The sequence below is a fragment of the Manacus candei genome, unplaced genomic scaffold (assembly GCF_025592945.1).
Source record: "Manacus candei isolate 608988 ecotype Guabito, Panama unplaced genomic scaffold, ASM2559294v1 h1tg000071l, whole genome shotgun sequence".
In the NCBI taxonomy this organism is placed as follows: Eukaryota; Metazoa; Chordata; class Aves; order Passeriformes; family Pipridae; genus Manacus; species Manacus candei.
This window is the reverse complement of record NW_026138119.1, coordinates 3,093,621-3,378,011: the sequence shown is the minus strand read 5'-3', so window position 1 is coordinate 3,378,011 and position 284,391 is coordinate 3,093,621. Positions and strand designations below refer to the sequence as shown.

General features: G+C 48.1%; 2 protein-coding genes across 3 annotated transcripts; both read left to right on the top strand.

The window, feature by feature from the left end:
* Positions 1–50,671: 50,671 nt before the first annotated feature.
* Positions 50,672–197,277, top strand: COL5A1 (collagen type V alpha 1 chain). Its single transcript, XM_051807628.1, has 66 exons — positions 50,672–51,059; positions 83,621–83,788; positions 89,388–89,601; positions 90,204–90,366; positions 114,809–114,940; positions 116,651–116,797; positions 116,938–117,186; positions 121,796–121,948; positions 122,236–122,292; positions 126,407–126,448; positions 126,689–126,751; positions 132,794–132,868; positions 134,524–134,616; positions 137,268–137,324; positions 137,455–137,508; positions 138,134–138,187; positions 139,017–139,070; positions 140,692–140,745; positions 141,644–141,697; positions 143,095–143,139; positions 145,911–145,964; positions 147,522–147,566; positions 148,249–148,302; positions 148,920–148,964; positions 150,067–150,120; positions 152,620–152,664; positions 154,176–154,229; positions 156,334–156,378; positions 157,377–157,430; positions 158,974–159,081; positions 159,701–159,754; positions 160,984–161,037; positions 165,403–165,447; positions 165,730–165,783; positions 166,714–166,758; positions 167,429–167,482; positions 168,064–168,117; positions 170,950–171,003; positions 172,491–172,598; positions 172,764–172,853; positions 172,946–172,999; positions 173,632–173,739; positions 175,426–175,533; positions 176,135–176,188; positions 176,892–176,945; positions 177,125–177,232; positions 177,327–177,380; positions 177,470–177,577; positions 177,715–177,768; positions 178,091–178,198; positions 179,256–179,309; positions 179,672–179,725; positions 180,183–180,236; positions 180,674–180,727; positions 181,452–181,559; positions 181,973–182,026; positions 182,120–182,173; positions 182,293–182,400; positions 182,831–182,884; positions 183,534–183,569; positions 184,334–184,387; positions 184,742–185,000; positions 185,429–185,541; positions 187,541–187,609; positions 191,440–191,673; positions 194,280–197,277. Exons 1-66 carry the CDS (start codon positions 50,960–50,962, stop codon positions 194,424–194,426), a joined length of 5,514 nt encoding a protein of 1,837 aa, XP_051663588.1. The 5' UTR covers positions 50,672–50,959; the 3' UTR covers positions 194,427–197,277.
* Positions 197,278–243,953: 46,676 nt separating this feature from the next.
* OLFM1 (olfactomedin 1) lies at positions 243,954–275,991 on the top strand. 2 transcript variants are annotated; one of them, XM_051807665.1, is made up of 6 exons: positions 243,954–244,557; positions 257,047–257,196; positions 262,499–262,654; positions 265,062–265,281; positions 270,943–271,049; positions 274,169–275,991. In XM_051807665.1, exons 1-6 carry the CDS (start codon positions 244,492–244,494, stop codon positions 274,841–274,843), a joined length of 1,374 nt encoding a protein of 457 aa, XP_051663625.1. In that variant the 5' UTR covers positions 243,954–244,491; the 3' UTR covers positions 274,844–275,991. The 2 variants fall into 2 exon arrangements, with proteins under 2 accessions (XP_051663625.1, XP_051663624.1); XM_051807664.1 differs by lacking the exon at positions 243,954–244,557 and adding an exon at positions 254,592–255,039.
* Positions 275,992–284,391: the final 8,400 nt, after the last annotated feature.

Below are 284,391 nucleotides of genomic sequence, written 5' to 3'. Positions count from 1 at the left end.
AAGCAGCCCCGCTCAGGAGAAGGGCCCTGTCCCTGGGGTGCTCTGGCTGTCACACTCCATCCCCACCACGCTGAAGTGGGGACTTCCCTGACCACCCCCACACTTCCAGCACTTGCAGAGCTTAAATATTTACCTCTACATGCAAAAAAAAAAATTTAAAAAAATCCCAGTAACTCACTGGCTACAAATCCTCTGCTCCTCCTGCCACATCGCTTCATGTTGCGAGCAGCAATTGATTGTAAATCAAAATCTCTGGGAGGATTGATGGCATGTGAGCAATTTCTCAGAGTTAAAAGACTTCCCTCCTCAGGTTTTGGCTTTGGATGACCCGTGCTCCTAATGCACTCTTCACTTCATTCACCCCTGCCAGTGCCAATGCTCTTATTTATGAGGTCGGTAATCGCTTTCCATCAACACGCTCTGAAAATCTGCTCCTTCCCCAGAACATTCCTGCAAGTAAATCCTTCCCCATGAATATTCTCAGTACAAGCTGAGTCCGGGGCCTGCTCAGGGCAGAGGAGAGGACTTTCAAAGGACTCCCACTGAGTTCAGTTGGCTCAGACCCCAAGTGAACACACACCCACACCCACAAAGCTCTGTTATAAATGGCCTTGTGGAAGTTCTTCACAAGAAGGAAACCAAACCTTTCCCAAAGCCCTTAGGAGGGCCCAGGGTTGTTTTGCCATCCTTCTGCTGCACGTGGACCCCAGGGTTTTACCTCTCAGGAGGAACCTCAGGCAGCACCACCAAGCACACAGCTGAAGGGCTGTGCTGACTGAAAATCCTTCCAGTACACTGAGCCTGGTTCTCTTTTTTCTCCCTTAACTTAAAAGCCAGAAAAATATCTAGAAATGCCTGTGCAGGAGAATCAATCACATCCAAAGGAACCTTCTGGGTCCCATGAAAGAGCCCGTGTTTTCAGCCTTGGCAGTTTATTCTTCCTCCTTTTGGGAGGCAGCACAGATATGTTTTCCATTTGGAATATCCCAGGGGTCTTGCAGCTCACGCTGAGCCCTCAGAAGTAAACGAGCCACTTTTCCCAGCAGCAATCCCAGCTACAATTAAGAAATGTTATTTTTTTTTTCAGCATACCCAGACTGGTACTTGGTTCAAGCCATAGGAAAGCAGAGGCACAGGGGCCACACCAGAGCAGAACCAACAAATACATAAATAAGAACATCTTTAGCTCAGCGTGTTCTGCTCCATCTCTCTCAGCTGTTTCACAGCCCAGGCAAAGCTCTTTATTGGTGTCATTTACTCAGCTGTCAAATGGGGTTTTTATCCTAAAGCTCTGCAGTGGGGAAATAGGAACCTGCAATGAACTTGCCCCAAATTGAAACAGATATTTAACTAGAATAAACCAGTGGCTGGACTGAATAAACACAGTAGGCACTTTAGAAAGAATGTGAAGTTGACATAAGATCTGTTGGGTGAGTCCAAGAAATGGGAGACTTTGTGCTGGAGTCATAAATCTTCTGGGTTGAAAAGGGGATAGTGCTGAGCTCTGCACCTTGGTGCCCTGCAGGGACAGACTGATGCAGGAGGTTTGCTGTCCCAGAGGCTGCTGGTGTGGGCAGAGAGGTTTCTTCCCCATCAGAGCTGCTGGGGAGTGTGGACTTCATCTCTCTCTTGTGCAGCTCTGCAGCTCAGTGAAGCCTCTGGCAGAGGGTCCTGTCCCTGGCTGTGTGAGCCTGGGTGTTCTGTGAGGAGCTGAATCTCTGCTAAGCCCTGACACACAAATACCTTAAAGCCCAGGCTCTCTGGGCCAACAATATTTGTCACAGCTGGGACAGCCCCAAATGCTGCTGAGGGTCCAGGCAGCGATGAACCCCAGTGGGGCTGCTCTGCAGCTCCTACTGTGTTTGGAAAGCACAGTGCCCTCACATGACCCTGACTCTGCTCTCCTTTGCCTCTGAAAGGCAAGGATGGGTGAAAGGGTGGATCTAGGTCTTGGTTCTGGATTTCCTCCAAGCAGCCTGGATGATCTGAGGGGCAAGTCAGAGCCCATTTCCTCCTGGCTTTGCAGCTGCCGGAGGTGTGAGCTGCCCGGGGCTGGGCTGGGCACAGGGCACCCAACCAATTCCTGCCCCTCTGAGAGCAGGCTGGAGATGCTGACAGCCCCAGGTAACCTTCAGCTCGGTTCTGAGCAGAGCAAAGCCTTCCACAGTGCTGAAATCCCATTTAATGTGGCTTTGCCGGGACAGTCAGCCCTGCCATGGGTGGCTGTTGTCACTGCGTGGTGGCAGCTGGGCACAAAAAACCTCTTGGTTTTGTTTCCCCCTTTTTTAAAAAAAAAAAATAATTTGTACTTATTAAAGAAAGGTTTTAAAAAAACTGGGTATCACTGAAAACCTTGACACACTACCCTACCTACAGTGATGGATTGCCTGGGCTGGCAGGACCTTCTAGTGGAAGGTGTCCCATGGCAGGGGGTTGGAACAACTTGAGCTTTCAGGTCCCTTCCAACCCAAACCACTCTGTCATTCCACAACCTGTGGGCTTTGCTCAGCCACACCTGGCAGCTGAATGCCTTGGGGAGGTTTGGACCTGCCTGCAGCTCTGCCTCCACCTGCAGCCCCCACGTCCTGAGCGTGCAGGTCACGTTCCCTGGGGAGTAGGCTGATCTCAGCAAAACGCTCTCCACGTCCCTCCGTGGTACCTGCAGGGTGGACTAATCCATGGCCCACGGGGTGAGAGCCCTGGTAAGTCAGCCTGTGCTAAAGAATCCCAGATGTTTAATATTTCTGGCCCCTGCTCCAAAGAAAGGCAGAGAGGAGCTGCAGAGAGCACAGCAATATTTTTTTTCAATACATTCCATATGTTTCCTCCATAAGTCAAGATTAAGCAACCGTGCTGGTCAGAATAGAAATCAGCCAGCCGGCTGTTCTGCTGTCTCTGGAGGCAGAAGGAGCCCCAGCACGGGCTCTGACCTGACTCCAGAACACATTTCCATGGGGACGGGTGGAATTGTCATCCTCCCAGCGATGCTGTTGCCTCTGCAAGAAGGACTGGTCAGCCCTGGCCCCACTTGCATGGTGGGGAAACCTGAATTCTGGACAGTTTCTCGGAGGCTTCACACAGTCCTCGTGCTGCAGCCCAATGTGGTATTCCCAGGAAAAACTCAGTGTCCTTCAGATCCCTCAGCTCCAGGCCAGTGTAGCCAGCTATGTCAAAACAAAGGTGGCACAAGGCTCCTGTACCTTGAGCCCTCAGTTATCACCCATCCCACCAGCACTCACAAGGTTTTATTTAAATAAAAAAAATAAATTAAAAATTATATATTTTTTTCTATTTCCCCCCCTGATTTTCTCTCTCCAGCAGCACAATTTCAGTCTTCTTGCCACCACCCCTCAGGTTGCTTAGCTCCAGCCACTGCAAAAGCCATCTCTGAGGATGGCAGGTCCACAGGGAGGAGGAAAACCCAGCAACCAGGAGGGGAAGGAATTTGCTCCCTCCTGAAGGGCACACTTGGAATAATTGTGCCAGCCAAGTGTGTGCAGAAAGTCCTCAGTAATTGCTATGGAAATCATTTCACATGTGTGGGATTTTTTTTAGGCTAAAGTATAATTACAGCTAATTGCTGTTTGATTTTGTTCCTGTTTATATACCCATTAAAGGAATTGTTGAAATGTCTCTGCTAAAAGACTTTCTTCTCTCTTGTTTTTTTTTTCTTCTCCTCTTTTTCTAAAGTCATAATGGGAAAAAAAGGGATCGTGTTGCAACACTGGGAGTTCATGAATGGCCATTAGCTCTCCAATGATCTTACAACAAAGAGCCATGGAAAGCCCACAAGAGCCTGATGTTTTCCCACTGTTGGGAACCAACGGGCCTTGAATTTGCAGAACTAAGGAGAATTTGCAAAGATCTTGGCTGTTTGTTAAAGAAACCCTCCTGGGCAAGAGGCTGAGGGGAGATGAGAGGGTTGGAGAGGTTTGCAGGCAGGAGGAAAGGTGCCCTCGACCAGCTGGTTTGGGGAGGGAAATAAGTGACATTTCTGCTGTGTGTCCCCCATGGGAGGCTGGTCCAGAGTGCAAAAATGATGGCCTTTGTTTTGAAGTGTCTCATTATTTTTCTTTCCCTGTCCCACACTGATTTTACACTTTGTCCATCTGTTAGAGCCAGCAGAGAGAGAACTCATGCTGGCAGAGCTCAGTGTGTGTGTCCTGGGATCCACTGGGAGCTTCTGTTGGCATGGCTGGTACCAGTACCATCACTGATTATCTTTTCTCAGCCCTGGTTTTTAGCAGAGTTGTCCCAGGGCACAACTTGGAGAGAATTAAACATCATGTGTGCTTAAAATCTGGCGAGCTCTTATGTTCTAATGGCCTGCAGCAAGGCCAGAAAACTCCCTTATCAGTTCATCAAATAAAATATATATATATATACATATATATATACATCTTTGAGCCATCCTGCAGAATGGCTTTTCCAGGTTTTATTGTTCTACAGGAAAACTGACTTTATGTAGAGGTCTTGAGCAGGTTTTGGGAGAAAGAACAGAAGGAGTTAGTTTTCCTGTCCTGGGAGAATCCCCCACCCCCTTGTTTCATTTGGAATGAAAAATGGAACTGGGAATGATGCTAAAAGTTGAATGTATTTTTGACTATGCCCATAGAAGTGCTTTAGGTTCGTTCAGCATTTAGCAAATAAAGAACATGCACAAAAAAAATGTTGCTTCCCGGGCTCCACTATTTCAGCATCATTTTCCCAGGAGCTTCTCCCTTACCATGTGATTCTTTGGGGGCTGAAGCACTTGGCAGAAGCTCATGAGGTGGGTGATGGTCAGTGGAAAACTGCTGGAAGAAGGGCTAGAGAGGGGCTTTTATGAGTCCTTCAAATATATCCTGGAGGAGGTACCAGGGGACCCTTCCAGGCTCTCCTACCTCACCAAAATGCAATGTCCCTGTGGAGGAAGGAGAGGCTGTGCCTCACAAAGCTGTAATATTCTCATTCCAGAGATCTGTGCTCTTCAGAGAGGACCCAGATCACATGAAAAGTGTCCTGGCTGTGGTGAGCCACAGGCACTCGCTCCCGGCCCTCGGCAGCCACACGCGAAATCCGGAGCAGGGAGAAAGCACAGAAAATACAGGATTACGTTGCTAAGGGACGGGGTGGAAAGAGGGGCTGGTGCCATCACAGCCCTTTGCCTTGGAAAACAGGGAGCTTGTTTGCTCTATATTATTTTTTCCTTTTTTTCCCCCCCTTTCTCTTTGGCTTCTGCCTCTGCTCCGAGAAGCCAAATTAGCTCATGGTCTGAGGCTCCAGAGCCGAACATAAGCGAGATGACATTGGCTGGAAATAGAGGCAGAAATGGAGCTGTTTACCATCCTGTTTCACTTCCGCACTTGGAGGGAGCAGAAAACAATTCCAGGGCATGGACACTTACACTGCAGCCACCAAAAGCACCTCTGTAAGCACAGTTGGTGCATGGAATCACAGAACCATGGGATGGTGTGGGTTGGAAGGGACCTTAAAGACCATCTTGTTCCAACCCCCTGCCATGGGCAGGGGCACCTTCCACTAGACCAGGATGCTCAAAGCCCCATCCAACCTGGCCTTGAACTGGATGGGGAATCCACCATTTCTCTGGGCAATGTTTCCCATGTGGCAAATGCTTTATGGCTGCTGCTTATCCCCACTCCAAAATTCTATGGGACAGGACATCCTCTGCTTCAGTCAGGATGTTCCAGCCCATCCAATGGGTGCTGAGATGATTTCCAAGGGACTGCATTTCTCTCCCTGAGCAGATGGGAGCCCATACCTCAACCAGGAATTGGTCAGGGAATATAAAACAGAGATTGAAACACACAGTATCCCAGCTGATTGCTTATCCCAAATTGAGATCCTGAGCTGGTGACTGCATCTGGAAGCTGCTGCCCCTCTCAGCACCACAGCCTGTAGTGTATTTTTAACAGGCTCTTCTGAGGAGGATAATGATACAGTGGTGCCTCTTCCCTGCAATTTTGTGAAGTCTCTGAATTTGGAAGATGATTTCAGCCGTGGCACTTGCAGGCTAAATAGCAGGAGGAAGAAGAATGAGCTCTTGATTAAAATATGTCTAGACAGAGAGAGCCTTCTGTATTTTTAGGTCCTAGTTTAGAGAACACAGGTATGGAGGGATTTACATCATTTCCAAAACCTGATCAGTTGATTCTGTAGGACAGTTCTCTTGGTCAGTTCTCAATTTTAACAACAGTTTTGGTGTTTGGTGTTTTCCTGGTGGCTCAAATGGATCCCAGAGTAAACAAGACCTGTAAATGTTGAAGTTTCAGTGGGGAGGGAATTGTAGAATCATAGAATGGTTTGAGTTGAGAGTTGGAAAAGACTTTTTAAAGATGAAACAAGACTGCCATTAAATGGGATATTTTGAGCCATCTCATGACTTTTGAAGGCTTGGGGTTGCTGTGCCTACAGAGAAGACACTCCTAACTTTCTGACCACTTGTGTAGCTTAAGATCCCCAGTCCCAAATCCAGAACTGCCAGCAGCCTGCAGGGTTTTTTGACCCAGCATCCACCAAACCCTCTGAAGGGAAACTCTGTCACACATTAGCCCCTGGGGACTAATGTGGTAACTGAGCCTTTCCACTTGAAGATCAGCTTGTTCCAATTCCAGCCATGTCGGCAGCATCCTGAGGATAAAGCCAGTCTGAGCTGGGAGCTACTGCTGACAGGACATGTTTTCCAACAGTGTGAACAGACTCAACCTAAGAGCAGTTTACTCTGCCTGTGGAAAAGCCTCAGAATCCCAATCAGCCATGCTCCAGGTAGCTGTGACAGCACAAACCCCCCCTGATTAGTGGACACATCGAGCCCACATCCACTCCACTGTAATTATCGCTGGCACTCAGCGTGATTTGGAAATCAAGTTACCTAATAGCCTTATTATTTCAACTTGTTGAGCAGACCCAAAGTTGAGGCTGCACTTTCCATCCACTGACAATCAGCCTGAGTGTTTTTGCACCACTCAGCCCTGTGTTTGGTTACAAACTCTATTGGAGAGCTCCACAATTATTGGCCTCTCGAATGCAGACACAGTTGATAACCGGGGTTAATGTTGCTGAAACTCTTTGCACTCCACCAGGAACAAAGAGTGGCATGTGAGTGTATTTTGCAGAGCTCTAGAGAAAAGCAGGGTCTGGAGTGTTTGGGTACAAAATTGCTTCTGCCAAAATCTATTTCTTCTGCAGGAGAACCAGATTCTGCAAGGCATGGGGATAATGAGAGTTGGACAGCTTTGTCAGCACCTCAGAAAACAGGTTTGCAAATGGTCACTTTTTGATCCGGTGAACTAAGCAAAGGAAAAGGGAGTGAGACACTAACTGAGATGTAGTTAAGTTTGTATTAATTCCTAAAAAAGCTCGAAGGAGAAAATCAGAGATTTTGCTCCTGGTAGAAGAGCTGATTTTCAATTACTCTCTTGCCCAGAAGCATTAAAATAATGACAGGATAAGAAGAAAAATGAGAACTTCTGAGCTTTTTAAAATCCTCTGTTCAGTTGGGCTTAATGGCTCTTTCTTTTTGAGAAATGCTTCATCCTGTGAGCGTGTAACCAGCCTCAGGACGAGGATGGCATTGCACACATCTGGAATAATGCTTCCTGACAGCTCTGTGGAGGTGGTGGGACTTGGAAAAGTTAATGAGAAACACAAGCTTTCAAAAAGTGGGTGGGAAAAAGGGTTAGAGATGCAGCAAAGTGGTTTGCATCCAGATCTCAGGAACGTTTAATGACTCAGTGTGCGCTGACTTTTGAGCTAGAGATGTTGTCAACTCCTTAATGATTTCTCCATCCACGGGCCCACGAAGAAGGGTTTAATGTACTGGAGATGTGACTCACTATTCCAGCCCTTACAAGGCAGAGAAACTCAGGGAAAAAGATGAAATGGATCTTTATTGTGCCTGTGGATGAGTAACCCCAGGAACTCTCTAACTTGCATCTCAAGGGTATCATTGAAAACCAGTCTGGGAACCCTCCCAGTGCCACACCATGATGGTGGCTGGGCAGCCTGGGCCATGAGGCAGGGTTTATTTTGGGATGTGTGTCTCGCTTTCGAGGGCCATGGTCCCTGCTCCCATGGCCTGTCAGCCTCCTGGGCTTCTTCTAGCCCGGGACCATCCCAGTCCCTTGGATGACTACTCATTTCAAAGGCAGACAAGGCTTCCCACAGCTATTGTCCTGTGGCTGTCTGCATATTTCAGCCCTTCACTATTCCTGCTCCCAGCAAGAATCCAATCAGAAGCTCTGAACTTCAGCTGAAAGCACACAAATAAAACTTTGAACTAAATAAAAGACACCCCCCTCCAACTTTTACTGAAACACTCTTTAAAAAACAAATCCTTATATATTCTAAACTCAAAACCATCTGGGTTTCCAAGCCCCAGGAAATTACAACTCCCATACTGGAAATAAAATTCATGTTTGTCCATATATCGTATTAATTATACCCCATAATATGGAAAGAGGCCAGTGAAATGTTTTCCTGCTGGTTGGCAGATTTGCATAGCAATTTATTATATTACCAATTGTTATTAATATTATTATTATTATTATAATCGTGTATTCCTTCATGTCAGCTGTGAGTGGAACTACAGAGTGTTCTTTGCTGATCAAGAGAGAAAATAATCTGGTCTCACAGCGATCTGATTATTATTTATCTGCCCTGGTTCACACTGGGGAATCCCAAAGCCTTGTGGACGTGCTGGCTTATTGATTGTAGCGTGTGATTTTAGCAAGAAGAGGTTCATAATTGGATGTTGACACCGGTAATTTATAAAAACAAGCAATGACAGACTGAGGATGACAGATCTGTCCTGCAGTCTGCTCCTGGAAGGGCTGTGGTTCCATCCCTCCACTCCCAATGTCCCGTCTGCCACGGGGAAGTCCCTCATGGATAGAATCCACCCAGTGCCACCATTCCTGCTCCTGAGCCGTGTGCCTTCAGCCCCTGGCCTGGCATCAGGGTGGCAGGAAATGCCACATCAGAAACATTCCAGCTACCGAGGAAAATGATCTGGGGACTGGGAAAAGTGCAGACTCCGGTTGTTCTTCGTGGGTTTTGCATTTTTTCCTGGTGAGGTACCGTGCCCAAAGCCCGTCCTGCTCCATGTGGTCAGCGTTTTACCATAAACAGAGCAGTTGCACGTTGTTAAATTATTATTAGCTCAGCTACCACTGGGAAGGTTGTGTCAGCTCCTCCAGCAGAGCTAAACCAAACACCCACTGGCAGCACGAGCTCTTGTGTGTGTGTGGATCATGGCACTCCATGAAAATGCCCTTGTCCCCTCTGTCCCTCCAAACACTGACCCTTCCTCCCCCCCCAGCCCTTGGAAAGGAGTCCAAGCCTCGGCAGAGGGAATTATTTTCAAAGACATGGGTTGACCCTGTGGATCCTGAGCAGAGGCCAAATTGCCTCAGACTTCAATACATGCCTTCATTCCCCAAGTTGTGTCAGCCCATCTTAAGTTGAAGAAGCCGCTGCCAAAGGAAATCTGGATGCGAATTTTGGATTCCAAAACCCCTGAAGCTGGCAATAGTTGTATCAAGAAATATGAAAGAATTCGGGAAGATTTTCATGGCTGATTTTTTTCTGCCCGGACACAGCTCACGCTGTTCAGGTGCTCCAACATCAACACTGATTTTGTGAGGTATTTTTATGGCATTTTGCCATGCCTATGCCACGGGAAAGAAGAGCATTACTTTATCAGAAATGATCCATAGAAAGAGCACGTAGCAAATCCAACTTCTCATCCCCATCCAAGGGGCATCCATCAAAACAAGGTTAGGACTAGAAGCAGCTGCGAGTCTCAGCCTGAACCTGGAGTGCCCATCCCAGTGCTGTTGGGGAAGGAGGAGACAGCCAAGAAACGTGGCAGTCTCCAGCCATAATCTCCAGCCCAGCTGGTCACAGTGTGTTATCACCACTGGATGGGAACGTGCCCTGCATCCCAGCCCCAGCTCACTGACCTCCCCACACCTCCTCAGCCGGAGTTCAGGGATGCAGCTCCCTCAGCAGCCCAGGCAGGTCTCATCCTCTCCAATTAACAGTTATTTGCAGCCAAGGAAGTGTATATTCCATCTGTGACACGATCTGGTGACAGCAACCTCCCCTCACAGGGCAGGGGATGTCGAGCGAGACAAAACATCCCGTTTGCCTCTCCTCCCTCGTTAAAATAAATGTCATATACTCTGATCAGCCTCTGTGTACATGCACACAGCCAGCAGGAGAAAATCAAACATCAAAAGGATGGAAAAAAAAAAAAACCAACCCCGAACAGGATATTGCCATCAATAGGAGTTCTGTGGAGAGAGATGAAATGTAAAATTGAGTCTCAATCTGGCTGATGGAAGTTAAAGATGCCGTTAACCCTTGAGCAGATCCACTGCTGACATGAAAGGGGGGAGAGTTTGGGAAAGCTCAGAGCTACTTGTTCTTACACAGGCACCTGGGCTGTGCTTTTCTTAGGAATCTGGAGGGAATCTGGCACTCAGATTCCTTGGAAAGCCAAACACATAATGCCTTAAGTTCCCTGGGAATTGGCACTTTAATCACTGTTACAGGTCCAACATGTCGTGGGGGAGAAAACCAATTTCCTTCATTTTTCTCTCACCATAGTTTTTTCATTGCTTCTTTCCTAATGGAAAGAGCTCTTTGTTCCAGTGATGAAGGAGGGGGAAAAAAATGATGATAAAGGAAAAAGAGAGCAAAGGTGCAGGACAAACATTTCTGCCAGACTTTTTGGTTTGGGATGAGAAATAAAAAAAAAAAAAAAAAAGAACTAAAAGAAGTTCCTGATGGAGAATTCTTGGCAGCTTTAATGTCACAACCTCTGACCTTTGGCCACGTCAGCCAAAAAGCTCCTGCAGACACTCTGACGTATTCCCAGCACTGTGGTCTGGGCACTGGGTCTGGATTAATCCACCCTTGAAGAAGCAAAGCTCAAGTTGGGAAATCAGAGCCCAGATCCAGTCCTGGGGGGTCAGCAATCCAACCCCACTCCCATTGGCTTGGACATCCCATATAATGACTGTGCCCTAAGGGGACATGACCTTCAGCTGCAACCTGAAATGCCTGGGATGTTCATACTTATCCTTAGAAAACTCAATTTATTTTCTTAACATCTCTTTTCTGTTTATTTTAAGAAATAATCAGCCGTAGAGTTTGTATTAAGAACAGTCTCTTCTTGCGCATTTTTTTCTGACAGAACAAAGGGATTTATTTCTGCAGTGAAGAAATAGCAAAATAACTTGTAAAGACAACTGTAATTCCATCTATTTGAAGTTGTTTCTCGCTCTGCAGCAGCCCCAGATAACTTCAGAAGTAAGTTTAGAAGGGATTTTTATCTCATTGCCTGGATAAGCATCTCCTTGACTTTATCCTTGGTTTCTCAACTTGAGGCTGTTGTCGAAATAAGAGGAAGCGACATCATAAAATCATAGAATTATTAAGGTTGGAAAAGACATCTAAGATCATTGAGTCCAAATCCCTGGGTCCAAATTTGCCCCAAGATTTGGGATGAAAACCTGGCTGAATGGCAGGGGACCTCTCTCCCCAGAACAGATCCATCCCATGGGCTTTTGTGTCGTGGATGAAAATCTGGGAGAGACTAAAACGTTTTGCTGGGTCTGGACATCCCCACCACTTCAGGGGACAGAAGTGTACGGTGAAGCCTTGATGGAATAAAGCAGAATAACTCCATACTGAGGCTTCCTGGAGCAGGGCAGGGTGAGCAGGTCCCATCCCTGCCCCAGACAGACTCATCCCCACCAGGACTTGGGGCTGACCCTCCGTCGCTCCGTCTGCTCCGACGGTGCCAGTTGTTAACCAGCACCACTTGCTTGGCCTGAGCTGACCCGGCCTGTACCTGGAAGCAATGAAGCGAAGAGGCCACGAAGGCAAAGGGATTGTTATTTAACAAGTTTGAACAGGAGGGAAAAGGCAATTTGCACCATCACTCCGAGGTTTCCAGGCTGCTGGTGCCTGGAGTTCCCCACGCCGTGATGCAGGAGCCCAACCTCTGTCCCCTGTGCATCCACAGGTGCCTTCAGGGCTTGCTGCTTCTCAGCCTCGGGTGTTCAACTTGCATTTCTTCTCCTGTTCTGTTGAAATAGCCTTAATTATTCCCTATTGCAGCAGGATTAGGACAAAGTTGATGAACTGCAGGTTTTCCTGCACACGAGCTCAGGCCAATTCCCATCTGAGCCATGCTGCAGACCCGGGCATTAACAAGCAGAGCAGTTGGCTTTGGATTTGAACTTTTGGGACAAAATGCACGTGGCCCCTGCCCAGAGGGGCAGGCAGGGATCTGGGGGTGCTCAGCTCCAAGCAGGATGAGCCGTGGGTGCATTCCCAGTCCGGCTCTGCCGCTCAGCCCCGGGATGCCGGTGTGTCACAGGGGCGATGACACAGGACATATGGAGCTCTGTGTTTCAACATACATTTTCAAAAAGCTATTTAAGACATTCCTTCTCACCGAGTAATGTGCTGGAAAGGATCCAGGCTCGGGGATGTTTCTATAAACACGTCATCTCTTGCTGCTCCTCTACCTCTCTCGCCGCGAGCCGAAGGATATGGTGTTTCCCTCTCGTGCTGTCACTTGGATGTCACTTAAGAGTTTGCTGGTCCATTAAAGCACAATTTTTCATTCTTACTCAACTTTCCAGTCAGTGCAGACCACGTCAGAAAACCTCAGGGTCTGTAGCTTTTCATATAGTCTGTGCCTCGAGGAGATGATTTCCTAGAAACAGCCTTCGATTTCTCCAGCTATGAAAACATTCCCGGTACATCCTGTGTGTGGAGATGATTAGACACAGCACACACACACACACACCCATTAGATTGTTTTTCTTAGCTTTTTTGTTTGTTTGAATTGTTACTCGAGATAGGTGACATTTCCTCACAATGCTTGAAAACAACCAGAAAATGCAGGTTCCGAAATACCAGAGGGCTTTAAAAATGTGCATTGAGCCTCCAGTTTCATCATCTGGGAGAAGATGAGCACACAAAGTTATTTTGAGATAGCAAGTTGGTAGGAACAAGCTTTAGATCTGTATTTCTTTAAACCAGCAAACAAATATGGATGACTGTTGAAAATATCAAATCCGTTAGGTTGGGATTTTTGCTTTAAAAAGAACAAATATTTTAAAGCTTGGACTCAAACCTGGATGCTTTCTTTAAACCCAGACAGATGTATTCCAGTTGGGAAGGAGCTATTCCAAACAAAGTTTGAATGCTTTCCCACAATTTCTACATTGCCAAAAAGCCAAATTTTGGTTGTTACAGCCTGATATTCAAATCCACCCTTAACTGAGTCTGAAACTACAACAGTGGTTTATTTCATACAGAAGAAAAACTCAGTGTTTAAATGCAGTGGGGCATGGTATGGAAAAGGTTTCCTTGTCTCTGATAGACTGGAATCAGCTTCTGTCCCCAGCAGCCCAGGGACACCCAGAGCATTCTGAAGACTGTGCTGAAATTAGGGATTTGGCAGTGAGACTGATTGAAAATCACTATTTTTACAAAATAGTTTGCATCTCTAAAATATTTCAGAGAAAAATTATTTTTTGGAAACCATATATTTAAAAAAAAAATTGATTTCCCCCAAATTACATATTTGGGGGGAAAAAAATTCTGCAGGGGTGGGGTGGTGGTTCCTCAGTGCAGAGTGGAATAGCCAGTGGAAATGGGAACCACCCCAGGGCACACACTGGGAGAATGGGAGAGAGCCTGATCCGGGTCTAACTACCCTCAAGGGTCCGTCCACTGCATTTTCTCCTCTTTAGTCTGCTCAGTTTGGGCCAAAAAGACACAAATTGGGTAGAGTCAAGGCCCTGGAGCTGAGGACTGAGCTGAGTCACCCTCCAGCCCTGTGCTCTCTCCCAGGGAAGTGGTGATGGATGGAGAGCAAATGCCATGGCCATGACCTTGCCACTGCTGCAGCTCTTGCTCTCTCCCCAGCCCAGCCCAGCAATTTTCCTCATGGCCAGGAAATCATTTTCACGGCCTTTAACTTACATTTTTAGTTAAGTTTTCAGAGATTGTCGTAAATAATTTGGACTTTATTTTCCTATCAGTTCCTGGCTCTGCCCCAGCCCATCATATCTGAAAAGAGCCTTTACTCAGCAAGTCTCCACTTTCTCTATCTTTGTGTGTGTGTTGAGGTTCTTGGTCTCCAGGACAAATTCTTTCAAAGCAAAGCAAAATATAAGAGTTAATTGGAACTTTAAATGCAGAGTGTCCTCCATGCACACAGAAATAGCCACTGCTGGTCTAAATTCTTGGTCAAATCACTCAGAGTGAGCAGCTCGTGGCACCAGTAATTTTTTAGGTGTCCAACAAGCAAAGAACTACACAAACCCTGCTCATTGCCCATTAGATCTGCTTAATTAGAGTCAGAAGCATCAGACAATAAGTTAGGGTCATGTTTCTATTTTACTCTAAAATTTCATTGATGTCTTTACAGCCAAGATAAGCAGGTTGTCCTGTGCTTTGCTCTGCCTCTTTGCAAGCACAAAACACTTATTTTAATAGATCTTCATCTTCTTCCCCAGAAATACAGAGTGAACAGGTGTAATTAGAGCAGGAATCACACATCTGCATTCAGAGAGGAATTCCAATAGATGCAGTTTGCATTCAGAGCAGCCTGGAGTTAAATCCAGGTGCTGGATCCAGACACCTCCGATTTTATTCTAAATGCTAATTGGAATCTGGAAGCTTTTTACTTCAAGGAACAAGGGAAACTCAGTGTACACCATTTTGCACAGTTTCCACTAGGCACGAGAACTGGCCTCCCAGTTTAATTTATGTTGTGAGAATCCCTCACTGCATGATGCCTCTGTTTCCAGATATTCTTAACAGAGCTGGAGTGTCCTTCCATGTGTTCTGGTGGAAAGTAGCTATAAATCAAACGTGCTTCTGGGATGATTGCAAAACTTCCATGAAACTTGACTCACAGTCTAAAAATGTGCCTGTGGAATGGTGGTTGCATCATGTAGGTGCTGCAAAGCAAACAGAAATTGAGGAACCTCCTCTTCTCATCCACACTCTTCCCTGCAGCACATTGCCACGCATTTCCTCCCTGAGGGATTGGGAAACACTGGAAGTGCATCCCCAGGAATCTGCAGTGCTTGTCTTCTTCTCTGCTTCCACTTTTCTTAGCAGCAAAAGGATCACCGGAGCAGGGATTTGAGAGCTCAGTTGCAGCTTCTGAGCTTATTCCTGCAGTGGAGGAGACCAAGGGAGAAGGGAAGGGAGAGGAGAAACATCTGGAGGCTGGTGCGTGGCAGCTTGGCCTTTGCTTCCAGGGAGCAGCCTTTGGAGAGGAGATTCCCTTGTGGATAGCTGATAGGAGTGTTTGCTCAGGGGGGAGCAGTGGGCCTGGGCGAGGGGGGGGGAAATTCCTGAGTGCCAAGTCAAATACAGGGAAAAAATCTGGATTCTGCAAGAAAAAAATCTCCACTGGAGCGAGGCAGCCAAGTGCTGGCTGGGCACTGGGATGGGCAGCTGAGGTCCTGGAATGAAGCATGTCCTGGTGCTCTGGCATCCTGCATCCCATTGCATCCCTGGGCTCTATGTGTGGTCCATGCTCTCCCTCTGGCATGGCTGTTTTGCATGGCCAGCTCTCCACTTTGGGAGTCATCTTGTGTCATCTTCCAGCTTCTTTATGACATGGAACAAGTAGTGAGGGAAAAAGCAGGGAAAAAGCAAGGAAAAAGGAGAAAGAAAAAAAAAAAAAAAGCAAACCAACACAGTTTTCTGTGACCCTCCTCTGGCTTCTGCTCACTAAAAATCCTGGCATCCACAACCATCAGGTCTCTGGTTGAACAACATTTTAATTTGGGCTGTATTAAAACAGTATGTTTTCCATGAACAACCTCGGCACAAAAGGGGAAGAGGAGGCTCTCAAGAACCTCTTCAGCTTGAGACTCCCAACATGTGCCCCAGATGCCCTCACGACATCTCTGACAGGCAGGCCAGTTGATTTAAAAGGGAGCAGGGGGGCTCAGTTAATTGAAAGCAGGGTTTTATGATAACCAAGTGTCCTACATCTTGTGCATCCCCCAGAGATGGCAATGCAGACTGCAAAAAAAAAAAAAAAAAGAGAGAAATAGTAATGCTACGTCCGTTTGCAGGGAGAGATCAAAGGATCTCCTGGAAAGAAGAGCCCAGTTGTCCCTTGAATGCATCTGGGCTGCAGACAGCCTCTGGAAAAGCCTATTCCATTCATTCACGAGGCTGAGGAATGCTGTCTGGATGCTTTGAAAAGTGCATGGGCTGGTTGAGGGAGGAGAAGGCTCTGTGTAAATAGGGAGCTGAGGGACCTCAACATGGTTTCATGACCAGCCACGGGCAGGTCTCCTCACCCTCTCTTGCCATTGCAATGGGGTCCTCTGCTCTGTGCTTTCAGCACAAGGATCAGCTGGTGCTGTGGTACCTGGAATGCTGACTAGAGTCTGAAATGGGAGATAACTGAGGAGTAGGAGATCCAGCGTGGCAAACACCCAGGTATTGGGAAGTCAAAGCTCCCTTTAATTCTTGGGATACCTCAGGGTGAACAGCATTCTCAAAACTATTCCCTTTCTTTGGATAATTAAGGCCCAGGAGCCAACGTGCTCCTTGAAAGCACCTTGGCAGAAACACACTTCTTCCCCCAGCCAGTGTCCCCTGAGGTGGCTCTGCCCACACCTGCTCTCACCTTGGATTTGGACCAGGGTTGGTGGGTGCAGTGAAGCTTCCTCTGCAGTGGAGGAGATGCTGTCTGGGTGAATCAGGATCATCCCAGCTCTTCCTCCTGGGATCGCCCCGACACGTTCCCCTGCAGAACATCTGCTCCTGCACACCCAGCTGCTGCTGGGGCCACGCTCACCTTCCTGCTCCTGGGGCTCTCACCTCATCCAAACGGCTCTGTGTGTCCCAGAACCACTTACACAACAGCTTTGGCTTCATTTAGAAGTTATCATTATACCTACAGTAAAGGAAAGGGCAGTGCCCGAGCACCAGATGATCTGAAGGAGCCTTTGATGGCTTTAAGCTGAAAAACAGTGAGATATTAAGAAGAAATTCTCCCCTGTGAGGGTGGGGAGGCCCTGGCACAGGTTGCCCAGAGAAGTTGTGGCTGCCCCATCCCTGGAAGTGTCCAAAGCTTGTTGGATGAGGCTTGGAGCAGCCTGGGATAGTGGAAGGTGTCTCTGCCCAGGGCAGGGGGCTTGGAACAAAATGGGCTTTAAGGTCCCTTCCAACCTAAACCATTCTGGGATTTTATGAGCCTTGCTGTGCCCCAAAATGAATGGACCCAATTTCCCCCCCCTCAAAAGCCAAACAGATGCCAGTGACCTGCAAACACAGCTCAGACACCTGAGCTCTCATTCCCTCCTATAACCATAGGACCAGCCCTTTTCCTTATCAGAGGGTGAATCCCACCACGGGATAAATTAAAAATAACATGGACATGATTAGTGTAAATTAGAAGCAGGATATGGAGGTGAGAGGTTTGTGCCTCCAAATTTGCTCCTCAGTTTGGCTCTTCTCTGGTTGCCTCCAAGGCAACCTTCCCCTGCTCAGGAAGGTATTTCTGAGGAAAAAAGGGGAAGGCCTGGATGATTTTGGAAGGCATCTGATTGCACCAGATGGTAAATATATATTTTTTCATTCTCCTGGGAGGATGCCCTGTGAATCACCTAACAGGGTTTTATTGCTTTCTTCTGCATCCCCTGGCAAATTTCTGAGTGCAAAAACTCTGTTTTGTTTGCATTTGTAATGAGGCATTTGGAAACATCTGCCAACAGCTCAGCTTCCCAAGCAGACAGAAAGCCCACTTTTATTTACGGGTATTTCAAACTGCAATTAAAATTACAGACCATCTTCTCATACTAACACGAGCAAAAATTGGGGAATGGCCTCTAGAAATCCAGAGTAACTGAAAGCAGAGCTTGCTCCCATGCTTTGACAAGCGTTATTGTGAATACAGAACACAGCAACCAAGAAAAAAACCCACCCTTTTAATAAATGCATAGCACCGAGTGGATAGTTTTGTTAAACATTTATGAGATATTGGAAAATTCAAGTCCAGCCCTCATGTTTCATCAGCTGCAGCTAAATGCTTCAGCACAGATGGACAGGACCCAGATGGCAACCTCGGCTCTGGAATTTGTCTCTGCCCTGGACCATATGCTGCTCCGAAGGGAAAAGGACACGGGGCTCGCTTTGAAGCCTGGGCTGGGATGCTCTGAGGGTGGATGGTGCCACATGGACACTCAGAGCTCCTCATCTGCATGTGACCAAGGCATGAACTGAGCCCTGGTGACATGGCAGGGGCGTGGGGCTGGCACTCCCATCACCGTGTGCTCGTGGAGATGCGTCCCAGTGAGGAACAGGGAGTGTCCCAGGGAGCTGTGGACATTCCCACTGGGAGTTTGTGGTGGCATTACTGGGATGGTGAATAAGACAAATGGGGGTGTCACCAGAGCAAGGCACACTTTTAAAGTGGAGGTATCAGAGTGAGAAAGCTTTGGGAGTTTGGGATGAGTATTTCCCTAAAAGCAGGGAGTTTTTCTTCTGTTTTTCTTTCTGGAGAAGGTGAGATCTGAGCAAGCACCTTCAGCAACAGTCTTTACAGAGCCTCTTTTTGTCTCCTTCCCGAGATGCTGCTGCTCTGCATGTAGGAATCAGCCTTCTTGATGCCTTCCACATTCCCATGACATATTCTGTTTGAGGTGCCAAGCTTTGGATGAGTAACACTCCCCAACTGTGCACCAGTTTGATCATCTCCTGGTGAGCCAACCAGCAGAACCAGTGTGAGAGGAGGAGGAGGAGGGTTCCCAGACACCAGCCTAATTGCTGAGTTGTCACCCTCACCCCTGCTGTGTCTGTCTTGGCACATGGTGGCAAACTGGGGGCAAGGCTGCCTTGCTTCAGCACAGAGGAGCACTTTTAATGAGCTACTCAGTGCCCAGATCAGAGGCAGGATTTGGGGACAACAAGATGCAAGTGGGTGCTTGATAGAGACACTTATGGCTGGTGGAGAAACCATAAGAGGGGGAACAAACAGGTTTAAACAAGCTGTGTTTTCTCTCCTCCATTTTCCTTTGCTCCTGGGCACGGGATGCAGCTCGTGGCAAACTCCAGAAGACCTTCTCCATTGGCATCTGCTGCCCTTGGAAAGGCAAGTGCAGAACAGCTGGGTGGGCTCCATCCCACCCTGCACCAGGATTCCCAACTCCCTTCCCTGAGCTGGGACCAGACAAGGCCTTCAGAGAGCCCTGAGCTGTGCTTATGTTTCAGAGACATATGTTTTTAAAGGTAGCAGATGTTAGAGAATGCTGTTTGCCAGCTCTCTCTGGTTTAACCAGTGCTCTGGGAGCTTTTCCCTTATTTATTACCTTTGAAAAGCAGGAGTGTGGGATCAGCCTTCGTGGAGATGCAGTTTATTGATCCCCCTTTTTCATCCTTCCCTTGCATTACACAGTTGTTTCTCCTTTCCCAACCCCCTGGCATCACCGTGGGCACCTGGATCTGGGCAGTGAGGGCAGTGCTGGACCCTTCCTTTCCCATTTTTCCCCTCCTGTTCCCCATCTCACATCTTGGCATGGCTCTAATGGAGAAGTAGAGAGGCATTTTTATTGCACACACAGCTCTGTGTATCTTTTCCTCAGCATTTGTTTTTCCTAGATATACATGTGTTTATCCACAGCCACTTCTACAGTCAGAGATGTTAATTTGGCATCATATGTGGAAAGTTTTAGACATCTGATCAGAATCAGCACAAGCTTCTGGGAGCTGCTTGCCAGCTGAAGGAGAAAGAAAGGCCAATATTAAAAAGAAGCCTTCCCTTAATAAACATAAGTACTGCAAACATAAACACTTAAAAATGCTATTAGCTGTATTTGGAAAGTTTTGGTGAATCAATGGAGTGTGGAGGTGAAAGAGTCAAGCAGAGGCAATGAAATACAAACTTTGGGGTTTTTTATTTGAGTGCCCTGAGAGATCCAAGCTTTAAAAATCCATGTCCCAGTCTGCAAGTCTGATTTTCTTTGTGCCACCTACAGTGTCTGCTTCAGGCATGACCCAAAGTCCCTCAAGGTCATGGTGATGGGCTGCAGTGGTGCTTCACCCCAGCACTTGTTGCTGCATGAGCTGCAGATTGCTCAGCCCTGAGGCAGACAATGTCTCCAGGAGGCCTCAAGCCACGGTGCCACCCAAGAAATGCCACCAGGTGAGGGCTTGGCAGCTGTTCTTCAACAATTCCTGCCTAGGACTGAGGTGGAAACCTCTGAGCCAGTCCTTCCTGCATCTTTAGGTTTATCCTGGACCAGGCAGTTGGGCCAGAAAGGGAGTCTCACATCTGGTCTGGTTTAGGTGAGATATTGGGAAGAAATTCTTCCCTGTGAGGGTGGGGAGGCCCTGGCACAGGTTGCCCAGAGAAGCTGTGGCTGCCCCATCCCTGGAAATGTCCAAGGCCAGGTTGGAACAACCTGGGCTAGTGGAAGGTGTCCCTGTCCATGGCAGGGACTGGAAGTGGACAGTTTTTAAGGTCCTTTCTGACCCAAACCAGACTGGTTTTGTATGATCCCAACTCCACCCTCACTTATATTGGTTTTAGAAGCAGCAGAGGCAGAAACTCTGGATTCAGGCAGCTCACCCTCCTGCTACAGAGAGCTTGGTGACCCTGTGAAGTCTCTTCTCTCTCTGTTTTTGCCCTCAGGGCCCCAGGTTTGGCATGTCCAGCACTGCAGGTGCAAAGTGCACACAAAGGCTGACTGGTAAAAGACCACGATCTTGGCAGAGGGGATGTGAGTGTCTCACCCAGGAGGACTTTCCTGAGTGTACAAAAAGTTCAATGCTCTTCAAATCCCCAGGAAACGCTCCAGGGACACCCAGAGCACAGTGTTCTCCTGCCTTGGCTGCTGCCAAGCCAGAGCAAAGCCTGGCCCCCACCCACCCACCCACACCCCCCAGCGCCGGTGCCCTCCCTGCAGGGCGTGTGTCAAAAGGCCTCCTTAATTTTCCTGACATTCTTTTCCTGCTCCCAGGGCTAAATTAACACTAAATGAGACCCAGATTCCTCTGTAATTAAGGGCCTCTGTTCCACATCAGTCTGTTACTGAAGATCCTCCTATCTCAGGGGAACTTGCCTGGTGCTTCTTCTTCTCCTCCAAGCCCAATATCCCAAGATTCCTCCTTTTCTTTACATCTCCTTGTCCAATTCCCCTGGGATCCAGCTTCATCTTCTCCCTGCTTTCAACAGGGATGGGAGCACAGAGGGATTTCTCCCACCACTTGCCCTGCTCCTTGACCCGAGGACGGAGCACATGTTTTTCATGAATGAGAAAGCAATTTGAAGCCACGTAAATAAAAATAGCAACGCCAACCAAATCTAACAGAACAACTCATCCTCTGGAACGGTCAGAAATTCTTGTCTTGTCTTTTCCCATGCAAGTTTTGTTTCTCCCCATTCTTTCCATCGTTCCATGCTTTCCAGCTACCAAAGCTTGAGGAATCTCGAGACACGGTCGGCCCGTGGTGGCCCAAAGAGGAGTGAAAAACCTCTCCAGAAAGCTCATTTGGAAGTGTTCTTCTATATCCCTGCGATTTCACAGGTTGTGGTAGGATTAGGGTTTGTCTCCTCCACTTAAGCTCCAGCATATGTGTTCCTGGCTCCCAAGGAGGCACCACTGGACAGTCCATGCCAAAGACTGCCCCAGAAACTTGACCTTCTCGTGAACTTCGGGGCTATTTTCTGTTCTGCTCCCAGCTCTGTGCAGGCAGGACTGTCTGGCCAGTGGATTCTGGCCCTTTTGCATGGAAAATGAGCTGTGTCAGCCTGCATGGCTGGGTGACTTGCCAGCTGTGTCCCTGACAGCACTTCACAGCCTCCTCCTGCTCCTCCCTTGTCCAACGAGTCACCTTTGCTCAGATTCTCTTCTCACATGGGGCTGCAACAAGGGGATCACCCCTGAGGGCCTGGGGCCAGCTGGATGACCCCCAGATTCCCCACTGTAGCAACCAACTCTCTCCTCAACTCAAGAGAATTTTGTGGGATTTTCCCTTTTTCTTCCTCTTTCCAGAATGCTCAATGTTTTGGTGACACTTTTCCTGGTTTCCCCACCTTCCCCTCCCAGCAGCTGGTGCTGGATAGCTGGTCAAGGTCCAGCTTGGGCTGGAGATGAACCCAGCAGCACTCCCAACTCAAACCAGGATTATCAACCCAGCCTAAAGCCGTTTATGCTGATATTAATAACAAGGCACCAAGTTCCAGCACTAAGGATCTGCAGTGAGCTGTAGTTGAATTTCACAGCAACCTCTGTGTCGTTCCTGGGGTCACCAGCATCCTCAGGGGCTCCCAAACCTCGCCTGGCCAACCCCATCATGCAGCCCCTTCCTCTCTATCTGTAAAATCAGGGATAACCTCAGTATTCCCAGATTACTTCCCTGTTTCTTTTGCACTCACTGCATCAAAGGGAGATCTCTGGTTAAGTGGCTCTTCCAGTAACCCCGTTAACAAGCCTTTTAATTAGTATTTTTTTTTTCCTAAGTAATTGCTATAGCATGAGATCCACTTGGGAGATGCAAATGAACTGGAAGCAGGATGCAGGAAGGCAGTGGAGGAGCTGAAAGCTGCTGTTAATATCTTCTGACAGGCTGTGTTAGGAGGGGCAGCCCCAGCCCTGGACAGGCAGGTACCTGCCAGGGATTGGGAGCTTCCCTTCTCCACCACACACCTGCCACGGTGCCAGGGGCTCCTGGGCAGATCCACCTGCCTGCCAGTGGCCCCTGGCTGCTGCTCCAGCCACCTCACCGACCTGGAAAGATGTCACACGTGGTCTGAGTTGCAACAAAGGAGGCATTTTACCAGCAGGAACCACTGTTTGAGGCTGAGGTCAGGTTAGGCCATGGAAATGAGCAACAGCTGCAGAGGGGTTGCTGTTCTCAACAAAATTAGGTCGAGTTTGTGCCTGCACAGCTTTTCCAGCTCCACTTTGACATCCCCTCACATCAGGACAGCTTGAATATGGATATTACAGGTGTCACTGGTCATCACCATGCAAGTGTGGAGGGGAAATCTGGGCAAGCAAGTGAGCAACCATGCCCCCGGCAGGAGCTAAATCCCATCCCTAACCAGGATCTCATCTCATTTACTGCACAAAGTGCTCCTTCACAGGCCTGGCTGTCCCAGCCCTGCAACAGCCACACTGCTCACGTGCTGAGCTGCCTCTTGCTCTTGAGCCAAGTGACTCTGTGTGGAATGAGCTGCTCAGCACTGCTGGCTGAGGCCTCAGCAGGTCCAAAGTGTGACTTCCCCCAGTGTGGCTGTTCTCCTGCCAAAGCAGGAAAGCAGCAGCCTGTCCCTTCTGGGAAGTGGCTGAATGAAACTCAGCCAAAGCTGCTTTCAGTGTGAAAAAAGGAGCCCAAAGGGGCTGTTCTGGGGAAGGACAGTCCTTGTGTAGAACAGGAGGGAGATGTTCAACTTCAGGCAGCAGATACTTGGTGAAGACAGTCAGTCAGATCAGCGGGATGAGCCTGTTATCAAATGAGCTCTTGGCACATGGTACTGGATTCTGGGGAAGGCTCAGAAGAGATTTTGCCCGCTGGCCACATCCTTCAGCATCCACAAAGCAAAACACACCTTCAACAACAGAGGGTTTAGGTGAGATATTGGGAAGAAATTCTTCCCTGTGAGGGTGGGGAGGCCCTGGCACAGGTTGCCCAGGGAAGCTGTGGCTGCCCCATCCCTGGAAGTGTTTGAGGCCAAGTTGGACAGGGCTTGGAACAACTTGGGATAGTGGGAGGTGTCCCTGCCCATGGTAGGGAGTTGGAACAAGATGATCTGTAAGATCCCTTTCAACCCAAACCATTCTGTGATTCTATGAAAAGGGGTAGCATGAAAAGCCTGACAGATTTGATTCTGCCCAGGCTGGCTCTCTTTGTCTGTTTGTCTGGGTGGTACCTGTGCACCACTGTGCCACTGCAGTTCTGCTCTGGCTTCTTTTGGGGGCCCAGCCCTGCTCCCCCACGTGTGTGCTCCTGGAATGGCCATGTGTGAAGTCCAGCAGAGAGGTGCAGCCATCCCTGCTCCAGAAAAGCCAGGCTCTGGGACAGGGAGGGCTCTCCAGGCAGCAGATGAGCTCACTGGGTCGAGCACCCTGGCATTGCCACAGCAGCTCAAATTCACAAGGAAAAGCAGAAAGAAGGGTCTGAAACCCCACTGGGAGCCAGGGCTGGAAGTGCTGCCTCAGCTAAAGATCTCTTTGGGAAATTTCCAGCTTAGCTGAGTTTCTCTGGTGCACAATAAATGGGGACCTTTGTAGCAGAGTTGTTCAAGGGCACATTTCCCCCAGCACCACGACCACTGTTCCCTCTGTCAGTACAGCGAGTTCCCCATGAATTCACATCTCACCTCTCTCCTGGAGGCAGCACCCACGTGGCCATCAGCTCTGCTGCTGTTGCTGCCTTTTATCCTCTGCATCCCTGAGCAGAGCTCACAAGTGATGCTTTGTGCCGGGGCTGGAAAAAAATGAAAGCCGTGTGCCCTAACACACAAAAGGAAAAAGCCCCATCTCACCTCTTGTGTTTTTCCTGGATGTGTCAGTGCCTTTAATGCATCAAATAATTAGGATCACTTCTCCCCCTTTGTTTGCCTTGGCCCTTGCAGCTCACGTTGAACAGGCCAACATAAACCCACGTGTGCCGCAGGAATTTCGGGCGCAGCCTATTCCGTAGCTTTGGGCTCAGGCTGGGGAGTGACTCCCAAAAGCTCTGCTTTGTGGGTCTGAGCAGCTCTGGGTGTAGTTGGTCACTGCCCTGAGGAACCAAGATCCTGCTGGTGGGTGTCCTGCTCCATCTGAAGACTTGACTGCAGGTGGAATATTTTTTTCCCAGGGACCCGCCTCTAAGAAAACCCTCTGGCATCAGGGAGGAGAAAATTGGGAATGGAGTTTGTGTATGTGGGATATTTTGATTGGAAGCTGCCAGGACTGAGGGGCACGTGCCTGACTCAGAGCAGCCAGGGATGTGCAGGAGAGTGATGGGATGTACCAGGAACCAGCAGGTTCAGCATCCCCTCCATACCTGATATGCCATCCATAATGGATAGATGGATGGATGGATGGATGGATGGACGGACAACAGAGCCAGAGTTAGATCCAGGGGGAGCAGACAAGAGTGGCAGCACAGGCCTTGCACCTCTGTTCCCAACACTGGCTCTGATGCCAGGTAAAATTAGGCCAATAGATCATTAAATAAACACTTTGAGGATTAGCTGAGCTGTAGGTATAGACCCCTTTCAGATTGGCTATGTTTCAGCAGGTATAGTTTCAATAATTAGCTAACACTTTTAAAACCTATGCTGCATAATTAGTCCTTCACTTATTATAAGACATTCATAAAGCAGATGTCTGAAGCAGAGCAATATATAAGGATCTCTTTTTAAATTGTAATATACGTAGTTATAATGAGAATTATTAGCTATCATCAAACACACACTAATGAAATAAAGAAACCCCATCACTAGTAACTTCATAACCAGACATACTCCAGGAATAAAGGTAAATAGGGGAATTTCCACTCATAACAGTTTGAGATTTCACAAGACAAATGTGTTTGGGTGCCTCTGCATCTTTGAGGATATTTATAGACAAACTGACAGATTTCTTGGGAAGCTGTGTAGTTTTGGAAGCCAGTTTTTCTCCTGATTCCTGGTCATTATATCCCCTTGAAAAGCTCAAATTGGAAAAGCACCTTGCTGCTGCTGTCACTGCAGAGGCTTGCTGATGGGTTTTTGCAGAATTACATTCACTGGGAGATTTATTTGTACAGAGATACCAACATTGCCTTTCTTCCAGTGAGGAAATAATTGTCCACATTCTCGGTGAGAAGAACCACGTGGTTTTCAAATGATTTTTGTCTGAGAATGCAATCAGCTGAGGTCAGTGCTGCTCTCAGAGACCTGAGCAAAGCTCTTAAATATTACTCAGGGAGTTATTTTCGTATCAAAGGGAAGAAAGTAGCCCTTGCTGTGTGCACCTTCCTAATGATCTTCACAGCACTCGGTCCATCTTAGTTCTTCCTCCTCACTGCACCACGCTGAAAACACATATACAGAAAATAAAAGCTGAAAATAGGCCATCCTTCCCTTACAGTGAGTGTAATTAAGCTTTGGAAGAGGTTCCCCAGGGATATAATGCATTCACAACTGCTTGTAGAATTTAAATTGAGTCGAGTGGAGATGCTTTGCTCAGAGCAGCTGTGAGCTGCAGGCAAGTCCCCTGGGACACACCACTGGCTTTTGGGGTCTCCAGACCAGCTCTTACTGGGGTTTTGGCAGCTCTTTGGATACCAACAGACTCAACTGCTCCCAGTTCAGCTTCTGATCTTCCCAGTTCAGCTCTCTGTGCAATGACTTTTGTTACAGGGCCAAATCAGGAAGACTCCACTGGTTACCAAGCCCACTGGCTGTTTTGCCTGGTGTGTTTAATGGCATCTGTGTGGGAATGGGAATAACCTGGAGGCAGCCCAGGCTGCTCCATGGGTGTCTCACACCACAGCTGGGTCCTCCATGCTGTGCCTGCTCATTTTGGGCTGGAACTCTGCTAGCATCAGCTCCTTCTGTTCAATGGAACAACCCCAAATCCCCTGGGATTTGACCCAAACAGACAGAGCTGGTCCCTGTGTAGGGAATATGATATTCCATGATATTCCCCATGATATTCCCTGCTTCCAAGTCCAAGGACATCAGCTCTCAGACTTCCCAAGCCCATGGATGCCCCACAGCTCTACAGGTTTCAATATTGTTGTCACCAGGTGAGCCTTGCCCACATCAATTTTGCTTTCTTACTTTGTTTCTAAGCTGGTGCTTGAGCTTTTTGGCTCACGGACAGATTTTCCCTTCCAAGATTTCAGTGCTGGAGGACTGTTTCCCTAATCCCCAATGGTTTAAGATTATCTCTGGCCAACTATTAATCAAAATCAGAATCTAGCACTGTTTGTTTTTGCTGTTGCACTTGAGCACATAAAAAAGAAATCTTTTTCCTCTGAAGAAACACAGTTGGTAGTTTTTTTTCATGTGTCCCTGATTTCTTTAGCACCAGCTCCTCGGACACAGAACAGCCACATTTCTCATTCAATACTCAATATCATACCAAGATGCCACAAGGACCAAGGGGGCCTTTAAAAACTCTGGTAAAACGAGCAAACACCAATTCAGGAAGGGCTTAAAACAAGCTAGAAAACAACAAAGAAACTCTGTTATATTTTCTCCTTCCACAGTGTCTCCTTCGAGTGCAGAAGAATGAATTGCCCTATAAAACCCTGGCATATTGATAGTCAATTAGCTCCTGCACTGACAAGGCTTATAGAGCAGAAGATGGATTTTTACAGCACTTCCCATATGCCAAGTCTCCAAAAGCCTTCCCAGAGAAGTGAATTAGATGCCACTGACTTTTCAGGGTCAGGAGCTGGAAGGGACTCTTTGCTTCACTAGTGTTTCAAGCCTGGCTGGTGTATTGCAGAGGAGGAATCCCACAGGATCCAAGGCACAAGAAATCCACTTAAAGGAGAGTCTTGCCCCCCACTAACCTGGGAGCAAATTCCAGCTTGGCCACGCACAGGGTTTGTGCCTGGGGTAGGGGTTTCTCCTGTTTCCCACCCTGTTTTGTCATTAAATAAATTCTGAACATCACCAAGCTCTCATGGATGGCAGACTGGCACCCAGGGACCTGGCACTTCTGTATTCACCCTAAATAATTGATTTTTCAGTGCACAAAAAGCCAAGAGGTGCTCTCTGGACACTGCACCTTGGAGAAATGTCAAAATGCAATATGAATTGCTAAAGGAAAGCAGCATCCTTCCTCCCGTGCCAGCACCTCCCTGGGACTGCTTGGCACAGGGAAAGAGTCAATGATCCCACTTTGGACTCCCACAATCCCAAATCCTCCATCAGGAATTCCTGCTCTCAGTGACCCTGGAAGAGGTTCAGCTGCATCCAAACTTTCCGTGCAGACCCACTGCAGACCCTGTGAGGGGAATTTTTTTTTCCAATCCCACAATCTTCTGATGGGGCTTTCACCAGCTCAAGCCGCCTCTCTATTTACGTCTCTCCAGGCTAAAAGGAAAACACACTTCCCACAGCAACCCAAACCAGGGAAACTCGTGCTGCTTTGTCAGATCTAATTTCAGGCAGCTCCTTTCCTTAAGCTGGTTACGAGCAAGCGAGGATAATGCAGCACATAACTCGCTTCCGAGATGATTCTCCCATGCTGAGCCCTGATCTACTGCTGTCTGAGGCACTCTGCTCAAGAGATGACAGCACGATGCCAGCTCTGGCTGGCAGACAGCACGGAGCTAAAGCCACAAAACAGGATGGGATTTGCATTTGTCCCACTCATCCCGAGAGCTGCCACAGGGGAGGACACGGAGCTCTGAGCCGGCGCTCGATGTGTGCCGAGGAATCCCACGTTATCACCGCTGTCATCTCCCGAGCTGGGTGTTACACAGAGCAGGAGAGCTGCCAAGTTGCTCCCTAAGCCAGTAGGTATTCCTGGAGGCAAAACCCAGACTGGGTCCCAGAGCTGCTATTTGAGCTTTGCTTGGGTTTTATTTCCTCGAGAATTGGACGCCCCTCTCCCTCTGTCAGCTCGGACCGGGCCTTGTTTCAAACTGAGGACCTGATCTAGAGCTCAGCAAGGCCAGAGGAGCAGCTCCCACTGCCACCAGGGCTTTCTGGGTCAGGCCCTGAGGATGCTGCTCAGGCTCTGCTCACTCATGTCCCTGGAGCCCATGGCAGGAGTGTCAGTGCTCAGAGCCTCCCAGCCCTCAGCTCAGCCTTGCTTTGAAGTCAAGATGTGCCTGGACCTTCTGCTGGGGAAGTTTTACTAAGGCTTTACCCAGCTGAAAATGGAAAGTTCACATAAAATTGTCATATAATAACCATGAAGGGCTCAATTTGTAAATGCACTGTCTGCTGGAATAGTTCTGACTCCTCTATTTACCAGCCAGCAATTATCCTCACTTGAGTTACTTCTTATTTAGCTGCTCCCAAATTGAAATGAGCAGGAATGGCATTTCCTTACTGAAGTATAAAATGGAAATCTTGTCTTCACTGAGGAAGCACCAGATGAGCACCAGCTCTGGCTGCATCCTCCACTTCCAGCAGTGACATGACCTGGGCAGAGGCTGCAGGGAGGGGGGTGTTTTTAGGGAGTGTGATTATCTTTTGTGTCTCACCAGAGGCACAAAAATCCTGCTGGGCTAAACAAACTGAACTGCTCTAGTGAGGGCAGTTCTCCATCTGCAGGTGATCCATCTGTTCATCTCTTTTACTGGGGGACATCTGAAGATGCCTCGTGGAAGCCACAGTGCTACATGTGCATGGTCAGAGAGAGCTGCCAGACCAAAATCAGGTGGGAGTTACACAAACGAGATAAGGAGTGGGAGAAAAGAGCCATTGGCTCGTTTGCAGCCAAACAGCCCAGGCATGGAGCAATTAAACAGCTTGACAAAGGTCATGTAAAGAACATGTGGCAGAGCTGAGATGAAATCCAGACCCAAGCCTTTAACCACAAGGCTTCGCTCTTGTGTGTGCTGCTGCAGCACAGATCATAATTGATCCTGAGCTTTGTCCCATTCCCAAATAAATGTATAAAAGCTGAGGAACGACTTTCACACCCCAGAACCGGAGAGGACACATGTGGCCCTGCAGCCTTCACACTGGTCTCCTCTTCCAGGGTGGCTTCTGATGTCCTGATGTACAACCTGGAGAGCTGAGTTCCAGCAGGAAAGAGCCAGACACCTCCCCAGTGGGATCTGCTGGGGCAGATGGGAGCTGGAGGGGCATGGAGGGTCCCAGGGACATGGATCATCCCAGTGTTTGCTGTGGCTGCAGCAGAGCCAGAGGTGCAGCCCGAGGTGCCAGGGAGGCCCTGAACCCTTCTCCGAGGACATGCTCCACCTTCACATCTCACCTACGTCAGAATTACCTCATGTTCATAACTCCAGGAATTTCCAGCTGGTGCAGCCAAGCCTTTAGCTGCTAAATTAAAGTTTCTACCTCTTCCCCAGAGAGTTATTTTCCCTCCATTCTTTTTTTATTAATAAATTAATAATAAAGTATTGTGCTGGAGAGACACGGTGGATTCAGCTGCAGGCGTGGCAGAGCAAACCAAGTACAAACATCAGCTTGTTTATGAGCACATCTGTCTGCAGAGTTTGGGTACCAGAAATCAAATCCTCCATTTAGCACTTGCCAGAGCAGCTGGAAGGTGTGATGGATGTTTTCACAGGAAAGAATCCTCCTTCTTTCTGCCCAAACCATGGCACAGCTTATCCAGCCCGGCAGCCAAGCCCTGCTCCACGGTCAGTCCATGGCACCCTTGTCCCTGTGGGTGCTGGTGGGTGCTCCCTTCATCTCCTAAAACTGGAATTTCTTCAGTGTAGACACAGAAAACACTTAAATCCTGATGGACCCAGAGCAGCAAAGCTCTGGGCTTGCTCACCACTCATCAGTGAGGTTTGTTTAGTGACAAAGACCTGCTTTGTCCCTCTGCTCTGCCCAATGTCAAGTTTCCAGAAGTAAAACCAGTCCATCCCCTCTGTGACTGGCAAAGCTGGTAAGAAGTAAAGCAAGGCTGGGAGTCAGCTATTTTCCTATTTTGCAAACCAAGGTCTCATCCCTTTTCTCTATGAGAGGAGACATAGGCTTACTTCTCACACTTTTATTTTTTTAAGTCACCAGTAATCAAATTCGAGGACTGTTCCTGCAAGGTTGCTTCAGGTTTTGACTTAAACAATTGTATTTGCTGCTGAATCAAAATATTTTTTCTCTTATCTAATTTCTAGCCCTGGAGGGAGCAGCAGGCAGCTGAAACATCATGGTGGAGGCAGGAAATTTTAGATGCAGCCACTGACCAGCGGGGCTGGGCTTTGATTAGGCACTGATGGCAGCCCCTGACGAGTACAAATGGGTTGGCTGGAGACTAAGAGAATTCCTGAACATATGGAGCCTGGGCTCAAACTGGAGCCAGCCCAGAACTGGGATTTCTGCAGCTGGTTCCCATGCCTGTTTTCCCTGCTCCCACACTCCGTTGGTGCTGCAGGAGGGTCCTGCTTCCCACGTGGAGGGATGGGGAGCCCCTGCCCCAAACAAACCCAGTGCTGAGGGGTGTTCAGGTACAGGATTGTATCTCAGGGGAGGGAGAGGGCAAAATAAGGGAGAGCAGGTGGGCTCTGTACCAAGGCTCATCTTTTCCATACTTTCATGGCACTCTGTAACATGGTGTTGCTGCTGGTTTCCTAATATGAACCTGGAAAAACCAGCTGGGATTCAAGGCAAGGAAAAAACTTCTGTCTCCCATGAATAATCCCAGCCTCAATGGGCAGCTCTGTGCCAAGGGCTGCACCTGCAGTAGGGCAAGCTGGGCTTGGGAGGGTTAATAAATCCCTGTGTTCACTGTGCCAGTGAGTTAAACAGCACAATACACAGTAAACAGGGGTGGCCCCAAACACAGCAGATCCATGCAGATGTTATCACCCAACACGTGGGCAGATGTCCATGAGGGCAGGACATATAGAAAGCTATCTCTGGTTCCTGCTGTGATCCCATCCCTGATGCCAAGGCACATCTCACAGCTGTAAACACAAGCAGAAAACTGCCCAGTCTGCAACCTGCTGGTTCATTACAGCCTATATATGATTTTATCCATTAACCTGGGACCTGGTTTTGTAATCTCTGCACAGATCTCCAGCTGAACATTGATTTAGGGTGGTGCCTTTCCCCTCCAGCCTTTCAGGGCTTTGCAAGAACCACGAGTTGACCACACAGAGGGATTTTTTTTGGCACTGGGATGTGCAGCCATCTTTGGGCTGCAGCGTGGAAGGGCTTTAATGATGTACTCTGAAATGGCTGAGCCCTGGAACATGGAGATGGGAAGGGAAGAAAAGAGGAACAGGCGCTTCGTGAACCTGTAAAGCTGTGACATGGCAGCAGTTGATGTTCCCTGAAATGTCACTCTGTGATGAATTATACATGTGATGTTAGGGAGGCAAAGTTGCCATGGGCTGGCTGGAAATAACACACAACCCTGTGTTCATTCCCAGCGCAGTGGGAATTCGTGTCTGCAGAAGGCTCATCCCTGATGTGGAAGTTGGCCGGGAAAGCGGTGGCTGACACCTCCACTCTCCCTCACAGCACAGCAGGGCCTTGCTGGGAGCAGAACTTTTGATCTCTCAGCAAGAGAACTGCAGCAGAGCATCTGCTTGCCTGCTCCAGGACAGCCAGGACAGATCCTGTGGCACATTATCCTGACCTGCTCTGGCAGCGCAGCCAGAGGGGCTTCTACCTCTGTCAGGGGAGAAGGGCAGCAGGACAGGAGGGAAAGATTTACAGGGAGCACCCTGGAATGGCCAAGCTTAGGAAAAAATAAAGCAGCAGCAGGTGGATGAAGTTAATCATGATTTGAGCTCAGCTGAGGCACCAGCTGAGCCCAGTTCTGTGTGACTGGGGAGGCGGGAAGGGGCTTTATTAGGAGCCCATCAAGGGTTTCATTTTTTCTGCTTCCTGAGGAGTTGCTGGGCAGGCTGGGCTGAGCTGGAGGATGGACACACGGACACACCAGGTAACAGCTTCCTCTGGGTGCTGCTGAAGGACAGCAGATGGTTTTCATGCACCTTTGAGATGCTGGTCCTCAGCAAGAGCTGAATACTCTCGGGGAACTGCTCTGGAAAGTGTTTTCCTCTGTCTGGTGGTATTTGGAGAACGCAGCTGAGGATGGCTCTCCACTTGGGAATGAAGGCAAAAGGAGTATTTTTTTTTTGTTTCTTTTAGTGTTTTCATTCCTTGTGCATTGGTCTATAAAAAGCCTGTATGCTTTTGATGTGGGCCAGGTTGAATACTGTGGGTAATGATGGGATAAAATTCCTCAGTGGCCCTGTGGAAACAGCTGGTTGAATGAGAGCAAGTTTGCTATGGGCTGATCCAGAAATTATGGATATATCCCTGCACATGGCTATAGAGAGAGGGATGTTAATAGGGGCAAGGAATATTTATATGTGCATTCCTAGTACAAAAAAGAGACTTTAATTCCAGTACCCTTATGTGGAAGCAATGTATTGATATTACAGCAGCACCCCAGCAACAGACTGGGATGTTATTTTGCACAAATGTAAAATATAAAGCAAAAGGTGTTTCCTTGTCCTATGATCTTGTAATCCAAAGGGGCTGAGGAACTGCCCAGGACACAGGGGCTTTTGGAAAGTCAAATCCCCAGGCTGGGAAGAGAAGTGTTTTTCCCTGCCTGGGAACAGGGAAGGAAGGTGAAAGGAAGGGCTGCTTTTGATCCCAAATCCTATTCAGGATACAGTCTCACCCTCTGAGTGTCTGTCTTTCTCTTCTTCCAATCCCCTGTAAAATGGGAATGGCAGATTTTTGCTTTTCTCACTGGAATAACGTTTGGGTCGTTTTTTTTTCAAAACTTTGGGATTAGATCTTGACTTGTGAAGTGTATTTGCAGTCACACAGGGCAGTTTGTCAGGCAAAGCTCTCCTTACCCAGGCTCATCCACTGTGATATTCCCTTTTCCCTGTGCTTTGTAGATTGTCTGTATCCTCATGGCTCCTGAGCTCACACTTTGCTACTGAGCAGCTCCACAGTCAATCTTCATTAACCACCACCAGCCTTGCAGAGCTCCTTACCCTGATTTCATGCTGAAATGATTCTTTAATCTTTTCTGGAGTTATATAAGCTCTCTATAAATTGTTTGGCATCTCCATGTTACAATTTAAGAAAGAGGGGGGAGGGATATACACACAGAAGAAGATTGTTTAGGAACTAGACTTTAATCTCCACGCAGCCAGCTCTCTCCTAAATGTACATTTGCTGTGCAGGAGAGCACACTGGTGGATTCATTTCAGAGCCACCACAGGGATGGTGCTGCATGTTATTCATTGTGCTGCTGAGTTCAGTGGTGCAGAGAGGTTTAAAGCTCCCCCAAATAATTTCCTGCCTGGGACAAACCCTGTGCCATCACCCTGCTGCAAAGCAGAAGGCACGTGGGCCTCCTAATTTAAAAAAATAAAGGAAAAAGGGCCATAAGCAGGGGTTTGAGAAACCACTTATAATTCCCATCCCAGCTTGCAGAAGTGTCACCTTATCGTGTCCAGCCAAGAGAGACAACCATGTCCTGGAGCTCTTTTCCCCCAGTGTCAGCTCTTTCCACCATGTGTGAGGGGTTTCTGGGATGTGTGTCCTCCCTCCCCAGCCAGAGATACAAGTGGAAGCAGCAACAAGAGTCACCCTTCAGCCCCTGCCAGCTAAATGGAAGAACTAATCCATCTGTCTTGCTCTGCTTGTTTAATGTTCCTCTTCTGCAGAGAAGTGAGACACTTACTTACACTTTCCAATATGTTGGGACAGTCTTTTGGCCTCAAAATGCTCCAGAATAATGAAAAGGTCTATTTACAGTAGCAAAAGCTCAGTCTGTTACCTCCTGGGATTAATTTACTACACTGGGATTTCTGGGAAGACTGTTTTCTGTCTCAAAATAAGTGTCTTGGCAGCTCCTTACTAATGCCAGGTATTAAGTTTTTGCAAACTTACCATGGTGATTTATTTCTTAAAGATCTGTGGGACTATTTTTTTTTTTTTTTTTGGAGGGAGAAGGGAAAAACCTCTGTTCTGTGGAGATGGCAAGAGTGGCAGAGCTGCTCCTGGGCTGAGGATGCATCTGGAGAAGCTGGAAGTGTTTGCAGAAGGGTCAGGCTGTGGCAGAGCTGCCCAATCCCTCCTTGTCCAAGGGCCACTGGTATTCCCAGCCTAAAGGTGAAGGTTTTGACCCAATTGCTTGCAGGAGGCAACTGCAGCCCCAGCCCTGGGCTGGAGCCAGTGTAGCCACAGCAATCCCCTCACTTTGCTTGGCTTGATGACTGGCCAAAATTTCTGGGAGCTCCTGGGCCACTCTCCTTGGTTTGAATCATCATTTCAATTTACAGCTTTGGAAGCTGGTTTTCAGGCTGTCCCTTGGAGCTGGAAACATGGTATTTTGTAGGGGTGGTTCTTCCTTCAACATATTCTGGTGCCTAAAGGGGCTCCAAGAGAATCAGAAAGGGACTTTTGACAAGGGCCTGGAGTGGCAGGACCAGGGGGAATGGCTTCACACTGATAGAGGGCAGGGTTAGATGGGATAATAGGAAACCAATTCCTTGCTGTGAGGGAGGTGAGGCCCTGGCACAGGTTGCCCAGAGAAACTGTGGCTGCCCCATCCCTGGGAGTGTCCAAGGCCAGGTTGGACGGGGCTTGGAGCAACCTGGGCTAGTGGAAGGTGTCCCTGCCCATGGCAGGGGGTGGATGAGATGAGCTTTAAGTTCCCTTCCAACCCTGATGAGTCTGTGATTCTGTTAGGGATGGGTTTTGCAGTGTTGTCCCATGTTTTGGTGGATAAGTGAAGAGGACAGCACCGTGAGCACCAGGCACATCCTGTTATCCAGGACTGGCTACATCTGTTCCTTTTGGAAGCTGCTGTGTTTATTACAGTTATTGTTTGCTTTGCTGTTATTTTGCTTTGGAGGAGAACTCCGGGAGGTTCTGGCTCTCAGTGCATGTAAATGCTCATGTAGCACTGAACCCTGATCTCTGCTGCCCTGATCTGTGGGATCTATTTATTTATTCTGCAAACTGGTGCCTGGAGCTGTGCCCTAAGGGAGGGCTTTTCTCTGGCACTGGTGAAGGAATGCTACCCCTGCTCATCCCAAGCTGTGCTCCAGCCCAAACACAGCAGCTTTTCCCACTGTAGGTGCAATTTTCCTCACGGGTTTCCACTCTCTGAGTTGCAGTTGCACTTGGAGCTCCTGCTGCAGCTTTGATTCACAAAACTCCAAGCTCATGTTGCTGCAGGCAGTTAAGAAAACAAAAGCATGGAAGAAATGGAAAAGCCAGCTGTGTGGTGTGGTAGGAACACTGGGAGTTTGCTATTGCAGGTCACAACTGGGATCTCTCACTTCTGTCTCTTGGTGCCAGCTGTGGTACATCAGTCCCTGGGCTGCCCAAAGGGGTTACAAGTTTCTTCCTTGCAGCCTATAGATCCTAGAGGAAGACAGCTGATTTTCCATTACTGAGAAAGCCTCTGGATCCCAGAGGGTCCCTGAACTTAATGATTCCTAAGGCTGACCAGCTCATAAATTTCACATTTCATTAAATTGATTGCTCTTGTTTAAAAACAACATCCCAGCTGTTCCCTGTGTCCATCTCAGGTCTAACAAGGGGAAAAAGCAAGGGTTGTCCAACAGCCTTGAGGGCTGGAGCTTTTTCCATAGGATAACTGGAGGGGCTGGTAGACTCATTATGGTGTCTTGGAGCTGCAGGATGTGTTTGGCAAGAAGAAATCCCTTTTTCTCTTGCGTCAAAAGCAGGCTGTGGTATGTGTGAGAAATGCAAAGAGTTGGGTAATTTTGGAAGTCAGAGAAGATGATGGCCTGGATCCCACAGAGTGGGATTGAGCCCTGGCCCTGGTTCTTCACACTGTGTGTATATTGTCAGCTCTAGCTGCTCTGTTGTCAAACCTCTGGACAGAATAAGTGATGAAGATGGTAAAGCCAGAAGTAATTCAGCTTTAGGGGGAGGCTGATATACTGTGCTATTTTTTTTTTCTTGCAAGAGATTTAATTAAACCTTACTAAATATCCTGAAAATGTTCACGTTTCACTCTTCCATGGATGTAAAAAAGAAATACTCACACTGCTCTTCCACACGTGCCCATCCGTGCTGCCTGTTCACTAGAAGCAACGATGTAACTTGAATATCCAAATTTTGACTTTAAAGGGCTCCAGAAAAAAAAAATAAATTATGGCACTTTCCTCATCTTTCCACCTTTCCCTGAAGTGTGGCAGAAGTCGTGTTTCTCACTGAATGTGAAGACTTTTCCACACTGATTCCAAGGGAAGCAGGTGAAAGCGCTGAGCCGGAAAGAGGCGGCGGCAGCGCCACGAGGCAAAACCACGACACGGTGACAAGCTTCATTTATTTCAAACTCTGTGGCAGCAGTAGCTGGCATGTTTGTACTACTGGCACAGATGTGTTTATGAACTGGTGACTCCTCCAAAGTACATGCTGGGAATAATTCCCTCTAAGGCCCCCAGGAGCTGTTGCAGTCGCTGTGACAGCTGGACTCGGGAAAGCGGGGGGGACACTGGAGCAGTGCCTCTTGTTTTTGGGAAGAAACAAATGGTGAGTGCCCCAGAAGGGACAGTGTGTCTAGAAAAGGCCATTTGACAGCCTCCGAGCAGTGTTTTGGCAGGGATGCTCCCAGAATTATCAAAAGCCATAGTAAGCTGGAGTTTGCAGCCTCTCCTTTTTCTAACAAAGGCCACAGTTTATCTCCTCTTCGTATTACGGAGCCTTAAAAGGGGTGGGAGTGATGCTACAGAGAGAACAGCTCTTCTCCTCATCCCCAGGGCTATTGATGCCAGCACAGCATTCGGGGGAACAACAGAGCTCCTGTTTAATCTAATAATATTAACTCCATGTCGTAGCAGAGCCTGTGAGGGGATGAATAACCCTGCACAGTTAATTGCCATTTGGCTTGAGCTCGATGATGAAAACATGCTGCCTATATTGTGTGACCTTTCCTGTGCAGGAGAAATGATCCTGATGGTGGGTCCTGGGGCAGTGTGGGGATGGCTGGAGCCTGGGAAGGGAAGGGCAGAGCTCCTTGCTGGGAGGAGAGCAACAAGACAGGGTTGTGATGGCCAGGAGGGCTCAAGAACTCCCGTTTGCACACCCTGCTTCTAACTGGGCTGTCTGTGAGGTGGCAAATCAGTGAGTGAAAAGTAAAGGCTTTTCTGGGTTGCTCATGTGCTCCTCACATGCAGGTCTTCCAAATCCATGTAGTGCTCCTGGAATAAATGTTTGCAGGTGCTGGGTTCACCCCTCAGTGAGCTGCCCTCTTCAGCACTTTGTCTTAGTGCCAGTGCTCTCACTGCACATCACTTTCTCAGAGCTGCTGTAACAAATCCTGCAAATAATCTGCCCCTGGGGTTTTGTGCAAATGGCCCAAACTTGCTCTTGATTCTTGTGCTTGATCCTTGATGCATCTTGATCCTCGCTGCTGCTGTTGTGGAAAATGCTGATTCTGCACAATTCTTGGCAGAGCTTTTTTGTGCATGGGAGGGTCTGCAGGTGAACTGACTTCAGTTGCACTGAACTGACATTTTTAACAGCAAATTTTGATCTCACTCCACAAGTTAAATATGTGTGCTGAACATCTGCAGTGATCTGAGATGCTCAGTGACTCTGAAGGCCGCACTGATAATATTCCTTCTGTATTTGTGGGACCTCAGTGAATGGAAATGATAAGGAAGACATGGATATGGCTTATCAGACTTCATGTATCAGATGCTGCAGCACTCAGAAGTTGCAGCTGGCAGCAGATAAAACAGCCACCAGGCACATTTTTGCCATGTCCCATGGGGATAATGTGTGTGGTAGAATGAATCACAGGAAGGAACGAGCCAAGTGAGTCACTGTTGGGGTTGGGGGCTTGCTCTGGGATTCCAGAGGGTTCCTTTGGGAGACTGGCATCTCTTTCAGTGGCTGTCTGAGAGAATTTGGACTGTAACAATGAGAGTGCAAAGCAGCAACTGGGCTTGTCTGGCTTTATTTACACCAAGGGGATTTGTGTGGGATAATGATTTTTCATTGGACTGTGGACTGATATTTTCATAAATGCATTTCCAACTTGTGTGAGGAATTTGCTCAGTCGATGCTTAAACTACAGACTGGAGGAATAGAGATATTCAGAGGTATTTAGTTATTCATTTGGGGATGCAAAAATGCAGGTGCTGAAGAGGTCAGCATATAGCTTTATTGGGAAAGGACTGAATGAGCACATCTGTGATCTCCCAGCACTAAGATACAGTTCAGCTACTATAGAATACACCAAAACCCCTGAACTTCACATGGTGTGACTGTGCAGTTTTCAGTATAACATTGCACAGGTACCCATGACCAACACTCCAGATTTAACACTGAATTAAACCACAGCTCTTCATACCTGGAAAAAAAAAAGCCACTTCTGAGTTTTTCCCCCTCATCCTGCCTCGGAGCAGATCAAGTGAAAAGTCACAGTTGAGAGATCAACAGGATATTTTTCAGAGCTACCTGAGACTGATTTTGACATGTTTGCTTCCTTTGGGGTCGGTAAACTCTGCTTCTCTGGGACTAAACCTTGTGGAAACTTATCATTTATCTTCCCCATCTGGGAAGAAGGAGGTCAGGTGTAAATCTGTGCTCTGAATCAGGCACACAGCAGTGCATCTCAAAATATCCAAAATCCCAGTGTTTTTTCCCAAAACCATCACAGGGACTGCTGTTTAACTTCTGACTGATTCACCAAGAGCCAGTAGAGGAGCTGGGAAATGTTTTAGGTTTCTTCCCCATGCCAGTGACTCAGTCAAAAGGCTCTTTGCCTTGGCTTTTATGGCCAGCTCCCAGCCCAGGCGGGAGCTTTGCGCATCTTGCTGCTGGAAGTTCTCAGCCTGGTCCCCACTGCTGTCTCTTGGTATCTCATAGGCTAGACTGCTTCCTGCAGTGCTAAGACAAATTAACAGAGGATGTGGGAGAGGACTGGTTGGTTGGAGTGCCTGTCTTTGCTCCAGAGGCTTTTCATTAGGAGCGTGGAAGTGGCTCTGGTGGGACAGGTGCCGTTCCCGCAGGCCCCGGCTTCCTCTCCGTGTCTCCTGCAAACCCGATTTCCTCCACTCACACATCTGCTTCCCACATTTGCTGCCTCCTGCTCCAGCAAGGGGCTGTCAGAGCTGCTGGGTGAGATCCCAGCTCCCCTTCATCCGTGGGGGCCCACCCAGCCGAGATGCTCCCGTGCTGGGAATGGGGAATGCGTTGCCTGCTGCTGGGAGGGATGTGCAGGGAGGGATGGGGATGCCAGCACGCAGGAATGCAGTTCTGGCTGTCCATGGATGACTGTCCCTATTCAGATCCCAGTCCCAGCACCTGGGCTTTTTTTTTTTTTTCCAAGAAAAAACCTCAGTGAAGTCAAGGAAATTCATAGACAACAGGAGTGCTGGGGTGGAAAGTTCTATGGACACACTTGGGTGAAAGTCAGCAGAGGTCAGACAGGGGGACTTTAAGAGGAGACTTGATTTCTTTTTTTTTTTTAAGTTATTCTTTGAGAGCTTGTGTTGGACTGACTCTGCTTTGTAATCATATTTTTTCATAATATGTCCCTGGTGTATCAGGTTTAGATGGTCCTGGAGAGCTCAGAGGGAGAGAAGCAGCTTGCAAACTCCCTGTGGGGTTATTCTGTGGACATTGCAATTTCCAGCGGGGTGTAACAAAAATCAGCTTAGAAAAGCAGTGTTTGGGTGCTTAACCAAGCAGCAAACCTCCTGCAAGTCACATCAGAGGCAGGAGAAACTGTCCTGATGAAAAGTGAAGTTATTTGGAAGTTGAGGGACCTTTGCAGTTGAATGCAATTTTGAAAATGGTTTTTTAATCATTTTTCTTCAGGAATTGAGCATCTTTCCCAAGTACAAAGAACCTGTTTACGTGTAACAGTGAGGCATTTGGGGTAAAAGCTATTTTACTTCAGGGATGCAGAATGGGCATAACAAATCCAAGGATGGGCATGGCCCTGAGGCTTTCCCTTGGTTATTAGTGTTGGAAGCATTGACAGGGAAAAAGGAGAGTGGTGTCTGAGGCTCTGCATCCTGAGAATCTCAGCTTGCACTATCTGCTTGTTAAAAACTGGTGTCACCTGCAGTCACCCTGTGTGAGGCCATTTATCCCAAGCAACTGGACTTTTGCAAGGTTGTCCCAAAATCAGTGGGATACAGGAGGATCTTAAAGACAGGTTAGCTTTTGTGCTTGTGGGATTTTCAATGCTGTAGAATGTAAACTTGTCGTAGTTTCCTCCCAAAAATCTTTAAATGTCAGAGGAAATAGTCTTCTGCTGAACCTGTACTCCCTTTTGAGGGAAAACAGTCCCAGAGGTGTAAGAAATGCAAGGAAAATCAAAAGGAACAAATGCTTTCATGACATAATGCCTGTGATGTGACTTGCCAGTGCAAACTTGGCTGGCATGTTGATGTTGTATCCACAGGGTAAGCAAATGGTGTCACCCTCTTCCCAGATCCCCAACAAGCTCCTCAATGTGTAGGCAGCAGCTGCTGATCCTCATGGAACAAACATGTCCCCTTCCAACAGGAGAGACAACACAAGGTCCTTTGATTCCTCCTAATTGCATTTCAGTGTCTGTGGCTGAATTGCAGAGTTTCTGCAGAAGTTCAGCAATTTTGGTTGCTGGCTTCCTCTCCTTGCTGACCTACAAATACCAGTTTTCAGGGCAAGATTTATGAGCAGCATGAAATTACCGTCTTGTAAAAGCACAAATCACAGCTATAAATAGGGGTCTGGAATATGCACAGGAACCCCACGGGAATAGGGACTTGCTTTGTCTGTGCAGGACAGCCCTGCTAAACTAACCCAGGTTGAGGAGGAATCCGGTGCTTTTGACTTTTCTAACTGGCAGAATGCCAGCCAACCTTCCCCTAATCCACATCCCTGCAAGGATGGGAATAACATCTGGCCAGACTGACAGTAGTCAGGCTCGAGAGTAACTGAGAGCCCTGAAAACTGAACCTTCTCAAGCCTTGTGTGCATTTATCTTCCTTTCCAGAACATTAGCAGGCAGAGTTTGTTTTCAGTGAGTTATTTAGCAGAAAGAGGGATTAGACCTTGGGCTAGCATTGATTAACCCCTGCATGTTGAGTTGTTTAACAGCATAATGGATTAGTCATGTTTGCTGGTGACCTTTGTCAATTGAATCCTTCATCTGAAGCCTCGTCTGTCTTTTTAAATACACAGATCCTTAAAAGTGGAATATATGCTGCAATATCCCTCAGGGGAATGGCTGAGCACAGAACTGGGGCAAACAGTCCTGGAATTTCTGATTTTAGGTTTGACATTGCATGGGTTGAGTCATGGGAGCCCCACTTCCACAGCTGCCCACGGAACTGAGCAGTGAGTGCTCGAGTCCTGCATGAGCTGGGAATGAATTGTTGCCTGAATGGAAAAGCATTTCTGGAAAGGGATTGAATCTTCTGTGGGTCTTGGGGAAGGTTGCAGAATGAGGGTCCAGTTAGCAACAGGATTTAATGTTGTCCTGGAAATTAAATCAGTCATGTTTGGTGATTGAGTAGCTGACTCTTTCATTTAAAGGCAGGGATGGGAGCAGAGGTGCCGTGAACAGAGTTGTGTGAAGCCTCATTGCCTTTGATGGAGCCATGAACATTTCAATCAGTTGAGCATCTTAACTGGATAAAATATAATAAAATGTACATATAATATGCATGTAATTCTGCTGCTGAAACCAGGGACCAAAGGGGAGAAAAACTACTTGGTGAGACCGAACACGACACCAAGGAAAGTATCTTAAACTGCAGGAAGGCACCAATGACAATTTAAGGGCTACCAGAATTGTATAAAAGGCCTCACATAGGTCAGATTTGGACCCAGCAGAATGTGTCTGAGCTGAGGGTGTCTCCTCAGACCTTCCATTCTCTCAGCAGTGCCACGAGGAAGCTGTTTTACTTGACTCCTCAAGCAAAATACCTTCCTACTGCAGCCAGGAGTTCTTTCTGGGCTCCTTTTGCTGCAGTACAAGTCAGGTCAAGAAGTTTGTTTGGTTTACTAAAAAAGATACTCTAGTTCAAACAAAACTTAATTCATTGAAGCCCCGTGGCCTCTGTGAAACATGAACCCCTCTGGCCTCATGATTTATGAATACAAAGCCATGAGGAAGTCTTGGCAGAGGAAAACAAGCTGTATGACAGGTAAATAAAAGGCACTGAGGCAGGAAAAGGGGTAAAGGCACCCATAAATGTGCAGCCACGCAGCTGGGAGGTGCAATGAGCTGTCAAGGGCTCTGCTGGCCCAGAGGAACTTTCCTTCTGTGGGAGGGGAGATGCTGAGGGTATTCTGGAGTTGGTGGCTTTTAGCAGAGGGTTTGGGACAGGTCTGCTGCAGCCCTTGGCTTTTGGTTTGTCTGTGCAAACCTGGATAGACTTGAAAGAAGAATAAATCTACAGCAGCATTTTAAGGCTTTGTTTTGTGATGTTGAGAGGGGGAAGGGACTGAACCAGGTGAGAGCTGCTCAGGACTCAGCAGAAGGTTATTTCCTTTGACATGTAAAGATTTTGGGGAGGAACTTCCCATCAGAATAGGTCTTGGGGAAGAGGCAGGACCCAGCTGAGTCTCCCAGCTCTCCTGTGGGAGATGTCCTGCCAAATTCCTATTGCTGTGATCACCAGCAGTAAAAAACCCACACATCTGGTCCTGATCAGGACACAAGAATCCCTATGCTAACTTGTTAATTATGCAGATATCTGTTTCTTAACGTTTAGGAGTTGTTTGCAGGCATTAGATGTCTGGGGGTTTCTCTCAATACATTTGCAAACCTCCTAACAAGGCCAGGGCTAATTAAGCCACAAGGAGTGATGAAGCTGTGGCTGTGATTGCTCTGGGACATTGTTTGGTGATACAGCAAATCCTTTTAACCCAAAAAACCCAGAGGTACACAGGGTGAGTGGAAGTGTTCTTAGAGATCTCCTCACTCTCTGGGGAAGGAGCTGCAGCTAAAAAGAAAAAGCAAACCAATGGTATTTATATCTATTCCTTGACAGTTACCTTCTAGTGCTTTGGGAAAGAACAATTAGAGCTGGTTTTTTTTTTTTACTGGATCAGATCCTCAAAGGGTTGTGAAATGCTGGTGGATATTTTGCACTGCTGATCTTGAAGGTATAATATGTGTCCAAGCTCCTTGGACTTGTCAGAGGTGTTTGAGAGACATATCAAAACCCAAAACCAATATAAGTAAAGATGAGGCTTTAGGATGCTGATCTGGTCTGGAACTGAACTGGGAACAAAACTGTTATTTAAAAAAGTAATTCAGCAAGAGGTGACCAACCCATCTGTGGTTTCAGATGGCTGTAGAACCTGGACCAACCCCAGCAGACTGTAAGACACCAGCACTGGGAGGTATCATCCCCAAACAGTGTTTGAGTATCTGTTGTAGAAATATGGTGAATGTGTGGGTGCTGCATCCTAAAATCCCAGCTGAAATAAGAGGCTGAGGGACTGGAGCCTGAGCCAGGATTAGCAGGCAGTTGAGTGACCTGGGGGGTGGTTTTGGTGCTGAATCCAGATGGGTGAGCTTTGTGTCTCCGGGTGAAAACATCACTGATCTGGTACCTCGTTCTGACCAAGGTCTGCACCTTTGGCCTTGCATTTTGGTCTTCCCAGAGCTCCCCAAATTGGAAAATTCATCTGTGTGGAGAGAAGGGAGTAAGTCACTGTGAGGACTTGTGGAAAGGTGATGTGTTTGAAGGTGACTTACTGGAAACACTGAACTGAGAAGTAAAAATTAGTCATGTTAGAGCCCACTCGGTAGCTGGATTGGATTCCTCGAGTGATTCATCCACAAAAAAGACTGCTTTGCCTGACATTTTATTTCCCCTACCTATTTAGACAGTAGCTTACACTTAGTAAGACTGTGTCCCGTTGTCTGGATGGCTTTTTGATAGCTGGGTGGTGCACACAGAATCCCTGGATTCTCATAATTTCTAAACCACTACTTCAGCAAGGAGGGGAAAAGACAACAAAATGAAGGGTTTTGTCACTGCAGAAGCCCTGGGTGGAATGAACCTGTAATCTTGGGGAATCAAAGGGGAATCTACAGAATGTGCCTCTTTTGGGGGATGGCTAATGCCACAAAATCAGAAATGGAAAGAGCTGCCTGGAAATTGTGTTACGTGGTTCATTGATGGAAATATTTAGAGGAGGGTAAATGTGGATGGAAATTGCTTGGTGAAATGAAATCTTTAGGATTTAAGTGACTCTAGTCCCTTCTTAAAAAGAGAAATAGAGCATGAAAGGACCATCAGATGATGCAACATGTACTGAGGTGCTTTAATCAGTTACTAGAACTGGGTAGAATAATCCATAGCTGATGTTAATTTGGGGTGTGCTTGGACATCAACGTTTTCCTTAGTTTTTATTTTGGTATTGATGTATTCAAAGAAGCTGCTCTTGCTGTCTTTGACATCCTTGGCCAGATTTAAAAGCAGATGGGCCTTGACCTTCCTTATCTCACTTCTACTTACTCTGATAACATCTCTTAGCAATGACAGTGAACACCCCAGTGGTGTTGATGAAGATCCTCTGATCAGGCACCCAAACTGAACCCCTGCAGCCAGAGGGGTGATTTGGGACCTGTACATAAACTCTGTGGTTTGGGCTCACCTTTAATCTTCAGACATGATTATGATGGACAAACTGGAGCTAGAAAATGAAGCCTGTGGTGTTCAGCCAAACCTTCCCCGGGGTCAAGGAGAGTTTAGGAACTTCTTCATTTCTTGCCCCTGGTGGAGATCATAGGGTAAGTCACAGGTCCCTGTTACTGAGCAGCCTCTTGGTTTAACATAACACTTTGTGCAGCCCCAGGGATTATCTCCTCAAGTCTAGACAGATTATACAGGGTTTAGCCTGAGCCATTGACCGCAGATCATAGGGCAGGGGGAAATAAAACACAGGGATGTGAAGAGGGAATGGCAGCTCCTGCCAGGCCTCCAGGCTGGCACTGGGCATGGAGAGCAACGGGATGAAAGGGGAAAAGGGTCGGCTGAGTTCATCCTTCTCAGTAGGAACCGTGGAGCAATTTATCCTTCTGCCTTTAATAGATTGGGATGGTTCAAACACACAGAAGGCTTGGACTCATTAACACAAAGCTGAAGAGAAGGCAACAACACTGGAAAAAGGGGAGGAGTGGAAAGTCTGTTCTCTTTATAATGCTATTTCCTCTATTAAACAGACCTCTCTGACTGTGAAACATTTAAAACATACAAAAAAACAAGCCCCACCTTGTGTTGGCTGCTCTTTCCACTGATGGGGCTTGTCCTGGTGCCACCTCATGGCAAAAATCAGATTTGAATTTCCACTGGGATCTGGGAGAATTGGCTGCCCAGCTCTCAGCACTGGAACTGTTTTGTAAAGAAATTGGATTGCAAAGCCAAAACAGGTGCTTATCCACAGGAGGGGAGGGAATTTTACTTCTGTGATCCGTAATTTGTCTTTCTGGGGGAAAAATTTAACTCTAGAAAGAGTTTTACAACGTGTTTTTTCCTGTTTGGGAGGTACCTGTCGAATCTATTTGTCATATCACCAGCCAGCCTGGATTCTAATTAAAGGATAAAGTATCTCCTCTATGTGGTTATCACCTGATAGCTTAAAATATTCTACTGGAAGTGTTGATGTGTTACCCACCACCATCTGCAAATGCAGATTTGTGGTGGCCTCTGTTCAGAACACTGTTTTCAAAAAGGTTTTTGGGCAAGGAAGTTTTTGAGCAAGGAAGTTGCTGCCACTCTGCAGTGGGAATGGATATGAACAGTCGTGGATAGTGCAGTAAACACTTTGCTCAAATTAAAGACCACACAGAGCTCTGAGTCTGGGACAGTGTTCAGCTCTGGGATACCAGATGTGAAACTTCCTCTGTGGAGAAATGAATAGCTTTATTTTTCAAGCCTCTCCATCCAAAATGTCTCAGTGGCATTAAATTCTCAATTTTTTTTTTTCTTTTTTAAGCTGAATTTGGGAGCAATCATTTCCAGGCCAGCAGGTGTGAGATCCTGTCAGGATTGTGATGTAGGATCTCACTTCAGCAGGGGACAATTGATAAAAATTGAGCTAAGGGGAGGGCTGCAACTGTGCTTATATGTTTGCAAAGAGTAAAGGCAAACACTAAGATTGTGGGGGGGGGGAAATTGTCTGTTTTATATGTGTGTTCTTCATAAATATTATTTGTAATCATCCCTGAGAGCATTATAGATACATATATATATTATTTATACAACAACTCAGGTAATTCTAATATCTCACTTTCAGTCTGTTCCCATCACTTGGCCATTGAGTGTTATCAATAACAGGCCTTTTTGATTCTCCCAATACTTTCAAACTACAGAACAATGGCCTTTGGGGGTTTTTTGGCTGAATGCTGGTGATGATTTCGTAGGACATAAATTACTTTTAAAAAAATTTACCTATATTTCTTAAGCTCTTTTTTTTTTTTTTTTGGAAAGCTCACAAACGTGTCCTCCATCCCATAAACAACGGGCAGCTGGGCTCAAGATGCATTTAGCCATGAAAATACTTGTATAAACTGCTGTTCCTTAAAGATGTTTGGCCACCTGCCACTGCTGCAGCGTGTTCCTTTAGCTGGTCTGATGTTACCTCGAGTGGGATGGAGGGATTTGGAGTTGGAGTGAACCACCCCAGCCCTCGTAAACCTCCTTGGAGCTCACACCACCAGATGATCTGGCCCCCTCCAACCCAGAACTTGGCTCTTTAAACTTGGCACGTGGATGCTGGAATTTTCCAGTTTGCCATTACAAGCTTATTTCTTTATTTCTCTGTTATTGTCGAGGAGGGGCAAACAGGTCTGTGCAAGCTTTGAAATCACCTGGAAAGCAACTGGAAACTCAGACTTGCTGCTCAACAAAAGCTCCCTGGGCCAGGTTCTCACTTGGTTGAGTTGCTTTGCATCTGATGTGGGTCCAGGTTTGGGTATTCTGGCTCGATTCTGGAGCTGAGAGCCCTTGGAAAATGGGTGGTGTGCGATTGCACTGCTCTGAGCTGCTTTTATTTCCTTGTCTGCAGTGCTTTTGGTGCTTTAGGTATTCCCCTCTCTGCAGCTATTCCCTTTCCTATAGCTGTATGCCTCTGGAAGGGCAAGGAATGTCAACACTTGCAGTGTTCAGGTGTCAGTGGGATTTTCACTTGCTGCTGGTGAAGACAAAGTGGATTCTCATTCCAAAACAATGGGCTGTTTGTATGGCCAGAAATGCCAGTCTGGGGTGAGCAGACCCAGGATCCTGGCATTTGTGTACCTGGGGCTAAAATGGTTCCCCACATCTGGCAGTGCCTCTCAAGGGTGATTAGACATCCAGAGAAATACTGTGGATCAAGTGATTCCTTTGGTATCATAATAAGAAGAGGTTACTGGGAATCATAAAATCATGGAATGATTTGGGTTGGAAGGAACCATAAAGGTCATGTAGTTCTGACCCTGCTGCTGTGGGCAGGGGACAAGGGGAGGGTATTTGCAACCCATATGGTCTGATGGTGTTTTTAGTTGTCCTGGTTCCATGTCCATATGCCTGGGATACTTCATGGTCTGTACATGGAAGGGAGAGAAAGGATCTGTCACGGTGTGTTTGGGAGCCCAGGAACAGCTTCTCTGCTCCACACCAGAGGCACTGGGGGCCTGTGGGAAGGACCAGCTGTGAGCAGAGGAATATTTTAAAGCAGGAGAGAGGTGCAGCACTGATGGATGTTGTCACTGCTGGGCTGCACCCAGTGGGAGCTCAGCAGAGGTGGTTGCAGGGGGTGCACGGGTGTGGGACCAGGAGAGTTTGCCCCCAGGCTCCTCCTGCACATGGAACATCAGGTAATTTGTCTCACCAGCCTCCAGTCATCTGGTTACTCATGAAAGGCAAGACCTGGAAGGGGTTTTCATCTGAGAGATGTGCCCAGGAGTGCCACTGGCACAGTACCCAGGCTACACGTGGCTGCAGGCAGCACATGCTGTGTTCCTCCTCCCAGCTCGGGGGCTTGCAGCCAATCTGCCTTTCACCTCTGCCTGCTGAAAGGCTCTTTCAGCAGAGAATCTCTTCCTGTGTGTGGCTCATGCTCCAGCCTTTCCAGTTTCACAGGGAGGCTGGGAGGAGGGGACAGGTATCTCAACAGGTTTGGAGGTAAAGGGAGGGATTTCCTGCAGCTCTTCTCCATTGAACCATTAGGAAACTTCATTACCAAGCTACAAGCTGAGTGGGCTGGGAGGACCCCTTTCCCTTGGCTTGATCTGAGGGCTTTGGCCTCCTCTGCTTGTAGGTTTTGATGTGTTTGATAACAATTACCCATCCAAGTAACTCTCAGTCCATCAGGGCAAAGGTTTATGCTGGGTGAATGGCTGAAGCTCAAAACAAACCCTTGTGGTGCCGAGTTCTTCCACCAGACAGCCCAAATCAGGGACAGGATGAGTGATCCCTAACTCCTTATTGCCCTCCTTGTGTCCCAGGATGCCTGGTGACTGCTCAGGCTCCTGCTGTGCTGAGTGAACAAACCCACAGACAAGGAAACCGGAGTCCAGGGTAGGCAGAGTTTGGGAATTTGAGTCATGGCAGCATTTTTTTCCCCTGTGGATGAGGAAGGCCTTAAGGATGATGCTGGGCAAGCAGTGGGGAGGGCTGGGATGCTTTGGTGTGGCTCAGGGTGTGAATCTAGATGTGAAATCACTGCTCCATGAAAAATCAGTACAGCTCAACCACCCAAGGAGCTGGGACTGCCACCTGGATATGTGCCAGGAATGATGGTCAGGACTTCAGTGGCACTGACAAAGCAAGTGTTGATGCCAACAAGTGTCTTTCAAGCATTTAGTTAAGGGAGGGGGCTGGATTTTGTTGTTCTTCCTTCTCTGGTCTCCTGATAACCTGATTTTGAGGGGTCTTCAGCAGTGGGGGCCACCAGTGTGATATCCATCCTCCTCTCCTGGTACCTGAGGGAAGGGGCTGGTGTAGGGGAGTTGTGTCAGCTTTTGTTCTTTTCTGTAGAATAATGGAGAGGCTTGAGTTGGAAGGGACCTTAAAGACCACCTGGCTCTAACCCTCAGTGCTATTCTAATATTGCTGCCATACAATGCCAGGACAAGAGCAACCATTTGAAGTTGGGGTTCACCAGTGTGATGCACCAGTGTTGTCACAGGGAAATTGGGGCTGAGCGACACAGGGACTGGAACAGGGCAGTGCTGGGGCTGGACTCAGGACCAGCCAGGTGTGCAGAGGGGGCTCAGCTCTCCATTCCTTCCCAGCCCTCTGTCTTGCCTGCCAGGGATGGGTTTTGCCACCCAGCACCCAAGGATGCACCTTCCCTTTCCACTCCTTCCTGCTTGCACTTTTGCATGCACTTTTTTCCTGAATCCTTGCTTTTTCCATGCTTCCACAAGCCTCTAGGCCTCATCTCAGAACTGCTGAATTCTGAGTAGGAAGGGACCCACAAGGATCATTGAATCCAGCTCCTGGCCCTGCACGGGACACTCCGACAATCCCCCCTGTCCTTGAGAGCATCATCCAAAGGCTCCTTGAGGAGGAGGTTTGGGGCTGTGACCGCTGCCCTGGGGAGCTGTTCCAGTGCCCAACCACCCTCTGGATGGAGAAACTTTTCCTGATATCCAACCTAAACCTCCCCTGACACAGCTCCAGTCATTCCCCTGGGGTCTTATCTCTGGTCACAGTGAGGAGATCGCTGCCACCCCTCTTGCTTCCCTGTCTCCTCTTCCCTGGGGATCGGGAAGAGCTGGGAGGGGAGCGTGGGGTGGGAAGAGAAGGAAAACTCCATTTGGTGCTACCCCAGCGGGGGGAAAAGGGAGGCCAACGCTTTTTGGGGGGCCGGGACATCCCGTGGCCGGCTCGTTCGAAGTTGCCGCGGGGCCGGGGCGGGCGGGGGGCGGGCGGGGGGGCCGGGCCGGCCCCGGGAGGGGTATGGGGGGGCTGCTCCGCCCGGGCCCTGATTTGCTGCGCGGCTCCGAGATTGACAATTGGGTTTAAAAGAAGAGGGAGAGAGAGAGGAGGAAAGGGAGAGAGGAAAAAAAAAAAAAAAAAAAGAGGGGTGGGGGGAAGAGAGAGAGAGAGAAGGAAAAGTTTTTCCGCTGCAGGAGCAGGCAGGGCCGGAGCGAGCGCGGCGGAGCCCCCGCAGCCCTCCGCCCGCCCCATGGCTTTATAAAGCGGCTGCTCCCCGGGGGGGGCTGGCGGGGGGGGTCTGAGCGCCTCTCCTTCGCTTGTGTATATATATATTTTTATTTTTTTTTTCGCCCTTTCCCCCGCCCCGGGTTGTCCCGAGCTGGTGCCCCGTTTTTTGTGGACCATGGATACGCACACGCGGTGGAAAAGGCGCAGTTGGATACGGAGCTGCTCGGTGCCCGCTGCCCTGGTGCTGCTGGCTGCCCTGTCCCTCGGCCGGGCAGGTAAGGGGGGTCCCCGAACCCCCCAACCCCGGGCGGAGGGTCCTGCGGGGTCGTGGAGGGGGGGTGGGGGTGTCCTGCGGGGTCACGGAGTGGGCGAGGGGGCTTTTGTGCCTTGTCTTTCCTTCCCCGATGCGTTCCGGCAAAAAAGAAAGAAGAAAAAAGAAACCCCAACAAAACCCACCCAACCTCCTTTAGCTGCCCTAGTCTCTGAATGCCATTTGTCAGGGGGCCCGTAAAAGGGGGGAAAAAAACTTAAAACAATACTTTATTCGCCTTTCTTGGAGCAGAGCTGCCTGTTGCCGGGCTGCTTTTTCTGGAGGAAAAGTCAGGGCGAGTTTCTGGAGGCTCTGGTTCTTTACATATCTGCGTGGATATATATGTGAATGTATATTTAGTCGACTGGAAAGCTCTGGGCTTGCGTAGTTCCTCCTCCTTGAGGAGAAGAAAGTTTTTTGTCCCGCTGGAATCTGCTCTCCCTCCGCACATCAAAGCGTTAGAGCTCGGGACACAAAAGCTTTGGAGCCGCTCGGGACCCCAGAGCTCCGCTGCCCCCTCACCAGCCCCAATCCACAGGGTTTTTCCCTAAAATTGGGACTGTTGAATGTGGTGGGAGGAAGCTCTGAAGTTCCAGATGTGCAACAGCACAGAAAACCCCTGGAATGTCATTTCTTTTCCTCATCGTGCAGAAGGGGGACTTTAAACACTCCTATTTCCCTTCGGGATTGTGGAGCGTTTTTCCAGAGCTCTGCTTCCCAAATGTCTGCCTTCCCCCCGGGTGGGCTGGGAAATGCCGGAGCAGGGCAGCTGGGGGCTTGTGGGGCTGCTGGAAAAGTTTTCCGTGTGTTTGCAGAGCGTTCCCTGAGTTTGTAGTGGACACTTGGAGGCATCGGCGCTCTGAGCTCTGTTTATGCTGGATTCCAAGGGAATGACTGAGGAGCGGTTTGTTGGCAAAGTTGATTTTTTTTTTTGAAATCCGAAAAGTTAAACTTGAGAAACTGAGAAATGCCCCGAAATGCTGAGCTGTCTGGGATTCAGCTTTTGATTCAGCTTTCCTGCCTGATTTTTGTGTGCTCCGGGTATTTTTCCCCGGGAAACCCTGGCAGGGGTGTTTGCAGGGTTGTGTGAGTGTTACCAGGACAAACGCCCGTGGGATTCTGTTCCTGGCAGTGGGATTCTGTGTACAAAGCAGCGTGATTGCGAATTACTGTCATTTCTGGGTTCTTAAAATGACATTAAGGAAGAAAAGGTTGGGCGTAGGAGGAATGCTTTCATTAATGGTTTGCTTGTAAAGGCTGAGCAAGATGGAAAAGCAGTTGCTGGTCAATGAATAAAGTCTCTAGAACATCCCTGCAGGGAAAAGTTCAGGGCGGTGGGAGCTGCCACAGAATTTGTGCTGCAGAAGTATCGGGCTGTTAAAGCAGTTTTCAGACCAGCAGACCTGGAGTGACACCAGCTCCTCTGGAGCTCCCTCTTGTCCCGCCAGCTCGTCGGGCCCCTCGGTTATTGTGTATTTATTTTGTATCGGTTGCAAACGGAATTATTTCCATTTCGTCTATTTCAAAGGGTGAAACCCCAAAGTTTTCCTTTCACTGTTGCCTGTGCTGAGGCCGTACCGGTTTCAGAGCATCCTTAGGCGTTTCCCTGTCGGTGTGTATCCTCCAGACAGCTCCAATATAAGCCCCGACTCCTTTCCAAAGTTACCAGGTAACTTTTTCAAACTTCTGGGTGCAGCTGGGGGAGCAGAGGAATGGCTGGAAGCTTTTGTGGGGCCACTGTGCAGAGTAATGACTCTCGTGGTGAAAGGCTTTGAGTTTTCCTAATGAGCCGCCTAATAGGACATCAAATAATTTGGATGAGGGTGGAGTCAGACCGGGACTGCTGATGGCATTGACTAATGCTCTTTATGGCTTTTTTTTTTTTTTTTTTTGTTTTTTTTCAACTTCTCTTTGGTTTTATTTCAGCTCAGCTCGTTTCAATTTCATTAGAGTTGGTTTCTCAGTACTGAGAGGGGAATCTTCCCTGTAATCCATTGTGTGGTCCCAAAGAAAGGGGGAGGACACCTTGTAGAGAGGATTTCCAGAAAAATAGAGAAATAGCCATGTCAAAGGCAACATGATCTGAGCTGCCTCCAAACACAGCCCTTCCAGCTCAGATTTTCCCATATTTTAACAGATGATGTCACGCAAAAATCTAACCCACAGACAAAGTTGGAATCTATCTCTGCTTTTACAAATCCCTGTAAAATCGAATCAGGTTTCTGGGTGAAAATTTTTGGATGCAGCAGTTTCCTTTAGTGGCAAAGTGTAATAAGAATACATGGTGTGCCCTTTAAAATAAAAATGCTGGAAATTGTGAAGTATCCCGTTACCATCTGTTGCTTCTCTCCTTGGCTCTTCCCCAGTCACCTAAATGAGCTAAAAAAAATAACCTTGATCCAGCCAGTTAAAAGTGTTTTTTTTAAATGCTTTGCCAATCAAAAGTGTTGATACTGTTTTACAAGAAGAAATATGACTTTATAAGTCTGGAATTGATGGCAGATCTGATTTCCACTGTAAAAACCTGGATTATGCTGTCAATGTATTGCCAGATTGGAATGGGAATTTGTAACTTGAAAGCACCCAGCTGTGGGACATGCCCTGGCCAGGGGCTGCAGCAGAGGCATTTGGCTGAGGTAATGTGTTGTTCTTCCATGGGAGCAGGGGCAGGAGGAAAACCCTTTGCTGACCATTCCCTTCAACGTGGTGTTTGGAGGCTGCTCCTGGAATCTCCTCCTGCAGGGCTGAGGATGCTGGGATGGATGTGGGAGCTGAATTTGTCAGCTCCCTCCAAAACTACTGGGCAGTAATTTGGGGACTGGAGGAGTCATCTCTTGTCTTCAGGGGTAGCTCTAAGGCAAAACCTGCTGAGTTGTTGTTGATTTTTGTGCACAAAGAGGGACAGCAGTGAGGACCCTGCTGGCTCTGACTTCTCATGCTGGACCCTCACATATAAACCCCCTTTTTCATGGCAAGTTTAATGAACAAAACTGTCTTATTGTTATTCCTAAGGCTTACATAGTCTGTAACAGGGAATAACATTTACCCTAGGACAAATCAGGAGGGCCTGGAAAGGGGATGTGCATCCTTATTTTAAAGGAGTGCTGTCCCTGCCCATTATGGAGTTGGAGATGGACTTTTCAGGTTCATTCCTTTTTGAAATACAGAGCAAACCCAACTGGCAGGTTTCTGCCTCGTGGTGACCTGCAGTCAGGTGGTAGCACTGCAGGGGTTGTACTGATATCAGAACTGAGGGGGTGACTCAGTAAAGTGGCTCCTGCTCTGATCTCCCCCCTCTGTGTGACGCAGGGCTGGAGGTGAGAGCCTGATTTACCCTCCTGGGAGCGCCCAGGAAGTTCATTTGAGTTCCACTTCTCTGTGTTCAGCTGCAGCAGCTGCACTGGATGGGCTGTTCAGCACAGAATGACAGAACCATTAAGGCTGGAAAAGATCTCCAAGTTCAACCTTTGCCCAAACAGCACCTTGTCGAGTAAACCACAGCAGATCACAGCTTGAATTCTGAAGCAGCTTTTCTTCCTCTTTTTTTCTTTGCCACTGTCCCAGAGGCTCAGACCCTCAATGACACAGAGATGTCCCCATCACCCTTGGCAGCCTGTGCCTGCTTGCTCTTCTCCTAACACTGAAGATGTGATCTGGTGCTGGTGCTGTCTGTCCCTCTGAGTCAACATCTGCCTGTCTGTCCTTCAGCCTGGCTCCAGGGGCAGAGGCTCAGTCTGTGTTCTCACACCTGCTTTGAGTTACAGAAATAATCTTTAGGATGAGACTAAGCGTGGCAGCAGATGCTGAGCAGCAGAAAGCACTGCTGTGGAATATGCCACTAATGCAGAGGCATCAGTGGGAAGGGCCATTTATAGATGTGTTTTAGGTAATCTGAGTTTTGTCTGTGCTTCAGAAATAAATCTGTGGGCGTGCTTTCCAGGAAACTTCAGTCTGAGGGATTTTTTTTATTTTTTATTTTTTTTTACTGTAGAAGTAAAACAAATTTACCATTAATTTTTTTTAACAATTACTTTTTGTCTTATGTCCAGATTCTTTAACTTGCTCTCTCTGTGTTCTCCCTCTGGATCTGGATGTTCAGAATACCCTTCCCAACGTGGTGGTGGATGGGTGCCAATCACTGTGCAAACATGGAAGTCTACACCTGGGAAAACTGCAGGGAACAAAAAGCTGGGAATGCTCTCACAGGAGCAGGTTGAGGGTCAGAGGGTTTTTGGCCCTACAAGGGGGGATGAAGGGAAGGGGGGACAGGTCAGGTGGACCCTGAGGGAGGTAGTGATGTAAAAACTGCTCAAGTGAGGTATCACCATGGTGATTCCTGGTTTTACCATTTGTTTGTGTGGTTGCCTTGGATATGTCTGGGGAATGGTGGGACCTGGGAAGAGTGGGGAGCTGAGACACCTGAGTTGTTGGATGGCAGCAAATGCTGCAGGTGCAAAGATGGGTCTGGGACCCTCTTCAAACAGAGTCATAGAATGGTTTGGGTTGGAAAGGACTTTAAAGATTCATCTCAGCCCACCCCCTGCCATGGGCAGGGACACCTTCCACTAGCCCAGGTTGCTCCAAGCCCTGTCCCACCTGGCCTTGGACACTTCCAGGGATGGGGCAGCCACAGCTCCTCTGGGCAACCTGTGCCAGGGCCTCCCCACCCTCACAGGGAAGAATTTCTTCCCAGTATCCAATTTAACCTACTCCCTTTCAGTTTAAGGACATTCCCCTTTGTCCCAAGTCCCTCACCAGTTTTCTTACAGCCCTTTCAGACACTGGAAGTGGCTCTAAGATCTTCCCAGACTCTTTGGGAAGAGCAATTCCATTTGGAGCTCATTCTCTGCTGTCTTGGGAGTTGACTTTGAAGTGTAGCAGCCCCAAAGACAGGGGAAATCCCTGCTGAGTTATAAGCACAAATTTGGCACTTGATCACCTGTGTACACCCTCACCCACAGATCTCCTTGCCTGGTTTGTTTAGCAGGAGTTTTATCCTCAGGATGCAACCACTGTTCTATAAAATGGATGATTTTGCAGAGAAAGGCTTAAAATATTATTTGAATTCTGTTGAAAACACGGTTATAATCTTGTAATACATAGATTTTGGTAAGTGGGAACTGCTGTTTAAAATGAGAGAATTGTCTGGGAAATAAACCAGGAGTGAACCACAAAACACACCTCAAAACACTTCCTCCTTTTTCATGTGGAGGAAGAATTCTTCCCATCTGTTCTGAACTTTTATTCAGCATAGACTTCTACTCATCACATGTTTAGCAAAGCCCTGACTCTGCTGTGGGTCTCTGCTGCTGCTGCTAAGGACATTTTGGGAATGCTGAGGCCTTTGAAGAGTCAGCTGCTGGAATTGGGTCCAATTTATGATCTGCAGAAAAGCCAGTGTCAGCCACAGGCACACACGAGCTGCTGGAGCTCAGCTCGATCATCTCCACTGCCTCTGCAGGTCCTTGACTTTCAGCTTCCTTTTTAGCATGGAATGCAACCCCCTCTCTTGGATTTATGGCAAGTCTGTTTGATAGAAGCAGCAGGACCTGGGACTGGCATCCTGTGGGAGATGCTGCCCCCAAAAAGGGGGGGGGGATCACCTGGGGACCCCAAGGGAGGGCTGATGCAATCAAAGGCATCTCCTGAGCTTCCTTCCAAGCTCTGGCTCTGCTGAGGTTTGGAGGCTCCTTGGTGCTTTATGTTCTCCTGGATCAGGACTGCTCAGTGCCATTTTTTGGCTCTCATTCCTTTTATTTGGATTTCTCTCTGGCTCTGACCCCTCTGGAGTGCAGCTCTAGTACAGAGATGTCAGTAATAGCAGTTAAAAGGTGCTGGTGGGTTTTTGTTCCCTGCTAAGGGCATGGTGGCTTTCTGGGGAGGTTTTAAGAGTTTTTTTGGAAGGAAAACCCTTTCAGGTGGTCACTCTTACGTGTTCTGAAGCAGGCAGAGCTTCCCATCTGTCTCAGGTTGTTGGGGTTTGTTCCCTTTGAGCATCAGCAGAGCCCAGTGGTGTCCTGAGTTTGCAGTTTCATGGTTTGGCTGTGGGTGCAAATACTTCTCCAAGGCAGCAGAATCCAGTTTTCAGACCCTTAATATATTTTGTTCTACATCCTGGTGTTGCCTTTACCTACTTACACCTTCAGTTGTTTTTCCAGGCAGTGCATTCCCTTTCCTTTACTCTCCTGGCTTGCTTGGGAGAGCTTCCTGCAACTGGCCTTGCTGTATATATTTTAAATATTTTACTCTCCCCAACTAGATCACAGCTGATGTGATGTGTACTGACTTTGCAAGCTGGAAGTTTTCCTTAAAAATATAAAAAATCCTTTGTGTGAAACAAAGAAAAACTCAGTATGGGAAGAATGAGCAAAAACCAGGGGGTAAAAAAAAAAAAAAAGGTTGAGACATGAAAGAATGGAAACATTTTGTTGAAATCTAATGTTATATGGAAAAAACTTGGGTTGGCAACATGGTATAATTAGCCACTGGGTTACTGTTGGCAAGTTCCAGGGCTCTTGAAATGCAGCCTAGCACTGAGGGAAGCATCCAAATGATGTCGTGGTTTCTCTGTGGACGTGTCTGGAAAATGTGTAGAACTAAAATAAATAAATGAAGGAGCTACACAAAAGGCATTTTTGAGCTTGGTTGCTCCAAGTCTGGGCTCTTTTTGTCTCCAGAAGCCGAGAGAGGGTTCTCAGCATCACCTGGAAGCTTTCACGAGGATGAGATGTCACTTTTTGAAAGCAGGAAAATGGTATTAATGTATTTACAAGGCTGGAGTTTTTCTTCCAGTTGGTGTAACAAGCCTGAGAGAAAAAGGATAGTTTGGGGGTTGAATGAGTGGAACAACCTACATCAGAGCTCATTCCTAACCTCTGCTGTGGATTTTCTTCCAGCCTTTAGGCAAATCCCTGTGTTTCCCATCCCCTGGGGCATGATCACATCTCCCTGTGTGGAACCTGACATTGAGGTGTTGCTCTAACACAATTTTACTGCTGATATGCCAACAAGACACGTGTTTGCAAGCACTGAAGTGTTTTAAGAGGCTCTTTTCCACCCCTGAGCCTCAGGTTATATTAGTGGCTGTGGTCTTTCTACTTTAAAAATGGTTTTCCCCTCCAGCAGCACTAGTGTCTCACACTGCAAATCCAGAGGATTACTTGGATTTTGTCTTTAGATTTGGGCAGATTTCTTGCAGGTTATATCATGGGCTGCAAGAACCACCAAGCTGTTGTATTGACTGCTCTCAGGATGCTTTGGAGAATTAGATCTACAACAGAAATCTGAAGCAGAGGATTTTTTTGGGCAGCCACACACTTCAGTTTACTGGGGAAAAAAAACCCCTCTGGAAGGTGGAGGGATGCAAATGGAAAGGGGGTGCTGGATCCTGAGGAACTGGGGGTCTGGATGTGCTGTGGGCAGGAGCAGGAGGCCAGATAAGCTTCTGTCAGGCTGTCACTTCCCTGCCCTGGGATGGTGACATTCAGCTGTTTTGCTGATGTGAGAAGGTAATTCCAGTGTGTTTTGCTGAGGGCTCTGCCATGGGCTCAGTACATTCACCCCTCTGGGTTAGGTTGGATTTCCTGGGAAGTCTCCCATGCCTGATGCTCCATCCCTGCAGCTCTGGAGTCTCTGGAAACAGGTTTGAAGGCCAAACCTCAGTCTTGCTGTGCTCAGAGGTAGCTTTCTATTGATCTGGATGTCCCCCAAAGGAGCAAGACACCCTGTTTTCCTAATGAAGAATGTGATGTGTGTTTGGGGGAGCTCTAGTTCTCCTTCAGCTTGATGAAAACCTGAATTATCCTAAACACAGCTAAATCTCACTGTTAGCATGGGATGACCCCATGTGCCATCCCTGCCTGGATCAACCTGTGCATCTGCAGCCAGGGAGATGCTGATTCCTTCAGAGTAAATAAATTAATAAGTGTTTTCCTGGCTCAGGTTTTAAGCAAACTGCTTAAAGCCCTTGCCTTGCCTCTCTGCTCTTGGACAGGGGAGTTTGCAGCTCTGAGGGAAGTGCTGTGAGGAGTTGATGGAAGAAGCTCCCAGGGAGAGGAGAGGTCACTAAGGGGTCTGTGGAGCCCCTGCTCAGGGGGACTGTCAGGTTTAGTGACCAGATTTTGGGTTTCATTTCATGTCAGCTGGAGCTTCTCTTTTTGAGAGAGAGTACACAGGAAGAAGCTGGCTCAGCTCTGCCTGAGCCCGTGTCTTACACAGCCTCTCTGGCCTCTCCTCCTCTGCCTTTCCTCCCTCCACCCCCTTTTTTTGTTTCCAAGACAATACTTAAGTAAGAATTCACTGCAGCTGAATTCCTGGAGATGACACTGCCGGTTTCCCAGGGTCTCTTGTACTCCTGCAGCATTTTACTCTGTGATTTTTTTGGTGTGTCTCTTTCCCTCCAATATGAATTAAGCAGCGAGTTTGTGTGATTTTTTTATTTATTTATTTTTTTTTGCCTTTGAGGGGATTCATCCTAGATGTGCTGGAATGAGATACCTACTCTGTGTGTGCTCTTGTCTGCTGCAGGGTAGAGATTCCGTCCGAGGGCTGCAGTTCACCAGCTGAATAATGAACACATTGTCTGTGTGCCCTTATTTCCAGCTTGCACCATTAAAAGTGAATAGAAAGGTCAAGGAGATGAGTCACTGTGAATACAAGTGTCATTCTGCTCAGGAGAAATGGAAAAAAAGGAGCTTCCAAGCGAGGTGCTTCGGCTGGTGCCAAACTGCTCTGTTCCACAGGAGTTGCAGGGAGTTACAAGAGGAAATCTGGGCTCAGATTTGCTGGAGTGTTCAAGCACCTAAAAAGCCCAGCAAGGGACTGGAGCTGGGCTTTGGCTGTTGTAGCTGCAGTGGGCTCTGTTTGGAAAATCAGGGTGATGCTCTGGAAGCCTTGGGCTCCTTGCTGCTGTCTTGGAAAACAGACAACTGGAGTGTGTCGGGTTGGGAGCTCTTGTTCTCAGCTCCATGACATACCCAGTGGTACCCAGAAGAAAAGTCTTCCTCCAAATCCATGTGGAAACTCCTAATACAGAGCCAGAGCACCTTCCTCCAGACCCAGAGCAAGTGTTAGTAACGGAGTGAAGGTGCTGTCATGGGACAGTGTTGTTGGAGAGGGACTTTGGACAAGGGTATGGGGACAGGACAAGGGGGAATGGCTTCACCCTGACAGAGGGCAGGGTTAGATGGGATATTAGGAAGAAATTCTTCCCTGTGAGGGTGGTGAGGCCCTGGCACAGGTTGCCTGGGGAGGTTGTGGATGTCCCATTGCTAGAAGTGTCCAAGGCCAGGTTGGAGCAACGTGGGCTCGTGGAAGGTGTCCCTGCCCATGGCAGGGAGTGGAACTATGTGATCTTTCAGGTCCCTTCTAACCCAAATCATTTACAATTCCCTTGAAACTCTGGTGAGAGAACTGGGTGCACCAGGGTGTCAGCAGGGTCCCACTCAGTCCCTGCACCATCCCAGGGGAAGGAGCAGGGTGGTGACATCCATGGATCTGCAGGGTGCCTGGAGCTGAGCCTGGGCCCGGCCCCTGCCCGGGCTCTGGTAAATGCCCATTTGTAAATTAAGCTTTTTTAATTTCCTGCCCGAAAGCTTGATTCAACAAGCCCCAGGCAGCTGGTTAACCACGCTGGAAATGGAAATAGAAACGTGGCTCGTGGGCTGCACGTGTGGAAGGGGGTGGTGAGCTGGGGGTGGGTGTGTGCCAAGTGGGTGGGATGGGATGGGGACCGGCCAGAGCTTTTGCCTTTAATTGACAGTGTAATTCCAGTAAAACAGCAGCAGTGGGTGGAACACAGAAGCCAGTTCAGGAGTTGTTAATGCTTTTTTAATGGGGTGGAGTTGCTTTATGTCTTGGGCTCCTGTACCTGTGGGTTTCCTTTTCCATATGGCTCAAACACCCTCCTCTGGGCTGACCAAACACCCTCCTCTGGGTTCAGCATTTTGGCTAATTGCTTTCCACTGACCTGGAAGGGAAACAGCCCCAGTGCATTTGAGATCAAGGTGTGCTGTGAGAGACACCCCTGCACATAGTCCAGCACTGCTTTGGTATTTTGACAGAATTTCAATCCTGAATGAAAGCACATAGGAATATTTAAATTTTTGATTTCTAGCCACTGGATTTTTCTGTTCTGAAGTCACTCTTCTGGTGTAAAATAGCTATTCTTCTGAAAAATAGCTAAAGCTTTAGAAGCTTGATTTATCCTCCCTCATCAAAATACACCTTCAGCAGGAAACTAAGCCAACTATTTCTCTTGCCCACCTAATCCAAGATCTTTTCCATAAACAACTTGCAAATGAATTTGCCAGTACAGCTTTGATCCAAGGTGGCCAAAAATTCAACACAAATTCCAGTTGGTATCAAATGACTGGGAGCTGGGACTCGTTTGCTGATGATGCAATAGAACCATGGAATGGTTTGGGTTGGAAAGGACCTGGAAGTGTCATAGTAGTGTGATGCTGGCAGGGCTGGGGTGAGGCAGGAGCTGATGCCTTGTAGCTCATGTGCATTGGGGGGACTGTGCCTGGTTTTGGGATGTTTAATCTTAGTGTTGGTATTTCCTGGAAAGGTTTCTGCAGGTGGATGGGGTGGGGGACAGTGTGGGACCAGCAGAGCTGCTCTGGGTTGCTGCTGTGGGACTCCATGGGAGAATCCTGCTTGGGGCAGGAGCCCTTCTGGAAATGCCCCTTGGAGGGTTTTCCGTGGGAGACACGAGGCTGTCCATCCCCTGAGTGCAGCATCTGCTCCCTGCCCCTGGGAAAAGCTGTCCTTTTGGAAAGCTGTCCATTCCTTGAAGGATAAGCTCTGTTTTCCCGGAGCCCCGGGCTGCGAATTCTTGCCTCGCTGTTGTTTTGCTGCAGCCCGTTGGGTTTCCTGCTTCGTGTTACAGGGAGGGCAGATCCCTGAGAATCCCCTCATCGTGTCTGCGCTCCAAAAACGACGCGAGGGCGGGAGGAGGAAGCCGCTTTCATCCCGGCAGCTGCCTTTGGCGCTCGCTGGCTCGTTCCTATCGGGGAAAACTGCTCGGAATGTTCTCTCGCAGGGGTTTGCAGGGACCGGGAGAGGCACATTATCACGTCCTGAGCACTTCGGGAGAAAGTCCCTCGCTCTGCCTCTCTCAAATGTTTAAATGAAAACAGTCTGTCTTTCTGCAACTCTTGGATGCTTTCCCTGCTGACCTCAGGAGCTGGGATGGGAGGAGGAGCAAACAGACCCGAACTGGCTCCGGCTTTCCTTTTTTTTTTTTTCACTTCAGTCCTGGTTCCCTGCAGGATGCAAAGCAGAAAAACAATAAGGGCCATATCTGCTCTGGAAACATCAGTTTTCCCAGTGCTCTGTAATTAAGGAGCTATATCAGGAAGCAGTGGAGTCTTTCTGCACTGGAGGCTGTTGGCAGCTGCCAGAGCCCGCACCGAGGGTTAAGTCCTCTGCTGTGTCTCACCAGCTCTTTCTTTTCCAGCCACAGACATTCCCACAGCAGGGTCTGCTCCCTGTGAGCAGAGAGAAGTGCTGGGTTGGATCAGCCTGTTACTCCTAAAATGGGGGGAGCAAAGGGGAGACACTTCAGAGCTTTGTCTGACAGCCGTGCCCAAGGATGCTGGAGGTGACACTTTGTCCTGTGGTCCCTGTGCTGGGAATTCTTCTGCCCCAAGTGGTTGGACTTGATGATCCTTAAGGTCTTTTCCAACCTTAACGATGCTGTGAATCTGTGGAAGTCATCCCTGTGCCTGGGCCAGGGTTTTTGGGCTGACCCTTCAATGCTTACGCCGAGTTTGGTCTTGGCCCAGGGCCCCATGGCTGGGCAGGGATGGGATTTTTTTCCTTCTTGGATATGAATCAGGCTCTTGCAGCACTGCCCTGTTGCAGGAGTTTGTCTACGTGGAGCTATGGGCGGATACAGGGCTGGGACTGGGCTCCTGTTGACTTTGGGAATTTAGGCAGTGAAGTAGCACAGCATCATCAGGCCTGAATCACAAAACCACCCTTCATCTCCTTCTACCACTGCTGTTGACTTGCTGCCTTCACTGCCCACAGGCCTGCATATTTTTTTTTGGCAGTTTATGCAGCATTTTACAGTCCTGATTGGGATTCAGCAAAGGAAAATGCAATGGGGTTTCTTGTGGCTGTGTAGAATAGGCATGGATTACACCAAGCTGATTCAGATTTTTCCTATGAAATATGAACCAGACCCAAAACTGGAGCTTTTTTTTTTTTTTTTTTTTTTTGGGGTGTGGAAATACCCATATAGCACTTTGGGTTCCTCATCTGAAGGTTCTTAAAAATCCCCACCAGTAAACTTGGAGATGCTCTGAAACAGAGTCAGAACATGAGTTAAAGATGTTGTGCACATTCAGAGCAGCCCAGCGTGTTTCCCTCCCTGCAGCTCCTTCTCCAGAGCCTTGGCCAGACAAGCCGGGGCCCTCCTTGCCCTGGGGACACTCATCCCAAATAACCAACAGCCCTGCTGCTAAAAGGAGCACAATTCCTGCAGCCTGGAAATAGCTGTGTCTCTGCTGCTGGAGCAGAGCTGCCCAATTTGTGGCCTGGGACTAAGCTTTTTATGCACGAAGCTGAAACATCTGCTTTCGGGGGAGGGAAATGTGCTGCAACTTTGGTTTAGCTCAGGAACCCTGGTGGGATTTGGGGCCCCGTGTACTTGCCCCTGTTGGGACTTGTGGGGTCAGGTCGGTTTATTTTTCTGAGGGTGGCAAAATGCCCAAACTCACAGGAAATTTTAGTCCAGTGAGAAGGCTAAAAATAGATGTGGGAGATGAGAGGGAGCTTCTATGAATGGGTGGTTGAGCATCAGAAGGTGCAGGAGTAGCCCCAGGAAATGTATTTGGGGGAACAGTTCTGCTTCAACACTTTGCATCCCATTTTAGGGAGCCAGGAATTAGGCAGGTGGGTTGTGCCTGTGCAATGTCAGTCAACACAGGATTAAATAAGGCATGTGGAAAATTCTAAGTAAAGCCTAGTGAGAAATAACCATTGGGGAACTCAGGAGGAGAAATGACTTGCTCTAGACAAACCACAGTCCTCATCTGTGCCTCTGGAAGCCGTGGGTCCATCCAAGTGTGCTGGATCAGCAGTTGGAAGGCAGTGGCAGAGGTGAGGCTGGTCTGAGAGCATCCTGCAGTGCAGGGAGCAGTTTCTGTGCTCAGGGGTGTCCTGCCATCTGTAAATCCTCTCAGAGCAAGAGGAGGGAGAGAGGGATGCAGGGCAGGAGCTGCTTTGAATGGACACAGTGGTGAATTTGACCCATAATATCCTGGGGTTTATATTAAATTATTCTGTTATCTGTGCATGGTAGTGATGGACTTGCAGCTGGATCCTCTCTGCACATACCCTGATGGGTTTGACAGGAATGGGCAGAAAGAGTCAGGATGGTGCTGGAAAAGGGCAGAGTTCTTTCTAAACTCAGGGGTTTGAGTCTTGCTGATGTATATTTTCTTGGATGTCTGTCCTAATGTCAAAGGGAATGTCTCCTCCCTTCTTGCTCTGGGATAGATATCTCAGCATACTGATGAAGAGGAACATACTGTGAGCGACTTCTTTGCACTTGAAGGACAAAATTGGTTTTCCTGTAGCTCTGAAAAGTCTGTCTTCCCATTGAGCTAGAAATGAGGGAACACAAAATGTACACAGATTACTTTTAAGCTCTTGGTATCCTCTAGCATGAATTTCTTCATATATTGCTTATTTTAGTGATGGAGAGGGTATCAAGCATGCTTCATGTATAAATCAACCTTCCTAAAATACACTGATAACTCAGCATTTGCCTTGTCTCCAGCTTCCCAAATATTTCCTTACTTCATTTAGCTCCTTTCACTCCTCCATGTGCCTTTTGCTCATCCTTGCTGAGTGGTGCTGGGCTGTGCTTGTCTGCAGGGATTGATGCCTGGATGTGTCATTTACCTTCCCTCTACCACATGTTAAAAAAATACCAAACATCACTTACACACGTTCACGAGTGGCTGCACAAATGATTGGAAGTGTCAGCGTGCGCTTTTCCAGATGGTGGAAGCGTGTTCCTTTCCTTCATTTCTTTCAAATGTCAAACCCAATGAAGTTAATTACTGCCAGACTCCAAGTGATTCTTGTCTCGGTTTCACCAGTGAAGCTGCACAATCCAGAGCAGGAGCCTCCAGGAGCTGAAATGCAGCCACTAAACTGTGACCCCGAGCGGAGGAAAGATCTGGATTTGCAGCAGGATGACCAGTTTTTGGGGTTTTTTTATTGGTTTTGTGGGGAGGGGAAATGGGTTTGGGCTGGGTAGGGAGGAATGTCACGGTGGGTGAAAGGTGAATTGTGTCTTGGATTTCTTCTCTGCTCTGCCTGGCAGGAATGCAGCAGCTTCCCTGGGAAGTGCCTTGCTGTTGTCCTGCTTATTCCTGCAGCTTTGGTGTCCTCGTGGCACTCCAGTGAGCTCTGCATCGACCCTTAATCTCTTGCCCTTCTTTATCTGTAAGAAAATGATGTGGTGTTTTCTTTTTTTCAAATGTATACAAATGTCTTGTTAAATTCTCAGGCTCTTTGGTGATAGAAATCATTCAAAAAAAGTTTGGACCAGATGATCCTTGAAGGGTCCCTTTCAGCCTGGTGTTCTATGATTCTGTGCTAATAATTGTAGAAATCGGGCAGTTGAAGGGAAGTTGCTCTGGTCAGATCCTGGCAAAGCTCCAGGGGATAAACATTGGATTTGGGTGCCCAAGTTGTGGCAGGGAAGGACTGAATTTCAGCTTAAACAGCTCTGAATGAAAGTTCTGAGTTCTCTGCAGGCTTGGAATTCGGGGTGGAGGAGTCTCAAGACAGTCCTGTTGCAATGGAAGCAGGAACAGAAAAATTCTTGCTTGCTGCTGTTCCACTCCCTGGCTCTGTTTGCCTCGTGGCTGTCCTGCTTCTGGGAACTCTGCAGAGCTCCAGGGAGTTGCTTGGAATTTTGTGCAGCCCCTGGGTCAGAGACAGAGCTGAGAGGCTTCCCAGGGACAATAACTCTGCCTGTATTTTAATGTGCTTATTTTTCACCCTGCATTTTGCTTCATACAAAACAAGCATGTTCTTGTAAGGGCTTTTCTAGATAATTCTTTGTAATAATCCTTTGCATTTCTGACATCCTTATTCCTCTTCTCCAAGGACACCTTGCAGCAACTATTTAAGCAGAGTTTGCCATTTACTTCAGGGAAACAGTTATCAGAGAATCTCTAACTGTGCCTAATTCAGGATTCCCCATTTTTAACCCCACATTCCCAACACCCCTCAGAAGGTTCTCTGGGCTGATACTTTCTCTTCCTCAGTGGCCATTTTTTTCCAGTGTCTCTCCCAAGACTTATCTGAGCCTTCCATAGCCAGAAAAATAAACAACCCCATCTCCTTTTGCCCTCTATTGTTCCTCTCTTTTGTGCTAAGTACAGTAATGCCTCTGAGCTACCCCAGGGCTCCCTGGTTCCCATGCTTCCCCATCCCTCTCACAAAGGACCTCTTTTCTCCCTCCCTTCTGGGTGTTTGGGGCTCTGCAAATACGTGCCAGCGACCCTTTGCTCTGTATGAAAATAGCCCCTGCCTTTTTGGAGCTGTCACTTATTCTTGCTCCTTTAATTAGACTTGATCCTGCTTGTATTTTTTTTTTCCCTTTGACCCTTCTTTTTTTACTGCAGGGAGTAAGTTTTTTTGGGGGGGAAGTTTTTTCAGCTCCCTTTCTACCTGTGCTGGCTCACACGAGTCTTCCCTCTTTGGATTAAGTTGGAAGGAACTTTAATTGCAGGACTCCAAACTTTCCCAAATATTTCCTACTTGTGTGCTGTAAGGCACCCCCTGGGATGGGATTGCACACTTGTAGTTCAGATTATCTTTCCATCTGCTTTTGCCTGAAGCTGGCAGCTATTTAAGTGACTCCCTCAAATTCTTGCCTCTGTGGATATTTTAATACTTCCATCATTGTTGAATGTGAAATATTTGTACTCATTGGCATCTTCATTCATCCTGGCTGGCTGCTTTTCAAGGATCACAGCCAAACAAAGGACCTGACAGCTCCTCATGCACCGACTGTCATGTGCTGAGACTTTTCCCTGTGTGAAGGATCTTTCCCTGCCATGAAGTTCCCCTTCTGCTGGGATTTCAGGGCAGTGATGCTGATTTACACCATGTGAGGATCTGCTCTGTGGTACCTGGCTGTGCCCAGCTGAGCTCTTTTCCCATCTCATCAATATCTCATCACTCAAAAATCCCTCTCCTGCTGCTGATCAAAGCCCAGGCATGGATTTAGTCGGGAAAGCATTTCCAGCTCTGCTTTCAGTGACCACCCTGGAGTGCAGGCTGGAGCAGCATCCTCAACCACCTGACTAATTTAGGATCCACAGCCATACAATGCTCATCCTGTCATCCAACTCCTTTGGAACATCTCTGCAGATCCAGCTTCTCCCCCTGCCAAAATTAATGCCTCCTCCTCCCTCTGCCTTCCCCTCCTCAGCTGCCTCTGCTGCTGCCTTGGCTTGGTCCCTGTGATGGCTCCTGCCACACACAGTGGGTGTGATGTGCACTGGCTGCTCTTCCAAATTAATCAGGAGTCAGCTGTCACAGGATCATTTTAGGTTGGGAAAGACCCCTAAGATCACCGAGGTCAACCCAGCCAAGCCCACCACTAAACCATGTCCCCAAGTGCCATGTCCTTCTGGAGCACCCCTGGCCATCCCTTTGCCTTGGGGAGGGTTTTTTCATCCTGGATTTGCCTGGATGATGCTTTGTTTGTTTGAGTGGAAGGTTGTGCTTGGCAGAGAACAGTGTGTCCTGTTTAACCATGGTGGTTTCTGAAGTAAAAAACCACTTGGAAATGCTGCAGGGCTTCTCCAGGAGCAAACCTCTGAAGGGTTTTCCACAGGCTGTGCAGGGATGGAAGTGGCCAACAGCTGCTTTGTGTGGACAGTGTGGGAGCAGATTCCTGCCCAGGAACAGCTTGGGGTCATGTTAAAAACTGTTAAAGGGCAATAGGGTGAGTTAGTGCTCATCCTCAGGGATGACTGACACGACTTTATGGGGCTCTGCTGAAGGGTCTGGAAGCTGAGGCAGGTTCTGTGTGCTCAGAGGGAAGGTTATGATGCCTTTGGGACTGAACAGCAGTGGCTGAAAAACTTCCAGTTTAAGGCTTATAAAGAACATGCTAAATTAACACTTAATGTCTAACACAGGTGATTAAGGGGAAGTCTCTTGGCTGGGCAAGTCAGTATGGTCTGATGTTCAAAGCTGTAAATGAACACTCTCCTCATCTCTCTCTGACTCCTGTCCCCCTGCTCAGGGTATTATTGCCCTTCTGATAACGAAAGAAAGAAAAATTAACAGGAAATGCTGTGAACCTTTAAAACAAATGAAGGGATAATGTCAAAGGAAATGTCTTGTGCCACAGACAGAACAGTTTAAGAAGTGGTTAATATGTCAGGGTGTTGATTTCTTTGCTGCTTTTTACTCATCTGCTTTTTACCTGCTGCATTTTTGCACCCTTTGGAGGGGTGGGAACGGTGTGGGCTCTGCTTGTGCTGGAGCTGAGACACGTGTAGAATACACATCAATACCAATCTCTGCTCAGTCCAGCGATGTGGGATCGATCCTTTGAAGGCAAGAGGCTCTTGGGGGGCTGCAGAGCTCAGTGCAGGAGCAAAGTGTCTCATCCTTGGAGTCTGAGCCCCTGCTTTGCTCATGAGTTGCTGTGTTACATCTTGTTTGAGTGTCTGTGCTGTGATTTCATTGCTCAACGTCACATAAATGAAAGCTTGTTGTGCTGTGTCCTTGTACAAAGGTATTTTTTTATCACCCATCTCCTATGTGCAGATACTGTAGCCTTATCACCTTATTAAGGAAATTGCCACTGAACTCACTGGGGGTTGTTTGAAAGCAAAGGAATGAATTATTCCTCGATGGGAACAAGGCCTGGAAGAGTTCTGTGGGGAGCAGATGGCTGTGCTGGGATCTGCACAAAACCTCCCCCCTGCCAAGCAGTTTTCTTTGCAAAGCTGGAGTTTAGTTGTTTCCCTTTAGAGAATTGTCTGATGGAAAACCAGTTCTTTAGCAAAAGTCAAAACAAAATCAAAAATACCTGTTTTTTAGTGGCCAGTATATGAAGGTGTTTCTCCTGTGCACTTCACTGGCTTTGAATGAATCATCTGTATAACTATCTGTGATTTGTGCCCTGGAAACTCAGGATGGTTTGAGAACTTTTTGTCCCTCAAATAAAATTCTGAACTTGTTTTTTGAATTTAGCACCATTTTAGGTGCCAAGAACCTCATCCCTCTGCCAAGCTCCTTTTTCAACATCATCCAAGTTACCTTCTTGCAGTTAAGGAGCCAGGAGTAGAATTTGCTGAAAGCACTTGGAGTATATATATGTATTAGGGTATAAAAAGTATCATTATAACCCTATATATGCTAAAAACTGCTGTATATATAGTCTGCAGATATTACAGGCCTGACTGATCAAAGTCCTGATTGAGCTCTTTACACCTCTAAGTATGGTTATAAGAGGTCATGCCATGAACTAGTTCCAGGCAAAGGAAAATAAGATTGAGGCTGGAATCAATGTTTCCCAAATGCAAAGCTTTTTTTAGCTTACAGCTGAGAAAAGGTGTCCTGCAGATAGAAATGCTGTAATATAAATTCCTTTTCTCACCTGCAGAAAGAAATGGGACACTGGTCAACACCTAAGCTGAATATTGCAGGAGAAAACCTTCAGTTAATTCCATGCATTAGCTGGAAAGGAATGAACAGCAGAAAATATATCTTAATATTTTTTTTATTGGAGCTTTGGAACTGGTTTGTGAGAAGGTTATTTATTATCTACCTCTTTACTAGGAGGGAGCACTAACTGCTTCCTTGCTTGGGTTAAATGGGTTTGCAGTGGTCAGGTTCTCCCTGGGAATGCAAACAGGGGGTCACCTTCTATCAGCATCCCAGGAACAACTTGCACAGGGACTTGTTGGACCAAGGAACCAGCAATGAGGTGCCAGGTCTTGGCACTGCCTCCTGACTGGGAAGGTAACAGTTTCCAACACAGCATTTGCTGTTGTCTTCCTCTCTCCAGGTCTGTCCTGGGGGTGGGAAGATCAACAGGAGGGCTAGAGGAATTTGTCTTACTGACCTAGTTCAGTTCTATGACCCTGACATGCTCTGATGGACTTGAATCCCACTCAAAAGGCCTCAGGAGCACAATAAAACCGTGAGAAAAGAGAAGGGAAAAGATATTTAGCAAGTGATTATGTATTTCAGTCATCCACTGCTGGATACCAGCTCGTGGGGGAGTGGGATGGACAATCCTTGGAGCCACATCTGCAAAATGAGGAGCAAATATGGTCACTGGTCCCTCCCCACCCACTGAGCAAGGCAGGGATGGGAATGTCGTGTGGGATCTCTCTTTCTTGGCAGATTTGGCGAACTTGGAAGGGATTTAGGAACCAGCAGCTGAAGCAGTGATGGGGCTTGGTGGCTGGACTTGCAGGGACTCAGTGAAAAAAGTCAGCAGGAGAAGGTCTCCTCTGGAGGGTCAGGAGCACGAAGGGATTTAGGTTTTGAACTGTTTGCTCAGATTGGTGAATTTGAGAGCCAAGTGTCTGAGCCAGTCACAGGGAAAGGGACCCTGCAGGGAGGTCCTGCAGGACCTGTCTGGGGGGAGGAGCATTTACAGCTGCTGAACTGAGCACAGTGGGAAAAATGCCCAGAAGGAAAAGTGTCCTGGCAGGAGATGGGCTGCAGAGCAGCAGATCCCTGGCTCCTGCAGCTTGTCCTCTGCTGTCACTGCCTCTGCTGAGCTCCCTGTTGAAGTGTGATCCCTAGGGAGAAGCTGGAGGTGGTGTCACCAGTTTGGTCCCTTTCCAGCAGGGGAAAGAGGCAATTTTAATAATTGGATTGAGGAGCCTGCATGTGCAGAGAGCCCCAGGGATCTCCATCACTGTGACTGGAGGCTGCACAGGGATGGCTCTGAACAAACCTCTGGGTTGTTTCTTGCTGCAAGCCCAGGAGTGGGTTTCCTGATCTTCCACTTCACCAGTGGGTTTGAAACCTCACCTAAAATCTGGGTTGTGCACGATTTTATTCTCGGTAAAGAACCACCCCAAGGACCTTGTCCTGCATTTATCTTACTCTTTCTGTGCTCAGTTGATTACTTTTAGCCACACTGTGTTTAGATGCTACAGCAGGACTTGAGAATTGAGATCCAAGTTGGGTTGTCTGCATGGATCCAGGGAAAGGCTCATCCCAAGGGCTGATGTGTAAAGCAGAGAGGCACAAAAATTACTATTTCAGGGTCATAGCACAAGAACCAGGCACGAGTGGGCATTTCTGCCAGGAGACTTCCTGCCCTTTCCCCATCAATTTTCCATTTCCCAGCGTGTGGTCAGCCAGAGGCAGGAGCCAGCCCTCCTCCATCACCTCCTCCGAGTCTGACAGTCCCCTCCCGATTTTCCCAGGGGAGCAGGAGGGCTGGGACAGCCCCGGTGCTGCCCATCACTCAAGCACCACTTCTCCCTCCCAGCAAGCACTGACAAGGAGAACTCAGTGATTTTTATAACTGTCATTGGCCTCTAATTAGATGCTTGATGCCAAAGTAATGATAATAAAAGGCTCTTTATTTAAAACAAACCCATGTGAATAATTATGTAAATATTTGTCTGGGCCAGTGTTGGTTTGAGTCCTGGGAAAGCTTTTTGGATGACTGTCTTGGATATTTCTTGTTAGCTTTTATAGTAGCATATTTCGATTTAGATGCTATCTTTGGGTTGGAATTCTCCTTCGTGTATAATGGAAGACCTGAAATGACATCTGGGCTCTGAAGTGCAGCAGATATTTCCAAGAACAGTCAATGCACAAGTCACCTTGTAACCAGTTTGATAGGAAATATCTGAAAGGAGGGGACAAATGATTATGCAGCTGTGACCCAGATTATCTAAAATCAGTCCTTGTCCCTGTGTGACTCCTGAAACAGCATTGTGACAGTTCTGGCTTTCAACGAGATGAAGCCAGGATTTTATAGGAATATTGGTACATGATGAGCTAAAATCCATCAGCTCCAGGAACTGTAGTGAGAGATGGATTCTGGCAGTGGCTTTGCTGCCTCTAAGAGGGTTTGTATCCCATCACTGGTAGGATGGCGCAGGGAGGAGGGGCTGGCGATGGGTAATTAGCTCTGATTTGGCTCCTGATAGCTGTCTGTAATGGAGATGCTGCTCTGAGGGGGTTAATGGGTTGGCTTTCTCCCCTAATGACCGAGGATCAGAGATCACAAAGGTCTGTCAAGGCCGAACAGGAGTTTCTTGACGTTCCCCTAATGCCTCTTGATGTGCTCAGTTAATGGCAACAAACCCCTTCCACCCTTTGGTGCTGCCTGAACCGAGGGATGAGTGGGGAAGGAATCCTGTGCTTTTAGAGCAGAACCATTAAACCACCAAAATGTGCCATTTCTTAATTTGGGCAGAAGGGAAATACACCCCGTACCCATGTTTTATTTATAATGGGACTGGAAATCGGAAAGGAATGGGAGCTGGAGTGTTGTGTTTGGATGAGCCTCTTCTGCATGTTTGAACATCACCAGACTATATATTATTCTAGCTGGTCCATAAAAAAACCTCAATTGGCCTAAAGTAAAGTAACACTCGTTCCCTGGTGACGTTAACAAAGAAATCCATTTAAACACCTAATCGGGAACAAGATCTGCTGAATAAGTGTGGATTAGAAGTGAGAAAAATCAGTAGGAACTGGTAATTCAAAGGGTGAATCTCTCCCTGCTCGCAGATGTCCCTTGAGGGTGTCACAGCTGGTTGTGGTGCTTGCTGAGAACGGACAGAACTTATGGCAGGGGTGTTAATTCAGGGCTCTGTCTTCCTCCCGCTCTTCTTCCCTTGAAAGCAGCACCTGTGTCATGAAATTCAAGTTAATGCTCCTGAGAAAACTTGGGAAACACGTTTCGGAAATGCTTTTCCTGAAGTAGATATTAATTTGAAATTTGCCTTCTGGCTGTGTTTTTGAGGAAAATCAGAGACGAAATAAATGTTAAGAGTTGGTGGCCTTAAATATCTGAGAGAAAGAATCGGTTTTATACTTCTTTCCCTCTGTCAAAATATTGAAGTACACAGTGGTGCTGGAAATAATTGTGCAGGGCTTTTTAAAAATCACCCAATAAAATATTTAAAAATAAAAATTACTTATGTTTGGTTCCATTAACTTTATAGTGAACTAAAAACCCCACGGTGCATGAAAATGAGCCTTTAGCTTCTGAATTCCTGCGTTCTGGGAGCATCCCAGCTGGGCTACCTGGGTAGTGGGGTAGTGCCCTGCAGGGAAGCCCTGGGTGGATTTGCTCCCTTTGAAGTGGGGATGGGATGTGCCAGCCATGGGAAGCTGCTCCTCAGCCTGACTGGAGCTGATTTACCCTGCTGGAAATGATTGTAATCGTGCAGGTGCCTGTGCTGATGTGTTTAATTAATCTCATGGTTGGGCAATGCACTTGCAGCACCACAACAGGAAATAAAGGGCTGGCCGTGGCTCTGGGGAGGCTGGACAGAGGGTGCTATTCCAGAATGGATCCTGTTCCCCAAAACTTGTACATTTTGGCCGCTTTTTTTCCAGATTTATTGGTATAGCTGGTAAAAGATGCTGCTTGTCCTCTGTGTCCTCACACACAGCAGCTCCAGGCAAGGGTTTGGACACTCTGCTCCAAAGGTACCTCTTCAGCATCTCCCACTTTCCCTGAGTGCTGCTGGAAGATGCCAAGAGGGAATACAATCCTTTGCACTGTAGAGGTGAAGATAGTCCCATTTTCTTTAGCACAAACTTCCATTTAAAAAAGTGGCATCATGAGCTTTTTTAATAACCCTGAAGTGTCAAGAAGATGTGGTGTTGGCCATCCTGTGTGGATGTGGGCTGCTCACCTGTGTCCTGCTGTGCTTCCACTGCAGAGGAGGAGGAGGAAAAGCCTTGCCCATGGCTTGCTGTGCTCCTAAACTGCCCTGACATGCCAAAGGGCTTCTGGATGCTTGTCAGCATCCCAACTAGAAGGGCTGGGATTTCCTGGATGGTGGGCATGGCTGCATCAGCCTTGCCTGATGCAATTCCCATTCCATGTCTGAGTGCTCAGTGACATCCTTGGGATGCAGAGGGATGCACATAAAGCAACCCAGAGCATTGCTTTTGCAGGAAGATCACAGTTTAGCTGTTGGAATTTGGTTTCTTTGTGGAAGTTTTCTCTTAGGGAAGTTTTGGGTGATGCCATGCAGATGAGGTTGTTGCCCCGATCCATGAATCCCTGTTTTCATCCAGAGGTGATGCCCTTGTTCTTGATTCAGTGCCAGGGAGCTTTGGACACCAAAAGGAGGAAGGAAGGTGCCCTCTGATGTGCTGGAGCAGCAGGTTGGAGCAGATGGCAGCCCTGGCAGAGGAGGATGCTCACACTTGCTCTGACAAGGAGGCTGTTAGGTCAGGTCTCCGTGTGTTGTTTCCCCTTCTCTGGGGGATGTTTATGCCAGTTGGATGTTTCCTTGCAGGAATAAATGTTCTGCACCCCATTAAAACTGGTTGCAAACCTTCTGTTGACTTTAATGCGCTGCAAGCTCAGACCCTAATTAATTCTTGTAGAGCTTTGAGTGGTTGATTATTACAAATTACTTTGAAAATGTAACTGCTGTCCAGATGCCAGATGATCTGGAAACACGTGGCGCTCTTTGCAGCAAAGACAAAAGGTTGAACTTTGCTTTTCCACCCTCAAATGCACCTGGGTGAGAGGTGCAGGAGTCCACGTGCTGCTGACTTAGGTGTGAGTCCCATGGCAGTGAAGGAAAACTGGGAAAGGCCTTCCCAAGCTCACAGGGAAGAATTTCTTCCTAATATCCCATCTAAACCTGCCCTCTTTCAGTTTAAAGCCATTCCCCCCGGCCTTTCACTACATGCCCTTGTCAAAAGTCCCTCTCCTGGAAAATCTCAGCGCTACCCCTGCAGAGCTGCTTTCCAAAAGGGTGTGCCAAGGGAAGAGAGACTCTTTGGGTGTGATTTCCATCTCTTGCTGCTACATCTCCATGTGTTCCCTCGGGGCTGATGCAATTCAGGGCCTTGCAGAGATTTTAAAGTGGGTTTTTTGAGTAAAGGAACCAGAGCCCAGGGGCTGGAGGGAGGGGAGAGGAGAGTGTCTGTTCCTTTGCACATAACTTGGATCCCTTTATGGCTGGTTTTCTGAAACTGCTCCTAAAACTGAGCTCTCTTTGAGACCTCTCAGTTAGTCATTCCGAAGATGGAGTCATGCTCCGTCACTGTTTCCTTTTGTGGATCTGCTGAGTGTGTGAGTTTGAAGCTTTAATAGCTCTGAAAGTTTCAGCCTCCATTCACCCTTGGTCGTTTAAAGGGCAAGGCTCCCGCCAGTAATGAAACTTCTGCTGGAATGCTTCCCAAAATGTCACAGTGACCCAGAAATGCTTGCTCCAACTGGGAGGTGTGTGTGGGGGGATTGGAAAGTTCCCCTGGATCCCAGCGTGGGGGTGGCTGGGGTGGGGTGAGAGCAGTGCAGGGCCGTGGGCAGGGTGGTATGTGAGGCATCTGTGTGAGCAGAGGCAAGGACAGGGACTGTGGAGCTGGTGATTCACCTCATTCCTCTGATCCCCCTGTCAGGATGGGCCCATAAAGCCTCCCTGGACACTGAACAGTGACACGGAGCGCTGACAGGTGTGGGGCATCCACAGGGCTTGGCTTGGGCTCTGTCCTAAAAGCCTTTGTGCTTTTTGCTCGGTGGATGGGGTGTTTCCTTCAGGGAGGAGTGGTTGGAAGGAAGGACTTGTGTCACACTCACTGTGTTGGGGATAAATGGTGAAACCCAGTGGGAATGCCACTGATCCCAGCTGGGGTGTGAGAGGCTGCCCACGAGCAGGCAAAGGGATGTTGGGCGTTGGCTTTGCACCCCTTTGCTGCCCTTTTAGGGACCCCACCACCCCTTTTCCCTGTGCCCTGGGTTTTGTTCATCCTTTTTTCCCCAGGATTTTTGGTGATGGGGGTCAGCAGCTCCTTGAAAGGGGCAGAACCCCCCTGTGGGTGCTCTCCTCTGTGTGTCATGGAACAACAGGCTGTCCCCAGCTGCCTGGTGACAGATGTGTCACTGGGATGTTCCCTGGCCACAGAGGGATGTTCCCTGGCTCCCACACTGGCTGGGGCAGGGATTGCTTTGGCTGAATCTGCTCTGATTTAAGGAGAAAGCCCATCCTCTTCCCAACCCTTTGGCACCCCCTGTGAGCCATCCCCTGCTTGCAGCCGCGGATTCTTCCTTCCCCTCTCAGAGGAGAGTTCAGTTCTTTAAAACACTCTTGAGCACGGCTGGGATTTCCTCCCAGATCCTGAACATTTGCCTGTTTTCTGGGCATTGTGTCTTTAAGTTCTGCATGGCATTTGCAGCAGATTGTTGCTGCGTGGTTTAATTGTATTCCACGGAGGAGAGACTTGCTCTTTGCTCGCTGTTCTCTGCTCGCACCAGGGCTTTGTTAGAAACCCAAATGATTGATTATTTTAGAAAAAAAAAAAAAAAAAAAGGATTTATCCTCAAAGGAACAAAGATTATCTGATTTTTTGAATTCGATGGAGTCTCACAGAGCTGCTCCAGTATCAGTTCTGGGGTTTTTTTTCTTTCCCTTTTGGGATTACAGGGACGATCTTTCAGATCTCACTCCACATAATGGTTTCCTTTGTTCTCAGTCGGGACTATTTGGGCTTTACACACACACAAAAAAAGAAAACCATAAGGGGATGACATGAGTCACTGGTGAAATATTCAGCTCTCTGGAGCAGTGTGAACTGACACAGCTCTGTGGCAGCTATTGGAAGGAGCAGATGAGTTCTGACCCCTTCCGTAGCTGGCCTGTTTTTTCCTGTATTATACCCTTTCCTAGGGAACAAACTCTTCATATTTTCAACCCTGCAGTTCATATTCCTCGATTCTCCTCCTTAAAATGCCTTTTCTCTTTGTCCAAATGAATTACCCTGTTTTATTGGGCTGCTGGGCTGCTGAAGAATTTAAGAGGCTGTGTTAAGTCCATCCAAATGATGCTGGAGCAGTGGCAACTGGAGCTTTATATTCTTATTTTCCCTCTGTATTTTATTTTGGCCTCTGCCATCTTGTTTTAATCAGTTATCCAAGAGCTGCAGCCAGGTCAACTGTGGTCAAAACTGTTTGGATAAGGAGTAGAAATGGTTGAAATCCCACAAGCATGATATGGAGACTCCATTAAAATGCATCACCAGGCAAAGCAGCTTCCAGTTCTCATCTGCCTTTATCTCTCATGGATCTTGACACAGGAACATCTACCCCGTGGTCTTTCATTCCTACTGTAAGTCCAGATGTTCATGTGAACCTCTGGGCAGCTGCCTGGGGAGTGAGAAACCCAGAGCCCAGGGAAAGAGCATCCTTCCTCCTGCACACTCTGCCCTGCCTGGAGCCGGGTCCTCCAAAGGCAATAATTGAGTGTTTATTTAGGGCTAAGAATAAACTGTCTTGGAAAAGTACTGAAAGAAGGAAAAACTGGTAAAGATGGGAGGGAAGGGGTTTCTTTGAGCAGTGTGTTCTTTTTCCTTGCTGGAGCAACCAACCCCTGGCCCTGCCAGGAGCTCTGTCGTGTGGATTCTCAGCTCCCTCCTGGAGGGACCCCGACCTTGGGGGGTTTTCCCAGGTTGGGATTAAAGCTTTGGCTGGATCTGCCTATGCTTGGAGTTGTGTTCTGCTCTTGGAGGTGGTGATGGAAACCCGGGCAGCTCAAACTGATGAATTTACCTCAATGTAGTTGAGCCCAGGATCCAACTTTTTAAAAATTCATTGTATTTAATCTTTCATTTTTTTGATCTACTGCCTTTACATGAGAAAGATAAATCTTCTGTTCTTCATTTATTGAAGTATTTTCCTCTATTCACTGTTTTGCATCACTTTAGTAATTTCCCTTTGCAATACATGAAATTCTCCTGCTTAAGGTCTTGAGTGAGACTGGTAGTAAGGAGTCAAGTTGATCCAGGAAAGCTCTGGCAAGTATCTGGGCACAGGTTTCCCATGCCCAGCCATGGGGCTGGGGTGTAGGGCTGGGATACTTTGGCTATCAGGAGTCAGGATAGTGGGATGGGCACAACAGACCCACTCCAGGCAGCCTGGGTGCCACCAGAGATCTGTGTGCAGGAGAAACAGGGCAATTTAAGTCACTTGGTTGATTGTGAGCAGATTAACTGCTTTGCTTTTTCCTTGAAAGTTACTGTTTTCATCTTTCTATGGGACTTGAAATCCCTTTCAAGGAGACACTGCTCTTGAAGTAATCCTTTTTCGCTTTATTTACTGTCATTGCTTGCTGTGAGATAAGATGACAACGTGGTTTTATGTTGCTTGTTCATACAGGAAGGCTTCACTTCCCAGCAAAGCTGCTGATGTGATTCTTGGATACAAACCCCCCCAGACTGCTGGGATGTGTGTTAAATGATGAGAAAGTTGCAGAGGGCACCTGGAATGAGCAGGGAACATAAATGCTTATTCATTCCTCACCTTAGGACCTCAGATCTCTGGCAATAATTGCACATAAACCATAGCATGACTAAGTGCTGCATCATTAAATCCTGAAGGTCTTTGGATGTCCTTCAGCTGCTCTGAAACCGAATATGGAAGAATGGTTCTCCCTTCACAGGGTGGTGACCCCTTCTCCAGGCACCCAAATGTCTTGGTTATTTTGTTAATGCAGCACCAGCTCAGCTGGCTGCAATAAATTCGGGTCTCAGGATGCTGAGAAGGGATTTTTTTCCCCCACTTTGAAGGATACTGTGAGGCAAAAACTTGATGAATGGGGGATTTCCTTGAGTCTAAGCTCTAGGAATGTGTTCAATGTCATCACAGAATGGTTTGGGTTGAAGGGACCTTAAAGCTCCTCTCATTTCAATCCCCTTCCACTGGACCAAGTTCCTCAGAGCTCAATTTTATAATTCACTGGAATCCAGACCAAACCCTTTTTGTAGACCTGGTTTTACCTTTTGACCAGTCCACGCTGGTGCTGCCCAGTTCACCCTGATGGGCTGTGTGGGGTGACTGGGAAGAGCAGGGAGAACACAGGGAATGTCTCTCCCCAGCACTGCTGGGCTCAAGTAGCTCCAGCTTTCAGCTCAGTGGCAAGTTTAAATATTGTGGATTTCCTTGGGGATAAGGATTTAATTAAAGAGCTTGAAAAATGGGATTTGTTTTGAGGTTTGTTGCTTGTAATTTGGTAATTTTTCAGACACTGGAAACATGGATACTCACAAGTAACACACAAGTGACTTATGGATCCTGAATTGTTTTGGGGCCCGTTCATGAGCTTTGCTTCAGGTGTTAAAAATTATTATTACAGCCATAAATGTGGCTTAGATTAATGACTTCTGGCTAATGCTGTGTGTGCTGGGATTTTTCAGTGTGGTCTAGAGAAGCTGTAGTTCCATCTTGCACAGAATTTAAGAGCAGAATTTCCATTAGATTCTTGGGTTGTTTTGGGTTTTTTTGGATTTTTTTTCAGGGTAGAATAATGTTTTATTTTTCTGCTGATCCATCCTACCTTTGAGAGCATCAAACTGTGGAGCAGGGAACTGAAAGTGTGGGTCCTCTTTGGGCCTGTGGGGGTATTTCTGCTCCTGCATCCCATGGCTGAGTCCAAGAAGGTGGTTTGGCTGTAGAGGGGGTGGCAGGTATGGCCACACCAACTCTGTGTTGACTGGAGCCTGTGCCCAGCCCAAAGCCAGGGAGTTTGTTCCAATGAATCCTGCTTGATTTGCTCTAATATTGATGTGTGAGAAAGAAAACGTGTCAGGCCATTGCTGGGTCAAGGCAGAGTTACAGACTTAATGCCAGCTGCCTCTGTTCCAGGTTTTAACAGGTATTTAAATAATTAGGAATCAGATGATGGTTTAATCGTGGTAATGGAAGAAGTGGGGATTTAATTCCTCCTTTTGCCACGTTTGGTTCATCAGCAAATCATTCATAGAATAACAGAATGGTTTGGGTTGGAAGGGAACCTTAGAGATCAACTCATTACACCCCTTGCCATGGGCAGGGACACCTTCCACTAGACCAGGTTGCTCCAAGCCTTGTCCAACCTGGCCTTGAACACTTCCAGCTCCACATTTCCTTGGAACTGAACAAAAGCCAACCTTTTGACACTAATTCTTATCTTTCCATTCCTTCCTCCAACACTCTATTTCTCCTCTGAGCATATTCAGGTCCTGACATCCCTGCCCTGTTAAAATGGGAAGCAATGCTCCCTTTCGATCTGATTGAAGGGCTTAACAGACTGCTGGGTGCAGGCTTTTGGGGCAGCCTCTGCTCTGATTTTTGGTCTATTTTAGTTGTTTGGGGTTTGCCTCTCTGTGTCCTGGGTATACTGACCCAGCAGGGACAGAGCTGCTCGTTTCTTTGGGGGACCTGTGCACCTCGAGCAAAGAATGTTCCTGTGTGTGATGCTGCACAGTGATGTTATTCATAAAACAGCAAGTGAAAAAAGAAAAGCTTTCATAAAGCAACAGCTAATTCAGTTCTCAGATGAAGGCCAAGCCTGGTGCAAACTTGTAAGAAACACCCTGCAGAGCCTGAATTTGGTCAGTCAGGTCTGTGTCCTGGGCACGAGGCTGTCACAGCCCCTACAGGAGATTGCTGAGTTTAGATGTGGCTGAAAAATCAAGGGGAGATAAATGAACTGATTAGCTCTCAGGAATGAGAGCTGCTCCTCTGTGCAGCTCATCTTTCTAGGAAGAGCTGGGGATTTTCATGCTGCTGGAGTCCTACTCAAAGGATGCTCTTAGTGATGAAGTGCAGCACCAGTGGCCTGTGGGGCTTTAGTTGGCTCCTCACCCCCTCTTTGATTTCCAGGAGCAAGCAGAGATGAGACACTCGTGCACCTCTGTGAACAGAGGGTTGTCCTCTCCTGCTGGTCACCTGTGAGGTTTGCAGTTTGTTTGGGCAGCATTCAGATTGTTTTTCTACTTTAATATCTCATTTTGACCTAATTCATCACAGTTATGGAGGTACAGGGGACCTTCCTTGGCAGTGAAGATGGATTGCAGGTTGTGTTTGGAGGCTCCCAGCAGTGCAGGGAGGCAGCAGGTGCTTGAATCATCCTTTACAAATGAGAAGAGCTGCACCTCTCACACTGATGAAGGGTTGGGGTTGCTCAGAAGGCTCCAGGCAGGGGCTGGAGCTCCAAACCTGCTGGTGGCTCCTGGAGGAGGCCCAGCTCCCTCCCCTGAGTGCCCATAACCACTGCAGGAGCACTCCCCTGCCAAAGGAGAGGATGTTCCCATAGCTTTTGTCATAACCGCAGCTGAGCCTCCAGGCTGTGGATTCATCTGCAGATGTTTCTCTTCCTTCAAACACCTCTGGGTGGCTGATGTGCAGCATTGAGCAAGGCTCAGACCCCCTGCACCCGGCGTGGGGACCTGGCTGATGGCAGGACTCTGGAATTCCCATCCCCTCCCCCTTGCTTTTCCCCCCTCTGCTCCCTAAATAAATGTTGGAGGCAGCTTAGGAGCTGGCTGTTCTGAATTTCTTGGAGCACAGGGATGTGAAGCAGAGGTGGAGTGTTATTGTAATTTTAGTTGCTGTGTGTGTGTGCAGATACTTGTGTGTGAAATAAGGCACGGTGGAAGGCAGGGGGAAGATCCAAGTGGCCAGGACAGCTTAGACAAATGTGTCATCCATACACTGCCTAACAAGAATGAGAGATGAGGAAATATTACAGCTGTGTGCTGCTGAGGCCAAGCTCCCTCAGCTCCTTTATTATCTGCTGTGCTCACTTGGATTTGCCATATGTTTGTAATCTCTCACTGAGGACCCAGTTTCTCAGGATTATGGAAACTTTTAAAAACTGCCTAACAATGTACATGAATTTTCCATGCAAATATTAGGCTGATCTTCTTGGTAACCAAAACCTTTTGATATGGTAAAAGATGTGTTCATGCTGTTTCTTTCCATTGCTGGAGGGTTTGTGTTCGGTGCTGATGGACATGGTGCAGCCCTTCCCCCTGGATGCAGCCAGTGGGGATGGGGCAGAGGATCAGAAAAAGTGGAGGGGAAAAAATAATGGTGGGTTGAGATAAAACCAGTTCAGTAGGTAAAACAAGGAAAGCAGAGCAAGGAATTCTTGCCCACTTCTCATGGGCAGACTGTGGAGAGCAGGGCTCCATCACACATGGTGGTGTTTTGGGAAGACAAACATCATCACTTCAAGTGTCCCCCCTCTCTCCTTCTTCCCCCAGCTTTATATGCTGGACATGATGGGATGGAATATTCCTGGGGTCAGCTGTCCTGGCTGTGCCCCCCCAACTCCTTGTGCACCCCCAAGCCTGTTCATCAGTGGGGTGGGTGAGGAGCAGAAGATCCTTTGACTCCACCTAAGCCCTGCTCAGCAGCAGCAGTGGAAACATCCCTGTGTTATCAACACTGTTTTCAGCACAAATCCCAAATGTAGCCTCATATCAGCTACCACTGAAGACATTGAACTCTACCCCAACCAAAAGCAGCACAGGCCAATTTGCTTTGGGCACTGCTGGGGTTTGAGTTGGGTGGGTCATGTTTCTGACAGCATTTTGCTCCAGCTATCAAGTCAAAATTCAGAATCATTTCTTTTAAGGGTTTTAAGTCAGATCTGGTTATTCCACTTCTGGAGACTCCATCTCTCCTGACATGAGCAAGACCAGATTAGGAAGTTAATGAGACGTATCACTTGCATTACTTAATTGATATCCTGGAGACCTGAACATCTGGAGGTGAACCAGCCCTGACTGTGCTGGTGTGGGGAGCTCAGGGTGTCAAACAAGGTCTCTTCATTATCTAAGAGCCTCAGGGTATGAGCCTGATGGGATGTGGCTGAGGAAAGGGGCCTTTGGCTTCATGTCATTAGTCAAAATGCAGATTTTTTTTCCATTTCTGTGAAGCAAATGTGGGGGTTTGACCATCCAGCTGCACTCTTGTGTGCACTGGTGGTTGTACAGAAATCCCAGTGTCATGGGGGAGAACATCTAGGGAATAATTTGGTGGGAATTGGGCACTTGGCTGCCTGAGGTGGAGCTGTGCTGCATCCCTGCCCTGTGTCACCTTGCTTCACCCCGGGCAGGGTTAGACCTGCATCAGCTTGATGGTGACTTGTTGATTTAAAGCCTTTCTCTCAGATCATGAATTTCCTGTCTAAATGCTTAATCTTCAGGATGCACTTGAATGATGGAGACTGGGTGAAGACATCCAGGAAAATACAACTACTGTAACTAATAAGACAGCCCATTCTCCCTCCTGTCCTGGTGCAGACAGCTGATGAGCTGCTCCTCTCTGCATTGAATTAGTGTCTTTGACCAGCAGCACAACTTGCTGGCTTTGAAGCTGTATTAACATCATATTTGCAGATGTATTGAAAGCCTATTTCATCTGTTTTTAAGGTTGTGTTGATGGATTTGTGTGTTCCAGGCTAAGAGTGATTTGGATCTGAGCAAGTGCCAGTCCTGTTGCCTGCTAATTCTTGTTTTCTCCTTTTCTCTTCACAGCTGACCCTGCAGACCTCTTGAAGGTATTAGATTTTCATAATTTACCTGATGGTATAACAAAAACAACAGGGTTTTGCACAAGCAGAAGATCTTCAAAAGAAGCAGATGTTGCTTATAGAGTAACAAAAGATGCTCAGCTTAGTGCACCCACAAAGCAGCTGTATCCTGGTGAGTCCCCAGCTTTTTATTTATCCTATGGAAGCATCTGACCCTTTCCTCAAATTCTGCAGGCACACACCAGGCACACTGTGTGATTCCTTAATTTTCCAAGTGTGTTTGCACGCTCCCCTTGGCGGGGAGTGGTTCTGCTGTTTCAGGGGGGCTGCAAACTCCCAGCCATCAAATAGAACTGCAGTAGTTGTTCTTTTATCACTGCAGTTGCATGTGGTGATGGGTTTCACTGCAGAAGATGTGGCCAGTGCCTGCATCTGTCCCCTCCTAGGTTGGAAAGTTTCTGCTCTCTCATTATCACAGGGTGACATCCAGCTGGGGAGAGAGGCTTGGAGGATGCAGAGGAACACAGGCTGTGTTTTGTTCTGTGTTTGTGGAGTGCCAAGAACAGTGGGGTCTTATTCTGTGGCTGTGGTGTCTCTCATAACACAAATAATCACCACATAAAAATAATAGACTGTCCCACAAGAACAGATGTCCCATGAAAAGTTGTTTGAAGGACTGGGAGGTTCATTAGAGGAAGCCACGAAGATGCAGGAGTTCACAAAGCCCTTGGAGAGCACGTGGGCTACTGACCATTTTATTTCTGATTGAGGATGCACTGGAGTCTAATTTTTCAGGGAAACTGCCACAGAGTGAAATGTGTTTGTAAAAAGACTGGACCCATTATGGACCTGAATTCCTCACTGACTGAGAGCCTCAGCCTGGAGCGTGTAGCCACCATCAGAAATCTTCCTTCCCAAGCCATACAGGAGCACTGGGATATCCCTGTTTCACGTGGCAATGCTGGCAACAGGCATGGCAGGACTTTCTAAGTTTGGTGAGAAAAGTGCCTTTGCTGAGGAAGGTTTAGCAGTGAGGCAAAGGCACTGCCTGAAACTCGTCTGTGAGACAGGAGGTGATTTAAGCAAAGCAGACACACACATTCTCTTTCAATGTTTGTGAGACAATGAATGTATTGGCTAAATCAGAGCTAATGTTCTGTGCCACTATCAATGCTTTTTAATTAACAAGCTGTTTCTATCAGACCCAGCCTGTCAGTGGCCCAAATGAAGACCTTGAGGCTGGGCTGCTGATGTGCTTCCATCCTCTGCTCCTCTGTTTCCTTTGTTGCTTCATTGCATGTGTTATCACTGAGGTTATTTTCAGGCTTCATTATTGTCCTGCTGTGACAACAAGCAGGTGAATTATATTTAATCCCTGGTGAGCAGGAGCACAGCCTGTGTCTTGCACACAAACTGAGCCTGACATGAAGATAGATGAGAGCAGTGTTTGACAGGCTGGTAGCCTATCATCACATGGTCAGCCCTTAGCAAAGGACCTGCCTAAAGCCCTGTTTAAATGTCTGCAGAAAGGCAAAACAGACCCTATATTTGTCTTTATTGCTGCCCAGGGCAGGAGAGTCCTTTCTGACTAGAGATAACACCATTGTGTGCCCAACTGCACCCCTCCTCTGCCAGGCTGTGCCTTCATGTTCCATCATGTCCCTCCACGACATGTATCTGAAATGACTCAAAGGTTTGGTCCAACTGGTGTCTACAAGCTCAAAAAGTGTTTGAAGGAAGTGGTTCCAGTTTGGAATATACAACTGCAGTGGATTTGAGAGCTTTCCAGTAGCTTCTGTAGCCACTGTGAAATTTTGCCTGATCATGTTTATGTAACAGAAACCAGCAAACAGCAGTGGCCCCAAGATATAAAACAAAGGATGGAATATTCTGCCTGATTAACGTAGCAAGGAGACTGGATCACACTGGTTCTGACACAGGTTAACACAACAAGACAACAGGCAGGGACCAAATCATGGTCACAGGAGAGAACTTGGCACTGGAGGAGACTTTCTTGCTCTTGTCCCACCTCACTACTCAGGATGTCCTCAATGAGTTCTTGGTTTGCATCAACTGCCTTCCTTGGGTTAGAAGACCTGGATGGTGTTTCCTTGGTGTCATCAAGCAACTTTTGAATCATTTCATCATCTGGACAGCCATGGGGTCACTGAAGCAGCTCAGTCCCTCTCTGGAGGCTCCCAAAGTCGTGGAGTGTTCTCTGCTGCTAACTGAGGAAATAGGGAAGAGCAGAGCAAAGAACTCCTGGTGTTTTCCATCAGATCAACAGATGTTTTCTCTTTACGTCTCCATAACTAGATGTGACTTCAGCTCACACCACCAAATGAGAGAGAGAGGGGATGAAGATAACAAAGTAATTGCGGTGCAATGTACCAGGGGAAATGTGGGTTTAGTGATTTCCCGTTACCAGGCGGGTGGGTTGGAGCGTGACTTTCCCTCCCTGTTATGGAGCACCCTTGGCAAACGTGCTCTGTACAGAATATTTTGTGCTAATTAGAAGTCAGTGCTTCTCTAAGATGGTAATTTGATGGGCTTTGCATTCTACTGCCACAGCCAGCAAAGCAAGATGTGTGTGTGTGTATATATATATATATATATATATATAAACTTGTTTTTTGCAAGCTCTGAAGAGTGAGAAAAATCTGCTGAGATGCTTTTTGTCCTTTCTCCCTAAATAAGTTCTGCTTCCCAGCAAAAGCCATGCTCTTCCAGCAGAAGCAAGGAAGGCAAGGTTTTCAGTGGCAGCCAGCGAAATGTCCTTTGTGTTTTTCAATCAAATTTTCAATTGTCACTTGCATTCTTGAAAATCTCTGTTATAGCTTGAACAGTCACCTCTGAGGAAAATAAGTCATTTCACAATTGAGTCTTTTCAGATGAAGAAAAAGGCCAGAAGTTGGTAAAGCCATTGCAGAGCTGTTTTCCTCTGAAAGCTGGAAAGGTTCTGGAAATGACACCACCTCACCCTGTGTTTGTGTCAGAAATTGGATCAGCTCCTTGGTTTTGCTGATTATTTTTTGCTGTTAAGCAGCTAAAACTTTGCTGCCCTTCCCAGATCAGGAGCAGGGCTTGCCCTTTATTTTAGGCTGTGTCTGGACACACCTGGATTAGGAAGAAGGTCCCAGCTGTCCCTGTTTTGAAGACCATGATATTGTATACAAGCCTTTAATCCCTGGTCATGGTGCTCAAGAAAGGAGAAGAGACTCAGCCTGACCCTGCTGGTTTATCTGCTGGAGCATTCCACAGATGCACTTGCTCCAGGGAAGCTGATGGCACTGGGCAGCTTTTTCCATGGCTCCACCTGCAGAACTGGGGGTCTTCACCCCTTGTTTCTGCTTTGCAGGAGGTTCCACGTAGTGAGTTTGAGAGGATTTGGCCAGGGGGTGGAAGGAGGATGCCAAGCCAAACCCGTCACCAGTGCGGTGCCTTTAAGTGACGGATGTGCAACATCTCTCAGCATGAGCTCGTTTGAAGAGTGAATCGAATATGAGGACTCAATCCCAGACCCTTTGTTGGGGGTGTCCCCATTGTTTTTAAGGGGATTTGGGTCAATTTCTGTGTGCTTCATATATTTATTACGTTGTATTTATTAGTATTGCTGCCTGTGTGGATGTGTTTTCATACATCAGTCACCAGCCTGGGTCATTTCTAGCTATGACAGTGAAGGCATTGTTATTTTGCCAGGACAGCAGAGCAGTAACAGAGTAATGTCAGCTATAATTCATCCATTATGATTATTTGGGTTGAGAAACTCGCATCACCATGGAGACATTTTAATAATAATGAAAAAAAATTAAAAGCAGCTCTTTAATGAGTTGGCAGCTTGGCCAAGTTGAAAGGTACTGTATTGTGGATTCATAATGAAATTTTGGACATGAACTATTTTACATAAAAGGCCCAAATCTGTAGCCTGTAATTGGAACCAGGAAGGCGTATGGTCTTGATTCAGAGCTACAGGAGGATTTGTGTACAGCAGGAGGGAGATAAAGCTCAGTGCATCCTATGGGAGGCACAAAAATCAGATGCTGCATTTGCCAAATATCTGGGTCTGTGTCCTGGGGGGAAATCAGGCTATAATCCTGGCATTTAATTACTGACTGCGAGCCCTCTCTGCAGAATGCTGCTTTCTGCTGCTTTCCAAATATTATTTAACCAAGGTGAGGGATATTAACTGTGTTTGTCTCTGTAGGTATCCTCAGTTCTCCCCCTCGGTGTCCCCTCAGTGCTGATTTTGATGCAGCCCAGATTTCTCCTGCCTCCTCCCCTGCCCTGTGCTAGGCAGATAAATGCATTTAAGACACTGGCTGTCCATAAAAGTTAAAGCAACTCCCAGGCAGAAGAGGAGAGGTTGAGCTCGTTTGAACTCTCTAACTTTGCTGTGGTTGGAAGAATTCCCCACTGCCATGTTCATCATCCCCTCCCTGGTTCAAAATCCCTTATGCAGCCCTTGGATAACATCTAAGAAAAGCCTAAAGGAGAGAAGGAAATATGTTTGAAGATTACAGGCACTGAGCTTGATGTTTTCTGTGGTTTACGTGGCTACACATGTGCAGTTTAAAAGTGACCCATTGTGTTCCTTTCCCTGTGGGCTGGTCCCACTGGTGGGGCTGCCCCATTTTACTCTGCCCTGCTGTGGTTTAAGATTTCTGAAGGGGATATCCAGGGGTACAACGTAATCCTTGTTTTGGAAAGGTGGATCTTGAAGGAAAGATTCCCTGCAAGCCCCACGCTGCCTAAATGCAGCATCTGAGGAGTTTATGGTGCCCTGGAGGTGCCACCTTTGTTATTTGATCAAGAAATCTCCTTTATTAATGCTTCTAGTGTTGTTTTTAAGATGTCCTATTTGGGATGTGCATCCAGGCTCATTTTTTTTCAGTTTGAATGGCAGAGAAACCCTAACAGAGGAGTTTGGGTTTCTACAGCAGGGTGATGCCCAGATTGACTTGAAACTTTAAATGTGTGTGTCTGACCTTGCATGGATTGACCCTTCCCCTGTGTGGAGCATTGCCTCTGTATTGACAGGACTTTAATGGCTTTAACCCTCCAAACCTGGCAAAAATAAAGACAGAAATCACCTGTGTGATCAGGCAGGGTTGCTTTCCTGAGTGGAAAAATAAAAAGCTAGGAAATCAGATATTACACAGACAAGTTCAAATTAGCACCTCCTACTGATTGCCACATTTATTTCTGTTTTTAGAATGATTTTTTTTTTTTTTTAATGTGTCTGCACCAACCCTGAAAGCCAAAGCCACAGAATCCTCTGTTCTCATCTAGAATGGACAAACCCTGATGCAACTCCCTCCTCCCTCGAATAAACCCCTTCAATACTGTGTGTGCCTACCAGGCACAGGATGCTTAATTCCCTCTGTCCCTCTGACACCTAAAGCTCCTTTTTGGGACCTTAAGATATATGAAACAAAGTTTTGCCTTGTCTCCTAAAAAGCTCTAGAGCACATTAAGGAAGGGTTAGGAGCACAGTAAGGAGGAGTTAGGTGTCCCCTGGGGACACTGTTCTACACTGGCTTTGCTGGTCCAATCTACTTTATGATTCAGCCATTCCCAACCCTGTATCTCAATAAGCTTTGGGTGAAAGCCAGATTTCACCTGGCCCCATATACATTTTTAAGGTTGCTGGCGTGCACACACGTGGAGAGAGAAACCAGAGGTCTCCCCATGGGTTATTAGACAGCAGGACTCTTTCTGTAGGGATTAATTTTCAAGGAAACCTGACTAATCTCTTTGCTTTTCCACTCCAGCTTCCCCATTCCCCGAGGACTTCTCCATTCTAACCACTGTAAAAGCGAAGAAAGGAGGTCAGTCCTTCTTGATCTCAATTTACAATGAGCAAGGGATCCAGCAAATTGGTGTGGAGTTGGGTAGATCTCCTGTATTCCTGTATGAAGACCATACAGGAAAGCCAGGCCCAGAAGACTATCCTCTCTTTAGAGGCATTAACCTTGCAGATGGCAAGTAAGTGAAATTTTGTGCACAAAGGAAAAACAGTTCATTGTTTATATCAATACCAGCATGTTGAACGTTGTGTAAAATAGGAGTCATGCCTATATAAATGTGTATACACACCTCTGACTGCTGCCAAGTGTCTCAGTCTGTAATTTTGGCCTTCGGTGAATAAATATTATATATATATAAGAAGTGTGAATGACTAGTTAGTGCAAAATTGTCTGACACTGATGGGGACAGGAATATGGACTTCAGCTGCAAAGGGCCTTAAGAAATCAGTTTGTCTTGCAAAGTCCCCACTGAGACTTTTGCAGGACACAAGGAGGGTGGAAAAGGGGGATAACCAGGGAGTCACTGTGTGGTTTTTATCTCTGCCTCTTGTTGAAGCCAGAACTGGCATTCTCTTACCTGTCTTGGAGGGATGAAAAGTGAATGGCATCCCCTCAATCAGCCTTTGTATTTCACATGAAATCTTTAGCTGCCCCAAGGAGAATTTCCAGGAAGGTTTGCAGGACATCAGTTTGTGAAACATCACTGTTACACAATCATTAGTTTGCTCTGGGAAAAGCCCAAGGCTGTGTTTAACACATTTGTGGGCTGTGTTCTTGTAGGTGGCACAGAGTAGCTCTCAGTGTGCAGAAGAAAAATGTCACCTTGATTTTGGACTGTAAAAAGAAGATAACCAAGTTCCTGGACAGAAGTGACCATCCCATCATTGACGTCAACGGCATCATCGTGTTTGGAACGAGGATATTGGATGAGGAAGTCTTTGAGGTAAGTCATGGCAAGGAGCAGCTCTGGGGTTGTTCCACGGAGAGGATGAGCGTGGGTTCTGGATGTTGAGATATTTACAGCTCAGTTTTGCCACTTGTACTGGGTTTTTACGCAGCAGAACGGTGTTGTATGTAATTTTTGGTTTAAGTTTTTATTTTGACTTAAGTAAATGTTTCTTGTAGTAACGATTAAATTGTGAGCCAGGTGACCTGTTGGAGTGAGCTCCTCTGGTTTCATGCCTTTGCTGGAATTCTGGATCATCTCTGCCCTGGAATTCTGTAGATCTGTAGCTCTTGGCACATATAACATGGGAAGGGCTCACAAGGTTTTCATTTGTCCCTGTTAAGATTTAGATAAAGCTGCAGGGGCAGCAAACGAAGGCTGAGGAAAGCAGCTCCCTTGCAAGTCACAGTTCGCTGAGGCTGCAGGAATTTGCTTTTTTCCATGCATTGGCCATGGATTCTTGGTTTCTTGCACCATGACAAAAGGGGACCCTCCTTGACAGCTTGTTTGGCAGCCCTGTCACCTCCCACACGGCGACTTGCTTTCAAAAGCAAAGCAAAACCCTGATGGGTGGAAAGTTCCCATGAGCTCCTCTGATTTAAGCAAAGAGATAGAGGATTATTTATAGACAAGGTACATATGGCAGAAGTTTTTCCCATAGTTCAGCAACTAGTTTAATGTATGCATTTCTCTGGCAATCTCAACTTCTGCGCTCTGCTGCACTTCTGAGACTTCCAGGTGGATGAGGATCTTGTTCCTGATCTTTCTTGCAAGCTAAAAATGTTCCCTGAAATCAAGCCCAGTGCAGTGGAGTGTAAACCAAGACCTACTGATCTCTATCTCCTTACTTTTATTGAATTTATGTGGGGGAAGAGCTGTATCTCCTGGGCCTCCCCCAGCTCAGCAAAGGGATGGGGAATATCTCCTATCCATGGATAATTAGAGCCGTAGCAAAGCCAGCTCTTGTCTGCATTTTGCTGTCACTTGGAAGGAAAGTTCCAGCCTGTTTAATATTACCAACATCTGGGAGCTGGGCTGCTGTAAACAGAGCAAGAATGCATGGACTGAGCAGTGCTGCCAAAATCCCAGTTACAGAGTTAGAGCTGAATCTCTAAATTGTATTAAATTAAGGGATGTTCCCTGGGAAGTTTAACAACGAAAATGGAAAGTAAAAGCTGGGTTTAAGGGGCACTGGGGCGTCTTTGGCAGGCATTGGATGTTCTGTCAGATATTTCAGCAGCTGCACTGGGTGCTGTGCTTTGAGTGGAGCTGTTATATGAAGTGGTGAGCTCTTCTGGGGAGAGCTGATGGATCCAGGGATCTACTAGATCCGCTTAAAGAACTTGGAATCACATCCAGAGCGGGTGAGAAACCTGCACTTTGGACTCCTTGGTTTTGCAAAGTGGTACCTTTTCCATAAATGTCTCTGAAGCTTGAGGTGCTCCCAGGGGGCTTTTAGGGCTCACCTGGATTTAGGACAACTGATTCCTCTGCCAAGATGGGAACACATGCTCCTAGGTGGCAGTGCTCTCCCAGCTCCTCTCTTAGACATTTCCATGGGCTTGGCCACGACTCCCTCGCTGAAAAGGTCTTATTTCTTGGTGTAAACTCAGAGGGGCTGTGAAACCTCCTCAGCCTTGGGATGTGGGACAGAATGGAGTGAGCTTTTCCTCCACTGGAGCTGTTCCCTGTTCTGGGTATGAGATGCAGCTACAAGATCTTGCAGGCATTTACTGAGAACTGCATAATCAGAAAACACTTTTCTCCTCTGCCTGATATGTACTGACATTATTCAACTTGTACATAAAAACCCCTCTAGTTCTGGTATTTATCCTTTTTTTGGTCACCCTCAAGATACCAGCAGCTTTAAACCCAGTGTAATAGGTTTTCTGAAGGCAGTGGACTATAACCTAATTTCCTTCATATCTCAGCAACTTCATTTCCTTTGGCCCTTCCTTTCTTCTTTCTGCAAGACTAAGCAGAAACTCTACAGGGAAAACTGTGGCTCACAACAATGGGAAATGGGTGTAAACTGGTAAATTTATGTAGTCCTGGAAAGCTGATAACTTCTGGACCTCGTGCAGATGAAGCTGCTGCTGTCCTGCAGGCAACTGCTCTGCAGACCTCAGCTAACAAGATGCTCCCCAGTGTTTTCTGCATCCATGGCTCTTATGTGTTTGTCACTTATGCTGGAAATTAAAATAACCCAGTTGGGTGGGAGTGGGGTGGGAGACAGCGTTGGGGAGGGCTGGGATCGGCTGTGTCTCAGCACAAGAGCTTTAAGCAGTGGGAATTCATATCCTCCCGGTCAGGACTGAAATCAAATCAACCCCCAAACGCTTTTTGCTTTGAAAGTTGCAGTTATTTAAGCTCCAGGTCCGTCTGGGGTTGTGAGGGGAGCAGCACAACCGACTGGTGGGATGGGAACTTCCCCGCTCGTACTCTGCCGCAGAAAAAGCCTGGCAGGAAAGGTTAGAGGAGTTTCAAAATATTTCTCTAGCACAACATTCTTCCAGTGGAAAAATGACTTCCTCTCATTAAAATTCAATTAGCTGGGAGGCTGTGTGGGTCTCTGTCCGGCCAGGGGAGCGCTGGGGAGGTTTGACAAGGGGCCAAGCCTGGAGCCCAGAGTTGTACAAGTTAAGTTTTGTGCTGAGTCGTTGTTGAAAACAGGAGTTCACAAATGTCAGGACAGGTTCTCGCTCCAGGGTTGGCAAGTGGTGTCCGGCCTCAAGCTGGGAGTGAGGAGATGCTCCTGTGAGACAGCAAAGGGCTTTTTGCAGTGGGAGAGGGAAGGGCAAAAGAAATAGCCCATGGGGTAGGGTAAACACTTTCTCCCTGCCTGCAGGCTGTAGTGAGAGGTGTTCCCATGGCTACAGCAGCACTGGGAGGGAGTCAGAAGACATGTGAATGTATTTCAGCTTCAGAGGGATGAACTGCTGCTTTTGATGTGCTTTTTTTAAAAACATAAATTACAAACCAAGTCCCAGCACAGTCCTGGTGATTTAGTGTAGGAATAGAAGGAGGATGAAGCTTGGGAAAGTCCCTTTCCCAGAAAGCAAAGCATCTTCTGCCTGACAGCCAGGGAGACTTTGCAAAACATCCTGGTGATGTGATGGCCCCATTCCTGCTTCTCCTCAGGGGTGCACAGCAGGATCTGCCTGCTCAGTGCCTGTGGTCTGTTGAAGGAGTCACCTTTCTGTGCAGGATCCCAGCAGTTGTTGTGTGGAGAACAAACTGGAAGTGTTGATCCCTTCCTTGGCCAAGGTTGTCTGGTGGAGAAGCAATTCAGCTGGCTCTGGGCTAAGGCTGCTCTGGTTTAGCAGGTGTGGGTTGAAACAAAGTTCAGATCCTGGCTTAGGAGGGTCACTGGGGCTGTGATTCAGTCCTAGAAGTGGCCGTGTCACAGCAGGGACCAGAGAAACCCCATAACCCACAGCTGGGTGATCTCTATGCATAGGAATTGCTGTACAATAGCTGTGGCAAGTAAATTTTACCATTTCTGGCCTGGATTAGGTGGACTTAACCCCTTTGTGATGGTGTTTAAAAACATCTCATATAAGAAGTTTGGTTTCTGCAGCAGTGAGTGCCCAGCCTTGTTTTACTGCTCAGTGTTATTCCAGACCAGCATTTCAATGATGGGCTGATGAGCAAAATGAAGTTTGTTCAGACCTTGCTATGTCACATTTCTGCTGGATATCCCATTTTGTCTTCTGATCTGCCAGGAAAAGGCTATTGTGTGCTGATAAAAGCACTGTAGAGCCCATGGCTCCAGAGCTAGAGCTGGCATCACTAAATTGTGACGAGGACATTGGTAAAAAAAATGAGTTGATTTTAACAAAACTGCTGATGACACCCTAGTAATGAGTGAGTACATTTGATGCAAATCATCTTTGGTTCACCTGTTTAAAATTTTGTAGGATTGTCTCACAAGGTAACTCTGGAGTGTTGGATGATGCTGAAAGGATTTTGCTTTTTATTTTGTTTCCTCCTTTGTGTTTTGTTTTTGGTGGTTTTTTTTTTTTGACGACCACGAGTGAAATCAAGACACCAGAAATGGAGGGAAAGCAATTTGGGCCGGGGAGAGCCAGAAAGGCCGGGCAGGGAGCCAGAGGTGCTCTTAGGGCTGTTGAGTGTTTCAAGGCACAACAAGACAAAGCAGAATAGAAGCATCAATGCTCTCAGCAGAGACATTGGGGCCGTTCAGGTGCTCTGTTGCTCTTGGGTTGAAATGCCAACTCTCTTTTCATCTTCTGCCTTGTTTACACTTAAAAAACAATTATCACTGTGGTTGATAATCCCAGATTTCATTTCACTATCGTCAGGGCTTTCTCCTTCCCTTCCCATGCTCTTGGCTGTAGCATTTTCGTGTCTGGAAAGTGCTCTTATTTTTTAAGTTTCTGCAGGTTATTTTTCTCAGACACCTCTGAGATTGGATCAACAGCTTTTGTTTTAGTGAAAGGTGTAGAAATGAAAACAGGTTCTTATACACACAGGTGCATTTTATGGTATTTTCTGGTAAAGATGGAGAAGTTTAGGAGTCTCCTCCTTGAGGCAGTTATTTGTTTATTCACAGGAGAAGCAAGAAGGTTCCCAATTCAGGAAGAATTTCTTCAAGAAAAGGATGGTCAGGCACTGGAAGGGGCTGCCCAGGAAGGTGGTGGAGTCACTATCCTAGGAAGTACTTAAGAAAAAACTGGACGTGGCACTCAGGGCTCTGGTCTAGTTGACAAGGTGGGAATCGGTCAAAGGTTGGACCTGATGATCGTGGAGGTCTTTTCCAACCTAAATGATTCTGTGATCTTTAAACCAGAGGCATTGGAACAGCTCTACTGAGCTCAGTGAGGCTTTTCACGAGCTCAGCACTGGACCCATCGTGTTCTTCAAGATCTGGGCTTAGCCCAGAGGGTCAGGAAGGAACTGGGCAAAGCTTGGGTTTATTAAGTTTTTGTTAACCTTCAGAAGGCGTTTTTAAAAATTGGGGTTTTTTTGCTAACCTGGATTTCTCTGTCGGGATGCAGCACGGATACACGTTCCCGTTTGTTTTCCCTACCTTGGCAGACTGCTGAAAGAAGCTAATTTACAGTGCTGGCTGCCTGCTTTCCTGGGCCTGCCAAATCTGATTTCACCTCCTTTGCTGTGGAGTCTTTCAGGGAGTGCAAAGAGTCGATGTTTTACACCACCAGCATATACCATGGTGTGAGATGATGGAAAATAAAACATCCTGAGCCAGCATTTAGGGTTCTTTATTGAAGATGTCTGTAGCTTTCCCCAGTCTCCTAATAATTCTCCATTTGCTTGCTGGTTTTCTCGTCATTTCTTCTGCTTTTGTTTTTTTTTTCTTTTTTTTTTTTTTCAAAAGGATCCTCTTTAAGCAAAATGGTGCACTTGAGACATATGGATTAAATCACAGCACTCTGCTCTTCCAGGAGAGCAAAGCTGCCTAGAAAACGTCCACAATTATTGAAGGTTATGCCTCTGGATGGGTTTGCAATTAACGGTGAGGTTTTTGTGCCGGAGTCCAGGCCATAGAGTCAGTCTAATCAAAACCCAAACGTGATGTTTGGCCCCAGCTGGCAACGTCTCAGACACAGCATCGTCTTACACGGGTGCCCAGGGACGTCATCTGGTTTTATCAGCGTGTCTGCATCGAGGGAGGGGCAGGACCTGCTCCAGAATAAGAATTGCAAAGCAGCTTGTAAAAGTTAGGCTGTGCTTCAGGTGGTTTCATTTCAACCCTAAACTGACACCGCTTTATCTGACCTGTAGCTGTCAGGTGCCAGCAAGGAAAGTGAGAGCTGGGGTGGAAACATCAGCTGAACTGTTTGCATACACTTTGGTGAAACTCTTGCTTTTCATTTAGATTTGGTGGGTAATTGGGGTTTGGCCATCTGGCCTGCAGTCAAGCTTGGTGACTGGGTCAGGGTTGCCTGTAATGATGGAGCCTTATTAGTCATGATTACAAAATACACATATTTAATGTTTCTAACTTTTTTATTATTATTATTTTTGGTTGGTTGCTTGATTTGGGTTTTTTTTGCTAGTGCTAAATTCCATAAACTGTAAAAGAAACTGCCTTGGCCTGTGTGGATAATTAGTGCAGTTTGCTGGTATCAAATGCCTCCAGGCCTCTGATAGCTTACAAAGCACTTTATTGTTCAAACAGATCATAAAAGTGCTTTTATCGATGTTTAGCAGTCATTCAGTCCATCATTTACCTTTTAATATTGCCAAGTTACACATCAGCTTAGGAAGCTGCAGGGTCTTAGAGCTTCTTAGAGTTTGCCCAGAACTAAAGCCCAGTCTTACAGGAGGACCCTGCTGGGGTGGAAGGTGTCTCTACCCGTGGTGTGGGGATGGAATGAGATGAGCTTTAAGGTCCCTTCCAGCCCAAACCAGTTTGGGATTCCGTGATCCCACTCAGGTTTTGCCTCAGGATGGTGCTGTTGAGAGTTACCTTTGAGGCAGCGGGTGTCTCTTAACCCCTCATGGTCCTTATTTCCTCCTGACCTCACCTGAGGTGGTGACTGTGATTATCCACAGCACTTCATATTCCCTGTGTCCAGCAGAGGAGACAAAAGGATTCTGCATGGAAGGAGATGGGGAGACAGCAGAATCCCAGGAAGTCTGGCGGTGTGGAATAGCTGTGTGTGCTTGGCTGCCCACCCTGACCTCAGTGCTGGTGTGGGTTGTCTGTCTAGAAAGGGAATTTAGTCCTTTTGATGTCATTGTAAGGGCTTTTCAATTGATGCTTCGCTCTGCTGGTGTCTGTGAATGGGAGAAAACCTCCAACCAAGAGCAGTTTCTTGTAGAGATGTCTTTCCTCACAGTTCTGTGAGCAAAACATGGTGAATGCCGAGGATACAGAAATGAAAATCCAGAATTAATGTTCTCTGAGTCACTGGTGGAGGATGTGGGACCTCATCCCTGTCTGAGGGACCACTGACTTCCCTGCCTGCTCCTGGACCGTGGTCACAGCAGCTGTGATGGGCTGTGACTCCAGCAGCCACCAAGGGGGAAAATCCACACTTATTTTTTTATCATTATGGTTCAGACAGACAGTTTGGAGCCTGCTGGTTGCCTTACCAGGGACCCCTGCAGGCAAGTTGGTTTGGAGGAGTGTTTTCCATTTTGGAGGGCTTGGCAAGGACACTGGGGGGAACTGCCACGGGGAGGGATGCTGAGCTGTCCCCTGCAGGGCTCCCCACCCCTGCTGTCTTAGGCCATGGCATGGAGGGGTCAGGCAGGTTTTTTCCCAGTTTTCCCTGGCCTGGGGTACCTCCTGCAGAGTGGGGTAATCAGCTGAACCTGCTAAGGAGGAAAACTGAGTGATCTCTGGAGGGCAAAGCTCATCCTGCAAAGCAGTTTCCATCCAGCACGGGGACCGTGGGGTTTGGGGAGCAGGGTTGTGTCTGGCTGTTCCTGACGTTCACCTGGCAGAGCTCTGTGTTTAAATGCTGGCAGGCAGAGGGCCAGGCAGGCTCGTTAGAGGTGATGGATGCTCTCAGGTGTAGGTTCATTACTCTTCCAGCTGATGGCTTCGTTTTTTGCTTCGCTTCCCCCCCTTGGACAGTGGGAGGAAGGAGGAGGGGGCTCAGTTTCTTCCATGGAAACTCTGAGGAGCAGGAGGCTGATTGCTGAGCCCAGACAGGGTGATGTAATGCTGGAAACCTGCTCCTCTCTGGTGACATCATGCCAAGGTTTGCAGTGCTGCTGTGGACAGGGGTGTCTGCAGGGAGAAGGACGAGGCTTCAGGAGCAGAAAAGGCACCACAAGGGGACTTGGTGTGTCTTGGAAAGGCACTGAAGGGAGAGCAAATGGAAGTGTTTGGGAAAGATGACTCTCCTCAGCTTGAGCATGGAGGAAAAGCCAAATCCTCGTGCTCTTGGGGAGAAGTTTCCAGCTGAACTTTATTGGCAGTGTGGCTGTGCAACATGGAAAAGAGCTTACTGAGAGCAGAGCATGACAGCGTGTCCCCAACCCAAACCAGGGCATGTTTCCCCTTCCCTGCTAATTTGGGAACCTTGTTCTATGTGGGAGGTGACTCATCAATTAGTCTTATTTGTATAAAAGTGAATTTCTGGAACAGAAGCCTCTGAATAGGAAAAAATCCCCTTCTATACACAAACAGCTTGATTGATTTGCATTGTTGCAGTGAACTGATAGGAAGTAAAGGCTCATCTGAGCCAAACTCATGGGAGTGTGAGGAAGAGGATGGTGAGCACCAATCTCTGTAAAGCTGGTCATGCAGGGAGGTGGGTTTGTGTCCTTGTGGATCTGGTGGTGCTCAAGCTGATGTTTCTCTGAAATTTAGGTCTTTATTGCTATTGTTCGCACAGTTTGCAGTCTGCACTTCTCTGAGCAAAGTTTTTCTTCACATAACCTCTCCCTGCAGCAAGGGCAGGCTAAACCCAGCAGAAAAAAGACCATCCAAACCTAGAAACCTCTTAGTTGACTTTGTGTTCAACCCATTCCCTCGTCACTTAGGTACGAACAAATGAAACACATGTTCCTTGCACATGGTGAGGTCTTTCTATTTCTTTTTTTTTCTCCTTTTATTTTTTTTCTTTATTTTTGAGGCAGTCTGGGCTGGCTGCCAAAACCCAAAGGAAAATCCTAACCCGCTCCAGACATCCCCAGTGTGCAGGTGGACTGCTCGCTCCGACGGAGCCGAGCGGGATCGAATGTGTATGTTCACAATAAATACATCACCCTGGGGACGGGAGCTGGAAGAGGGTATTCCTAATGAGTTGTGCAGAAGATTGGACGGGGCCAGTGTGTTTGTGTGGATGTGTGTTTTCTATTCCCTGCAAGAACACGGAAAAAAGCCTCTAACCGTGGGCTCATTGTTCTGCACACGTAGCCACACTCTGACTGGGGTTCGGGAGGTCAAACCTGCTTGAACAAACAGTGCTCTGGCCACTGAAGTGAAATGTGTGGGGAGATGAGAGAACTGGTGCTGAATATTACTTTTGTGCACTGTTCTCTCCTCTGGAATGTCTGCAAACACAGCGAGGTTTTCCTGAGGCTTTGATGCCTTGCATAAGCAAATTTATCTGCAATTTGTGTTTACCCTCTTCCAGCTCTGCTGCTCAGAGTAGTGAAATCTGAGCTGTGATGCTCAGCTACCTCTGGCTGCATCCATTCTTGTTCCTTAATGGAAAACCTTATTTCTGGGCTGAACTTCACATCTGCTCTTCAGGCTGAAGGGTGTTCAAACCCAGCTCCCTTTCTTGGGATGAAAAGTTTGGGTAGTTCCAAATTAGCTTTGTGACGGAACTACACAGATTTTGTGCTTGAAAAAAAAAAAAAAAAATCACAGGATATCCTGAGTTGGAAGGGGACCCATCAAGGATCATCAAAGTCCAACTCCAAGGCAAGATTTGTTTTGAATGCTTGCATTTGAGATGGCAGATGCTGCACGGAGATTCTTGTGCAGGAATAAATAAAACCCAATTAATTTTTCATGGACAATTAGCACTATTGAAACATAATTGAAAAAAACTGGAGTATGAAAACATCATCAAAGGAGACATTGTAGTTTCCCGGAGGAAGAGGGAGAAAGATGTATGGACAAGAGGTGTTGCACACTAGCTCAGCTTTCCATTTTCAGCTCTTTCCTGAGCAGCCAAATTTCCAGAAGTGGTGGCAATTAGCAATAGGAACCTGCACAAAAGCTCCTTCTTGGGTGGTCCCACCAGATGTGTCCTGCTCGGTGTTCCATGGTTTGGTGATTGTCGCCAGCCAAACGCAGGAAAATACTTTTCCAACCAAAATTTGGTGTTAAGTTAAATTGTGAGTGTGTCAGCAGATACCCCCACACCTAAGCATGTAATCCCACTTATATCCTGAGATAACTTTGGCAGCCAGGTCTATTTTCCCCCCTGTTCCCTTTAATCCATGAAACCTGGATCCTGTATTCACCTCCTGGGGCAGAAAACATTCCAAGTCGTGATGAAAAGCCTCTGTGCACACAAACCCCTTGATCCTGAGCCACCTTGGTGTGGAGGGCTGAGGAGGAAACTTCAGGGTGGATCTTGGGGTTGTGGCAGTCGGGGGTGGAAATCCTGTCTGTGGGACCGAGAAAGCGGCAGCTCCACTTCCAGAATAATTTGGCTATGAAAAGAAAAATGGAATAAAAGCAAGTTTTCAGAGGAGCTCCAACTGCTGTGGGATGGGAGCAGGAAGCCATGATGTGCTGCTAGAAGCAAAGAGCCACCCTTTGGCAATGGAAGTGAGCCCAGACTGGGGGAGGCTGAGGAGTTCCAGCAGGAGCTGTGGGCTTTGGAGCTGTCTGAGGGCTCACCAGGGGTTTTGTCCTGGAGTTTGGGAAGGGGAAATGATGGGAAATCCACAGAGCAGCAGTGGATTTCTGGTTGCTCTTCTTGCCCTGTAGCAGTGGTGTGAGTTGTCTGATGGAGCTGTGAAATGCAGCTGCTCTTTGACCATCACAAATGGCCGTGGTAAGAAGTTTGATGGAGATCTGAGGTCCCCAGCACAGGAAGGGCATCAGCCTGTTGGGATGAGTCCAAAGGAAGCCACAAAGATAATTAGAGGGTTGGAGCACCTCTCCTGTGAGGAAAGGCTGAGAGAATTGGGGTTGTTCTGCCTGGAAAAGAGAAGGTTTTGGGGTGACTTAACTAGGGCCTCTCAGTACCTCAAGGGAGCCAACAAGAAAGGTGGAGAGAGACTTGTGACAAGCACCTGGAGTGACAGGACAAGAGGGAATGGCTTCAAACTGACAGAGAGCAGGTTTAGATCAGATATTAGGAAGAAATTCTTCCCTGTGAGATTGGTGAGACCCTGGCACAGGTTGCCCAGAGAAGCTGTGGATGCCCCATCCGTGGAAGTGTCCAAGGCCAGGTTGGAGCAAGCTGGACTAGTAGAAGGTGTCCCTGCCTATGGCAGGGGTTGGAACAGGATGAGCTTTAAGGTCCTTTCCAACCCAAGCCATTCTATGACCTTAAATAGGATTTCTTTCCTGTCACCTCCTTTTCTGTGCAAAGACCAGCTGCCCCTCAAGTCTCCTGTTCACCACCTTCCCCAAACCCTCTCTTTCGCTTTGCATCCCCCATCTCCCTTGGAACCAGAGGTGGGAATGAAACCCAGAGCTCTCTGGGTCAGGGGGACCAACATCTCCCAGGTAGACACTGTGACCCTGTTTACACAGGGCTGGTTAAAAGCTGAGCAACTGCCTCCACTCGGGCTCAGCGCAGCTCCAGCTGCAACTCAAGCCAAGGGCTTTGCTTTACTACATATTTTCCACTGTGAGAGAGTCCCCCTTACAATCCACTGGCGCATCCATCTTCACGTGGGCGGCACAGCCAGCAGGAGCTGATCTGGTTCCTAATTTTCCACATAGGAAAGGGGAATAAATCAATATGAAACCGGAGCCAGGAAGCGGCGGCGTTCGGCGCGGAGCGGGGGGGACGCAAAGGAGCGACGGGTGTGATGTGCTTGTAAGGAGGGAGAATCGGGTTTTAAACTATCCCTTCGTGGATCACACATATGTCATTGAAAAATAACCCCTGTAGGAAAAAGCCAGCCCTTTAGCTCGGTTATTAGAGGATTATTTGATTTGGAGGGAGAGGGGAAACTTGGAACGGCGTGATGGGCCCTCGGTGACACCGGGAGGTGAGGTTGGATGGGGAGAAGTGCAGCACTCGATGGAATGGCAAAGAAAATAGGGAATTTGAGTATGTGGTCAGGTCTGCATGACCACAAGAAGAAAAGTTGAAGGCTGGTCGGCCTTAGGCAGCCCTGCAGCCTCTAATTTGGGATTACGTGGAGTTTTTGGAGACTGCATATTCCCCTCCGCTCTGCATTGCCTCTCCAAGGAAAACTGCAATTTCCTTGTTTGGAAAAGGTAGCCTGGATAACAGGGCACTGCCCAGAGCTGGTCCCTGGACTGTGGATGGGGACACCAGGCAGGCTGTGGGGCTGCTCAGGCCCTGCTGCAGCAGGGGATGACCTTCAGCAGGTGACAACTGGGACCCTGAGAGTGGTGGCAGTGGTTGTGCTTGGGCTACCTGGTGCTCAGAGAGCAGTGGAGGACAAGGGGAAATGGGGCCTTGGGTTTCTTCCAGGGATTCCTAATGAATACAGCGAGGAAAATGGAGAAAATATGTTTTTTGAGCGTGTCCTATGGAGCGCAGGGCATTGAGTGTGTGCTGCAGAAAGGCGGCGTTATTCGGAATACACGGGACGCAAAATGAGGGGATTATTTCAAAATTGCTTATGGGTTCATCTTCTCACTCTCTCAGCATTATTAACTGCTAGTTAAAGGGCTGACAGAGCAGGACAGACAATGACATCCATTCATTTTGCCCCATTCATTTCTCAGAGGCCTGGCCTGGGCTTTTGTGGGATTTTTCTTTTCCTTTTTAATTTCCATGCTGGACACTGAAGGTCAGGCTGACCCTATCCCCCCTTTCTGTAAATGCCTCCCACAGTGTGCATGCCATGAGTTAATGCAGCTTTCCAGAGGGTCTGAATGGGTTCTGTGGGATGCTGTCCATGGGTCTGAGCCTTGCTGGCACACAGGACACTCGGGGTGGTTCTCAGGGACAGCACCACCATGTCACAATGTCCCATTGCCTTGCCCTTGCATGAAAAATTTCTTTTCTTGACTATCTAACTTGCTAAATCCCATTTCCAGGTGCCTCCTGAGCCACCCTGCTTAAGCATATCCAGGGAAGCCAACTTTCTGAGCAAGTATAAAGAGATTTTTTTGTGAATAGTCTAATTTGCCGCTTGTGAGGTTTCAGAAGCATAATCTGACTTGATGCTTCAATTAGGGAACAAAACCACACCGTGTGAATGTACCTGAGCCAAATCAGCTCCTATTGGAAAACAATTGGGAAGAACTGCTGGAAAAACTGCTGCTGCGGGGTTATTCACATTGGTGGTTTTATGAATGCTTTGGAATAGAGAATTACCCAAAGAAAGGGCAAAAAGAAAAGTGTGTTTGAATTCTGGAGAGATATCTGAGGGATAGATTTTGGGGTTTTGAGTAATCTCGTGCTCTGAAGTCACTCTCAGCGGGTGGTATCAATATTGTAAACAGATGGTGGGTGCCTCGATTGAAAAATACCTGTGAACTTGGTGGTACAAGTTTTGAGCAGGTTTTAAAGCATTGTTTTCAAAGTTATCCTATAGATTTCCACTAAGCATTTACAATCTGGAGGGGGGAGAAAAAACCCAGCTGTTTAAGTGACCACTCTATAAAGGTCTAAAAGCAGTGACAACACAGCACATGGTGATTGTGGGGCCTCTATTCTTAGGGCTCAAGGCTGTAATTTGTGTGGAGCATGACATAAATGCTGATTTTAAGCTACCAAATGAGGAGTTTGAAGGCAGAAATCACAGAGGGACGGGCTGCTGTGTGGTCATAGAGGAAAAAAATAGCTCCAAGGGTTTGATCCTGGGGTGTTTGAAGAGCCAGTAACAATTACAAGCGTGTTGTGCAGATGGACCAGCTGCTGTCCTTGGATAAAAGCTCCTCTGAGGTTGCCTGGGTGGCAGTGCCAGTCTGAGCATGGCCAGCATCTGATGGCAGGTATCAACACACCCTTGGGCTCTGCTGTGTCCCATGAAATTCCTTTGGGAAGGGCAGCTGGCTGAGCTGAGACCTGGAGCTGCTCACTTTCCTTCTCCATTCTTCTTGTCTCTGGAAAATTGAGGAGAAGAGGGTGTTTTCCATGTATGGGAATGGCTGCAAGAAAACCTGCTTATTTTGTGGTGTTTCAGCTTTATCTTTTTGTGATCGCTGCGGGAATTGGGAATCTCAGGGATGCTTTGAGATTAGTCAGGTCTAGGTTCCTTCTAATTTGTGTCTCGTGGTTGCTTCAGCTTATGGCAGGAACATTAAAGAGATGAGTTCTGTGCATGCCTGAGTCTGCAGGGATGTGAACTCACAGCAGAGCCTCCCCAGACAATGCCCTTGGATGATGGATTTTACTGAGCTGTCTGTTTCCATGACATTTATAGCACTTTAATTATCTCGAGCCTTTTTTCCTTCTGTCAAAAGTGATTGAAATCAGGTATCAGATCCAAGAGAGATTGGGATAGACGGACACACCTGTGGCTGCACGAAGAGATCACACAGGGCTTGGTTTTGGGGGGAAACCAGCCAAAAAAGTGCATTGCTGTCCTAATGAATTCGTTAGAGGAGAATGCTTCCTCATGTGTTAGCTTAAACCTTCAAATTAAACAACTCTCCCTGTGGTTGCTCTGGTATCCATGGGGTGAATATTTAGGTACTAGCAGTTGTAATCACAGAGTTGTGTTGTTCCTCTGGTGAAGGTGTTTCCCTCTGGCATATGCCCACAACAGCTCTTCTCCAAATATTTCCTCTCCCTGCAGGGAGAGATCCAGTTCCTTGTGCTGGCAAAAAATGCAAGAACTGGTTCTGACTGGAGGCCACAGTTACGATCCCCCATCCACAGAGCAGCTCTGCTAAGGACCTACACCAGGTCTGACCTGAACATCTCACACATTCCCTGGGAGCTGGGGGGAGTGTGCCAAGTCCTCCTGCCAAGCTGGCCCTGCCTGCAGAGTCTCAACCTGCTTTTCTCTCATTCCAGCTCTTCTCAGAATTGAGTTTCCTACTTTTCAGTCAAAACTGGAGAGGGGAAAAGAAAGTCAGACTATTTACCATGTTCATGGGAGTTTTGGAGCAGCCAAAAAAAACTGAGTCACCTTGGAAGGGTTCTCTGCAGTCAGGTTTTTTACCTTTTTTTTTTTTTAATTTTCCCCTGAAATAGAAGGGACACCTTTGCCCAGCCAGCAGAGAAGTTATTCCTTCCAGTCAAGCCTGGTTAGTAGCATGTTCTAGATAGATCCATTGCAAAGTTTCCATCCTGTGGCTGTGAGAACCTCTGGTGGCTCAGTCCCAGTGAGCCAAGGAGCTCCTGTCCCATTTCCTGCTCCTGGGGAAGGTGTCACTGCAGGAGACCTGTAAATGGTTTCTCAGGAGAAGAGTGTCAGATGAGGATGGTCCCTGCTGTAGGTGATGCAATTCTTCATAGAATGGTTTGGGTTGGAAGGGACCTGGATGATAATCTGGTTCCAACTCCCTGCCATGGACAAGGACACCTTCCTCTAGACCAGGTTGCTCCAAGCCCTGGCCAGCAATTCTTCATCCTCACAAGATGTCACAGTGACATCTGTAATGTTTCTCAGCAAGCAGGGGACATGCAGGTATAGGCAGCTACATGTGTGTATGTGTACATACACAAAACATCTCTTATGGGTAACCTACCATGCAGCTGCTGCTTTAGAGAGAAAATATTTACTTCAGCGTGATGAAATTTGAACTAAAAGTCAGGCAGTTTAATAAAAACCTGTGGTTCAGATTCCTTGTTCTTCACATATGTTTCTAATCTGCTGGGGGGGTTCAGACCATCTGCTCAGAGCACACAATTAAAAGCAAAAGTTTAAAAATACTCATTTTGCAAATATAAAGACTCGCCTTACAATAGGCAAGTGAAATTTGAGAGTAATGTTCTCTCTTTATTGGGGTGGAGAGAGGTGGGACTGTCAGAGGGGTTCTTCTTTTCTTTCTTTCTTTTTTTCCCCCCTTTAAAAACCTCAACTGTACAATTATTTTTCCCCTCTTTGCAAAATAGCTGCAGAAACCTCTCGTATTATTTTTGCCTGTGTTACCACAGTGCTTGGCCAGGCTATAGAGAAGGAGTGAATATAAAGCAGCCTTTTGTCACACCAGTCTGTGCAGCCCCTCTCCCAGTCTGTCTGTCCTTCCAGGCTGGGGCTGCAGGGCAGGGCGAGCCATTCAGCCCCATCCTGCTTTTCATGTCCATAGCTGATTGTTTTGCACCCAAAAATCCTCGTAGATAGCTTGTGGTTTGTTTAACAGACATAAATATATAAAAATAGCCAGCAGAGTGTCTGAGCATGACGGTTGTTGATTTAAGGATATCTGTCTCTGGGTGTTTTCAGCAGGTCTTTGTATTTGCTTTGTTTTTTTAAGGCACCTTGGCTGCCTTTTCCCTTTCCTGCAGTCCCAGTTTTTTGGCTACTTTGCCCTGGACATACCTTTCTGTCCCATAGAAGAGGCTGTGGTGTTTGTGCTCGCTCAAAAGAGGAGGAATGCAGACAAATTCATGGACAGCAGTGGTTCTAAGAGGGACCTGGGTGAGCAGGGAGCTTGAAGTGGAAGGGAAAATCAGAGCTTGCAAATATTTTGTTCCAAAGGACTCCAGTGTGTGGTGATGATGATGATGCCCCCACGCTCAGGGTGGCTGATGTCAGGCTGCCTGCAGGGAGATGGGAGGATAAACAGAAGCTGAGCAGTCATTTCTCCTCTGGGTGGGTCCTGCTCCCTGGGGTAATGAGCTGCAGCAGATATTGGAAGTGTTTGCTCTGCAGTGGAGCACACAGCCCGTGTCTGGGGTTTTGCAGCTCCAGACATGAGTCAAGGGGAAGCTGGACACATCCCGGGGTATGTGGGTGTGAGGAACACTGCCTGACCCGGGATGCTCCTCGTTGTAAGGACAGGAGACTTAAACCACAGTCCAGTTTTTCCTGGTTGGTTTTTTTTTTTCCTTAGCTTAAATTTTCCCATTTTCTGGAGAAAATCCCCCTTGACACCAGGGCAGAGCTGCTCTTCCCACAGTGCCTTTTCCAGCTTGGAAGCAAAACCCCTGGAGAAATGCATTGCTAGGATGGCCTTGCAGTAAATACTTTGTAGGTCTGATGCTTTCTGTGCTTCTGCCAACACCACCTGCTTTCTGAGCTGCCTCTGTCTCCAGGATTGTTTGTCTCTCTGCCCTGTGTCCCTGAAGTTGCTGGATCCTAATTAAGTGGCAGGTTGCTAATTTGCCTTAGCTGGGTTTTTCCACTCATTTGGTAAGTTCTTGAACAAAAACTGTCCTCCAAGGTCTAGGCACTGGCATTTAGCTAGGAAAGATGGATTGTCCACTGGAAGCAACGCTCATTTATGGATCGCAGTGGGAGACACAGGGTGAGCCTCTGAGATGTGTGTGTGATGCTTCATCTGAGCACTGCAGCCCCTCAGTCAGGCAGGGCCAAGGTTGACTAAGGTGAAATACAATTATCTCAGAGCATAAAGCAGCCCCAGAGCTTTTGGGGATCTTTAAACTGGTGATTAGATGTGTCTTCTGAAAGGATGGAGGCTTCAATTAGGCGAAGTGCCTGGGGATGAATCAGCATTGGCAGTGAAGGGATGGGGAGCTGGGGCAGGGAGAACGTGTGGGGAATTTGGAGCTTGGCTTGGGCTCTTGCCCCATCATTAAATGTCCATTTGAGCTTGGTCAGGCTTTTGCATTCTGTCCCTTTTCTGTTTTCTCCATGGCATTGCTGGTCCCTGCATGAGAAGCTCTCAGGGCAGGATGTGACGTGAAGTGGAGCAGAGCAGGGTGGCAGAGGGCTGAGGAAGGGGTGGCTCTAGAGCTCTTACAGGAACTGCAGAGAGCAAAGGGGCTCTGGGCTGTCAGGATTTGGTGAGGATTCCAGGGAATGAGTGGCAGGAAGGAGTCAGCCATGATTAATGGGTTTGACAGTCTCAGCCACTCGGAAAGGCAAGAAAACCTTTCACCTGCTGAGGATGGGAAACTGGAGCAGTGGCTGGATCCTGTAAAGCACTGCAGTGTAAATAATCCAGACTGCTGGGGAATACTGTGTATGTTGTCTTTGGGAATTAGCTCTGTGTTCACAAACAAAGAAGGACTTGGGCATAAGCTCTGGCTTCACTTTTGCTCCAGTGAGTGCAGAGGGTGCTCGGTGTCGTGCCTGTGTCTGTGGCTGCTGCTGGGGAATGTTTGCATTAGGGCAGGGGGTTATTTACAGTGAGGTTATCAGGGCTGGGTGGGAAGTAGACACCTGGAAATAAACCCTGTACTAGTGTCTTCTGCTCTGCTAATGACTCGAGTCCTTGACTGGTATTTGGGTACTGGCAGAGCGACAGCTTCTTCAGGAGAGCTTTCCAGAATTAGCAGAGCCATCTGGCTTTTGTTCTCCTCTCAGGGAATTGCCTGTCCTTCCCTTCCAATAAGGAGTCCTTGCTAAACTGCTCCACAATTGTGTTGTGATATCACACAGACAGACCTACAGCATGCTGTGGTCTCTGCAAGCACAGAGGAAATGCAGCCCTTTGCTCCAAAAAGCCTCCTAATTTTAAGAAATAGCCATGAGGGTGCTGATGCAGGGATCCAGCAGTTATGGATGGAGGAAGCATGATGTGGTGTTGCCCATCTGTTGGAGCAGGGCTGGGTGTTGGGGACAGCTTGGAGATTCCCAGGGTTCAGGGAAGAGGAAGAGGAGGGGACAGCACTTCCCTGCCTCACTCCTTCAAATCCAGCAGCTGGGACTAGCAGCGATTTAGTGGATTCTCATTTGATAGGAAATTGGGTTCCTCCCTGGGATTGTAAAATAAAAAGGTTGAAAAATTACTGGGGAGGTTAATTACCACTGAGCCGAAGGGCTTATTTTCTTCTTGTTGCTGTGGTCAGGGAAAGAGGCTTGTGTGTTGTCCAAATAATTACTGTGTGTTCTGCAAGTCTAATATCAGAAATGCTCATGGCTGATCTGGGGGTGGGGATGCAGGACTGGGCTGATGTGTGGTCAGAGGGGGTTTCTTGGGGTCCCCAGATGCAGATCCATGGGAAAGAGAAACCTTTATCAGCCCTTGCTTGAGAGGGTTTTTCTTTGAAGCCATATTTAGTTCTAGTAAAACTTCTATCCCCGTTCTGCTTAATTAAACCTGTTTTTGCTAAAGAAGGCTCAAAAGAGGCTCCTCTCTGAGTGCCAAAAGCCAGCAGGAGCTGTTCCTGTGGTAACTGGAGCCCAGGAGGGGAAATAGCAGAGGCCTCACAGCAAAGCTGCCCCGGCCGATCCCGCAGCCCCTCTGTGCGGGACGGGGACACAAACATCCGGCTGGACTCCAAACCACCGAGGATTTGGAGCTGACTCATGACTGCATCTGAGTCAAGCCTTCTTTTTTTTTGTTATTTAGTCAGCCTTTGAACAATTGCCTTCTCGTTTTGGAGCACAAAACTACCGTTCCTGTTTGTGGCTGGACAGCAAGAGGGGCTCAGGCTGCAGGTACAGGGACTGGTGGGCACTGATGAGGCTTCATTTGACCCCAGTGCTGCAGCTGGGCTTCTTTTTCTGGAGCAGCTGTGTTTTAATGAGGGATTCTGGGATGAAACCAGGATGCAGAGATGCTCTGAGCACTTAAAATACCTCTGACTATTGGGATCTCACTATAACAGAAGTGGGAGCACAGTGAGTTCTGGGTTCCCCCTTGTTTTCCTTCTTCCCTGAAGTCTCCAACACCACTTTTACTCCAACCTGCTTGAAGCCCTGGAGCAGGCCAGCTGCTGTGTCTGTAGCAGTGAGCATCCCTGGGCAAGTGCTGATGACTGGTTTTATCAAGTGGAACATCTGAGGGCTGGCAGGCTGTCTCTGAGACAGGGATTAGGTTTTTTGGAAGCTCACTTTGGAAGCTCTCTGAGCTTTCACTTCATCATAGAGCTGCATTGAACCTTTGCCACTCTTCAGCCTGGGTTTGGGTTTATGGAACCAGTGAGTTTTTTATAATAAAACTCAGCAATATCTCAGTTACTTCCAATAATTTTGTAGACTTTTTTGATACAGTTGTAGATCCCGGGCCTGTGTTTATCCAATTTAAATGCAGGAGTTTAGAAAAGCACATCAAACTGCCTTTATTCTTAGGGATGCCATCTCTCAGACTTTTGGGTAATGCACTAAACCAACAGTCCAGTTAATTATCAGTGCATTGCAGTGAGAGCCCTGAAGAATCCCAGTATTTATGGAGCTGCTGCCAATGCCAGATGAAGTCACTCTGGTTATCCAGGCCAGCTGTTTTTTTGGAGGTTTTTTTGTTTTTTTTTGTTGAACCACAATGATTTCTCCAAGTTACTGCAGTTGATGTCATTGGAATTGATGTGACATTTTTTGCACGCATATAGAATAAGTGTTAAAAAACGCTCCAGAAAGAGCTTTTCCAGTCTTGTCTGGGAGCTGGCTGGGGAGTTGAATTAAACTGGCTTGATGGAACTTAATCCATAAAGCAAATGAGTCATCAGGCATAAATGGCTTTACCATAAATGTCAGACAGATTCTTACTGGTCCTGACAGTCAGCACTTAAATCTGTTTGGTGGAGCAAATAAAAGCCTCACAGTTCACAATCATTTTCACAAATGTGCTGTCCTGCCTCTTCCTCTTCACAAGAAGCTCTAGGAATAAAGGTTGAAATGTGATTTATTCCCCTTTTTTAAAAGCTAGCTCTTCTGATGGATGAAATAGTGGTTATTTTCAGGCAAAAAAAAAAAAAATTTGAGCTTTTTATTCTCCACTTGAAATTTTTTGTTGAACCAGCAAAGCACAGCTGTAGTTTGTACACAGGTACAGCGACTGATGGGGATGATGAGGCTTTGTCTGACCCCATTGCTGCAGCTTGGCTTGTTTTCTGGAGCAGCTGAGTTTTAACAAGGGACTCTGAGATGATGCTCAGAGGTGCTCTGAGCACTTATTCTACCTCTGACTTTTGGGGTCTCACTGTGCTGGCAGAGGAGGGGGCACAAGCCACAACTGTGCTTTGCCTTTGCACGCTACCAACTACCCCAGTTACTGGAGAACTTTCTCAAGCCCTGAGTGTCCAGATGTGTGCAAGAGAGAACTTTTGCCAACTCATTCATGTGCCAAGAGAGAACTTTACCCACTTGTGCGGGTGGCTGAGGGTGAAGGACACTGTGCTGGCGACTTCTCCTTCAGAGCAACACCAGAGTGTTAGTGACCAGAGAGTTAGATCCCTCTTTGCTTGAAAATAAGGCTTAAAATGATTTGGCTGGTAAAGTCTTTAAATTACTTTATTGGTGCAGCTGTAAGTTCTCTCTCTTACAAAGGCTCCCTGGAAAACCCGCCGTGTGAATTAACGGCATCTTCGTTATCTCCACCACAGAAAGCAGATGCTGACATGGGAAGGAGACAGGCTTTGGGTGGTTTGTGTAACCACAACAGGGGAACAAACAGACACTTGAGTGAGGAAGGGGAGCAGGGGGCTGGCTGCCCCTTTGTCAGCCCGGGCCGGGGCAGCGGGCTCCTGGTGCAATTTATTAGCGGCAACACACTCGAGAGGACACAAAGGGCTCGCGACCCTCCCAGCACGGCTCGCTCCAGTGCAGGGCGGCTTTTTAAAGCAAAGAAATGGGGCTCTTGACAGCACAGCTTTGTGCATCTTTTGTGTGAAGTTCAGATAGTGGGGCTTTTCATTGCGGGCTAAATTAGCCCATTTTATTGTTTTGCGCCGAGGGATGAGGTCAATTGACTGGGAATCTCGCTAACAAGGTTTTTACTCCTGTCTGCTTTTTACAAGTGTTAACACGGGGTATCCACCAGTGCTGTGCACTTGCTGTTAATGAAACAAAGATGAATGGTCTGGCGACCCCCTGAGCTCTCCTCCTTCCCCCACCACTGAGCTGCTCAGCCCACGTCACCGCGCTGGCGCTCGGAGGCTCCCTGGGGCTCTCATTCCCCCAAAATCGGGCGCCTCGGTTTTTCCTTGATTTTCACTCTGCTGCTGGAACAACGAGAAAAGGATGAACTTTGGGCAGGGTGATTGATTGGGTTTGAAAAGGAAATGGGAAAGTAGTGGCCGTGTGGAATGATGCTCGTGAAGCGTGGTGAGCTCTGAAGGAGCTGTCTGATGGGGCTCACGCTTTTTCCTGGCACTCTCTGCATTCTAAATTTATTCAGTTACGCACTGATTCTCTCAGGTTCTTGACCCAAAACGAGCAGGAAGCTTCCCCTGTTCATCCTCCCCTGCTCACTCATCAGCAACTGCTGGACCAACACTGTCCTTTGGTGTGTTGAGTGAGTTTGGGGTTTCTGGCATGGTCCTGAGACTGGAGCCTGTGGCTCCTGGGACTTGCAGGTGGTTTTTTGCCATGTACTTAAAGGCACTGCCAATGCCTCGGGCCATCAGAGCCAGAGGATGCTCAGCTCCTGCAGGGAATCAAGCCAGGATTTCTTCTCAGGAACTGCCATCAGCTGAGACTAAAAGTAAACTCAGCTTTAACAGATTCTCTTCTGCTTAACCTTTTGCACTGTGTTTAGCCAACATGCCTTTCCTTGTTTTATCTGCTCCTTGAGGAAACACAGTTACAGTCCTGGTCACTTATATGATGCAGACTATCAGCTCTCCTTGAGGTGTAAATCCAACCTTATCAGGAAGAAAAAGCTTTTTCAGCCTTCCTTGCCTCTTGCAGACAAACACCAGCTCTGCTTTGTGGCTGCTTTATTTCAGCTTATCCCAACAGTGCCAGACACTTCCCATCATCCTGTGGAAAATGGGGAGCTTTAACCACCTGAGTGAGAGAAGGGCAGAAATGGCTTAACTCGGGTGTCAGTGAGGGCTGACTGAGGTTCCACGTGCAGAAATAGCAACTGGAAGGGTCTTCACATCACCCACTTGAAACAAAAATCCTTGGCCAGGTTGGGCATCCCCTGCTGAAGGGAACTCCAAAGGAACAGCCTGTTTTGTTGCTCTGAACTGCCTTGGAAGACCAGGGATGGTGATATTTGGTGTGAGGAGCCCCATGACACCCCCAGCTCCTTCCAGTCTCTGCTCAGGGCTGAGTGATGTCCTGTAGGTCACACCATGGCTGAGTTCCCCGTGTGGGTCCCATTGGCAGGTGGTGGCCAGAGCTGATTGGAAATGGGAAGTGTTTGACAAGACAAAAACCTGGCATTTTCTGTTTTCCTAATACTCCCTTTCTATTTTTTGGTGGTTACACTGGAAAAGAAAAAGCCAGAACATGAAAGACAGAACTCTGCTCTATGAATTTAAAACAAAAAAGAAAAAGGGGGGAAGGAAAGGAAAGATCGTTTCTCCTTCTTAAAATGGAAAATTGAAAACCACTTTGCAGACATTTCTGCTAATTTTCTAAAGGTTATTCACTGGGAAAAATGACTAATAAGCTCAAACCAGTGCTCAATTTTAGGGTTACTTGTGTAGCATCTGAAAGGTGCCCAGATGTCACAGTGAGTTTCTGCAGAGGGGGATGTGAGAACCTGGAATTTGGGGAAGGAAGCTCCCTACAGCTGTAAGCTGCTCCTTTCCCTCAGAGTCAGGCAGGTTGTGGCCAGGTCCACATGGTCCTTGCAACCTTCTTTCCCAGTGAATCTCTGCCAAAAATGTGAACAGCACCTTTTTTTAGTGAAGTCAGTGGTCCATGTTCATGGGAGGCTGAGCTCCCCAGGACCCAGAGACACCCATGGCTGGACCGTGCAGACCAAGGCAGACTTGGTCCATCATTTCTAAAGTAGCCTTTGGGTTTTCCATGGGGATGTTTGCCAATCTGGCCAGGCTCCATTTGGAGCTTCTGGTTCCTATTACATCCCCAAACCATCCTCCCAGTTTTGCTGTAATGCTCCTGCTTTTTTTCCCCCTGATGTTTTAGCCATGTTTTAGCCATGTTTTTCTATTATTAAACAAGAAATTTTTTCCCCCTAATTAAATACCAGCTCTAACCATCCAAGTAGCAAAGTCTTATGTAATTGTCTAAATAAACTGGGCTGAATAAACTGGGCTTTGGTGTCATGGTGAAGCAGTGTGGTGGTTCTTCAGGAAACTACAGAGCAATTTCTGCTCTGACCTTGGGGCTGTGGCTGGAGCCTCCTTCTCTCTGCAGCAAGTGCCCCATTAACGAGCCTCGGTGCCTAATGAGCTCCCTCTGCACCTAGTTTTTAGTGAGCCACTGCAACCCCCCTGCCTCTTGGCTCTTTTCTTGGATTAGCAGGTGCATTTCTAATCTCTTTCTGTGTCTGCTGTGGGTGGAAAATCGAGGTGAGGCAAGGTATAGGGAGGAGGAATGACGCCTTTTGTGAGGCCCACTGATGGAGCGGGAGAAACAGAGAAGTTTTGAGGGCAATAAACAGCTTTTTGGACAGGACAGGGCAACTCTGGAGCCCTGTAGAGCTGCACAGGACCAGGTGGAAAGTTTTTTTTTTATTGCCCCCAGCTGATTCGGGGTGTGTAAAGCCCTTTTTTCTTATTTTCCCTGTACCCACCTTACCCGGGGTTGGTGGTGCTGTCGTGCTGTAGGCGTGAGGGTGACCCCTCTGCAGATGTGCTTATCTTTTGGGGAGGTGCTTTTGGGACAGGGGATGAAGCACAGCAGCTTCACACCTCGTGGAGCAACCAGAGATAAGTGGTTTCCTAAACCAAAGATAAGTGGCTTCTTAACCCAGCCCTGGACACGGAGGGTTTTCACCTGGCTCATCTCAGGGGCCGTGCCCGTGTCAGGGAGGTGGTTCTGCCAAGTGTTTTGCTTTTGATTTCTTGGTGTTGTTCATGCCTTTGACTGTAGCATCGTGCTGGTGGCTCCATGTGCACCATCCATTCCCTGACCCTCTGTCCTCCCTTCCCTGCAGGGTGACATCCAGCAGCTCCTGATCGTGGCGGACCCCCGAGCAGCCCTGGATTACTGTGAACACTACAGCCCCGACTGTGACACCGCCATCCCCGACTCCCCCCAGTCCCAGGACCCCAACCAGGATGAATATGTAAGTGTCTCACAGGTCTGGGGATGTTTTTTGGGTGGCAGCATCTGGTTCCATGTCGTGGTCACAAAGACATTCAGCTTCTTCCTCAAGCTCAGCTTCCCAGAGACTCTTCTCTTAACATCCAAGACAGAGCTTGTTTTTAGGATTTGTAGGTTCTGGTCTTGAGTCTTGCCTTTGGGAGTTTTCCTTCCTTCTGCACTGCTCCCATTTCCAGAGACTGTAATGAACATTCACTTGCAACTCAAAAACTTGCAGGAGAGACAAGAGCAGAGTGTGAAACATTGACCTTCCCTGGCAGGTCGAGTCCTGTCCAGAACAGGCACCTGTTTCTAAATTTCAAATTTTACTGTTGAACTTGTAAAAGGATTAAACAGTTCTTTTTCAACATTCTTTGAAACAACAGGTGTTAAAAGGAGAAGGTAATATTTTTGCCCACGGATTTGTCATTTGAATTTAATTTTGGCAGAAATGCTCCTGATTCATCCCCGTAAGCTGCTGTGCTCAGTAGTTTTTCTATGAAGAATTAGCCTCAGGTCTTTTCTTAAAAAAAAAAAAGAAAACAAAGAAAAAAAGGCTGATGCAGGATACACTTCAATTTTTTGCTGCCCAATTAAAAATGTCTGGGTGTGACTGACTTCCACAAGAGCATCACCTGAATTTTGACCTTGTTTGGGAGGTCTCAGGCTCAGCTCCCAGCAGTTGGTGCCTGGCATCCTCAGCCACTTCTCAACAACTTTCTTGGTCTGATTTGCTTTCTGTTGGTCTCAGACCTGCAGGTTCCTGCCGAATCCCCACAAAGCTGTAATGCCCTCAGCTCTCTCAGTTTATTTTTGGGATTGAATTAATCCTGCACCTAAGCAGGGCTTTGAGGAGCAGCACAATGCTCATGGTGAGGCACAGCCACCCAGCCCCAGACAAGCGCTGTAACCAGCGCTTCTGGAGAAACAATAAATAAGAGAAATAAAACACACTTTGGTACGGTCGAAATACGTGGTAGTAGGAAAATAAAACTCCTCTTTTGGAGCCAGCAGTTCAACAAGAGCTGGCTTGTCTCGGGGCCGTGTTGCTCCATGTAAGAATAACTCTTCCACGCGCCGGCTGCCAGCGAGAGCGTTGGGCTGGCGAGGAGATTCTCCATGCCCGGCTGTAACCAGCTGGTTTGTTTGGATTTCATTTTGAAGAATGACTGACGCCTTGTGGAACAGGCTGAAAATATCTGGTTTCCAGAGCCCTTCTGCCTGCGGGCTGTGGGTGGATGGGAAGTGACACGGATGCTGTCAGTGCAGTCGGATGAGTGGAAACAGCGGCTCCGGTGCTTCCTTCCCCTGCCTCAGGATGTCAGATGGGTGAACTGGGAGGTCTCAGCAATCTGAGGTTAAAAAAAAATAAAAATCATAGAATCACTGGTTTGGGTTGGAAGGACCTTAAAGTCCATCTAGTTCCAACCCCCTGCCATGGGCAGGGACACCTTCCACTGGACCGGGTGGCTCCAAGCCTCATAAAACAGGGTCTTGAACACTGTCAGGGGATGCAGCAGGCACAGCTTCTCTGGGCAACCTGTGCCAGGGCCTCCCCACCCTCCCAGGGAAGAATTTCTCCCTAATATCTCCCCTAACCCTGCCCTCTGTCAGTTTGAAGCCATGCTGTCTAAAGGAGCTGGCAGGAACACACTGGGGTGCTCATTTTCTGCTTCTCATCTTCTCCCTGCAGTACACGGACGGGGAGGGAGAAGGTGACACCTACTACTATGAATACCCCTACTATGAAGATGTTGATGACTCTGTAAAACCAGAAGCCCCCACCACCAAACCTGGCCCTCCTGAAGTGGCTGCTGGAGAGAGACCTGAAATCAAGGAGGTACCGAGGCGGGGTCCTGGCAAGGATGAGGTTGATAAACAGCATCTTTATAGAAGGGGAGGTGGAGGATGATGCAGAATCTTCTTTTTTTTTTTTTTTTTTTTTGTTTCCCTGATTCTGGTGTTTCATTTCTGCCACAGGATTATCCTGCTCCCACGGTGCCACCGGAGAGAGGGAACCCCGGGAAGCCACCGAAGGAGGACGGGACAGTGGATGATCCCCTTGTTGATGAGTACAACTACGAAACCATCAACGAGGAGTACTTCACACCCATGCCCTATGAAGACATCAACTACAATGAGGAAGTAGATCCCCAGGGTGGCCTCACTGAAAATGCTGTGGAAGCCGAGCTGCCCACGAGCACCGTCATCACCTACAACGAGACCGATGTAATTGCAATGCATTTTGTTTGTTATTTCTGGTGTTTCTTTCATTTTGTTTGTTATTTCTGGTGTTTCTTGCATTTTGTTTGTTATTTCTGGTGTTTCTTGCATTTTGTTTTTTATTTTTGGTGTTTCTCTCATTTTGTTTGTTATTTCTGATGTTTCTTGCATTTTGTTTGTTATTTCTGGTGTTTCTCACATTTTGTTTATCATCTCTGGTGTTTCTTTCATTTTGTTTGTTATTTCTGATGTTTCTTTAATTTTGTTTGTTATTTCTGGTGTTTCTTAGCCCCTCAAAGCAAAGGAGACACGAGCACCCAAATGGTAAAACCCATAAGTGCTTTAGGCAGCTGCTGGAAGAGGAAGTTCCTTGTAAAATATTTTCACTCCAGATATTTCAGGGTGGGGAACGCAGATACTTAGAGTTAAGGATTATTCCCCTGGAAAAATCTGTTCATGTTGACATCTGCATTTCCTTGCGTGAAGTGGTTTTCTGACAAAAAGAGAAATGAGGCTTGATGTTAAAATCTAACTAAAAGCATTTTACTTCCAAGTTATTAATATAAATCCTCAAAATGTTGATTCGATGGAGGACATCAATATTTTTCATTTTGGCAGCCCTACTGAATAGCATCTTTGTTTTTCAGTTTGTTGTTTTAAAAACCCCAACATTTCAACACTGGGAAAAAAACCCCAGTGATTTCAAACAACTGCATTCACCCAGAACGAGCCCCTCTGTTCTGTGCACAGATCAGCTCAGGGATGAGATCAGTCCAGATCCCACAGCTGACGTTTCTGTTGGAGCATTTACACTTTTCTCTACCCATATTTTAATATGCTTCAACTGAAATATGTTGCACTTGAGACTCTCTTATCCCTGAGACTTGCCCAGTTCTCGCCTTTTATACGGATGCTCAAATAGATGAACGTTGATCTGAGCCTTAGATGAGATGGAGATAAATTGCTGGGGAGCTGCAGAGCTGTAGAATTCACTGTGCAGGGAAATAATGGCACTAGATGAGGCAAATTCTTCATTATCCAGGAATATTAGCAAGGAGAATTCATAGTGGGATAACGTGGAGGTGCTCAAGGCAAGGCTGAGCAACCTGCTCTGGTGGAAGGTGTCCCTGCCCCTGGAGTTGGAACTGGATGATCTTTAAGGTCCCTTCCAACCCACACCATTCCACGGTTCTATAATGTTGCCAAGTCCCACCTTACCCCCCAGGAAGAGTTTGGTGGTGGTTTCTCTAGTGGAGAAGAATTAGTTGGTTGACAGGGACGTCAAAATTCCAGGTTTTCCAGGAGGCGCTGGAAGGTGGCAAAACAGACAGCGAGAGTTGGCCGAGATGCTTGGAGTTGGAGCTGGAAGTTTGAATGAAAAGGTGTCGGGGAAAGTGTCCAAGCAAAGAGAGGAGCAGCTGGAGCGAGGCGGGCGTGGATCCAACCGCCCCGAGGGCTGGGGCGTGGGGGGATCCGCTCCAGCCAACTGGGGATGAAAAATGTACTGGAGAAGGAGGTTGAGCAGCTAAAAAAGATACACAGAGGGAAACAGAGGAGGCTCCAGCGTATCGAGGGAGCGAGCGCCAACCTGAGGGAGCCCAGGGATGGGAAAGTTTTCTGGTTCCTGACAAAGAGCCAGAAATCTTTGGCCAACATTGAACTTTCTAATAGAGAGGAATTAAAGATTGGATAGCGTGACCTTAAAAAGAAAAACCTGGGAGAGGAAGTAAGAGGCTCAAGGGCCGCTTTACTGGTTAGGAAAAGGAAATAGAAGAGGAGGAAAGTTCAGGTGGGGAAACACATGGTGTGGCTTTCTGATGGGAAAGCTCAGCCAGGTCTTGGCAAAGCATCTGGCTGCCTCTAGCAGCTCCAAAGGAGCTGGTGTTTGGATGGGAAGGGCTGTAGGAATGCTCCTGGGTGGGATATTGCTCCAGTGGATCTTTTAGCTGATGAGCAGAGGAAAGGACACAACTTGCCTGGCTGGAGGAGATTCCCGTGCACTGAGGCGAAGGCTAACATGGCATGACATAGGGAAGACTCCCAAAAAGTGCCAGCCTGAGGGACAGACACCCAAGAGGATATGGATTCCAGGTTTACACCTTGGAGTAGGAGCTAAGGGTCCTGTCTGCAGCCACAAACTCCTGGGGAAACCAAATCCTTGAGTCCAGCAGAATGGAAGTGGGGATTAGGATTGTGCATATCTTCATAACCCTTCCCAATAGCTGTTATTAGGAACAGGGTTCCAGCAGGAATACAGCCTGCTGGAGTGGATGGAGAAGTTTATGTGCTCTTCAAAACAATTACCTAAAAAGCTCCTAAGTTTTTTGGCTAGTTTAGGGAACAAAATAGTGCTCATGGTCATGAGTAAGTGTGGCATAATTTCAAGTTGTCCCAGGTTTTTTCCAGCAGTTGGAGACCCTGGAGTGCTGCACAGGGATGCACAGGCATTCCTCATGGTGCTAGTCCTGCACTGCTCAATTTTGGTCCTGGGATCAAAGAGGATAATCTTGATCTGGTGCAAAATAGTCATTTTGATCATTCCTTGGCAGATTTGCTGCAAGATCAGGATGTGTCTGTCACTACTGAAGTTCACCTGTCTGTATTTTGGGGAGACTCTGATTCCTACAACAGGAATTAAAAGGGGATTTAGTTCTACACAAATGAAACTCTGTGAGAGCTTTGGAGGCAGGAAGAGTCTCTGGCTCTCCTGGGCTTGGGTTTCATTCTGGCTGATAACACCCTGACAAAGGCCAGGGAAGCAATTCCAGGATTTAGTAGGCAGCAATACTCCCCTGAGCAGGAGGAGCAGGGGACAGATAGATTTTGTTCACGGCCTGCTGTTCTTCAGGCACTTTGTTTTACTTGTCCAGATGTAATACCAGCATTTCACATGGACATTGCTTCTCAAAGGGAGAATTAAAAGTGGTTTAACTGAAGCTGTTACCAGCCAAGGAGAGTCACAGTACTCACACACTGATTTTGGGGCCTCCTCTTTTCCTTCTTGACTGTTTTCTCATTCAGCTTGTAGAACAACATTGTTAAGGAGATTATTTTTAGGCTTTTGGTTTGGTTTTTCTCCAAAGCACCTGCAAGTCTCAGCATGGAGAACTTTCCTCCCTCTCTGCCCAGTTATTCATAATATCATCTTTCCATGCAAATAAACTCGTGGACCTTAATTAAAATATCAAACCAGACATTTTTGATATTCATTTCAAGACATGCAATTTGCTGTGTTATCCCCAAACCTTTATAGCCAAATAAACAGTTTTTAAGGTTTCAAAGTGTAAAACCAGGTAAAATATTTCAAACAGGGTAAAAGACATGTGATAGCACTAGATCCATTTGAACAGCACAACAGGAAAAATAATGCTGATTTGGCCAAGTTTTCTAATTCAATAATTGCCAAACTGTAATTTCTGCCAAGGCCAGTTGGTATTTGCAGAGGTAAAAGAAGGTGGGGTGATGATTGCCTTAGCTCTAGGCTTATTCTTACTTTAAAACCTCTTGAATTTAGATCCAGATGCTCGTGTTTATGAGTTCTGAGCAGTTTTGGCACAGAAACAGGGTCTGGAAGTGGTGATGGCATTTAAGTGATTCTGAATTCATAGTAGTGAGGAGATAATTTCTCCGGGAAGCACTGGAAATAATTCAATTTATGGACTATTTTGGTCATTACCTGGATGGGAAAGAAAGAAAATAAATATCAGCAGCACATGTTGTTCTTTGCAGTGCTGCTCCAAGCAAAGGATGCCAAGGGACTGTGCCTGCCAGGCTGCTGGAAGCACAGGGATATGGAGAGGAGCAAGGAAATTCTGATGCCTGTCTAGATGTCCTTGCTTGTGGCCCATAGCATCTGTTGCTGTAAGGATTCAGGAGGGATTCAGGGATTAAGGCATCAGCTCTGTAAAGATTTCTGCTTCTGCTCTTTGGACAAGAACAGTTGCAAATTGGATCCCAGACTAAACAAACAGGACGTTTTCAGAGAAGCAGACTTGGATTTTTCCACATTTCCTCCTGTAATTGGATCCTCACAGTGACACATTGTGGTTTTGATGTGCATTTTAAATATGGGAACGGATGTGTGACTTCTGGGGCTTGATAATCCAGGGTCTTGGATGCTGAGGCCACGAGAGATGAGGAGGACTTGGAGTTTGGAACTTCCATTCCTTCTTTCTTTAAGTGTTCAGAGTTTGCAGGATCCTCCTGACATGAGATGGGTTTTGTTTTCCTCACTCAAACCTTCATAGTCAGTGTTTTATCAGGGATCAACAAAGAAATCCCAGGGAAAGCCAGGGTGTGCCTTTGACATAAAGATTCTCCTTTTATTCTTGCCTGCCATTGGAGAAGAACCTTGGAGGTCACTTGGAGACCTTAAAACTCCAGAATTTACCTTTCCCCAGATTTTTTACATGTAACTACTATTGTAAAACATCCCTCACTTTGCACAAATCACATATAATACTAATATTATATTATATGTAACATAACATTATTAATATTATATTATTATGTTATTATTAATATATAATATAATATTATTAATATTATTGATATTCTGGCACGTGCAACCAAGAGAGATTTGCAGCCTGACACGTTGCTGCTCTTTCCCTTCCAGGCTGCTCAAGGAGGAGATGACCTGGACAAAGATTTCACCGAGGAAACAATAAAAGAATACGATGGGAATTATTATGAGAATTATTACGACCGGACGGCCTCTCCCGACATCGGGCCCGGGATGCCTGCGAACCAGGACACCATCTATGAGGGGGTAAGAGGGTTCATTCTCCATGGAGGAGGAGACTAGTTCATAATATTTGCCTTTCCATAATTTAGAGCATAATTAGCAACACAAAAACCAGTGTTGGGAGCATTGGATTCACCCACCTGCCCCGAGGCGAGGAGGAGCTGCCCCGTGTCCCTCCAACAGGAATTTCAGCAGTTCCTTGGGTTTGCAGCTCCCTCAGGACCTCCAACTGCAATTCCTGCTCACGCTGGGGATGCTGCTGATGAAGGCTGTGTCCTCTCTGACTTCTGTGTTTCCCTTGTGTGCTGCAGATCGGTGGCCCACGGGGCGAGAAGGGGCAGAAGGGAGAACCTGCCATTATTGAACCGGTAAGGACCGTCTGGGTTTTTGGCTTTGGCTGGTTTTCTCGAGGAAAAAGGCACAAAGGAATTTTTCAGTGTGTGTTGGTGGTACTTGGTGGTTCAGTATTGTCTCAATGATACAGCTGGGAGGCTGGAAAACTTCCCATGAAAGCATTACTTGGTTCATTTGAAAACTTTTAACGTAAAATACTGTAATTACATATTTAATTTTTTTTTTAAACTTCAAGAAGCGACCTAAATCATGAAGGAAGTGCAAAATTTCCCATGAAAGAATTACTTGGTTCATTTGAAAACTTTTAACGTAAAATACTGTAATTACATATTTAATTTTTTTTTTTTAACTTCAAGGAGTGACCTAAATCATGAAGGAAGTGCAAAATTTCCCATGAAATCTCTCATTTAGCAAAATAGAAACTGGAGCTTCAGGCAGGGGGCACATCTCACCCCTCCAGAGGGTTGGAAGTGCCCCTGGCTCCACAGCAAACCTGCTCCCCTGAGCACTCACAGCCCGTGGCCAGGTTGAATCCTGACCTGAACTTGCAGCCTGGGGTTGGCTTTAATTGTGCAACTAATGGGTTCATCCCTCTGGAAATAAAAGGGTTCTCCCTGCACACAGCTGTGGAAAGGAGAGGTTTGCTCCTGCACCAGCCCCGGGGTCCCACCAGATTCCACTTGCAGAGAAACCCTGTGTCACCCCAGGAGTGGAACCCAGCACACTCTTTCTTTATAGTTCTGCCCTGGGCTGTTTCTGAGGTTGTTTTTCATTCAAAATAATGGTTATAATCTGCCTGTGCCCTTTGCAGAAAATGTGGGTGCCCAACTGAGCAGCCCTGAGGTGAGGGTGGAGCTGCTGCCCCTCGATGGGAATGGCTGGGGCTTGCTCAGAGGCTCCTGCTGAGCAGAGCAAGGGGCTGTTGGTTGATGCCCGTCTGTCTGTCCCTCTCAGTGTGTCAGGACGCCCAGGTACCCCCATTCCTGCTCCTCCCCAGGCTGGAGATGGAACTTCAGGCCCTTGCACCCACATCCCCTGAGCAGGTCCCTGGCAGGCTGAGCCCGTGCTCGCTGCTCACCACCAGCTCAATTAACCTAATTTTCCTTGGCAGAGAGCCAGTGTTGCAGCAGCACTTCCCATCATCCCGAGACCACTATTTTTCTTTTAATTCTCCCTTCCTTTCCTCCTCTGCCTGAAGCTTCTGCAGGTAGTGGAGAGGGGAGGCAGGGAGAAGCTGGGCTGCAGCAGCGGGGCTGGAAAAGCCTAACTGAGTTCCTAATGAAACCATTCCCGACCTTTCCTTCCTTCTCTTCCTTTCTGGGTCTCGCTCCCACTCTGCAAACAAATGGAAGAACGAGCGATTTCCTTATCGGAGGGGTGGGGAGAGGACGGGGTAGGGTGGTAGGGGGGGAGCAGCCAAACCCCGCGAAGGCGATGGCAGGAACCCAGCCAGAAACGCTACAAAGCGAACAAAATAGTTAAGTTTAATCATCCAGAAAGAATTTGGCCGCCTTCACGATTTCCAAACACTGGAGCATGTACAGCTTTTGCCAGAAAGTAAACAAGACCAAATGCCGCCCGGTCCCTCTCCGTGCGGCTCCTCTTTAGCAGGAAAATTCGGATTTGCTGCGCTTTTTAGCTCCCCCTTTTTTTTATTATTATTATTTAATTTTTTTTTTTTTTTTTTTTTTTTTTTTTTTTTTGGTGGGAGCTGAAGGAGAAGGGAAATAAAAACCAAACGCAAAGTTGGATTCTGCTGGATTTTCCCTCCTCCTCGTTCAAACCACCCGTCCTTCAATCCTTGCTCTGTGCTGACACTTGCTGGAGGCAGCAGGGCAGGACAGGGGCAGGGGGAGAAGGGATGGAGAGGAGGGATGCAGAGACCCCAGACATCCAAGATCTGGAGCCATCAGGGTGCTGCTGCCTCCTCAGAGCCCTCTGGCCTTTTTTGGGGGACCCTGGTGCTCACATCTACTTTTGGGGAGGGTTTACTCAGCACCTCTGTGTGTTGGTGCCAGACTTTGGGCTGTTTCTGTGGCAGTGGCTTCACTTGTGTTGACTGAGTGGAGGCAACGCCCTGTTTTCCCCTGGGACAGTCCCAAATCCCTGATTTGCCTGCTCTCCCCGAGGTGATTGCCCTTGGTGGCACCCCCCCCACGGGTCCTGTCCCCAAACCTTTGCATGTTTCCATTGCTCCCATTGATGAGAAATCATGTAAACAGTGGAGGTTTCTTGCCAAGGAGAATCTCCAGATGTCCCTGAGGCTGGAGCTCAACATAAACCAACAGATAAGTATGGGAAGATGCCAAGGATGTTTGCATCCCAAATTAGCTAATTAGCCTTGACTCTTGCCCATGTGGAGGAGTGTCCCCAGAGTCCTAGGTGGCCATGGGAAGCAGAACCTCAGTGCTGTGTGTGCTCAGGCCAGGGTAATGCTGGCACCCAGCAGCCCAAAAATCCCCTGGGGAGTCCTCTGTGGGCTGTGACTCTCTGTCCCAGCCCAGACACTGATTGGGTTTTGTTTTAGAACCTGTGACACCAAAAATGTGCCATCATTGGTCTCAACAGGGATGGATTTGGGGCTTTCCCTGCAATGTCCTTCATTGTGTGTCTGAAAAGGAACCAGTGCTTAGTGAGTGTTCTTGGGAACACTTTCTCCATCAACAGAACTTGCCTCTCTGTCGAAGTCTCCAACAGCAAGAGCTGAAAGTCAGTGCAGGCTGGGGGAAGGGGGTGTGGACCTCACCCCTAATTCCCACCCAGAGGACAGCAGTGTCTCCATGGCCCTGCTGTCAAAATATGGGCACAGGGTGAAACCTTGTGACCCAAATTCTTTCCTGGTGAAGAACGACTGCAGAGGCACTTCTGTGGTGGTGGCAGCAGCAGCAAATTTCCCCTCACACATCCAACTGAGGGAGAGGCCAGGTTTTAAATGAGATTTTAAACGAGGTGATAATGAGTAGTGTGGACACTGGGAAAGGCAGAAAATAGTGCTGGCCACATATTAGTGGTGCAGGAACGTGTATCCCACTGATGGAAGCAGGGATGGTCCACGGCAGCGTGTTTTATGCTATTTTTTGCTCCTCTGGGCTTAGAGACTGTGGCTTTTGGGGCAGGAATGCCTGGATTTTCCTCTAGACGCTTCAGATTCGTTCAGCTCAACCCTGTCTGCTGGAGTGGCTGCCCTGGGTCAGCCAAGGTTTTTCGCACCAGAGCCTGAGAACAGTTAAGGGTGTCCCAAGAGCAGTCCCTGCACTTGCTTCCTCCAGGCTTCACCCACATGAGCCAACTGCTTATCTACAGGTTTTTAAAGATGGGTTTCATCCCACAGGAGAAATGTCCCTGTTTCCTACAGGTGAGCTGGGAAGTGCTGGGACTGCTCTGGCTTGACCTGGCTCTTGCTGGGCTCCAGAGATAAAAGGGGCAGTGCTCTCTGTGGAGCTCTTCCCAACACATCATCCTGGAAAACATTTACCAGGTTTAGTGGGAGGTTTCTTTCTTGCCTCTTACATACTCATAAAGAAAAAAAAAAACCACCTCAATTCTACTGAGCACATGATAGATCTGATATAAAGTTATGACAAAATATTTAGATTAAAACGGATGGAGAAGCATTATTTTACCATTTTGCCCACACAGTGATTTCCTACTTACACAGAGTAAATCACAGCATGCAGCCTGCTGGAAAAAATAATTTTAAAAAACATCTTGCTGTTTGATTGCTAACTACTTTTTAAGCTCTTTGGGTCTAGAAACAGCTTTTTTTCCTGAAGCCCCAGCACCATCAAGGCTGGCTGTGCTGCAGGGTTTGCCTTTGCCTGACTGTGGGCAAAGAGAGAAGGGCTGTGTTTAGGAAGGTGACCCTGATGCTGGGGGGTAAGGGCTGTTTGCCATGCCCTCAATGATTTAAATAGACGTTATTTGGCTTTTCAATGGGCTTTCTGTACGTCTGGCAACAGGGACACAGGAGATGCCATCCAAGAGGGTGGAAACCCTTCATCTCTGGAGTGTCTCCATGTAGCAGTAAGACCTGAAATATTTAAGCACAGGGCTTAAGTAAAGCCCTGGAATCAAACTGACCTGAGGGATGTGCCTTGCTAATCACTTTTTTTCCTTCCTTTTGCCCAGGGTATGCTGGTGGAAGGCCCACCTGGTCCAGAAGGCCCAGCAGTAAGTGGCACTTTTCCCTTACTCCGGGTTTGGGGTGCACATGGAAGGCTCAGCACACGGCTGTCCCCGGGCTCTATTGCTTCCATATGCCACACATGTGCACAGAGCGCTTTGGGGTGGATTTTCTGGTGCAAAAATAAACAGAAAGCTCTGAATCTTTTCCTGCTCGTTGTATAAATCTGCTACAAATAATAACACATTTTAGTGGCTCACTTTTTTCCTGTCTTTTTTCCACGCTAGGGCCTTCCAGGACCTCCAGGACCAACTGGACCCGTGGGCTTAATGGGAGACCCAGGGGAGAGGGTGAGTATTTGTGGTTTTGTCCTCTTTGCTGAGGCTTTGGGTGCTTTTGTGTGTGCACAGTGGGACTGTGGTGTGTCCCTGGAGCCCTAAAATAATTCTGTAATAGCACTTTCCTCTGAGTCAGCCCCCAAAGGAACTCATGGTGGGGTACAGTGCTGACCTTTGGGGCAAAGGGTTGGGGAACAGCCACATTAGTCAAATATATTAAGCCATTTTCCAAGTTAAAACCAATAGTTTGGGCTGAAAACCCTCTGCTCTCTGTCTGTGCTCTTTGGCTGCTCCTTCCAGTGCAGGAGCTGAGCTGTGGCACTGGGAGAACAGGATGAGCAAACACCAAAATAGTCACTAACACAGTAAAATGAAGTTCAACCACTCTTCTGCATCCTCGTTGCAGCTGGTGCTGTGAGTCCTGGCAGAGGGTTTGGTTTTGGTTGGGACCAGGATGGTCCTGGGGTCATGCCAGCACTGCTGCTGTGGGTCTTTCCTTATGTTCATTTTGTGTCCCAAACTGCTCCCAGTGGGAAAGGGGCTCTCGTGCAGCACTTCACCTTTGCTGGACGTGGATTATTGGTCTGTACCAGCAGCACTACAGACTGATTTATGTGCTTTAACAATGCAATAACTTAGGGTTTGATGTTACTGTAAATCAGTTTTGTCCCTGTCAGCCACTGCTTTTTAAACTGCTGCTGCAGAAGCCTCTGGCTTCGGGATGTCTCATCAAAGGCAGCTGCTCCCAAGTGCTTTTGGGGATTGTGACCCCAAATCCCATAATTTAACACCTCACTTCAATCAGAGCTGTATATTTATTTGTTATTGCTGAGTCCCCACCTGGGATCAGGAGTGACCTGTGTTTTGGGAGTTGCTGAACTCAAGCCTCAGGTCAGTGAGTGGTGCATGAGCACCATTCCAGCAGCAATTCCAGTACTTGGCAATGCCACAAATTAAAACCCACTGTCCTTGCTTCAAGAGCTGAGTCTCTGGAGTGGCCCTGTTACCAATGCACTCCTCACTTGCTTTTGTTCACCCACAGTTCAAGCCTGTTTCTCCTCCCTGGCAGAGGCAGCCAGGTGAGCACACCTGGGCAGATGTGCAGCAGGCTGCCCACTGCTCCCAGTCCTCCTCCCAGCAGGAATTTTGGCCTGACATCTAGTGGAAAATTCACCATAGCACAGACAGGATCTGGCCCTGCAGAGAAGTGAGGTGGGATCAGCTTTGTTGTCTCAGCTCAGTTTGGAGCTGGGAGCAGAGGAGCACATTTCCTGCTGGATAAGGCAGCTCTGTGCCTGTGGCAGGTTGGGGTGCACCAGAGCATCCTCCACGGAGCCAAGAGCTCAGTTCCAGGTGGGGAACCACATCCCCTTTGCCTCCTGGGTGCCCAGGAAGGATGAGCTGGGGTGACCAGATGCAGACTCTCTGTCTTTGTAGGGCTTCCTACTTTCCTGGCTTAGACAAGATGGGAAAAGACAACGGGAAAGTCTGGCTGGATAAGGGAGTTGTGCTGTTCTGATGTGTGTCTCACACATTTAATTGCTGCAAATTCTTTAAATGGTCATGTCATGGCCTTGATTATATATATTTTTTCTTGAACATTCTTTTTCTTTGGTCTTAACTGAGCAACCTAAGACCCAGAAAAAATAGGAGGGAGAATTCCTTTAATTACAGAAGATCAGAACAAGATCTCTGTGCCCCCAAGGATCTCCCCTTAGCCTTGTTTTAACTGTTGCAGTGATGCCAGAGGTCTGCCATGGTTTCCTCTGTGGTGGCCATCCCTGTGTGTCCATTTCTTTCTGAAGCACCCACGTTGCAAAATGCAACCACTGAGAGAATTAAAATCATTGCTGGCCTGCACTGGGAAGTGAATGCAGTGGTTTTAAGGTGCACTTGAGGAGATTCCTCAGCTTTTGGGGCATTCCTGTGGCAATATACCTAACCTGGGCCCAGGATTTTTTTTTTAGCAGAGGTTCTTTGTTGCCTTCTTGGTCCCTGGGGGATCGACCGTAGTCTGCTGGCTGCTGCATTCCCACTTTTTCCCCTGGAGCACTGCTGGAGAGACCCTCACCTCATTTACACTCCTGGTGTATTTATTGTGTTTTTCGATGGAACAGTAATAACGTTTCTGGTGGTTGTGACATGACTGAGAACGAGGGGCCCTGACTGTGCTCCATCGATCGGTGCCTGCGAGCTCAGAAAGTCGATACAGGCTGCAGGCTCAGCCCAGGGCTGTGAGCCAGGGCCACTGCTCCTGGAGAGCTGGGCTTAATTAACCCTTGTAGCACTGCAGCCCTGGATCCTCCTGAAGGACCAAGGGCAGGCTCTGCATCCTTGGTGTTGGCTCCCCAGAGGATGGGTGAGCTGGGCAAGGCCCCGGCTGTGTTTTGCATCTTGCAGTGGTCCAGGATTACTCAAAAGAGCTGTGTGGCTTCATCAGATTCTTGGTAGGTCTTCATCCTGCTTGGGTTCCTGTGTGATGCCCAGCTTCCTCTTCTCCTCCCTTGGATGTGCTGTATCTACTCCTGCATTCCTGGCAGGCTGGATGCTGCCCCTGGTGACAAGGGAGTGTGTTTCTGTCATTTGTCCAGGCAGATGCAGACATTTGCTGGCCAAGCTCCTCTTGAACAGCCCTGCAAAGCCAACCAGCAGCAGACACGCTGTCCCTGACGATGCTGCTCCACACCCTAAAATGAAAGGAATAATTTGCATTCTAGCACAGGCAGCACATCCCACTTTTCCAAGTGTCCAGAACAGAGTGTGATACAACATGCTGTGCACAGAGGAGTGATGAACTTGCAGAGCCAGGAACTGCAACTGTATTAAAATACTCCTTTTCAATTAGAGCAGCTCCACTTTTAATTTGTTTATTATTAACCCTGCCCATGGCTCATGAATTTACATGACTTCCCCTGTATGGGGAGGAATGTTCCCTCTGCCTGCATCTGATAGAAAGACCTTTTATTTGCAATCAGGCAGGTGCACTGAATTAATGTACCGACAATATTCAGGTATGTTAATATTGGCCAACATTCATTTAGCTCTGGTTTATTCATCATGTCAGCTCGTTCATTTTTTTCCCAGTTATTTTACAACATGCAGAGGAACTTGTGTCAATGGCAAAGCTGTGGAGCAGCCTGTTTGTGGGAGGTTTCAGGGGGCTCAGCTGAGGGGAGGGCAGTTGGGGATGACTTAGGCAGGTTTCTTTGAGCAGTGGGAAGAAGGAAATATGGCACTTAGGAGACCGAAGAGTTATTTCATGGATACTCCAGGCTGGAATAAAGGAAGTGGGAAAATGTGTTGTTTTGAACAGGATGAGGTGCAGCATTAGAGCAAAATGCAGCTCCATCACTCTCCCCGTTGTGTGTTTGGAATTCTGGGCTGTCTGGGTGCTCTGTGGTGGTCAGCACACCTTGGGGGAAGGCTGGTCACAAAGCAATAGCTGTATCTTCCAAGACCATACAACCATTTCGTCCCAAAAGACTTATTCCCCTGGGGACAGTTTTGCACCTCAGAAGTGCAATAGGATCCCTAAAATCCTTATTGGGCTTCTGCAAGGCTTGATATTTTCAGGGTGCTGGTTTTCCCATTAGATAGCAAGTGCTGCCTTGCCTAGCAGATCCCAGAAACTGCAAGAAAGATCTTCTATTACATAATTTTCTGACCAGGGCTGAAAATGGCACCAAAATAATTAGAGAGAGAGACACAGTGAATTTTGAGTTCCAGTACTGTGGGTTGTTGGGTACCACTCTCACTGCCTGCGACTCGAGGAGCCCCAGCACCAACACGCTGAGGTTTCAGTTTAACCATTCCCTTGAAATATTGCACCAGTATTTGCTCTCAGCGTGGCATTTTAGAGCACTGCACCAAATGAGAGTTGAAGTCCCCATCCCTGGCTGCCATATATCAGCAAATCCCTATTTACATAACGAGGGCGACACAGATTTACGCCCCAAGCCTGGCAGGCTGCATTTCTTCGAGGCATTCGTGAATTTAAATTTACAAAGTGCTTTATGGGTTTGATTTTCCCTCCGTCCCCCTTGCCCCCCACTGATCCACCCCACAAGGAACAGACCTCCCACACCCAACCTGAAACAAGAAGAGGCATTTATGGGTATAAAAGCGTTGCATCAACATTTGTCAGGCAGAGGACACGCATACGGAGAGATAAACAAAGCTCATTCCTGAGCCATCATATGCAGGACTGGAGTTAAAGGAGAAGAGGGAGAGAAAAGAAAGTTTATTATATAAAACAAGTCTGGCCTAAATTATTTATGGGGCTTCTGCTCCAACAGATGGGACTGGCCTCTGCACCTCATCAGCAGGGTCAGGGGCTCTGGTGTCGGCCAGACTGAGCAAACAGCGCGAACGCAACACCGTGAGCTTGTCTTGAAAAATGGATGGGCTGGTGTGTTCTGCAACCTCCCTTCGCTGCTGAGGGAGCTGCTGGGCTTTTTTTCCTCTGTATTTTTTTGCTGATAAATCACTGGCTGCAGCTCTGGCTGCTGCAGCAGCGCCGGGAGCAGTGTTGTTATTCCGGGCTGGTCGCGGTGCAGAGCCGGGCTCCGGGTCCGCGGGGCTGCGGGGCAGCTCTGCCCTGTCATTGTCTGGGGCAGGGTGGAGTAGCCACAGCTCCTCACCCCCTCCCTGGTGCTGGGCTCTAATTTAGGGCTTGGAACTCTGGCTTGGGTGTTTTGGGTTCCTCTGTAAGCAGGAGACAGTAAGGGAATTTGAAGTTGAACACGGCACAGAGGAATGGGAGAAGGAGGAGGACAGAAGTGTGAAATGCAAAGAGAATGTTCTGGAAGACAGTGGGGCAAGGATAACACACCAACTGTTTTGGTTTGGTGACTTGGGATCTTTTAATACTCTGATTTTCAGGGACTTTGTTACCTATTTCTCTTTCCCTGATCCTTTTCCCACCTTTATCCACCTCCCTTTGCCCTGCGGGGCGAACATATGACTTTCTGTGACCCTGCAGCACGTCCATCTGTGTCTGAGATTTGTGACAGGGTTTTATCTTACTATTATTTTTACTTTTGCACACACTGGAAGGCTTCAGAGAAGTTGAAGAGAGTGAGAACTAACATAGGTGTCTGTTGCTTGCCCTTCCAACAGCACTGGTTCTCTATAGGTGGATTTATTATTGGCATTTACTAAATAAAGGAATACCCAACTCCTCAATTTTGAGTTGTCTGGCCACAAAATGAGCACCAGACCTCACTGGGATGTGGTCAAGTCACTCCTACCTTAAGCTGATGTGAAAACTGCAATTAGACACACATATTGAGTAGTTGGATGTCATCCTCATTTGCATGTAGGATCACTGGATGGATGTCTAAATTGGGGTTAACTTAAACTTTTTGTCAAGTCCACAGTTGGGAATACAGATAATCCATGGGCTGTCTTGGGAAAATTGGCCATATTTGATTATTTATAGCTTCATCAATAGATCTTTTACTGCACACTCGTTTCTTTAGTACGAGCTAAAGACACTCAAACTGATGTTAATCAGCACAGCTCCATTGAGATCCACAGAGTTTGGCTGATTTACAGCTGCTGACAGGATCACTCCATTGGAGATGGAAGTGGCCTCATAGGACTTAAAAAGAAAAAAAAGGGAAAAAAGCCAGAAGAGAGAAAAGTGGAATGACCCAGATGATTGAACACTATGGAAATGAATTTATCTTGCTTTGTTTCTATCTCACTGTCCCTGAGTTATGAAGTTTCATTTTTTTTTTAATAAGTTTTCACGGATCCAACTAAACGTTGATTCTGTTAACTTGCAGCATTGCAGAGATTTTTTGTTGTTCACTCAAAAAGAGCTTGGAAATGTGGGGACCAGGATGGAAGAAGAGGGAATTACTGGGAAAAGTCGTGTGGGCTTATGGATGCGCTTCCACAAAATTTACCGTGGCATTGGGATGTCTGCAAGCTCAATCCCTGTGTGTCAAGACAATATCATGACATATCCCTTTATAGCCACAGCTGCTGATGTGTGGACATGATCAAAATGGTGCTATAGAAGTTTATTTTTATTTGTTCTTCTCTCAGGGACCACCTGGTCGCCCAGGTCTTCCAGGAGCAGATGGTTTACCAGGACCACCAGGGACAATGCTTATGTTGCCTGTAAGTACAAACATAACTAAAAAAAGCATTTAAATGATCAAGTCTCTTGGCTTTGTTGCTGTTCAGTGCCCGTTCCTGCAGAAACCTCCCATCTCTTTCACACCAAGGACACGTTTTCCTTGAGGTAAAAGATGGATCCTGATGGTTTTCCTTGTAAATTTACTTTTTGCAAAGCACGGTAATTTCTTCACTCGTCAAAAGCGCTAGGTTAAAATTTCCAGAAGTGAGGAGTAGTCATAGAATTCATAGGATATCCTGAGCTGGAAGGGACCCACAAGGATCCAACTTCTGGCTCTGTACAGGACACTCCAAAAATCCCACTGTGTGCCTGAGAGCGTTGTCCAAACACTTCCTGAACTCTGAAAAAGGTTAAGTGTTTCTGCCTGGGCACAGTGTTGGAGGCCAAAACCCATGAAGAAGCAACTGGAGACATTTCTAAGGGCCAAATTTCCATGCAGAACCCTCCCTCCTATAGTGAGGAACCTCGAACAGTTCTTCAAAGCCAAAATTATAAGCACCTGAACAAACTGGTCTTCTTTGATGACCAGTGATTAATTTGTATTGTTTTTTGTCTCCTACATGAAGGCAGTAAGTACCAAATCAGCCTTCTTGGTCCTGGGATGCTGAAGGAATGGTTATATTTTGTATCTGCTTTGATGTGAGACAACCCTAGGGAAACCAGCTGCTGAAAATAAGTAGTTGAGTCCTGAAGGGAAGGAGTTTTTAGTGACAAACCTCAGCACACTTGGACAGGTTCCAAAGGGCTGGGTGAGGCTTGGGTAGGTTCCTGGCAAGGTTCCTGAGCAGGCTGGGCCAAGAGCTCAGCGTGGAGCTCAGCTGGCCACTACAATGCATTTGTTGGCCCCTACAGAACCAACCATGGGCCCATAAATTGCATCTCTTTGAACCTCCTTGCCAAGTCGGTGTGGTCACACACCTAACACCAACCAGGGGAAAGGCCAAGGTGAAATGGAGGTGACAGAACCGTCCAAGTAGGTTCTGCTGCCAGATCTATCCTTGCAACACCCCAAGTGCACAACTAAGGCAGGAGGAGGGTGTGTGCCCAGGAAAGTGGGGCTTTTTGGGGTGGAAAAGGCAGAAGGAAACATTAATCTCCTTCTCTTTCAGGTTTGGAAATAAAACATTAATGCTTGGGGTTTTTAAATCCTTTGAGTGCTGAGGGATCCTGGCTTGAACCATAGACCAAATTCTGGTTTTTGGAGCAAACTGCCACGCTTGAGAAACCCGGCCTTTGTTGGGGCAAAGGGGCAGCTACAGCCAAATAACCTGATCCAACCCCATCTGCCCGGGGTGTCCTGGCCAACAGCATCCACACAGGGAATATCAGCCCTGTGAGAGCTGTGCACTGAGTTCTGAATGGTGGCGTGTGAGGTCCTCACGTGCAGAGCCCACAATCCCCCCCATTGTGTGTCCCTCCGGGCTGGCAGAGCTCGCGGGGCAGACGTGGGAAGCGCGGTTGGTTTTTGTGGCTCTGAGCTGGGTGACCCGAGTGTGGTGGGTTAATGGGATGGGCTGGAAAGACAGTGATGGATTTGGGTCAGTCATGCTGAACCAAATTGTTTAGGAGTCAGGCTACTATGAGGGTGGGAGGACAGCAACCCGGTGACCTGCTTTCTCCGTCTTGTCCCCATCAGTTCCGCTTTAGCGGAGGAGGAGATGCTGGATCCAAAGGACCTCTTGTTTCAGCCCAGGAGGCCCAAGCCCAAGCCATCCTGCAGCAGGCCAGGGTAAGTGATGGCAGGTGGGATGTCTCCTGCAGCAGGTTCTCATGCAAGCAAAGGAAAACCAGAATAAGTGTGTCAGAGGAGATATCTTCGTACTCACACCCTTCGTGGTGGTGGCAACAACTTCCCATCTGAGGTGGAATTGCTTGTGTGCCTTGAGATGATGGCACCTCAATTTGGATTTTTATTAATGGCCAGTGAGGGTCCAGGTCCCAGAAAGCTGGTTTTACATTGCCCACAGCCTTTGGAGCAGACCTTTTGCTGGTTCCAGACCTGGTGGCTCCAGTGCTGTTTGTGCTGACAGTTTTGAGGGTCCATGTGAACAGTTGTGGATGTGCTCTAGGGATTCCTTTCTTTTGTGTGGTTTTTTTTTTTTCCCAATAAATCATAATAATTAACTGTAAGTCACTGATGGAAGCTGTTCCCAGCCCCACGAATCTCAGCAGGCAGATCTGTAATTTTCTTTAATGTATTTATTTGGAAATACATGATGGTTATCCATGCAATGTTTCTTTCCATGGATGACCTTATTGACTGATGATCAAATCACCCCTGGTTTACTTGTGACAAAAAGCTGGTCATGCACATTCCCAGTACAGCTCCTGTTCCCTGTCTGGATGAGTGACTTGGTGTATAAGGCTTTGTACTCATCTGTTCAGAATAAAACTTAATTTTTAGCCAGTGCAGCTTAGAAATTTTTCTTCCATGAGTGGTTGTGGTGTTTTTTTGGTTTTGTTTATTTCTTTTTAGTTGAGTTGTTTAACATGATCATTACCACGTTAAAAGCAGAGATGCAAGAGTCACAATTCCAGCAGAAGGGAACAGCCACAATGTTGTGTTTGCCCTGATCTTGCCCAAGAGGAACCGAATTCTGGCTGTTTAAGGAGGCAGTTCCCAAAGGGGCACGGCTTTGGGACATTGCATTTGGGGACAGAGCTGAGATGTGCTCCTCAGGTCCAAAGCCCACATCTGTCTGCAGCTGGAATGTGCTGTCTGTTATTCAGGGCTGTTTGCAGTCACTTCAGCACAGACTTTTTGAGGCTGAGCTGCTGAAATGGGCTAAAAAGGCAATTTATTTCACCCTTGAATGAAATAAAACCCAATGGGATCTCCACCCAGCTGGGTGACACTTGCTCCTTTTGGGTTTATAACAAGGAATTTGGCTTAGCTGGGGCTATTCTGGATTCCATCCAACTCCCCTTTTACAAAGGAGTTTGATTTTATACTTATTCAGGTAGAGTACAGGGCCTTGATTCCGCCAGTCACTGCATTTTCCTGTCCATTAACCTTGTTCTGAGAATAATATCAGTGGATTATGTTTCTGGTGTTGCCTTGTCAGTCTTAATTTCAAGCCTGCCTATGGTTTTTCTATCAGCATCTTATTTTGCTGGGAAATAGGGAGTTTGACCTGATAAAGGTTTCATGAGAAGCACCTGCTTTCTCAGACTCTCTGGTTTTGTTCTTTTTTTTTATCCTGCCTGTTGAAAATTGTGATTTATGAAAAAAAAAACCTTCTTCCTCTCACTCCAAGTCCCTTTCTTTTTTAAATTTTTGGGTTTGAGGAAAAAAATTTAAAAACCAAATAAATCCTGGGTAACTTTGGAGCACTGGATGAAAAGTTGTGTACTTTTATAAAGGAAAAAATTAATTCTTGGTTAACTTCAACATTTTTGGCTGAAAACTTGGATACCAAAGCAGAAAGGGAAATAAATGTAATTTTTTTTTTTTTTGTGGTGAAGCTACAGGATATGGCAGGAATGGAAAAGGAGTCCTGCAAGGGGGAGGATGCCTTCTTTCCTTTTTGGGGCTTGTTTTTCTTGTTATCACTGCTGTTAATTGCATTATTAGGTTGATTTATTCCCTTAAAATTTGGCTTCCATTAGGCACCAAACGTTATCCCAGCCAGCAGTGGTTCAGAGCGTCTCCCTTTTAATGGGGTGTTGTAAAAAGATGCCACATAATCCAGCATTTGTGCAATATTTATGCCATTCCAAGTGCAATCACGGGTAGATTTTAATTACTGGAGTACACAGATAATTACAACTCTTTGAAAGTGTTGAATTGTCACGAGGGAACAAATTGTCTGAGTGATGCTTTAAGTGTGGACCAGCTCCATTACCCACCATGGAAATTACTCACTTGATACATGGTTACATGACTCCTTAATTATTGAGCTAAAAGCCCCCTGTTGCAAATAGAACTGTAGTTCAGTTTGGACCATAAAAAAAAAAAATTCTCCTAAACTGAAGTGGGATCATAAATATTTATGTCCTCTCAGCAGACTCGTGCACCAACCAGGGGGTTTCAAAGAATTATGGAACGCTTTGGGTTGGAAGGGACCTTTAGGATCATCCAGGAAGGTGGGCAGGGACACCTTCCACCAGCCCAGGTTGCTGCAAGTCCCATCCAGCCTGGCCTTGGACACTGGCAGGGATGGGGCAGCCACAGCTTTGCTGGGCACAGAGGAGTTGTTTGCCCATTTGTGAGTGGCAAAAGGAGCCGGTGGGGCAGCACGTGACATTTCCTGGGGATAGAAAGGGTTGGTGGCCTCGGGGCACGGAGAGAGCGTGTGGCTGGTGGTGCAGTGGTGGCTTTGTCCCCCTGGAGCAGCAAAGCAGAGACACACCTGAGCCCCTTTTCCCTTTGTGTTGCAGCTGGCGCTGAGGGGACCCGCGGGGCCGATGGGGCTGACGGGGCGGCCGGGCCCCATGGTGAGTGAGGGGGCAGGACAGGAGGGAGCTCTGGAGGGTGGGCTCTGGGATACCTCCAGGAATGGCTTTTCCTTTACATGGTGTGATTCTGTTGTGGAAAAATGTATTTAGTTGTGTTCTCTGCCCAAAGGGACCCCCGGGCAGTGGAGGACTAAAGGGAGAGGCTGGAGAAATGGGACCGCAGGTGAGTGTGGGCAAATGGGGTGACTGGGGGCAAACGAAGGTGTGGAGCAGCCAGTCCTGCTTTAGAGGCTGTTGGGAAGGAGGGATTCAGTAATCCAGTGCCAGTGGAAAGTAGGAAGGTGTGGGAACACCTATTTTGCATGTAAATGTCCCTCCAAGTGTCTGAATCTGGACAGGATTTTAAGCCAACAGCGTAAAGCTCTGCAGGTGGTATTTCCTTCCTGCCAAGACATCCATGGAGGGGTCCTTTAAATACAAGATAGGCTGGAGTACAGGGAGTTCAGGAATGCTCAGGAAGTTGTTCTTCCAAGCTGTAAATCCTGCACTAAGGGGGAGTTCCCATTTTCTGCTGGTGGTGGACGTGATTTATCTACCCTCTGTGGAGCTGCCTGCAGGGCAAAAGTTTCCTCATGGATAAATGCCCGCAATTCCTGTCCAGAGATACTCAGTCCTGAGCCTTCCCTGTGTGTTTGGAACTACAGGCTCTGCTTGAGGGGTTCACCTCCCACTTTGTAGCCCTGGTGACCCTGACAGCCCCAGCAGTGCCTGCTCTGAGCCCTGAGCAGGGTCTGTTCTTCGTGCCCTGGGGTGATGCCATTTCATCCTCTCTCCTTGGTGCCTTGCAGGGTCCACGAGGCATCCAGGGCCCTCCCGGTCCGGCAGGAAAACCAGGCCGCAGGGTGAGTGTCCTGGCAGCTGCTCTGACACTGCATTAGCTACGATTTCTGCTGGAAACTGTTTCTGCTGCCAAACAATCCCCGAGCACCGGGAGCGTTGCACAAGAGCCGGCTGGAGGCCAGGCAGGGGCTTGTCCAGGACCTCTCTGGACATCTGGACAGACAGGAATGAGGATGAGAGTTAAAAGCTGGGCAGTGTGGGGAGAACTGCAAGGCCACACGTCCCACTCTTTTTATCCTGTTTTGTTTGGGTTTTTTTTTGGCTCTGCAGCTTTGAGGTTGTCCCTGCATAAGTGCCTTGAACTGGTTGGACAGTCCCCAGGGCTGGTGGAGTGCGAGCAGGATCCAGCCCCTGGGGGGGGTCTGGTTTTGGTATAAACCCTGCTCACTCGCTCTGCTGACATCCCCAATGCTGATTTTTATTTTACACCATCCTCTGCCTCATCATTTTACATCATCCTTCCTGCCAGAGGAAGAAACGAGTAGGTCTTTTGTGTGACCCACTTCTGACTTCCTTAAAAGAGAAATGATCCCATTTCTATTTGCAGCCATCATCATTAGCATATCCTAAAGTGTGCTGGAAGATAATTATTTCAAATAAAAATCAATGACCATGTCCCAGCATCCCATACAGTGAAGTAGCTTTGCTGCTGTTTGTCTCTCACCTCTCATTAACTCCAGGCTGAGCCTGGATGTTGCTTCAAACACAGGGAAGTGTTTTTTTCCCCTCCCCAACCTGTGAGATCCAACTTAGATAAACCTTCACTTTGCACAGATGTCCCTGTGGCCCTGACCTACCCTTTGTGTGTGACTTTGCTTGTCTCTGTTGCAGGGCCGAGCTGGCAGCGACGGAGCCCGGGGAATGCCAGGCCAGACAGGACCAAAGGTAGCACCACATATTTATGTCTCTTGGGAACCTGCATCTACTTTTTAGCAGGAATGAACTGAGGGACCCGTGGAGAAGGAGCCCACCTTGCTTTGGAGGAGGTTGTTTTGGTGGTCCAGAGACTCCTGTGTTGTTATGGAAGTTGAGGGAGGGAGGTTAAACACACTCCCAGAAGACACAATAGCAGTTTTTCTTTTCTCTTTCTGTTTTTTTTTTAATACAACTTTTTTTAATTGCTGGATCCTCTTAAGGATGAAATATGCTCCCTTGCTTAAGAATGAAATATGCTGCAGTTGTAGAACAAATACTTCAGAATCCCAATTACAGAAACCAAACATGAATGAGTGGTTGGAAACATCCTAGAATATAACTACCAAAAACATATCTATTAACTGAGTGAGGAAAGGCAGGAGGTGTGGTGAGGAATTCTAATTCCCTGTACTTTTTAGACAAAATCCCTTCATTCTGCTGGTATTATCAAGCAAGGAAAAAGCTGCTCCACTCAAATTGGATGCAGAGGAAGTTTGCTCAGGGAATCATGTCTTAGAAGGTTTAAGTACTTTATTATGTAGATACTTAAAGCTGGAATAGATGGGGGGTTTTGATACAGAGACAGGAGACTGCAAATCATTTATCCAGTAAAGTGCTTTAATGAGCGTCAACTGCCCTCAGAGGAGGGGATGCCAGGGAAGAAGGGAAGCAGAAAAACTAGCAGTGCTGGGAAGGAGAAGGAAATTTGCTGTGAGCAGAGGCAGAGAGATGCTCCAGGACCTGCCAAAAGGAGGGAGCTGGAGGTTACTCTGGGTGCATCCCAACCAGCTTGGCCAGCCCAGTCTGCCCTTCCATCTGCCCAGGTGTAACAGAATTCTCTTCCCTTGCTTTCCTTTCCTTTGTAGAAGGGAGGAGCTGGTACTATTTTAGCAATTCACATACCATGAGGATGTGAAAACACAAGTGGCTTCACCCCTTAACAGAGAAAAAGGGACTTTTCTGCCTGTGGGGCCTTGCTCGCTGTCACCCACGATTTGCAAACACCCCTGTGCCATCTCTCTTCTCCAAAGATTTGAGGCATTTGGGAAATAACTCTCTGTGCATTCCTGCCCTAGTTTCATTAAGACAACTTCCAGAATTTATTTACATATATTTCTTTCCCTGGAGTGTCCAGGAAGGTTAAAAAGGATATATGGGATAGATTGTGGCAAAGCTCAGGATGGTGTTTGGGAACCTGTTGGTAGGTGAGGGAACACCAGTGTCCAGTTTGCTCCCCACTGGATTGCAGTCTGTAATTCCATGGAATTAATGGAATTAAAACTAAATAAATATTTGGACTACAAAAACCTGCTTTAGATCATGGAGAAGTCACTCAGAGAAACTCTGAAATCCACATGGAAAAGCATTTAAACTGTAGGTGTTGGGAGGAGTTTAACTGCAAATGACTTTGAGGTGGGTTTTTTTTTTCCTGTTTTAATCTATAACTTTGAAATCATCACTGGTCTGATGGAAGGTGAAGGCTGAATGTCTGAGGGAGAAAATCGATCCCTCCTTGACACGAGAAAAGAAACAAATTGAAAGGATATTCAACTGCAGGTGGAAATGTGCTCTAACCTGAGTTTTCTTTCAGGGTGACCGAGGGTTTGATGGCTTGGCTGGTTTGCCTGGTGAGAAAGGAAACAGAGTAAGTTTTCTTTCACTTGTCTTCAGGCCACTGGCTGGAATAAAACCTTGGCAGGAGGAGGTGTCTGGGAGAGACTGGGAGGAGGGCAGCTATTGCTGGGGACAAGCCATGGTGGTTTAATTAAGAGAGGATGAGTATCCCTAAGAACATGTGGGATGTCACAACTTCCCTCCCAGCATTCCCATCCCAGGAAGCTGCAAGATCCTTCTCGGACTGCTCAAAATTGGAATGGAGGGAAAAAATGCCTTAATAAAATGCAACCAAAAATTAAAGCAGGAGGCAAAAGCTGCTGTTAGACAGTGCAGTTGGGGATGGAAAGCGCCAGAAATGGCAATGGGTTAAACCTCTTTGCTTTATAATTAAACAATGGAGGAGGGGGGGGGGGAATGCCAGGAGGTGGTTATTTTGGCAGGCTGTGTGTCCCTCCCCTCCCTGGAGATGCAGACACTGCTTTATAAAGCAAGGGAGTGTTTGAGTAGCAGAGATTGAATCGTGATTATGAGTTACACAGGGAAGGAGAGATGATACCTGGGAGAGATGTTTAATCTGCCAGCACTGGAGTGGCATGGCCTGGGCACAGCAATAACTCTGTGCAGGGCATGAGTCCTGCTCCTCAGGGAGATCTTTGGTTCCCAGTCCCCTGACAAAGTGTCACCAATAAATCCCATAAGCTGCAGCCCCCAGGATGAGTCTGTGGGTACTGGAGCCCATGAGGGGTAGAGAAGGGCTGCTGCTGCTTCAGGGAGCACAGAGACAGCAGCTATGAGGGTACAAGCACCTTCAGCAAGTGCAGGCAGAGAAGTCAAGTCCATCACTTGGTTTATCACCATTCCCTGATGTTTTCTGTTGCCAAAGTGCTTCTGCCTTCTCTGAAGCATTCTCTACCTTTCCTTTACAGGGTGAGCCAGGCCCCCACGGACCCCCAGGGGCACCTGGAGAGGATGGGGAGAGGGTAAGTCTGTCTGTGGATTCAGCAGCCCTTTGAATTCCTAACGAACCCCAGCAAACAAGAAGCAGATGCACCAACAGCCCAGAGACGTGGCAGGAGCAGCTGGCACACGAGACCTCGGTCCTTGTGCCCTGGGGATGCTGCTGGTGGCTGTGGAGGGAGGGAAGCACAGCAAGGAGCTGGGAGTAAAGCAAAGAGAAAAATCTGGTTTTAAAGATCTGGTCAGAAAAGTCGGGTTTTGTTAAAAAAAAAAAAATAGCACAAGGAAAATGTGAGCAAAGTATCGCTCCTGATTTCCTAAGACCCAGCGAACTGCAGCAAAACTTGGGGAAGAGAAATTCCGGGCAGATGCAGAAATCAGAGATTAAATTGTTCACTTCTCTTTCCACTGTGTTCAGTCAGTAATCAAAGGTCTCCAGCAAAGCTCAAACTAAGTGATTACAGCTCTAGAGAGCCTGGTTTAAAGGGAGAGATTGAAAATGCCGAGGCCGGGGGTGTGAGGAGCGTGTGGTTTAACCGGAGCAGCCTCTATGGATTTCCCAGGCTCTAATCCCCTTCCACGATATTTTCTTTCCACCTTTGGCTATTTGTTTCCCGTGTAAAGCTCAGATAATAACACCTTCCTCACCACAGGGTTAGCAGGATTAATTAGTTGCAGCTCTAAAGTGCTTTGAAGTCGAACAGAGCAAACCCGTGTCTTGCAGGGGAAGAACGAGTGTCTGGAGAACTTTAATCCTAAAAGAGAAAAAGAAACCATTTGAGGTGTGCAGGGAGAACAGAGGGCATAACTGAGAAGAAGAGCATGAATTTTATCAGCAGAGGAGGAGGGTTTACGAGGCCTGGCTGCTGGGATTGATTTCCTAAGAGGAAGCCTCAGGTTTTGGGTTATTTAAAATGACTCAGGGGAAGCACCATCTAATAATTTTGGGGTTTTGTTGGGACATCAGCAAGATGTGGGAGTAAGGGGATGAAGAATTACCCCTTTGTTGCCTCTGGTTTATCTGAGGAGCCCTAATTTGGCTAAATCACGTTCCCAGGGTGTTGCTCCCATACTGCCTTGCCATTCAGTTTGGTGTTAAATCTTGTGGTTATTGTCTCACATGCCCTGAATTGTTTCTACAACGTCTTGACTGGTAGGAAAATCCATCTTTATAAACATCAACATGAATTATGAAGTATCCTTAGAGCATTTCTAATCCCTGGTAAATTCTGCACACACAACATTAGTCTCCAGGCTTACAAGGTCTTCCTCATGCACAGATTCCCTTCCAGTCCTCCAGGGAAACTGCTTCTCTGTGTGAATATTATTTAACAGGAACAAAACCCCTGTGGTGTGACTGAAATATAACTGGTTTATTCTGTCTCTTGCTGCTTCTCTCCTTTTCTCTGCTGCTCAACAGGGAGATGATGGAGAAGTTGGACCCAGAGGTCTTCCTGGAGAACCTGTGAGTATCTTCTTCGTTGGCTTCATTGCTACTTTGGGCAAGGTCTTGATGTGATAATGGTGTTTTTAGGGGTCCCATGGGGCAGCTCTCCTGGTACTAAGCAAGACCCTTGAGGTCCTGCAGGGACTGAGCTTCTCTTGCTTGAAAACCCACATGAACAGTTTAGAGATTATCTGTACTGTGACAGCTCTGGTTTGCTTATTTTCACTAAGACACCTACCACAAAGAGAAGATGCTCTGGGGTTTTTTGTTTGATTTGGTTTCTATTGTTTTTTTAGTTTGTTTTTTTTTAATGAACAAAATTCTCATTGATTTTGTTTGCTCACTGGCTGGCCATTGAAAAAATTTTAACTGTAAATGTAAAAAGCTTAGCTTAGATTAGTTTTATACTTTTCCTGCCTCTGCTCTTCTTCCTGATTTAGAATAGAGGTAAGTAGGCTGGGGTCAAAAATTAGACGTGGCAAACATATGTGAAAAACAGGTTTTTTGAGTGTTCATAGGAAACTCCAGTGAGAAAAAGCTCTTTCTGCTATCCCAGGGCAGTGGCAGCTTCACCAGGTAGCTGCTGAGCACTTTGTTCTGTGCAGTGTTAGTGATCTCTTTTAAACCTCAGGGTGAAATCCTGGCAGGATTGAACTCAAGGGCACTTTTAGCCCTAAAGTCAGTGGGGTCAATATTCTGCTCACAGTGCACAAAACTCCATCAATCTGCAGTTTGTTCCTGTTTGGGCCCCCACTGGTAACAACTGAACCAGGAGGTGGGAATTGCTGGTGTCAGTAAGATTAAAGGAGATGTCAGTGGTGTTGGACAAAAACCTTTGGACCAACCCAAAGAAACGCTTTCACAGAGCATCCCACTGAAAAAAACCAATTGGGTTGTCAACTAGGTACCCTGAAAAAGCATTTTTTTTTCCCCTAATACTGAATATTTCTCTCTTTACTGGCAACAGCAAACCCTGCTTCTGGCTGGGTGTAGATTTTTGCGTGTAGTACAGTTGTTGGCTGCTCATTTCATCCAAAATGCATTTCCTTTGTTATGAAATGAACATTATCTGTCATTTACTGTCGGTTTTGCTTTCAAAATGTCTTATTTGGTTGTTCTGAGGCCCAGCGTGGTGGCCCGAGAGTAATTGATGGGAATTGTTGGACACAGTTCATGTGAGGAAGGGAAGGGTTGGCATTTACAGACTCACTGGAACTAAATTATAGACAAGATGTCTGATTAACTTCTGGGAAAGATTAATCAACTCAGCTATCTCCTTAGCACATGTCTAAGCAATAACTTATGGGTTATTAACTTCTTAAAAGCTTTTATGTGCTCAGGTAACACAGCAACAAAAAAGGAGCTTAAATGACGGTGATACAGGCAGGGAAGTTTATTTTTGTTTCAGCAACGTGAGTAAAAATACCTGGGATGGCCAGAATAAAGGTTTCAATTGCATTACAGGAAGCTTAGTCATAAATATAAACACCCTAAATATGTGTGGTTTTCTTCTTCTCTGCCTTGAGCCAAAGGAGGGTTTTTTGGTGACTGAAGATGGTGGTGGGACTTCAAAGTGGGTTTGCCTTCATCCTGCTCCATTTCCTTCCAGTTCCCATCAACTGACACCAGCAGAATTCCTGCTCTGCTGGGGTCTGTGCAGGGCTTGAGCTCATAGAGTTTTCAGTGGCCAGGATAGACCCCTTGGCTGATGCATCCAGTTTTTGCTGCAAACAGCATTTTTTTGCAGGATCAAAATCCCCACAGCCTCCAGGATCAGACACTTTATTAATGTAGCTTTACCCTGTAACATTTCATTTTAATTCCTCGGTTCTCTCTGCATCATAAAAAGGGGCACATGTAATATTTGGGCAGACAGATAAAACTGCTCATCAATCATGAACGATTTTCCTCCGTGACAATGAATGAGCACCATCCATACAACTTCCCAGCATTCCCTTATGTTCCCTCATTTCAGAAAGGGCCTGTGTTTAAAAGATGGGCTCTCAGACCTGCAGTGAGTGCACACAGACCCCATCCCTTTCCCTCTACTACAAACCCCCCTGAAGGCTGGAGGTCCAGGAGGTGCTGGGATGTGATTTGCAGAGCTTCCTGTTGCAGGAATGCAATTCTCCTGCTGTGTTTCTGCTTATTCAATGTGATTTTCCAATCCTACCAATTTCCCCGAAGATGACATGAGGTTAAATGTGGTGAGAAGGCTGGAAATGGAAAGAAAACACCAGGATACCAGGAGTCCTGGCTGGTTAAAGCTGAAGAACCAAATGGCTTTGAAAATGTACATTTATGCTGCAGGCTGAAAACCTTTCCCAGCCTTGCTGAGTTGTATAGATTGTTGATGATAAAAGCTGAATCTGGAGAGATTTTGAAATGCTGACCCTAACAATCCATTAGTGTTATCAGGTCATCCTTCATAATACTCCCCATCTAGAATGACTTGGCTGCAAAGTGTTTTGCATCCTCCTGTGCCTTACAGGGTAATCCAGGAATATGATTGAATTAATAAAAACAAGTTGGTTCAAGTGGGTTTTCTTCCAATCCAAAAGAATAAATGCCTGTGCCTGTATTATTTATCTTTATAATTCAAGGCTTTGTGCACACAGGATTTCTTCCCCACCAGTTTGTAAGTCAAGAAAGCTGCTGCTGCTGCACTGCCAGCCCTGACGTGTCCCTGGGCAGTGCAGTGCTCAGCCAGGCACGAGCTCATCCCAATCCATGCTCAGGGGAAGGGGGGCACTGGGAATGCTTAACCCCATTTGTTTTTTTCCCCACAGGGACCCCGAGGACTGTTGGGACCGAAGGGGCCACCAGGACCCCCGGGGCCACCGGTGAGTTCCTGGGGCTGCTGCCCTGCCCGAGCCTTGCAGATAAAAAAAACCCCCCATCCCCATCAGTCATTCAGGCAGATTTTCTACATCTGTGCAATGAAAAGCAGTGGTATTTCACAAAAAAAAAAAAAAAAAAAAAAGGAAGAAAAGATGGCTCAAAGTCTCTATTCTCCCCCATTTTCAGTGGTGTCACGTCCATTTAGGGCAGCTGAAGATTTGGCCCACCTGAGTAAATATTAATGCCTTGCTCAGGCTGAGAGGGAAGAATGAGAGTTATTAACACAGTGGCTTTGCTATTAACTTTTGCCTGAGGGCTGGTGAGGCTTTAAAGCAGTTTGTTCATATTTTGGGCAAAAGCTGAGGAAGGAGCATGTTGGTTTATATTCAGGAGACAGTCACCTTATCCCTGGAAGTGCTGATGCAGGGGCTGTCTCCCTAAATCACTGCTGCCTGCTGGAGTCCCACAGCTTAAAAACCCAAACCCTGCTAGAGCTGAAGGGGCCAGTGTTTAATGGGGAGCATTGTGAAGCCCTTAACCTCTCCTGGGATGTGGAGACATCTTTGCTGGGAGCCCCCAGACCTGCTGAAATTTAATGAGGAGAAATTTAATGCAGGATTTGCTCCAAAACTGTCTCATCTCCCACAAATGTGATGTTATACCCAGATACCTTGTGCTGCCCCACAGCAAAAGCTTAGCCTGGAGAACAGGGGGCTCAGGGAGAGCTTCTTGCTCTCTACCTGAAAGGAGGTTCTAGTGGGGTGGGTGTCAGCCTCTTCTCCCAGGTAACAAAATGAGAGGAAATGGTCCCAAGTGGCACCAGGGGAGGTTTGGTTTGGCTATTAGGAAAATTGTCTTCATGGAACGGGTTGCCAAGCACTGGAATGGGCTGCCCAGGGAAGTGGTGGAGTCACCATCCCTGTAAATGTTCAAAAAACATGTAGATGTGGCACTTGGGCACATGATTTAATGGTGAACGTCGTGGTGGTGGTGGGTTGATGGTTGGACTCGATGGTCTTCGAGGTTTTTTCCAACCTTAACAATCCTATGACTATAAAGCAGTGACAGGGGGACATCTCCAGCTGACCATGTACCACGTTATCCCCTCAGTGACGATGCTCAGGGCAAGTTTGACCCCAGCTGCCTTTTGTTTTGGCTCAAGGCAGCTCAGCCCTGTTGCCTTTTACCTGCTGCCTGGTTGAATGATGCCTTGCATCCCAAGGCAGGTGTTTTCTCCTGTTTTCCTTTGCTGCTCTGTGCCTGCTCACTGTCAGAGGCAATCCAGCTGTGGTATTTAGCCAGGATTTGCTCGACCTGGTGCTGATTCTGCCTCCCAGGCAGGTTAAACCAGTGGGGAAAGCACTGAAATGATTTTTTAAAGTGTAAACTGGATCCGTGGAATTGGCTGCTGTAACAAACACCTCTAAAAAATTGTTCCCTTTCCACGTGGCCCAAAGGGCCTCCCGATGTTTTGCTGTTTTTTATGGCCATTTCCCTACTTTTCTGGTGCAAAATAACGAGAAATTTTCTTACTGCTGTTTTTATAAATCCTTTCTCAGGGTGTGGCTGGTATGGATGGACAAACAGGTCCCAAAGGGAATGTGGTAAGTTCTCACTGCAAATTTTTACAGGCAGCTCAGATATAAGGAGCAAAATGTAAAATGTACTCTATTAGATTAGATTTGCTAATTGCTTTTTAGCCTGGTCTAGATTCCTATCAGAGCCTGCGAAAAACATGGAGAACATCTTCCTACAGCAAATGGATGTTAATTTATTGTAATTTCTGATGGAATTACACATTATTTCCCCATGAAAGATGAAACATTTTCATCGAGATGTTGGTCTAACGAGTATCAAAATACAGTAATTTAACTGAGAGGAAAAAAGTCTTTCTGTGCCTCATACTCTGCATGGATCGGATGGAATGGATTCCCTGGAGAAGAGCTGATGCAGAGCCAGGTAGTGTCAGAGCCTTGCTCAGCTCATTTGGGCTGCAAATCCCTGCGGAGAAATGAGTGTGCCTGGAATTAACTTCTCCCCTCCCTATCCCACTGGGAGAGAAGCTGTTTCCAGGAGCTTTTGGTTGCTGGCAGAAGGTTAGAGAGGGTTCAAGCTGCTGTGAGGGTGTGGATCTGGGAGCTCAGGTCTGTCCAGGCAGTGGGAACACAGGGACAGGGTTGGGGGGATCCAGGTGTCCATGCAGGGCAGGAGTTGTGGTGCCTGAGGTCACACTGGCCCTGCTCCCACCTCTCCTACCTTCATCTCTGCCCTTGTCTCTCCTCACAGGGTCCTCAAGGTGAGCCAGGTCCCCCAGGACAGCAGGGTAACCCAGGTGCTCAGGTAAGAGCAAAACTCCTTTTCCACAGGTAGGAAAAAGGAATGATAGTTTAGCACAACTTCGCTCCCCTGCCAGGGGTGGGACCAGCAACATGGAGATCTGCTGGGAATTGGCTTGGTGATACATTGCTGGTCCAAAACCTTCCTGAAAATACTCCCAGTTCAGATCCCCCCAGTTCTCACCTGGCTTTTGCTGCATGTTGCAAAGCCAAGCCCAGGTCTGAGCCGTCTCTTTTGCCGAGTCACATCTCGTGGCTCATGTCTGATTTTTAGCATCCCACACTCCAGTTGCTCCACAACCAGCTGGGTAATACAGATGTCCAGGCCTTGCTGTCAGCCCTCTCCACGACTCTCAGAGAGTTTTACTCCTCAGAGCAGCTCTGTTTCCACCCTGCTGCCCATGACCAGGTGGAGCAGCTCCCCCAGCTCTGCCACACTGTGCTGAAAGGCAATTTCATCGTTCCTCACAAGACATTTTGAGAATGAATGGAGCTGAGGAAACCCCCAGCCATCACAGGCACTAAAATAATACTCAGCTGAGACACTGCCAAGATGCATTTGGAAGGAATAACTTGTTCCTTAATGACTCTATATTTTTTATTTTTTTTTGCTTTTCACAGGGTCTTCCAGGTCCACAAGGAGCGATCGGTCCCCCAGGAGAGAAAGTAGGTTTCAACATTGCAGCTCTGGCCTCAGACAACTGTTGCCATTGATATGCATTTGCTCCCTCAGCTGCTCCTTTGCCCCATATGCAACATCTGTTTGCAGCTGTGTCCATGGAAGTCTAATGCCTCTCATTCCAGACAGAGGAGAGATCAAGACAGCACGGTTTTACCTCGAATTCATAATATTTGCATTCATTTCCCCTCTGAGGAGAAACATTTTGAAGGCAGTAAAACATTAGGAGAGGATTGAAAATTGTCTTTTTCTGTGGGCTGAACGCTTTGGATGGTAATGGGAAGAGCCCATGGATGTGGCTCACTCAGCTGAGTTCCCCTCCCTCTGCCTCTCTGATTTTTGGTGGCTGTTGCCATGGGGTGGGTGCCAGCCTTGGCTCCCCCCAACAGCCCTGGGACCATCAGATTTAGAGAAGGGGAAGTTTTGCCTACAGAGGGTTCATTCTCCAGGGCTTTGCTCAGCTCCCACTGAGCAGGGACACAGTGTGTGTCCTGGTGTGTGCACTGGGAGAAGCCTCTGCTTGTGTGGAGTGGACTTAAGTTATTGATAATTCCTCTGCAAAGGAGCACATTAAAGTTCTGTCAGATAAGTGGCACTTCCCAGTGGAGTGAGAAATCAGGGGCTGCTTAATTAAAAGGTACTCACTGAGCAGTGTTAGAGCAGCAAGTGCAGTCAGTTGGGATAGCTCCTTTCCTCCTTAATCACCTCGAGATTTTTCACCAAGCAATGGGCATTTCTTGATCCTGTAACTCCACAGTTCGACATCCTCCACCTTGTCCTCGTGTCCCTGTGCAGCATCGTGTCCCTTTGGCAGGGCACAGGTGGTGCCCATGCCCTGAGCTCTCAGTGCTGCCTCGTGTCTGTGTGTGTGAGGTGCCAGCACGGGCCCTGCAGCCCCTCAGGGTGCTGGAACAGCTCTGCCCACAGAAATCAACAGAATCCCTACAAGTCATGGAAGCTTTTCCACCAGACTCGTGTCTGTGCAGCCTTTCACTGACAGGAAAAGCAAGAAATGTGGCTGAAAAGCCCTGTCCTCTGATGTTCTGGAGACTCTGACCACTGAACTGTTGGCTTTCTGTTCGTTTTCAGGGGCCTCTGGGCAAACCTGGTCTCCCTGGCATGCCTGGGGCAGATGGGCCTCCGGTAAGTCATCCTTTCCTAATTCCCTGCTTGGCACCAGGTTGGATTCTGCCCCACCCACCCTTGGGTTTATGAATTCATGAGCCCCCCATGTCGTGGTTTAACCCCAGCCACCAACCAAACCCCACACAGCTGCTCCCTCACTGCCCCACCAGTGGGACTGGGGAGAGAATGGGAAGGGTAAAAGCTGGAAAATCGTGGGTTGAGATAAAAGCAGTTTAATATGGACTCAAACAGCCCAGCCCACAAGGTCAAGCTCATCCTTGGCTGTGTGTTGGCTGGTTTGGGAAGCCCCATCCCTGCTCCCAGCTTTGCTCACCCTGGGTGCTTCTCACCAACTCCTCGGGCCTCTCATTCCCTTCCACCCGTTTCTCCTTTCAGTTCTCCAAACTTTGGCAGCTCCCTGAGGCAGGGACAGGTTTCTCTGTGTATTTATGCACACCACAGCACGTGCCTGGGGTGCTCCTCACCTCTCTCAGGGCTGCCAGGCACGGCTGCACAGCGGTGATAAGAGCAGGGGGAAATTACATGTCACTGTTCTATTCTTGCAGCTTCCTCCTGTAATCCTGCTTTAAACATAATTTGCTCCTTGCTCCAGAAATTGGTCTTAAAAATCTCTGGCCTTTAAACCTGAGCTCATTTTTTACCCATCTCAGTGGCACCTGGTTTTTAAGGGTGAAAAATGTAAAGAGGCTGCATTCTATTAATGCAAATGCAGAGCGTGGCAAAAAAAAAAAAAGAAAAAAAAAAAAAATTACATTTCCCACCCTGGGATTATCATTCCTACCGAGGGCACTTGGAACACCCGTACAATTGTTAGCTGAGTCAACAGAGCAGCTAAAAGCAAAGCCCAGAACATCTCTAAATCTGTAGTTTTTGATGTGAAATTCCTGCAGCAGCCTCCAGGGAGGTTCTGCTGGAGAAGCCCCTGGGTCTATTTTTATGCAGCCTGGAGGCTGTGTGAGACCTGCAGGCTGAGCACGTGGTGGGGGGTGCGTGGACACGGGGCCTTTCCCACAGGTAGATGTGTGGATTTGTGCAGATTCCCAGGCTTTGGAAGCAGGGTGGTTGCTCTTTCCAAGGACAAAAACCCGCCTGTGTTCTATTTATAGAAAGCGGTGTTGGAAGACACCTGAAAACCCCCGAGGGCCTGACGTGTCTCTCTCTCTCTGCGAAAGCCAACTCAGCTGCTCATCAATTTTTGATCTCAGCAGCAGTAATGGAGATGGGCATTTTTTGAAAACGGTGGTGATTTAGTGCAGAGCTGGACCAAGGCTTTTGAAATCCTGCTGCACGTCCCTCGTGCCTCCCCTGGAGTGCAGGGACACACCTGGAGCTGAGGGCAGACGAGGTTCTGTGAGCCCCCTCATGCACTGATGCTCTTGGTGCTGTTTAAACTCACAGGAAAAATTGAGGTTGCGTTTTCTCCCACTTTTTTTTTTCGTTTTTGATCTAAAAATGACAGCTGTCGTTTGGTTTCTTTTTTAATCCAGCTCATTTTGTGAAATGCAGCTCATCTGACATTCCCGTTCTGAATCTGACGACGGAAAACACTCTTAGAATTTTCTTTGTTATGGTGGTAGAAATTTGCTGGTGTATTTGAAGGAGAGAGTTCATAAATAAGGAATCCATTGAGTGCAGAAGGTCTGAGTGGCTTTAGAGCAGCTGGATGTGTTTTCAGCATCTTCATAAAATGAAGGTGTCTGGGTGTGAAGCCCTTGCAGGGGTTATTTCTGTTGTCCAGACATTGCCAACCCAAGGGTCACCTTCCATCCTGGCTCCATTTTGGATCCAACAGTAGGGAAATCAGTAAAAACTGCTTTCATGGATTTCCCTAATTTCTCACCAGTCCTCCAAACTGTGTCTGAGGCAATTCACACGTTTGTTTTCTACTGCAAAAAGAATTCCAAAGGCTATCAATGAGAATGGGTTGGAAACTCTTGGATGTTGAGTTATTCAGCATCAAATCCCAAGAGGAATGCTGGCCAGCATCCAGCCTGCCTCTGTCTAGCAGGGATGCAGGTTAGCTGAGCATTCGTCATGAGATCTTGTACTGGACTCCAGGAATTAGGAATTTAATGAGGGGCTCTGACCAGTCTGGGCATCTTGTGACCTTCACAAGTTTGCTGACACATGGTCTTGATTTTATCTGTTTTCCTATCTGCAAAATTCAAATGCTGCTGAACTCACCAAGCTGTTCAAACATACAAAGAATATTGAAAAAATGGTTTGTGCTTCTCTGCTGAAAGGTGGTGAAGAGCAAAAATAGAAACAACCAGGTAGGAAACCCCCAAGGACCCAAATGCTGCTCTCTTCCTTTTGGGACAAGCTTACCCTTGCAAGGTGGTTTTGGGGGGGCCACTTGTCTCAGTAGGAGCTTCCTGGGGAGCAACTGTTCTCTGACAAATAAATCTCAGCTGCCAGAGCAGCTTGTTGGCTTCTGAAGCTTGAGATGTGCACTAAACCCCCAAATCCTCTTCTCTTTGTCTCTTCTATTAACAGGGTCATCCTGGCAAGGAAGGTCCTCCTGGAGAGAAGGGCAGTCAGGTAGGTGTGTCCACAAGATCCTCATCACTGCTAAGGGGAAGGTCCTGGATCTGCCTGGGGACAGATCTCCATGGAGCTGTGGGAATGGCTGGGCAGGCAGGGATGTGGGGCAAGGGAGGTGGCAAGGAGCAAACCTGGCTGAGATTTGAAAGCTGAGCCCAGATTTCATCTGCTTGCTTGCCTCTTCTGGTGCTTGGATGGGTCCTCTCTCAGCTCCTCCCAGCTCTCCTGGCAGTGAGGCTCTGTAGCACAGTGGACAGAAAAACTGACCCTGGGAAGGGAAGCCTTCTCTTGACAGACACAAATAAATATCCTTTGTGGCACAGGGAATGCAAAAAGTAGCTTTTTTCAAAAAAAAACATTACTATTTCCTGATCTCCCTTTTTCTTCCCCTGCCCCTCAAAGTCCCCCTTTAACAATATATTTGAGATTATTGCTGGAAGCCAGAGTCCATCTGTCCAGGAGATTTACCATCTGCATTCCTGCTGCCTCCCATTCAGTCAAAAAAAATTACATTTGTCAAAAGTCTTCGATTAGAGCTCTGGCTTGATGGACATTTGAGAGTGCTGGTGCTGCCAGAACAAAACCCACAGCCATTTACCCGCCTGGTGTCACACGAGGCTGAAAATTCCAAACTCTGCAGAGCACAAAGAGCCAATAAATGCTTGTGGTGGTGATCCCTGTGCTGGAAGACATCGAGCAAATGTCAGAGAGGTGGTTTTGGAGCAGCACTGGTGCTGCAGGGCCCTCCAAGCAGAATTCATGCGAGGTCTGGGATGCTGGAGAGCACGTCGGCTTCCTCAGGCTGGAAAAAATGGTCTGTCTCAGGCTGGGAGAAGTGGAAGAGTGTTTGTTTAGAGAGGAAACTGGGTAAAAAAACAGCCAAATGGGGCCAGTAGAGAACCTGAATCATTTGCAGGTGTGAGGGTGGGAAAGGAGTTTTTGCAGGGTGTGTGTCAGGCACAGTGTCCAGCACAGCCCGTGGTGTCCTTGAGGATTTGAAGTTCTCAGTGCCAGAAGGGAGCTTTGGAGCATCTCCCCTCCCATGTGGCTGAGGCCAAAGGACATCACCCCAAGGCTTGTGCCTCGAGCAGTAACTCCTCTCTGTGATCACCATTGTGAGTTCTGCTGTTTTACTGCAGGCCAGGATGGTTGGGAAGTGGGGACAGAACAGAACGTGTTCCTGCTCTCTTGAGAACTGGTTCTTTTCTTTAATCCAAAACACAAATTGTCAGCCTTGTGTGTAAATCCCCTTTCTAACAAGTTGTTGCTATCCTGACTCCTCTCATCCTCCTTTTCCTTTGCCATCAGCTTAGCCCAGCACACCTGCTCGGGGAGCTGCTCCTGCAGCTCTCAGGGCTATTTGGGGCTATTTTCAGGTGGCCACTGCCATTCCTGCCTGGTCTGAAGCAGCCAGATGGCTGGAAATTTGTTTCCCACACACTCTTCTTGTCACTGCACTGTTGTTTTGATCTTGACACGTTTTTCTTCTTGCATTTTGTTCCCCCCAGGGTCCCCCAGGCCCTCAGGGCCCTATCGGTTACCCGGGACCACGCGGAGTCAAGGTAAGGAGGGCACAGGAACAGTGTCCATGGCATTGCTTGTCCAGCTGGAGCTTTCCAGCTGGTGCTGGAGGTGGACAGATGTCCTACCAGGGCTCTTAGGGCCACCTCAGTGACCAACAGCATTTATTGCTTGAGTGAGTCTTGGTCCAGCATCATCTCCCATCCACGAGGATTCCAAATTCCCTGATCCCCCACAACCCCTCCTGGCATTGTTCAGTGCTTTGGAGAGATTCCTCTTGTAATTCCCAGTGAGAATGGCTCGCTCCCATTCCCATTGTTTCCAGTTTACAACCAAAAGTAAAGCTCAGCCAGAATGTGAAGACTTCAACAAGGCTTGTTAATAAAACAAACCGGCCTATTGCTAAAACAAAACGAGCTTTCCACGCTCCTCATCCAAAGCCTTGTTAGATGGAGTTTGTGCATCTCAGCAATGAGCTTTGTCACTAGATTGAATTCCAGCTTTTCCTTGCTCCTGCTGCCTGCAGCCCTGCATGCAGATGACAAGGCAGTGGGGTTTTTTTCCCCGTTCAGCTCTGGCTGTTGTACCCATCAAGATGTATTAGTTCAGGTGCAGATGCGTCCTGCATCCCAAAGGGCCAATGAATCTGCAGGGATCTGCACTAGCAGGTACAAACACAGCTTGGGGACTAACTGGAGGTGAAGTTAAACCCTCTAAAACCCCCTTTTTTTCCAATAGCAGAAACCCATTCGCTGTTCTGCCTTCAAAATTTAAGCAGGATGTATTTAACCAAAGCAAACTTCCATCTCATTTCTTGCAAGGTTGTAGATTGAGACACAGTGGTCCATTAGGGAATGGTTTGCTGTGGTGTTTACCACTGAAGTGGAACAGTTCCACATTAGAGTGAGCTGCAGAAAGTGTGTCATGCACCAGACCCTACAGACAAGGTTTGGCTTCCTACAGGCAGGGTTCTATTAACTGCATGAGCCTCCAGCTTGGAAAAAAATGTTTGGGTTTGTAAATATAAATAACTTTTAGACCTTGCCTTGCTCACCAGAACCCTGTTCTGTGGCACAGACTTGTACTTCTAATTATACTTTTTCTTCACATGTTAAAGGGAAGAAAAAATTAAAACACCCCAAGCAAATTATTCCACAAAAGAAACCCCAAAATGTGGGGGTGGGTTTTCTGCTGCACTGTACAGCTGGTGTAGATACTCAAGGGTGATGGTTTATCCTGAGAGACAGGATAGTCTGAGGGTGGGGAGGCCCTGGCACAGGTTTCCCAGAGAAGCTGTGGCTGCCCCATCCCTGGAAGTGTCCAAGGCCAGGCTGGACAAGGCTTGGAGCAACCTGGGCTAGTGGAAGGTGTCCCTGCCCATGGCAGGGGGTGGAACTGGATGATCTTTAGGTCCCTTCCAACCCAAACCAGTCTGTGACTCTATGATAGATGGGAAGTCAGGGGGTCCAACAGTTTTGAGCTGGTGGCATAAAAAGGGGCAGATCCTGACCACACTCAGCACCTCCAGGCTGAGCACCATGGACTGGTTGCCTTGGTGAAGGTCTGGAGAGCATCTGCTCTGTGTCACAAATACCCACACCACTTGCATTTTCTTTTTTTCTGTCTTTTGGGGCCTAATTGTACCTTAAAATTATAATGCATGCACAGAGGTGAGAAGCATGGTAAAAAAGAGCTGAGTTTGCCTTTGAGTGTCAGACATGGATGTTAGACTCCAGCTCTGAGATTTTAATATGGATTCACTTCCCAAGTGTCCATGCACAGCTCGAGCACTGGTTTTCCTGTGAATAATCAAGTGAACTCAGGCTGCTGGCAAGGCATTTATGGAAATGTTTGTATGAAAAATGAAAAAAGACTTTTCAAAGTGAACTTTATCCCTGGAAACAGAACTCATGGGTAGAGACCACCAACCCAAAATCAAGTCAGCGGAGGTTGGTGATCTAAGATACTCCCTGGTGACCCAAAAGCAGCTGATATTTAATCAGCAATATGTTTAGGAACATCACAGTTTGTAGAAATCCCATTGTCAACATCAGAGAAAGCAAAAATCACCATAATTAATAATGATTTTTAGTTTCTTCACTCTGTAGTGATACCATTGTAACATCTTGTTTTATCTCCTGCAAGGGAGCAGATGGAGTTCGTGGATTGAAAGGCACCAAAGGTGAAAAGGTGAGTTAATGCTGCACATTTGGGTTGAATTTCTAAAGCCTCTGAGCGTTGTTGCAGATGAGTCCCACAGGATGCTCCCTGGGACATTTTCTCCTGCACAAGGGGTTTCTCTTGGGCAAGAAGTGGGACTGAGCACCCAAAGGACCTTTGTTGTGGACTGGGTGCAGGATGGACAGCCCAGAGTCCAGTGTTGGGATGATTTCCTCCTGACAAGATTTGTAACTGGCGTGATTCCATGGAGCCTGAAGGGTTTGTGAGTGTTACAGCTGGATAACAGTGCACAGGATGTGCTGCCTGGGACCCAAATAAATGAGAGAGTCAACACAGTGTATCCCTGCCTGTCCCAAAGATGCAGCTGGTTTCTCCCAGAGGAAGAGCGGGAGGTGGAGAAAAATCTTACTCAGTCCCTTAAGCAGATCCCTGTTCCTTCCTCCCTGCCCCCCCAGCAATTCAGCAGCAAATCCAGCAGTTTTAGCAAGGGAATCCTTGCAGGGACCTTCCAAACTCTAAAAGTCTTTCTGGGAACTGTGTCTTCATTGCCTATCAAGGATTAGCTGTAGGATGAGATGTTTATTGATTGGAGCTCTGCAATTAAATCTTCTTGGCTGAAAGGAATACTGCCAGTGTCCTAGAGGCTGCCTGGGAGCCCAGTGTAAAACATCCTCCACGAGAAGAAAACCAGTTGTACTCCAGAAATAATTGGTTCCCAGTACTGCCAAGGGGGTGTTACTCACATGGGGCCAGATTTGTGGCCTTGACTTGCAGCCAGGATGGGATGCAGGGAACAATTGTTGGGATCCCTTGGGATCAGCCACAGCCCAGCTGACTTTCCATGCCTGTTTGTTCACACCAAAGAACTTAGAGGAGCCAAAGTGATGGGCACTGTGGGGACCTCATCTTGCCCTCTCTGAGTAGTGACTCTAGAGAGGGGTTTTTTCCTGTTTTTTCCCCTTTTATACACCCTCTCTGATTTTTTCCCCCTCTTCTCCATTATTTAGGGTGAAGATGGCTTCCCTGGCTTCAAAGGTGATATGGGCATCAAAGGAGACCGGGTAAGAGTCTGTGACTGATGGGATCTTGTTGTGCTTTGCTTTTCAAACCTGTGTGTTATTGTTCAAATGCAGTTCAGGGAGAGCAGCCAGGGGGGCCCCTGTCAGAGCCCTTTTGGCACATCCAGTCTTGAGTCAGGAGTGCAGGAATTTCGTGTTCACCTTGAGCACAGCAGTTGTGAAGCCCTGAATTTTCTAATCTCACCTTGAAGGTAAAAGAAGCCTGAGTGGTAATAGAGAGCCCTGTCTTGCTGTTTTGACTGCAAGGAATGCTGTGTAATCCAGCTGTATCACATGTTTATTTTCAGTATCTTTTTTCCCCCATAAAATTCCATGTCGGGCTTGGTAGGCATCTTTATTTGCTCTGCCCAAGATGCTTCCATGCCATCAGTGGGAAGTACAAAATTGCCAGGAACACACTTTATTAAAACCAGAGCAGTGCTGTGGAAACTGCCAAGGGTGGAGTGTTCTGTGAGACTTGATCTTCACACCAACAGGATTCCCAAATCCCCCTTGGATGCAGGCAGTGGCTGCAGCACTTGGCTTTACAGCACTTCTGTCCATCCTCTGTGCCCAGTCCTTGGGGACAGGGGTCTGTCCTGTGCCCTTACTAAGTGATGTAATGCCTGGGACTTGAGCACTGAAACCCTCCCTGGGATCCAGAGAGCTCTGCCATCACTCATCACCACGTTTAAAGGGAAAATGAATGTCTCGTGTGAAGGCTTGTAAAAGTAGACATCAAATCCTCCATTTTTCCTGGTGCTTAAATGAGCATTTAAATCAAAAGCTTCCTCAGCCTCCTTCTTGCCAAGGACTAAAGGTGACACCTCAGGGAGGTGACTTTTGTCCTCACCATAAGCACAAGATCTTTCAACTAAACTCAGCCTCCAGTTACCACCATCGAGCTCTTTGTGCTCCATGATGAGCAGTGAAAGGACAGGGGATACTCAAGAGCCTCATGGATAAATCTGTGTCCACCAGCTCCTGGTGAGAGAGGAGAAGGCTGCCTGTGCTCCCAGCATGGAGGCATCTCCTGTTACCCTGAGTGACAAAGTGACAACTGCTGTCCTGTGAGCCGGAGCTGGCAGTGTCACAGTCCCTGTTAACAGCTCAGTCCTCTCCACTCTCCAATTTCATAATGATTTTCAGCACAAAAGCTCCAGTCCTCTCTTTATTCTCCAGTTGCCTGGTTCAGCCCTCAATTAAACACATCCCAGGGCTTGCCTGCACATCAAACCACAATCTGGGGAAGCGGGAGGAGGGTTAAAGGGCGTGTTGCAATCAGAGCTAATGAAGGCTCTTTCTGTGGAGAGATTCTGTGTGTGGATGCTGCAGGAAAAGATGGATGTTTTGTAGGAGATGATGGCCAGGCTGTGGGACTAAAAGCTCAGCCTTGCCTGAGCCTCCTGGTGGAGAGCAGCTTTCTCCAGGAGTTGTTCTGGGAGCTCCAAGGGGGATCTGATGGCAGCTGTGAGGGTATTTGCTGGCAGCAAACACGGGGTCTGGGACCCTCCTACCTCATCAATGCTTGTCTTCTGATTAACAGGGGGAAATTGGACCTCCTGGCCCCCGGGGTGAGGATGGTCCCGAGGGTCCCAAAGGTCGCTCTGGCCCCAATGGAGATCCGGGTCCTCTTGGTCCTGCTGGAGAGAAGGTGAGTCTCAAGGAGGGAATGGCCCAGGGGTGTTTTAACTAAAAGCCACCTTTATTTGGGTGTGTTGGGTGGATGGCCAGAGCAGTGCCCAGCGTGGAGGGCACAGTTTTAGGGCAGGGGGATGAAGAGGAGCTGTAGGAGGTTTGTGTGAAGGGAGGCCTGAGTGGTTCAGCAGAAAGACCAGAGGAGAGCCCAGGGAGGTGGTTTTAGTGCAGCAGCACGACTTGAATGTGTTGACAACGTGGTCTTTTTGGGATTATCTGCTTGGGCACAATGTCTTGAAAAAAAAATAGAGTAGAAAATAGAGAAATTGGAAGTATCACAGACTCCAGTCTAATTTCTATGTTCACCCAGTTGAAAAAAAAAATATATATAAAAAAACAACCGTTCCCAAGAAGTCCCCAGCACATTTACAGTGCTCACTCTGTACCACCCCCCAGGTGTCTCTCAGGGAGGGCAGAGGATGATCCCAGTGCCCCAAGAGCTTTATTCCACCCACATCTCATCTGCTTTGCTCTTGACTTCTCCGCACTTGGCGTCTCCCCTTTCTGCTGGTGCGGATCTGAAGCTGCTCCCGAGGTCTCTTGCCCAAGATAACACACTTTTATTTGTGTTCCAGGGAAAACTCGGCGTGCCAGGACTGCCTGGGTACCCAGGCAGGCAGGGCCCAAAGGTAACTGGGCTGGGGGGGTCTCTGGGAGGGTTGGGGTGTCCTGGGGAGCCCAATGACACAGCCAAGCCCTGGCAGTGCAGCCGTGCAGAAGGCTCAGCCCCCCCACTGGTGGGATGAGATCCCTCCTTCCCACCCAGGCAGGACAAAAATATAGATGGGTAAAAATAGCTCCCAGCCCTTGGCTGGTGGAATTCAGGGGCTGGTTCTGCATGGCTTCAGTCTCCTAAAGTGGTGGGAAGAGATGGAGAGGGATGGGGTGTGCAGGACTGCTTTGGTGATGGATGCAAACAGGCACCTTGTGAGCCTTCATGCTGGGATTAGGCATAACAGTCCTTCCCCTTGTATTATGTTTTATATCTTCCAAGATCTATGCTAGGGTTATCTAATTAATTAAGAATTAGAATGAATAATGAATCAGGGCCTCCCTGGAATGAAAATAAAACTGCCATTTTGCAGATTTGCAAACATCCTTTGTAGCTTATCTACACTCCCACCTTCATCTGGGCCATTTTCAAGTCATTTTTTAAATTGAAACTGTGAATTCCACTACATAGATGAAGCCTACAGCCTAATTTTTACATGCCCTGGAGGCTTTGGGAACTTACATTTTTGTTAACTTTTTTTTAAGAATCATATTTTATTATTCATGCTCATTGCTTAAAAAAAAACCCAAAAAAACAAACAACCAAAACAGGCTTGTTTAATTCTGGAGACATAATTATCTGCAAGAGATTGTTTCTTCAGTTTTGTGGTTGTGGCGTTGACGGTTTATTTTTTAATTTGCATCTTATACGTCGGGGCAGAGGTTGGGAGTTTTTTTTGCATTTCTTCGACTAATTCATATTTTAAAAGCGGCAGCAGCTATTCTCCAGGCACTCACATCAGAAAGGAACAAGCCAGGAGTTAAATTTTCATGTGAAACATAGTGACTTGGGAGCTAAAATCCAAATTCCTGCCTGCTCCCCGGGCACCCGCCACAACCGTGGGCTTGGTCTTTGCAGTGACTGCTAATGAGGCACGGACCTGCCTGTTGTTGTTGTTATTTCTGGATGAAATTTCGTTTCTGAGGTCATTTCAGGTCTGTCTGTGCTTGTGTTGTTTGTAAGGTTTAAGAGACGAGGGCTGGGAGCTGTGGATGTTGGTGGGTCATCCCGGGCTGGGGTGGATGGGCTGAGCTGCCCCTTTGGGCATCCAGAACCTCTTACTCTCTCTTTGCTCTTCTCCCAAAGGGCTCAATCGGCTTCCCAGGATTTCCAGGAGCCAATGGAGAGAAGGGCACACGGGTAAGCGCTGCTTTATCTGGCTGCTTTGCTGACTTAATTCCCTCCAAAGCTCCTGGGGCAGGACACAGGGATCAACTCTTTGGCTTTTGCCCAAAGAGTCTCATCCCAGGACGAGATTCCCAGCACAGGACCAGTGAGAGGCTCCCAGTGCTGCCTGCTGGGAGAGGAGGATGCTGGGGATGGCACAGGCAGCTCTGCAGCTTCCCAATTAAACCCTGGAAATTTCCCCCTCAAGATATTTTAAGAGACTTCTTTGAACCTGAATCCTTCCCGTGCTGTCAGACTTCGCTCAGGGCACGAAGAGCTTTTTAATTAACAGTAATTATTAGAGATGGGTGAATCTGCTCAGAACCAGCAAAGAACCATCGTTAACCTAACTGGAAATTCAAAATACATAGCTGAAAATCCATACAAATTCCTCCTTTTAATAAGCTCTTCAAAATTCATAGACATCTTTAAAGTGTGGGGGCTCCATCCCCCAGACTTGTCTCTACCTCTCACCCACCTCCACAGACTTTGCTCTGAATAGGGATTGTCTAAATATACAGATTTATTTTTTATCTTGTGAAAAACACGCTTGAATTAAGGGATTCAGAGTACAAACAAAGTCATTTTCTGCACCAGCTCTGGTCACAGTGACAAGAAGGGGGAGTGAGGATAGCAAGTGGAATTAGTTTCCTTTTTGCTCTCATTTAAATACAAATGACTTCTAACAGACGGGTTTGAGAGGAGCCCAGAAAATATAAATCACTTTGCACTGCATTAATATCATGCCACCGAAATTTGGTTTATATCCACCCCCCTCCCTTTATTTTTTTTTTTTTTTTTTATTCCACTGAGTAATTTCATTTCATTCTGAGCTACAAATGCACATCCTCATCCCTCCCTCTGCTCCGGCCTGGCAGGAGGAGGGAGCCCATGAATAAAGCAGCTGCCACCACAGCCTTGAATTCACTGTAGCCCTGTAATTACCACCCATCTTATCAAATATACAGCAATAAAATCCTTGGGCTGGGGGTTTGGGTGGTGTAAAACAGCAGGGAGGAGATGGGAGATGTGCTGCTTTGCATCCCTGAGCATCCACATCCCTCCACATCCCTCGGCTGATTTTGTCCTGGTGCTGTGGGAAACCTTTCAGGTACCAGGAGTTGGTGGTTTATGAGTTTGGAACAAGCAATAATAAGAGAAAAAAAGGCAAAAAATCAGCAGTTTTCTCATTTTTATTCAAAATGAGCTTGGTGCCTTCAATGGAGGTAGTGAGGACCCTTAGTTACACCCCTTGGCAGGCCACCATTTCTTCAGGAATTAAAAAGAGTTTTCTTACATTTCAAATGTTGGTTTACTCCATGGTGATTTTAATTTTTTTATTTTTTTTAATATATTTTATTTTCAATGTGTGACTGGACCATTTATGCCATTTTACACCCAATCCAGGAGCCTACAATTCATTTGATTGTATGGGTGTGTGAGAGAGAAGATTTTCAGGGACGAACCTTTCCTTTAGCAAAAGGAGCCCAGCTTGAAATTTTTTTTAATAGCAAAAATACTGATTTTCAGTAACAGTTTTGGTATCTGTATTGTTTTTCTTTTTCCTCCCAAGTATTTCATTTGAAATAAGAGAAAAGAAATTATATACAGAATTATAGGCTGAGCTGGGATCACACTGCTCCAGTCCAAATGGAGACCATCATCTTAATTTAAGCCCCGTTGAATTAGACTTGATAAATCCCCCTCTGTTTCTCTTAAGACCACTAAATCTGCTGCTTTTATAAGTATGTTCACACAGAGTCAAGAAAGAGAATTTCTAAGATTTGCTTCTCCAGTGCCTCGTGGAATAACCCAATTTGCAGCTGAAACAACCCCAAATCATTTATTTGTCTTTTCTTTAACATGGTATTACAATTACACTGCTCAACGTGGTTTATGTGTCCAAAATAACGTGAATCACTCGTTTCTCTTACAAAATGGAAATAAGCTCTGCAGCTTGTTATTTCAGCAACACAAACAGTCTTCCCAAGCCCTTAAATAATTTTAAAAAAAAAGGTGAAAATCCAAGGCAGAAGGATTTTCCACACCAGCACAGGCAGCTGAATTTTGGTGTTGCAGTGTTGAACCCCTCCCAAAACCTGAAACTTCAACTTCTGGCTGTTCAGCTCCACAAAAAGGGCTGGAAAAATTAAAAATGGGAAGGGGAAAAAAGGGATGGAGATGATTAGAGGGATGGAACACCTCTCCTATAAGGAAAGGTTGAGGGAATTGGGATTGTTCAAGCAGGAAAAGAGAAGTTTTGGGGTGACCTAACTGGGGCCTGCCAGTACCTCAAGGTAGACTGCAGGAAAGTTGGAGAGAGACTATTTCCAAGGGCCTGGAATGACAGGACTAGCAGGAATGGCTTCACACTGCCAGAGGGCAGGGTTAGATGGGATATTGGGAAGGAATTCCTGGCTGGCAGGGTGGGGAGGCTCTGGCACAGGTTGCCCAGAGAAGCTGTGGCTGCCCTGGAAGTGTCCAAGGCCAGGTTGGACAGGGCTTGGAGCACCCTGGGCTAGTGGAAGGTGTCCCTGCCCATGGCACAGGGGCAGAATGAGATGATCTTTAAGGTCCCTTCCAACCCAAACCATCCTGTGATTCTATGTTTGGTGTTCTTGGAGAATTATGACCCATTAAATACCCCAATAGTGTTGGTGAGCAGCTGCTCATCACCCTGCCTGTCCTCAGCCCCAGGTGAGCCCTGGGGAGCTTGCTTGGATAAATCAAAAACCTGATCATAAAATCAATAGCTGGACGTGAATAAGTGATCTTATTTTTAGAGCTGATGGGCCTCTGCCATTAGCAGGGGGTAATAGATCTCCCTGCTCGCCCGCCCTGACAGAGCCTGGGGGGTGTGGAGGGACCCAAATCCAACCATTTATTTGTGTGCCTAGAAAATAATCGGAATTTAGATGCCTCTATGTCAGAATCTCTGCTTGAAAAATATAGGTCTGTGTGCATTTACAGTGCTATATAAATTCTTTGCAGCAGTACATGGGGCTGCATGCATGATTAACGACAGCAATGAGAAGGGGGAATTTTGCTTAAAAATAGAATTGAGGAAGAAGGAGAGGAGTGTGTGCTGCCTCCCCTCAGGTAGCCCCCACACTCCTCTCCACCTGCTCCAAATTTAGCCTCCCAGAGCTAAAAGAAAACCAGCTGGAGTACTTTAAAGTGATTTTTGTAATTAATTTTAAAAAAGTATGCCAGCAGGGTTTATTAAACGGAGCCGCAGAACAAGGAGGATTCAGCAGGACTAATTTTAGTAGCTTGAAGAAAGTTGATTGTAAAGTTTCCCAGCTCCTGTTTTATGTTCAGCTGGTTAATGAGTGCCAGATACGGGAAGGCAGGATAGTGAGATGATGGATTTGGGGCAGAAAATGGCAAGTGATATTTTAAGCATTCAGTGTTCCTTGCACAGGAATCAAGTCTTCCTCATCCTTCCTTTAACAGGTGATTGGTACCATTAATGAGCTGCAGGTCCAAAGAGGGAAAGTTAAACCTCTCAGAACTCTGTTTTTTTGGAGGCTTGACACTAGCCAAAAGAGTGTTTTCAGGCCATTAGTTTGCTTTGAGGCACAGGGTAATGGAGCTTAATGTAGTGCCAGATTTAGGACCCTCTGTCTTTTCTCTGTCAGGATTAATTACAGTCACCCATCCTGGGGAGCTGAGTGCATCTGTCAGATCACATGAGCCTCCTGCTCCTGCTCTGCACAACAATCACTTGTTTAGCACAGAGTTTGCAGCGACCAAGAAAGATTTGTAAATATGTAGGGCAGCTTAATTGGCTTGTGTGGCATAAAATAAGCGCTCCGAGCAGGAATCCTGCTCTGCTACTGTCAGTCCTTAAATATTGAGCAGCAACACGTGTGAGCAGCAGGATGAGGACCAGCCCTTCCCCCTGTCAGGAGCTGGGGGAAGGGATTAGCAGGGATCAGTGGGGAAAAAAGGGATTATGGGTGTTGGGGTGGCAGAGTTGAATGGGTTTTTGCTGGTTGTGCCGTGAGTTTTTGGGATACTGTATGGTCTGAGTGGGTGGCCTCGTCTTTGAAAGCTTTGGTGGAGTTTTAGAGGACTCAGAATACTGTTCCTTAGGAGAGCCATTCCCTCAGATAACAGATGTTGTCTGGGCATAGGGATTATTGCCCAGACCTGCCCAAGCATTATAAATTAAAACAAATACGAGAAACAGAACATGAAAGTAAACCTGCTGTTGACTTTTTTCATCACAAATGAGAACCAGAGAGGTTTTGAGGCCCTTCGTAATGGGCTCTGTGACAGGATCATCTGCTCTGGTGCTGGTTGCTAACTCCTCTTCCTTTCTTTTCATTCCAGGGGACACCTGGCAAACCAGGTCCGAGGGGGCAGCGCGGTCCAACGGTAACGAGCCAATCTTGTGCATTTGGAAAGCTTGTCATGGCCAAGGGAAACTGGGATCTGATTTGTGCCTTCACTGGGGGGTAGGATCTGGCCTTCAGCACTCACAGCTAAGCAGAGGGGACACAGTGCTTTGGGGAACATGGTTTGAAGTCGTCAGACTCCAGTGGGAGTGATGATGGCTCCTGTCAGCCCTTGCTGCTGGTGGGTTGACTTGTGCCCTATCACAGTGTAGCTGTGGGTAGCAGAAAGGGCTAAAATGTCACCTTTTGTGTCTTTTTTAAGGGTCCACGTGGGGAAAGAGGGCCTAGGGGAAGCACTGGAAAACCTGGCCCAAAGGTAAGGTTTTGGGAAGCCTTTGGGGTCACATCCTAACAAGTGTTGGTATTGAGACTGTCTGGTTCACTGCCCTCCATTTCCCTCCTCTCCTTTCTCCACTGGATTTGGAAAGCTGAGCCCTTCTAAGCTTTATTCCCAGATCATAACTCATCTGTAAAATACATGCACAGGTTCTAAAAACATGTTGGCCCACAATTCCACACCAAGTGCAGGAATTAGAGCCATCTCAACAAGAAGGGGAGGGAGCTCCCCCACATCAGCACAACCCTCCAACGCCCTGACACCTCCCCTAAACCCTCTTTTTTGGTGTTTAAGTAGTGTTTGAACCACCTAAGGCTGTGCCACAGGTGAAGGTGTTGCTGCTGGTCTCCAGATCCTTGCACCTTGCCGAGCCACTTTGCCTGCCCACTGTTGGCCCAGGATGGGTCACCAGGCAAAATTAGGTATTTTATTCCCAGCCAACCTGGGGAGGCACACTCAGCTCCAGAACCTGCTGCCCACACTGATTCCCTGACCATCAGTCTCTGGGTGTGACAGAAGCCACACTTTTGTAGCAAGGCATCATCACCACCACACTGCCAGATTTAAAAATAAATGTCTCACCTTTGTGTTGGCATGAATTTTTGATAAATACCTCATCTTTGTGGTGGCATTTATCTCTCAGAGGGAGGCCATTGTGAAGTGGAAACATCCCTTGCTCACTGACGTTATCTTTCCTGTATTTTTATTAAGCAACGTGGGGAGGAATGAGCAGCTGCTTATTTGTCACTGGGTGATGCTCCTGATGCAGAATTATTATTAGTGAGGGACAGGGGAGTGGGTGGTGTGGTGCCACTGTGGGCTTGGTGCCATTTGAAGTCTTTGCACACAGCAGCTTCAATGGTGATAGATGTATTTTTAATGGTCTCTTGTTTTCTTTATTCATAAAAGGGCAACTCTGGTGGTGATGGCCCCCCTGGTCCTCCTGGAGAAAGGGTAAGACAACTTGGTGGGGTAAAATGGGACTCAGAGGAGGGTTTGCAGGGCTGAGATGGTGCTGAGGGGTTTTGGCAGTGAACATCTTCCAAGGTGACCTGTTAAGCAGAGATGAGTGGGCAGCTCACAGGAGCTGGGATGCAGCTCAGCACACTTCAGTCAGCAAAGGGAAAAGTCTGGTTAGAAATCCAGGGTGAAAAGTGCTTGTGTGGAGAGAGGTCCCACAAGTCACCTCCAACCCTTAGGTCCCTTCTGAGCTCTCCAGGGAAGGCTCACGTGGGACCTTGGGTGCCCTGTGTAAACATCATGTGGGACCTTGGGTGTCCTGTGTAAACATCACTCCATGGGAAAAGGAGGAAGTCACCCCGGGCTTTTGTGCAGGCAGCCAGAGCCCCGGATTTCTGGGGGATGTGGTCCTCTAGGATCTCATAGTGCTTTCCCCCCAGACTGGTGGAAAAAACTGAAACAATGGGACTTTCATGATTTTAGCCTCAATTTCTTTCTCTTTTTTTTTTTTTTACTGGGTTTTGGTTTTAAATTTTCTACAAAGTCACCCAGTGTTTGGCTTTCCAGACCTTTGTGCTCATCTGCTGCTCACACAGAGCTGGTGTTTCACAGTGAAGTGTTACAGGTTCCTTAACTGTGTTTTCTGGCTTGTCTTTCATCCCAGGGACCACCAGGGCCTCAAGGACCGACTGGATTTCCTGGACCAAAAGGCCCCCCTGTAAGTAACTCACTTTCTAGAGCATCCAAAGAAATCCAAAGCCTTTCCCACCCAGCTGTGACTGCCTGTGCCAGCTCAGCCTGAGCTGCCTCCCTGACAAGTGGGGATGTTCCCAATAAAAGGCTTCACTGAGACATCACAATAATGACCCAGTGGTTTAAGATTTTAAATAGCCAAGTAAATTGCAGCTGATTATAAATGTTCATTTCCTAATGACTCAGAATCTCTGGGATCTTTCCTGGGTGCTCTGTTCCTTATTTTCCCTCTGTGTATGAGGAGGACAGCACGACACTAACACTGCTGTCTCTGCAATTATTATACATTGATGAGGGACCTCAGAAACCTTTGTGGAGTGATTTCCTCCCCTGTGGTGAGCAGCTCACTACTGCTCTGAGCCTGTAAGATAAATCTTTCCTTTGGGAGGTGTGTGGGAAAGGGATGTAGCTTTTAGGGTTCTGAGCACCCCAATTTCACTGTAAATTGGGTGGCAACTGAGACAAGCAGGGTTGATTCAGCTCTTATCACAGTTTTATTACTGAGCACTCAGTGATGTTCCTTCTCACCCTGGTTTTCTGCTGTAGGGTCCTCCTGGGAAGGATGGATTGCCTGGTCACCCTGGACAGAGAGGAGAAACTGTAAGTAGCCAAAAAACCTTGGGCAGATCATTAGTCCTGAGTCTTGTCTTGCCAGGTGGTTTCTCTAAACCCTCCTGTGCAGCGGGGGAGATGTGGCCACACCTTTGGATTCCCTGGAGGTTTGTGTCTCTCCAGCTGCACGGGATGGTCTGTGGGAAGCAGCCCTGCTCTGAGCAGGACAGGCTGGTCTAATGATGGTTTATCTGGAGGCTGTGACCAGCTCCTCTCTCTGTGTCCTTCAGTAGATTGTGGAGGTCAATGTGTGTGGTTTGAGGACCTGAGCAGGGATGTTGTGGTGCCAGTGACTGGCATCAGGGGCCACTTGAGTTTCTTCTGTGATGGGTGTTGCAAGAGGCAGCTCCTTGAGAGCTGAGAGGATGTTTTGATTGGGTTGAGTCTTGGTCAGCACCAGCACAAGCCAGTGCTTGGTGTGGTTCTTACTTCCACAAGCTGGAGAGGAAGCTGAGGGGTGAATTCTGAGCAGGCCTTGTGGCTGGGACTCTGTACCCTGAGGACTCATTGTAGCTCTTGTCCCTTTGCCTTCCCACAGGAAGGCTGTGCCTCTGCCCTTTGGAGTGTTATGGGTAATCCCTGGGCTTTCTTTCCCACTGGCCTTTGGAGATGTGCAGGTTTCATGTCTCCCCCAGTTGTGGCTGTGCCCCCTCCAGCAGCATTCCCTGGGGAGCAGCTCCTGGCTGGCATTTTGGCATTTCGGATGGGATGTTTATTGTTTTTCCTTGGCTGTTTACAATCCAGCTCAGTCACTGCTTTTGGTACACCCCTCTCCCAACACCGCACGCTGCATGTTGGCAGATAGACCCTTTGTTCTGTCTCTGTTTTACAGAGGAAAAAAACAAACCTCTTTCCTCAGTTTTGCATTTTTCTCTACTGCCTTCCCAGCAAATGAGCATAAAAAATGCTTTGCACATTATGCATTTTTTTCCCCCAACTTATCACACAATTTAATTAACTTGCCTGTCATTTGCTAAGCAAGGCAATGCAAACACTGCTCAGCAACACCAGATATTTATTTACACTCCACAAGACTGACTTTAGGGCGGTGGTTGGGGTAGTTTTGAGCAGAGTCCTCAGGTCAGAATTAACTGAAAGGTGAAGAGTTTTCACCTGCCAGAGGCTGGCTGACATTTAGTCTTCCTTTCTCGAGTTATCCATAATGTCCAGGACACTACATTTGAGGTGGAAGAAACAATAAAAACTTTGCTTTTGTCTGCTATTATCAACTTCTGAGACTGGAATAAAGCATCAAACTCTAAGTCTGCATGACTAGGAATGGAGAATGGGCTTTCAATTATTTGGGGTCTGAAAGTTCTCCCTAATAATAGCTTTCCTCAGTGTCATGGTTTGAGATGGCCATGACACTCAGTCACTGCAGCAGTAGTTTGCCTCTCCCAGGAAAATCCTGCCAGAAAACAAAATCTCTATTAATCTGTGTCATCAAACTTGCAAAAATCCCTTTCCCCTGCAACCCCTTGGGGTAGGAGAATACCCTTTTTGTCCCCCTTTCCCTACACAGTGCCAGAAAGCAAGAGAAACATAAAAGCAAATTAAGTATTATTTCTCCATCAATAGCCTGGTCAGTGCAATGTGTCTTCATGCAAGAAAATCTAGGCTTGAAATCTCTGTGTGAAACACTTCCCTTTATTTTACTTCTCTTTCGGTGGCAAACAGCCATGCTGAAATATTTGACCATATTAAATTTAAACAAAGATTGGATCTAAAAAACCGTGGCAAATTGTAAAACCCCTGCACCCGAGGCTCCAACAGCACAAAAGGAAACCCCTTTTCTCCAGGTTAACAAGAAAAGTCCTGAGCAGAAATGGTCTAAATATTTCTCTACGATGAGAGTTTAAATTGTACATTCATTTCCCAACGATGTTTTGCCATTTCCCCGTCAGTGACAGGATATTTTCTGTGATCTGCAGGCAGCTAGAATATCATGGAGGAGTTGTTTTAGCACGACACATTAGCATTGACATGGGATTTATCTGATCCTCTTTTGTGGCAATGAGAAAATAGCCTGTATGCCTTAAATGCCATTTCTCAAGCTTGTCAGCGTGCTGCAGTAAGAACGATAATTAATGTGCTTTTAAAGAGTGGCTTAGGAGAGCTAAACAATTGCAGCGGTGATGGCTCGTTATTGTCACTCTTCAAAATGACATTATAAGGAGCTGTCATGGAGCCTTCACTGCTCATCAGCGTTTGGGGACAAACAGGGCTGTGATTCCTTTCAGCAGATGTTGGTGAAGCAAATAAAGCTTCACTCCCCCCCCCATGGCTGGAGGGTTTGGGGCTGCAGCAGGGCTGGAGATGGGAGCTGCTGGTGCCAAAAGTGGAAGAGAGGGTCACCCAGCCCCTGAGCTCCCGGGAGCTGAGCTTAAAACAGAACTGAGCCTAAACCAGCACCAGAATGGGGAGCAGGAGAAGGGAAAACAGCTTTTAAGAATTGCTCAGCGTGAAGAAACTCACTCTGACTTTTTAATAGCCCTTTAACAGGCGTTGCCTCAACAGGTTTTATGAGCGTAGCAAATTTTTTAATATATATGGCCAATCCTTCAGCCAAACCACAGTGGCCCCATCAAAACAGCAGAGCTGAGCATTGAGAATCCATTCTTCTTCCTCTGTTTCACCCCTGTATAAATTCAAATATATATTTTCCACCTTCTTTTTGATTTCTTCTTTTCCCCTTGGGTGTCCATCCGCTCCCGGTCAGTGGTTTCACCGCGGGAGGAGCAGTCGGGTGGCAGTCTGACCCTTGCTGGAGCAGTCCTTGGCAGAAGTGTCACCTCTTTCTCTTTTACCTTTCTCTAACAGGGTTTCCAAGGCAAGACTGGCCCTCCAGGACCCCCTGGTGTCGTAGGCCCTCAGGTAAGAAGCAAATACTCACACTTGTACCAGCCCTCTGCAACTCCTCTTCCCCAGGTGGGCACCGTGGGCTCTCAGAGCTCTGATGGTTCAGATGGAGGTGCTGGAACCAGGGGTTATACAGCAGGGACTCCTCTTCCAGGGAAGGCAAAGGCATGTCAGATAGCTTTGAAATTCCTGACCAAGGTGTGAAATATCCCAGTGGTTCCCAGCCCACCTTGTGGAGGCCTTTGGATGGTGTTTAGACAAATGTGCCTGGGGGCTGCTGTAAGTAAGGTGGTTCCTGTGAACTTGAAACAACTACCCTGGTGTAAATTGGAAAGACCAGCTCCACACAATTCAACTAAAAGACCTGTAAGCAGACAGTGAGTTAAACAAGATCTCCAAGGGCTGTACAGCTGCTGGTGTTCAGGGCACTGCAAGCGTGATGCAAGAGTGCTCTTACATGTCGCTGTGAAGAAAGTCATCCCTCTTTAATCTGAAGTGCTGCCAGATTCTGTCAGAGCTGGGCTGGTTTCTTTCTGTCATAAAAAGCCCTGTGCAATCTGGAAATAGTCACTGCACAAGCAGAACTCAGAACCTTTAAGTACAGGCGTGCAGGGCTCGTGGGTCAGTTCTAGGCAGAGTCCTGGACTGAGTAGGACTGGCTTTGGGTCAAGTCTTCTTTGCTGAACTGCTGGGGAGCTTGCTCTTTAATTAGAAAGTAATTAATTTGTCCTCTTTAATGACAGTGTGTAAAGTCCCTGATTTGTAAATTCCCTGATTAGGGGCAATCCCCTGACGACTGTGTCTGTCTTCTCAAGTGCAAATTAAGTTCTGTGGCAATTTTATCGGGCTCTGCTGCGCGTACTTAGTGTGATCTGTGGCTGCTGAGCGAGGCAGTGGTGGAGTTCTGCTGGCACTAAGTGGCACCCTGCAGCAGGACATGAATTACAGCCCCTGTCCCAGCAGACACCGAGGGTCAGGGATGTTACAGGCTTGTGCTCATGGCTCCTGTCCTCCCCTAAAATGGTACACTGGGGAACCCTCTGTGCTGGGCTTTATCTTACACTCATCACATTAGTGCCCGCGGAGGGCATGGAGGCAGTGGATAATTGCTGTGCAGTACAAGCCTAATGCATTATTTATGCCCCATGGAAGGGAGAATCAGCAGGGTTGTAGAGTGCTTAGGAAGTTTTCAATTAAAAAGAAAAACCTAAGCATAACGGCTGTAGTAATGACATCTCATTTCTGTGAATGCTTTCACTCCAGAGGTTCCCAGTGCCTCTGCTCTGCCAACTGCAATGCTGCCCACTTCCAAAACACAAGGTCCCTTTAGGTGCCAAAGGAGGTGTCTCTTCAGGGATTCCTGGTGGCACTGCAGGGGACACTTAAGGAAATAAGCATTTCCATCCCATTGCAACCCAAAGGACTAAACTGATATCCTGCACCTCTTCCATCCTCGGTTGTTCTCCCAATACCCACCACCCTCTACTGACTGTTTTTTTCAGGGTCCAACCGGTGAGACTGGGCCGATGGGTGAGCGGGGGCACCCAGGCCCTCCGGGTCCCCCGGGTGAACAAGGTCTTCCTGGCCTCACTGGAAAAGAAGGGACCAAGGTAGGGACTAGAATTCACCCTCCCTGCCAGCCTGGGTGCCTGCCTCTCCCCAGAGATGGAGAGGATGATTCAGAAGAGAAATGAAGCTTCTGTCTCCTCATGGAGAGACAAGCTGGGTCTCCATGGAGTCTGCAGAGCCTCAGCTGTTGATCCCTGTCGTTGCAGGGGGACCCTGGTCCCGCTGGCCTCCCAGGGAAGGACGGTCCCCCCGGCTTGCGAGGCTTCCCCGGAGAGAGAGGGCTCCCTGGCCCCATTGTGAGTAGAGGCTGCTTGGTCCTTCCAGCAGGAAGGATGCCTGGGAGGTGCAGCACCCACCTCCCAAAATGACTTTGCTTTCCTCCCTCCAGGGTTCTCCAGGGCTGAAAGGCAACGAAGGTCCCCCAGGCCCTCCAGGCCCAGCAGTGAGTATCCTTGCCCTTGCAGGCACCACCTAACCATTTACAAGCTTGGCAGGCCAGAGGGGGGTTAGTCACAGCTCCAGGCTTTATCCTTTATTTCCTTTGCACTAACAAACAACTCCCTGGACGTTGTTTTATTTTACAAGACACGCATGTAACGATGCAGTCGTTCTGTGGTGTCAGCTGGGAACATACGTGACCAGCTGAGGGAACTGCAGTGGTTCAGGACACCCAGAGTTTTGCTTCTAAGCCACCTGCTTTCCCTCTGGAAGTTGTCCTCACTTGAGATCCATGTTCAGTGCCGCCCTCCTGGAAGAAAATATTCATCATCCAACCCTCCCTGCTGCGTTGGCTGTGAAGTGGCTCACGCTCTCGTTCCAAGCTGTTAATGTATCCCCAGGAACTGAGCTCCCTGTACCATCCAGAGGAGAAACCAGCCCTTCCAGGGATTTTAATTAAAAAAACGATCTGCAGGACCCCTTAGGCTGGTGGTACCAAGTCATCACATGGCAGTTATCCCATCAAACGTGCTCACGTACTGACAGCGTGTTTGCAGCGTCCTGCTGCTGGATTTCTTTGTCTCTTCATGAAGCTCGATACTGCAGTTAAAGCTTCTTTCCTTCTTCTCCCAACAGGGCTCTCCTGGGGAGCGTGGCCCAGCAGGATCAGCTGGCCCAATAGGTTTGCCAGGGCGACCTGGCCCCCAGGGGCCTCCAGGACCTGCAGGTGAAAAGGGAGCTCCAGTAAGTACCAGTATAAAGGTTAAAGGCTGTGGGTCAACTAGAAATGTGCACAGCAGGGAGCTGAGCATGGAACCAGTCCCTGGGGGAGGTGGATGAAAGATTTAAATGAATAAATAAAATAGGCATTCAGGTAGAAATTAATTTTCTCATCTTGAGCACATCAAGCCACTAAATGTTAACGGCTCAACTGCCCCGTTTGGGATGCCCGTGCTATCAAAAACGGATGTGATCCCAGGGACCAACATGTCCTCAGGCCACAAGGGCTGAGCAGGCGAAATGACAGCCTGTGTGACCTCCTAGTGACAAGCAGCCAAAGGCCAGGCCTTTGGGAAGAGGAGCAAGGCCAGCCCCATCCCTGCTTACAAGGATGCGATGGCAGCAGCAGTTTCCACGGAGCCCAAACAAATCCTTCCCCGGACGACGGGCGGCACGGGAAGGCGCTGTGGAGATTTTGGGATGCTGCGTGGTGGTGGTGCAGCATCGGCGCTCCCAGGCATCCACCCCGCCGGTGCCCGTGACAGAGCTGCTCCCAGCAGGATCCCGAGCCCAGCACGGCTGAGCCCTGCCATATGGTCCCTCTCCGGAGCGTTCTCCAGCCAACCCGCGCAAAGTCGCACGTCTTTCGCTCCCCCGGCACGCGCGTGAAATGTCACGTGCGGGCAGGAGGGAGTGGGCTGGGACGTGGCTATTTCTGTTCCTGGAGAGCTCGGCACTGACAGTCCCCGTGCCTCCAGTTCCCGCCCAGACGGGTTGGAAGGGATGTTTGGGTTGCCTGCCTCAAACCTAAGCTCGGCTTCAGGCCCAGCGAGATGAGCGAGCGGTGGCATCGGTGATGTCAGGCTCCATCTCATGGGTGATTGATGTTGTTATCAAAAGCGTTTAGCAGCCACTGTATTCCACATTTGCTGGCTTATTAGAAACTCCGGCAGCTAATCCAGAGGCAGGAATTTCCTGGTGAATCAGCTTTAGGAACATCTGTCCTGCCGAGTACCTATATGATGTATCAGTCAGTGGGTAGATGAATAGGCAATTTATGTGGCATGTAATTATTCAGAAGAGAGCACCCAGGATTCAGATGCAATTAAATTATGTACGAGGAAACTGGAAAATATTCACTGTTCAGTTCCTGTAAACAAACAAATTTGATTGAAGGCTCCAGCTTGGAGGAGTGCTAGTAGTTGTTTAAGCAGGAGGCCAGCAGAGATTGCTTTATTCACTTCAGGTGTTTTCCTTTGTCCAGAAGCTCAGGGGGGAGCTCAGGGCCTCCTGAGAACCCCCCTTAGCTAGGAATCAGCCAGGGAAGGGAAAAGGCTGGGGCAGCCTGGAGCACAATCAGCAAAAACTGGCTTGTGGGAGTAAAAATTAGTTGGGGTCTTGTTTGTCATCTGGAGAGAGATGGCAGAGGGTTCAGATTAAATCTGATTATATTGCTATACCAGTGAAATTGCAGCTGGGATCTGGGTATTCACTGTGTAGATTTGTTTGTTCCTTCGTTATCTCTCAAGACAGAAATTTTGTCTTGTTTCAGACAGCGAGCCCAGAGCCTGATGAAATATCAGCTGGAACAGGTTTTGCTATTCATGCCCAGGGGTTGTTAGCAGCTGAATAAAACATTAATGGGATGTAATGGGCTGGTTGGAGGGTGGAGGAGAGCTCTGTGTGACCTGCTTGTTCTTCTGCTTCCAGGGGGAGAAGGGTCCTCAAGGACCAGCTGGCCGGGATGGCATCCAGGGCCCCGTGGGACTGCCGGGTCCAGCAGGTCCTGTCGGCCCCCCTGGAGAGGATGGAGACAAGGTGGGAACAGCTCCCTGCTGCTCAGGGTCACTCTGGGAAGGAACTGTGCCCCCTTGGTGCTTCCACCACATTGGGTGGGATGTGCTGCTGGAGCATGTTTTGTGGTGCTCACAGTCTGTGAGATGAGCAGCATCCAACCTGGGGAGCAGCAGCAGATGGGGCTCTGTGTGCTCTGCCAGCCACAGGCACACCATTCCATGAAATCCAGTTTGCATTCCCCTAAAACCTGCAGCAGCACCTGCCTGTGGGTGCCTGGCCTTTCCAAATTAATTACCTTTGCCCACTCTCTCATTAAGCCCCTCTGGAATGGAAGATTCTTAGAAAACACAATCTGGGATGACTCCCTCATGGCTGCTAAAAGGGTCTGCAAAATGATGCTTCTTGCATTGCATGGCAGCCAAGGAGAGTTGCAGGATGGAAAAGGGTTTGGTTATACCTGGAATGGTCAAATCACTGGCATTATTCAGCACACTCTGGGCTGTTTCTGTGGGAATTGGCAGCTTTGGGATGAGGATACAGACACTCAGGACTATTGCTGGACTGCTGAGATGGGGAGGTGGTCACCAAGTGAACTAACTTTGTGCCCTTTTGTTCCTGACAGGGTGAGATTGGGGAGCCTGGCCAGAAGGGCAGCAAGGGTGACAAAGGGGAGCAGGTGAGTGCAGTGGACACTGCAGCTGCTTCTCTTGAGGAGTGTCGTTACATTGTGTGACTTGTTGGAAACAGAAAACAATATAATTTTAATGTATTTCTTTTGTTGCTTCATCCTCTCCTCTTCTTCATCAAATACCCACATGATGTTAGAAAGAGTGAGAGCCTCCAGCTCCCAGGAACACAATGAGACATTTCCATGTCACCCATGTACCATGTAAACATCTGTGAAACATTAGTACCCCTTGCCACTGAAGCTGGGTCTTCGGCTGAAGTTCCCCTTCTGATCTAGTTGAAGATGTCCCTGCTCATGACAGAGGGGTTGGACCAGGTGACCTTTAGAGGTCACTTCCAACCCAAACCATTCTGTAATTCTATGATAACTCTAACTGCTTGCAGCACACTGAAGCACCCTTTCTGTGCTGCCCAGAGCCTGAGGAACACGAGTCACACATGGGTATTTAGATAGAACTGAGTGGTGTGACATTGCTTTTCTGGAGCAAAAATGTGTTAAGATGTGTCTGCTGTGCCATTGGCACGAGGGCTGAGGAATGCTGGTGTGTCCAGAGACACCTGACCCCGTTCTCCCTCTCTGGTTTGGGAATTAATGCAGGTTTAATGGAGACTGTGTTGAAGGGCATCACCTTTCCCAAGGGAACTTGACACTCTGCTCCTAACGCTGACATTGCACTTCTGCTTTGTGACAGGGTCCACCAGGTCCTACCGGCCCCCAGGGTCCAATTGGTCAGCCTGGCCCAGCTGTGAGTACTGTTCTCCTTTTTTTCACTAAAAACACTGTAAGGATGGGCAGTCTCTGCCTGGCACTGCTGATGCCCAACACGAGCCGGTCATCGCCGTGGGCTGCAGCAGGAGGTGGTGGGGATGAGGTTTGTGTCTACCTTGTGTTTTTGCTGAGCTGTGTCAGACCCTTTCCTTGTAGGGAGCTGATGGAGAGCCAGGACCCAGAGGACAGCAGGGCCTCTTTGGGCAGAAAGGCGATGAAGGACCCCGAGGTTTCCCTGGTCCCCCCGGCCCTGTGGGCTTGCAGGTGATTTGTGGTATCGAGGGCAGGCTTGGGGTAGTGAGAGCTGGGGCTCACCTGAGATGTTCACAGCTAAAACTCACCCCCTCCACCTCCACAGGGCTTGCCTGGACCACCTGGGGAGAAAGGAGAAACAGGAGACGTTGGGCAAATGGTAAGATGGTTCCATACTTCCTTTTTCATCACTGACATTGTCATTGCTCTGAGAAAATGTGTCTTAAATTTCTCTCTCCTTTCTCTCAGGGTCCACCAGGCCCACCAGGACCCAGAGGCCCATCTGGGCCACCAGGAGCAGATGGTCCACAAGGTCCTCCTGGGGGAATAGGAAATCCTGGTGCAGTAGGAGAGAAGGTAAAGCATCTGGACAAGCCTGATTGAAGCTCACAGGAGTTTGCTACAACACTCCTTGGTCAGCTCTGCTACATCAGCAGAAAATCTCATCACCCTGCCGAAATATAAATATTTCCATCCTCTTTTCCCTTGTGCAGGGTGAACCTGGTGAATCTGGTGAGCCTGGTCTTCCTGGCGAGGTTGGGCTTCCGGTGAGTACCCTCTGGGAAGGCATGGATGTGGATGGAGAAGTGTGGATGTGGATGGGACAGAAACCCTGTCCTTGGTTTGGGTATCAGATGACACATCACCATGTTCCTGGGTATTTATAGTATCACGTTTAGTCACCAAATATGGGCTACCCACGACTGAACACCATGAGCACCATTTAATCTTTGTGGGAAGGGACTGCTAAATCATGTCCTTGTGTTTGGAGATGCAAATAGAGCTTCTTTCTCAGCACTGATTAAAGGATAATTAGAGATCAGTACATTGTTTTCCTGGATAACAGAAACACCTTTTTTTCCTTTGCAGGGTCCTAAAGGTGAAAGAGGTGAAAAGGGTGAAGCAGGTCCCTCTGGTGCTGCTGGTCCACCTGGCCCCAAAGGCCCACCAGGTGATGATGGTCCCAAAGGCAGCCCTGTAAGTACCCCTTCAATGTTTCCTTGGCTTACCCAGCAGGGATTTCTGCATGAAAATAGGTTTTCCAGAGATATTTGTGGAAATTTGAAAGCATTTACCAGCCATAGAATTGTTCCTCTAATGATACATGATATGAGCCCCCTTCTTTAGGGTTCTAATGAGGGAAAGACCCAGCTGTGCTATATTTTCCAGCAATACTGGAATTATTAGCCCTTTTTGCAGGCCATCATAAAACTCACCCCCATGGAGAGGGCCTGCACTAGATTTACTTGGCACTTCAGGATATGGATTGCCAAGGTCTTCTGCAAAGAGCAAAGCTTCCAAAACAGCACAGAGAAGATTTATGTGGATTTGGGAGCTGTACCTCCACGGCCAGATCCCTGCTGCTGCTAATTGCTGTAGCTCTGGTGAAGCCAGTGGAGCTCTCCTGATTTATACCAGATGACAATGGTACAGTATTTATCTTGCCCTCTCCTTTGATGCTTGCTGTCTGGAGAAATTTATTCTGAGATAAGCAAAGATGGCATAAAACAGCAGAGGAGGCAGGGGAGTTACTCATCTCTCAACAGATGGGGTTTGGGATGTCTCGTGATTGGGTGAAATCTGGTTTTTGAGTGCTGGTCTTGGAATCATTTGAAGTACCTGACAGACACTGCATGAGGAAGAATGGTGAAGTGTTTTAGTCATTAAATGCTTTGAGAGGATCTTCCTGGGAAAAAATGTTACACATCATGTAGGAAGCAGAAGCAAAATCTTCTAATCTGCACCTTCCCCAAAGCTGTGAGGATTTTGCTGTCACCCGTCCAATGTTTTTATGAAAAACCAAATGAAACCCCCAATGTTGCCGTTGGAGCTTTGCACAGCCTAGATGCAGAGCTGGACTGGCTGTGACAGGATGAAAATACTGAAGTTGCAAAGATGGGATGTGGTCTGGGATTGTGTTTGAGGGAATTGGGGCCTGCTCCATAGGGTGACTCCCCATGCTGTCCACTAGTGCTCTGCAGTTCTCCAGATGCAACATCCCTGACTTGGGACTATCCTTCTTCTCTCTTTGCAGGGTCCAGTGGGTTTCCCTGGTGACCCTGGTCCTCCTGGAGAGCCTGGTCCAGCTGTAAGTGTTTGTCTCATGGAAGGGCAGATCAGTTCCTCCTCCTGGTTTGGTGAAGTGTGACTGTGCTGCTCATTCCCCAGAAGCTCCTCTGTCATTTACTCTTCCCTTACTTGGGAAAGGTTAGGAAGTCCCACCAAAAGTCTGTCTGACTGTGCTCCAGCCTTTGGGGCAGTAGCTATATGAGTGCAATTATCCCTGTATTTGACATTGGACATCACTGTTGTCAGTGCTCCCAGTGGGAGGTGGGAAGGGGTGGTGCCTGGTGACATGAAGACCAGCTGAACCTGCTGCTGCCAACACTCTGCTCAAGTCCATTCACACCCTAAATACACCTCCTTGTTTCTTTTTGTCTTCCTATTCAGGGTCAAGATGGTCCCCCTGGTGACAAAGGTGATGATGGTGAACCTGGACAGACTGTGAGTAACTGGACAGATGAGATCTGTTCCCCCCACTCCCTGTGTGCAGGTCCAAGGACACTGAGCACCAAATTCCCACCAGCACTGGTCCCCTGATGCCCGTCCATCCTATTTGTGGCAACCTGGCTGCTGTCATCCATCCATCCATCCACCCATCCATCCATCCACCCACCCACCCATCCAGCTTAGCAAGACATCCCGAAAGCATAAATTACCTCATGGGAAAACAACTCCCAAGCCTTTGCTTTCAGCTTTTCCGTGCCGTATGGTACTTCATGGTGGGAAGGGATAAAACGAGATACCACCTGCACCCCGAGGAGGTGTTGGGAGTTGTACTGGCTGCCCACGCCTCAGCTCAGCACAAACTCGAGATCCTGACTCAAGTTTTACACATTTGCTGCTCTTTCACACGTCTCGTGGTGCATTTATGGCTTCTTCTCCTCCCCTCTCCATTTAGGGTTCCCCTGGTCCCACTGGAGAGCCAGGCCCCTCTGGACCCCCGGGAAAAAGGGTAAGCTGGTTGTTTTAGGAGGGTTTTTCCAAATGTATCTGTGCTGACTTTTTAAAACTCATTTTATTGTGAAGTCTCCCATAAATGCTGTGTAAATACTGTGTAAAATGTATGATAATTAAAAAAAGAAATTATACACCATCCACAACCATTGGAAATTGATGGGAAGCTGTCAGCTGAATCCCATGGATTTTTTTTTTTTAAGGTGTTAACAACCAAAAGAAAATACAAGTATGAGGTGCTTCTGCTCTTCCTGCATTGCTGGCAGAGCTTAGGGATTCATTTAGCAAGCAGCTAATTCAAAAAGCTTTCCAGAGATATTTGTCTCCATTTTGCCTCCTTCCCTGGGGCTGCAGCATCATTTTGCTAATTCCAATGGACCATTTCAGATCACTGTGATCTAATTGTGTTTTGCATCTATTTTGTGCTTTCTTTAGGGCCCTCCTGGTCCAGCTGGTCCCGAAGGAAGGCAAGGAGAGAAAGGAGCCAAGGTAAGAATTAAAGGGGATTTTACTTCTCCTACATCCTTGACATACCAAAAGCATCGGCCTCTGCAACGCCGGCATTTGAAAGGCAGGGATTTGATTTTACTGTTACAACAAATTAGCCTGGATTTGGGGCCATTGGCCTCAAATCTGAGCTTATGTTTCAGCCTTTAACAAACTCTGTGGAGATAATTAGGGCTTGGTAAGGTCATGGGAACGTTTTTTCTTGTTTTGAAATGACAAAGTGCTATATTTGGCCATTTAACGTCTTGTAAATAACAGGGAGTGCACAGCCCCACGTCCCTTCCCAGGGCAAACACGGCACTACTGGGCCGTGGTTGTTTTGGTAGGAGTGGTGGGGAAATGGAGAGAGGGATTGCAAATTATAGATCCAGTTGTTGTGGCAGCTGCAGGAACACTGATGGTGGAGGATTCCCTCTTGCTAGCTCATCTCCCAGGACTGAACCCAGGAAAGCTTCCTGCCCTGAGGAGCTCAGAGCCAAGGGGTGGTTCCTGCTGGAAAACAGGCAAGGCTGAAAAGTGAAGGAGTTTGGAGACCTCTCCTCAGTGCACAAAGGGGAGGGAGCAGTAGGAAAACCAAGGAACAGAAAGTTTTACTTGCTTTGCGTGGACCTGCCTCCACCCCGTGACATCCTGGCAGCAGCCACAGGGTACTGAAAATCATTTGATGCCCCAGCACAAATTAAACTGTCCTGCCTCTTCCCTCCAGGGTGAAGCTGGTTTGGAAGGACCTCCTGGGAAGACTGGCCCAATTGGTCCCCAAGGTGCTCCAGGGAAGCCCGGCCCCGACGGCCTTCGAGGGATTCCTGGTCCAGTCGTGAGTATTCCCAGTCTGAGAAAGCTTCTGGGCAGGGTTGTTCCTGGTGCTTCACCATATCCCATCTGCTTGGAAGATACTTTTCTCCCAGAGTAACATTCTGTCTGTGCTTAAATATCTGACAGCAGATAAAATATATTTAGTGGAAATAATAGAACAGTGAGTAACATCTTCCACCATGTTTTCTTTGAGTCTTGGGTCTTCTCAGCCACTCTTTTTGGGTGGGAGTTTCCTCCCAAGTCCCTGTTCCAGTTAGAGATTTGAGCATGAAAGGACCATAAATCCTTTTGCCTTTGCCATCTGGGAAAAGCCAGGACAAACATTCCCGGGCACAGGCGAATAATCAGAATATTCCCAGCTGGGAGCACTGCTGTCATGGATGACTGTTTTCAGGGAATTGCACTGTTTTACAGGGTGAACAAGGTCTCCCAGGATCCCCTGGCCCAGATGGTCCTCCAGGCCCAATGGTATGTCCATAGTATCAAATTCCAAGAGTTTTTGAAAGGGGTGTGTGTAACATGAATTCATCCTCTCTTTTATTTTCCCCCTGTCTCCCAAAGGGCCCACCGGGTTTGCCTGGTCTGAAAGGAGACTCTGGTCCTAAAGGGGAGAAGGTAAGAACAGCACCTGGGATATATTTGGGTTTGTATCTAGAAATGTCTTTGCTGTGTAGCTTTGCTGTTCAATTGCCTCCAGTAAGAATTCCTAATTAACATCTGCTGTTTTCCCTTAGGGTCATCCAGGTTTAATTGGCCTTATTGGGCCACCGGGAGAGCAGGGAGAAAAGGGTGACAGAGGTCTCCCAGGCCCCCAGGGCTCAGCAGGACCCAAAGGAGAACAGGTAAAAATTCCATTAGACCTTCATGGGACGTGCTTTTGAGCTGCAGGTTTGCTGCCCTTGAGGAGGCACAGCCCAGCAGAGATGGTCAAAGGGACTCTTGCTAATTTTCAAAGGAATATTTTCTATATTAATGTGGTTTATTCTACATGTGAAATGTGGATATGCTGCAAAATGACCCATTTTAGTGGGAAGCAGATTCTCAAGGGTAGTATGAAAAGAATTGAATGGACTTGGAGGGATGGTATCATTAAATATTCATCTAGAGGGCTGATTTTTAAAACTGTGTGTGCCTAAATGAGGTATGGGATTCCCTGTTCGTGCTCCTGTCTGGATCACGCACATGCTTAAAAACCAGTTAAAGCCCCAGATTGGGATGGAGTCCTCTGAAGATGGGTGGTCAAATCAATGTTGTTCTGCTGTTATTTTTCAGGGTATCACAGGTCCTTCTGGGCCCATCGGACCTCCAGGACCACCAGGATTACCGGTATGTGACAACCGATTATCCTGGAATTCCTTGGGAGCTGCACAGTCCTTCAGGAGCCACTTTAGTGCCCTCAAATACCCAGCACAGTCCTGGCCTGACTTTACCTTGTCTGAGGGTTCTGGTCACCATGGGTTTGCTCAGCTGAGCCCATTACAAACACCTGAATGAGTTCCAGGGGTGCTGGGAGGTGACATGTGAGATGGGCACGGGGGGATGAAGGCAGGGAAATCATCCCACCCTGCTTCTCTTCCCCCTTTCTTTTGCATTATCTGCAATCACATGGTGACTTTTTGCACTTTTTGCTGCTATTTGTGTTTTTTCCCAGTGGATATCCTGGGATGAGCAGCTGGGTGTCCTTAGCACAGAGCCAGGATCAGCCTCACATCGCAGTGAGCCCCCAGCAGCTTCTCCAGTCCCCATCAGGGCAGGGTTGTGGAGTACTGACACAGATTGCTCTGACACAAATGCTTTCTGTGTGTTGGCAAATAAAAGCAGCACCCAACTCAAGTGATTGTGGAAAGTGGAAATAGAAATAGAGTGAATTTTAAAAAAACCTTTTATATAGCACTATTTTCTCTCTCAAAGGAGAGACTGATGACTTCTCTGCTTGGAAATGTACTGACTCTTCTCTGTATTTTTCTCTGCACAGGGTCCACCTGGTCCCAAAGGTGCTAAAGGATCATCAGTGAGTATAGACACTGTTAAATGAAGAGGCTGAGGAGCTCTTATTAAGTGTAGAACCTGCTGTGACTCCTCCACATCAGTGGCATTAAAGCAATTAGCCAGAGATGACTGTAGCAAACGTGGCCTTTTCAGGCTGTCTGAGCCCAGGAACAGTAATTGGGAAAGGTTTTTGTGCCACAACTGTACTTCACTGAGCAGCAGCGCAGCACAGATCATAAGGAGGAATCCAGTGCATAGTCCTTGGGAGAAAACCTGCTGCTGTAGAGTGGAGGGTATTAAAAATAGACTGAAAGCGGGAGGTGCGAAGCTGAAGAGCGAAGAACTCGGTGAGAAATACGACACTGAAACTTCGTGGTGCAGATCTCCTTTGCAGGCAGCTAAAAATTCCTCTTGGGCAACTTCCTAGTGTCTTTTTCCCATTCAGAATTCAATGTTTTATTAATTTTAAGATCTTATTTGACTTGTAAAGATGTTGGATTGATTTGGAGGGGTAAAGTTTTTGTGCATTGGAGGATCCTTCCTTTTCTGTAGGGAGCCTAAGCAAAATTTGTCTCTTTAGTCCCCAGTGTTTGATCTTTTCTTTTACCTAAACATCAAAGATAACCTAAAGAAACATTTTCTTGGGAGGTGGGTACAAGAAGACTCCTGTAGTGTGCCTGAAGAATAAAGTTTTTGCCGTGAAAGAAATAATGTTTGGGATGTGATATAAGTAACAACTGCTTTTTCCCTGAGTGACTCGTGGTTTTCTCTTGTTTTTCCACCCAGGGTCCAACAGGTCCAAAGGGTGAATCAGGTCTTCCTGGGCCCCCAGGGCCTCCTGTAAGTAGAATCCATGACACAAAGCGTGAAACCATGTTTGGATTTAATGGATGTTGTAACTTTGGGAAGTAGAAGATTTCTGGACAAGGATTCATTGCCAATCCTGGGAAGGGAGTGGCTTCTCTTAGGGATGCTGGGGGAGAAAGCAGGATGTGAAGGGAGAAATTACTAATGGGAAGGTGGAAAGGGAAGGTGGGCCCAATGTTTCAGCAGCACCATCAGGGGTGTTTTACAAGTCTAACGTGTATCTCGTGATGCTGTTTCTCAGTGCTGGGAGCTGCTTTGGCCACCTCTCCTGCCTCTCCTCCACTTCCAGTGCAATGAGAAGTTGTATCCTCTTTCCCCACAAATCAGGGTCCTCCTGGAGAGGTCATCCAGCCGCTGCCCATCCAGGCTTCCAAGAGGACCAGGCGGAACATCGACGCCAGCCAGCTGGTGGACGACGGGAACGCCGACAACTACATGGACTATGCCGATGGCATGGAGGAGATCTTCGGCTCCCTGAACTCCCTGAAACTGGAAATCGAGCAAATGAAGCATCCACTGGGCACTCAGCACAACCCAGCACGGACCTGCAAGGACCTGCAGCTCTGTCACCCTGACTTCCCAGACGGTGTGTCCCGGGACAGAGGGGATATGGAGAGAACACTGGGGGTTTCCCAGCTCCATGCAGTGAATAGAAAAGAGGGCAGGAGGAGGAGTAATTTGAGGAGTCCCTTGTCCTGGTGCTCCATGAGGAATTTTGCTGGGAGAGAAAGAATTTGTAGAGTTGGGCTAGATAATCTTTGTACATCACTTCCAAGTGAAATTTTCTAAGAATGGGGATGTAGAGTGAAAACATCTCTTATGTAAAGTGCCACAGTATTAACTAGAACAAGAACATAAACCAGTTTTTTAAAACCAGTTTTTCATAAACTACATATAAATAGTAGCCTGTGACAGAGATGAAACATCCCTGGTAAGAGGGTTGGGAAAGTGCCCGTTGTCCTTCCTTCCCAGTGCTAATTCTTTCTTGCCTTCTCTCCCTGCTCATGCATCCAGGTGAATACTGGGTTGATCCAAACCAAGGATGTTCCAGGGACTCTTTCAAAGTTTACTGTAATTTCACAGCTGGTGGAGAGACTTGCATCTTCCCTGATAAGAAATCTGAAGGAGTAAGTCCACACAACCTTTAATTTCCCCCTGTGTCCTGGTGATAGATTGTTCCCTACTATGAATATTCATAGACAGTCAATTTCAGGAGAATTGAACAATAACCAGTGAGGATCAAAGATCCAGAACATTCCTTCGTTACACAACATTGCTTCTAAAATAATAAGGAACACATTGACAAAGAGAATTTCTTTGAGTAAGTCAGATTGGAACAAGCCTTTGATGATTTCCCAGGCATAATAAATGCTAAAACGTTAATTTTTTTTTAACTCTGCTGTACAAAGGCAGATGAGTGTGTTGGGGCAGGAATTGGGGCTCCCTGGGAGCTTTGTTTAACTCATTCCCTGTCTCCCCTCCCAGCCAGGCTGTCACTCCGCTGCCTGCATGTCTAAGCACCACTGACTCCTCTCCCCTTACTGTGTCTCCAAGCAGAGCAGATAAATGTTTATCTCCTGTCATTTTTTCCTGCTGTTTCCTGTGGGCAAACGATCCTAAATGATTGCAGGTATCGTCAGCTCTCTCCCTGGTGCTGATGTGCAAGGTTGATGAAGTTATTTTGTGTAATGACGCGCTTAGCTCAACCAAACTCATCATTTTTGTCCTGTATCCATGCACTCTGCTTTCCAGAGCTCCTCTTCCCACTGCCTGGGGACCAGCTCTTGCACTGGCCAAGCAGAAGCTCTTGCAATTCAGCCTGGGGGAGCTCTGCCAGTGTCACAGTTGTGCTCCAGCTCTGACAAAGCTGAGCCGTTCACTTGCTGCATTTCACCCACCAGAAATATGTGTCAGAGCTGGACAAATAACATGCAACATAAATATTCCTGGAGTTTTTCTTAGGGCTGTTTAAATAGGAGATAGATTTCTTCTCCTGTGCATCAACTTGCCGTGTCTCTCCTCGAAATGTTGACAGCTAAAATTGGATTCTGGCCATGATCTTACAGGATCTCAGTCTTGCCATGCTCGTCCTGTGAGGGGCTCTGTGTGATACTCCTCAAGTGCAAACTGTGCTACGCTTCTGCAATACTTTATTCATAAGAAAAACCTTCAGCCTGCTCTTTTTCCATCTAGAGGAATGCAAACATTGACCACAGAAGCACTGAGTACTGGCTGAGTCTCAGTACTCTGGTTTTATTATAAGCCACAGCAGAGTTTGAGCCATATCCCCTCTCAGTTCATCCCTCAACCAGCAGAAACACGCTGATTTGCTTTACAGTTCACGTGCTGGAAAGGAAAGGACAATCCCAAGACACCTGCATGGAGCTTGGCTGTAGTTTTTGGGGAGATTTGAGGCAGAAGTGAGGGGGTTTGTGGGAGGGTGAGGGAACAGAAGGCAGCCATGTTACTTCCTTGTGCTCTGACTCAAAAAAAGTGCTTCAGCTGCTTGGGTGGGGCTGCCATAAAGGGTGCTCTGATGGCTGATTTTTTGTCACGGTCACCATCGCTCCAGGTTGTTGGAGCTCCATCACATGCGGTCCAGCACCATCTGCACGGTCTGTGCTGCACCTCAAACACAGGAGACAGGTAGAGGCTCTTCCTTAATCACATCCTTTGCCTTTCCCAGCCCCACAGCATCTGGATTTGGCATTAGAGTGGCAGAAGCCTCCTCAGTTTCCAGTGCTGCCTCTCCACCGCAGCCCTCCCATGAAGATCATTGCACCTTTTTCCCTCTCTATCTTTCCTTTTACTTTTCCTCTCATTAGACTGCACTGCTAGATTTGCATCCAAAGTGTCTAGGAGGCAGAGATCATTAGCCCTTAGCTAAGGAAGGTGGTACCAGGGCACCACTGGGTACCTGGGGGAGGACCACACCACCCCCCTCTGTTCTAGGGGCACTTTAGTGCTCTACCCACCACTCATTATTGGTGTAAAAGATTAAGAAATTATTCAGAAGGAAGTTGGACACTTCCAGTAAGACATGCTGCTTGTGGAACTGAATGTAACTGTTTTAATTTCTTTTTTTTTTTTTCTTTCTCTCTTCCCTCCTTGCCGTCCCCAAACTAGGCTAGAATTACTTCTTGGCCAAAGGAAACCCCGGGCTCCTGGTTCAGTGAATTCAAGCGCGGTAAACTGGTAAGATGCATCTTGGTGCTTTCTGTTTTCCTTAACCCCTGTCATATTTTACAGAGTAAAATGGCTCGTTGGCCCAAAGAACAGCCTTCCACATGGTATAGTCAATACAAGCGGGGGTCTTTGGTAAGTGGCTCACCTTGGCCCTCGAGCCTGAATCAGAGCTCCTCATCTGCTTTGGTATGGCCAGACCTGCTGCACTCTGCATGCTGGACTAATCACCACCACCAGCCGTGGCAAAACATTTAAGGTGGAATACTGAGAAAGAAACAAAACCCCGTGGAGGCACTTTTTTTTCCAGTCTGCTTGACTGGGAACCCGGGAACAGGTGATGAGCTTTGCCCTGGGTTGGAAGGGGACACGGTGATGTGCTGGGGGACCCTGAAGAGATGGAGCTGTTGTAGGTTTGTCCTCACAGGGCACTGCAGGATGTCTGCATCCCACAAGGAGGGCTGTTGCTGGCTCCTCATCAGTTCCCATTATGGCAAGGGCAAACTGGGTGTCCCCATGTCCCACAGAGATGAGGCCTTATCCCAAGAGCTGAGAGACCCCTAAAGTGATGCTCCAGCCCAGAGCTGTCACAGCCTGTGCTCACTGGTATCCAGGTTGAGGGCGTGGATCTGCACATATCTGATCTGGGGCAGGTTTTCCCCAAAGGATGGATTTTGTCTCCCATACTGGAGATGAGCCACACCAGGGACTCCCACATTCCTCACGGAACTTGGGAGACATGAAGTCACTATTCTAGAGGAAGATTTCAAGTCACCTGCATTTGCCAGGTCTAGTGGGCAGGGTTTTGACTTAGTCACAATTAAGGATTTTTTCAAGGGAGAAGAGCTGCTGTAAAGTCAGACAATGTTTGATGTCAGAAAGACAGCAACACATAAAACAGAGAAAGCTCCTGTATATTGTCCTGTAACAGGACATCCACTTTGTGGACAGATCACTCCCACAGAGACCAAGTCCTGATCAGGGATGTCAGAGCAGCAGCTGATTAGGGTCAGCCAGGTCTCCTTAAGCAACAGAAATCTCCCCCTTGTGTATCAGTTTGTGTAGGATTAGCAAGATGCAGATAATGAGCTCAGTCAAATGAGGAGAATTAGGGAAGAAGATAATTTATCCAGCAGATAAAACCAACCTGTCCCCAAAGGCAGATGCTTTACTGTGTCACACTGAGCTGCTCCATGCTGTTGTCCTCTCCCCAGGAAAGGGGGTTCTTGCAGTGCCCCCCAAACTTCCACCTTAAAAGGCAAACAACCCAGAAAATCACCACGTTGTTTCCCTGTGCCGCATTTCATCGCTGCTAAACACATTTTGCTCTGATTCTGCCCACAAGAAGGACGTGGCTTCTGTAGCTTTTCTGCATTATCAAGTAAGGCTTCAAAGCCAAGGCTTCAGCCTTGTGGCTCCTTGGAGGGCAACTACTCATAGCTTAATTACAGAGCACTTAATCAGTTAATATTACACAAGTGCCTTCACTTCTCCATATTCCCTGCTTCTTTTTTTCCCAGTCTATCAGCTACATTAGAGGCTCAATTGTCAAGCTAGACCTTAGGGCTTATTTTTTTTAGATAAGAATTTCTGGTGCTACTTGGAGCTCTTTGTTCCATCTCTTTGTATTGTCATTTTCTTGCTTTTTTTACCTTTCCTGCTTTTTCTATTTGGAAAAAAAAAAAAGCCACCAGCACGTAGAAGACCTACCTAAGCAATTCACAAAACTGTTAAAAATGCAAGCTATGAAAGCAAAGTTTTATTTATCTCTTTATTTTGAAAGGTCCTCTCATTTCACCCCAGTCTCTACTTGGAGCCATGAGATTGGTAAATTGAGGAGATATTTGCCTGGTGGATCCCAGATCAGCTAAAATCTGTGTGTAGATGGAGGGAATGAATAAGTTTGAGTTCTCCTCTGGGTGCAACTCTGCTCCTGTTACTCCATAGAGAAGGTCCCTGGTGTCTTTCCACGTAGGCTGAGCAGATTTTTTGGTGCCTGAGCCCATGGGGAACCTCAAATTGGAGGGGAAGATTTTCACCTGGATGCTTAGCACTGCTGACAGGGGGCTCCAGGTGAATCCTGGAATTGCACAGGGTGTGCAGCTGGGAACACCCAAAGTAAGAAGGATGTAGTAACTGTGCAATACGAAGAAATCAGCTTGTTTTGATGCTTCCACAACACCATTAATCAATGACACAGAGTACCTGGAGCCAATTTTTTACCTTTTCTCATGATGCAGCCAAGCTGAATTTAGAGGGATGAGAGGGTTGCAGATGTTTTCTTCTGCTTTCATTCTGTGTGTGTTACACACAATTCCCAGTAGCTCTAACAAGGCCTACCACCCATCCCATCCCATCCCATCCCATCCCATTATCCTTCACAGCCATATGGCATCTGCCACAGGGAAATAGCAGCACAGGAAAAAGAGGAAATGACTGATTTTTGCAAAGCTGTTCCCATGAGCAAACCTTATGCCCACAGCCAGTTCCCAGTGGCTCCAGTTGCAAAGCTGGGACAGGGCTTCACACAATCTGCAGAGGCTGAACAGCATCAGAGACCCCTTAGCGAGCAGCCAGGCTCCAAACCAAGCTCTGAACTGAAATAAGACCAAATAAGAGCAGTGGGTCCTGCAGGTCAGTAGTGCCACATGGCACTGGGTGTGTGCCAAGTGCTTGGCATTTTGTGTCCCCTTCCTTCCACGTCCTGGTGGTTTTCTGGTAGCTCTCCTGGCATGCCTGGCTCTCTGCTGGTCAGTCATATTTAACTCTCAGGAGGACAGTGCAACAGTATCCTGACAACCGGTTGGTACATTCATTTATTTTTATTTTATTACCTTTTCGTTCATTGTTTTATTACCTGGTTGTGAATCTCTTCTACTGTTTGCAGCTTGCACCACAACTCGATGTCTCGTGGTACCTCGAAGGAAACTCCGCTGGTTTTGTGCCTGTGTTTTTCTCCTGGTTGTTTCTAAAGGAACCCAACTGTCCCTCGAGGGCAGTGGCTTGGTCATGGCTGGAGATGCCACCTCAAGCACAGCCAGCTCATATGTGCAAACTCATTTTGTGTTTGCTTCTTCGGCGGGGCACAAAACTCCCAGAAAGTCCTGAATCCCTTAAGAGCTGGAATTGGGTTTCAGCAAATTCCATTTTGCAGAAATATATTACAGGCACCGTTCTCCTGCTTGGGAGAAAAGCAGCCTGATGGGAAGAACGGAGCAAATCTCAGTGTGCAGGGGCAGCCCTGGGTTCACAACATGCCCTAAGGGCAGCAAATCCATTTTCCCTTTACCTGAGTGCAGCCCTGCCAGCCACGGCAGCCCCCAGTCCTTATCAGCAGGAACAGGATTGCTGCAGATCAAGTGCAAAGATTGCTTGAAACCCCAGTGTTTGGTGCCCAGGAAAAATGAATGGGAAATACCACAGAGTATGTAGAATAAAAGACCCACAGCAGCCAGGAAATCTTGTCAAACAGGACAGAAAAATAAAGCCCCAAACCCTTACAGGAATCTGCTTTCTCTCCTCCTCAAAAAGCTGGAGAAATATGCTCAGTATTGGCTTAAACTTGAGACATATATCCCCAAATGTGCACCTTTTTGGGTTGAATTCCCCTTCCTTTTGTCTCCTGCCCTGAATTAGCCTTATTTTTTTAGCTCATGTGCAGCAAGAGAATAAAATGCCCTTTGTCATCCATGCCCCGGCCACGGGAGGACCAGAGCAGCCCTGTGGCAGGAGCAGTGCCTGCACCCCGGTGGGGTGGTGACACTGGTGGTCCTCAGAGCCCCCCCAGACACGTTGCATCCCCCCTCACTGCCCAGCATTTCCCATTCTCTGCCCCCTCACAGCTCTCCTACGTGGACTCGGACGGGAACCCCATCGGGGTGGTGCAGATGACCTTCCTGCGGCTCCTGAGCGCCTCGGCCCACCAGAACATCACCTACAACTGCTACCAGTCCGTGGCCTGGCACGATGCCACCACCAACAGCTACGACAAGGCCATCAGGTTCCTGGGCTCCAACGACGAGGAGATGTCCTACGACAACAACCCCTACATCCGAGCCGCCCTGGACGGCTGCGCGGTACGTGGGCAGGGCTGGAAGGGGACACCCTGGGGCTCTCTGTCCCCCTCCCCGGGTTGTCCAGCACCATCTGCCTCGGAGCAAATCCCCTCCAAGTTTCCTGTGCCCGTTGGTGTAGTTGTCCTGAGGGTGGGCCCTGGCACGGGAGACATGGAGCTTGCTCTTCCATAAACTGGGAATATGTGATTCCGCTCCAGGTCAGGAGAAGCTGCAGCACCTTTAGGAATCAAATTGATCTGATAATCAAATTAACCTGCCTAAAAATTCCTTTTAGACTACTTTTAAACATCCCCCCTTGCCTTTGCTCTCCCCTGTTTCCTCACAGGGGGTGAGGTGAGTGATGACACCCAGTCGTGGATGAGTTTTGCAGGTTTTAATAATGATCTTTTTAACTACCCTCAGGAAATCTTGGAGGGGAAAGTATTAAGGGTTTGGCATTGGGTTGGATGATGTTTTTCTGTGTGCAGCCCCAGGGGCTGTGCTGGTCATGGGGGTGCATCCAGCTCCAGCCAGGGGAGCCCAGCCCAGAGCTGGGCTTTGCTCTGTGTGTCCCCCAGCCCTTCACAGGAGCCACCAGTGCCCCTGGGAGAGGACAAACCAAAGCAAAGCCTGACTCTGTACAGATGAGATGATCTAAGGGATGCAGGAGACAGGTTCACACCCCTGCTCATGTTTCAAATGTGACTTCTAACATCTTTCTCTTTAGCTTTTTCCCCCCATGAGATTTTTTTGCCCAGAATGAAGCTCTCCCCTCCCCTTCCAGCCCATCCTGCTCCTCACCTTCCCTTCAGCCACAAGGAGCAGCCACAGTTTCCAGAGGGGCCCAGCGTCCCCTCTTTGCTTCTGCCTCTTTCATTGGATGCCTGATTTGGGTTTAAACTCTTAAAAATCTGCCATCAGGAGATAAAAATTTGGCAAAGCAGGTGCTGCCTGCCTTTATTTCGAGACCCAGCTTGCTGGTGCAAAAACATGCATAATTCCCACCCTCTGGAACTGCAGTGCTTGAAGCCCACGGGACAGAAAGATTGAGATGTTTGACAGAAAAAGCTCCCCACATAATTTGAGATTAAAATGGTTCTGTTCTGGCACAAACACGATTTTTGCTGTAGGAGCAATGAGGAAAATCAGATTAGAATCACTTCTTTTAACATGTTCGTGGAGAGGGAAAGGGCAAGGATAAACTCAGAAGTTTATCCTCAAGTACCTCATATCTCCTGCTGACACAACATGTCCTTGGTAAAAAGTGCCTTCCTTTCCCTTCTGAAGTCTCAGGGATGTTGTAGGATCACACATTTCACTTGTTAGGGTGGATGTGCCTGCTGAAAACCCTTTGAGTTTAAATGTGCCATCATTCCTCTCCCTAATGAGGAATACTAGGCCAAGAGGGAATGGCTTTAAGGTGAAGAAGGATAGATTTAGATTGGCTATTAGGAAGGAATTTTTCCCTGTGATGGTGGTGAGGCCCTGGCACAGGTTGCTCTGCATCACCTGGACTCCTGTAAACTCCCTGGTAGACTGTGCTGCCCAAACCACAGGCAGGATATTTAAGATTTAAGGGAGTTTATTGTTTACAACAGTTCTTCTACATTAAAGATGATTTTAATCCAAATCTTAGACCAACTAAAAGGCTGTGAGAACCCCACCAGAAATTTAGAGATGCATTTAATCCATTTGTGGGAGCGAGTACTAGAACTCATTCAGGTTACAGACTTGGCCATGCTGGGTTAATGGTTGGACTTGGTGATCTTAAAGGTCTTTTCCAACCTAAATGACTCTGTGATTGAGCCCTGCTGTGTGGAAAATGAGGTTGATCTGCCCGACACGGCGTTGCCGCAGAGGTCCTGGTAGGACCCACGCTCTGGCTGTGCTGCAGTCAGTGGATCTCCAGGGCTTATGTTCAGACCATTATTTGAATGTGTTTTTCCTGATCTTACAGCCCTTTCTCAGTAGCTGTGATACAGCCAACTCTGCCGAGACACACAAATCAGAGGGAAAGGTAGAGCCAAAAGCTGCTCCATAAATTCACTTGTTTGTGCAGCCTTGTATGCCCTCGGGTGCACTTCTGCTCCTCTAATAATTATTTATATTTTGGAAATAACTGTATGGCTACCAGGCACAATAAAAAGACAACATCACCTTGTGAATTCCATCAAACTTTAAATGTGATCTTTTCGGTAGCGCTCGGGTAATAGTCAAACTAATATATTCAAATTAAATCGCTCCCATTTGCTCAACAACCCATGCGTGTCCTTGGGGAGGTAAAACAACTATTGCACAGCCACAACAATTTTACCAGGCTCCTGTTCCAGCTGGGAGATGTGCTGACAGCAGAGTTAGTGTGTCGTGATCTGCATGGCAGCAAAGTCTGGGCTCAGGGTGAACATCTCCCACGGCTTTGCTCAGTCGTCCCCATTCCATGTCTGGTAAATCTGCAGGGCAAATAAATCCGTGTTTACTGCTGGGTGACTAATTTGGGTCAGAAAACGCCTGGGTAAGGTATCTCTGGGCGTTGCCTGAGTGGTGAGTGCTCAGTCATGATATCTTGCTGATGTTGGCTTGGAAGGCATCACCAGAGCTCCTCTCTCTCTCCCTCTTCTCCCCACCAGGCAAAGAAGGGCTATCAGAAAACCATCCTGGAAATCAACACGCCCAAAGTAGAGCAAGTACCTATAGTCGACATCATGTTCAATGACTTCGGAGAAGCGTCACAGAAATTTGGATTCGAGGTGGGACCAGCTTGCTTCATGGGCTAAGAGCCACCTGAAAACTAGTCTCCAAATGAGCAACCTCGTAACCTCATTGCGCCATTTAATTAAAAAAAAAAAAATTGAATAGAAAAAAAAAAAAAAGAAAAGAAGAATTCCTTGTCACATGCACATTGCGAGACTGGACAGCGATGGGTTATTTTTTTTTTGTTGTTTTCGTTTCATCCCTCGTTCTTCCCCCCTGAGTTTTCCTCCGGGACACCTCTGACCCACAGTCACCACGGACGCAGAATTCCATGACCGGCCGCCGCACACGTGGCCTGGAGACCTGTCCCTGCTGCTCCAGGGCCACCGAGCAGACCCCGCCGCCATCAGAGACTCCTTCTTCTTCTTCTTCTTCTTCTTCTTGTGAGCAGCAGCGAGCGCTTGCCTGTAGATTGTTGTTTGTCTGCTCGTTTCTAAGGAAAAAAAAATTGGGGAAAAACTTGAAACTCCTGTGTTCAGCTTGATGTTGAAGTCCTGGCTCCAATCCAAAGCTCATCAAAGGCGTTTTGTTGTTATTCCACGAGATTTGGCTCAGCTCTAGCAAGGAGGTGTCGTGGCCAATCCCAGAAATTTTAGTTATCTCCACTGAGTTGCCTAATTCTACGTTTTCGCAAAATTTAGCTAAAGGTCACACTGGGCATCTCTCTCCCATGTATTAAAGGTGCTTATATTTTTATATGTTTGTAAGTAAATATTTGTATTGTATATTATTTTAAATGTTTGAATGTTTCTGGCTTCCAAACATGCACGTGACCTTGTGTGTATTAAACCCACCACCCTTCCCACCAGCAGCCCAGACAAGCATCCACCTGGGAATAAAAACTCCTGTCCCCACTGCCTCTGCCTCTTCCCAGCCCTGAGCCAGGAGGGCCTTGGAGTTACACCCAGGATGAGTCTTGGCAGGATGAGGTGCAAACCAGCCCCCCGAGCCACAGTTGCCTTTTGGAAGGATTCACTTCAAAATTAGGAAATTAAAGCCACTTTTTAACAAATTTTCTACAAAACCCTGATCGAAAAGCAGGATCTGCTTCGAGTCTCTGCCTTTTTATGTGCTTGCTTAACATACCTGTTTTAAATTAATTCTTCTTTTTTCCCTTCAACATTCTTTTATAATAATAATAATTAAAACCAAATCCATCCCCAGTGGCAGGGGAAGTCCATTCATCCTCTCTGAATATCAAGTGTAAAAAAAAAAAAAGGAAGAAAAAAAAAAGGTGCTTTTTATTTTTACATGTCTCTGTGGTGCTATCTGTTTGATAACTTTAATACAACACTGGTGATACCCTGCCACTGGCCAATCTCCCACCAGCTCTGCTTTTCATCCACTTTCAGACAGACATATAAGTGCATGTCACCTTTATATTTGTTAAGTAGAAGACCCTCTCCTCTCCTTTGTATCACAGCAGCTTTTATGGTCCGTGCAGAAAAGGTACTAAATGTGCTTTCCGTTATTTCTTACATCCTTTTTTTTCCTTTTTTTTTCCTTTTTTTTTTCTTTTTTTTTCCCCCCAAGACTATCCACACGTTTTTCCCGGTGGTAACCAGAGCAGATTGTACTCAGTGCTGAACGTTTGTGGTGCTAATTTATGTAGATGTCGGGTGTCCTGACGCGGTGCCGGAGCCGTGTGGGTGCTGCCGGGACTCTGCAATTCTCTTGCTGTTCCCACAGTGGCTTTTTTTTTTTTTCCACGGCTCACAACGTGCTGACACCATCTTCTTTTTCCATTTGTTTTTTTTCCTCCGTGGCCGTTTTCCTCGTTTAGATCTCTCAGCTGGAAAAATAGATGCTGCAGGGCGGGGGTGTTTTTTTTTATTATTATTATTATTATTATTATTATTTGGCCTGGAGTGTTACAACAACGCTTGAACCAAGGGGGATCTTTCACCATAAAGGAAAAGACATCACATTTACTGTGAAGAAAAGCCTATATATGATGTTTTTTCCCCCCTCCTTCCCAAGCAGAGAGCAGCAGCATCCGAGGAAGGGAGGCCAAGCCGTGCTGGAGGGAGCGGCGATGCCGCGTGGTGCTTTTTGGCCTGGGAGAGCCGTGTCCATCCATCTCCCTTCTTCTGGAGTGTTCTCTCATGGGGTTTGTTTGGTTTTGTTTTTTTTTCAATTTAGGAGAATAAAAGAATAAAAAGGTGCTACCCTAAAAACTGCAGACTCCGGCAGCAAAGCAGTGAAAAGGAATATATAATAATATATAAGGAATTCAGCTTCTCAGTCACCTTGGCAACAGCCTTGTTCAGGAACAGCGGGAAGGTCAGGAAAGGTTGCACATTCCTCTCTGCAACAGCAAAGCCATATATTGATGTATGTCCACACGTGTGCGTCCATCTAGGTCATGTGATTCTGTTATAAATTTTCATCAAGGGAGCTTTTTTCTTTTATTTTTTTTTTTCCTTTTATTTCTTTGCTTTAAGTAAAAAAAAAAAAAAAAAAAATTCCTCTGTTGAAGTCCACAGTGTTGTAATTGTACTGAGCTCCAAACTGTTCCGATTTTCCCCAGACCACTTAGCTCTACGGTATATTGCAATAAAATTACTACTTGTATTTGCAGACCTTCTTTTTGTGTAATTTTATTTCCCTCCTCCCTTAATATATATGACTTGAACAAATGTTGATAAGAAAAATAAAACCTATGGAAAAAAAATTTTTTTAGTACATAAGGCCCTTTTTAAAATATAGTGTCAAATGACATATTGTACATTTCTTCAAAGTCCAATAAACATGTCATAAAATTTAAGTGTAATGCCCATAAGAGCTATTTTTAAATATTTTAAACCTGTGTAATAAAGGAATAAATGTAATAGATTTTTTTTCAATAAATCAAGTTTACTGTTTCCACCTAAACCAACGTGATGTGAATGTCTTCTTGAAGTTGATTGCAGCAGGATTCTCCATGACCCTGAGGAGCCCGAAGAGTTCATCAGAGGAGCTGTGCAAGTGCTTAAAGGTAATATATACTGTAAAATATAAACCAAACCCAGAAGGAAGAGAATTTCCAGGCTTGGAATTTTATTTTTTTATTCCTTAGTGAGAATCTCCAGTTGACCCAACAGTGCAAAAAGCCAGCCTGGGGATTTTGGTGCCTGGGATCTGGATGAGAAGATTGGGTGGCCACCTGCTCTCCACCTCCACACCAGCAGAAATGTCACCAGAGGACACCTTGCTCGGCACCATGGCCTTTGCTCTTGCTGATCTTCTCACCCTGAGACGAATCCAGGAACAAACATTTTTCCAGCTTCTTGGTGAGCTCCTCAACCCCCAAACCCATCCTCGGGGCGCTGTTGTGTGGAGGTGCTGGGGGAAGCAAACATGAGGGACACTTTGCTTACCCTCTCCTCCTTACCTCCGTGGGTTTCACTCCAGGGATGTGCAGGAAGGTGACGGATCCTCTGGGAAGCACTGCAGGAATTGCAGGTCCCTGCCTGCCGACACCAGCACCGGCCGCCGGATCCGCGTCACTCTGGTTCTCAGGGGCTCCTTGCAGAGAACATCTGGTTGGTGCTGCTGCTCTGCAGGTTCAAGGAGATGTTTGTACCTTCCAAATGTGGTGTTTGCAATGTTGCAGGTGCGTAAGGTGCAAGAACAGGGGCATGGGCACGAGCCAACCCTTGCAGTGACCAAGCCGAGCTGTGTGTCCCCTCAGCCTCTCCCCTGCCTTCTTTGGCTGCAGCAGATCTTTGATGACCTGAGAGGCAGATCTCAGATGGAGGCAGATGTTCAGATAACGAGCCAAAGTCACAGAATCACAGAATGGTTTGGGTTGGAAGGGTCCTTAAAAATCACCTCGTTCCAACCCCCTGCAAGGACACCTTCCACTAGACCAGGTTGCTTCAAGCCCCGTCCAGCCTGGCCTTTAAAGTCTTTTAGTCTAAGTATATAATTAACTTATAGGAGTAATTTTCCAAAATCTCGGAGTGTTAAGGCTAAATCTTCATCCAAAGGGACCCCAGAAATGCAGGGGTACCACAGCTGAAGGAATAAATTAGGAGAAAGTAACTTTAATTACTTTAACCTGGCTAGAAACATTTAACTTACATCTTGATCTTGCTTCAAGGTGACACTAACCCATCCATGCTGACTTGCCAGTTGTGATTTGCACTCAATAACTGCTGGTTGCAGCAAATGCCTCAGAGCCTCGCTGCTGAGAGAAGCTTTGATCTGCTATTAGGAGAAAACAGAGATCTGAGGAAGGATCTGACTGTTTCTGGCAGTGCCAGACACAGAAGCCATGGCAGCTTTTTCACCTCTTTTCACATAACAAAGTCTGTGATTTAGTGCTGGAGCTACAAAGCTTTGACTCCACCAGGTGAGATACGGAGGGGAATTTTTAGAAGATCCACAAAAAGAGCAGCAGATAATTGAGACAGAGTGTGAGCACCCAAAGCAGCTCAGTTTTCCTGTGAGGATGGAGTGGGGATGGGGCTGCTCATCCCAAACTCCCACAGCACTTGGGGATGCTGCACAGGGGCAGGACCAGGAGCCCAAACCTCAGGATGCAGCAAAGAGAGCAAGAGGACCAAGCCCAGCAGCCAGGGCAGCCCTGGAGGGAGCAGAGCAACATCCACCACTGGTACAGCTCGGGGAAGGGGAGTTATCCAAGGGCAGCTGATCCCGATGGTGTTTCCAACAGCCTGTAAAGCAGCTGAGCCAGCCTGGGCAGGGAAGGGGTGTCTGCAGGGCTGTGGGGCTGCTGGTCTGCTTTGCTCTGCATGTGGTATTTTTTTCTGACAGGCAGAGGTTTAACTGGGCTGGGATTTATGCAATTCTGTGTGTTAAGGAAGCAGGTGAAGCCTGAAAAGTTTTCCCTGCCCAGTTACCCGAGCTGACCCAGGCGTGAGGACACGTGCATGTGCTTCCTGGCTGCTGCCACAGGTAACACAGGAGTTGCTGTGGGACTTGCTTTCTGCCTGTAAAATGGAATTATTCTTTGGTTTATTTTTTAGCCCTGCTCTGGAGGAAGAGGCCCAGGCCCTCGTGATGGCTGTGTGTCTCTTGAGACTCCCTGTCTTTTATCTTGGATTCCCTTGGCTCACTTCACTTGGACTCGGTAACCTTAAAGGTCTGTCTCAACCTAAACAATTCTATGATTCAACTAGTGGAGCTCTGGCTATCCCTAAAAAAAAAAAAAAAAAAAAGCACATTCCTACGTGTTTTGTGAGAGTAGGAAGTAGGGCAGAGAAAAGAACCTTTGGAGAAAAGAGCAAAGCAGCTGTTTGGAAACACAGCTCCCTCCAATTGTGCTTCAACCCCGGGGCTGCACCACCAGTAACCAGCACATTCCTGTTTCTTCTGGGAGCTGGTGGGGAAGGGAACCAGATCAGCAGCCCTGTACCACTCCCAGCCCAAGCTGTGCCATGCAGGGACACCCTGTGATCACACCATTTGCTCTCCACAAGACACAGCAGCTCTGGTTGGGTTGTGTCCTGCAGTTGTTACCTCCCAAAGTGATGTTCCTCCCAGCTCCTTAAATACCGTGTTTACAAGAGACTGGTAAAAATAAAAATGGCCAAGAAGGAAGCGTTGGCAATGATTAAATTTAGAGACCAGATCCTGGGCATCCCTTCCCTGTGGTCTAGGTGAGTTTGGGGAGAATTAAAACTGTGAATGGGTGTTTTATACAAAGTATTGAGCATCCTTAGTGAGACTAAAGCTCTCCTGGAAAGACAGGAACAGCAAGACCAAGTGGGAGGCTTTAATGAGAAGGGGAGAGGACTGTGCATGAATTAGCATGAAGAAAATATGCAAATTGTTGGGTAGAGTGAGGCTTTCACAGCATACAAGAGAGCTGGAGCTATTCTTGTTGTTCAACTGCTTTTTGTCCTGCATCTTCTCCCCAGCCAGTCTTGATTTGACTTGGGTTTATTTTTATTAACATCTCAAGCAAAGGATTAGAATTTATCTGACCCACAGCTCTCAGAAAAGAAAAAAGAAACAAAAAACCCTCTCCATGGCTTCCTATGAGAAAGAGCAAGTGAGCTGGAGGTGCCTCTGGCAGTTCACCACCACCTGTAAATTAAGCTACAGAGTCCCCACAGAAAGCTAATACAGTGCAAGTCAAATGTGTCTCTTCTCTTAACACCTTGCACAGGAGCTCTGCCTCTGCAAATTCACTTTCCTGCAGCCCAGACAGACAATTTCCGTGTTCTTTTAATATTTTTTTAACATGGATGGTCTGACAGGACAGATCGTTGCTGCACCAGTGAGAAGCATCAACCTGATCCTCGTGTCATTTGGAACTGAAACATTGGTGTCCCGCTGCCATGAGCAGGTGGGAAGCAATGATTTATCATAATTATCCATTAATTATCAATGCATATTCTGTTTTTTCCTGGCTTTCTGTTTGCTTTCCATGTACTTCCCCTTTTAAGGCAAAAGCAACCTTTGATGGCAACCTGGGCTGGTGTTCTCAACATCTGCCAGGGGCTGTGTAACCAGGGCTGCTCTCCTGCCATTACACAATGGCCCAAAATGTTACATCCTTGGAAATTATTTACTCTTAACTCATGCCTCCCTCTGTGCTTCCAGCTGTGGGGAATCCAATCCCCTCTCACATCAAGGAGAGCTTCTTCCCACCATCTTCTCTGGACCTGCTCTCATCAAAATCTCAGCACTGAAAACCAAGTTTGCTTTTGAGAGGAGTGTTAATGTGCTGTAGTTTTATTTATGGCACCTATTGCCACTTCATTTATTCCTTGTAACTTCTCCAGTTGCAGATTTTTTTTCCCATCCTGGGGCATCACGGCAGCAAAGTGATTTTCTCCAGAGGCACAAACTCAATAGCTCAGACAGACCCTGAGTGTTCCTACCTTCCCAGCAAACAAAACTTAGCAATTTATGCTTGTATTTAATGGGTTTTCTCAAATAGCCCGGAGCAAAAATAAACACCCCAAAGAAATCAAACACACGGAAAACCCTGAAGAAGAAGCTGTTTTCTCTCCTTCAGAGAGAAGCCAACATGCTTGTTTTTTAAGAGATGCATAACGAAGGGAGCTCTGAAGCGCTAAAATTACATCTTGTAAGGCACAGGCTGTCACACTCAGAGGCACCCCTGGAACTGCTGCTCCACACAGCTGAACACAGAGAGCAAATGTGCCGTCGTCAGGCCCTGCATTGGGACTTAATGTTCTCATTCTGCCTAATTATTAATATGTTAATTTGACAATGAGATGTTGTTCTTCGCAGAAAAATTTTCAGCTCTCTGCTTGGCTGCTTCTTTTTTTTTTTTTTTTTTTTTTTTTTTCAGCTGCTCCTCAGCTCAGCAAATTTGTCTTTTTCTCTGTTTCTTGGCTCAGGGCAGAAGATCAGGGGATGCACCTGGGGGCTGCTTTTGCCCCATCCCTGGAAGTGCTCAAGGCCAGGCTGGGCAGGGCTTGGAGCAACCTGGGCTAGTGGAAGGTGTCCCTGCCCACGGCAGGGGGTTGGAACAAGATGGGCTTTCAGGTCCCTTCCAACCCAAACCATTGTGTGATTCCCTGAGGACCCCAAGGTGCCAAGGATATCCAGTTCAGGTGAGCATTGTGCTGGCACTGACTGCCAACCTGACCTTGGAGACATTCCCTAGCGTGGTCAAACCATGATCCCAGACCTGGCTGAGGTGGATGCTGGGCTGAAGCACTGCCCTGCAGCCCCAGGGATGGGTCTGGCTGTGGCTGTGCCATTGCCTGTGGATCCAGAGGGAAAAGATGCCCTCACTGTGCCCTTTTAAGTGCAAAACTTCACCTGGGCAGCTGAGCAGGGACCATGAGCTGCTGGTGGAGTCCCTCAGCCAACGGTGGTCTTGCCCACATTCACAAGCATGGTGAAGACTTTGGTCTTTTTGGAATGTAGCAAAAATTCACATCCAAATATCTTCTGGGGGCTTCCAGACAGAAACCTGGGTTGGAAAAGTGCCTCCCTTCAGCCCCCACATCCCCCAGAGCTGAAGCAACTCTGTCACAGGCCAGACCCCAGCTTGGAGCTGCTCCTTGCTGCTACCTGCACAATGTCAAATTTCAGGAGAAGGCAGGAGCCACCAGAAAAATAAAACAAAATTGCCCCTCCTTTAGGTTTTCTTTTCCAGCAGGTCGATCAGACATCCTGTTGAAACGGAAATCAAAAAGCTGTGCCAGACTTGAAACATTAATTAAGATACACAACAGGGAGAGAGGGGGAGAAGGAAGGAGGGGAGAGTCTCTTCATGAATTATCTGCTCTAGGAGGCGGCAGCTGTGGATTCCACAGGCATCTATCATTTTGGAGGGGAAGGAAGGCAATTGAATCAAACTACACAGGAAGTTTGGTACACCAGCGTGGATTTAATTTTCAAACTTTCAGCAGGCAAAGATTAACCTTGCCGAAGGGCGTCAGCAGAGTGGGCAGAAATGTAAAAATTAATCCCTGCTATAAGTTTCTTCAGGAGGAAACACTAAGCAGTATTAAATATTTATTGTATATAAATACCTTCTTCCCCACCTCTCCCACTTTCTTGCCTGATTTGCATTTCAGTTGCTTCTTCCACCAAAGCCTCTTTGCCCAGCAAGGCAGCGAACCTGGTTCTTGCTGTGAGAGTGCAAGGGTTTGTTTTCTCTCCTGGGTAAGGTGGAATAATTCATTTGCCACCTCGATTTTTCCACTCCCTCCCCTCTGAAGATTGATACCGTTGCACTTAGAGGGGAGAAAATCAAGTTGTGCTGATCTATGACCAGACACTATTTATTCTCATAGAATCTCATCTGCAATTTTGTTCGGCGTCTTCGGAATTAAAATCCCTTTGCAATCTCTCCAGCTGGCTCAAAATGTGCCATTTCCCTCCCTTTCCCTCTCAGATGTCTCTTCCCTCTGCCCGGGGTACACTGTTATCCATGATGTGATTCTGCTTTATATTCAGGTGGTTGTGGAAATTTTGGACCATAAATAAAGCTCCTGTGCAGCTTGTGCAGAGCGATACTGATAGGTTTTTATTTTTTTTTTTCTTTTATTATTTCTTTTCCTTCTCTCTTTCCCCTTCTATGTTTCTTTCTTCAGATCTTGGAATGGGTGATAAATTAATCATTTCTTCCCCCGTAGCAACCGCCAACGTACAATATGGAGCTGATTCCTTCACACCTGTGATGGAGACTTGGAGGTGACCCTGCAAACGGCAGAACAGAGCCTGTTCCATGGATCCTGTGCTGCCTGGGAGGAGCAAAGCAGCCCAGCACAGAAACATTAGTCCTAGAAAGCAGCTTACAGTCCCAGTGTCCCTCTGGTGTCCCCAGCACTGGAGCAGGGACAGCCTGGCCAGCTGAGTTCACGCCTGAGGGCATTTCTGGAGCAGACGAAGCTGCTTCCTGCTTTTTGCAGGGATTAAGGTGGTGTGCATGGGTAATTCCTGCTTGGTGGGATGATGGGACTTGGGCTGGTGGGCCCATGTCCTCCAGACCCTGCCCCAGCTACCTGGAGCAGACAGGATGTCACCAGCAGGGCTGGCTCGCTGCAAAACATTTATTTTATTTTATTATTTTATTTTATTTTATTTTATATTTTATTTTTTCTCTGGTTAGAAATACAAAAGCACCTGAGGGAAGGTGGAGATGAACATCCCACCAGGTAGCACAGGGTCCTTGGGGCTACAACCCACCTTTGGCAGACCCAGCTGCCTGTTGCCCCCTCTATGACCTGGCTAATCACTGCCTGTTATCCAGGGCTGCTGGTCAGCAGAGGCAGGAATATCTGCAGTTAGACCTGTCTGACCTTGATTTGCTGAAATAAGTGGACTCAGTGAAAGGGAACGGCCTCAAGTTGTGCCAGGGGAGGTTTAGACTGGATATCAGGAAAGATTCCTTCACTGAGAAGGTTGTTCAGCACTGGAAAAGCCTGTCCAGGGGAGTGGTGGAGTCACCATCCCTGGAAGGATTTAAAAGACAGAGAGATGTGGCACCTGGGGACTTGGTTGAGTGGTGGCCTTGGCAATGTTTGGACTCGATGATCTTACAGGGCCTTTCCAGCCTCAGTGATTCTGTGACTGTGTGACCTGAATTCTGGATTAGCCCCCTCTGTCCTGGGGGCTGCAGAGTGTGACCTGATGGCTCTGCAGGTTCCAAGGGCAGAGCTGCAGGGTCTGGTTTGTGTTGATGTTTTTACCTCAGCAGCAGAGCCTGGGTGGCTCCAGCTGAATGTGGGGGGTCAGGACCCCCTTAATCTGCTTGCAAGAGGCTGCCCAGCCCTGGTATTGCTCCAGAACTGCTGTTGTGTGGTCATGGAGGAGACTCCATTCATCCTCCTCTCTCTGCTCAGGAGATTTGCTTCTGCTGCCCAGGGGAAGGGCTGGAAAGGACTCACAGAACCCACCGGGATGCATTTTCCTACTGTTTGCTGGATCCCTCCCTTTGATTTCCAGTACAAATAACAATTTGTGACTAAAAGGAAATCCACCTGAAAATGTCTGTCCCATGGAGTCATTATCCACTTGAAAAGGCTTTTCTGGGGCTGATCCAAGCCCTTTCTCATGGCTGAATTTCTATTTATTTTTTAAAAGCACGAGATTTCATGTTGTTTTGTTTCTAATTTTCCAGAGAGCTAATCGGATTGGCAAGCAGAGAAAGGAGCTTTCAAGGGAGGCAGCTGCTGAATAGCAGCGAGTGTATAAAGCTTGGATTGTGTAATCCAAGCCTTATTAAGATCTAGATGTTTTATTATGGGCATATATCCAGCTGGATTTCATATTAAGTTTTGTGATTTCTCCCTTTCCCCCCCTCCCCTTCCCAACATTTTTTTTTTCTTCATGTAATTTGCTGCCTTTTGCTGGAGGAATCTCGTTTAACTGGTACACGTGTTGCACTGAGCAACATCCTCAATTTAAATGGAAATTCTATCAATAACAAATGCACTACCTCTCCTCACTCAGGCAAGGGCTTAGAAACATCATTCAGAGATAAAAAAAAAACCCCACCAGAGCTCCAGGAAGAGCCCCAGTCCTCTTGCAGGGGCCAATAGTAGATAATAAACTGCCCATTTGTTTGCAGCCAAGATAGTGTGAATTATCTGGAGGAAATATGAGTCCGGTAATCAAGCCTGAAAACTGAAATGAAGGCGAGGGGAAGAGGGAATCTCATTATGTGGTGACTATTATCGTTTATTGCAGCAGCCCTGAAAGGCTGGGGCTGAAAATAGGGGCCAACCTGTGGACAAGGAAACGGAGACAGAAGCTCCGGGAGCAGGAAGGAGCTGCAGCAGATGCGAGGAGCAGCTGGGGAGAGGAAGGTTTGAGTGACCCAGCCAAGGGCACGAGGAGTTTAAGGTGGAGAAAGGGACTAAATGCATGGCTGGGTCCCAACCTGTCGCCCTCTCCGAGCCTGCAGCTTTCCCTACCAGTTTTCTCGCCTCATAATTAATTCATTATATTTATTTCAAGCCTCGCAAGGCACTTCTTGGGGCAGAGGTTTTTCTGTCTCCTGTAATGCTGTGAGTGCCCTGTAACACGTCCCTAAGCCTAAACATAATCATGAAAAAACTAAACGGGGTTAAAATACTTCTATCCCTTTTCTTGTGAGGAAAAGGGAGAAAACCTAATTAAAAAAATATTTCATTTTCCCGTCATCATTCAAAATTCCAAAAATCTTCAGAAATGGCTCTTTTCTGGTTGAGAAACTTTCGAAAATGAGAAACTTTGCCAGATGTCCACGTTGTTAAAAAGCCATTTGCTCCTAAAAGAGATGCTTTGAGGAAAATTTTTCAGGCGACTGTAAAAATAAATCATGGAATATTGCTGCCTTTGACTGCTGAGATTTATGGGTGCAGGGAAGATGATTTACAGGGAATTGCATAAAGCTGGTTTTTCTGATGCACTCAATAAAGCAAGTCTCCTCCCCAGCTGGGGCAGAGCACTGATGCTCCATGGAATGCCAGTGGCACCACATCCCGTGGCACCAGGTGAGGATCAGATCCATGGATTTCCTTCCCATGTGTAGGAGTTGCATTTTTACCCCCTTTTGTGAATGTCAGGGTGCAGGGAGAGGCAGCCAGGCACCCCCACCCCATAGCTCTGACAGGGCTCTCACTGCTCCCCTTGTTTTCCAGAGGCAGAATTCCAGAACCAGAGGTAAATCACCTCCCAGGTGTGTGTTAATCAAGCAGGAGGACACTCAGCATGTCTGACCATGACAGAGGTTGGGTGAGATAAACACCTCTCTCCTCTTTTACAGGTTTCACCTGTTAATCTACTCTCTGCTGTCCAGACTGCCGGGTCCTGGTGGTCCCCAACCCCCTTGGCTGTGACAGCAGAGAGAGCCCAAGCCCCACATCCCATCTGTGACAGGCTCTGCCTCACATGCACCTGCTGCAGGGCAGGTGATTCTCACATGGTGTGGTGCAGAGAGGCTCCAGCTCCCTCAAAGATGGGGAAAGAATTCCCAGTCCTGTCCAGATTTGGGGTGTAGCTGACTTTCTAAATCTGTCATGCTTCATTTATCACTGTGAGGGATCCGCTGCCCATATGGTTAAATACCAAAGAAGTGCAGCCTTGCAAATATCTGCTCACCCGGGATGAATAATTTTGGTTGACAGGCAATCAAGCAAAGATTAGTATTTTCGTTGTCATCAACAACTCTAAGATACTTTGGAGAAGTTTCCATGTCCTTTTCCCTGCAGAGCTGTGTGGTGTCTCACAATTTGCTGCTGATGATGTCAGGGCAGTTCTCTCTTTCCCTGTCCACTTCATCCCAGAGTGCAAAGCTGTTTGCAAAACCCATCACCTTCCTCAAAAATAACACAAGCAGGGCACTTTCACCTAGTGTCATAAATCATGGCAGGAAAAATGACATTATAGGAGCTTACAAGACCCACTAAGCCAGGGCCGATGCTGAATTCATCAATCCCGTGGCATGGCCAGAGCACAGGTTTCAGCTTAGCCCTTCCCCTTAGACTGGTGTTGCATGAAAAAAGATATTTCTGAGCCTGTGGCAATGACAGTGGTGAGGAGAAATAACACATAATCATCCATAGTGTCTGCCTGGACTGAGTTTCCTTCAGGAAAGGCTGGAGGAGCCACCTGTGTGAAATAAAAGGCTTTAAGGAGCAAAGGAATCAATTTTATCCAAAGCTATTTTTCTCTGAGACTGAGGGATAGATCTTCTTTGTCCTGGTGCACATCCTTGGTTAGTAACTGGAGTCTTCAGCATGAAATACTGGGTGAGGAAACTACATTTTCATTCACCAGAGTTTTGGAGAGAGGGAAGGAAAGGCACTTCCCGAGGAGCACGAGAGCTGTGAAAGCTCTTCAACACCTTTAGTTCCTGTGTAGCATCTGCTGGTATTTTATTTTTGGCACCTATAAAGCATCTATTATCCCTGCTGAGTTTTAACCCAGTCATGTTTGCTTGTGGAAAAATAAAATCACACCACATAATAAATAAATGCTGGCAATAAACTAATTAAAAGAGCAGATTATTTGGAGAAGGGAGGCGGGCCTGGAGCTGCAGAGGGCTGGGTTGCCCTGCAGAGATTCAGCAGGCCCTTCAGCCACCCAAAGTGTTTTTTAGAGGAACCTATTCCTCATGCTAAAGCTAATGACTGGCAGAAACTCATCCCCCCAGGGCAGCCCTTTCCACTGAACCAAACAAGTGGTGTGATTTTTCCAGGGTGGAGGAACAAGGAAAGGTTAGCCTATTATTAAAAATTTCATTAATATGCTAATGATCAAGAAACTTCTGCTAAAAATCATTTCTCACTGATTACCTCCTCCCCCACACCTTTCCCCAGGATGGTGCTAAAAGACTTTTTACAGGATCATAGAACGGGGAGGAAATGGTCTTAAAGATCATCTGATTCCCCCTGCCATGGGCAGGGACACCTTCCACTACCCCAGGTTGCTCCAAGCCCTGTCCAACCTGGCCTTGAACGCTCCCAGGGATGAGGCATCAACAACTTCGACATCATCTCACAATTCCTGGGGCAATTTCCTCTGGTTGAAGCTCCAGGGATGGATCCAGCTCTGCAGCCAAGGGCTGAGAGCAGCCCATCTTCCAACCACACAGAGAATTCCCCTTCCAAGGGTCATGCAAGGATCAAACCTGGCTTTCCGGAGCATCCTGAGCTGGGGGCGGCCAGTGAGGGGGACGGGCAGCTCCTGCCCAGCTCCAGCCCTGCTTTGCTGGCACGGATGGGCAGGCAGGAGGATTGCCAGGCCATGGAGCTGCTTTTCCCTCTCTCCCCCTGCCGTGAGGAGCCTCCTCGCCGTGACTCACGGCCGGGTCCATCTGTCCCCGCTGAGCTTCCGCCCCGCGCCGGCAGGACCAGCAGAGCTCACTTCCCTCCAAGAAAACAAAGTGAAATGTTCCTCTGGAGAGGGACCATCAGCACAGGGTTGGTATTTCAGGGCTTAACTACTGAGTTTAGTTCTCACCAGCTTTTGCTCGAAGGAGTTCTCTCATTACTGAGCTCAGAAGCTGCTGACTCATTTATTCCGTTCCTTTTAGGCTGGCTATATATATTCCAGCATTAAGGAGTGCTTTGGATTTCAGGGACAAGGGGGAAAGGGAAAAGAAGCTGGAGGAGAGAGCATTACATGCCCAGCCTGAGGTTTGCTGTAATGGCTTCAAATGAAATGATGTCCCGTAAAGATCAATACGTTTTAAGGGTTTCTCCAGCTGTCATTGCTCCAGCTCCAGGGAACTGGGGCACTTGCAGAAGTGTGTAATTCCAGGGAATGTGTGTCCTGTCCATCATCACAGAGGGGTGGAGAAATTAGGGGATCTTTGCCACCCCCTTCTTTCAGCATCCCCCGTGTCTCCTCCTCACCATCTCTGTCTGCATTGATCTTCAGAGAATCACAGACTGGTTTGGGTTGGAAAGGACCTCAAAGCTCATCTTGTTCCAACCCCTGCCCTGGGCAGGGACACCTTCCACTAGCCCAGGTTGCTCCAAGCCCCGTCCAACCTGGCCTTGGACACTCCAGGGATGGGGCAGCCACAGCTTCTCTGGGCAACCTGTGCCAGGGCCTCACCACCTTCACAGAGAAGGATTTCTTCCTAATATCTATCTAAACTTCCCCTCTTTCAGTTTAAAGCCATTCCCATCTTTTGTGTCACTCCATGCCCTTGTCAAAAGTCTCTCTCCATCTTTCTTGTAGCCTGTTCTTCCTCCCTGTTCATCTCCATCAACTCCCCGTTGCTTTTCAATTCTTCACTGCAAACATTTCCCGGCTCCCATGCCTTGCACACTCAATTATTCCTTCCCTCTGCTATTATTTCCCAGTGTGACACTCCCAGATGGGGTCTCCTGTACAGCAAGGCTACGAGAACATTGTGGAATGGATTGAAAAAGGGAATACATCCTTTTTGGCACAGACATCACATGCTTGGGGTTGTTTGCTGTCTCCTCAGGTAGGTGGGACCAGATGCAAAAGCTTTCTGAAAAGAAGTTGCTTCCTTTCCCTGCTGAACTGAGGGCCTTCAGCTTAAGAGCACACCTGAAACTAGTTGCTTTACCTTTAAATAAGTGAAGAGAGAAGAACTGAATCAAATTGCCAGACTGGGGTTCTAGAAGGGATTTAGGCACCTGTAACATTTACCCTCTGGCATCACCTCCCAGCTCCCCCTCTGCTGTCGAGTCTCAGGGCTGGGATCAATATCTGCAGTCGCTGAGAATCACCCTGGGAAGCTGAAACAGCCAAAATAAAGACTTGGCTTTGATGGTTTTCATGCAGTTGGCCGTGAAAACCATCCCAAAGCCGTGATCAGGAACCTGCAGGTCCATGTCCCTGTGTCTGTGGCCCCGGCGTGTCCTTGCTGAGCGTTGCTGGCAATGCGGTTTTAAAAGGTAAATAAACATGCAAAAAGTGTCTTTTATAGGTCTGTTCTGACCTCGTGCCTGCTGGTGATCACTGACAGAGTTATTGACCTGATAGTTTGCTGCTCTTAAGAATTTTCAAAATGCCAGGTGGGTGTTCATAAATCAAACAGTCCCACACATTTTTCTTGTGGAGTCAGAGCACTGCTGTGGCTGTGTAAATCACTGTGTACAGAGCCTTTATTGGGGGTGATAAATCTCAAAGCTCTCACCTTTTTTTTTTTTTTCTTCCTCTTTTCCCTTTAATTATTAAAGTCCAAACTGAGAAGGAAAACGGCTAAAACCCTTTGTAAACTCCGTGGTTTTGGGGGATATTTCTGGAATGCTCAGAGAAAGGGAGACAGATGGGAGAGGTGGGTCAGATCTCCTGTGCTTGAATGAATTTATTCCTCTTTGAAGCTGAACTTTTCATTTACAAAAATAGCCTATCTTGGTTTTAAAATTGAGAAGACACCACCGCAAACATCGAAGCATGGCTGCTGTTGATATTCATGTTCTTACTTAAAAATATAATTCTTACAATAAGGAATAAAAGAATTCCTTATTATAAGGAATAAAAAAATAAAGGGTTGTTTAGGAGGAGACCCCAAAGTCTTGCTGTCAGAAAATTCATACCATGTACTGCATAAAACTGAAGAAACTCAGGTTTGTTTTTTTTTGTTCTTTCATGGGGCCTCTTTCCAAATTAGAATGAATGAGATGATCATAAGGAGATAAGAAAAGGATATTGAAAGAACAGCTCTCAGGGGGGAACATAGTTATAAAAATTAAGCCAATTAGATTGAATATGGGTTGTTTTTCCTCTTCCTGAAGAAGCACTAAGAGGTAGATAATGAAGGCCAGCACAGATGTAAGGATTAGTATTCCTGGCTGTGAAGCCCAGAGTTTTAATTAGTCACCGGGTCTGTCTGCAGGGCCACGTTAATAGAGAAGGGCGTGATGACCTTTTCCTTTCCTCTCCACCAGGTTCATTCCAGCCCTGCTCATTGCCACGTTACACTGAGCTCTGGGCCTGCAGCTGTTTCAAAAGGAAAGCCAGCACTGTGGGTCACCCCAAAGGCACCTCAAATATCAGCCAAAGCTGAGAAATCCTGGGCTGGTACTTTCCCATTCCTTCCTCTGCATCCACAGCTCCTTGGAGCAGGGGGGTGAGACACGAGGGAGCTGATGGTGGGCAGTGTCCTGAGAGGCAAAGGGATGGATGTCCTGGTGCCTGCTGGGGTGTATAATCTTCTTTTGAAAGGTGTCTGCTCAGCTTGGTATTGAAAACCACTGGGACACCACAATGTGCTTGTGAGAGTGTCCCCCTGCTCGCCTGCCTTCCCCTGTGCTCTGCCTACAGGCAAACATTGATTTCTCCATTCCCTTTTCTACCTTTCTACCGTTTCCCTGTTATCTCCAGCTCCTTTCAAGAAAACTACCATGAGACTTCTTAAGGAAAATCTTAAGAAAGCAAAGGCACCTTTAAAGTGCTGATGATTTCAACACCTTGTCTTGCACTGCTCGAGCAGATTCCCCATGAGCTCTTTGAAATACCAACAATAGCCATGAAAAGTTAAACTCTCTGGGTGTGCTGTGGTCCATGGCTGGTGGCTGAGCTGTGTCTGCCTTCACAGCATCTTCCCTGACACTGTCTGTGGGATAAAACCTGAGCACACAGGAAAAAACATAGATGTACTATGCCCTGGGCAGTGCCAAAGCTCTGGGAGGTGGAAGTGAGACGGGGATTTCAGTCAGTACAGCTCAAGATTCTTTTCTGAGGGTTTATTTTAAAAGGGTTGGCGTGGCTGACAGCAGAGCAAGTGAAGCTCTTGGTGTCTGATAAAACACAGAGGAGAAACTTGGTCTCAAACTTAAGGGCACTGCTCCCCTTGACACAAGGAAACTCCCAGCCAAGTCTCCTACAAGGGGGAAAAAAATCTTTACTCGTTTTTAAGGGATTTAGTTTAACAACTGAGTGCAGCTGAGGGTCTGGAGCTTCCCAGCTCAGGACTACTCTGCTGATGATTTGGGAATGGAGCTTATTTTTCAGAGGAAGATCAGTTTAGTGCAGCTGGCCCAGCATTGCACTCTCATTGTCACCTCCAACTCTATTTCCCAGGATCCAGGGGGACATAAGGAGCATGTGGATAGTGCTCCTCTTCTTCCCAAGTTTTCTGAGGGAGAAAGCTTTCCTGCCTCCAGGAGAAATTTGTTCCAGGAGTTGCAAATGGATCTGTGTGTGTGTGCAGCATGACCTGGCTGTTTAGCAAGCCGTTGATCTCTTGGGTTTATTGATGCACAGAGATTATTTGCAGGTCTTTGAAATGAAAGTATGTGTCTCATCCCCTTTGTAACCGTGTCTGTATCTGTACCAGGCTGGAGTAAATCAGGCAGCCCAACTTTTGCCAAGTCTCTGCTGTTACACCGGGGTAAAACTCACATAAATGAGATCAGAGTCGAGTCCAAACCTGGCAGTCAATGAACTGCAGCAGCAAAAGCGAGTTTAATGGATGTGTACTGCAGTTTAATGGATATGTACAGCTCTTGTTTTATTGCTGGGTTTTAGGAGAGTAGCAACCCTTTAATTGACTTTGATAGAAGAGGGTCTCCTTAGCGCTGCAGTCGAGGGCAAAACGGATCATTAATATAATTAAGGTCTTTACTTCCAGCAGATATTTGTTCTTTCTTACTGTAACTCCTGCCTTGAGGACTTTGCTGGCTGCACAGTGACCTCAGTGCTGGCCTGCTCCCCACTTTGCCATGGAAAAGAAGGGACCACTTCTCCCCTACTCTGCCTGTTCCCCCACGACAACCCAGGGGTGCTTGAGGGCTTGGTGTTTTTATCTCGAGCACAACCAGCACTGATGGTGATGTGAGGGCTCGTCAGCAGCACTGAGGGGTGGGGGGAAGGCTCAGCAGCAGCTCCACGTGTCTGTCACCCTCCCCTGGGTGCCACAGCAAGCCCTCAGCACACCCCCCACGCATCACTCACCTGCCCATGGCCTGAGCTGAACTCTGAGCTGCTCTCCCAGTAACAAACATGAGTTGGATTCTTCCCTTCCCTGTGTCCTTTGATGGGAGCTGCAGTTCTGGGGGTGGGCAGTGCTTGGGTAGGCGGCTGCCAAGGGCTACTGGGAGAAAATCAAGGGCTCCATCTCCTCCTGTAAAGCCCCAGGCTGCCAGTCCCAGCCCGGGCAGGTTGGATCTGCCGTGCTCAGCATCATGGGTGAGTGGGAACAACGAGCATCCCACCAGGCTCCTCATTCCAGTGTGGGAAGACCTGCCCAGGGGGGATCTATTGAGCACTGCAGGCAGGGGATGCAGTGCCCAGCCTTTGCCAGGGTTCACTATTCTGTAGCCTCAAAAAAGACCCCTCATTTTGCCCCCTCCAACACCTGGGCCTGAGACAGGGAGAGGAGATGGCACCCCACAGACTCAGACAATAGAAGAGACATGGCTCCTCTCCCTCTAAGATATTTCATGGCACTTTTCCCATAAGCAGATGACACCACTATGGTGGCAACTCCCTTTTCCAGATGGCTCCTGTCATTTATAATGGGCAGAGAAACTGTTCTGCTGTGGCTGGTTAAAAACACCCTGAATTTCATTCTGAGCGATGTGAAATCCATCCCTTTGGATCCCTTTCACAGCAGAAATGAAATAAAAATGAATGCACAAATGTAGGACAATTATCACTCAATTAATTCCAGTCCTGTCACCATAACACACTGTTTGACCTTATTCATAGTTACTTGATCTTCAGCTCTTTAATATTTCAGTTGACCTTTTGGGCTGGAAGGATGCTGCTGTTTCTCACCAGCATTCATGAGTCAACCTGTGCATCAAGTCACAGCAGTGGCCCCAGCCTCATTTATCATTCCATTTAAGGTGTCAGCAGAGCCATTATTCAGATGACTGGCCACACATGTAATCAATCTTTAATGAAACAATAATTGCACCTTCCACTCCACAAGATCTCTGCCTTCCTTAAAGGTATCTTGTATATTAATTATTGAAAACAAGTGTGTTTTACCAGCAATAAGTTATGTTTCATCCATTGTCATCTTTCAAGAGAATTTTAACTGGGAAATTTATGACCTTTGGCTTCACTAAGGGATGGGTAAACAGCAGCTTCTGTTGTTCTTTCTCTCACCCTATAATTTCTCATAATTCCTGTAGGTTTTTGCATATTGTCAGAGACAGAAGCGTGGGATCAATGGGCTGCTGGCAATAAAGAGGTGACATGTTTACATGCCCAAGGTGACATTGGTGAGTGTCCCTGTGCAAAGTGCTCCTGTTCTGCAAGAGGTGATGCTGCAGCAAAGCAAAGGATAGTTCCAAAATGGGAGACCTCAGGGCTACCTGTGTCTTCTTCCCTTTCAAAAAGTATTCAAACTTGCATTATTTTTTGAGATGGTTAGTTCAGAGACACATGGTAGTAAACCAGCCTTTCATCAGGTGAGGCTCCTCATTGCTTTTTTGCCCCATAAAAAGCCAGCAGCTGCTGGGCTTGTGCTCCTTGCAAGCTGAGAAGGGCTTAGGAGCACTTCATCTCGTGCTGCTCCTTGGAAGTCAAGTGGAGGTAAGACAGAAAACAGAAGGTTTAGTGCTGGCAGCATTTGGAAACTGGGGGGTGGGGAAAGGCTTATCAAAATTTAGGCTTTTAAATGTTTAATTAGAGCAACAGATATTTTTTAATGAATATGAACAATTTTTGTGAATTTATAGACCCCAAAGTACTTTCTGCCTAAAGATGATTCACGAGAAAAATTTAACTGGCTGTAAAAGCTGCTTGGTTTGGGAGTAAATTGCTCAGTGACGGAGCAGCATTTTTAAAAGTGAATGCAGGGAGAGTGGTAAGTGCTGCTGTTGGTCCTGGTGCAGCCCCTGTAGATCCCAGAAACAGCAGCAGAGCCCTGATCCTGCTGTAGCAACAGAGGAGTTAATGGTAAAGTTGCTCTTGTGAGCCTCTTTGTTTTCTCAGAGCTGTATTATTTTACTTGTGTATTTCTTTCACCTTGTTCACAACCTTCAGCAGCCGTTTCAGCTGGGGGTTTTGTTTTCTCTCTTTTTTTTTTTTTTTTCTTCCTGAAATTACCATCAGCCTCGTTGGAGGAGAGTATTACAAGGGTCTGGTACCCTGAGCTGTTTGCACTGCCATCCCAGCGGAGGAGGGAGAGCAAAATGAACCTCCCATTTATGCAGCGAGTCTAATGATGGGGGAGCAAGGCAAATATGTGAACAAAGAGCCTCTGTTTGCCTCTGCTGTGACAAGGCTGTGTCTTGGGGAGCAATCTCTCCTGTTGTTAAGTTTCTCTCCCGTCATTATTGACTTTCTGTGCTGCACTGAGACAGCTCCTGCCTTCCACAACAGAATGGTGACAGATAAAGCAACCCAGCGAGCAGGGAAAGCTTCGTGCATGGGGCTGGAAATGCGTTTTGTGGTTTGGGTGTTTTTTTTCCCCTCGAAGTGTTTTCATGCAGTTCCATTCTTTGCTGCTCTCAGCTGCCCAGGTTCAAGGTTCTCTTGTACTGCACGGTAAGAGCTCCGTGTTCCTTCTGCAAGATAAACCAGCAGCTGAGAAACGGCCTCAGCAGGGCCACCCTGGCACAGGGGAGGGGGTGTGAGCAGCACAGAAACACACACATTGCCCTCCTCTGTGTCCCCCTCATTCTCCTTTCAGCCCCCTTCTCCACAAACCCCCAATCTATAGCAAGGAGCTCCTCTCCACCCCCCACCCCCCCCTTTGGGTCTGCTCAGGGTGAAGGAACTGAGGATTTTTCTTATTTTTCCTGCATGTTCCTGCTTGGCAGCAATACCTTCTCCCACGGGACTCAAGGTGCTGCACTTCATCCCACAGGGAGATTTCTCATTTTAAGAAGCCATGTCCTTCAGAACAGGCTCCACCTGCTGCTGTGTGGCTGTGGGTGGATGTGAAGGCAGGAGCAGGACCCCAGTCTGGTCCTGCCAAAACCAGGGCTCAGCAGGTGCTGGTGTCACTGCTGGCTGGGATTATCAGTGAGAACAGCACTGGCAAAGTCTCTTGGGGTCAGGGAGAAGTGACCCATCTACCTTGTGCCATCTTCTTGTCACCTCCCAGCATAAACCCCTTGTGTATAAAGGTATTTTACTGTGTTTAGTGGCATGAAAAACACTCTTGTTTGTACATTCTTGGGGCTGGTTGTTTGAATGCTGCCCTGGGGGTGATGCACAGGGCTGAGGTTTTTAAAGGACAACTGAGGGCATGAACCTTGCTTGAACTTGAAGAGGGGACACTGCTCAGGCATCCCATGAGAGATCCCAAGTTGGGCCATCTCCATTCCAGAGTGGTTGCAGTGCTGCCTCAGCTCTGGGGAACTACCTTGGAGCAAAGCTCCAGAGGGGAAGGAAAAAAAAAGTGAAACCATTCTGCTGGCACAGGATTAGTTAGTGCAAGGTTAAATCCCACTAATTTAAAAGACTGGATTGCAGGGTTATAAATGACACAGCTTCCTGTATTGTTTGATAATGAATTGTTTGAATCCTGTTGTATTAAGGGGTGGGAAAAACAGCCAGATAAAAGAGGAATGCCCTTTTCCTTCTATGCACACTGAACTCCATTTGTCCGGGAAGGATTTATAGTTTTCATCATAATTTAATTCTAAAACATATCACTTAATTAAAGGGATTTATTAAAATCCTCTGGCAGTGCCTTTTTACGATTAGCCCAGGACTCAGCTCCTGAATGTCATGCAGAAAATTCATCAATTGATTTGTTGAACTGCACAGGTCTCACCCCCTCCCTGCTCTGGCTGACTCGGGGTGGAAGAAAGAAATCTATAGTCAAAAGCTTAAAAATCTCAGAGATGGATTGGGTTTGCTGATTTCATCCCTTTTTTCCTTCCCCTCCCCCTATCCCTGGGACTGGTTTCCCGAGCCTCTGTTAATGAGCCGATTAATATTGATGATGGAGCACTGAGCTGTCAGTCTGGCTGCCAGAGCCTGACTCCAGCACTCGAGGAGCTCTGCTCTGATAGCAGCCACAGGGACACCAGTTTCCCAGTCTCTGAGGAGACATGCAAGATGGATTCGTGCTGGGATGAAAATGGTACCTGCCCTTCCCTCAGCAAGGCCTTGAGCTCTGTGTTGTACGAGCCTGAATGAGCCCTGAGCCTGAAAAAGCTTTCTGACATGGACTGCTCTGTGACACCCTCCCTCAAAATCAGGCAGCTCTTGGGGTTGTATGGGAGAAAGGCTCTGCTTCCTGATGGTACAGCTGAAGAAAAGGGCCTGGAAATATTTCTAGGTGTCCTGAATTGCCTAAAGGCTCAAAATACTGAGGGCAAATGAGAATCCCACCAAAAGGGCCGTGAACGAGCATCCTGCCTCTCCACACTTTCTCCAGCTTCCAGACTGGTCTGGGAGAGAGGGGACTTTTTCAGATTGTGATGGGGACTTGAGAATGGGAGCACATCCAGCTGCAGGAGTAGCTCCGTTGTCACTATCCCTGGCCACTTTCATTTGTCTCCCACAGAGTTATTCTCCTCCTGTTCGAACTTCTGATGAGATGTATTGAGAACCGCTCTTCTCTAAGCCCATAAATCCTCCCATAACCCAACCAGAGAGCCTTGGGAGTCTTATTAAAAAACCCATGAAGGAGTTCAAACCACCTCTGATGACATTGTGCCTGTAGCCTTTTTAGTGTTCCACTGTGAAACCGGGAATTTCAGCCCCGTGTTTGGCATCGCTCCCCGAGCCCGGGGCTCGTGGGGAATACAAATCAGTGCTGAGGGGCTCCAGCTCTGGATCCTCGTGTCAGCCTGAAATGCACTCAATCTCTGGATGTAGCTGTCTGTTAGCCTTGTTTATCAGAGCTGCAAGGACCAGGGGAGAAAGAAAAGAGGGAAAAGCTTTTCAGTTTTCTTAGTTCCCTCCCTGTGCTGTACAGGGATGTGGACCGAAGGTGATGAAGTGCTGCCTTGGGAGGCACCTTTGCAGTCTCACTGTGCAAATGTTTTAATCAGAATAGTCCAGCCCCAGTGGCTGATCCTTTTCTTTTTGGCCTTTACCATCACAGCTGCAGGGAGCAGCTATTCAAGTCAGCTTGGTGTTTTGGGTAGAATACATGAAGGCTCTGAAAGCATTTTTTTATGCCTTTAATGAGTCTTTCTGACCCTAAATGTTGCCTCCAAGCAGGAGAGGGTCACCAACAACATACTTTTTCTGCATCTTGCCCAGACTGATGATGCACATCAGCATCAGGTGCACTGTGGTGCTTGGGACCGACCTGTGCTCAGAGCCTCGTGAGACCAATTCCTCATCAGACTCACCCAAGAGAAAGGGCTCATCTGCTGAGGTGAAAAGATGAGGTTAAAAAGCCTCTTTCTCTGCTGCCTCCTCCCAAAGCCTCTGGTTTTGGTCCATGGCAATCCTTTCTCCTGGAGTCACTGTATTTCCCTGTGCTGCTCCAGGCAGCTCCCATGAAAATCCCACCTAACTGGGGTGGGCTTGGGGAGGACACTCACAGCTCACAGGGCTGTGCTCTGGGAACCCAATCAAACTGCTCAATGCAGCATTTTTCTCAAAAATGGCCCCTCAGAGGAGTTTTTTCCAAAGCTTTCAACTCTCCCATCTTTCCAAGGAGGAGGGGGTGAAGGTTGCCAGTGCAGCAGTTCATTTGCATTACAAAATGTGAGTAAGACGTTGTCCTCAGGCTTATGAAGTCCTGTCAGAAGACTGAATTGAAATACAGTGCCCCAAGTCCCTCTTGGTTTGTATTTAATTAAGGCCTTTCATTCATCATTTATTTCTGCATCCCACCATCTTTGGTAGCTCATAAAGAAAGAGGAAAATAAGGTTTCTGACAAAGATGCTTTTAAGTATTTTCTGAAGGCAACAGGCTCCTCTGCTCTTTGTCTCTGTTTAAGACTTCTTTAACCCCTTTCTCTTTTTTTTTAGTGACACAGGCACTTTTTATTTGCTTTTTACTAAAGGGAGTCCTGCCAAGTTTATCAGAAATGGAGGATGATTCCTTACCCCCTCGTGCCAAAGTCTCCCTGCTGCTCCTGACACTAGTGCCCAGTTCTTTTGTGGGACAGAGAACTGTGTTAATTTTTGGATAAAAACGAAAACTAATGAGGAAGAGACAACTGTGGCCTCCCTGTGCTAGGTCTGGAGTCTTTCAAGTCTGGCTATAAAAGCACTGGTGTGCACAAAGCTTGGCTCGGCGTCTGTAAGAATTCATTCTGAAAAGGGATTTATATTTATCCTCCCATCTTTCTTCTAGTTACCAAAACGCATTCTTAATGCAGGTAATTAAAAATGCACACACATCCCAAGAGCAGAGCTGTTCAGAAAGCAGCTCAGGTGCAGCCAAGCGTGCCCACTTCTCCATTTTTACCCTTTGAACTCCCTAAGAATCCAAGGGAATCATCTTCAGACGGCGGGGAATCGCTTATCCCCCACCCCCCGTTTGTTTGTGTGGCGTCTTCCTTTAAGAAAATGTGAACATTTTTTGCTGGCTGTGAAAGTGTGGGGGAGGTGGTTTCAGTCCTGCCGAGGTGTGAAGAGTGAAGTCTCTCCTGTCTCATGCACTGTGGTGTTGCTGGGGGGTGTCTCATCCATCCCGAGCTGCCGGATCACGCTCCAGCCGGGAATTCGGCACCCGGAGCCCTCCCAGCCCTGGGAAGGGATTCAGCTTTGCCAAAACACTTCACCCCCACATGGCTCGATGCCCCTTGGCTTTATAAACCCCCGTTCCCATCACTCCTGGTCTGCTGTCCTATTTGTCTCCCTGGCTCTGCCTTCCCTGGAGTGAAGGCTGGAGCTCCTCTCGCTCGCTGGGGAAAATTCAGGGATATTTATCACTGTCAGCAGGGAGGTGGAGGGGTTTTCATAACAACTCCCTACATGTGTTCTGGCACATGATCCTGTTTTTACATGGGCTTAAATGTGGATCGATGATCTGCCCTGTCCCCCGAAGAGCCATGTGGCAGCCGTGACATTTCGGAGCTGCCTTCGGTGTATCACCACTTGCAGACTTGCCAGAGCACTTCTGCAGCTCCCATCCCTTCTGACAATCCATTATTTGAGAAATTAAATCTGAAGTGCATATGTGACCATCCTTCTGATTCGCAGGGTCGGCACTGGGGGCTTTGCAGGAATAAACAAAAGCCTCTGGTTGGGGCTCCTGGGTCCTGCTGCCTTCATCCAAACCTTTTCTGACAGCACTTATCAATTATTTGAGTCTCTGGGAGGAGGGAAAGGCTCTGTGCTGTGGGGCCAGTTGTTGCTGGTGACCAGCCTGAAGGCTCAGAGCCAAAATCCTGGAGGCCCTTAACAGAGCCTGCTTTGCTGCTGGTGACAAGGAGGAATTTTCTCCTCTTCTTTGCTCTGTGAGCAGTAGAAAGAGTTTCTTATCCAGCCCCATCCAGGGCTTCTCCTCCTCCATAGTTATCACAGCTGTGCCTCATTGTTAATGGCAGAATAATGGGAGCAAGTGAAGATGGGAGGAGAGCTCTCTTCCCTGGGCACTGGGAACAGAAGATGCTCTTCCTTCTCCCTGTTTAACCTCCTGCTGATTTTGGCTCTGCCTGGACTCCCATTATGCCAGAGAAACACAGCTGGGGAGGAAAGAACAGGGGGAGGAGACTGGGGAGGCTCTTGGATACTTGTGCAGTAATAACTTATTTATTTAAGAATTCGAAAGGTATGTTGTCTCTGTGGTGTGTCTGAACACATGCAGGGTGATGAGACCTAGAGAAGAGAAAAAAACCTTCATTTTCTGATTCAGTTTTAACTCTTTCTCCTTTTAGAAACACGGTTTAAGTGGTGAAATGGGAGTGTTTAGGACCAGCATAACTGTTTAGTAAACAAGCCTGGAAATACAAACTTCTGGTTCTGCAGCATTGCTGCAAAACTAAACTCAAACGGAGAGGGAATTAACTAAAAATTCATAGCTGCTGGGAGCCCTTGCTCAGCCCAGCTGAGCTGTAGCTCCCAACCCCCCTCCCTGAGCCACTCCTGCCATTCCCCAAGTTGCCAGCTTGGAGGATGGTCTCGAGAGGGAATCAATGAGAAAGGACCATTTCTGTTATTTATTAGGAGCTCTATGGATTTGGTGGCAGGGCTGTGAGACTAAACTTCCCCTCTATCTCTTCTTATTGTCCTCCAGGGCTGGGCTGGGAGAAGCACAGAGCTTTTATCGCCCTTTGCCTGAATGTACCTGTTCAGCAGATGAATAAAGGCCACTTTTCTCCAGTGCTGTCAGCCAGGCTCCTTTTAACCAGCAAGTTTTGCCCATTTAGTTTTGACACTTAATAAGAGCTTTAGCAGGCAGAAACCTTGTACTGCATTTTCTGAAATAGGCTTCTGCTCAGTAAAGCCTGGTATTAAGGAAGCACTTAAATCAAGACAGATGTTTACATGAATTTTGGAGCAGAAGCTGCAAAATGTTTGGAGAATACACAGCCAAGCTCTGTTCCACAACAGAGCACTGAAATCCTCCACTTTGGAGCTGTGGTAATTCCAGCCTGTAATTCAGTTTTCAAATGCACGAGGTGCCTGCAATGGTGCTACAAAATGTTCCCTCGCTGTTAATCTGCACTGCAGTCTGACCACCTGAAAGGCACCTTTTTGGGGATGAAACGGCCTGTTTCATCCAGGTTGCTTTTTTGTGCTTTTTTTCCCACTGCTTTCTTCTTGTTCTTGGAGCATCCTTTGACTTCTCTGCTGGTATTGATCAGAGCCAGGGCCTGCAGTGCGAGCTGGGAGGGAATGGGGTGAGCCAGGGCAGTCAAGGGGGTCAGTGCTCTGTGCAGCCAGAGTTTGGCTTCCAGCAAGGATGGAAATGCTCTGCTTGAGGGCATGGAGGGAGAATGTTGGGGGAAAAAAAGGCAGCAGAAGCATTTGCTTTCCTTCAGTGCCTTGCCAAGGCAAACCTGGCTGCTCCCTTACCTGTGGCAGCAGCTGCAGCAGTGGTTTAGCCCTATGAAAGGTGTGAGCCCCATCTCATCGTGTCAAAGGGATGAAGGAGGTGGTGGGAAGTCCAGTGAAGTGCTACAAAGATGATGAAGGGACCAGGACAGGCTGAGGGAGCTGGGCCTGGTCATCCTTGAGATGTCTGAGAGGGGGGCTGAGATACTGTCTGTGCCTGCAAGGAGGGGTCAGAGGATGGACCAGGCTCTGCTCTGGGGTCCCTAACGATGAGACAAGAGGCAGTGGGCCAAAACTGATGCCCAGGAGGCTCCACATGAATATGAGGAAGAACTTCTTCCCCGTGCAGTGGTGGAGCACTGGAACAGGTCACCCAGAGAAGGTGTAGAGTCTCCCTCACCGGGGATATTCCAGAACTGTCAGGACACAATCCTGTGCCATGTGCTCTGGGATGCCCTTGCCTGAGCAGGGAATGGACCAGATGTGGGACCTGTTGTCCCTTCCAGTCTTATCCATTCTGTGATTCTGTGATCATCCATGGAAGGAGGCTCAGCTGGGAGGTGAGCTCATTGCCCCGGGGCCAGAGCAGGGCCCGCCGGGTTTAATTGCACTCAGACTCTGATTGATTCCTTTTCTTCTTTTCCTTTTCTCTTTTTTTCTTTTTTTTGTAGCTCATTACCCAGCAAGTCATTTTAATTAACACCATCTAATATGGGTTGAGATGTATTTTGCAAATGTCAGCACTCTTTTTTTTTTCTCCTTCCCTTCCTCCCCGTAGACCAAATGTGGAAAGTTCCATGTTCCAAAGCTAAATGATTCCAGTTGATTTAGCAGTGGTAAAGCAAGTCATTAGCAAAGTGCTTTATGAAGCCATAAACGTCCTTTCCAAGTCCTTTACAAGATTCTTGGGGAAAATCTTTTTGTCACAGAGAGTTTTCCACTGCAATGCTCTTCACCCGATGAACAAAGGGGTCAGAGTAGATGTGGGGCTTGTGCATCTCATCTTTGTGGGGACATTTCTCCACAAAGCAAGGGAAAGGCAGATCCCAGAGCAGCACCCATATTCTGCTCAGCTTCCAGGTGCTAATGTAGGAAACTCCTGAGACCCCCAGGGACCCCTCAAGTGTGAGGTGGGGCCAAGGCAGGATCAGTAATAACAGGAGCAAGGGCAGCTCTTACCAGATCCACTGGGAGTTGAATAAAGCTCCTGGTAAAGTCACTGCCAAAGCTCTTAATGATCTCAGTTGTGTCTGACAAAGCTCCAGGAACAACTTGAACCAGTCTTACAATTAAATCCTCTGCTGTTAAGCTGTGCTGGTGCAGGTCACCACCACAGTTTCAAGTGACAGGAGGCATTTGCTGCTTGTCACCTGTTGGCTCAGTTCTCGGAGTGTGAACACCAGGAAAAAGTATTTCCAGGCTGAAATTCTGATTAACCCCTTGGAACCCACAGCCAGTGTTCCCCCCTTCATCAGGGAATGATGGAGAAAGGGTTGCAGAGAGATCCAGCAGGTACCAGCTGTGAGTGTGTGGGCACAGGAATAGCTGAGCAGCCTGATGAAATAGTTTCTCTCCTCATATCACTGACATTACACCTTCCTTTCTCCTGCTGTTCAGGGGGGGAAATGGAAAGAATAAAACTGGAATATCTCCATTAGAAAGCTGATACCCCTAAAAATGAGACATACTCCTGTAGCACCACTGTAATACAACTGCAGATAAAAACCTGTCAAGAGCAAAGAGCTTGATGGAAGCAGTGACCACAGAGTGGCTTATTCCTTGGGGGTTTATTTAGTTCAGTTTGGGAGGCAATGTGCTAAGTGATTTGCTGTTTCCAAAGCCCTCTCAGAGCTGCCAGATTTAGGCTGATAAATAGCAGTCAAGCTTAGTGTATAAAGTCCACATTCATAAATTAGTGGTCTTGTGCGAAGGATCCTCCTCATTGCAGTGGTTCAAGAGGCTGTGCCAAACCATTGAAGGATTTGGTACAACATACATCGTGTTTAACAACATGTGCAGAGCTATCTTTCCCAATCCATTTCTCTTGGATACCCCTCATCCTGGGCCTAAACATGAAATACAGCAGGTGCTGCTTTCAGCGTTGTTGCCTCTCATCACCCACGGGTGCGAAATGATCTGTAATATTTAATATCTATTCAGCAGACCAGATTTAATGCAGACTTAAAGAACGAGGCCTGGTGAGGTTTTTTTTTCTCTCCCCTCTCCCTTACATTTGTACAACTTCACTGGCTTCAGTTCAAGCTTCATTAGGAGCAGACTATTACACACAACAGCCGAGGACGGATGGCTCGTAATGAACACTGGGGTTTGCAGGATTCCTCCTACTCTGTGCCAGCGAGCCAAGCCCGTAAAGCTGATACTACATCATCTTTTTTTTTATTATTTATTGCTTGTAAATATCCTTTCCAAGCAAAGTGGTGCCTAAATGCTCCCCTGTGCTGCTGAGGGTTCAACCGGGATGTTGCCGGGCGCTGGTGCCAGCTGGGGAGTTTGTCCAGAGGTTCAGGCTTGTGAGGAGAAAAGTACCAAGTTATCTCTCATTCTCGCTTCTAAAAAGTAGTTTTGCTGACAAAATGTGTCCCTCATTCGTATCAAACATCTCTTTCATAGAATCATAGAATGGTTTGGGTTGGAAGGGACTATAAAGGTCATCTCATTCCAACCCCCTGCCATGGGCAGGGACACCTTCCACTAGCCCAGGTTGCTCCAAGCCCTGTCCAACCTGGCCTTGGACACTTCCAGGGATGGGGCAGCCACAGCTTCTCTGGGCAACCTGTGCCCAGATCCTGTGCCAGGATCTCACCACCCTCACAGGGAAAAATTTCTTCCCAATATCTGATCTAAACTTGCCCTGTCAGCATTGGATGCTCTTTTCCCAGTTCTGCAGTCCCAGGGAGGTGTTTTGGGTTCAGACCATTCAGTTGTGCTCCAACTAGTTATTGTAATAGGAAAAACCACAGTGGGCTGCAGAGTCCTTTCCCACCTGGCTCTAATTAATTTATACCTCATTAATTATGACCAAAGATTTCCTGACCATAAACCATGTTGAGTTTGAAAGTAGATAATACCAGTTAGTGATGGGGATGAAATCTCAGAAATGTGACTGCTTCACCTCCCAGAGTGCCTCAATCCAAAGGGTGCTTGCACAGGAGTCACAGTCCTGTTTTTCTCCTCCAAGGGGGAGAATCTCCAGCATCTTCCCTCCACTGGTCTCTCCTCTTTCCCCCCAAACCCAGTCCCAGCTGCCTGGTACCTCACTGCCAGCTGGGGTTAAACCACGACAGTCTGTGAGGACAGAGAGTGAGAAAAAAAGGAAAATCTGAGAAACTTTCTCCCAACATCAGCACTTTGAGAGTTGTGGGTGAGACATGCAAATGAGATTGATTCGTCTTTCTGAGGGGAGTCAGACGATTTAATTTATTCCTCAGCGTTCCTGTAGCTCTCACATAAAGCTGTGCTGAGGGGCACGAGGATCCCTCCACCCTGAGGCTGCAGGAGGGTCAGAGCAGTGAGTTGTTCAGGGTTTCATTGCAGGGCCTGGGGGCTGCACCTCCCCTCCCCGAGCTGCTGCAGAGGAGCACTTTGCCTGCTAATCCCGTCATTCAGGGTCTGGCTCTTTCGGGAAACAGGAGAGCAGGGAAGAGCCCTGACGTGCTGCTTCCCTGGCTCTGCAGGGTCCCCTTTCCCCCACACAGTCAAGGCTCATGGGAAGCTGGGTGTGATCCTTGAGCTTGCCACGACCTCAGGGACTTGTTGACAAGATTGCTGAGGGTGTTTTTTGTGCTTTTGGAAAGAACAGTTTTCCCTCGTGCAGGATCCCAATCTTGACTCATCCTGCCATACTTCCTCCTGCTTCTTCCATCTGCTTTTCCTCAGGTAGCTGGAGTTGGCTGTGCTGCCTCCCTTTTGCTCCCCCCAGCCCAGGCAGGAGTGAAGTGCTGAGCATCCCCCTGTGCTGCAGGAGACACCCCTGCCTGCAATGGCAAAAGAAGGTACCTCTGATCTTCAGGGAGTTTTACTTTTCCCCCACATGCACAGTCCTGCATGGCTTCAGCCTTCCCCCAACTTCTGGGAATCACTGCTATCAGAAACCCTGAGCACTGTTGTGTGAAGCACTGAGCTTCTGCTCAGGAATACTCTGAATCAGGCACAGGGAAAACTTGCAACTGTGTGAAAAAATCAGATTTAAGAAATTCTTCTTGGATTCTTTTCTCTTTCCTTACCTTCTATTTTTCTGATCCATTAGCTGATGTTTTTTCTGCTGTAAAGGCTAACATGAAAGGCTTTTTTAAAGCAGAATGTGTGATTCCCAGGTAACTACCTTGCCTTGGAGCTGTGGGTTTAAGAAAAACACTGAATACCTTATAGCTCATGATTAAAACACTGCCAGTGATCAAAGCAGCTCTGGGAAGATTATTTAACCTTGAAGAAAGGAAGGTTCAGGGTAGGCATTAAGGAAAATTCCACTTGTAAGGATGGGCACGTGCTGGGAGGGAGGGATGGAAGGTCAGAGCCAGGTCAGATGCTCTCTGCCTGGGACAGGGAAGAAAGTTCCCACCTCCTTTGCCTCCTACACTGTAAGGTCTGGGATGGTCTTTTGCTCTGTGTGTGCAAGATGGGGGGTCAGCCTGGATTTACTGAGAAGCAATTAAAATACAGAACTGGCTGTTGTCCAAAGAAAAACTGAGTTGAGATGTCTGGTTGAAAAACTCAGGAGCCCCAAGGCTGAGTTTTGGGACATCACAAACCTTTTCCCTGCTCTCCATCCCAGAGAAAGCTGTGAGCTGCTCCCAGGAGGAGAGGCTGGTGGCAGTGCTGGTCCTGGACCCAGGAGCTGGTTCTCCCCAGATCTCTCCAGCTGGTGAGCAAAGCCAGCAGGAGCTCAGGAAACCGAGTAAACTCCCCCCTGAGGTCTCTGAGTCGGTGTCTGGGCTGCCCTTTTCACATGTTCAGCCTCAGAACCTGTTGTTTTTTTCCTGCAAAAACCCAAGAAAATGCAAAAGAGGAGCCAGTCCCCAAGGCCTGAGCTTGATTTAATACTAATCACTGCAAGCATCCAAACTCTGGCTGGGGCTGGCTTTAATTAAAATGACAAAATAGGGGAGCCACGGGGATGAATTACTGAAGGAAAATGCTATATTTCCCCATGGCTAGTTTAATTTAAAAAAAACAATGCATCAGACATGAAGGACCTTCTCCCTTGTGCAAAAGCAGGAAGGGCAGGGCTGACACAGGCACTGGTGTTGACCATGTCACCCAAACAGTTTCCTCTGTCATTAAACCCACATTCCCAGCTCCAGAAACGCCCCCAGTGCATCCACTTGGCCAGCTTTGCTGCAGTTTTTTCCCCTCACTGCCTTTTTATTTGTATAAATTATCATACCCCCAGGCTCAAACATCTCAGATGCTGCAAAAGGAGAAAGAAATGCAGGGAGTGATGCCTCTCTTCATGCGCTGTCCTGCTCAGGAGTGGCAGAATCCAGGCTGCCTCTGTTGGAGACACTGCCCTTGCTGTCCTTATCACTTGCACCTCTGTGATGTTTAAGATCTGAAGGGTAGAGCAGGTCTTTAATTTTGGAATGGAGGTGGTGAGGGTCCCCTGGGTCTGGCTGTGCAGGGGCTGAGGTGATGTGGGGGGTTCTTTGCTGTTCTTCCTGCGTTCAGCTGCGCTCTCAACATGAGAAGGTGCATTTCCAGCCCCAAAGTCATTGGGGTCTAGTAGAGCCTTTCTTTTCCCTACTTGATGGTAGAGCCCTATGGCTTCTTTCCAAGGCTGTTTTTGATTCCTTTTTAGAGCAGAAGAGTGCCTCTGGATAAATAATTCTTGACCTGCAGCTCGAGAGGTGCATTCAACTGAACTCTGGTGCAGGAGCTCTCTGGCTCTCCCAAGACACCTGCTTTTCTTCTCCTATTAAAAAAAAAACACTTTCATATCTACCATTTACTTCTTGCCCACCTCTGAACCCCCAGGATCTTCTGGGCCTGCATTAAACAAGCCCATCTTCTGATCTCCCTGGGTTTGGCAGCCAGAGCCCTGCTCGTGGACAGCTCCTCGCTAAGCCCTAGTGATGTTTATTGATTCCTAATTTCCATCCCCTGTGGTAGCCAAAGAGCTTTGTCCAGCACTCAGGTTAAAGAAAAACCTTGGCACGAATCCATCAGATGGAACAGGGCTTTCTGTGTCTTTTGTACCACGCTCAGGAATTAACTCATCCTCTGAGTCAACACATGTGTGTCTGTGTGGATTATCGCTCCTGCAGATAACTGTGCAACCATGGTTACAGCCTTTTAGGTGCTGGGATATTTGGGGCAGACTGTAATTTTGGCTCAGTACTTCGAAAGATGAAGGGGAGTCTGCTAGAAAAGGCTCTGCTCCTCTGGGTCTTTGGAGGATGGAAAATATCAGGCCCTTCTGGTGGTTGTGGCACGAAGCCGTGCGACGGCGCATTTGTGCCTCAGCATAATGTGCTTTTTTATTACCCTTAAACAAGAAAGAAACACCCCAAAGGGGACTTTTCCTGCTGGTCAGGGTGAAGAATTACACCCAAGTGACCCACTTGGGTCCATCAGACCATTCCCTGCTCCCAGGCTGGGCACAGTGTAGTCACGTTAAATCCATCGGTGAGTGACACAAAGACCCTTTGGCACAGAGGGTAAAGCAAACTGCTGGTGGAGGTGGTTGGAGCTGTGAAGTCTGTGCCACCAGTTGATTTACCACTGGCACAGCGATGCTGAACCAGGTCGATAAAGAAGCCAGACTCCAAAAATGGAATTAAATAATTATTCTCACTTTCTTTGACTTCGGGAAGATCCTATTAGAGAAAAGAGCCTGGATTACTGCCTGGCTGACATTTTCCTCTGAGCCTGTCTCCAGATTGGATTTAGCTCTTTTATCTCCTAATCCCCAGAGCTTTTTAATGTAGAAAGTAATGGCATCCAAAGGCAAATTTAATTTTGACAAGTAATCTGACTTCCTTTCCTTTTCTGGATCCCGGTTTTAATCCTGTTTGCTGTCTGAAGCTGCATTATATGGATGTATTTAAAATCCTTACCCCTCTGAAATCTTTCAAAGAGGGAGAAAAATAAGGGAAACTGCAAGCCTGGAAGCAAGGAATAGTTTCTTATCAAACATTTCAAAACGTCTCATTGCTGCTGGTTTTATTAACCCCTGCACTGCCCTCCAACTTGGCTCTGTGCTTCCTTTCTTTAGCTCCATTTTAAGTGTCAGAATCGTTCAAGGAGTGGGAATTTCAGGTTTTCTCCAGCTCTGCTGTTTGTGTCAGCAGGTTGGGGCTGGACTGTGAGTGCAGAGCTGTGACCCCCTTGGGGTGATGTCCCTCTGCCACCAACACACTCCGGTGTGGAGGACGCTGCCTACCCAGTGTTTGGCATCAGCCACTGCAAAAAAATCCCTAAACCCAAATCACAGGGAAAGGGCAGGGTAATGGAGCTTCAAAGCCACTAATCTCAGCAGAGAAAATAGAAATTTATGTTGTTATTACACTTCTCAGCTCCAGGTCCCAGAGGAACACCAATCCATTGGACTGATCATTGCCTATTTCCGACACGGTGACACCTCACCCTGTGCTGTTGTCCTGATTCATCCCAGCTCAGAGCTTACTGTTTCCTTGAAAATATCAATTGCAAATAGGGCCTTTCTCCTCCTGAGAAAAATCTGTGCTTATTGACAGGGACTGTTTTCACAAAAAGCCATAAAATGCAGAATGTCCCTGTCACTCTGCGGCGACTCAGCTGATGGTTCGTTATTCCAGCACATAAATACCTGACTCCTGCAGAAACCAAATGTGCAGCTCCAGGCACTGATGGCACCTCGCTATTAAACAAACAAAATGTATATCTGTCTCATTCCAGCTTGGTTAGAAAAACCATCTCAGCAAAAGGAGGGATTGTGTTTAAATACAGGGCTTTGCAAACGTCAGCCTCAAAACAGGGAGAGGAACTCGTGAACCGGGCAGGGATGGAAAGGGATCAGTTTTCCACGGCGAGGTGCCGTGGTCAGAGAGAACTAAGTGAAACAAATGAGGGCTTTGCTGCAGGTTATGTTGGTGCTGGAGGATATTAGAGTAAGTCACGTCCCACATGCCAACATGCTCCATTAGGCCTCAGACCAGGGCCACACGCTCTCAGCAGAGAACCAGTGTACAACAGCATTAGTTACCGAGGGGTGAAGCAGTAAAACCACTTCCTTTTGCAATTCCTGCCTTTTTTTCTCCCCTCCTTCCTAAGCCACCAATCCATCTTGCTCGGGATCTGTCATGGGAAATAGATAGTGATGTAGAGGATTAGACCACTCTAGGGATGCAGGAGCACGTTGATTGGGTTAGGAACGAGGGAAAAACATTTGGGCAGTATTTTTGTTTTCACCTTGCTCTCTGAAATAAACAGGACTTTCCCAACCTCTTTTTTTGACTACAGACAACCACACCTTGGCCATATTCTACCTGTATTCCCAACTAAACGTGCACTGAGTGATCCTGGCATAAAGTAGAGGGTCTTCTTGTATGGAGTTGACTGGAAGAGGATGTTAAAGGATTTTCTGCTTGGAAGCTGATACCCTGGTGCAGCTGTAACCAGCCAAAACCTGAGAGCCAGCCAACACCTCCATCATGGACCAGTAAGGTTGAGTCTATTGTTGCTCTCATGCTCAGTCTCTTTGGTCTCCCCAGAGAGGGGGGGAATGCAGGTGCTGCACCCACAATGCAGAGATGCCCTGCCCTGGGAATGCATCAGGAATCACAGCCAGCTGAGCCAAAATGGGAATCAAGGCACTATCCCCCCAGCCACCTCCAAGTACCAGCTTCCACCTTGGCTCCTCAAGGACCAGCTCTGCTTTTAAAGGCAGGGCAGTTGGATCCAGTCGGGCTGTGGATGTTTCCCAGCAGCTGCCTGGTGCATACAGTTCTGCACATTTGTGTTAATGATCGTGATGAGCACTGGAAATGTGTCTGGGCGGGAAATAGAGAGCAGATGAGCCCAAGCACCACACAAGCTTCATTTCTTTCACGAGGCAGACTACTTGGGCATGAAATATTGTCACGCTTTCCCCCGTGGATGAGTGATTCCAGACTTGACCCAGTGCAAGCCGCTGTAAGTAAACACATCTCCTCCGTAGCTCTGGTAAATGATCTAAGAGATCTAACGCTGAGAGTAAGGAGAGGAGGGGAAATATTGTCCCAGGGTTGCTGGATGAGCTTAATGCATTTTTCTCCTTTCGTTTAGCAGGGTGCTTGGGATCTGGGTGGTGAAGGGTGGGTCCATCAAAGCTCAGATGACGTGTGGCCCTGTGGTGGGTGTGATGTTACCAGCCAGCTCACGTGCGGAGGGTTGGGATGATTCACCTCGATTCCGAGTCCCTTTCATCACCATTCAGCCCAGCCCCCAGCTTTCAGACACTCAAGGACCAGCTCTGTTTCTCCAAAGCTTTTCAAGTGTGTTTCAGCACAGCAAAAGCAGATCTGGAGCCAAACTCTCTCCCTGTGGGATGAGCTCATATCTGGGGGTCCAACGGAGGCTCCTGCTCCGCGTGTGAGTGCTGGATGCTGTGGGAGGGACATGGATGATGGTCACCACTTAACTGCAAAAATCAATTCCTTTCCTTTTTTGTGACAGCATTTAAAAAACTCAGAGCTAATTTAAGAAATAACCCATTTGTTTATTTGTAATAGACGAGGATCGCTATGGACTATTTATTTTTTATCTCCTCTGCTTTGTCAAAACACAAATCTCTCAAAGTCCATGGTATCTCAAGCCAAACTGCAGGCAGGAACATCATGATGATGTTCCCCTTCCCTGGGAGGCTGGTGAGGCCCTGGCACAGCTGTGGCTGCCACATCCCTGGAAGTGTCCAAGGCCAGGTTGGACAGGACTTGGAGCAACCTGGGCCAGTGGAAGGTGTCCCTGCCCATGGCAGGGGGTGGGACTGGATGGTCTCTAAGGTCCCTTCCAACCCAAACTACTCTATGATTCTATGAATTCAGTAAAGATGACTTAGGAAAATGACAACCACAGTGACAACTCTGCCTTATACCATCCTGGTTTGTATTTTCAGGAACACAACATGGAGAGGACTGAAGCTGTATTACGATTTCAACCCATGTGCAGCAACTAAAGATTTCAAGTAGTCAGGTAGGTGCCAAGCTTCTAGAGGGGAAACGCAGTGAGAATCAAATCTCCTTGATAAAATGGAGAAGAAATGGAAACTTTTTACTGGTGACATGAGCAGCAGTGAAAAAAGCAGCATAATCCCCCCCCATCACTCCCCAATTGGTGCATATGGATTAACAATGGGGGCTTGTCTTAGGGCAGGACAGGAGGACTCCTGGTAAGATGTTGCTCTAGCTGTGGTGTCTGACACCTCCCCAGCTGTTAAATGATGTGGGGTGTGACCCTGCAGCTGGTGCCCATGAACAGCCAGCCCTGATTCCTGGGATGGAAAGGGGTTTCTCCAGCCCAGTAGGGATGAAATGGCAGACCCAGGTACCCTTCAATGCAGGGCTGTTTGGGGCTGTGAAACGGAGAGGACATTGCCTCGTGGGACAGATGGAGAGGAAAGGGAGACAGCAGGAAAAAAAACACAATTCCAGCCAAGCAATATGGCCAGTTAACCAATTCCCTCTCTTTTCTCCTTTAATATTAAAGTAATAACAGCACATTATGTGGAATGGAGAAACCCCTCTCAGGACTGGGTTTTTATCAAGGTGGGTGACAAACCAAGACACATCACTGTGTGTTTGGGAGCCAGTGACAGACGGCAGAGCCCATTCCCAGCACCCCAGCACTGCAGGGAATGTTACAGGGAGAAGACAAGCAACCTGTCCCTCTCTCCCTTCTTATTTCCTTTTTTTTTTTTTAATAACTGAAAATATTCCCGTTCCCATTAGCCTCTTGTAAGTGCCTCTAAAGGCAGGCTGAAGCTGGGCTTTACAAATTTCCCCCAAATCTCTTGGGAGCAGCCAGAGCCTCCGAAGAAGCAATATTTGGATGGGAAACTTATGTCCTCCAAGCTGGCAAGTCGTAGCACTGACACAGATTTTCTTGTAGCTGCAAAGCTCTCTGTGTAAAGGGTATAAAGTCCCTTCTGCCTTCTCCTCCTTCTCCCCCCCTGTGTTATTTAACAACTGGCTATGATTTACATGGTTCATTAATGCACTGGTAACACTGACACACGCATTCCCAAATAAGCCAGAAGGTTTATATTTGACCTGGGCCCTCTGTTCACTGCAGATGCCCCAGAGGATTTGAAAAACAGTGATTTGAAGTGATTGCATTGGATAAGGACATTACTCAGTGCAAATACAATTGGATGCAAGCATTTAATTTTTAAAAAAACATGGCTATTGCAGTGCCTTTGAGCCAGAGAAAACAACAGTTTAGCTCCCTTCATGGTTTTGGCTTTTTATTCTCCCTGAGGGCAGGAAAGGGAAGCAGGACCAGTTTCAGACTGGAGAGGTTTTGTCAGGTGGCTTGGCTGGGATTGCTCTGAAATGGCCTTCAGGACCTTTCAGGTCCCACCTTGGGGGACTGACACCCCAGGTAGGGTGGCAGCAGAGTTTTGGGGTGTCCCTGGGCTGCTCAGCTCCTCCCCAGGCAGCACAGACAGACCTGAGCTCCCAGCCAGTTTCCAACAGCAAGAGATCAGGCCCGGGGATGAACTATAAAGGGAATTATTTGTCCCCCTCGGGTTGGATTTTTATTGCTCCATTTTGGTTATTGGGGACTGAAGGGAAGAAAAGGAGAGAGTTTAAAATGATGATTGCACAATAAATGGCAGCAGCTCTGCTAATGTGCTGAGTGCCTGCAAACAGCTGCTAGTCAAACACCCATAAAGGTTTGCTTTGATGAGGTGTATAACCTTCCCCTTCCTTCAAACAGCTTAACTCCATCGGCTCCTTGCCCTTTCCCAGGCAGGTGAGGAAAAATCAGGGAGCTGGAGCACCAGAAGTACAAACCCTGGGATGGCAGGCGGGGATGGAGGGATCTCCGGGGACCAGAGTGATTCCCTGAGCTCCCTCCCTGCTGTGGAGACCATCAGGCTCAGGGATGGGGATATGGTGAGTGAAAGCCTGTACAAACAACTGGGACAGGAGACAAGATTGCTGAACACACGAGGGAGCAAAGCAGTGAGAACGTTCCCAAATTCTCCTGTGCCAAAGATTCCCCAGAGAAACCCCTTCGGATGGCTCTGGGAAAATGCTTCCCTCTGCAAAGTTTATTATATCCCAAAAGCAAGAGGAGAGGGACAGATCCCTTAGTAACATAAACAGGTCTGGTTTCCACCTATTCTGATGTTCTCTTTGCCTTTTTCACCCCAGATGAGAGCTGGACCCCAACAATTTGAACCCCCCAAAGCCAGCACACGTTTCTGTTCATCCTATGGCCACTCTCTCATTAATCCTTCCTACACCCCCTAAGGCCTCCTGTGATCTGCACAGCTCTTCCCATCTGAATGTCTCCCAACTATTTACATACAAAAATAATTATTCTTTCTGGCTGCCCAGGCTGCAGGAACCATCACTGGCTGATTTGGCAGGCAGGAGAGTTTCCTGGGGAAGAAAAGAGAAGCAGCCTCTTTGCCTCTGTGCCAGCTCCACCCCCAGGAACCCTGGCACCATCCAAATTGGAAAGGAGGAGAGGGATTTTAAGGATATTTCCCTGGGTTTGTTAAAAAACAGGGGCTGGAGGAAGAAAGGCCCAAGGTAAAGGCTTGCTGGCCTTGAGCACCTACAGCTGCTGCCTGGTTTTGTATGAAGGGACCTGCAGTCAGGCCTTGGGATGGCAAAAGGCTTCTCTGATTCAGTGTCTCTACGAGGAACTGAGATGGGAAGAGCAGAGACAGCTGTCCCTGTTTGCCCTTTCAACCCCCCAAGCTGTCAGCAGTCCCGGGAGGATGCTAACAGGAGGAGAAAGGCAGATCCTGGTGGGTCTCCGTGGGGAGCAAGCTTGGGAAGAGCAGGGATTATCCATAGCAGCTTTTGGCTTGGTCTGAAAGGCAGCACTGAAAACATTTCAAAGGGTTAGAGATGCTGAAACACTTCCCAACCCCCCCCCCCGTGGACCTATTAATTGCAATATTGGATCTTCCATCTTTTCCAGCAGGTTCCCAGCAGTGGGCACACAGCCAGCTTGGCTTTGGTTTTGTTTGTTTTCCAGCTAATGTAGCAGCAGGATCAGTTCCAGCCAACAAAACTGGGAATGTCAGACAAGTGCTGTCCAGTTCCCACAGATAATTTGGGATGTACACCTGGAAGATGGTCATTAGCACTGTAATTAATCCAGCACTGTGCCGGGGGAACAGGGACACCTCACACAAGTGGATTGTGGAAAGCCCAACCATCAGAAAAGCAATAAGAGCAGATTTGCCCCGTGGATGAAACACTGGCCACTGGCTGGATGGGAAAACTGCACTTGGAAACCTGGCAGCACACACAAAAACTCGGCTGCAAACACCCCTGTCCCCGCAGGACTGGAAGTGGCATCTGAGCAGTGCCCGTTTGGCATCACTGCAGGTGAGTTCAGTGTGTGCCTGGCCAAACTGAACCACCAGCATTTGTTACCGAGCCCATTAAGCTTCAAAAAGCACTTGAGCCGCTGCTCCTCACTCATCTGTGCTAGGCTGGGGTTGTTTAACACATGGGCTCTGCCACACCCAGCCCAGACTGAGCACCAGCTGCCAGAAACCCCAACACCCAGCCCTGCCGTGTGCTCTGCTGGGGAGGGAAGCTCCTCGGAGCAACAAAAATCCAGGGGGGGGGAAAAGGCAGGAGTAGGCTGAGAACAGAAAAAAAAAAAAAATTAAAAAATTCATGTTTTGCCTTTTCCAGGAGCTCGGGTGGGATTTCATCAGGTGCCTGACCAGCAGGGCCCCGTGAGCACAGGGTTTGCAGGTCAGTGTTTGCCTGGCACCCACTCTTTGCCTGGCACCCACTCTTCCCTTTTATCTTCTCGCCTCCCTCTTGTTTTTTAAATATGCAAATAGATCAGAGGAGGGTTTCAAACCCCTGACTACAAATAGATCTGAAGGGCCTTTGAGCTTTTGAGAGGCTCCTGCCTTACTCTAACAGAATAAACAACCACAAAGGCATGGATGCTGTGCATTCCCTCTGCTGTGACTCCACAGTGGATCCGTCGTGAGGTCCAGTCCTGCCTCCCAGAACCTCCTTTGTCCTCCCATTCCAAGCATCACCTGGGAATTTTTTTTGTGGGGAGGTTTCTGGGGTTCAGAGCAGCACAGGCAGTGGGGTCCCCCCTTTTCCTCCTCGTCCAGCTCCATCTCAAGCAGATGTTTCGGGGAGGAAAGCTCTGGGATGACGAGCTGAGCGAGCAGAGGGAATGCGAGGCTTTGACTCGAAAACACCGAGCGTTGAGTCATAATTCTCAAAAAAAAAAAAGGGAACAAAAAACAAATACGTGCCAGCTGGGTGGTTCAGAAAATCTCTGATTGGCTCTGATTGAAGCATTCAACAGCACTGGGTCTGCTGGAAAATCCTGAATGAAGATGCTGAGGCCCTGATTTGGCTGAGCACACCCGGCTGTGTGTGACGGGGATTCAGCACCGTAGCAGGGCTGGCTGGTGGAAACCACAAAAAGAAGTGGTCCTTGTTATTCCCCATATTTCATTTTTCTGTGCATTTAACACCTTGGGCAACTGTTTTTAGTTTACCTGTTGCTATTTTTCCACTCTGCTTTTGATGCTGGAAAATTGAGGTGCACAGGGAATTTGGACTGTTCCCCAGGGGAGGGGAAGGGAGTCCCAGCCCTGTGCTCACCTCTCCTCTGACTGAAATCCCTATTTATCGCACTCTGTTTACTACTAGAAACTTTAAAAATGTTAAATGCTTAGAGGATTTCAGTTCAGACTTGATCCCCAGGTGACCTGTGGTGTATAGTTAAATAAGGCTGCTTTATGTATGCTGTACCCTAAATCTAAAGGTCAGGGGGTTGGTGGCCATAAATATTCAAACTGCACAGACTGGGTCTTTTAAACCTCCTTTTAAATATTTATGATGGTGCTTCCATGGCTGCAGGAGAATGTTGTAATAGTATTAAGAGGAAAAAAAAAATCCTTCTCCATCTAAAAGCTCAGCATGAGCCATTTTCATATATTATGCATCACTAAGTGCTGTTTATGGCCATTTTTGGCAGAGCTTGTACTGGATCGTGGCAGAGTTCATGAATCTGGAGCTGTGCAGAGCTCGGGGTGTTGGCTGTGCCATCCATCAGCCTGGGCATTGCCTCCAACGTGGTGGGCACAGCTGATGGGACAGCTGAGGTCCTGCAGCCTGGCACTGGGGCTCTTGTCCTCCCACAGACCTGCTCGTCGTGTTGGCCCACGGCACAAAAGCGTTCCCGAAACACTTCCCTCCAAGCTCTGGAGATCCATGGAGGGAAGATGCCTCTGGAAGAGCGACCAAGCCCTTGCTTGTGCCAGCTGGAGGGTGGGCACAGCCATGCACTTATTCTGCTGTTTATTCATTCGTGGCATTTTGCTGAGAGCACCATCAACCTCAGCTGCAGGAACACGTCTCCTGGTGTTCCCGGGGCCGGTCATTCCAACCACAGCTGTGCCCTGCTGCCTCCTCAGAGAGCTCTGCTCATTCTGTGGGAATCAGCTGCCAACGGGAGCGGGTGGGTTGGGTGCAGTCAGCAGGATGGGTCGGAGCTGTGACCAACAGCACCCCCTCGGTGCCAGGACTCGGGATTGCCTGGATGCCACGGCATCGCCGCCGGAACGGGATCTGACTGTGGAACCACGGGGTGAGCCAGCAGGGAGGTCAGCAGAGCTGAAATCACTTGCAGACTTTAATCAGCTTCCAATTAAAACTGAGATGGGTTTTTGTCCTTGGGTAGAGCAGCACAATTCAGCCTGGCTGATGCCTCTTCCCTGGTGCTCACCACTCTTATCTCTTCAATTTTCAGCAGTGCTTATGGTTTAGGGGGAAGTGCTGTGTCAGCTCAGTTTCCCAGGACACAGGAACCTGTATCACATGAACCTGTATCATCTCCCACATGAAGTCATTTTAGTGAGGGAAGCAAACTGGCTTTTCCCCTATTGCACTAAAACAGGCCCTCGAGCTCTAAAAAAACAAGAGAATGATGGACAGGCGAAAGGATGTACAACATCCACCAGCATGCACAGAGTGGGATGTCACAGGCTTCATTTCCTCAGGAAATCAGCTTTAAAATTAAGGCTAATCAGAGTTAAAAAACACTGCAGTTACCCTAGACCAAATGATACTATAATGTACTCAGTATATTACATCCTCAATAGCAAAGCAGCATCTGCTACATAAAATGAAATGTGTGTGTCACCATATGTAGGTAGCATAATGTGGACTCAAATTAAATAAAAACATTTCAGGGTATATGGTCCAATATGCAATCTGGGCCCTGGGAAATGCTGAGTTTTACTCTAAAGTTCTTAGCAGTTGGCTATAATGCTGAACCCAAAACAGTGCAAACAGGGTTTTTTAGCAACATAAGCTGTTATCTGCACTTTCCTCCCTTTAAGCCAATATTACTTCTGGAAATTTGGGGAATTATTTGGTTTATTTTTAATTTTTTCCTCTTTTTCTTTTTTTTATCTGAGGCTTTTTGCATCTTTCCACGAGCTGAAAAATCTCTGAGAGACCAGAACCTTGAATGTTTGCAAATACTGCTTTCCATCTGAGAGTGCCCTCCAGAAATACCATGGAAAAAGCCCGAGAAACCACTCAGCCTGTTATCTGTGTACCACAAATAAAGAGGTAAACGCTGCAAAATTACTTGACTCTCACCTTTTCCACTGTTTTTCCTGCTGAAATCTCTCCCAAGCAAGGGGCTCCCGAAGCACTTTAGTGCTATTTTAAAAGAGATCAGGCTGCTAAACTGCACAGGCAATCTTCCCTGTGTGACTCGGGCTCACTGCAGCTCTGATGTTAGTTTTTATCCTCTTTGACCCCATTTGTTGTTAACAAAATGTGGCATAAACTGTGGATTCCCTCCAGGTGTCAGAAACACTGGGAATATACTGGTTTTGCCTGGCTTGGGTAGCTGGGGAGTTTGTTATGGTGAAAGATTGATCATTGTGTGCATTCAAGGCTGCTGGGAAGCTGCAAACCCTTTCAATCTGTTAATGTGGATTTCATTTTCGTTCAAAACAAATATAACAAGTGTAAAAATAACTTTAAAGTGCCAGTGAGGAAGGGGATGTTTGCAGAGAAGCTGCTTCACACAGTTCTGCCCTCCTGCGCCAGGTTTCCCTGGTGTGGGGTTTTATCTCCTTTGCTCAGGTCCTTGAATTATTTGGATAATGAAAAGCCCAGGAAAGCCAGTGTTCTACTTTGTAGAAGCAGCAAAACAAAATTTCCAACTGTGAGGCTTGGACTGAAGCATTTGATGAGGGGAAAAGTCCGGCTGGACCAGAAAGCGAAGGAAAACACAGTGATGCCAGTGGAACTGGCTGTGCCACCGTCTGGAAATCCTGGATACACCTGTAAAGGTCCGGGAAGTCACTGAGACAAAAGGAAGAATCCCTACATGCTGTTTTCAACGGGAAAAAGGGAACTCAAGGTAAATGACAGGGAGAGGAATGTAATGAATCTGTTCCTGCCTGGGGCGCTGCTGCCGACAGCAGACTCTGCCTTGGGGTCATCTGAGACTTCCTGTGCCAATGGGGAAAGGATTCGGCAGCTCCCAGAGATCGGAGGCGTGGAGCTGGCTGCAGTGCCAGGGCTGGATGCCACCGAGGCTGGGTGCCACCAAGGCTGCTGTCTCACACATCCACCCACCGCCCCGTCCCCTCACCGCTCCCAGCCCTGCGCTGGTTCGGTGCAGCAAACAAAGAGAGAAGCTGCAAACCTAAAAAAAACCCAAAAAACAACCTGGATGGCATTTGGTTTTTCTCCTGCCATTAGTTCTGTCTTTTCCAGTTCCCTTCCTGCTCTTTGTCTTCTGCAGCTCCCCATTTCCTCAGCTTTTGTGTTATTCCTTCTCTCCGATGGCAAAGGCTGGTTCTTGCCATTCCTTGCGCACGCCGCCGGTTTCTGACCTGTTCTCCCTCGGTCTCCCTGAAGCATTAGGGGATGAATTGAAGTCTGGCAGTGTCTGCTCCTCAACCCACTTCTGAGCAGGGAGGTGAAGAGCTGCAAAGAATGAAAGATGTTTGCTTTAAAAAAAAAACCAAAAAACCACACCACGTTTTCGGATCTGTGCATGCACCTTGCTTTTCATTCCCATCTCCTTTGTCCTTTGGGGGCATCTGGAATTCCCAGTGCTGAGGCAGCAGGTGAAAATGCCTGGAAAGGGCCTTGTCTGACTTCAAACCAACTGCTCGAGAGATCAGATCCTTAGAGAAGATCAAAGAAATTTGCCTGAAATCAGCTGGAATTGGTCCTAGATTTTTATCAGCCCGTCAGGGGATGGGCAGATACCAAGGCGGCTTTTCAGTGTCCAAGTGGACATTCATTGTGCAGCCACAGTCCTTCCTTCCTACCAAGTCTGTTTGGGACCTGGGGGTGTTGTCACCTTTCTGATTTGGCTAATCCATGACTTTTCCATGAGATCTTCAAGACCAGAACGTCCATAGAGTCTCTCCTGTGGGTGGTGAAGGTGAGGAGGGACAATCCCAGTAGGGGCTGAGCCACCAGAGGCTCTGACAGGGAGATGCTGTGGGCTGAAACCAGGAACAGGGAGACAGCTCAGCACAGAGAGCTCTGCAAGGAGCCATGTCCTGTGTTCATCACTGAGTCTGCCTGCATGAAACGGGCTGTTGAGGAGGATCACAGAGGTGTGATTTCCTCTGAGGATAGATTTCCTGCTCCCCCGCTATCAGATGCTGCTAACCCAGCAATGAGAGCTCCCAGGGGGCTCCTTGCAGCGAGTCCTCCTGTCACACACTCTGAAGTCCCATGACAGTGATGCTCATGCCTGGCTTCTCTCCCCCTGACACTTTTCTGACAAAGGGATCAATAGTTTGGGTCTGTTTGGAAAATCAATTCAACGCTGGGCAGCCCTTGAAGGAACACCATCAAAGTGTCGGACGAGCCAGTGGTCCCAGGAGGGGACAAGGTGCATCTGACCTCGCTGATGGCACAAGAGTGATGAGCAGGGGAGAGATGGGAAGGCTCTGCAGATTCCTGCAGCTCCCAGCACAGAGGAAGGGGCTGCCTGCCAACCCCTGCCAACCCCTGCCATCCCCTTCTGTCCAACTCTGTGTCCTCCCGCCCTAGAGAACAGTGTGATCTGGAAAGCAAAGTGCTGGCCTAAATCGCATCCTATAAATCAAGAAGAGAAGCCAGGTGTGTTTTTATCTCCTCTCCTGCATCACACAGCAAGAGTTTCATGGAGAGCAGCTCTCCTGTAATTTCTGGAGGAGCATCCTTGGGAAAGGCTCTTGGCTCTGATTTAACTGTGTCAAGCGATGGAGAGGGCACCGAGCCTTCAGCTGGGTTGTTTCACAGTCTGATTATCTTCCCCTGAGGAAAGAAACCAGGCCCTATTTCTACTCCAAACTGTGGACTCTTGCTTTGACTTTTTTTTGGCAGATGGAAGAGCCTTCATATAGAGAAACCTTCCCCTTGGCAGCCTCCCCTCAGCCCGTCCTTGTGCTGGTGAAAGAGCCGGATCATCTTTAGTCCCACTCCACGGGCAGGTTCTCCAGACCCCGAATCCTTTCCAAATTTCTAAAGAGGCATTTTTCAAAGTCTGGGTAAGACGCTGTGGGAATCAAAAGGTCTGCGTTGTGTTCCCACTGGGCAACGTTTTTCCTTTTATTTCTCTTGGTTTCTTTGATTTATGTCCTGGGAGCTCTGTGGGACAGGGCTCTTTCCCAGAGGAAGGACCATACAGGGCCTCACATTCTGGAGCTCATGTTCAATAACAAGGTTATTGATATTAATTCAGAAATACTTCAAAAGAGGAATAAATTACAACAAAATGCAGAGCTGCTGCTTTTGCCCTTTACCCAAGTGCAAGCCATGACTATTACCATAAAGATCAATGAAACTGGGTGGGTATAAAACCAAAGGAGAGGGAGCAAAGAGATTTCCCTTGGGAACATGCTGGTGGTGTCTTGGAAAAAATCCATTTCAGAGCCTTATCTGTGTAAAACAAGGGGGGAGTTCTTTTCTTCTGAGGTCTAAAACACCCAAACCAAGTCACCCTCCATGATTGCAGCAAGCTAAGGTGAAGCTGATCTAGTTGAAAATTTTTGTGTGAAAGAAGCTCTCACTGCTGGGCTTCTGCATCTCTCAAGTCTATTTTAAGCCCTGTGAGCTCCAGCTGCACCTGGGCCCTCACATGGAGCATCCTGAGCTGCATCAACCACGCGCTGCCAGGGTTAATCAGGAGCTGCTCAGGTGGTTTTTGAAGGCACTTTAAACAGTGCACCCACAGAGAAATCCAACCACGTGTAACTCACCAGTCCTCCTCCCTCCTTTGAATTTTGGGATTTTTTTTTTTATCCCACTGTGAGCCCTGCTGGGGGAAGGTGATGCCCAGGGTAATGAAACACCTTCTGAGGTGCCAGGGGAGGATGTGTTCAAACCCTGTCATGCCACTGACGCTTTTGGCCTCGTTGTGCTGCTCTTGATAAAGTCAAGAGGAGCTTAATGCTTTTTAAAGATCTTCAGCTTTCATGGGCTATAAAGCATCGACCTTAAAGGGAGGTGCTGAGGGAAGTATCTCCCAGATAGATCTCTGTGGGATAGTCAGACATGCCAGCCTTCCCCTGGCTGCTCCCTGGGCTGCCTTTTCCTAAGCTCACTTTAAACGAATGTGATGATTTCCCTCCTAGAGAAGAGCTGTCTGAAGCTGTTAAAACATCTTAGGGGGACTGGGACAACCTTCCCTTGGACATTTGCTGATGGAAATGCACAGAAAGCTTTTTCCAGTTTGTTCTCAGCTGTTTGTTCCCACTGAGGCTCAGTCACAGTGCTGCAAATTTCCTGGATTCTGTGCTCCACAATTCCAGGACTGGGAAAGGGCCCTGCATCAGCTAATCCCTACAGAGATCCCATCTCCTGCTCCGGTAACAAGGACTCCAGGATAAAAAAATCCTTTTGCAATGAGCAGCTAAAGGGGAAAATCCTCTAGTGGGAGCCTCTGCTAATTGTGGACCTGTGGCAAGTGATTCCTATTAAATTATTCAATAATCCCTAAGAGATGATCTGACTACATCTCTCACCTCTGGAACCTTGCTGTGTTGCTGTTCATCTGCATCACCAGGTACTAAAGGAATGAATAGTATTTATGAGGTCCTGGGAAAACTGGTTCAAAAAGCATTCAGGGTGTGTGTGAGAGAGAGAGAAATGGGGGGGAAACAGTCCCCACGGACCGTGGGGAGGGGAATGTGTGAGTGGGCACTGCCTGCAGCCCCTGCTGCACCAGCAGGACCTTGGCAGGGGGCTGGGAGGGGATGCAGGTGAGGATGCCCTGCAGAGCAAAAGCAGTTACGTCCTCCCCCTGCCTTGACTTAATTTAGCTCGGAGCCTGGCAGAGGATGCAGCTCGGAGCCTTCCTGGGGGGCTCGGTCCGGGAGCCCTTTGCTCGCGGGTCGGTGCTCTGGGGGAGGGTGTGAGATCCCCGTGCACCCCTCCCTGTTCCCAGGTACCGCCGGGGATCGGGGGTGGGGAGGGATGGCATTGAGAAGGGGGGCCAGGAGGGGGTCCAGGAGGGGGGTTAACCCCCCTGTTCCAGCCCTGCTCCCCGCGGGGCCGCCGCACCATCACCCCGCGCTGCCGCGGCTGCTTTTCCCCCTCTCCCTTTGCCGTGTTTAGTTAAATTTCCCCCGCCTTACTTGATGTCACATCCTGTTCCACAGCCATCCCCTGCTAGTAGCCAGCCCTACCAATTCCTTTCTTCTTTTTTTTTTTTTTTTTTTTTTTAAATCCTTGTCCTCTCCCCATCACCCCCCTTTTCAAGGCAAACTTTTGGCAATAGCAGAGATAATCATTGCGTGCTCCGTTGAATTTCCCTTCGCAAATGTCTTTGGAGCAAGGGAGCCATTAAAAAAAAAAAAAAAAATTAAATAAATTACCAGAGAGCCAGCACCGAGAGCAGAGGAGACAAACTGGGATCCCAATAAATATGCAAAGTGAAGGCTCTGCTGAGCAGATTTCTGGCATCGCTTCCCGAGGGTGCTGAGAGCCGCCCGCAAAATCAGGCTGATTTTTTTTTTTTAAATTGCATTTTGTTGTCTTTTTTTTTTCCTTTTTTTTTTTCTCTTTAATTAAAATATTAATAAGAATAAAGGAGTGAGGAGGCAGCGAGGCTCGGGGACGGCGCAGGGAGGCTCGCCCGGAGGTGATCTGTATGCGAGGTGCCTAGAACGGGGTGCGAGAGATGCAACCGGCAAGCAAGCTCCTGACCCTCTGCTTCCTCATCCTGATGGGCACAGAACTCACCCAAGTAGGTTCATCTCTTCCTTCTCCCACACCCCCTCCTCCTCTCCCTTTCTCCCCAACGCCATTTTCTGTTAAACCTCGAGAGCACAAAAGAAAACTGGGATAGGATGCTGCACCTCCGTGCCCCCCCCATCCCCGGGCGTCACCTGTGCCCAGCCCGCGGTGCCGGGGGACCCTCCGCGCTGGGGGGGAGCCGGGGCTGGGGGCACAGGGTGGGGGGCTCGGGATACCGGACCCCCAGAGATGGAGAGAGAAGGGGCAGCCCCGGCGTGGCCACCCCCCCCCCGAGGGGTGTGGGGGACCCCCCACCCCACCCACCCACGGGGAAAGTTCCCGGGAAGGGCTGGGGGAACAGGGAGGGGGCTGCGGGACCCCCGCCCCGGGCTCGGGCTCGGCCAAGTTCAGAGCTGCCCGTCCCGGGTCCCCACGGGGACGAGACTCCGGTGCAGGGTGTCAGTCCCTCCTTGTCCCCACCCTACTCCTCATGTGGGGGTAGCTTTGCTGATTTTAGGTGACATTTAAATGTCCCTTGATGTTTCCATCTGTGACAGCCTTGTGGGAGAGAGGAGCAGTTTATTTATCCCCCTCTCCCCACTCCACCTTTTTTTTTTTCCCCCTGGATTTTAATGTTGTTCTTTACCGTCCCAGCCCCTGGACAGTCTGAGTAGCGGGGCTGGGGGAGAGAAGAGGAGGCACCCAAAAGACATTTCTTGCAAGTGGAATTTAAACTCCATTTGACTTCTTTAAGCTAACTGGGGAGAGGCAGGCAGGGTGATTGTCTTTTGTTATTTTCCCCCGTCACTGAGGAAAGGAAAAAAAGTAATTACAAGAGGATGCTCTAGATTGTGGGGTTAATTGTGGTGCTGCCTGGAAGCAAAAAAAGAAAGAAAAAGAAGCTATAAATAGGAGGGGAATGGAGGCTTCTTAGTGTAGGAGCAATTAGCAGCTGGGCTCTCATCCTGGCTGCTTTATGGAGATTATTTTTCTCTTTCTCCTGCTGACAATGCTCTCTCCTGTCACTGCCCTACTGCTGAAGTTTGAGTAGCTGAAGCCTTTTGCCTTTGCACCCTCAGAGTATTTCTGCTGCCCCCAGGAAAGGAATGGCTAAAGCAAAGAGCTGCCTTTAATCTGGAGCCCTCCAGAGAAGGGATGAGAAGGTTGTAATTTTAGAGGGGGGGAGGGAAGGGGAAGGAAAGCAAAGCAATCCCAAAGCTGTGTGGCTGAGGAGGGGTGGGAAGGCAGCAGAGCTGCAAGTGAGCGCCCAGGAGAAGCCCATTGTGTGAGGGATGCTCGGGCCGTGCGCATGCGCCGCGCTGGACAAAGCCAGGACCACCAGCATCGCTGGGCCACCAGCACCACGGGCTGCTGGCCACACTCCTGGCCCAGCTCAGGGCACAGCCAGCCAGCAGCTGCAGTGGCATCGTGGCAAAGCAGCGTGGCAGGGCTGTCCTGGCCTCGTTGCCCCTCCAGCCTCCCCTCCTGCCCAGCCCCATGCGATGAGCCCATGGCCTGGGGACCTGGGTGGTGCCCCCTCCCCAGGGGTTGTCACCCCCTAATTGGCCTTTCCAGCCCCATTGCTCTGCTCTGGTGGGTTTTTTCGAGGACCAAAAGGATGCTTCTGTGCCTGGCTGCTTTTCCCTTTTCCTGCTTTATTTTACTTCAACTTTTCGACCAACTTTAAACCAGGGTGGGGATGGGGAACCAAACCTGCACTGAACTGTGGGGCTGGGGGCTGCAGGGAACTTGGCAGAGTTACCTCCCGGCCCGTGGCAGGAGGTTTCAGCCCCTGCTAAAGCCTGGCTTTGCTGAGCTGCCTCGCTGGGGCTGGTTTCTGCTCTGCAGTGCCTACCTGGGCAGGTATCCACGTCCTGCCAGGCTGTGCAGAGCTCTCCCACCCTCGTGCCTGCTGACTCGCCTGGCACTGCAGAGCCCTTTCAGAGTTTCAGCATCTCATTTCTGTAGCACAGCTGCCAGATGCAATCCCCAAATATGCCTTTCAGCCCAGGCACCGCCCAGCTCAGTGTCTTCCACGGTTAATTTGGTGCCGGGTTCACATCTCCATCACACGTGGGGGAGTCTCTGCTGTCCCCTACAGAGATCCCGTGCTGGGGGAGGAAGGATGGAGGTTCAGGGGAGAGAGGCTGCTGATTTAAGCAGCTTTCCCTGATGATGCAGAAGGTACTGCTGTCCCCTCCTGTCCCTCTCTGCAGTGACACTGACAGGCCAGTGCACAAGAAAGGAAGGAATGGGGAGAGGTCTGGCTCTTAAATGGGGCTGGAGGGGGTGAGCACAGGGCTGTCCTTCCAGTAGGGGGCTGGGAAAGCTCTTCTTGTTGGAGGGAAGGGAGTTGTCACCAAGGTATTGATGCTGCAGCATCCTCTGGCAGTCCCCCCAGATGGGAGGAAGGATGCTTGTGCCAGGCTGGGAGCACATGGGTGATGCACATGCTGTGGGCTGCACCCCCAGTTTGGTAGGGGCTTGGAGACCTATCTAAGGTGGGTGGTAGTTCTACCTGTGTGAAATAAGGGCAGAACTGCCCCTACACCCCCCAGTCCTTTGTAGAAGTCCCTGCCTGCCCCTCAGTCCCCCACGTGCCCCCAGAGGGCAGGGCTGGAGGGTGTCAGGAGCCCCAGAGTGAGACTTGCACTGGAATTTCTTTTAGCTGCCAAAGGTCTCCTGAGTTGTTTTGTGCCTTGCCTTGGCTCTCCCCAGGTCAGCAATCAAAACCTGGAATGACCTATTTTGGCTGGGTTGAACGGCTGGATTCAGGGTGCAGGGGCTGGGACGGGGGGCAAAGGTGCTCTGGGCAGCCTGGGGTGCAGCCCCCTCCCTCTGCTGTGTACACAGCCCTTTGCAGGGGCTTCCTGGGAAAAGCATGGTGCTTCCTCTCCTTGTCTTTTCCTCGGAGAGACCCAGGGCAGCTCTCCTGGTGTCCATGAAGGAGCTGAGCCAATTTGTGCTCTCTAAGGATCCACTTGTCACGTGCAGAGAGACGGCGCTGCCGGAGGGGCAGAGGTTTGGGATGCTGTGGTACAGCCAGGGGTGGTACAGAGGGGGTCTGGGGTGCCAGCTTCTTGCCTGTCTGTCTGACCTGTCCTTTAGTCATTCCTCGAGCTGGGAGATCACAGTGAAAACCTCTTGGCATTCCCCAAAGTTTCTCAGGAGCAGAGCAGTAGCCGGCGCTCCAACATCCACCCCCCCCCCCGGTAATCATCGGAACCACACAGGAAGGAAGACCTTCCTGGAGCAGGCAGATATTAAACATTTAGGGCTTCTGCACTAGAAAAAAAAAAAAAAAAAGACCTAAAAATAATAATTTTGCCATTGATTTTCCTAAAAGCACATCAGGCCCCTCTTGGGGCTGTTTTCAGGGGAAGGGAGAGGTGCCAGGGACACGCTGCCCATGCTCAGCAGTGCCCAGCCCAGCCATGCTGGCTCCCTTCTGTCCATGGAGAACTTCCCAGTGCCCAATTTGATGCCCAGGCTCTTCCTCCCCCTGTCAGGGAGACACATGGAAACTGGTAGGATTAAGCTGCAAATCTGCAGCCCGTAACAGGAGGCAGCTGCCTCGTCTCATAAACCAATTTGTGTCTCGTTTCACTAACTTCAGCTTTAACCAATAAAAAAGAAAGGTAATTTTCAGCCCTGGGTTGTATTTATTACTCAAGTTATCAGGCCTTGTAATCAGTATTAGCATCATACGTAAAGTAATACAAAACTAATTACTCTCAGAGTGAATCAGGTGAAGGCTGCAAACTGTGCTGACAGTGGAAGAACCTAATTCTGGAGTTATGAGTGATAAGTGTTGCCTTTGCTCTGCTGTGATGAAGCTACAAACAAAAGGGAACAAGGCAGGGACAGGGACACCCAAGGAGTGTCCCTCTGGGGTTTGTTGCCTGTGGATACCTCAGCCAGGCTCTTTGGGAGACCTGAGAGGTTGAGTCAGTCAGGCAGGGGAAGATGCACTTGGGGAAAGTGAAATACAGAGCCTGAGATGTGTCTTAGCACCAGCAAATCCCAGCTGGGGGGGAAAGTGTGTCTAAAAATCCTGATTTTCCTTCTTTTGTAAACTGTAGCTATTGGTTGTTGCTGCTCCCTTTGAGCTGAGCCCAGGAGCCCTGGTCCCAGCCTCTGGACTGGCTTTATCCTGGGTCTTGGCCCCGGGAAGCTTTTTCTCTGCTCAGGACTCGGGTTCTGGCTCCCAGCCCGCCCTGCCTATCCTGGAAAGAAAACAGTGGGACAGGAGCAGTGTCAGCCCTGGGCCCAGGAGCAATGCTGTGTTTCCAGCAAGTTTTCACTGTGAAGTCACCTTCTGACTGGAGGCGTGTGCCTGACCCAGGGGAACGTGCCAAAAAATTCATCCTCCCCAGCCACAACATCCAAGTAATCAGAACCCATGCTGGCCCAGAGGCTCTGACTTGTCTTGGCACCTGCTGGTGGATCAGGGGCTTAATGTCAAGAGCAGCTTTAGCCTGACACAGATTTAGCCACGTGAAGCCCTGTGAAGGGGTTTGTCACTTCCAGAGTGGCACAGGGAGCGTGTTCTCTCTCCTGCAGAGCGTTTCTCCCCGTGTGTGGGTAAGGAAAGGGAAGGTCTGGGAGTGTTTTGCATGCGGGGGCAATCCCAGTGTCTGGAGCTGGGAGCTGACTTTCCAGAGCACATCGGGCTGCCCGATCCCAAAATGTGGCTGCTCCTGGAGTGAGGCACAGGACCAGGCACAGGTTCCACACAAAGTCCCACCAGGGGCTGGCACTGATCCACATTATCGTGCTCACTCTTTCCAAAGCACTTTGAGGTCTTAAATTGCTGTTTTCTTTCCTTCCTTTGCTTTCCCTGTCTGTCCATCCATACCCTTCCCGTGAGGAGGGGAAGAGCTTGCTCTTTGTTGTTACAGGGCCCAGGACTGAGGCTTGTGGGAGTGATGGTAGCACAACAGTGACAAAAAAACCCCAGAGAGAAAACAAGGAAGTTTTGAAGTCAGACCAAAAAATCTGGGAAAATTGGTACCATTTCTTGCTGTGGCAGTTGTGACCTGCTGAGGGACAGATGCCCCATGGCAAATGCAAGAGAGGGTCGTCCTGTGCCCCAGAGGTGATGGGGGTACAAATTGTGTGTTCCCTAATGAGGATGTGGGTGCCCACACTGCCTCCCACTGCCTCTTCTCAGGCTGGAGGGATTTCAGGTACCTCTGGGGAATGAGGAATGCAAGGGAAGGGAGTGAAAGTTTACTAAGTTGGGAGGGGGTGAGAAACGTCATCTTTCTGTCCAGGGCAGAGTCCAGGCCTTTCTCTCTGCAACTCTGTGGTGCTGGGCAGAAAGCAGAGGGACACAGTGAGTCCCCAGTGCAGTTCTGGGCTGGGCTTAGAGCCCTGAGCCTGCTGAGAAGGCTGGGCTGGGACCTTCTTATCCTCAGCCTTAACCCCACTGCAGGGACCTGCCCCAAGAGAGCTGCTCAGCATCCCCACAGCCTGGTTTTTGGAATGCTGTCCCATCCATATGTGACAGGAGTGCTCCTCTCCACCCCTCAACTCGCCTGTCTCCACACATCCACACTCCTTTGGGTGCAGCAGCACCTGGCAGTGGGGCAGCCTGGGATGAGTCAGGGCCCCATGAGGGATGCAAAGAGTCAGTGGAGGCAGCAAACCCTCCAAGAGGCCAGTTCAGAGCCCCTCCATCAACTGTAGGAGGGAGGAAAATCACTTAGTCCAATCTAAGTATCTGAGGAGGATCCTTGAAGTTACACAACCAGGTCTTTCCAGAAAGGACAGACATTTCCCACATTTCCTGCCCAGAGTGCCTGGGACACCTCACAGGTCTCCAGTACAGAGAGGAGGAGCTGGAAAGAGCAGGAGTAGGGGCTGTCCCACACACCACGGAGCAATCCTCGGACAGGCTGGAGTGCCTGGCCAAATTCCTGAGTCCTGTGCTCCCAGGACAGGAGCTGCCAGCCCCTCCACTGGGCAACCAGCCCAGCTGGACTCACCTTCCTCGGGTGTTAGTTGAGATCCTCCAGCGTTTACTGAGCCAGTTTGGAGCACCGGCAAGATCTGAGGCTGTTAAAATACAGGTGCGTGTGTTTTCGAGCAGCTCCCGTCCTCTCGCCGTGCAGCCAACTGGAATTCTCGGGTTGGGGTGCGTTGACACGATCCTCACCAAAACTTGGGAGCAACAGGAACTTCAGCACCTCTTCTCCAAACCAGCCAGGAGAGGGAGACAGTGACCGCCGTGTCCTGCACGCTCACACACAGGAACTGTCCCTCTTTGCACACCTTGACCCTTGCAGGTCCCCTCCAGGCTGACAGGCACATTTTGCATTATCACTTCCCAGCAGCGGAATTTTCCACTAAGTAGCTATTTTGGAAGACCCTATTCTTTGCTTTTATCTGTCATTCCTCCTCTTTCTCTGCTCGGAATTCATGCATGCAAAAAGCATCTTTTGTTCCCTAAACAGTTCATCTTTTCCTGCTGTTTGCTCCCTGCTTGCAGCAGGAGAGGCACGGAGGGGGCAGCCTTGGACCCCCTAATTTTTTGGGCAGCCCTGCACCCCCTGCTCTCGTGGGGAGGGCAGCTGCAGCGAGTGCATCAGGACAAGAAAAACAGCGACAACAAAATGGGTTTTTTTGAGGCAATTCCTTGTGCAAAAACCCAAAGTAAACAGGAGAAAGGTGAGCTCAACCAGTTCAGCAGAACTGGTACTGCAGGAATTTCTGCAATGGAAAGTTGCTTTTCCAGGTCCATATCCAGTGAATACCATCAGGTCAAAAAGAGTCACCTGAGTCTCCTCCTCCTTGATTTCACCAGTGTTTCTGCTGATGTGCTCTAGCAGGACTAAAGGCAACATCAGGTCTCCCACATCAAGTTTATTGGAATTTTATGTCAGTATTTTCATTCTGTTGCCATGCTGGGCTTCTAAAACAAGGGAAATTGTTTGGGTAGGGAAGAGTTTCCATGTTTGCACATCAGCTACTTCAGGCACTGAGATGAAAACAGTCATTTTCCTCCTTGATGCCCATGATCTGCAGCATGTCCATGCACAGCTGCGACCACCACCCTCTGCATAACCCTCCATCCCTAAAAAAGGGAAACAGCAGCATTTCTGGGACCCTCTTTTTTTTTGTCAGGTCTCTGCTTTGGAGCAGCTGATGTGGATTCAGCTTGCATGGCCATGACTTGGGGGAGGGTTGTGTCTCTCTTCACCCCAGGTTATACCCTACAGGCTCAGGACCATCCTGCTCCCAGCACAGATTGTTAATGCATTAAGTCACTGAACTGTCTGAAAAGGTGTGGAAGAACATCTTGATGTCCCTGCCTTAACTCCTTTTATCTTAGCAGCAACAGAAAAACCTCCCCCAAAACTGCTGGGTTTGGCTCTGTCGTAAACACTGAGAGCAAGAGAAAGAAATGAAGTCTGCTCCAGGGAAACAGAGCAGTTCTGCCTCCCACCACCTGCACAAACCCTGGGAAAAGGTTCCCAGGAATGGGCCACCTCCTCAGCAGGGACTTGTGGCTGCTGCTCCTCTCTCCGTGCTTTGCTGTCCCCATCTGAGTAAGTTTTAATCCTTGCAAAGCGTTTGAAAGGCATATGAATGTGCACTGGTGGGAAATGAGGCTTTGTGGAATGATCCTTATCACGCTGAATACCATTTTACACATTGGAGTATCTATAGGTCTAATTCCCTTGTATGTTCCTGGAGTAGACAAATATGAGGGATAAACTTTACTTACTGACTCAGTTGCAAAATGAACGTTAAGATGATTTAAGTGTAGCACTCAAGTGTTTTATATGATATGAAATCAGATAAGCAATCAGAGCCTCAGCTGCCACAGTGCTGAGCACAGCAGAAGCACCTGTTAGAGCAGCACTGGAGCAGAGCAGGGAGCTGTGATTCCTTCTAAAAGCTGGAAGCCATCCAAGGCTTTTGCCTAATGAACCTGTTCCTATAACCACAGCCTGAAGCACCTCCTTGCTGCAGAGCCCCTCAGGTACCACCCCACACCCCTGGCAGCAGTTTTGCCATGGAAGGGTTGCTGATGCCTCACCTGGGCTGGGTGAAGCTGATTCCACAGGGTGGAACCAGTTTATCCCTTTTGGAAGCCCGAAGCAGGACAGTGTGTGGTTCAGAGGGCAGGACAGTTTCCCTACTGATTTCAGCAGCTGGCTGACTTACCTGGGCTAGAGCTGAGCAGGAGGAAGGGGCAGAGTGAAGTGAATGCTGCTGGGAAGTGAGGGAAGGGAACGGCATTCCAGCTGCCAGAGCCTGATTCTGCTGCTGCTGGGAGGGACAGGATCCGACCTGGCAGCAGCTCTCCTGCTCTAACTCATCTCTTTTTCTCCACCTGGTGGACTTGCTAAATGTGCTTTATTTCAGTGTGTTACAGGAGCTCCACAGCTCTCCCTGCAGAAACAGCTCCACTGGGCTGTGGCTGGTGCTGCTCCCTTTGCCCAGACCGGCAGTGCTGGGGTGATCCCACACCAAGGGCCATGTTCCCAGTGAGGGACAAGGTCCTGCTAAGGTGGGACAGATCAGCTCAGTGGTGGCTGGAACATTCAGGGTCTCCTGCAAGAGGGCAGCGGTGGCTATTCCAGCATGCCAGGGCTGGTGCTGTACCAGTGGAGTGATGGGTGTCACCTCTATCCTCTGGAGAGGGACAGCAGATTAATTTCAGAATTTTGCTTTGCACAGGGTGTTTCAAAGGTTCACTTAGGGGAGGATGTGCAAGGAACTGCAGAGCTCTGTTTGTGGGAGACTTTGGTTCTGAGGTCACCAGGCCAGTTCTGCAAATGCCTTCAGGAAACCTGAGTTGTGACCAAGCCCCATCTCGCTGCCCATGATATGCCAGGCTGGCCAGTGGTGTTGGTTGATGTTTGCAGCCCGTGGGGTTCCTCGGCAGGGAATTCCCGCACTGGGAATGAGACAGGAGCAGCGTGGGGCAGGAACAGGGTAGGCAGGTCTACCGGGACCTTTCGGTTTATCCTTCGCGCTGACGGAGCGCTGTCGCGACAGAACGCGGCGAGGGGGCGAGCGGGGACGCGGAGGATGCTCTGACAGGGCTGGGCAGCACCAGGTGCCCCGCAGAGGTCGCACAGCCCGCGGGATTGTGCGGGGAGTTCTCAAGGAGCGCTTGAGGGCTGGCAGCAGCCCCGGCCGGCTCCCCTGGCTGGCAGCAGCTCCCCTTTGTCCCCTGCACGGCGCTTCTCCGCTGCGGTCCCCGCGACCCCCGAGCGCCCCCGGCCCCGCAGCGCGGCCCGCAGCCGGCAGAGGGAGCGGCAGCGCCGCAGAGGGGGAGCCGCCCCCCTTCCCCGCTCCGCTCCCTCCCCAAACCTCCTCCACCTCCTCCCCAGTTCTCTTCCGTCCCCTCAAATCTTCTCTCCTTTCCCCCAGTTTCTCCCCCTTCCCCCAAATCTTTTGCCCTCTCCCCAAATCTTTCTCTCCCTTCCCCAAGCCTTTCTGACTCTCTTCAAATCTCTCCCCCTCTCCCCAGTTCTTTCCCTGTTTCCCATATCTTTTTTCTCCATATCTTTTCTTCCCATATCTTTTCTCCACATATTTTTCTTCCCTGCTTCCCTCCGCTCCCCTTTTCCTAAACCTTTTCTCCCTAAATTTTTTCTCCCCAAGCCCTTTTTTTCCCCTCTTTCCCTCCACTCCCCCCTCCCCAAACCTTTTCTTCCCCAACCTCTTCTCCCAACCTCTCCTCCCCAAACCCTTTTTTCCCCTCTTTCCCTCCACTCCCCCCTCCCCAAACCTTTTCTTCACAAACCTCTTCTCCCAACGTCTTCTCCGCAAATCTTTTCACCCCTCCTTCCCTCCGCTCCCCCTTCCTCTAATCTTTTCTCCCCAAATCTTTTCACCCCTCCTTCCCTCCGCTCCCCTTTCCCCAAACCTCCCTCCCGACAAAAATCCCTATCCCTCCCCCAAATCCCTGCTTCCCTTCTCCCCTCCCCAAATCCCTTCTCCCCTCCCTCTCCCCCTGTCCCCCCCTCCACCTCCCACCCGCAGTCTCCCCGGCCGGCTGGGCGCTCCCTCCCCGCGCCCCTCCCCGTCCCGTCCCACCCCCGACCCGCCTCCTGCAGCCGCTCGCTCCGGTCGGGGCGCGCCCGGCGGCGGCGGCGGGCGCAGGGGAGGCAGCCCCGCTCCGCACCGGCACCGGCAGCGCTCGCAGCGGCACCGGCAGCACCATCGGCAGCGCCGGGCAGGGCGGCGGCGGGGCGGCGGAGGACGATGGGCCGGCGGCGAGCGGCGGCGGCGGCCGGGCGGCTGGCGCAGCCCGAACCCAGCGGCATGGAGCCCGGCGCCGGTGCAGAATGAAGGGTGCCTGCCGCCCCCCCCCGCAGACATGTCTGTGCCTTTACTCAAGATTGGAGTCGTCCTCAGCACCATGGCCATGATCACCAACTGGATGTCGCAGACGCTGCCCTCCCTCGTGGGGCTCAACACCACCAAACTCACGGCGGCCACGGGCGGCACCTTGGACCGCAGCACGGGAGTAAGTGCCGGGGGGCGGCGGGGGACGGGGAGGGCTGCCCGGAGCATCCCTGCCTCCCGGAGCATCCCTGCCTGCCGGAGCATCCCGGGTGCCCGGAGGATCCCGACCTCCCGGAGCATCCCAGCCTTCCGGAGCATCCCTGCATCTCGGGGCACCTATCCCTGCCTCCCGCGGCGGCAGCGCCCCGCTCCCCGCCGCCGCCCAGTCCCCTCCTCGCCTGGGTGTCCCCCGCGCTGCCACATCCCTCCTTGCCCCGATGCCCCCCCGGGGACCCCCGCGGCCGTCCGGCTCCCCCCCTGCAGGAGCCCCCGCGCTGCAGAGAGCGGCGCCCCGGGGAGGGGCAGGATCGCCGCCCCTCGGGGTAATGGGGGGCAGCGCTGCAAGTGCCCCCCGGGGGTCGTGCAGGAGCGGGGATGGGGCGGTGCGGGGACAGGGGGTGCTGGCAGGAGATGGGGATGGCCGTGCGGAGAGTACCTGTCCCTCTCCCTCTTCCTTTCCTCTCCTGTGGTTTAGCCATCCCTCGTTCCGGGCTGTGGGCGATCCAGGTGCCCGCCCGTCCCTGCAGCCAAAGGGATGCAAAGTTTCCCTCGCTGCTGCTGCAAAAGCAGCGGGACAACGGGTGCGAGTCCCGGAAGGCTCCTGCGCTTCCCTCCTTTCCCGATCAGTCCTCAGTGGGATGGAGATGCGGTGGAGAAGTTGCCGTGTGTCGCGGCGGTGCCGTACGTCCCCTGTCCCTGCTCGGCTGGAGGGCTGGTGCTGTGCCTGAGCTTCCCGCTTTGGGAATGGCTGGAAAACAATTCTGTCTGTCTCTCTGTCTTCCGTGAGCAGGGAAAATTGGGCATCTTTCGCCTCCAGGCTGCATGCTTGTGCCTTGTGAGAGAGCTCCAGTATTACAGCTCTGCTGTTCCAAGAGTATTTCATGTAGTGGTTCTGCTGCTGGTGAATGAAGCTGGGAATTTTTTTTCCGTGTTATCAGGGTTTATGAAATCTGTTTACTCTTATATTTTCCCTGGTTGCTTCAGCAAGAGAATCAAATTGTGTGTCTGCCTGAGCGTCTGTCTTAGGTCATGTCTGTCAACGTGAGCATTTGCAAGGTTATTTTCTACAGTGAAACAGTAGAAAGAACATTTCCCCTCTGGTTGGGAACATGATGACACCTTCCAAGTGATCGGAGGCTGGGTCGTGATTAAATAATGTATTTTGCAAAGTGCTGTGAGAACAAAGGCAAATTAAGATCAGAGAGGTTTAGAGAGCACAGAGAGCTCGAGGGGGCTGAGGAATGTGCTGTGTTTGGGGCTGGGCTCCCTTTCCGTGGTGTGTCCTGGAAGCTCAGACCCTGCTGGTACCCTCTGGACTGCATCCCATCCCTGCTGGCACTCCTCACAGGGCACTGCTCCGGGCTTTCCCTGCCTGGAACCCGGTGAACATTGGAGGGAAATGGTTGTCTGGTGAAGCTCCCCATCCCCCGGGGAGTCTGGCAGAGGAGGGAGAAACGTAACTCCCGGTGTCCGTTTACTCAGGAGAGCTGATTTTCCAGCTGACAGATCCGGGAGAGCTCTGCAGAGGCAGCTCACTGCTCAGCCCTCAGCAGGACACTGTGCCCTCACTGGTGGCTCAGGCTCATCCTTCTCAGGGTGTCAAGGAGAAGCCAAGTGCTCTGTCACAACAGCGGGGCAGTGGGTCCCCACCGCGATGTGCTCGGACAGCACCCGGAGCCCTCGCTGCTGCCTGGCTTTCCTTGTGTCCATGCCTTCCCACATGCATTGCCTTCCTCTTTGAGCTCTTGCTCTCCTTTTCAGACCCTTGTTTTATTTGTCCCCAATCCATATTTTTGCATTACAAGTGAATTTTGCCAGCTGGGCCCTCGGAGGAGCCTCCCTCCACTTCCAGCACAGCTCCACTCTCTGCCACATCCATCCTGCTTCCTCCACTCATTCCCCTTCACCTCCCACACCCCTGCCAGGCCTCCCCCCATTTAATTAACCCATCTTTCCCTGTGTTAATTAGGTGTTGCCTACCAACCCAGAGGAAAGCTGGCAGGTCTACAGCTCTGCCCAGGATAGCGAGGGACGTTGTATATGCACAGTGGTGGCACCTCAACAGACGATGTGCTCGCGTGATGCCAGGACAAAGCAGCTGAGACAACTATTAGAAAAGGTAATGGCTGAGTCCTTCTGGGAAGAGTGGTTTGGTTTGGTGTGACACTGGGGGTAAAAACCTGAGGAGGGTGGACTGAGCCTTGGTTTCCAGGGAAGATGGACCCCTTGGCCCAGATCTCCCGTGCCAGAGTTGTTCCCGTGTGTGTGGTGGGGAATAATGAGCTGCAGTCAGGAGGAGAAATCTCTACATGTTCCTGAGGCACGGGGGAAACCCTGGGCTCAGGTCAGGGTAAAACTGCTGAGATCAAAGCAGCCAATATTGAACCATATTGCTAAAAAAAAAAAAAAAAAAAAAAAAATTGACCCTTTTTTTCATTATGTTGACACAAGCAGTTTCAAAAGATGAGCCTCAACAAGATGAGAGGAGATAGAGTTAAAACCCCAAAGCCCATGCATTCCTAGCCAAGCTGATATTAAAGAGGTCGAGTAACTGTACAAGCTGTCAACATCAAGTAGCACAGAGATGACAGCTAGTGGTTTTCTTTCTAATGTTGACATCCACTTGATTAGTTTTTAATAGTCTGCTGTCCGAAAAGATCAAAGAATCTCATTAGGGAAACATTCCCAATAACCAGAAATTTTCCAGGTAATAGATTTCACCGAAGAAATGCTGTTCCATGTGAAATGGTGCTCTTCCCTTTAAAATATAAGCTGACTCCTGTGCTGGATATATAATTAAACCCCATGCCCCAATGCTGTATTGGTATGTGTTGTGCATGACAAAAGAATTTTTGTCCTGCTGCTTTGGGGAAGCCACTGTATTAATTCCCTGTAACAACATTAAACCTACACTTAACTGATGTTCCCATGTGATAAGGACAATAAAGCGAGCCAGGAAACATTTAGCCCTAAAACAATTCTTTGGTATGTCAGAGGCTTCTAAAAATAATCCTACTCAAGCTTTTATTTCTCTGAGCAATAACGCAATGGGTCCATTTGCCTGAGAGGCAGCAGGCGTTATATTTATGAGCAGCTGCCATGGGTGTCCGAGAGCCTCCGTGTTCCCAGAACTGCTCAGAGGCATTAAATGAGCAGGATTTGACCCAATGCCCTCTGCTAATGGACAGGAGTTGGGTGTAGGAGACCTGGGATAACATCAGGAAGGTGTAAGTAAGCGCGTGGTGATTTTTTTTTTATGCAGCTCTCTGGCTGCCAATGGATAGAGTGAGGGAGGAGCTGTATTTCCAGGCATGTGTTCTGGGGATGTTACCTGCCTGCTAATCTGTCTGCATCTCACTCCCACGCTAACCTAAATGAAAAACCCCAAAATAAAGAATAGGCTCTTAGTGCCAGACATCTGATCTTGAGGGAGGCTGAAATGACAATCCCTGTAGGAGAAACCAAACTGCAGAGAAGAGCTCCCAGCTTCCCAGGAAGGATTTCGAACCTGAAAACTCCTTCCCTCATCATCTGATGTTTTAACTCTAGCTTTGTGATGGGAAAACTCTCAGCTCCTGACTTCTCTCTGCCAGCAGATGAAGCAGCATAATGTGTCAAAGAGGTAACTGTGTTTGGATTTTCGAAGGAGCAGACCTGGAAGTCACCTATGGGGATGATGAGGCGTTGCCAGAATTAAGCTGCATTTGTGGGGGTGTGTGTGTGTACACAAAGCAATTACAGCAGCTGCAGTGGAAATCTCCACACAGAGGCTTCAGCAGCTGAATTTCGAGGTTCAAAGCTGCCAGGACTGCATCCATCTACACTCAGCTCATGGGGCTGAGCATCTGTGTAGGAAGTGCAGTTCCTGTGGCTCAGGAGTGAGGGCTGGGCACCGAGTCAGGTTAAAGAGCAGCGTTCAGGGAGGTGAGGGGAGCCAGGGCCGCTCGCCACCGCACAAACTGTTCAGCCCAGGTTTAGGCACTTGAGGTGTCTGAGCTCATCCTTGGCTGGAGTACACGGAGTCCTTCCAGCCTGATATGTGTCAGGTGCTGAGTCCAGATCTTGGGCTGCCTCCAAACCAAGACATCACCTCAATCCTGCTCATAAACAGAGTATGTTTTTTATCTTCAAATGGATTTTTATTTATTTATTTTGGCCCTGTTTTCTGGGAGGGCTTCCTCCTCTGATGGTCAAACCATTTTTGGTTTCCTGCCAATTCTTCATCTTGCCAGCACTGATTTCCAGATTAAACAGGTCTTTTTGTTCCTTTGATAGTCACTCTGAGGTGTATCTACGAAGGAAAATGCCATCTCTTCTCAACCTTTGCTTTGCCTCCTACAGACCTTATAAGATGAACTTTTCATGTTCTGAACCATCAGCTGCATCCATTTCTCTGCTAATTTTTCCCATAGACCATGAAAATCTCCCTCAAGGTGCCTCATGCTGTTGTTCCACCAGTTTGTCCAGCTGCCCAAGGCTAAAAATTCATCTCAATTCAAACCCCAAAGATGGGCTTAGAACAGGCCTTTTGGAGCTGGTATGAAAGGCTGATCCACAGGGAAGCTTGAGCAGGGTTTAAACCGTGGCTTTGACCTTATAGATCTCACTGAGGTCATCAGGCCAATATTGACTCTTTGATACTTTGCTTTAATTCTGAAACAACTCATCAAACAAGATGAAAAGAACAGCACTGGAAGCTTCATTTGTATTAATTTTCTATTTCAAATGCTAAAAATAACTTTCCCCAAGACTATCACAGGTACCTGTCTCGCATTAGCTTGATGAAAATGAGGTTTCAGGTTGAGAGTTGGGGCAAAAAGCATTGTAGCCCATGATTGAGGACAGCAGTTAATGGAGGAAGCTGAGGGAATTTGAGAGGCAGGATCCTTGGGCCTGAGTTCATTAGAGCACTTCTGTACATGCTTAAGTTTAAGCTATGAACAGTCTCATTGAAACCTAATCATGTGCCAGAGTACTTTGCTGGATCAAGGGCGTGATATGCTAATGATGGAAAACAAGCAGATCTTCAGCTGCTGGAGCACAAGCTGCTCTCAGGGACCAGGGGCGATGCTGCAGGTCTGGCCACAATCTTGCCTGGTTGAAAACAATACAGGCAACAAATACCGAGCCTGGGCTTGTAAAATCCACCCCCAAAATAGCACAGCAGCTATTTTAGGCATCTCCATTTAGAGGCATGTGAGGAGGTTATTTTCCTCTGCAGTCAGGGAGAGGCAGAAACACTCCAGAGGTGTTTTCAGAGCAGCAGCCCCAGCGAGATGCTCTGACAGCAGAGTCTGTCTCTCCCCACCAACCAAGAAGCAGCGTAAGGAGCCCCCCATAGCCTTACTCAGCCCCTGTGAACTCAGATACTTGTCTATCATTACAGAAATGCTCTTTTCTGATTACTTGCAGCTTGGCCTTTAGTTGGGGTTAGGCATTAGTGCAATTAGATCAATTTTGCATGATCTCTACAAGCCATTCCTATCCCAACCCCTTGGAACAATTCTGCTGGGCAGATACAGCTCATCTCAAAGGAGAATAGACTGGATTACTAGAATAAAAATATCTGCAGAGCAGCCACGCTTGTCCCTTCTCCTGCCTCAGGGTAGAGAGAGGTCTTCAAACTCCTCCACATCCAGCCCAGGTGAATTAGCACCCAGCTGTGACTGCTGGAAGCTCCCTGGGGGTGGCACAGCTAAACAGGAGTTGAACAGTCTCGGGCTGAGCTCAGGTTTGCTCTTTTCTTCTTCAAACCAAGAGAACCTTGTTCTGCTCTTCCCTGCTCCTCAGGCCTCTCTGAGCAGGTCCTTGGGGGTAGTCAGGGTGGGTGCTGGTTCATCTCCAGGTGATGTGCTGGGGCTCAGAGGCTGAAAATAGCTTCACCTTTACCGAGGAAGACTATTAGACCCCCGGAGGAGTCGTACAGAATGTTTCCTCGCTGCTGGCCTTTGAAATACAGGTCACCCATACATTTTTAATGGATCCCTGTAATAGTTTTCTTGTCATCGTGCATGAGCAATGGGCATTTTGATGGGCTCCCAAGCTGCAGACACCACAGTTGGCATTTGACCCGGGCTGGTTTCAGCGAGGAGCCTCCCAGCCCTGGCTGCGCGCGGGTGTCCTGCCGTGCCCTCGCCCTGTCACTTGAGGTAAGTCACCAGCAGCCCAGTGCGATTGGCCCCAGGAAATATTGCACTTGCACCATTCCTTCCCCATCCCTGGCGAGGACGGCGACGGGAGCGGATGTGGCAGTGGAAGTGTCTGGGAGCGGATCCGCGGCGACGGCGCTGGCTCACATTTGGGGTTTGCTGAGACGCCCACAGCCGAGGAGACTTGAGCCAGGACGGCCCTGACGCAGCAGCACGCTCGGGGGCCTGATTCATCTTAGCCCCGGACGTCATCCCCGCGGTGCCACGCTGGCGCTGCTGTGGGTGACGTGGCCGTGGCAGGAGCACGGGCCGTGGGCTGAGCCCCGTAATGCACCAGCCGGGGTACAAACACATCCGTCCCCGATGCAAGGACCTTAAATATCGCTCACTGCCTCATGCTGAATAGGTGCTTTGCCTGCCCACGTCAGAGCTTCGTTCCCCCTCTCCCAAGCCTGAGAAAGGAGAGGAGGGAATATCTTAATAAATCAGATGGCAGCCAACCTTCAAAATCAGGTCAACCTAGCTGGCGTTTCCTTCCCCTCCTTACACCTTCAGCTCTTTTTCTCACGACGAGCCCAGCCAACCTTCTTTGCCTCACTCCTCGGGCGAGGCCAGATGGGCTCTGCACGGGGAGCTGCGGGGCTGCGGCACCGCTCGGCTCCCAGAGCTGCCGGCACGGCACAGCCGCCCCAGCGGGCAGGAACCGGTGGGGAGTGGGAGCTCCCACCGTGCTTCCCAGCTCCAGGGTGCCCTCACCCGCAGCTGGGTTTGTTGTGGCAGATGCTGCGTAAACAGTTGGGCTGTTTTGGATAATGAAGTTTTACGAGCTGGGAGTAAAGTTTGCATTTAGGCAAATCAGCGTCGCTCGCGCGCGAGGAAATGGAAATGTGCACCTGAGCAGAGGCTTTTCTCGTACCCAGGTGGGCCTCTGCTCAACTAAGAGCTCTCCTTGTGCAACAGCAGGTGCCACTCCAGCTTCTCAAAGAGGCAGCCACGAGTGACATGTTTTAGTCTCGACTACAACCCTTTTTTGCATGTGAGATTGTTAAGTTATTCTGTGCAGCAGGAAAAACATTTAGGAAACACATTTACTCTGGTTTAGAGCACGGGGTCATAATCTGTGAGATGCTGTTGATTAACTAGTAAATAATGCATGGGCTGATTGCCCTTTATCTCTGCTGACTGTGTGGAAAAGGTCAGTGTTGGGATGCAAAAGAGGGGCTGCCTTGGTGCTGGAAGCACCTTCTTAATGAGTCCCTTCTCGTTTGACAGGTGCAAAACATGTCCCAGTCGATAGAGGTGTTGGACAGGCGGACCCAGAGAGACCTACAGTACGTGGAGAAGATGGAAAACCAGATGAGGGGACTGGAAACAAAATTTAAGCAAGTGGAAGAAAGCCACAAGCAGCACCTGGCAAGGCAGTTTAAGGTATGTCTGCTTTCCAAACTCCTAATGGAGCTGTGGCCAGGGAATTCTCGGGGTGTGCATGGGACTGCGGCCCTGGTTCCCATCAGGGGAACCATCCGTGGGCTCCCCCCTCTCCAAAGCACAGCCTGCTCCAGGTTGTGGCATCACATCCTCAGTACATTTTTCTGTAGGGTAGAAGCATAAATCTCCATGTTCCCACAGCCAAAAACCACCTCGGTGCCCCAGTAGGGCAGCGTAGGATGGCTCCATAAGGGGGGTCTGCAGGGAGGCCCTGGGGCAGCTGAGGTCTGGGAGAGGTGGGTTCCCTTCCATGGCCAGGCAGCCTTTCCCTGTGCCACACCCATGACCCATTTCTTGGGAAAAGCCAGGAACTGGGGCTCCATTTCCATTTCTGCAGCACGTGGCAAACTGCAATGGGCTGTCACCAAACCACATCCCCCTTTGGGGTGGCTGTAGCAATGGATTAATCACTCAAACATCACCTCCCTCTCCCCCAAAAACCCCAACAGTACAATTGTTACAGCTCTCCTCAGGCTGGTGAGCTGCACATCTCCAGGATCTTGTCCAATTTTGAAGGAATGGTGTTGGCAGCAGAGCCAGCACCTTCTGATGGACTCTGTGTGTTGTGTCCTGGTGCCACACAAACGAGGGGTGAAGCTGCCAGCCTTTGGAATGCAGCTGGCACTGAGAGCAGTGGCCAAACCCTCAAGAACTCGGTTGAGAACAAATTGAATTGCCAAAAAGAGTCTGAAATTTTAGTAATGCTTTGGGTTAATAGCTTTAAAAACAAGTTGAGAAGGTTTGTAGTGAAATTTGGGGATGTTCCTGATCAGCCACCCAGCTGATTCTCACCCTCATTTTCAGGCAGCTGCCCAGCTGGCTGGTATTTTACAGCAGAATTTTTAATGTTAAATACTTAAATACCAAGATTATATCATAAAAAGCTGGGAAGAAGGTTCTTAAAACTTTTCACCAACTCCACCTCCTCCGCTCCCCATCTCCAGTTACTGCAGGGCCCTAAATTTAGCTCTGCAGTCTGGAATGTAAGAACCATCTTTCTGATTTGAGCATGACTTTCTTTTTTATTTATTTGTTTAATTTATTATTATTACTTTTCCCCTCCATTCTGATGAGTTTAATCCCCCCCATCGTCTGCCAGGGAGCTTGCACAGGGGAGTGCAAGTAAATAAAATCGATATATTCCCCATGTACAAAGCACAGGAGGGAAAACCTCCTGACTTAAATAGGAGGGGATGGATGGGAAGGAAAGGAATGAGGCTGAGGACCAATTTCTGATGCTGTTCAGCCCTGAGCTGCTTCAGCAGACAGGCAGATGTCACAGCCCTGGGCGCTGTGAACTTGGCCACTGTGCAGTAGTTTAAGCAGCACCAGGTATTCTGTGTGTACTAACATGCTTCATTAACAGATAGGTGCATGCATATTTATGTCTACTCATTAGCTGCTGGAGCAAAGCATCTTCAACAAAATGCTGCATACCGAGCCTTTAAACGAGGCCCTCATTTAATTTAAAAAAAAAAAAAAAAAAAAAAGGAAAAAAAAATTCATTTCTGCGAATTACATTTGATAACGACTTTGATTTTTATGGTCTGTGCCTAAAAACAGTAAGGAATTTTTGTCTAATTTGCTGCCAAAGCACCATTTTAAAGAACAGCCACAGCATTTTGTTTCTGCTAATGCCAGCATTAAAATGTGAGTGGTTTGGAGCTCTTGTGTTGTTTTTTTTTTTCTCTCTTTAGTTCCGTAAGAGTATTTGTCTATGAATGGCTATCTATATAAGGCAGGTTAGTGAGCTAGATCCTCAACAGTATTTCATTTTCTTGCTTACAGGGCTAACTTAAAAGCAAGTTTTTTCAATGCTGCAGTGACTGAAGAAGCAGTTCACTCCCATGTAACCATGAAAAGAGGGCCACAGAGCATTTTGCACCATGCATTGATTTTTTTGATTATTTTCCAAATTAGCACCATATCTCACTAAGGAACCTTGAACCACACAACCAAGATCTTCCTTTGCATGCAATTGTAGATGCATTTCATGAATAGTTTGAAACCCTTGTCAATGCATATATATATATTATTTTCTTTTATTTTTTGGAAAGAAAAAAAAAAACCAACTCTTTGTGTATGTGATCTGAAGCATGTAACCCTAAGATGTTGCATTCTAAAAATGACAAATAAAGGCCTTTCCCAAATATTTTGGTGTTCTGCAGCCTGTTTAATATGTTCTTTCCAAGACATCATTTGGACCAAAGTAATAATTAAACTAATTTTAATGCTAATAATTGTGGGATATGAACATTGCGCTCACGTAGGAAGCAACCAGGTCAAGGCAGAGTGTTGCAGATTTTTGCACGCATAGCACTGAACCGAGCTTATTTTAACCTTGCAGGCAATAAAAGCGAAAATGGAGGAACTTAGGCCTTTGATACCAGTGTTGGAAGAGTACAAAGCCGATGCCAAATTGGTATTGCAGTTTAAAGAGGAGGTCCAGAATCTGACGTCAGTTCTAAACGAACTCCAGGAGGAGATTGGCGCCTATGACTACGAAGAGCTTCAGAACAGAGTGTCAAATCTTGAAGAAAGGCTTCGTGCATGCATGCAAAAATTAGGTAGGCTCAGAACGACATGGTGGCACTGGCTAAACACCATCGATGTTAAAAACCTCTCATCCCGTCCGGAGGCAGAGATGCCACTCTGGCCATCTTGTGCCGTGCCCGGCCGGAAGGGATGAGCTGGCACAGCCAGGTTGGATCCTGTAAAGAGCTATGCTATCAGTAACATTCGTCTTGGGAGTAGTCCTGCCGAGGATTACTCGCATGAGCGATGTTGCTCGTGGTGTAAGTGCTTCAGGATCGGGCCCGTGAGTGGGCATGTGGCGCCGGGGGCGGCGTTTGCATAAGCGGCCGGGGCGGATCCGGCTTATGCAAAGCAAACACATGCACCCGTGTTTTGCTCGTGCATCCCCGTCCGACCTTTCTGCTAAGTGCAGCTGGCCCCCAGCAAAGGTCTGGGTGCGTGGAGGGGGGGGTGTGGGGGCTCCGTGACTCGGTCTCCCTGGTTGCCCTTTTCCCTTTTGCATCTTGCAAACCCCCCCCATCCCCCGGAGAAGAGCATGGTGGAGCTGGGGCGGGGTCGTGGTGTGGTCCGGACTGTGCAGCTGGGCAGGATGTAAATCTCCCTGTCTCTCCTGTTCCCCGAGGGAGCAGGGAGCCCTTTCCATCAGGCTGGTGCTAAACCACCAGAGATTCATCTCTAATCTCATTCAGAGAGTATTAATTGACTGAGGCCCGTGGGTCTGTCGTGGGGAGGCTCAGCTGTCGCCAAACCCAGCGTCTGACCCCAAACAGAGGGGGAAGGAGGGCACTGCCTTCTGCAGCTGCAAGAACTCTCCCCACCATTTGTTGGGCCAGCTCTGACTTGATTTAATTTCTCCTTACATTATTGACTTTCTTGTTACGCAGTTTAGATAATCTAAACGCATTAACTGCTCTGCAGTCTATTTTGGTAGCACATACGAAATTACACTCTCAGGTAACTTCATGGAAGATCAGATCTCTTCTGAGCACTTTATATCCTTGGCAAGGTAATGCTTTGTTTCTCTCTTGGCTCTGGTGGTGGGATTGCTTTTGCTTGTTTCTAGATGCCTCCACAGGTCTGTAAGCAGCCTCTGACCCTCTGTTTCCCTCCGCATTTCCATCCTGCCCTCCGATATTATGTTGATCCCTTACAGGCTCCACCTGACTTGAAATCTCAGAGAGGAGAGTGAATTCCCACCTAAGCCTGGATGCTCAGAGTATTTGAACTATGAGTGTGCAGAGAGTAAGGCACTGAGGTACCCCTGGGGCAGGTACAACCCCCCTGGCCAAGCGAGAGGGCAGAGCCTGATTTCTCATTTATTAACGAGCGCTGGTGCACCCAGGTTTGGTTTGGGAGTGGGGGAAAGTCACACCATAGCAGGCAACTTTGTCCAGAAACTTTTGGTTTGGTTTGGGTTTTTTTAAATCTTTTTGAGTCTTTATTTGGGCTTTTTTGCTGTGTCCCTTCTCCCTCCTCTTGCTCTCTCTGTGACTGTGGGGTCAGGGCAGCTCCTCTGCCCTGGGATGTTGCAGCACTCCCGGGTGCTTGCAGAGATGGATGCTGTGTCTCACAAAGGTGAGACAAATCCAGGAGGATTTGCTGCTCACCCAGGAGGGTGATTTATTTGGTCACTTAACAGCAAACAGCACGGACTGAATTTCCAATGTTGTTTATGGCTTCGGCGTGTAAACCAGCGAAAATGGTAGTTAATTGAGTTAAATTCAAATAACAATCTTACACTTTGCTGCCACACAATGAGGCCCTGATTGCTGAGGATTTCTGCAGGTTTACAGCAAGTTGTCTGCTCTGAGGGGTTCACTGATGTTTCAAGGAGCACGTTTGTGCTTAGAGTTGCTCCTGCATGGGCCAGAAATGCTGCTCACCTGGAGCGTGTTCACCTCCTGCAGCTCAGGGTGCCCCAAACAGGGTCAGGGAGCAGCTGCAATAAGCACAGGGCAAGGGAAGGGGAAGGATGTGCCATATTCCCATCCAGTTCACCTCTCCCAGGAAGCACTGATGCTCCACAGTGCAGCAGCATTTTACTTAGACAAGGTCCTGTTTTGCATTTTGGGCTTCCTAAGCATTATTGATGGATCAATAGTGAAAACACTTCCTGACCCTGGCATGTGTGTGAAGAGAAAAAAAAAAAATCAATAATGGCAGGTTCAATCTGTGTTTCTGTTTACACTCTCAAAGATCACTATTTATACAGGGATTTTAACGTTTCCATTAATGTTCCTAAGAGGAGCCTTGGAGGAGTGGAGAGGTTGTCACTCCTTGGCTCAAGGGGGAATTGAAGTCAGGCTCATGTTTGCCTGCCAGCCTAAACTTGGAAAAAAATCCTGGTGCAGGGATGGGGATAGAGCCCTGCCAGCCTGTCCCTGATGTTTTTGGGATGGGGTGCTCCCAGCCAGGCAACAGAGGTGAAGACAGGGCATCCCCCAGCTGCCACAACCCCATCCCTGCTGTGGAGGGCTGGGACTGGGATGGGGGGATGAGACCTTGGCTTCCTGGGAAGCCCCAGCAGGGAAGGATCCTGACTGTGGCAGCAGCAGTCCAAGCAGAACCGTGGAGTCCAGAAGGAGCCGGTGGCTGCGTTGGTGGATAAATTGCTCCTGAGCTGCTAAACATCACTTGTGGGCTGGATCTGAGGAGAAATATGGAGCGGAGGTGTTGGCATCCTGGGAGGATGGTAGAGCTTGTTTTAGCTGGCAGGAGGAAAGCGTGTCTTCTCCTGCTGGAAAATTCCTCATGCAGTTCGAGGAAGGGGCTGGGGGGGGGTTGTGTTCCATGGCTGCTCTGAGGGGCTGCAGGAGGGCAGGACAGAGGCTGGTCAGCCTGGAGGGACACTTGGGGAGAGGCTCCTTTGTGCTGTTTTCAGGAAGAGGGACCTGAATAGCACTGGGGAAAGAGGAGTGAAAACTCCTCTGTGATGCCCCAAAAGCTGCTGCTCACAGGCCTCCCCTGTGTCCTGGACTCCAGGACGAGCACCAGGACATGCTTTTCTGTTGCACATTTGTCCCTGAGTGACCTGAAACGTGCCCAGCATCCCATGATCCTGCCATCCCAACAGGAGGGTGGCTTTGCTGCTAAAGGCTCAGCACCCATGGGGGGAAAATGGCTGATGATATTCAGAGTGTGGTGTGGATCTCAGCAGGGATGGATGGATGGGTGGGTGAGGATCAAAGGCTGTAGTTGTCCATCCCTGGGTGGTAAGCCCAGGAAAGCTGCAGGGACATGGCTAAGTAGGGACCCTAAAGAAACTTCCCCCCAGCATCTGAGTGCCTGGGATAGATTTACACCAGGAGAGAGAACACCTTGTCCTGTGTAAGAACAACCCTCTTGCATTGCAGAAGAGCTGTTGAGAATGTGCCTCCAGCTATACGTGTGGGAGATGTTGCAAACAACACTAGTTTACCCTTATCAGCTGCTGCTGCTTTATTTTTTTAACTATTTTTTTTTAATCAATGAGCTTTTATACAACACTTCTCTCCAGGGAAATGGAAGGAAGAGATAAAGTGACAGCAGTGTAGGGTTGTGATAATGGCAGGCAGCGCTGAGCAGATCTGTGATTAGAGGAAGGTTGGACCTCTGCAAGGGGAATTTGCAAGACATTAAAATGTCTTATTTTAACCCATTGCATCCCTTTGCCAACACTTTGCTCTCCCCCTGAGCTGAGAGGTTTTGAGTGCATCAGGTAGGCAGGAGGGCAAATTCCTGTCCGTCATGTCTCAGGGAATTCAGGAAAGCTCTCTGCTTTTTGGTGGGATATCTCTCTATCTGCTGGGGTCTGAAGGCTGTGGGAAGATTGGTAGTCCCCTTGGTCATGTCATGCTGGTGCATATCAAGAATATCTTCGTCTATTTGGTGCCCCAGGATAAGGTGACCCCTTTGGGCACAGCTCAGAGCTGAGGGAGGAGGATGTGTCCCATGGCTGTGATCAGGATAGAAAGGTGCTGGTGAGAACAGGCTAAGGAGGGAGGCAGCTTAAGAGATTGCAGTGTGTGTGTGTTCTGGAAACATTCAAGGTCTGGAATCTATGATTCTATGAAGGTCAGGTTGGACAGGGCTCTGAGCAACCTGATCTAGTTGAAGACGTCCCAGCTTATTGCAGGGGGTTGGTCTAAATAACCTTTAATGGTCCCTTACAACAAACTATTCTATGATTTTACTTGGTAATTTTGAGCAGAATGACCTTGTCCTGAGCTGGCAGAGCTCTGCCTGTGTTTCAGCAGCACCTGCAGGGGCTCCCACCTGCAGCCCCAGCCCTGGGTGCCCTGCTGAGCAGGTACTGCAGTGCATCTGCAGCTCTGCTGGGTCCTCAAACCCAGCACCCAGAGCAGCTGCTCCACCCCAGCACCGCCACCTTCCCCTTCCCAACCTGACAGAGGCTTCCACATCAAAAAGGAGAAGTCAGGAAATGCTTTCTGAACTTCAGGGGGTGCCTGTCCCCCTGGTGCCACTGGCCTGAGCTTGGCTTGCCCAGGGGATGCTGCTGCAGGACCAGCTCTGCACTGAATGTGGCCAGGTTTTAAATGAGCGCTCCCGTAGCAACAGAGCGTCCAACACCAGCCCCTCCCGAGGCGTCTCTCTCTCTTCACCTGTCATTCCTCACTGCACACATGTTAAAATGTTGGTGATGCAGCAGACTAGTGTGGCAGCTTTGCTGAAACTTGGGGATATTCTTGGAGAAAGGAACTCAGCATGGCTGCACCTGCTGTGCTAAGCCTGCAGCGTTCTGTAGGAGGCATCTATCCATGGGCATCCCTGGAGGGCTCCTGGGTTCAGTTCTGGGGACAGAACCATGGGTGGGAAAAGAGCTGCCGTGGGCAGCTGGCATGGCAAGCAGGAGGAGAGGTGCTGCTGCTTCCCCTCATAGTTAAGGCTTGAAAACCCAGCAAGGCACTGTGCTGGGCTTGAAGATGCACTGAATTTGATAGGTGTGGGGGACCTGAGTGTGCTCCAAACCTGGCTCACAGCACTGAGCGGGCGCTCATCCCTGTTGTGGTGATGCTGAGTCTGGGCAGAATTCCCGGGGCAGCTCCTGAGGGATCCTTGGGACACCCCACCTCCCGCCTTCATCCTGCTGCCTTTGGTTCCTCTCCTGGAGCTGGCTGGGAGGAGGCTGGTGAATTCATTAGTGTCTCCTAAGTGTGCCGACAGGACAGGGATCAGAGAAGGTGGCTGGTAGATGCTGGTAAATGGTCATTGCGGGGACAAGATTTATACTGTGTATCATTTCCCAACTTCTTTTTTTCCTCCTCTACATAACCTGTAACAAATGCATGTTTCCATCAGGGCTGGAATAGACACGTCTGTCTTTTTATCTTGGCTGCACCCACTGTATCAGAGCAGAAATGAGCAGCTATTCAGCTAATTCCTCCACCTGGCTGCTGGATCCTGGCTCACTCCCCTCATTCCCTATTCCGTGACATTCGCAGCCAGGCTGGTTCAGCAAAGCTTGTTTTCCTGGGGACAGTGTGATAAGGACAAACGTTATTAAGAGGCATGAAACAACCAAAAGCATTCAACACTTGTTCTTGACTTAATTCCCTCTAATTAAATAACCCCGGAGCTGCCATCAGCGGGGCAGAGCAGTGGGCAGAGCTGTGGGTGGTGGCCGGCTCAGGTGCCCCTCGCCGGGGCCTCGGGGCTGATGTGGTGCTCACCAGCCTCCTTCCACTCTTTTCCAGCTTGTGGGAAGCTGACAGGAATAAGTGACCCGATCACAATTAAAACCTCGGGGTCCCGGTTCGGATCGTGGATGACGGATCCTCTCGCTCCCGAAGGAGAGAACAAGGTAAGGCCGCGACAGCTCCGCCTCTGTTCCCACCGACACAACTGAGGGCACTGAAAACTCGTCACAGACACCCAGAGTGCCCTGTGAAACCTGGGGAAGGTCCTAATTCATCTCACAGGGCTCCCCTGGCCTCCTCTGCAGCGGGAGGGGCTGAGCATCCCACAGGGAGGGAGGATGAGGAGGGGGTGAGCAGCCCCACGCAGTGGTCCCTCCCCTGGGCAGGTCAAACTCCTTGCAGTGTGAGCAGTCATGGTCTTAAAAGTGTCACCATGAGGTCCGTGCCCCCCCACAACAGGGGGGAAATAATCAAGTATTGGGTTTCTCCTCTGTGTTTGGCAAACAGGAGGGGCCTGAGGCTGAGCACAGGGACCCGTGGTCCTGGTCCCTGCTGCTCTTCTCCTGCCAGAGCCTCTGATAATGTCATCTGACTGCATTTGTCCTCCATCCTCCACTTTCATTGTTGTGAGGAATTAACCGACTGCAGCCAGAGAGAGAGATTTGTTTTGCTTTGTTTTGGTCTTTTTTTTTTTCCATTCAGACCATTCAATTTTGATCCCAAGGAGGTAGGAGGCCAATAACTGGCTGAAAATCAATCCAGGCTTCCCATGACTGATGGAATGGAAAATATCTCGAATGTTTGCTGAGGATTTGCAGGCAGCAAAACAAAACAAAAGGCACAGAGCTTGGCTGCATGTAATTCCCTCCTGCATGCAGCATCCTTCATCAAAGGATAAAGGCTCCAGCAAGGGCTGTATTGGGGCAGCTATTTTGGGAGCTCTGTAGCTAAGAGAGGACAAGGGATGCTCTGGAGAAGCCACCCCTGGGTGGCTTCTTTGAAGGTGACTTGATTTGTTGGGCTCTTTTCCTCCATCAGCCAACTGGTTAGCACTGGTTCCCCCGTTCAACACCTCCATATTTTACAGTTATTAAGCAAAACTTCCCCTATATCCCCAGTAAAACCCTGACTGGAGGTGAGATGGGAAGGCTTTACCGCATCACATCTTGTTTTGCTCGAGAGAGGGGACAGAATTGTCCCCTTTGGGCTGTGTTTGCTGTGTCCCCTGGCACTGACATCATTTACAGCTGAAGCTGGTTGTTCAAATGCTAAAGATCCTCCATGTCCTCAGAGAGTTTTGTCTCAAACCCCTCTTTTTAATATTTTTTCACCCATGCCTTTTTCTGCAGTGTATTTTTGTCATGCAAATAGACTGTAAACTGTAGCTGAAGCTTCACCAGCGTCTCTGTGTGTCTAATACATGAACCTACTGGGAATTTTATTAGGAACACACCATTAAGTGAATTTTATTGTCTGCTCAGCAGAGTGGGAAAGTGGAGATGGGGAAAGATGGGCAGTTTATCCTCTGTCCCCAAGCCCCAGGAGGTGTTTGGTGGCTCACATGGCCGTTTGTTCGAGTCATGAAACCATGGAACACAACTGGGGCAAACTGTGAGTCCCACAGGAGCAGCCTGGCACGAGGCAGCAGGTGGATGCTGAGTGCTGGGGTCGATGTGCACTGGCAGCAGGAGGTTGCTCAAAGCCAGCTGGTGTGATGAGACGTTGTTCATCCATCCACCTCCACCTCTCCAAAGCATGGAATGCTCTGGGGTTCTGCCACCTTGCAGCCCCAGCGTGGTGACGTGGGGTTCTGCTGGACTTCTGTCTAGAAGCTGAGCACAACACGCTGGTGTATTGAAGTTTTAATAACACATAATGAAACGGGAGCAGCAGAGAGACAATTCGGTCTTGGGTTTGGTTTTTTTTTTCCCTATAATTTCCCAAGCTGGTTTAGTTGAAGGCATTTCACTGCCAGCTTTCCCAGGCTGCAGACACTTCTGTGCCGTGGGCTCAGGGGTGTGTGTGGGTGTTCTCTAGTGCTTTTGCAGACATCCCTCAAGCCCACCAAGGTGTGAGAATCAGAGCCATTTGCCACATGTTCATTCCCCACCTCTGCAGTGTTTCCAGGGAGGTAACGCTGGAGGGCTGAAGTTCCCTACAAAGTTTTTGGAGACCCCACTTGGCCTTTCAAAGGCAGCAGCCAAATGCTGGTTTGCTCTTCTCAGGGACCCTGGAGACAGTCACACTGCAGAGATAACACTGTCAGGTTCTGCAAAAGAAATTTGCACTACATCACCCAAATCTGCAGCCTTAAAGGCTTCCCTCTTGCTAAATTTACCTTTTCTCCTTCCTAAATTTACCTTTTCTCCTTCCTAGACAGTTTTTACCGAAAGCAGCTCTCTTATTTTTAGGCACTAGCTGCATCCATAATGTCATCACTGGCTGGATATTTCTTCTGGATATTAACTGCACAGCTTGGTCATTTGCCTCAGAATTGGTTTCATATAACAAAAGCTTTTTTTTTTTTTAGGAGTCTAGACAGTGTCCCCAGTGAACTGGCACTTAAATGATGATCTAAAATCTCGCCCCAATCTACCAATAGCAAGATTTAGATCTCTCTCTCTCTCTCTCTCTCTCTCTTATATTTTAGCAGCCTTGGTTTAAGCTTTTGATGCAGAAGTGTATGATTTTTAAGCCAATATGGACTTTGCCTGAATTTCCTTGACAATGAGTGATTGCATCCCTCTCTCCTGCATGCCAAATTAATGGAGTTAGGCACAGCAGCTGGGATAATTTACTGAGTGCTACCACGACGGGGCTTACGGGAAGCAAAAGCAGCATCAACGTAAAATGCTGGGTTTAGCCAGGGAAAAGATGTTAATTGCCCTCTGGAAGGATGGTGCCAATCACGCAGCGTTCCCAGGGGAGCACTTAAGCTCTCGTGCTCCTGGGGAGATACCAGGTTACCCCCTGGGAAAGCTTTGCTATTCAGCTGATTTCTTGGCTGATTTGGAGTTTCAGAAATTGGGGTTATTTCTGGGCAGGTGTTGGAGGCATCGTTGGATTCAAGGCCAGGTTGGACAGGGTTTGGAGCAACCTGGTCTAGTGGAAGGTGTCACAGGGGATGAGTTTTAAGGTCCCTTCCAACCCAAACCATTCTGTGATGATTCCATGATTTCTCGCTCTGGGTTTCTACCACAGCCCGGTTTTTAGGGTGATGTGCAAAGATCTCAGCCGGTCTCTGCTGTTTTCTAACCCCCCTGTGTTCCTGTTGCTCGCCCAGGTCTGGTACATGGACAGCTACCACAACAACCGCTTCGTGCGCGAGTACAAATCCATGGCAGATTTCATGAACACCGACAACTTTACCTCCCACCGCCTCCCTCACCCGTGGTCGGGCACCGGTCAAGTGGTCTACAACGGCTCTATTTACTTCAACAAATACCAAAGCCACATAATTATCAGGTTTGACTTGAAAACAGAGACCATCCTCAAGACCCGCAGCCTGGATTATGCCGGCTACAACAACATGTACCACTACGCCTGGGGCGGCCACTCAGACATTGACCTCATGGTGGACGAGAACGGGCTGTGGGCCGTCTACGCCACCAACCAGAACGCGGGGAACATCGTCATCAGCAAGCTGGACCCCAACACCCTGCAGAGCCTGCAGACCTGGAACACCAGCTACCCGAAACGCAGCGCCGGGGAGGCCTTCATCATCTGCGGCACCCTCTACGTCACCAACGGCTACTCGGGGGGCACCAAGGTGCACTACGCCTACCAGACCAACGCCTCCACCTACGAGTACATCGACATCCCCTTCCAGAACAAGTACTCCCACATTTCCATGTTGGACTACAACCCCAAGGATCGGGCTCTCTACGCCTGGAACAACGGGCACCAGATACTTTACAACGTCACCCTCTTCCACGTCATCCGCTCCGACGAGTTGTAGTCCCGCCCCTTGTTTAGAGACCGGTTTAGAAAAACAAAAAAAAAAAATTAAATTAAATAAATGAAATAAACGTGAAAAGGATTAAAAAAGAAAAAAAAAAAAAAAAGGGGAGAAACTTAATTTAAAAAAAAAAAAAAGGCTAATAAGGAAACACACTTTAAATAAGTAAATATATAAACAGCTGCCAAAATTAAGACCAACGTCATGGAGGATAATTCAGCATAAACCTGACAGATCAGCATTACCTCTACATTTCTAGAAGTCTGGCTCTGTGTTATAGACTAACGAGTCACCATGTACTTGCAGCTGGAACTGCACTCAAAGAACCACTTAAGTTTGGGGTTTTGTTTTGTTTCTGTTCTGATAGCAAACCTATAGTACATACAAAAGCAGTAAGGCAATGACTGTTGGAAGTTTATCCTTGGGAGACTCGCTCTCTTCTGTGTGTGGGTTGCATGGACATTCCCCCGGCGTCACGGTCAGCTGTGATGGATGTGTGATTTGTATTTTTAAGCAGAAAAAGCTGACCCGTGAGGAGCTCTCGCTGTCTGAACAAGACCTATCACAGGTTAGTTTTCTTCGCCTTCCATTGCAGCTACTGTCTCTCTCAACTGTGTTCTTGTCACTTAGATTAACTGTGCTGAGACCCGAAGTAGCTCATGGATCTGTGTCTTAGTAACTATTAAACACGATGGTTTAAGTATGTATTATGAACAAGTTGTTGTACCCATATTGTTTGAACTTATGTATTCAGCAAATATATTGTATAATGTATGTCTGTTATTTACCAGAGGTGGCAAAACTTTGTATGTCCAGTTTATGCAATGAATGTTGTAAATGCAATGATGTAGTTTGGATTAATAAATGATGGTTTTTGTTTCTAAACAGAAAAAAAAAAAAAGATCAGTGTTCACCCTTATACACAGATAACCAATTTCATGTTGATAATTACGAGAATATTCTCTTACTGTTATACTATCTACATAGCATTATGGTGGTTGGAAATTGCTTCTGTGGAAATTCTGTGGCAGCAGATTCCCATGGGAAGCTTTGTTTATGGAAGTGTGAAGGTAATTAATTTTTTTTAAGAGGAAAACTTTGTACTATCCACAGTTATCTAAGGAACAATAAAAATATTAGGAGACTTCCCTGCTTTGTTTATTGTCTTCTCTGTACGAGTGAGCGAGTGCAGGGGAGGGATAACAGGAGTTATTGTGGGGTTTTCTGGGTAAATGTTGAACAGCCACCCTGAATTTCCTTCCAGGGAGTATTGCTGCTGCTGGGAGCTGGAGGGGCTGGGAGAATGGAGGGTTTGGCTCTCTGCTTTAGGGATTCCCTTTCTGTTTGCATTTGGAGCAGACATTGCCTCAAGGAGCTAAAATCCTGCTCTGCTCCTGCGGCTGCATCGCTGTGGGTGTTGTGGACAGGGGTCCACCCACCCCAGGACTGACAGTGTTTGGTGTTGGTGCCTCAACAGGAGGAAATGGTGTCACCTGTTACCTTCACTGGAGCTGGAGACACAGTGCCTTGGACCGCTGAGGGCAACTGGATCATTTCCCTTCTCGGATGCTTGGAGTGCCCCCCATCCTGAACTCACCGCGGGCTCGTGCAGGTAAAAATGTCCTTCCATTTAATGTAGCCAGCACTTAAAATGAGTGACTGTCACTGCTGGGGTGTGAGCACCCAACACAACCCTTCCCCCTGGTTTGGCCAAAGCAGGGCCCTGGCAGCCCTGCAGGATGCAGCAGTGCAGCAGCACACACCCTGAAACCATCCCAGGCACTCTCCCAGCTGAACTCTCTGACGTTTCTTGATACTTTGAAGCTTAAGACACTGTATGTTAACGTGTCCCTCCCAACCACCTTTGATGACTCCTGCACTTCCCTGCTCTCCCCTTACACCCTTCCACAGGATGTTGTCCCCAGGGCAGGGCTCGTTTTACCGGGAACCCAGCAGCACCAGCAGCTTCATTCTGCTGCCACTGTCTGGGGTGAGATGGGGGGTCCCACCTCCCTCTGGCGTGAGATGTGGGGTCTTATCCCTCCCCTCCACCTCAATGAGAGCATTGTTTAGCAATTCCCACGCCACAGCCAGCTCCAGGTGAAGGGACAAGACTTTTCCTCCCCCTCACTGCCCGCCCAGGGAGCCCCTTGAGCTGGATCTCACTGGCATCTGGGTAACTGGTACCAGTGCAAGCTGCAAGGGGCTCTCTGGTGCATCACCAGACCCTCGTTGTCTCCTTTCCACACAGAGCAGCAAGTGACCGTGTTTAGCACCACCAGAGAACCTGATTTTTCAGCCACATGGCCTGATGATGCTCAGCCTTCAGACTCGTCAGACGGATGCACGACGGCCCCTGGAAGGAGCCCGGATCACCAAGGTCAGGAAATTGAATATAAGCAATTGGTGTTTGCTGCAAACTGCACATACTCATTTCAACCTCTTGGCCTTTGCAGCAGTTCCCTGCTGGGCTCTTCAACAGGAGGAGGGAAAGGAAAAAAAAAAAAAAAAAAGAGTGGTGTAGTGTAATGTGGTTTCTCAGAGCTAGATTAAACCACAAGCAAGGAGCAATCCTCCACACGTAGATGTCTGAGGCAGTTACACAGGGCTGAGCTGCTGCCCTGTGTCAGCACTGCTCCTCTCACTGAAGTGCTGGCTGAATGCAGAATGGGGACAGCTCTCTGAGGACTTGTTTCCCTGCTACACGCTGTATTTCCAGCCAGGTTTGTGGAGAACTTCGATATTTAGCAGTGGTTTTCTCCCCAAGAAGCTAAAAAAGGGGGCTGGAGCCCCATGGTGTAATTGGCAGAAATACTGATCTTTGGTAGGCAAGAGTAATCTGTTATGCCAAAAAGCAGGAAGGCACCTGCAGTAATTTCTATTTACTTAATGTATTTCTTCAGACTAAACTCATTGAAGGGCAGCATGGGTTTTTTTGTAAGGTTTAGAGCTGGATCCAGCAACGCTGCAATCAGTGGGATGGAAGCTGCTGCTGACACCAGGGCTGGGCTTGGCTGAGCCAGCTCCTGCCCAGCTCCTCAAGAGTTTCAGGGTGATTCCCACACACAGCCTTGCCATGGATGTGAATCCTGGCTGGACCACGCACTGAACTGCTTTTTGGTGTAGATTATTGCCCCAGCAGCTGGGCTCGGTGTCCTCTGTCCTGGAAGATGTGCTAATGACCCTGAACACCAGACAGTTCTTCTCTAAGACCTCTGCAGGTGTTCACAGAGTTTGTCCCAGCCAATCCGTCCAGCTTGGGGGAGATGTTTCAGGTAGACCACCACAGCACATGGCAGGGCACCACCTGAATCTGTCAGCAACCCATCCAGGCACACTGCCACACACACACACACACACACAAATTACCCAAAGTCAGTTTGGTCATTAGGCCAGATTTGAGGACAAAAGAACACGTTTGCTTCAAAACATTGATCGGCAAAAATAAATCGAATTACAGAAAGGCAAAATAATGCTGTTTGCTTTAGGGCACAGCTACATTTAGATTCTAATTTTCCTAGTGCAATTCATTTAAGATAAGACTCCACAGCACAAAATGTCCTTGAACACAACAAAGACAGAGCAGCTTCTCTGTAACATGTACCCAAAGTTAATGAGATGAGAAAAGTGCTTTAAGGGGTGTACCTTTGTCCTATTTGCCTGTAGTGCAATATTCTATAAATGGATGCCATATGGTCATATACTTAATGGTATGTATTACTTTGGAAGTGGATGAGCCACTCAAAGGCAAGTACATCCCAGAGGATTGCTTTCTATAGCCTATGACTTAATTATTTGATGCACGAGGCTTGTTGGTCCAAATTTAGTTCTGGGAGTCAGCGAGCTACTTCAGAGAAACATCTGACCATACTTCTGTGTGTGTGTGTTTAGGTGTTGTTAATATTTCACAAGGCATTAATCTGAAAGCACTGTGCTGGGGATTTGTGAGGGTCTGGTGCAGAAGACAGGTCCTGCTCCCAGCCCCACCAGCCGTGCCAGTCCCGGCTCCATGGCTGAGACAGATGTGATTGAGAGGGACTTCTTACAAGGACATGGAGGGACAGGGCAATGGGGAATGGATTTAAACTGAAATGGGGTGATTTAGATTAAATATTAGGAAGAAATTCTTCCCTGTGAGGGTGGGGAGGCCCTGGCACAGGTTGCCCAGAGAAGCTGTGGCTGCCCCATTCCTGGAAGTGTTCAAGGCCAGTTTGGACTTAGTGGAAGGTGTCTCTGCCCGTGGCAGGGGGTGGGACTGAATGACCCTTAAGGTCCCTTCCAACCCAAACCATTCTATTATTCATTTTTGCCTGTCATTCCATTGCTGTCCTTCATCCTGTGACTCAGATGGACCAGTGCTCTCCAGCTGGTTCACACCTGCCTTGGGATAACAGGGGTATCTGATGGGATTTGCTCTCATTCTTGCAGTTCACCTTTTCTACCCTTGGCTCTGATACAACTCCCTTCCCTGGAGCCCTCATGCCCATCCCAGGGGATGCCTGGATAGCTTTTGGGCAGGGTAGGACACAAATGCAGCACAGATGTTTGTCTGCCCAGCTCAGACACAGCCAGCACAGCTCCCTGCACCTCATCACTGGGATACTTCTGCTGTTCTCCAGGCCATGCTTATCCACAGGTGTAACTGGTTCTGTGTGCAGGGTAGAGCCTGACCCATGGAAACTGGAGCTCATCCTTCCCCCACCAGTGGGGAGGCCCAGAGGAGCAGCAGTGGGTTGTGAAATGCAGCTTTGGGCTGTGAAATGCAGCTCAGGACTTCAAGAGCACTTACACAGACTGTCCCATGAATTAAATGAAGCTCACTTAGCACCTGGCCTAAAACCCAGGCAGAAATACTGGCTGTTGCTTAGCATCATCACAGCACCGAGAGCTAAAAATTTTCCTTTCTTCCTTTGCTGTTACTTCCCTGACCTTCATTAGTTCTGCAAGCACCGAGTGCTGAGCCCATATGGAGACAGTTATCATAAAAAACTGAATCCTGGCCCCTTAATTAGCTCCTCATTATCGGAGAGCTCCATATTGAAGCATTAAGAACTTCCGAAGCAATTTGTTGAGTTTCCAATTAAAACTTTTTAGAATTGTTGAGCCTTTTAATACTTTGTGTTTACAAATTGCCTTGGACCTCCACCAATACACACATTTCCTTCGCTGGGGAAATATAACCGAGGAGCTGATGGTTATTAATATAAAATCCTTGGGTTTAATAAAGCCATAAACCATGTCAATGAAGCTGCTCTTTTTATACCTGATACAATAGAGATGGCTCTGAATGAGTGCAGAGGAGTTAGAATCATTAAGAGGGCAATTAAAGGCTGATTTCCTAGTAGCTCCACTTTTATAGCACTGTAAAAACAAATGTACACATCCCTCTTTATATTAATTTACCCTGGATATGCTCCTGCCAGCTGACAGGTACCAAGGCCCCACCGTTTCAGCACATTGCAGGATCGGGACCATCATGAATAAATAAAAGCCAGATGGGCATGGATTATATTCACGGTATCACACAAGCTGTGAGCTGGAGGAGTGCAGCTACCAGATATGAACACAGAAGAAAAATGGGTCTCCTATGAAGCATGGAACTGCACAGGCTTCCCCTGGGTTCCTCAGGTGAATCTGTGGCCTGATCTACTGTGGTGGCCAAAAAAAATGGGGAGGTGGGAGGGCCTCTTGACAAGCCCAGGGATGAGCTCTTCCTAAAATCTGCAGAGCCAACGTGAAGCAAGGGGAGCAGCAACGTCTCTGCTGACCTGGAGAGGGATTAAATGATTTGTTTAAAACCTCTTAAACATGGTTCCCAAGCCATTTGAAAAGAATGGTCACCTTCACACTGCATCCAAGGAGCATAAAGGAGGGATGCAGTTGTCTGAAGCAGAACAGCCCTCAGAGCTTTAACTAACCCCCAACGGCTTCTTCCTCCTGTAAAACAGCCCCAAGTCCTCCAGGAAGAGTAAGTTCATGGCTGTTAGGAGTCTGTTGTGCAACCATCACAGGAGGACATGTACCACCAAGGGAAGTGGCTTTGGTGTGTGGCAGATCTGTGCAAGCAATGACAAACAGCCCTGACACGACCTGAGCTGGGACTTTGTTCTCAGCCTGTGCCGAGGACTTGTGATGATACAGTACTTATGTTCTTGGGGACGTTGTAAAGCCATGAGCTGATATCTATTGAACATGTCATTTGTATTCCCACGCTGGTTTTTAAGCAAATCTGTCAAATAAAACCAAAAAAAGAATAAGAAGAGGAATGCAAGGGAGGGATTACATAAGGAATTGGCTGCGCTGGCAGCCGTGGTCACTCCGGGTGCTGGTGAGTCCGTGGCTCTGGTGTCCTCTGAGAGGAGGGAGAAATGTCCCTCAGAAACAGGTCTGGAACAGGGATCAGCATCCCAGACCACTGGCTGGGACCCCAGCAGGGGCTCAGGGCCATAGGTTTGACCATAGTCTGCTGCTTCCCCCCTGGTCCTCAGCATCCTCCCAGCTTTGCAGTGGATCAGCTCCCTCTCAACAGACAAGGACTGAGCTCCTTCCCACCCTCCTGCTGGCTTTTTGATCTGGCTTTTAAGGACATCATTACTTTTCAGGATAATTTTTTCATTTGGCCCATTTTGGCACTTTCTGAGCAGCCAGCTACTGAAAAAGAAGGTGTCTTCAGGCAGATCAGCAACGTGGGTCCTTCCTCAAACGCTCACAGTGAGCCCCCAGCACCACAGGCAAGGGACCTTGGGGAGAGGAAACATAAATCTGCCATCTGTGGCAATTTAGCATTTACCAGTCATATTGCACCAGGGCACTGTCACTTTGAATGAATGTTAAAGCACTTCCTCTGCATGGCCTGAACAGTCTCCCTTTCCCATCAAATTGGCCATGGCATGCTGTAATAAAATAGACATACTGAGGCTGCAAAGGGTCACTCGGGGGGGGGGCTGGCATTAACTCAGGGAGGTCCCCTTTTGAAGAAGGCATTCAATTAAAGTTTTATTGCAATTCTGCAGTGTGAAGCCACAAGGAGGAGGCTCAGTAGCTGTGCTGGGATTTTAAATTAGTAGCTGAGCAGGAATTTGCCAGTGATCCTGGGTGTGAGCAGCAGAGAGTCAACTGTGCTCCACTGCAGGAGCAACATCCAAGGAAAATACAGTGGTGGAACTGTGCACTTGGCTTGGCTTTGTATGACTAGCGGGATGAGCAAGGAATAGCGTGGGATCAACTGGGAGCAAACATTGTGGAAGGATGAAAGGATCTGCCATGGTGAGAGGCACATGAGGTGGCTCTGGGAGCTGGGGCTCAGCCAGCACTTTGGAAGATGAGATTTGGGTGAGTCCTGCAATCCAGGAGGAGTTTGCCTGAAGAAAAGGTGTTAGGTTAGGCCCACTGCCTTTGAGCACAAATATTTGTGCTCTCCAGCAAGATTTCCTCTTGCAAACAGCACTTGAGAGCTGGCAGCCTTCAGCCAGCAGCAGAGAAAGGCTTCCAGACTCCCACCTTTCCTATCAGTTATGTCATTTCCCCTGAAACATCTGGAAGAGTCAGCACATCTCATGGATGCAGCAGTGTCCAGAGGTATTTGGGATTTGCAGTGAATGGAGGCAAACAGGGATGTGATCCTCTGATACAGCGATGATGGGGATGATGATACCAGGCCAGGTGTGTGCTTGTCTTCTTGCTGGACACAGGGCTGGGTGCTGGCTCTCCTCTGCACATTTTAGGATCCCTGGTCAGGAAATCAGCCTCAGGAATTGCAGGGCATTGTGCAGGAGGAGATCCCGCTTTCCTGCCGAGCATCCCCGAGTCCCAGACATGTTAAGGACACAGGTTTGCATGGATGCTCAGGTGCAGGGCTTTGGAGCACAGCCCTCGCCACTGCAATGGCAGAGGAGGGTGAACTGCTGCAAAGGAGCAGGGCTCTGTGCCCAGCTTTCAGCCATAACACTTGCTTTCAAAAACTCAATCAAGCGGTGTTTTGCACAGGAAAAACTGTCAGACGTTTAATTACCAGCCATCGTTACTGCGTTACCATAATGTGAGCGAATCGACGCTGCTCTGCCACCGCCAGATGTTCACACTCCGGCTCGTTACAGCGGTGATGAGCTCGGTGCTTGATGAGCTCGGTGCTGCCCGGTCCCGGCTGGGAGCCAGGGCCAGCAGCCCCTGCCTGGGGCAGGCACAAAGCCGGGATAAAGAGCTGTAAAGTGTTCCAGCCTTCGGCGTAAAAATAGCCTGTGCAGTTAAAGCAGATGGGCTAAAAACCTGCGGAAGGGCAATCAGCCCTCACTGCACCAGGGCTCATGAGGCTTGTCAGCTAAGGGTCAGGAAGAAATTTGTCCTGGGGGTGATGGTATCTAATGGACTGTGTTAGGAGCTGAAATGCTCGGCTGAGAACATGCTGCTGGAAAACAGGCTGCCAGACCTGACAGTCCACAGCGTTGCTCTGCTATGTTTTTGTATTTTAAATATTAAACGCAGTGTTAATGTTGTAATTGCCAACTCGTAAGTCAACATCACAGGTCCTCTGGCAGGTCGAACACCCACCTCGAGCGCTGCAGAAAGTGCTGGGGGTCGGCGTGGTTTGGGCTGGGTTTGGTTTCATGGAATCACAGAATGGTTTGGGTTGGAAGGGAGGTTAAAGACCCTCTCATTCCAATCCCCCTGATGTGGGCAGGGCCAACAGGTTGCTCCAAGCTCCACCCAGCCTGGCCATTTGCAGCTCACACTCCGTGAGGGAATAAAAGGGGTGGTGGCCCATTATTTCCCCAAAATGCTGATGAAAGGAATGGAGGCACGTCCCAGGAGATGGGCCACCAATGGTTTGGGAAAACACCCAGTGATGTCCCTCAGCGAAGAACAAGAACTGCAAGTAAGTAGAGGGGAGAAAAAGTACAAAACCAGGGAACTTGGATCACTTTATCCCATAGCAACAAGCCCATTCAACAGGAGGAGCGTGTTCACAGCAGAGCCCTAAAAAAAGGAGCTGTTAAAATAAACATTGGCATATCTCACACCTCCCTCTTCCCTGAAGGATGCTCCCTGGAAGCACATGTGGACAAACTAGGGAAGGGAAGAGAAGGAAAATAGTCATGAAGGGGAAGATTAGAGGTATTCTAATTAAGTGCTGAAATTAATCTCTGTTTCTTTCACTTTCTAACATGTTTAATTGTTCAGGTGTCTCTGTTGTTCACTGATGAATCCAGCAGCCTCTTTCAGAGCATCTGGTCATATTATTCCTTTGCTTAACCATAGCATAAAAAACCCCAGGAGTTTCCTGTGGAGCTTTTGCCCTACATATCACATGTCATATTTTAGGCAGGTAACAAAGAGGCCCTGTAACCTTTCTGTGAGCACCCTTCTTACACCACCTTCAAGGTGGACAGGTGGTTTCAGGGGTTTTTCCCTGCTTTTTTTCTGTGTTATCTTGTTATGTGGAAGGATAAAAATATCCCATCTTTCTTCTACAAACCGAAATAAGATTCCTAGAGCCTTTACAAGCTTGTGTTGCCCCTGCTCAGGACCTCCTGGGGTGGATGCTCTGAGCA

Excerpts from the sequence above, each read along its gene's own strand:
- COL5A1 (XM_051807628.1), top strand. The coding sequence starts at position 50,960 with ATGGATACGCACACGCGGTGGAAAAGGCGCAGTTGGATACGGAGCTGC. Across the intron at positions 132,869-134,523 it reads GGACAATGCTTATGTTGCCT|TTCCGCTTTAGCGGAGGAGG; the intron begins GTAAGTACAAAC and ends TGTCCCCATCAG. Across the intron at positions 139,071-140,691 it reads CAGGCCAGACAGGACCAAAG|GGTGACCGAGGGTTTGATGG; the intron begins GTAGCACCACAT and ends GTTTTCTTTCAG.
- OLFM1 (XM_051807664.1), top strand. The coding sequence starts at position 254,890 with ATGTCTGTGCCTTTACTCAAGATTGGAGTCGTCCTCAGCACCATGGCC. Across the intron at positions 257,197-262,498 it reads TGAGACAACTATTAGAAAAG|GTGCAAAACATGTCCCAGTC; the intron begins GTAATGGCTGAG and ends CTCGTTTGACAG. Across the intron at positions 265,282-270,942 it reads TGCATGCATGCAAAAATTAG|CTTGTGGGAAGCTGACAGGA; the intron begins GTAGGCTCAGAA and ends ACTCTTTTCCAG.